Source organism: Sciurus vulgaris, assembly GCF_902686455.1.
Source record: "Sciurus vulgaris genome assembly, chromosome: 5".
NCBI classification, from domain to species: domain Eukaryota; kingdom Metazoa; phylum Chordata; class Mammalia; order Rodentia; family Sciuridae; genus Sciurus; species Sciurus vulgaris.
In genome coordinates this window covers 106254168-106542525 of record NC_136465.1, presented here as the reverse complement: position 1 = coordinate 106542525, position 288358 = coordinate 106254168, and the positions used below count along the sequence as shown (strand labels likewise).

The 288358-nt window shown below is 35.1% G+C and overlaps 2 protein-coding genes across 2 annotated transcripts; both read left to right on the top strand.

The window, feature by feature from the left end:
- Nucleotides 1-60379: 60379 nt before the first annotated feature.
- On the top strand, nucleotides 60380-80060 carry LOC306661072 (A disintegrin and metalloproteinase with thrombospondin motifs 20-like; the record flags this gene model as incomplete). The annotated part of the gene is made up of 4 exons (XM_079139889.1): nucleotides 60380-60771; nucleotides 61324-61685; nucleotides 77066-77225; nucleotides 80014-80060. Exons 1-4 carry the CDS (start codon nucleotides 60681-60683, stop codon nucleotides 80058-80060), a joined length of 660 nt encoding a protein of 219 aa, XP_078996015.1. The 5' UTR covers nucleotides 60380-60680.
- A 5158-nt stretch (nucleotides 80061-85218) lies between these two features.
- On the top strand, nucleotides 85219-228932 carry ADAMTS20 (ADAM metallopeptidase with thrombospondin type 1 motif 20). Its single transcript, XM_079139494.1, is given in 41 exon segments — nucleotides 85219-85536; nucleotides 86089-86344; nucleotides 86346-86448; nucleotides 101821-101941; nucleotides 101944-101979; nucleotides 118598-118857; nucleotides 124423-124506; nucleotides 124992-125116; nucleotides 126449-126489; nucleotides 133073-133178; nucleotides 134915-135061; nucleotides 137474-137615; nucleotides 139752-139856; nucleotides 146092-146237; nucleotides 147443-147624; nucleotides 147722-147858; nucleotides 148303-148420; nucleotides 151014-151109; nucleotides 153819-153985; nucleotides 154136-154265; nucleotides 159963-160089; nucleotides 161596-161806; nucleotides 161949-162113; nucleotides 162556-162720; nucleotides 163415-163534; nucleotides 164151-164258; nucleotides 164969-165133; nucleotides 165248-165538; nucleotides 166265-166426; nucleotides 167769-167945; nucleotides 195637-195804; nucleotides 205300-205473; nucleotides 205548-205718; nucleotides 208235-208435; nucleotides 209154-209283; nucleotides 209491-209585; nucleotides 209672-209766; nucleotides 210272-210405; nucleotides 216462-216553; nucleotides 224926-225030; nucleotides 227487-228932. Coding segments are annotated over 41 exon segments (5739 nt in total). The 5' UTR covers nucleotides 85219-85445; the 3' UTR covers nucleotides 227577-228932.
- The last annotated feature ends 59426 nt before the right edge of the window (nucleotides 228933-288358 follow it).

Below are 288358 nucleotides of genomic sequence, written 5' to 3'. Positions count from 1 at the left end.
TGAAGGACAAAAAATCCTATGATGCTCTCAGATGCATTTGACAAAATTCAACATTTATTCATAAAAAAATTGTACACAGTGAGGTACAGACGGTATGTACTTCCACAAAATATAAGCCATATATGACAAGCTCATATCATAATGATCCATGAAAATTTGAAAGTTTTCCCTTTAAAATATGGGTCAAAACAAGGATAACTATCTTCACCACTTCTTTGCAGCATAGTACTGTAAGCACTAACTAGGGCAATTAGGCAATGGGAAAAAAATAAGAAAGGAAGAATTTAAATTGTCCCTTTTTGAAGGTAACATGGTCTTTATATATAGAAAACTATAAAGATTCTACACATAAAAAAATCCGTGTCCTAATAAAATCAGTATAGTTGCAGGATATAAAATCATCATACCAAAACAGCAACATTTCTATACACTAACAGTGAATTAATTAAAATAAATCTAGAAAACAATGTTATTTATAAAGGCTACAAAATATGATACTTAGGAATAAATTTAATCAAGGATATGAAAGATCCATTCATTGAAAACCATAAAATATTGACAAAAGAAGACACAAATAAGTGGAAATAAATAGCATGTTAATAGATTAGAAGATTTCATATTGTTAAAATGTCCATACTATCCAAAGTTATCTGAAGATTTGATTCACTTTTTATTAAAATTCAATTGTAGAGTGAGAGATAGAGGTTCAATTTCATTCTACTATGTATGGGTTTCAAGTTTTCCCAGCACCACTTATTAAAGAGGCTATCTTTTCTCCAATCTATGTTTATGGTGCCTTGTCTAGTATGAGATAACTGTATTTATGTGGGTATGTCTCTGTGACTTCTATTCTAGTCTGTTGGTCTTTGTGTTTATTTTTGTGTCAATACCATTCCATTTCTGTCATTATAGCTCTGTAGTATAATTTAAGGTCTGGTATTGTGATCCCTCCTGCATCATTTTTCTCTCTAATGATTTTTTTGGCTATTGTGAACCTTTTTATTTTTCCAAATGAATTTCATGATTCCTTTTTCTATTTCAAAGAAGAATGTCATTAGAATTTTAATAGGAATTGCATAAAATATGTATACCACTTTTGGTAGTAGATCATTTGGACAATATGAATTCTGCCTATCCAAGAATATGGGAGATCTTTCCATTTTCTAAGGTGTTCTTTAATTTCTTTCTTTACTGTTCTTTAGTTTTCATTGTAGAGGTCTTTCATCTCTTTTTGTTTGATTGATTCCCAAATACTTTACTTTTTTCTTTTTTCAAAAAAATAATTTATTAATTTTGATTCATTGTAAACAAATGTGGTACAACTTATTTCTCTGGTTGTACACGAAGTAGAGTCATACCATTTGTGTAATCCTACATGTACATAGGATAAGGATGTTTGCCTCTTTCTGTTATTTTCCTTCCCCTTACCCCTCCCACCCCTCTTTTCCCTCTATACAATCCATCCTTCCTCCATTCTTGTCTCCCTCCCACCTCCCCGTATCATCATCCACTTACCAGAGAGATCATTCATCCTTTGGTTTTTTGGGATTGGCTTATTTCACTTAGCATGATATTCTCTAACTTCATCCATTTGCCTGCAAATGCCATAATTTTATTCTTTATGACTGAGTAATATTCCATTGTATATATATAACACAGTTTCTTTACCCATCCATCAATTGAAGGGCATCTAGGTTGGTTCCACAATCTAGGTATTGTGAATTGAGCAACTGTGAACATTGATGTAGCTGCATCACTGTAGTATGCTGATTTTACGTCCTTTGGGTATAGGCCAAGGAGTGGGATAGCTGGGTCAAATGGTGGTTCCATTCCAAGTTTTCTAAGGAATCTCCACACTGCTTTCCAGAGTGGCTGCACTAATTTGCAGCCCCACCAGCAATGTATGAGTGTACCTTTTTCCCCACATCCTCGCCAACACCTATTGTTGCTTATGTTCTTGATAATCGCCATTCTAATTGGGGTGAGATGGAATCTTAGGGTAGTTTTGATTTGAATTTCTCTTATTACTAGAGATATTGAAAATTTTTTCATATATTTGTTGATTGCTTGTAGATCTTCTTCTATGAATTGTCTGCTCATTTCCTTACCCCTTTTGTTGACTGGGTTATTTGTAATCTTGGTGTGAAGTTTTTTGAGTTCTTTATAGATTCTGGAAATTAGTGCTCTGTCTGAAGTATGTGTGGCAAAGATATTCTCCCATTCTGTAGGCTCTCTCTTCACATTACTGATAGTTTCCTTTGCTGAGAAAAATCTTTTTAGTTTGAATCCATCCAAGTTGTTCATTCTTGCTTTTATTTCTTGTGCTTTGGGAGTCATATTAAGGAAGTCTGGTCCTAAGCTGACATGATGATTTGTATCTACTTTTTCTTCTATAAGATGCAGGGTCTCTGGTCTGATTCCAAGGTCCTTGATCTATTTTGAGTTGAGTTTTGTGAAGGGTGAGAGATAGCAGTTTAATTTCATTCTGCTGCATATGGATTTCCAGCTTTTCCAGCACCATTTGTTGAAGAGATTATATTTTCTCCAGTGAATGTTTTGGCACCTTTGTCTAGTATGAGAAAACTGTATATATTTGGATTTGTCTCTGTGTCCTCTATTCTGTACGATTGATCTACCTGTCTATTTTGGTGCCAATACCATGCAGTTTTTGTTACTATTGCTCTGTAGTATAGTTGAAGTACTGGTATTGTGATACCTCCTGCTTCATTCTTCTTGCTAAGGATTGCTTTAGCTATTCTGAGTCTTTTATTTTTCCAAATGAATTTCACTATTTCTTGCTCTATATCTATGAGGTACATCATTGGAATTGCATTGAATTTGTATAGCACTTTTGGTAGTATGGCCATTTTGACAATGTTAATTCTACCTATTCAAGAACGTGGGAGATCTTTCAATCTTCTAAGGTTTTCTTTAATTTCTTTATTGTTTTTATTGTAGAGGTCTTTCACCTCTTTTGTTAGATTTATTTCCAAGTATTTTATTTTTTTCTTGAGACTCTATGGGATAGTTTTCCTGATATCTTTCAGCTGTCTTTCACCCTGCACAAAACTCAACTCAAAGTGGATCAAGAACCTAAGCATTAGACCAGAGACCCTGCACCTACCCGAAGAAAAAGTAGGCCCAGTTCTCCATCATGTCAGCTCAGGAACTGACTTCCTTAATAAGACTCCTAAAATGCAAGAAGTAAAATCAACAATCCATAAATGGGATGGTATCAAACTAACAAGCTTCTTCACAGCAAAGGAAACAATCAAGAATTTGAACAGAGAGTCTATAGAACGGGAGAAAATCTTTGCAGCCTGCACCTTAGACAGAACATTTGTCTCCATGATATACAAAGAACTCAAAAAACTTTACACCAAAAACCAAATAACCCAATTAATAAATGGGCAAAGGAACTGAGCAGGCACTTCACAGAAGCAGAAATATGAATGGTCAACAAATACATGAAAAAAATGTTAACCATCCCTAGCAATTAGAGAAATGCAAATTAAAACTACACTGAGACTTCATCTCACTCCAGTCAGAATGGCAATTATCAAGAATACAAGTAACAATAAATACTGGTGAGGATGTGGGGGAAAACATTCATTCATACATCACTGGTGGGACTGAAAATTGGTGCAACTACTCTAAAAAGCAGTATGGAGATCCCTTAGAAAACTTGGAATGGAACCACCATTTAACCCTGTTATTCCACCCCTCAGTACATAGCCAAAGGACTTAAAAGCAGCATACTACAGTATTGCAGCCACATCAATGTTTATAGCAGCTCAAGTCACAATACCGAAGCTTTGGAACCAGCCTTGGTGCCCTTCAACTGATAAATGGATAAAGAAATGTGTCACATATACACAATGGAATATTACTAAATCATAAAAATGAGATTATGGCATTTGACAGTAAATGGATGGAACTTGAGATAATAAAAACCAAAGGTTGAAAGTTCTCTCTGATATATGAATGCTAACTCTTAATAAAGGAGGGAAGAATAGAACTTCATTGGATTAAACAAATGGGAATGAAGGGAAAGGAGGGAAGATGGGAATAGCAAAGACAGTAGAATGAATTGCACATAACTTTATTATACTCATATGTTGTAGTCAGCTATTTCGCTGCTGTGACTAAAAGGATCTGACCAGCACAATTGTAGAGGAGAAAAGGTTTATTTGAGGGCTTATGGTTTCAAAGGTCTTAGTCCACAGAAGGCCGGCTCCATTCCTCAGGTCTTGAGGTGAGGCAGAACATCATGGTGTAAAAGCATGGCAGAAGAGCATGGCAGAGGGAAGCAGCTAGTATTATCAGGAAAAAGAGAGAGAGAGAGAGAGAGAGAGAGAACACCACTCTCTAGATACAAAATATATACCCCATAGCCACACCCCAATTCCCACCTCCTCCAGCCACACCCTACCACTTCAATCAATCCCATCGGGGATTAATTCACAAATTGGGTTAAGATTCTTACAACTCAATCATTTCTCCTCTGAACCTTCTTGCATTGTCTCACATGTGAGCTTTAGGGGGACATCTCACATCTAAACCATGACATCATATATGAATACAGGACCAGTGTAACTCCACATTACGTATAACCCACAAAAATAGAATCCTAATTAGAATGAGTTATACTCCTTGTATGTATAATATGTCAAAATACACTCTACTATAATGTATATCTATAAAGATTTAGAAGTTCCAATAGCATTTTTCACAGAAAAAAAAATCCTAAAATTTATAATGGAACCACAAAAGATTCCAAATAGCCAAAAAAATCTTGAGCAATAAAGGCAAAACTGGAGTCATTACTACCTGACTTCAAAATATACTGCAAACTGATAGTAATCAAAACAACATAGTGCTGGCACTAAACAGACATATAGAATAATGGAATATAAATACATAAATCCAGAAATAAATCTATGCATTTATGGCCAATTGATTTTTGGAAAACATGCCAAGGATACCTGATGGGGAAAGGAAAGCCTCTTCAAATAAATTGTGCTGGGAAAATGGAATATCCACATGCAGAAGTGTATATTTGCACCCTCATCTTATACCAGGTATAAAAATCAAGTCAAATGATTTGAATATTTAAACATGAGACCTGATGTAAAACCTACTAGAAGACAAGATAGGGGGAAAGCTCCATTACATTGGTATGTGAAAATCATTAAGAGGGATTTATAATGTTCTTACCACCAAAAATTATGACTTCTCTCTATAATATATGTAATTTTATGTTGTCATTAAGTTATAACTTCTTGGGTGATAAGGAGCATGTCTTTTGCCTATCTTCCACTGAACTTGTACAGTGATATTAATGGGCTCTTAGTGCCTGCTTTATGGAAACATCTTTTATTAAACTATAGAAGAAAAGGTAGGGTTGGGTCATCCACCTTTTCTGATCAAGCTCTGCTGAAGATTGTTTAAAAGAATGAAATGCATAAAAACATTTTAAGATTAAGAAAGAATGGAGAGGGTTGGGGGTGGTTGTAGGTCAGTGGTGCCTAGCATGTGTGAGGCACTGGGTTTGATCCATAGCACCACATTAAAAAGAAATAAACAAAATAAAATTATAAAAAAATCAGAACTAGAATTTTTTACGAAAAGAAAGAATGGAGAATTACCCTAGAGCATTAATAGAATAAAAAGATGAATCTTCCCTGAGACCATCAGTATCTTATCAGGACACGAACTTCTAAAAATTTTCAACACACACACACACACACACACACACACACACACACACACACACTCAAGCGTCTTTGCAATAAAGAAAAGGAGAATCATAAATTGGAGACCCCTCACACTGTATTTAAAAGCAACCTACAATTAACTTTAGAACATGTTACTTTATCCAGACTAACTGAAGGGTAAAAGCTTTGAAAAAACCCAGCTGTTCCACTTGGTACTTTCATGCATTTAAGTAATGAGACATGTAGAGATGCTCTGTTTCCTGCCCTATACCAAGAAAACATGTGTAATGTTGCTGTCTGACATCCCATCCCCAGCACATTTGCTAAGTAATTTCCAGTTGAGGATCTCTCTTGGTCACTTAAGATTTTTCCCCTTGATTTTTTTATTGTTTTCTTTTGACTGATAGTCTCTAAATGCAAACTTTTGAAGAAATCCTATAGCAGAATAATTTCCTCCTAATGCCAATTTAAAGTAGCTAACTGTGGAGAAGTTTGTCCTTTACATTTGTTGATTTTTAACTCCTCTGGGTAGCAGTACAAAGGCTGAAGCTACTGGATTTGTCTCTAAACAGAGGGTATTTGTATACGGTTTTATAGTACATAGTACATCAGACATTTCAAATTCCAAAGTGTTGTTATAATTTTTAAATAATACATCACTGAAATTTTGTCTTAGTGTAGAACATTCCAGTCCTCCACAAACATTTATGAGCTCCATTTTTTTCCGCTTATTAAATAGCAATCTTCCTGGCACATGTATAGTACTGTGCGTCCTAGCCAAATAAACCACTGTCAGATGAAATTAGTTAAATTCAATGCATATTTCATGCAATGTTACCAACACATTAAATTTGCACCTTCTATAAATAAGATCATTGGATGTAAACATATAAAACTTTGGTCATCTTGATTTTTGAGTCTTAATAATTTAATTAAATGTAGATTTGTGAGGATATTGTGCATTTTGATTGCCACTAAACTTAGTGATATGATACACAGAGGCTATTTTGCAGCTGTGGAAAGGATTACCAGTAGCTTTGCCTGCCAACAGTTACCATTCTGAAAGAGCATGAAATACTACAGTTCATTGCTCTGTGTGAACACAATCATGTTAAACTGAGCAGCCTTGTAAAGCACTGTGATCTTTGAACTTCAGGAGTTGTTCAGGCCCTGCAGAAATGAAAGAGCAGTTAAGTGGGAAAGTTTTAAAATCAGCATTGCAAAATAATATTCCTAAAATAATTGCAGTGAAAGAAGAAAAAAAGGAAGGAGGGGCCCCTTCCTGGTCATGTGTGTGGTTTTTTTAGACTCAAAGAATGAAATTATGAAAGTAAAATTTCAATTTTCTTTCAAAGTGCTGGACTTATTTGGAGTTATTATAGCTCTTGCTGATACCTTCTATTTTCTCATCCCCCTCCAAACTGCCATTCAAGAAGAAAGCATGAGAAAAAGCAAGTTCCATGTTCAAAGCTTGCAGACTGGCTGTCAAGCTGCTCTCTGAAATAGAACAGAGAACACTTGCCTCAATATTAAAGGCTCCTAGGAGTCTACACCATGTCCCCGAAACAGCCTTTATATTCTATGGGATTCTAAGCTCACTGATGAAATTCAGCCCATTAGCAGGCAAGGTTCTGACCTGCCAGGGAGAAAAGACTGCCTGACTTAGAACTCCCATAGACCACAAGCATGGGAGGAATTTGTCAGTCAAATTGATCTCATTTGTTCATAAAGCAATAGTTGTATGTTTATTCTACCAAGCGATTTGGAACAATTTCATCCCACATTTTCCCCCACCCTCTTTCTTCCTTTATTCTATTCATTTATTTCATTTAAACCCACCCAGGGTTTTTCCCTTTGAAATCATTTTCATGATGAACTATAAAACAAAGGATGTTAGTTGGAAGGGACTTTCAAGATCCAGTTCCTCATTTTGCAGTTGAAGACGTGAGGATTCAAGACATGAAATGACTCACCGGTTATTGCTAGATAGTGGCAGAACTCATGGCTAGCTTTCTGCCTCCTTATCTTTCAATTGAATGTTCTTTGCCAGACCCCACATGCTCTCAAAGGCTCTTGATCCCTCCTTTTAAAAATCTGAGCTAGTTCTTTACATAGGCAGCCTCACATGGTATGACTTAAAGGCATGAGTAATCCAGCTTGAAGCCACATTTCTTCACTGCTGGCCAGGATGCAGGGAATTTCCACCATTAGCTGATCAAAAGAAGATCTACTGTTACTTGTGAATGGACATGGGTCTGACACAAAGATTTGCTCTTTTTGGAACTCCTACAGTGATTTTGGCAAAAGGATATTCTATTCCTTGATCCTAAGTCATTGACATTCCTTAATTCCTCATCTCATCAGATACAGGAAAATCATAGTCATGCTTTCTGATGAAGCTTGTGGCCAATCTGGAAGACCGTACAAGGGAAATTATTATACTTTCTGAGCATGAAGATGACACAGTAGTTCAAACGAAGGGATATTTATGGGATACTGTATTAATGGTTTAGAAAGAATAGGAAGGACGGAGGGAAAGATGAAATGAAGGAAGGATGGATGGATGAAAGGGATGAAAAGAAAGATAAGTAGGATGACATGACTGAAAGTAAAGATGACTATATAAAGAGGAAGAAAGAGCATATAAAACCAAGCCACTGAAAGTCTAATTATTATACTTTTTAAAGACTTGAGTTTTTTCTAATCTGCATTTAACTATAGTAACAAGTTCTAGGGGTAGACAGAGCCACGGAAGATTTGTTCAAACTAATAAAAAGCTCAGAATTGGAAGAGGTTTTCATCAGATTATCAGATAAAGCTCTTCTCCAAGTCTATAAGAAGAATAAAGAAACTGGAGTAAGGATTTTGCCAAAATAAAAATAACATATCAACTAGGGAGCTTAAGAGTGTTCATCACTGCTAGAAGGTGCCCATATTTGGCCACAAGTGTGTTTTGGTTGTAAATGGGCTTATTTATTTCTTATTGCTTCATATATTTAAGACAGGTTTAATGATAGGCATACATTCTTTTTGGAGAAGTGCTTCTGAAGAATGAGCTAATGGTAGGCATGGCTTTGTCTGTGGGTACACTTTGAAGACTGACATTTTTCCCCTTAAACAATACTGGAATAGACTCTTCCCATTTATTCTAGGACTATCATTTTAAAAATACTTTTTATGAATGATCAATATTCCTTCAGTTATACATATTACTGCTTAAGATAATTTGATACAGTTTTTTCTCAAATTTTAATATGCACTAAAATTACCAAGAGATATTGTAAAAACAAAAACAAAACAAAAAAAAAAAAACAAAAACAAAAACAGTGTAATGTAGTATACTTGGAATGGAGTCCTAGATTCTGCATTCCCAACAAACTGCCAGTTATGTCTATGCAGCTGGTCCACACTTTGAGTACCAATAAGTTAATACATTTAATGGGGTGATCCTCACATCACATAGTCCTGGGAGCCAGACCATCTCTTTCAGGAATGTAAATCTCACATTCTTTCAGGACTAAATATAAAGTATGCGAGGCCCACATATGACCCACCCCACCATGTAATTCTACTGATACTGCTTATCACCACCAAAGGTAGTCCCAAGAAAAAGGTCCTCATCTATGATGAGGGGGCATCACATACCTGAGGTGGAATTGGATATTTCTATTATGTACAAGAAAGGTTTGGTAAAATGCAGAATAACAATTCTTTTTTTTTTTTTATTTTGCATGATTTTTTAAATTTTTTTTTATTTTTTTATTGTAAACAAATGGGATACATGTTGTTTCTCTGTTTGTACATGGCGTAGAGGCATTCCATTTGTGTAATCATAAATTTACATAGAGTAATGTTGTTTGATTCATTCTGTTATTTTTTTCCCTTCCCCCCACCCCTCCCACCCCTCTTTACCCTCTATACAGTAGTTCCTTATTCTTGAACTACTAACATGATAACATAAGAAGCACAACTCCTACTTTCAGGGCATTGGGGAAACAACTCAGAAAAGACCATTCTAATAAGGTGGAGTTTGGAGGAGAACGAACCAAACTTGTTGACACAATTCGTCATGTCTTTTGTTTTGTCAAGACCATATGCCAATTGGTAAACTTAAAATTATATTGAACACAGATAATCTGGCCTTGGAAAACAGGAAAAATAAGGTAAAACCCAAGCCTCTCCTCTGTCCATCGTCTTTTATTCCCTTGCACTTTCAGATAATTTTTTATTTGATAATTCAAGCCAAACCAAACATGAAACTATATATTTGGCTTAGAGTAAATAGAACATATGTTTATGATGAATTTGACCAATTTGATTTATGTAGTATGCAAGTGTCTTATCAGAAATCCAGATTTACTGGTATGAAAGTAAGTTTGATAAATAAATATCATATAAAGTGCTCAAAAACCATATTAGATCTATTAAATATATTGTATTTGGTACATTGGATGATCAGAAGTTAACATATATTTGATGAAAGTATAACTGTGAGTCTACACCTAGAACTATTCTGGAATGTAGAATTATAATAGTGCATATATTTAAGGATTCGTCTAGTGAGATAGCTCTAATATCTAAAAAGGACAAGAATCAAGGCAACCAGAACTGATGGTACTAGGGGTGATGGAGGAGGAACAGGATCTCCAGTTTTGCTTGATAAACAGAGTGCACTGGAGAGTACACTGGAGGTAAGGCACACTTCTTCAGGAAGGAGGAATTCATGCAGATTCAAGATGGGAAGTAGCACAGATGTGAGTGACTTAACAGGCAGCTGCCCATATGGTTCTGGAGCTCAAGTGAGAGGAACAGAGTGAAGCTATGGATTGGGGATCATAGGTCAATTGATGTAACTGGTGTCATGAGAGCACCCACGGAGACTGTGCAGTTAAGAATTAATGAAGATGGAAAACTAAAATCTGGAGAAAACCTACATTAATGGAATACTCAAGGAAAACCACGTTTGATTCCTATGGCGAATTTTTTTACCTGTTGAATTTTAAAAATTCAATATTTCCTGCTTCCCCATACTTTGATTCTTCGAAAATTTATATACACACCGGGCATGGTGGTGCACATGTAATCCCAGTGACTTGGGAGGTTGAGGTAGGAAGATCACAGGTTCAAAGACAGCCTCAGGGATTTAGAGAGACTATAAGCAAACTAGTAAATAAAAAATTTTATAAAGGTCTGCGGATGTGGCTCAGTGGTTAAGGGCCACTGGGTTCAATCCCTGATACCAAAAATTAAATTAAATTAATATACTATTAAATTAGCACCAAATGACTCTATTCCTATATGTGGCAACATCATCAGAAATAACAGAGAAGTTTTAAGGGGTAGGGCAGGGTGGGTCTGATTGGTTTCCTGCCTCAGACTGGTTACATGTATGATCTGTTACCTCCTTAGCCTTCTCAACATCTCTGCTGGTGTCAAAGTAGCAATCAAAAAAGCCAAATGTGCATCTTCATATACCTGAACTGCTTTATCCAAAGTTTTTATTCTTCCATTCCCCACTGGGGCTTCTATGTCTTCAAAAAATGGCAAAAATATTTCAAGGACATAATAGCTATATCTATGTTATCAGCCAATATTTTTGACCAATGGTAACAACTAAAGTTAAAAGTAATGAACATATCTGAGTCAAAATCAATTATGCTCTTTTTAGGGAATGTGAATGACTGACACAAACTGAACTAGTAGATTCATGTGGGCAATTTGTCTAAAATAATTCAGAACAAGAAGATAATGGAGAATGGGGTGGGGGTGGGAGAAAGTGGAGGAAGCAAATTCAAGGAGACAGAAGAAAGTAAAGGTGAACTATGTCAACCACCATCTATTATTTGATTATGCCCTGGAGAATTAAAAAAAATATTTTCCACATATTTTAGAAATATTTTAAATGTTTGCTCTGGAAATTTAATGCAATAGTAGAGGAGAGGTTTCTGATACTGTCATAGAAGCATGTCAGCAAACAGGATATGATTTTAAGATTAGAAAGACATTTGGCTAACTTTTTTTACTTCTATAATGTGTGTGGGGGACACTCTGGATTCATTGCCATGCACCAAAGTCTACCTATATCAATTTGGAAGATCTTAGAACATGAAGAGCAAGATGCACTCTCTTAAAATAGAAGTGAATGTGAATAATGTCCACTGAATAATTCAAATTAGGTACCAATTAATGAAATACAAATCAGTTCTGGATCACACCAAAGAAAGGTTTATAGACAATTCACAAAATGTCTGTGACTGGATAGCTTCACAATCTTTGGTGGTAGCTCAGCTAGTTTGAAAGCTATCCAGATCCTGTGTCCCCCATCCATAGTTTTGTCTGTGCTGACAATTTGCTGAGCTTGTGTACATTGAGCAAAGGGCAAAGGACTGACATAAAAGGGAGAAATGCTTGCTCACAAATGTCCTGTTTTTAAGATTTGAGGCTGATGGCAGACAACTGCACTATAACCCGTTTAGGGGGCCCAGGAGGACCAAGAACGTGACCACTGTGATGCTTTTCATTGTCATATTTGAAAGGAGCTGGAATAAATTTATATTTCTGAGTGTTCCTAGTGTAACTAGAAACTTTTATCTTCAAATAATTTGTCTTTTATTTTCAGATTATCTACATTGGCCAAATAATTGTTCTGGAAATTATTTAGTAGTTTCCTCAGAGCACAGTAAGGTCATTATTTACTGGTTTTGAACAGGCTGAAATTACAAGAAAATCCTAAGAATTTTATGCTCAGAAAAACCATCTAAAATGGCTTAACTCTATACACTTTCCATCCATATTATGTAAGAGAAATTTTAGATCTAAATAAGTAATGATGGTATCTTTAGCTCTGACTTTGAGATACTTTCCCCCAGTAGTTAGTTATTGTTGGAAATTAGGTGGATTATTTTCTGCAGTTGCGTCGTTACAGGCTCTCTGGCTGAGGTCCACTCATTCCCCTCTGTCTTGCTGCACTGCCCAGAGCGTCTTGTTTAAGCAGCAGCTGTTCTGCTGTAAGCCACTGTGATTAGTGTTCTGGGGGCCAAGCCACCCATGTTTTTGGGGAGGCACAATTTAGACTATTGTTTGTACTTTTAAAAAAAAATGGATGTGATATCCATGTAAAGGGAAGATCCTCTCCTCTCTAGCATTCTGGTAGAATAGGGTATAAAATGTGAACAAATGTGTCAACAAAATAGACATCCTTCATCATCCAGTTTGGATGACTTTTTCATTTTCTTATAATTCAGATTTATTTTGCTTAGTACCATTTAAAGTATCTGATAGCTGTTTGGAAGATGTAGAACTTATTTATTAAATCAGATAAAAGAACAATGATTTTTAGGAATTTCTTGACTTTGTGATCTAAAACATAGATCTGCTTTTTATTTCTTAAAAATTATAATTACTCATTAGTGATATTATGCATTGGCATTTTTTTGTTGTTGTAGAATATACATTCTGTGAATGTGCATCCTATAAATTCAATGTAGATATGGTAACAAACAACTTTTTATATTTAGGGAGATTAGACATTTATTTTTGTGTCCTCTATATGAAATGGAAAGAGACAGTTGGGTTCATTACTTAATGAAAGAAAAACATAAAGCAGAGCTGTTCAGAGTCTAGGGGAGATGGTGTATCCTTGATTCTATCTTGCCTTTCTACACTTGGCAAATATTACCTATCTTCCCGCTCATGACGGTGCCACAGAAGAAACAGGGAATGTGTTGGGACTAATGAGACGTTAACTAACTCAGGCTGACTCCTTACTCCCTGGCGAGTGAGCAAAATCAAGGCTCAAAGGTGGTTTCAAAGGTTCATGTCGATAAACCGGACCACCATCAGGGATTGGTTAACAACAGTTCCCCAAACATGATCAGCTCGTGCTTGCCATATAGTCCAATGGGACTCTCACCTGCGTGAACTCCCCATGCCTTGCTGACCTTTAAGCTGATTGGTTCCTGCCTAGCCCCCACCCTACATAAAAGCGGTGGGATTTCCTCAATAAACGAATTCCTGCTGTGACTGGTGTCCCTGACACATCTGATTGTCCTCTGCCCCGAGGGCTGGGAGCTGCTGGTCAGTCGGCCCTACCTATCCTGGTCTGACCTTGTTGGGGAGTGTCCCCTTCTCTTGCTGCTGGTTGAGAAGAGCAAGGGGGCATAAGACCCAGACAGGCATGGTCCTCTTCTCTTCTTCTTATCACTTATATATACTTTCGATATTCTTTCTAGATGCTCCAGATTATAATTACATTTTTAAAAAACTTTGTCTAAATTGGGTGACTACTCTAGAAAGAGCAATGTATCAAATGTTTATAAACATCTTAATTCTACTGCCTGTACCAGTGGATAATTTAAGACACACTGTCCCGATATGAAGCACTATAAGGCAAAGTGCATTCTGCATTGTACATCAGTTTGTACACATGTACATCAGTTTGGTACATGGTTTGTACCAAAATCAATTTGTACACATGCACCAAAACCAAACCCTGGCTCTTTGAGACACGGAGATATTCTTAATCATATTATCAACACTTAAAACTATCAGGAACAATTTTATTTACTTCTTGGTTTATTGTTTCCCTTCATGAATTTCTAAACTCTAGGAGAGCAAGGACTTCTAATGCCGCAGACTCAAAGCATGTATCTCGCACCTGACACAGACAAGGCACCTTGTAACTATCACTTTAGTGGATAAACGAATGAGGTTCTCAGCATCTTGAACCTGAAAATCTGACTTTTCTTTTCAACAATTTCATTTTTACAGTTGGGAAAGTGGAATCTGTAAAATGTAAGATAGTTTACAGTGAAGCTACTTGAGATATTAGTGATACAGCTGGGAATAGAATATAATCTCCTAATTCCTGTTCTAATTTACATTCAGATACACTTCAACTATGAACAGTGCTGATTATTTGTAGATGGAAGAAATTCCTTCTTACTGACACTGTTGGACCAACTAGGAATCCTAATTAGAATACATTGTAGTAATTAGAATCCAATAGGAGTCTATGGATTTAAATGGTTCTAATTTGAAATGAATTCTCTATAACATTAGTTAGTGAAGTTGATTTAAGTTTTGGAAATGTTGACATTGAACTTTATTTTTACTGGTACATAATAATTATATAGAATAATTATATAGAAAATTCATCGTGGCATTTTCATACATGCACATGACAATTTGATCTGTATGTCTCTTCTGCCTCCTTCTGCTTTGGTAGGATGATACTCTGCAAATAAGACAATTTTAGTTTTCCATTCTTTCTATTATTGTTCTACTTTCTTTTCAAAGAGAAGTGTTACCTTCTGCTATTGTTTCAAATATTTCTTAGAATTATTTTTTTAAAAGTTTCTACCTCAGTGAAAACTTCCACATGTAAAATTGCTCCTACTATCTTCTGATAAATTAGTCCCAGGCTTACTTGAAATCCTGTCTGTTATTTCCATCCTACTTACACAGATGTTCCTGTCTCCAAAGAAACATATTATTCTTGTACATTAAATGGAGCATTAAAAATATTGTCTTACACATAGTTTTCAATCACTGCTGATAGATAAGCTACAGCAAAAAGAGTTTTCTAATAAGCTTTTCCACAGTGTAATGATGAGGACCTTAAAAAGAAACCTAAAATCTGTATTTTATTCTGAGCTTATTCCAAGACTTGTCTGAGTTAAATTTTTTGCGTTTTAACTTTTGTTCAATGGTCCATTAACAGAACTTTTAAATATATTCCAAATTGATTGGACATCTAGTAAAATATGGTGATATACAAGTTAAAATTAAAGTAGAAATACATGCAAAATATTAATTTTATACCATCTTATTTGATTTTCACTTTGTGATTATTGAGCTATCAATATTTTGAAAATAAATCTATGAATATCCAGGGTTGATAGGTCAAAGTCCACATTCTTCTACAGGCACCCCAGGCTACCAAATTTCCCTACTTGGCCCATTTCCCTCCGCTCCTAAGCACTTCTGTCCTGGAGCATCATATGCTTCACCCAGGATGCCTCATGGCTGGTCAGCTCTTCATGACATACTGCTCTTGCTGTTTTCTCTTCTTCAAATTCTCTCTCTCTATTTCTGATCCTTATCTCCTATTTGTCTTTTAAATATCTAATTGAAATATCACCTCCATGATACCACATTTCCTAACCTCTTCTTTGTCCTGGGTAGAATATTTTTTTCCTTCCTTTCTTACCACGTAATATCTTGTGTTTATCTCTACTCACATTCTGTAGTTACTGATAAAATATATGGCTTCCATGGAATTCTGGAAGAGCCAGGAACTGAGACTTGATTTCGTTTTTCTAGGTTCTAGAACAATACCTGGAACACAGAAGGATCTCAAATAAGCCAATCCCAAAAAAACCAAAGGAAGAATGTTTTCTCTGATAAGTGAATGACTATACATAATGGGGGGATGGTGGGGGTGGGGCAGATAAGATAAGAATGGAGGAACTTTGAATTGTGTAGAGGGAAATGGGCTGGGTGGGGGTGGGGAAGGAAAGATAGTGAACTGAGACAGATATTACTACCTTATGTACCTGTATGATAACACAAATAGTGTGAATCTACATTGTGTACAACCATAGAAGTGAAAAGTTATACCCCATTTGTGTACAATGAATCAAAATGCAGCCTGTAAAAATAAAAAAGAAAAAGAAAAAATAATTCATGGGTCTTGGGCACATGAGAGAATTCATTGACAATGAGTCAAATGATATATTATTTGTATTATTTTGCTAAATGAGAAAAGCATGGGAATTATAAAGATTCTTCCCATATGATTTAATACTCTTACTTAGGAAAATAATTTTGAAAACCAGGAAATAAAATACCAGGAAAAAATTAGCATTGTTTCAGTTTTGGGCATTTAGATATAATAAACACGGGCTAGAATTTAGAAACTTAAAATAGGGTGAAAAATTAGACAATATATCACCATCTGTTCTTATGGAAAACTCTGGTAATTTGTCACAATTCACCATCCTCAACAGATTTAGTATTGTTTTAATAGTAAAAATAAAGGTCCAGGGAAGTTGACTTCAGTAGACTTAAAAGCAAACAGACTATTCAAGCATATCTGCTGGAGGTTCAAATTGGAATATAAAGGGGATTTTGCTACAGTTAATTCATATAGAAGGTCTGTAATATTTCCTTGAACTTTTCCTTACTTGATATTACTGTTTCTCTTTCATTCCATGTCCCATTTCCTCTTCACCTAGGTGTACAATATGAAAAAAAGTAATTTTTCCTGGTGTATGTAGCAGACATATAAGAACATATAGTCATACAATACATATATATGTATTTGTGTATACTGTGATGTGAATTTTATGAGTAAAATATAATGAGAGTGGTTTCTCTCTAGTGAGTACTGATATAATATGAATGTCTGTGTCCCCCTCAAATTCATGTATTGAAATCCTAACCCCAAGGTAATGATATTAGGAGTCAGGGTCTTTGGGAGGTGGTAAAATCACAAAGGTGGAGCCCTCATGAGTGGATTAGTGCCCTTTACCAAAGAGGCCCCTGAGAACTGGCTTCCCCTTTTTATCACATGAAGACACCACTAGAAAGCACCAGATACACCAGAAAGTGAACCCAAAAAGAACATCTCTCGCTCAATGTCCAGCATGGGCAAGGAAAAGGGTTCCTATGGGAGGAACGGGCTGGCTGTGAACTAATCACTAAGAAATTTATTTAACACAAAAATCAACAAGACAGAATTATCTTTAGAATGGGGATGTGATAGATTGAGCCATTCATAAAGGTCTGGCTCTAACATAATGGAGGAGCCCGTATTTTCTTTATTTATAAAGGGGACCAGTAGGAACTTTTTCATGAGAAACAGGGTAAGGGGTGGAATTAAGCAAGCCATTTCACTCTAGAGGGTCATTGGCACATCTAGGGCTTGCAAACTCCAATGGTGAACCAACCTGCAGGGAATCCACATACTCCAGGCAATCTGGAACTATATTTCATAATTGTCGGTTCCTGAGAGCCAGATTTCCATGCCAATAGCTCAACCAAGCCTGGTTTTATTTGCAGGCTGTGGATGGTGCCCTGCAGACACCAAATTTACCAGTGCCATGGTCTTGAACCTGTCAGCCTTAAGAACTATGAGAAATAAATTTCTGTTGTTTATAAGCTACCTAGTATATAGCATTTTATGATGGAAGCTCAAATAAACCAAGATAAAAATTTAATATATGCTGTTTGTGCCAAAAAATTTACACTGAATCTCATTTATTTCTAATAATATCTCTTCACTGAAGGTATTGTCCCCATTTCACATACAAGGGTTCAGAGATATTAAATAATCTATATAAAGGGGAACATTATGTAGGCAATATAATGTCTGGTTGAACATTGCTTTTTTTAACTAGAAAACAATTCTTTAAAATCTGCTCAGTTTTTTGTCTTTAGAGGTAAAGTTTTTCGTTCACTAACAGAATAGACTGATTTGGTACCAGAGATTGTGGGAATCACCAGATGCAGTAACTCATTTATACAAGTGTAAGACAAATACTGATCTATTTTTCTTGGAGAAAACTGTGACGCAACCATAAACTTAAAAGTCAATACTTCAGGTGAGATGTTAAAATTTCTACTTATTAATCAACAACCTTTAGAGGAATTGTTCCATAGAGAATTATCTTCCACTAGGTTATAGGCTGCCAAATGCCTAAAAGCATTGAATTTTTTGGGAAGTGCATATTTGTGGGTGCTAGAGAATATTCTTTTCCCAAACATTGCTATTATGTGGTCGTGGTACTAAACCACAGCAGAAAAGAAGTGAGGACCTGATTTCATATAACTCCAGGAAAGATTAACCAAGGAGACAGATTACACTTCACATACTCATTTGAATTCATTTGGTTTTCCACAAAGTTGCTGATATTATCACTGGTAGGGGGGATTGAACCTAGTGGTGCTTTGCCATTGAACTACATTCACAGTCTTTATTATTTTGAGACAGGGTCTCACTGGGTTGAACTTTGAGTCCTCCTGCCTCAGTATGCCATCACTAGGATTACAGGTGTGTACCACCACACCTGGCTCAAGAGTTGTTATTTAAGACTAATTTAGCCAGCCTTACAAAATGTACTATGTAGGCCATTGGCTTTTCTTGCTTAGACTATGTAGCTTAACCACACTTGACAGGTGCAGGGAGGTTTTTTTATTTGTTTGTTTGTTTTGGTTTGTTTTTCTGAAGGAATGTATATTCCTATTGCCATAGCCCCATAGAAGAAAGGTTTTGAAGGCAGGGTGAGAGAGATGGAAATGGGGGCATGGAGCAAGGAATTAGAAATCTTCCTTATTACTCTAGAACCATAGGTCGTTGATATGGGATCTGGGAGTGACATTGATGTCTACTTTATGGGTGGTAGTACAAAGGTATCTGTTGGCCTTGACCACATCTAGTGCTGTGTCACACTTCCATTACTTTGGGTATCAAGCATTTCAGCAGAGACTTAGCTGTGTGAACTCTTGAGTAGAAATAGGATGATGTGTGTTTCAACAACTTGGCAAAAACACCTGGAGCAGGAGTTCCTGAGTAAGGGACAAACTCAAATTTGCAGAGCATGTGGGAATTATTTAGCATGGTGGTTTATATTGTGTTAACTGTGAATTAGAGATGGTATTTCCCAGAATACCTTTTCTCTATGACTGCAGATTAGAATTGGCCATAGGAGAAATTTGTGTGGGATTTGGAAGGCATAAGCAAAGCAACAGAAACTGTGCTCTGAAGGTCTGTGGAACGGGCCAGGCACTGTTGAAGCTTGTGGTTGATCTACTGATCCAAGTCCTGTGTGTGCCTGTAGTTGGCCTGCAGTTCTCCCCATGTCTTCCTGAGGTTCTTGAGTCCTGGGCAAGTATGCGTGTAGCTCCATGGAGAAGCAAGAGAGTCCTTTCTTCAGGTGACCTGCATGTCAAGATTGGAGACAGTGAGAGACAGATGTGGGGTCTAGTTGGTACTTATAGTTTCCAGGCTTCAGTTTGTTCTCATCCATCTCTGATTCACATCCATACTGTCAGCCCTGTTGACCTGCAAAGACTTCAGACCCACCCCAGAGGGAGAGACAATGGTTCTCCACAAACATCTTCATCAGTCCTACAGTTTCATAATACTAAACCCTACAGTAATTTCTCTTTTCCAAAGTAATTCTAGTGTTTCTCTTTCCCTGATAACTCCTAACTGATATATGGGAAAACTTGAAGACCAGGATTATGTGTCTAGGTTGCTTATGATTTCAGTAAAAGTGTTTTTGGAATACTGTAGCTGTCTGCAATTAGAAGGAATAGTTGATAAATATAAGAATCAAGGCTCTGTTATTCCCTTTGAAGGGTAATCATTTGTTATCCTAAGTAGGACTACATTATTTGTGTCAATAATATCTAATGATAAGCCAGGTATGATCTATAAGATGCAAAGTCAAGTAATGCTGTCATTTGAATTTGCATTAAGTTCAAATTATCAAGTTCAAACTCAAATATGTTATATTTTAAGAAAGTCATTAATCACTTCAAAAAATATTTTAGTTTAAACACAGATTCTAGGTGTTCCATTCTATGCAACTTTTTAATATATTCTCTGTGCCAGGCACTGTGTCAGGTGCTAGGAGCTTACTTATAGGTTAAAAAAAAAGTCATAATCCTTGACCCCAGTATATTCAATACTTGGAGGTAGTATCTGACCCCTCACAACCCTTTAAACTGGCCAGTTTGGCCATTCATCATCATGACTGACAGCTAAAAGTAAAACTCAGAAGGCAACATCTGTTGAGATCATTCTTCCAGGCCTTTGCTCTGGCTCTTTACTCCCAGGATTTCAAATCCCTGGCTCCACACTCTTGGATTCCAAACCTGCTTCTGCTACTCCTATTTGGGGACCTTTGATTTTTCAGCTTCTTGGATTTCAACTTTTCATTGAACTTTGCTTTCTCTTTGCCGCTGACACCTCCAGAAGCATGTTTCCAGTTCTGACCTGAGGAATTCAAGGAATAGATTAGCCCCAACCAATCCCCTTACCAAAGGAGTGGGATTCAGATAAGTGAGGAGACAGAGGTGAAATAAAGAATTGTAACACTATAAAATAAGCTTTGTGCTGTTCCTGTACAACAAGGTACACATTCATTGATGGTGATGTAATCAGCACTGTAAAATGTAGCCTCTGTCAACTTCCTGCCCTATAGCTACATATCTATATCTGTACTCTGTTATTCTTTCATTCATCCTACAAATATTTATTATGCAATCACTCATGTGCCACCCACACTCATTGCTTTTCCTCTATCTCAGAGATTTCTCTTTTGTTATTTCAGGTTACCACCCAGGCTTTGGAGATGCAATATATAGCATGGGGAGTTAATCAGTTTGGGTTCAAATCTTGTCTCACATTTTGGCATCTTAGATTTTTTCATTCATAAAACAGGAATAGATCACACTTATATCCTAGAAGTGTTAAGGTTAGTGCAAATAATGTATCGAAGTCCTACTCCAATACCTAGAACAGTCAGTAAATAGTGTATGCAGCTATTATTGTTGTCATTATCACATCTTTTCATCTGCTGTAAGACCAATTTTTCAACTTGCTATATGTTCAATCTTTTTTACTGGTTCCTTCTGCTTCATATTGTTTGCAAATACATGCTTATGTCTCATGTATCACCAAAAGTCTTCAATTCTATATATACCCCTGGAACTACCCTGATAATTCTCCTTTCTTTTTAAATACAAATGTTCAGGTTTATGAGCACTCACTATTTTTATTTTCTTACATTAGGTTCTCTTACAACTCTTTCCAATCATGCTGCTGCCCCTGACTAATAATCCTAATTTCTAAATCCAAAGGTCATTTTGGTCCTCCTTCATTTGAATTCTGTGGCATTCTTGAGACTTTTCTTCCATTGGCTTTGGCACATTGCTTATGCTGGCTCTTCTTTTACATTTTAACCATTTCTTCTCACTTGTTCAGATTTCTCCCATTCATATGTAATTGGTTGTAAAGTTCCACCAGTTCTAAGTTCTCAGTGTACCTATGTCTCCCTTCTGCTTTTCTCACACCAGAGTTGTCTCAGTCCAGATCCCCATTATGTCTTATCTGCAGCATTACAATAGTTTTCAAACTGGTCAAAATGCTTAGTTTCTTGCCCCCAATCCATATTTCCTTGCAGTAGTGACTTTTTCCAAAATAAAAATGTAATACTTTGTATATTTCCCAGGCCACGGTAATGGGGAAGTGAAAATGGGACTTCCATATCAAAATAGTATTTCTCTTTCTCAAAATTTATAACCCCAGTCTCACCATGAGTAACATGTCAGACACATCCCAATAGACCCTGGACAATGCCCCTCAAAACTATCCAGGTCATCGGAAACAAAGAAAGTCTGAGAACATTTGTTATAGCCCAGAAAAACTGAAGGAGATATGATGACTAACTGTAATGTGGTACCCTGGATGGGATCTTGGAGCAGAAAAAGATCATTAGGTAATTATAAGGAAATATGAGTTATTTATGGACTTTAGTTAATAATCATGTGCCAGAATTGGTTCGTTCATTGTAACATCTATACCATCTGAATATAAGATGCAGAGGGTGGGCATGTGGGCTTTGCTATCTGTTCTATTTTTCTATAAGTTTAAACTGTTCTGAAATCAATGCCTAGTTATTAAAAAGTATTGCTCTCTACCTGTTTTCTTTTAACCTACACTCCCCATTCTCTTTGGAGGAACCTCAAGGTCCCTCAATTCTTCTCTAAATACAGGAGCCTGAACGGACAGTGATGTTTCATGTGTGACCCAAAATAGTCGTTTTATTGTCCACTATTTTTCCTCTCTCTTGTTCTGGATTTCAAAGAGAATAATGCCTTCTGCTGAAAGATCTGGAGTCCTCAGCAGGGCACGGATGCCAGTGCTGGTGTCCAAAGTCTAAGGTGCCAATGTCCTTGCAAAGCAGCCAGTACCTTGCTTCCTGCCAAATTACTAACTTCACTGCTGTTGATTTGATGATATTGTCTTGGGATCTGAGATTCCCATGGGAATCTTGTGAAATGGTTCTTTTAGTTTCTTTGCTGGTCATTTCAGTTCCTTCTTGTGGGTCAAGCATCCATCTGTGGGGACTGGGAAGCAAGGCAATTGGAGGGGCAGACCCCGCATTGCTAAGCTTAAAACTATTGCTTTTCTGTCACTGACTCCAAGAGTCTTTAGAACTCTTGCTTTTTATAGACCCACTATTTACCGAGAAGTTCCTTGGCTACTCATGCAAATAAATTACCGAACGCCTGAACTAGTAGCCCTCAAAACCTTTCGGGACACGTGTGAGTCTGAGGGAGAAAACAGTGCAGGTTCATGTTACACAGAAATAATCATGTTGTTCTGTTTACAATTCTTCAGGGACTCTTACTTAGCAGGGCCTTTTGAGGCACTCTCTTACCCTGAACATCTCTGCATGCTCACCAGCCCTCAACAAACCATCCTCAGACTCTCTAGGCCAGCCACGCTGAATTGCTGTGCACTTACATTTCATTAATTCACCAGGTTTCTCATGTCTCCATGTTTTATTTATGGTGCCCAGACCAGGCAAACCTTCTCTAACCATTATGCCAAAGAAAAATATCTTTGTTTATTTCTACCACTGCAACACTCCACAGTATTCAATATCTATTACCCCCAAATTTAGTGGATTAGAAACAACAAATTGTATCACAATTTCTGTGGATCAGTAAGTCACAGCTTAACTGGATCCTCTAAGTCAAAGTCTCTTACCAGGCTATAAGCAAAGGTGTTGGCAGAACGGTGGTCTCATATGAAGGCTTAATGAAGGAGGGTCTCCTTCAAAGCTCACTGGCATGTTGCTGGCAGGACTCAGCTCCATGAAGGCTGATGGAATGAGGGTATCAGTTCCTCACTGGTTATTAACTACAGGCCTCTCTCAGTTCCTTTTTATGCAGGTTTCTTTATAGGGTACCTCACAACAGAGTAACTGGTTTCTATTAGAGCAAGCAAGAGAGCAATAACAGGTAAGAGAAAAAACAGAGTCTTCATGGTAATGTAATTTCAGAGTAAGCAACACTTATGCTGTATTCTATTTATTCAAAGCCAATTTCTAGACTTGGCCCATTTTCTAGTGGCACAGATTATACAAGGACATGAACAGAAGGAGGCAGGGATCATTGGGGGACTTTTGTAGTTGCCCCTTGGAGGTCAATAAACACCCATCCATAATTGGTTCAGATGTCAAGGCTGATGATACCACACACATGCATCAAAATGGTATAAAGAGGTTTATTGCTCCCATAATGGGACCTTCTGGGAAAGGCAGAGCAGGCACAAAAGCAAGTCTGGAAAGTCTTGAGTGAGAAAAGAAGCCAGTAGCATTGGGTTTTATTGTGGTGAAAGGGTGGGGCTGTGGTGAGGATTCCCATGGGAACTGGGTTTAGATGGTATCAACTTCTCCATCAGCACCAAGGGATGAAACCCTAAGGAAGGCCTTTTTATCATCTTGCCCTGCCATGAGACAAAAGGGCATGGGGCGGGGGGGAGGTATGGCATGAAAGTGATTAGGGGTCAAACCTCAGAAAAAGGTTGGAGTTAGACTCCTTATAATAGAGACCTAGTTTATATTCATTATAACATAATAGTTACATTCATTGAAACTTAATGTTTATTGATCTGTTTGCCCTTTTACAGGATAAAGAATGTAATTCATTAATTGTTATGTGTTCTCTGCACTTGGTGCCTTTCTGTCTTATCATGATGACTCAGTTAAATGTTGATGGAATGAATAACTAGACAGTTTCTTCTTTATTGATGATTATTTATCTACCTGTTGCATCTACCCGGTTGGTCTATTCATTTATCTGTTATAGAACTTTAATTGTCTTGATAACTGATAAGTTGTTATCCCCAATAAGAACCTAATCCACTTTTGATTTTAGATACATATATTAACATAAGACTATTAAAAGAAAAGAGAACCTATTTGCCTAAACCACAAAATGGACATAGAAAATCGTTTTTCCTGTCTCCCTGGACTAATTCTATAGAAATGTGTGCTCTTTCCAGTACTATTGTTTATTCTAAAAGAATTATCACAAACTTCTTATATCAAGTCTCAAAACTATCAACATTGAGTATCATGGCTTAAACTTTATGTTCAAAGGAAAAAATTTAAAAAAAATTTTTTTTGGCCAGTTCACCTTTTTTTTCTTATTTTTTTATTTTTTTATTGTAAACAAATGGGATACATGTTGTTTCTCTGTTTGTACATGGCATAAAGGCATACCATTTGTGTAATCATGAATTTAAATAGAGTAATGTTGTTTGATTCATTCTGTTATTTTTTCCCTTCCCCCAACCCCTCCCACCCCTCTTTTCCCTCTATAAAGTACTTCCTTCCTCCATACTTGCCCCCCTCCCTAACCCTAACTCTAACCCTAACACTAACCCTTCCCTCCCCCATTATGAGTCATCATCCACTTATTAGCGATATCATTCGTCCTTTGGCTTTTTGAGATTGGCTTATCTCACTTAGCATGATATTCTCCAATTTCATCCATTTGCCTGCAAATGCCATAATTTTATCATTCTTTATGGCTGAGGAATATTCCATTGTATATATATACCACAGCTTCTTTATCCACTCATCAATTGAAGAGCATCTAGGTTGGTTCCACAGTCTGGCTATTGTGAATTGAGCAGCTATGAACATTGATGTGGCTGTATCTCTGAAGTATGCTGATTTTAAGTCCTTTGGGTATAGGCCAAGGAGTGGGATAGCTGGGTCAAATGGTGGTTCCATTCCAAGTTTTCTAAGGAATCTCCACACTGCTTTCCAGAGTGGCTGCACTAATTTGCAGCCCCACCAGCAAAGTATGAGTGTACCTTTCTCCCCACATCCTCGCCAACACCTGTTGTTGCTTGTATTCTTGATAATCGCCATTTTAATTGGGGTGAGATGGAATCTTAGGGTAGTTTTGATTTGCATTTCTCTTATTACTAGAGATGTTGAACATTTTTCCATATGTTTGTTGATTGCTTGTAGATCTTCTTCTGTGAAGTGTCTATTCATTTCCTTAGCCCATTTGTCGACTGGATTATTTGAATTCTTGGAGTAGAGTTTTTTGAGTTCTTTATAGATTCTGGAGATTAGTGCTCTATCTGAAGTATGATTGGCAAAGATATTCTCCCACTCTGTAGGCTCTTTCTTTTCATTGCTGATAGTTTCCTTTGCTGAGAGAAAGCTTTTTAGTTTGAATCTATCCCAGTTATTGATTCTTGCTTTTATTTCTTGTGCTATGGAAGTGCTGTTGAGGAAGTCTGGTGCTAAGCCGACATGTTGAAGATCTGGATCTACTTTTTCTTCTATAATCTGCAGGGTCTCTGGTCTGATTCCGAGGTCCTTAATCCATTTTGAGTTTAGTTTCGTGCATGGTGAGAGATATGGGTTTAGTTTCATTCTGTTGCATATGGATTTCCAATTCCCCCAGCACCATTTGTTGAAGAGGCTATCTTTTCTCCATTGCATATTTTTGGCACCTTTGTCTAGTATGAGAAAATAGTATTTATTTGGATTTGTGTCTGTGTCCTCTATTCTGTACCATTGATCTACCTGTCTATTTTGGTACCAATACCATGCCATTTTTGTTACTATTGCTTTGTAGTAGAGTTGAAGATCTGGTATTGTAATACCCCGTTTCACTCTTCCTGCTAAGGACTGCTTTAGCTATTCTGGGTTTCTTATTCTTCCAGATGAATTTCATAATTGCTTGCTCTATTTCTGTAAGGTATGTCATTGGGATTTTAATTGGAATTGCATTGAATCTGTATAGTACTTTAGGTAGTATGGCCATTTTGACAATATTAATTCTTTCTATCCAAGAATATAGAAGATCTTTCCATCTTCTAAGGTGTTCTTTAATTTCTTTCTTTAGTGTTCTGTAGTTCTCATTGTAGAGGGCTTTCACCTCTTTTGTGAGATTGATTCCCAAAGATTTTATTTTTTTCGAGGCTAATGTGAATGGGGTAGATTTCCTAATTTCTCTTTCTGAAGATTCATCACTTATGTATAAAAATGCATTGGATTTATGAGCATTGATCTTGTAACCTGCTACTTTACTGAATTCACTTATGAGTTCTAAGAGTTTTCTGGTGGAATTTCCAGGTTCCTCTAAATATATAATCATGTCATCAGCGAACAGGGATAGTTTGAGTTCCTCTTTTCCAATTCGTATCCCTTTAATTTCTTTGGTTTGTCTAATTGCTCTGGCTAGAGTCTCAAGGACAATATTGAATAGAAGTGGTGAAAGAGGGCATCCCTGCCTTGTTCCAGTTTTTAGGGGGAATGCTTTCAGTTTTTCACCATTTAGAATGATATTAGCCATGGGCTTAGCATAAATGGCCTTTACAATGTTAAGGAATGTTCCCACTATCCCTATTTTCTCTAGTGTTTTGAGCATGAAGGGATGCTGTATTTTATCAAATGCTTTTTGTGCATCTATTGAAATACTCATGTGATTCTTGACTTTAAGTCTATTGATATGGTGAGTTACATTTATTGATTTCCTGATGTTGAACCAACCTTGCATCCCTGGGATGAAACCAACTTGATCATGGTGCACTACCTTTTTAATATTTTTTTGTATGCGATTTGCTAAAATTTTGTTGAGAATTTTTGCATCGATGTTCATTAAGGATATTGGTCTGAAATTTTCTTTCCTTGATGAGTCTCTGTCTGGTTTAGGTATCAGTGTGATATTGGCTTCATAGAATGAGTTTGGGAGGGTTCCCTCCTCTTCTATTTCATGGAATACTTTGAGAAGTATTGGAATGAGCTCTTCTTTAAAGGTTTTGTGGAACTCGGCTGAGAACCCATCTGGTCCTGGACTTTTCTTTGTTGATAGGCTTTTAATGACTTCTTCTATTTCAGAACTTGAAATTGGTCTATTTAAATTGTGTATGTCTTCCTCGTTCAGTTTAGGCAACTCATATGTCTTTAGAAACCTGTTGATGTCTTCAAAATTTTCTATTATGTTGGAGTATACATTTTCAAAATAGCTTCTAATTATGTTTTGTATTTCAATCCTGTCTGTTGTGATATTTCCTTGTTCATTCTGAATTTTAGTGATTTGGGTTTTCTCTCGTCCTCTCTTTGTTAGTGTGGCTAAAGGTTTATCAATTTTGTTTATATTTTCGAAGAACCAACTATTTATTTTGTCAATTTTTTGTATTGTTTCTTTTGTTTCAATTTCATTGATTTCAGCTCTGAGTTTAACTATTTCCTGTCTTCTACTACTTTTGGTGCTGGTCAGTTCTTCTTTTTCTAGGGCTTTGAGCTGTAGTGTTAGGTCGTTTATTTGTTGAGTTTTACTTCTTTTATTAAATGCGCTCCATGAAATAAATTTCCCTCTAAGTACTGCTTTCATAGTGTCCCAGAGATTTTGATATGATGTTTCTTTGTTCTCATTTACCTCTAAGAATTTTTTAATTTCCTTCCTAATATCTTCTGTTATCCATTCATCATATAATAGCATATTGTTTTATCTCCAGGTGTTGGAATAGTTTCTGTGTTTTACTCTTTCATTTATTTCTAACTTCAATCCATTATGATCTGATAGAATACAAGGTAGTGTCTCTATCTTCTTGTATTTGCTAACAGTAACTTTGTGGCATAATATATGGTCTATTTTAGAGAAGGATCCATGTGCTGCTGAGAAGAAAGTGTATTCGCTTTTGGTTGGATGGAATATTCTATAAATGTCCGTTAAGTCTAAATTATTGATTGTGTTATTGAGATCTATGGTTTCTTTGTTCAATTTTTGTCTGGAAGATCTGTCCAGTGGTGAGAGAGGCATGTTAAAATCACCTAGTATTATTGTGTTATGGTCTATTTGGTTTCTGAAATTGAGAAGGATTTGTTTGACATACATGGATGAGTCACTGTTTGGGGCATAGATGTTTATGATTGTTATATCTTGCTGATTTATGCTTCCCTTAAGCAGTATGAAATGACCTTCTTTTTCCCTTCTGACTAACTTTGGCTTGAAGTCCACATTATCTGAAATGAGGATGGATACTCCAGCATTTTTGCTGAGTCCATGTGCATGGTATGTTTTTCCCCATCCTTTCACTTTTAGTCTATGGGTATCTTTTTCTATGAGGTGAGTCTCTTGTAGGCAACATATTGTTGGATCTTTCTTTTTAATCCAATCTGCCAGTCTATGTCTTTTGAGTGATGAATTCAGGCCATTGACATTCAGGGTTATTATTGAGATATGATTTGGTTTCCCAGTCATTTGGTTCATTTTTTAAATTTTATTTATTTATTTATTTGACACAACTTGTTTCCTCCTTTATTTGACAATTCGTTTAGGATAATTCCTCCCTTTGCCGATTTGCTTCTTTGTTTTTCATCTCTACCTCATGGAATATTTTGCTGAGAATGTTCTGTAATGCTGGCTTTCTTTTTGTAAATTCTTTTAGCTTTTGTTTATCATGGAAGGATTTTATTTCATCATCAAATTTGAAGGTAAGTTTTGCTGGGTATAAGATTCTTGGTTGGCATCCATTTTCTTTCAGGGCTTGAAAAATGTTGTTCCAGGCCCTTCTAGCTTTTAGGGTCTGGATTGAAAAATCTGCTGATATCCGTATTGGTTTCCCCTGAATGTAATTTGGTTCTTTTCTCTCACAGCCTTTAAAATTCTGTCTTTATTTTGTATGTTAGGTATTTTCATTATAATGTGCCTTGGTGTGGGTCTGTTGTAATTTTGTATATTTGGAGTCCTATAAGCCTCTTGAACTTGATTTTCCATTTCATTCTTCAGATTTGGGAAATTTTCTGATATTATTTCATTGAATAAATTGTTCATTTCTTTGGCTTGTTTCTCTAGGCCTTCCTCAATCCCAATAATTCTTAAATTTGGCCTTTTCATGATATCCCATAGTTCTTGTAGATTCTGTTCATGATTTCTTACCATCTTCTCTGTTCGTTCAACTTTGTTTTCAAGGTTAAATATTTTGTCTTCAATGTCTGAGGTTCTGTCTTCCAGGTGTTCTATCCTACTGGATATGCTTTCTATGGAGTTCTTAATTTGGTTTATTGTTTCCTTCATGTCAAGGATTTCTGTTTGCTTTTTTTTCAATATCTCTAACTCTTTATTGAAATGATCTTTTGCTTCCTGTATTTGCTCTTTTTACTGTTGATTGGTGTGATCATTCAATGCCTGCATTTGCTCTTTCATCTCATCATTCAGTGCGTGCATTTGCTCTTTCATCTCATCATTGCTTCCCTGATCATTTTAATTATGTACATTCTGAACTCCTTTTCTGTCATTTCTACTGCCATGCTGTCATTGGGTTTTATTGATGTAACATCTAGATTTGTTTGGGGCATTTTCTTCCCTTGTTTTCTCATATTGTTCAGGTATCAGTGGACCGCAGAGATATTGCAGATTTCCTCTATTAACTTACAATGTCCCTGAAGATTTCTATATATATATCCCCTCTTAGCCTTGAGTAGGCTGAAGTCTTGGAGGAAGTTGACAATGTGGTGCTCCACAAGGAAGCTGCCTGTCTAGGTGTGGTGGCCTTCAGGTGGGGTGTATTCCCTGCTAGTGGGCAGAGGTGCCTCCACTTGTTGACCAATGGTCATCCAAAGGGGAACTAGGCTGCGGGCTAAGGCAAGGCCTGTTTGGGCCTGTGTCTCTGGTTTTACCATCCTTGTGGGGAAACCTCACCTGGCAGGGAAGACTTACCCGGTGGGGAGGTCTCGCTGGTCAGTTCCCCTCCTAGAGGTTCCCCTCAATTTACAGCTACCGCCTGTGGTGGGCTGCCTTCCTCTGCAAAGTTCCCAGGGGTCCGGCCCTACCTCCTGGGCCTGGGAGCCTCACCCTTCACAGATGAATCTCCTTAGGCTGTTCCTCCTCAGAGAATCTGCCTGCAGTCCTGGAACCTTCCCTCTGCCCCTAAACGTGTCTCTGTGGGGCTCTTCCACCACGAAGCCTCCTAGATCCTGGGACCCTGCTCTGCACCTAATCACCTGGCTATGCGGCCCCGTCTCTGAGCAGCCACCTGGGGCCCCTTACAATCGCTCCGAGTCCCAGAGACCTGCCGCACGCCTCTTCCTCCAGACAGCCGCCCGGTGTTCCTGTGCAGTCACTACGAGTCCAAGCAACTCACTGCGTGCCTCCTCCTCCCACCAACTACCCGTAGCCCTGGGCAATCACTCCGAGTCGAAGTGACCCTCCTCGTTCCTCCTCCTCCTCCAGATAACCCGCTGGTGTTCAGGAGCGGTTTCTCTGAGTGGCTCTGAATCCACGTGACCCGCTGCACGCCTCCTCTGGGCGGCCACCCGGAGCTCTGGTGTGGCCACTCGAGACCAAGCGACCCACCGCGCTTCTCCTCCAGGCAGTCCCCTGGTGTTCTGGAGCAGTCGCTTTATGTCCAAACAACTCACCAATCGCCTCCTCCTCTGAGCAGCCGCCTGGAGCTCTAATGCAGTCACTCCGAGTCCAAACGACCCGCCGCGCTCCTCCTCCTCCTCCTCCTACTCCTCCGGGCAGGCCCCGGTGTTCAGAAGTGGTCTGAGTCCAAACCTCCCGCCACGCAGCTCCTCCTCTGGCAACCGCCTGTAGCTCTGGTGCAGTCACTCTGAATCAAGCGGCCACGCTCCTCCTCCTCCTCCTCAGGGCAGGCCCAGGTGTTCTGAGTCCACACAGCTCTCCTCGCCGCTCCTCCCCTGGGCAGCCACCGGAGCCCCAATGGTTGGTCCGAGTCCCAGCACTGTGCTGAGTGGCCTCCTCTACGACGCTCCCAGTTGTCCGAGTTCACTGCTCCAGCGGGGGGAGGGGCGTCTCGCCGGCAGCTCTACTTCACAAAGTTCCCTGCTTTCTGGGACTACCGTCCCATCTGGGACGCCTCCCCAACGGGAGAGAGTCACCCGGCTGCTTTGAGTTGGTCCCAAGTCTCTCAATATCTCCTCTTTTGAATCCTGAGTCCTGGAGCAACATGAAATGCAGCCACCCTCTAGTCCACCATCTTGAAAAACTTGATTCTTGCTTTGATTTCTTGTGCTTTGGGAGTCCTGTTAAGAAAGTCTGGTCCTAAGCCGACATATTGAAGATCTGGACCTACTATTTCTTCTATAATCTGCAGGGTCTCTGGTCTGATTCCGAGGTCCTTAATCCATTTTGAGTTTAGTTTCGTGCATGGTGAGAGATATGGGTTTAGTTTCATTCTGTTGCATATGGATTTCCAATTCCCCCAGCACCATTTGTTGAAGAGGCTATCTTTTCTCCATTGCATATTTTTGGCACCTTTGTCTAGTATGAGAAAATAGTATTTATTTGGATTTGTGTCTGTGTCCTCTATTCTGTACCATTGATCTACCTGTCTATTTTGGTACCAATACCATGCCATTTTTGTTACTATTGCTTTGTAGTAGAGTCAAGGATCTGGTATTGTGATACCCCCGGCTTCACTCTTCCTGCTAAGGATTGCTTTAGCTATTCTGGGTTTCTTATTCTTCCACATGAATTTCATGATTGCTTTCTCTATTTCTGTAAGGTACGTCATTGGGATTTTAATTGGAATTGCATTGAATCTGTATAGCACTTTAGGTAGTATGGCCATTTTGACAATATTAATTCTTCCTATCCAAGAACATGGAAGATCTTTCCATCTTCTAAGGTTTTCTTTAATTTCTTTCTTTAGTGTTCTGTAGTTCTCATTGTAGAGGTCTTTCACCTCTTTTGTGAGATTGATTCCCAAGGATTTTATTTTTTTCGAGGCTATTGTGAATGGGGTAGTTTTCCTGATTATTCTTTCCAAAGATTCTTCACTTATGTATAAAAATGCATTAGATTTATGTGCATTGATCTTATATCCCGCTACTTTACTGAATTCACTTATGAGTTCTAAAAGTTTTCTGGTGGAATTTCCTGGTTCCTCTAAGTATATAATCATATCATCAGCAAATAGGGATAGTTTGAGTTCTTCTTTTCCTATTCATATCCCTTTAATTTCTTTGGTCTGTCTAGTTGCTCTGGCTAGAGTTTCAAGGACAATATTGAATAGAAGTGGTGAAAGAGGGCATCCCTGCCTTGTTCCAGTTTTTAGGGGGAATGCTTTCAGTTTTTCACCATTTAGAATGATATTAACCATCCCTCCCAAACTCATTCTATGAAGCCAATATCACACTGTTACCTAAACCAGACAGAGACACATCGAGGAAAGAAAATTTCAGACCAATATCTTTAATGAACATCGACACAAAAATTCTCAACAAAATTTTAGCAAATCGCATACAAAAACATATTAAAAAGATAGTGCACCATGATCAAGTAGGTTTCATCCCAGGGATGCAAGGTTGGTTCAACATCAGGAAATCAATAAATGTAATTCACCATATCAATAGACTTAAAGTCAAGAATCACATGATTTTTTCAATAGATGCAGAAAAAGCATTTTATCAAATGCTTCATGCTCAAAACACTAGAAAAAATAGGGATAGTGGGAACATTCCTTAACATTGTAAAAATTTTAAATTTTGATATAAAAGTCCTGCTAATTTGGCAGGGTGACCTGGAATTTATGATTCTCCTGTCTCAACGTCCCTGGTAACTGGGGTTATAAGCATATACCACCACACCTGGCTCAGGCTTAACTATTTTCATGGGAGGCTCTGAGAAAGAGAAGTAGACTTGTTTCAAGATCTTTGGTGTTCCTAGTTTAAGTTGGACTGTGGGATATTCTAGTGAGAATCCATAGTCCTTGTTGTGGCTCATCAAATGCTCATCCCTGCCAAAACTCCCTGGGCTTGATTTCTAATGAATCAGTGTTGAGAGATGATAGAGACCTTAAGAGTTCATGCTCTTGTGTAAGGATTAATGTAGTTCCTGTGAAACTGAACTATAACTTATAAACTCTCTGGGCCACTTTGTCCTCTTCCTTTCTCCTGCATGTAGCTGTTCCCTTCCATTTTCTGCCTTGAGATCTTTAGCAGCAGAAAAAATACTGGCCAAAAAGATACTGGCATCATGCTCTTGGACTTCCAGAATTGTAAGCCAGAAAGAACTTCTTTTCTTTATAAATTATCCAGTCTCAGGTATTCTATAACAGCAATAGAAAATAGAATAAGACATTCCTATACACAGCAAAAATCACCACTGGCTAGTAGGGTAGAAAATATCATAAAACAAAGATGTCCCCTAGCTCCCTCTTAAAGTGTCTGTACTCCTCTATGGAATAGTCTAAGAATTTTGCACAGAATTTGCTTCCCAAGGATTTCTAGAATATTAGGACTGGCAGCAATCTCAAATTTCACTGAATATTTTAGTGGGGCTCTCTTTTTAATGACTGTTTTTCTCAGATCTCTCACATAATATCAGTTGTAATTTTAGTATTGTATTATTAATGGAAATGTAAAGTAATAAGATGCTATTCTGAATTCAATAAGCCTTATATATAAACATAGTTTTTTCAAATAGCATCAGCATCTGCACACATTTAAAAAGTCTTCTACTGTATCTGTAAAGGTAAAGGAACAAGTCATTTAGAATGGGTTATGAGTTATTCAAGGTTACACAGTGTTTCAGTGATAGGGTAGAACCTAGAACTCCTTTGGATCAAGCAACATAATCTCTGAGTAGGCAAAAGAATTAACGTCAATTAACATGATGACAAAACTATATTAAAATATTTATGTTAAATGGTATGATGCATCAATTCTACTCTTCAAAAGGTGCTCTCAGTCTTAGAATTTTCTGGCATATTTGAAATATATTGGGCTCTATATTGCTGGTGACATTTAAAAATCTTTTCCTGGTTTTCATGATTTGAAACAAACAAATACATAGAGTTTAGAACTATGAAAGATAGATTCTGTTTTATATGCCCAAGCACTTGACACCATTGTACAGTTTCTTTTGCATAAGATTTTCCGTCTTTGAGAGTAAGAAAGATAGAATAATACAAATAAAAGCCAGAATAGCTTGGCTTGGAGGAAGAGGAACTAAGAAGGGTCAGAAGGGTAGACGTATGAGATGCTGAACCTATGTGCAGATGGCTCTGTTCCACCCATCCAGATGAAGGACTGTATTTGAAGTGGCATAATAATTAGGCTCAAAAATTTACCCTCAGTGTGCCCTTCAAAGAAAAAGCCTGGGTTGAACCTTGGGGCAATTCATTTCAATGGTTTTTAGTCCTCTGTAGACTACAGCTGCAGATGAGAAATCTCAAGAGAACAAGTTTTCTCCCCTTTGAGAGCAAATTACTCTATATATTGTGAGTAATCAGAGTTTTTGTGAAAGCAACTTCCCTTTAAATTTCATACCATTATCTCATATATCATATTTTATGATTAAACCAATACTCCTGAAATTGTGGAATAAAATTATATTTAGACTTCATTTTTCTGAACTTAAATTACTATTATAAATGTGTAATGTAGGTTTTCTAAAACTTACATCTTACTATTACAAGATAACAGAAATTTTAAGTTATTATACACAGATTCTAAACTTCGTGTATCATTTGTTTCAAATAATAAAACCTAGGAAAATTATAAGCATGTTGCAGTAATAAGATGTGTACAGTTGTCACTTCTTGCCTTAAAACATACCAAATATATTCTTTCTTTGATTTGCAGATGAGTTTTATAATTAACATAAGTTTGATTCAGATGATATAAAGGCTTAAATGCTATTGCCTTCAGAAAAATGTTAACATAATCTTATATATACCAGACACTCCATATTGTCAATGAAAAAGATCTTGAATATTTTTAAGGGAGATGGATTTAAACAAACAACCGCTTGCTGACACTCAAGATAAGCACTTTAGAAGTATATGAGAGAATATAATGTTATGTTCTGGAACACAGCCAGGATGTTTTATTTTCTTAACAACATTTTATTTCCCTGAACTCTAAAAGAAGTGACAGGTTATTTTGTCTGTAATGGTGGTTATTTTCAACTTCAAAAACTTTTCTGTGATCTTAAAACCTTATAATTTGTTCACAGTTACAAGTTAATACAAGCACTGAGCAGCATCTGTATGTAATTTTAGCTGAGAGATAGAGTGGGAACTTTTAGTTCTTCTAAACTTATTTTTTAGACAAGCATTGTCTAGAAGCCTGCTGCCAGCATAGTACTGAAGTCCAGATTGGCAGCAGAAATGTGGACATTCACACCTTTTGGTGTATGTTGGGGTTCCCTTGTCAGTCTGGCTCTGTTATGTGGAGAACCCATAAGGAGGGAAGTAAAGGTAGAAATATCTACACAAGAAAGTGTAATGCCAGGCTGCCAGTCCTGCTTTCCCACTGAAATCTGAGGAAACGCTCATCTCCTTTTGACACAACACCTTTTCAATGTCCTCTTTACTTGATGTTGCCAGGATTCTCCTCTGCTGGGCCTATTCTTCCTGAGTAGCTTCTGGCTCTGTACCATTTCTTCTGTTCTCTTTTTTTTTTCAGGGTTTTCCCTGAAGTATGACTGCTGCTTTCTAGAGAAGCAGTACTTCATACCAAGTAGTCAACAGAGAAAGAAAGAAAAACAAAAAATGAAAAACAAAACTGGGTAGGACTCCTCCTCAGAGCTCCTCAAATCACAGAGACTAGTCTAGCTTTCATATAGGAACACAATCCCATGGGTTGTCCTGCTGAAGTGAGAAATTTTCAAAAGGAAAGAAAAAAAAAGAGTTTGAAAAGAAGGGAAAGAAAAAAAAGTTAAATAAGTGTTGTTGAAGTCCTAATTATTAAAAGTGTATCAGGTTAGGAGGCTTCAGACTTTGGAATAAAGTTGGAGAGAATCTATTGTTTACACGAAGCAAGGGTAACCAAATTTGGGCAATGTCATTTTAAAGATTGTAAGTTGGAGAGAAATAATGGAATGTCCTGCTTTTTTCAAAAACTATCTGCCTTACATATTCAAACTTTGTATTACCAGTTATCTAATGTGAATAAAATGATGTAAGAAAATTCTACCTGATACCTTATTAGACAAATTAATTAGGTAGAATTTTGGATGAGAAGCTTCTTTGTAAAAGTCTAAAGGTACATTCTTATCTTTTAAATAGAAAACCAGGGACTCCCTTTTATTATCTTCCATGCAAGGTTCTTGCAGGCTGGCAAAAGAGAGACTGGGGTGCTTTGTGGTGGCAGCAGAAGGCTGGCAGTGAAAAATATATAACAATGCCTCTGTTATCTGTTTCCAATTCTTGCAGCATAGAGCTGGAATCCAGAAAATTTGCCGCCTTGAATAATTCAACTTTCAAATCTGTTGGTGTTCAAGACAACTTTGATTTACTTTTCTTCAACATTTTATTCTTTTCCTAGTTTTCATTCCAAGATTTCCCCTTCCTACTTCTACTCTAAATTCTTTGATTTTTAAGAATCACTGTAGTGATCTACTTTGTAAACATTAAGCAAGACTATCTAGTCAGAAACAGGATAAACAAAGAAAGATTCACTTGGAAAATAAAAAGTTCTAAAATAAGGAAAAATCAACTTGCACATTACAAAACTTTCTGTTTTGTAAATAATGACTGTTTTGCCCCCACTCTAATTCTAGGAGAGCTTTGGAGCTCACGTCTTGCCTGGAATCTCCTTTGTAGATTAAGAAGCTTGACATGCTTGAAATATTTACAGTGTGTCTCTAGAGTGTTACGAAAAACAGTGCAGCTTCTGGCATGGGGACTATGAAGCTAGAATCTTCATTAGTGTCACATACGGTGATAGAGTGGAAATAAACAGTGTAAACTAAGCAAGGCAATGAGGCTAGATTTGCTAAATGGTGATCAATAGTCACATGTGTCTTTCTGATATGTTTTATTACGTGTTTGCACTATCTTTTGATTTGAGGAAATAGTTTTTGTTTAAGCAGCATGAAATTGTTCATAAAAATGGAAACACAAAATATTCAAACTATTATCTTCCTAATTAAATTTTATTTTCTTTCCCTCCCCTGTCTCTTCCTCTCTCTCTCTCTCTCTCTCTCTCTCTCTCTCTCTCACACACACACACACACACACACACACACACACACACGCATACACACATAGGTTTGTCTTTGCTAGTATTCATTCTCTCCTTTAAACCAACTTTCTCCAGATGACAGAGATCATAGCTGGTAGTAGCAGCTCCAAGATTATAAACATGACAGCTTCATGACTCTGAGGAAAGACAGGGCTTCTCTCTCCCTGCTTCTGTATATAACATTTCTATGCGTAATTCTGATTAACCAAGATTGAGTCCTTTATGAATCTTTGACATCAAGTCCTGTTGTTCTTTGGATGACTGCTTCATGTCTCCATGTCTGGCAATCTCCCAGTATCAAATAGTTTGAGAAGGGAAGGAGTTCCCCAAAGGAAGGGAATTGCATTTATGAGAGGAAGAGGGAAGTGGTATGTTCAGCAGATAAAAATATAGATGTCAACAACATGGAATATTGAGGAAATAGTGCAAGAATGAGAATTACTAAAATTACTAGCTATGCTGTTGTGCAAGAACTGGTAGTGAAGCTTCCTATAGGAAATGACCAGGTGTTTACTATTTATACAATAGACATTGTGTTAGTTAGATTTCCACTGCTATGACAAAATACCTGAGAGAATCAGTTGATAGAAAAAAAATTTATTTTGGCTCAGTATCAGAAGTTTTAGTCCATTAATTGTCCCCATTGCTTTTGGGTTTGTGGTGAGGCAGAATGTAATGGTGGAAGCCCATAGGAGAGGAAATCTGCTCACCTCATGGTGGCTGGAAAGTGAACACAGAGAGAAAGGTAGAGCCAGACCAGTATCCCAATCAAGGACACACCCTCAATGACCTAACTTCCTTCCATTAGGCCCCATTTCCTAAAAGTTCCATCTCCTTCCACCAGGACCATCAGCTGGGAACTAAGCCTTCAACATAAGAGCCTTTGGGGGACATTTAAGATGCAAGTGATTATAGACATTTATTAAGTGTCCACAATTGCAACTCTTTACATTCAGTTTCTCCTCTGTTGGGATAGAGAAGTGGCACAGAGCTGAAACTCAAATCCAAATCCCTTCTCCTGGTGGAATGGTTTACATATGCTTCTTATGACTTTTAGAGTAGACCCCCTGCAGCCACAAGTGGTTGTTTCTGTAATTCTAACTTACTTCTGTAATTCATCCAAGATGGTGGATTCTGAGACCTCACAGTGTTGCAGTCATGGCTGTGATGTTCATTCCACTAGTACTATGACTGTGTGCACACTAATTCCAAATGAGACATTGCTAAGCCCCTCATGTTCACTCCACAGGTTGACTGCCATCAAGTTGAGGTTTGCCATCTTTCCTTTGGTTTCATGGTCATATAACTTCTCTTTTTTAATCACCTTCATCATCAAGAATTAGTCTACTTCCCTACAATAAAGTAATTCAACCCATTCACAAATAGCATCATGTGGGGTGCCCTGAAGATCATAAAACTCTTTATTAGGCTCAAGTTCTGAAAATTCTTCTCCAGATGCTTCTAAACTCACCATTGGTGGCTGGTATTACTCACTATGGATTCCATAAGTTCCATCCCTATTACACTTCTGTTATTGTTTCAGGACTGAGACCTAGTACTTCTACACAGCCCACTCAGATCCCTGTCAAAAGCTTCCTCCTCACGAGTCAGGAAGCTTGTTTGAACTGGGACTTGTTTAAGAGCCTCAGTCATATCTTCCAAATATGCTTTTTGGATTTGCATGCAACTAGAATCTTCCAATTCTTTTTTTCAAATTCCTTGTTATGTCTAAATTTTATATTTCCATTTTGGGCTTTGTCTTCCACCCATACTACACGACTGTAATATGAAACAGGATGAAATAAGATAAAAATTAAAATAATACAACAAGGAACTACAAAGGACTAACTGATTCCAACTGGGGAATCAGATAGTCTTAAAAAGAGGTGATATTTGAGCTTATCTTTGAAACATGGTTTGGATTTAGATATGGAGTATGGAAGCATTTCAGATTGAGATTCTGGTATAGATATTAGAATTGTGAAAGTCATGACAAATTTGGAGAAATAAAAGTGCACAGTCACAGAACTTTGGGGGACTAAAATGCATCCTTAAAGATTCTTTTAAAATGTTCTTCTTCACAAAGCTCCCATAGTCAAAACTCTTAAATATTGGAAAGTAAATACAGAGAATTATTGAATCCTGTCCATGAGAACTAAAGTGTTCTGGTTTAATTGGGAGGGAGCAGGTATCATGAAAGAGTCTGAGCGAGGAAGCAATATGCGTCCTCGTTCCAACGTTGACAGCAGTAAGATTATTGATTAAAGAACTGCTTGATTGTGGATAAGGAGATCAATTTAGAAATTGTTGAAGATTAAAAAGAAAATCGTTTATTAAATAGGCTGAATCTAAAACGTGTTGATCAATAAATAGTTTTGGAGATCAGAGTAAAGAGAGGGTCTACTCGTTGACTGATGTTGCTTTTGCTAGCTGGCTGCTGGTACCTCCTGTAGGGTAGAAGCTCAAATGATGCTCTTCCCCTGTCAGGATCTTTTTTGTAGCTACTTTTGAGGCCGATCCCCAACACTGGAGGAACTCTACATTACACCATTCTATATTGTTAATTATACTCTCTCTGTCTTACCTTGTAGGGCAACTTTCTATCTCTTAGGCTTCTGTCCTGGAGGTAGACCCCAAGAAAATCTTTTCTACTGGATGTCTTTCCCTCATCAGACACCTCCCTTAGGCTTGAGTCTGGCTTCCTTCAATGACATTCATTTGGTGCATCAGAACTCATGAATACTAGTGCTTTCATGCTCTGGAAATGTATGCTGACCCTCCCACTACTGCTCATTCCTTTACTTACTCAGCCACCAAGGGCAACTGCAGTCATACACCACCTCCATCTGGAATGCTTTAGCTGAGAGTCACATAATTATATTCTCTTGCCCCCAAACTCCAAGGACTCACTAGGTTCTCTCAAGGACTCTCATACTTCATTTTTAAGTTAGCCTTGGAGGAACGGAATAGTTTCTGCAGTGCAGGAAGTGTTCAGCTGAGTAATGAGATACTTTCTGACTTCCCCTGTGGGTATTTGTTTCCCCCTCTAATCCAAGATCTTCCAAGATGGAAAATGGATTCAGGCACTTAACTAGGGATGATTTTGGTTCATTGAGTGGATGCATTGAAGTTGAGTAAAATTTCAAATATGAAATTAATGTATCAGTGCTTATGTCTTTGAGGAATGAATAAGAGATTGCTGGACTGAGAATGAAGAGACTTGATTTCAGTTCACAGTTCAGCAATTAACAAAATGCATAAATGCATACCATTTACATTATCCCCTGGCCTCAGTTTCTGCATGACAAATACAGGCATTACACTGGATGAGAAGAGTATGGTAAAGAGAATGGACTCTGGCAACAGAGAGAACTGGATTCATATTAGGTCTGTCACTTACTACATCTGTAGTATTTAAGAACAAATTACTGAACCTCTCTGAACAACAATTCCTTCATCAGCAAAAAGAGGATACTCATAGTACCTGACTCACAAGGTTGCTGGGAAGACTAAATTACAGAATTTATACAAATGCTGAGCCCAGGTATGGCACATAAAGAGTGCCTCAGAATGTTGTTTATTATTATTACTAAAACTAGTTCTGGTTTTATGATTAAGTTCATGCACCAACAATAAAGACTGTGAAATTTGTATTTGTACTGATTATATTTTCTGGAATCATCCTTGTCATTTGGCGACACTTATTATATCGCTTACCTCATACTTTAATTAAATCAAGGATCTCCTTTTGGCAAGTTTACTTGGGTCTCTTTTAAATGCATATTCTTGTTAAAAGGTAACAAATTGAGAGAACATTTATTTTCCAGTAAGTAATCTACTCTCCTTTTACTTTATACTGATTTTTTTTTTTTTTTTTTTTTTTTTTGTTTTTTGGTCCGTAAGACAAGCATCTAATATTTTATTTTCACAGTGGATTAAAAAAGGCCATAAGTTTAGCATTAATTTCAATAAACATTTATCAACATTTCTTAAGTTTGTTATGTACTTGTCTTTGGCCTTGTTAGGTCCCTGGAATGCAACATTGGGACGATGTGCCTCCACTAAATTAAAGTGATATTGTCCATAAATGGGAGATATCTTCAGTGCTCTTTAGACTTTTTTTTTTTTTTTTTTTTTTTTTTTTTTGGTGGTGCTTGGAATTGAACCCAGGGCCTTGTGCATGCTAGGCAAGCACTCTACCAACTGAGTTATATCTTCAGTGTCCTTTGGAAGCCTTAGTATTCATGTTTTTAAATTGGTCTTAAACACCAGCAAAAATTATGCAAATACCATTAAGTGGTTTAATCTTAAGGATCCTTAGAAGACCTTTTTGTTTTATTTTTAAGCTTTTATTTTAATGTTTTACCGATGTATAAAAGATATTCAGTAAGCCCTATGTATCTGAATCTTCAATCGCTCCCTCTCTACTGGCTCTATCCCATCAACTTTAAATATGTTCCAGATACTCTTATCTTTAAGAAGTTTAAAAAACACAAGCACTTCTATAACCATGTCCCTCAGAGGCCACTCTCTTTGTAATTCAGTTACCTGAAAGAGTGTCTGTGCTCCCTGCCTCTCCTTCCTCACCTGCTGGTCCATTTTCAGTCTGTTCCAGTCCCACACCAAAGGCTCCTCCAAGGTCATCCATGATTCCCTTTTTTACAAAATCTAATAGATATTTATCACTCCTTGTTTTATTTGACCTTTCCCCCATTCTTATTTGACTACTTCTGTCCTTCCAAAAATACATTTGCTTTTAAATAATCTAATTTTGACTCATATTTAAACATTTTTTTTCTAATTCTTTAAGATGGCCTCTTGGAATGAACTCCATATGGTTTAGGTATGTACCGGAATACACTTCATTAAGTATGCATAAGTACCCTCTATTATATTTACACAATGGTGAAATCCCCGATGACACACTTCTCAGAATGTGATCCTGTTATTAAACAAGGCATGACTGTATTTTATAAAATGTCTTTCTTATTTCACTTTTTGGTAAAACATATGCAATTTTATATTTATAAATATATTTTTGGTCTTAATTTGTGTGAGAACATGGAATAATGGAGACTATTTCTAAGATTCTGTTTCAGTTTTTATCACTCTAATAGTTAAGTAATTCTTTTTATATTTGTGTGCAGTGTATAAGAATGGGACAAAATAAACAAGTATGCATAAATTCCACTCCTAGAGAAGATTTCAAAATCAATCATGTAATGTACACCTTTTCTTTTATCTGTTTATTAAAACTTGATTGTCTACATGTAATTCAGTGGAACTTCACAGATCTTCTTTGGATGCCAGAGTATTGATTTCCATCTTTGGTTGCCATCTTACTTTGTTTCATCAAGGAACAAAATATTTCTTCAAGCTAAGGACCCCATTCATTTTTTGCTGCCCTTCCTTCATAATGAAGATTCAATATTCATATTGTCCTTCTTTAGCACATGAACTCTTCCATTCCCTGATGACATTGTATATATTATGTTTCCTTCTAAATCATAGAAATTACACAGCAATACACATTAATACTCCCAGAAGTCATCCAGTCCAAATTTTCTCATTTTATAAGTAAGAAAACAAATTGAGACCTTGAAAGACAAAGATACTTGACATATTTTTCCTTTGATGGGCCAATGTTCTTAACATCACTCTAACTAGTTCAAATCTTTATAAAATAAATGGTTGTAACTTTTGAATATGTGGTGATGCAAATGGGAATGGAAAGGCCTGGATAAATTTTTGCCTGGTGTCATATTCTCCTGAGTGCAGACGTTTACTTGGCTCTTTGTGAACATATCACTAGAGTCTTATATTTAAACCACTCAATCATCATCATGTTAGCCTGATGGATTTCCAGGCACCTCCCCAGTTAGAACACAGTTGTAATTTTAGCTCCTCCCATTGCTTCCAGAATTTTGTAATTCAAGATGGACAGAGAGAGCAGATCCCTTCTGCTTCTGCCATTGGAATGAGCTGTCCTCCAGGACTAGCTTCTGTATTCTCTGATCTTCAGACATATCCCCCCTCTGGGAAAACCCTCTAATAGTTACATGCCACAGAATGCCTGTTTTTTATCTAACAACTCCTTAAAGTAAAGTTATTCTTGCCTTTCCTAAATATCATATATCATTTCCTTACTGTAGACTTTCAAAAATCTTAGGGATAATAATTCTTTTGACCTTTTCTATCCCTAATAGCTAGCTAGAATTTTGTCACATTTACAAAATGAGATACAGAATATACTACTTTTGAAAAAAATCATTTTAATTACAGATTGACATAACTTTATTTATTTATTTATTTATTATGTGGTACTGAGGATCAAATCCAGTACCTCACATATGCTAGGTAAAGTGTTCCACCACTGAGCCACAACCCCAGCCCAGAATATACTATTTTCTAATAGTTTGTTTAGAAGGAAGTATTTTTTATGAAATTTAGACCATAAGCTACCAGGAATTATTTTTGAAAATATTTGGCTAAAAGACCAATTTTCAGAAGAAAGACACATCAGTACTTTGCACAATTCCAATATAAAGACCATATAAACAGAAACAATTTTGCAATAGTTTAGAAAAAGTTATTTCCTTGCAAAGCAGTCTTCCAATTATATATAACTTCTCATTGGAGTATTAAAATCACTCTATAGAATGTCAGTTTATATGTTCAGATTGAATTCACTGTGTCGTGAAAAAATACTTCTCCATAAGAACCCTTTAGGAACCCCAAAGTATTTGTAAAACAAACAGGTTATAGAGCTTAATACGTGGTAGAATATGAAACATCAAGTTTTAAATAAGGTGAAAAACTGATGATCATTTCCATCAGGATTCTACATTCTCCTAGGTAAACTCAGTGCTATATAGTTTAAAAGAAAATTAGTGAATGAAATCTAGAAGACGTTGACAAATTTCTAGACCTGCTAGAAATTGAAGTAGGAAGATATGAAAAAGCTGAACAGACAAATATCAAATAATAAAATTGAAGCAACAATTAAAAGTCTTTCCATAATGAAAAGCCCAAGACCTGATGAAGTCTCTGCTGAGTTCTATAAGATCTTCAAAGAACTAACCAGTCTTTCTCAAAATATCCCAGCAGATTGAAAATGAGGGAACACTCCAAGATATATTCCATGAAACCGCTATAAGCCTGATTCCAAACCAGACAACGACATATCAAGTAGAGAAAACTACAGACCAATATAGCTGATGAACATAGATATAAAAATCCTTAATAAAATATTGGTAAACCACATTCAAAAGATAGTGCACCTTGAACAAGTGGATTTCATCCTAGCAATGCAAGGTTAGTTCAAGATACACAAGCCAATAAAATAATTCACCACTTAAACAGAATTATGGTCAAGAATCACATAATCATCTCAATAGATGCAGAAAAGGCCTCTGATAAAATCTACCACCCATTCATGTTAAATATTCTGAAGAAACTAAGGATGGAAAGAACTTACCTCAACATTATAAAGGTTATTTATGACTAACCCAAAGCCAATATCATAATAAAGAGAGAAAAACTGAAAGCATTTCTCTAAAATCAGGAAGACAAGAATGTCTACTCCCATCATTTCTATTCAATATAGTTCCTGAAATACTAGACAGAGCCATCAGGCAAGAGAAGACAATTAAAGGGATACAAATAGGAAAAGAAGTCAAATTATCTCTGTTTGTTGATGACATGATCCTATAACTAGAAAACCTAAAAAATTCCATCAGAATACATCTAAAACTTACTAGTGAGTTCAGAAAAGTAGCAGGATATGGTTTAAATATTAGGTATCCCCAAAAAAGCTCATGTGTGCGACCATGCAAGAGGGTTTAGAGGTGAAATAACTGGGTTATGAGAACCTTAATCAGTGAGTTAATCTTCTGATAGGGATTAACTGGGTGGTAACTGTGTACAGGTAGGGTGTGACTGGAGGAGGTGGATTTTTGGGGGCTTGCTTTGGGGTATCTATTTTATCCCTGGTGAGTAGGGTCAGTCTCTCTGTTTTTTGGGTGCCATGTTCCAAGATGCTTTCCTCTACCACACATTTCCACCATGATGTTTTATTTCACCCCATGACCCAATGAATGGAATTGGCTGTCTATGGACTGAGATCTCTGAAACTTTGAGCCCCCAAATAAACTTTTCCTCCTCTAATTGTTCTTGTCAGGTCTTCTTGTCACAGCAGCAAAAAAACTGACTAAAACAAAGATCGATACCTATAAAACAGTAGATTTCCTATACTCCAACAGTGATCTGCTGAGGAAGAAATCAGCAAAACTATCCCATTTACAATAACCTAAAAAAATACTTGGGAATTACTCTAACTCCAGGTTTAAAGAGCTCTACAATGAAAGCTATAGAACACTGAAGAAAGAAATTGAAGACCTTAGGAGGCAGAAGACCTCCTTTGAGCTTGGATAGGCAGAATTAATATTGTCAAAATGGCCATAGTACCAAAAGGAATATGCAGATTCAATGCAATTCTGATCAAAATTTCAATGACAATCTTCACTGAATTAAAAAAAATTAAATTCATTTAGAAGTATAAGAGACTCAGAATAGTCAAAGCAACACTGAGCAAGAAAAGCAATGCAGGAAGCATCACAATACCTGATCTGAAATTATGTTACAGAACTGTAGTATAAAAGCAGCATGACATTGGCATCAAAATAGAAATGAAGACCAGTGCAACAGAAAACACACAGACAAGCCCACATGTTTAGCCATCTAAGACTCCACGAAGGGGCCAAAAATATATGCTGGAGAAAATTCAGCCTTTTTAAAAAAATGTTGGGAAAATGAAAAGCCACCACTATTTCTCACCCTGCACAAAAGTTAAATCAAAACGGATTGAAGAGAGACATAGAAATTAGACAGAAGACTTGCAACTGCTAGAAGAAAACATAGGGTCAACATTCCATCATCACAGATGCAGGCACTGACTTCCTTAACAAGACTTCTAAAGAATAAGAAATAAATACATGAATCAATAAGTAGGGTGCCATCAAATTAAAAAGCTTTTGCACAGAAAAGAAAACAACAAACAGTATGAAGACAGAACCTACAGAATGGGAGAAAATCTTTGCCAGTTGCTCCTCTATGGCATTAATATCCAGAATATACAAAGAATAAAATATTTTAACATTAAAAAATTAATTTTGCTATCCAAGAACATGGGAGCTCTTTCCATCTTCTAAGGTTGTCTTTGATTTCTTTCTTTAGTGTTCTGTAGTTTTCACTGTAGAGGTCTTTCATCTCTTTTGTTAGATTGATTCCCAGGGTTTTTAAAAAGGCTCTTGTGAATGGGATAGTATTCCTGATTTCTTTTTCAGCTGATTTATCATTGTTGTATAGAAATGCAATTGATTTATGAGTGTTAAATTTATACCCTGATGCTTTGCTGAATTTGTTTATGAATTCTAGAAGCTTTTTGATAGAGTTTTTTTTTGTGTGTCTTCTAAACATAGAATAATGGCATCAGCAAATAGGGATAGTTTAAGCTCTTCTTTTCCTATTCGTATCCCTTTAATTTCTTTGTTTCTTCTGGCTAGTGTTTCAGGACTATGTTGAATAGAAGAGGTGGAAGCGGGACTTTTTGTCTCGTTTCACTATTTAGAGGGAATGCTTTCAATTTTTCTCCATTTAGAATGACATTGGCTTTACAAAGAACTCGAAAAACTTAACAACAATAATAACAACAACAAAAACTCAATAACCTAATCAATAAATATGCAAAGGAACTGAGCAGGTACTTCAGAGAAGAGATATAGTCAGTCAACAAATATATAAAAAAGCGTTCAACATCTCTAGCAATTAGAAAAATCCAAATTAAAACTACACCAAGATTCTATCTTACTCCATTCAGAGTGACAATTATTAAGAATATAAATAACAATAAATGTTGGCATGGATGGGGGAAAAGGTACACTCTTACATTGCTAGTGGGTCTGCAAATTGGTGCAACCACTCTGGAAAGCAGGATGGAGATTCCTCAAAACACTAGGAATGGAACCACCATATGACCCAGCTACTCCACTCCTTGGTGTTTATCCAAAAGAACTAAAATTAGCATATTGTAGCAATATAGCCACTTCAATGTCTATAGCAGCAAAATTCAATCCAGCTATCTACCAATATATAAATTGATTAAGAACTTGTGGTACATAAATACATAAAGAATTAAATTATGGCATTTGCTGTTAAATGGATGGAAATGGAGAACATCATGCTAACTGAAATAAACCAGAGTCAGAAAAACCAAGGGTCCAATGTTTTCTCTCGTATATGGAAACTATAGTGAAATAAAAGAAAGGGAAAGGGAAGGATAGGATATTATAAAGATGCAGGTAAAATCAGTAGAATAGGAAGAGTGGAGGGATGGGAAAGGGGAGGCAATGCGGAATGAATTCTTAAAAAACTAATGTTATATGCATATGTAAATGTACCACAGGGAATTTCACCTTTATGGGTAAGTAAAAAGGAATCAATCTAATAAAAATAAATAGAGGAGCAAAATGAAGTCTAGCAGAATAGAGGAAGGACAATAGGACAGGGGAGAGAGGATGGGAGGGGGAAGAGGGAGGAAAAGGGGGGATTTTTAACTGAAATCAAGTTCCATGCATGTATGGTTTTGTTGGGGTGAATACAAATATTATGAATAACTATAAAGCTCTAATAAAAAATTATAACTAGAACTGTTATATGATCAAGCATTTCCACTATTGGATATAGCTTTTCAAAGAGAATGAAATCTGTGTCAAAGAGACATCTGTACAAACATGTTTCCTGTAGCAGCATTTGCCCTAGCCATGAAATGGAAACAACTCATATGTCTGTTAACTGATTAATAAAGAATACATGGTACGTATAAACAGCATAATACTAATAGGTTATATAAAGAATGAAATCCTATAATTTGCAAAAATATAGATGGAACTAGAAATAATTATGTCCAGTGAAGTAAGCCAGGCACAGAAAGATAAAGACAGCAAGATCTCTACTCATATGTATAATCTAAAAGTTGCTGTCATAAAAGTTGAGAGTAGAATGGCCATTAGCAGATGGTATGAAGAATGAGAGGAGGGAGGGATGGAGACAGGATGGTCACTGTGTACAAGGGTACAGTTGAATGGGAAGAATAACTTGTTCTATAGCACAGTAGGAGAATTATGGGTGACAGCAGCTAGTGGAATATTTCAAAACATCTAGTAGAGAAGATTTTGCATGTTTCCGATGTGCACACACACACACACACACACAAAGATAAATGCTTGAGTTGACTGATAAGCTAATTACCTTGATTTGATTATTGTGCATTGTATACACATATTAAAAAGTCATGCCATAAGTGCAAGTGTATACAATTACTATGCATCAATTAAATAAAATACATTTTGAATCATAAATACAAAAATATCAAAATACCTGAGATAAAAACAAACAAAACAAACAAAAAACATAATGGAGTTTTACATATCCATAAAGAAGAATGACATTATGGCATCTGCTTATGAATGAATGGAGATGGAAAACATCATGCTAAGTGAAATGAGCCAGACTCAGAAAGTCAAGGGTTGAGTCTTTTCTTTTATATGCAGAAACTAGAGTAAAATAAAGGAAAGAAGGAGAGGAGTATCAGATATTTTAAAGACATAGGGGAGGTTAGTGGAGTAGAAGAAGATTGAGGGGGAGGGAGAAAGAAGGGACAGGGAAATGGAAAGGGAAGGAAAATGTGAATGAATTTTTAAAAATTATGCTATGTGCATATATTAATGTACCACAGAGAATTTCACCTTTATGTATAAGTACAAAGAACCAATAAAAAATTAATTAATAGCTCAGCAAAAGAAAAAACAGTAGAACAGAGGAAGGAGAATGTGGGGGAGGGAAGAGGAGAGAGACAAAGAGGGTAACAAACGGAAAACAAATTCCATGCATTTATGATTTTGTCAGGATAAACCTAAGTACTTATGTATAACTATGCTGTTCTATTACAAAAATAAATAAGGTAAAATATAAAATAGAAGAAAACTAGTGAATGATTCATGAATATTTCAAAGACAAGGGAAATTAGATTTCCTTTTGTTCCCTAATTTTTCTTACTTTTTAAAAAACTCATGGTAGTTAAGGACAATGCAGTGAAATGTATTTTAATTAAATAAAGGCATGTAGTTATCAATGTGTTTTAGTTAAATAAAAATATGTTCTTTATAAAAATATATGACCATCTTTCTTTTTTATGTTTAAAAAGAAAAAAATGAATATGTGGATAAGTGACTAACAAGTGGCATGGGGCAAATTCTTGTCAGTCTCTCTGATATTTTTGGCTTGAAAGATTCTACTTAATGGGTTCTGATTATTGGATTAAATCATATCTTAAATTATATATATTAACCTCAAACATTTATTTTAATAATTACTCAAAGTTCTTTTAAACCTTTTCACATATTAAAGGAACATTTTATTAATATTAACGTGTCATTTTAAAAATTTTCTATAGTATTAAACACATATACAGAAAAATGAACAAAGGGAGGCAGATGCATAATCTTTCACAAACAACTCATCAGTACAACTAGAATCCAAATCAAGAAACATCAGGTTACTAATCTTAAGTACATACTCACTTTTACTCCAGTCTCTTATTCTTTCTACCCCAAGGATTAGCCACAACACTGACTTCTAATAATATAAAGTTGTTTTGCCTGCTAAGTTTATATATTGTATTGATACGGAATTATGCAATGCTACCCTTTCCTATGGGTATAGTTCTATCTCTAAGTAGTGTTTTGTGACATTCGTTTATGTTGTGGTATTAATTGCAGATTGAACATTTTCGTTCCGTCTAGCATTCCACTGTGACAATGGAATGACTATTTTTGATGTATTTAACTGTTGATTGACTTTTGTGTAGTTTTTGGGTGTGGGCTGTTGAAAACAGTGTTGTTGTGAACATTATTACATATGTCACTTCTTGAACTTATGGATGTGAAGATATTCTTACGAGTGGGTACGGTGGTACACGCCTGTAATCCTGGTAGCTTGGGAGGCTGAGGCAGGAGGATTGTGAGTTCAAAGCTAGCTTCAGAAACAGCAAGTCTACACGAAACTCAGAGAGATCTTGTCTCTAAATAAAATACAAAAAAGGGTTGGGAATGTGGCTCAGTGGTTGAGTGCCACTGAGTTCAATCCAAAAAAGATACACTTACAAGTTACATACAATGTGTATGCTTAATTTTCAGATATATTGCCAGTTTCCAATGTGGTTATAGCAATTTGCATCCCTACCACTAGTGTCTGAGAGTTCCAGGCTGCACCATATCCTTTCCACATTTTGGTATCATTCATCTTTTAAAAATTTGTCCATGCTCTGGGTTTGTGGTGGTATCTCATTGTGTTTTTATTTCATTTCCTTGATGATTGGTGATTTTGAGAAATTTTCTTGTGTGTTTGGAATATTTTTGCATCTTGTTTTGTGGAATGTCTTTTAAAGTCTTTTACTATTTTCTGTTGGTTGTCTTTTTATAATTTAGAGGAGTTTTTCTCCCCAGTATATTCTGAATATAAATCTTTGTTAAATAAATGTTTGACAATTATTTTTCATATACTTTTTGGTCTCTCAATAGTCTTTTAAGCAAACGTTTGTAATTTTTTTTTTTTTGTAATTTCATGTATTGTTTTAGCCTTTATATGTTTAGAAACAGGTCCTGTGTCACATATGATCATGTGTCACTTAATAATGAGGTACATTCTGAGAAATGTGTTATTAGATGATTTAGTCATTGTACAGATATCACAGAAGATACACAAACCTCAGTGGTATTGCCTAGGTTATTATGACTTTAAGGGACCACCATCTTATATGTGGTTAATCCTTGATGGAAACAGTTTTGTGGCACTTGGCTTGTATATAATTACAAATAATTTCTCCCACATTCTTCACTTTTCTAATGCTGTCTTTTGAGGCACATAAATTCTTTATTTTACTATAATCTAGTTTATTGTTTTTGGTTGACTTTTAAAATTTTTTACTTTTTGGTACCAAGGGTTCAACCCAGGGGTGCTTTACCACTGGGCTACATCACCCCCTTTTTATTTTTAATTTTGAGACAGGGTCTTGCTAAAGTTGCTCAGGGCCTCTCTAAACTGCTGAGGCTGGCTTTGAATTTGCAATCTTCCTGTCTCATCGTCCAGAGTCACTGGGATTACAAGTGAATGCCACTGTGTGGGGCTTGGTTGACACTTTTGAATCATTTTAAAGAAAATTTTTGCCTATTTCAAGTTCCATATGTTAAACTATATTTATTTTAACAGTTTTATTATCTTCCATATTTGGATCTGTGATCCAGTTGAAACTGATTTGGGGAATATGCTGGAGATAGGGCATTTTAATTCTATTACTTAAAGAATCCGTACTCATTATAGAGAAAAGGATAGAGATTACTTATAGTCTATCATCCAAGACCACCACTCTGACACTGTAATATGTACCTTTCCACCTACTGCTTTTTGTACTTCTTAATTTCATTACAGATGATATTTATATGAAAGACGTTCTTTATTTTTTCTTCCTCTCAGTTCTATAGGACAAGAATTAGATGTCTATTTTTTTTTTTTTTTTGAAAACTCGCCTTCCTCATCCATAACAAAAAAAAAAAAAAAAAAAAAACTTTGTCACTGGGATAATGTGGGTTTTAGTTTTGAGCTTCACATGTTCACACGGTCTAACTTCTCAAGCAGACTTTCTGGTTTCCTTCTCCAAAGTCCAATTTTCCGTCGTCAATTAAACACATTATCTTTGGCATAAGGAGGGCCTATAGTTTGTTTTCTAACTTTTCCTTTCCTACTTGTGTGTTAATTTCTGCATTCTGCTTTTCTTCAAACTTTTTTATCAATATTTGAGTTATCGACTGTATTAATTTTCATTTTTTTAAAAGATCTAAAAATTTAATGTAGATATTCTTCTGAGTCCTATTGCATCATCACCATCATCACCTCACGTCGTTTGAAGTGTAGCTTGTTATTATTGCTGATTTTCTTTTCTTTTTTTTTTTTTTTGAACCCAGGGGTGCTTAACCACTTAGCCATATCACCAGTCCTTTTTAATATTTTTAAATTTTAAGACAGGATCTTGTTAAGTTGCTTAGGGCCTCACTAAGTTGCTGAATCTGTCTGAACTTGTGATCCTCCTGCCTCAGCCTCTGGAGCTGCTGGGATTATAGGAATGCACCACCATGCCTGGTTTTCTAAAGCAATTTTTCAATGTATTTTTGCATTATTTATTTGACACCAGATATTTTAAAGTTCTCTCTGAAAGAGGTTTTTTCTTAAAATCATTTTTTTGTTTTATTATACTATGATATGAGAAGGACTAGTTCTATGTTTTGGAATTTATAAATGTTCACAAACAGTAGACAAAAAGTGTGTTTTCAAGATATGACTATTATTATGTTTTTTAGGTCATCTAAATTCTCACTTATATTCTTGCCCCTTTACTCTGTCATGAAAGTGATGGATATGAATTATAAACTACTACTACCATTCTTTCCTGTAACTCCTTTAAATCCTTGCAGTTTTTGTTACATCTGTGTGTTGTTCTGCTATGCAGTTATATATTATAACTGTACTATATCTTTATTTTTCATTTTACTCTATAACATTTGTATTCAGTTCTGGTAGTTAAGATTGTAGTAGTCTTAGATCTAAGTTAAAATTCTTTCAAAGGTCACTATCACTAATTTTGTTATCACTTACTCATTCCATGTTTGGATGCTGTTTAATCTCCCAAAAAATATTCTCTGAGGTTTTGCATATTCGAAACTGTTTGTCTGTGGTCTGTATTTGAAGGAGAGCTTGTCTGGATAATATCTTTGAGTCATGTGTCTTTTCTTGATGAGACATGGTTAAGGATATTATCCTGGTGTTGAATATCTTCTGCTATAGAATGCTGTTGTAGAGAAATAAGGATAGGACTTACTTCTTTTTTCCTCATAAATAGCATTTATTTTGCCTAGCTGAATAAATATTATTTATTTTAAAGTTTGATAATTTTGCTAGGATGTGTCTTCGGCATATTTGTTTAATATGAAGGTTTACTACTTTTATTTCAACAAAAGCCCTGTTGAATTATAATTTTACAATTTGTATAGTTCATTGTTTGATCCCCCCCCCCCCTTAGGGACTTCTGTAAATGTGTATGTATACATGGATCTCCAATGCACATCTTTTCTTTATAGTTGTCTTCATAATTTTCCTTCTTTCCCTCCCCATTTCTCCTACACCTTTTTTCCCTTTCCTTCCCCTTATCCTTCCCCTTCACTTTCTCTCTTTCCTCCTTCATTTCCATCTCAATGTGGTAATTTTGCTATTTTCTTCTTATTTCTTATTGGGGTTTTCATATTTTATAATCTTCCTCATGCTGTTTTCAAGTTTATTTTGTTAGGATGCTTTCTCCTTTCCTTCTTTTCTGAGTTCTACCATATTATATTTTATTTCTCCCACTGTCTTTTTATATCTTCCTTGAATTCCCTTATTTCTGGTTCAATGACTTACTTCATAAGCAATCTTTTCATTACATTTTAAAAAATCCATGACAAAGTATTTGGTCAAAACTTTTTAACTTCTCTATTGCAACAATTTTCTACTTTGTTTTTTCTTTTTGTTTGTTTGTTTTTACTTGTAGGTAAATTTTGATGCTTTTCCCCACATCTGTTACCTATAGTGCATTTGCATTTATTATGTGAAATCTTAAAAACCCAGCTCATCCTTGAGTTTACTGAATTTTCCTGGATTAGCTGTATATCTGACCGAGAGGTGTGCAGCAGCCTTCTAGACTCACTCATTTTTAGCTATCACAGACTCTGTCCTAGAGCTCTGACTCCTCTGTTATTTGTGTAGCCTACTTCCTCTGCTTCTCTGGACAAACTTTGGTCCAGAATGAGTTCTGCTGATGACCCTATAGAATTCTCAATCTCTGAATTTCTACACAAGGAAAATAGTGTTCCATAAAACACTATATCAGCTTTCCTTCAGAAAGCAAATATTTTCTTGTTGCTACTGGATATCTGCACCTGCTCAGCCTCCTTGCTCTTCTCTAAATATTTTTTTTTCTTTCCTCCACATGGCTTCTTCCTCATTTGTTTATAACTATTATATGAGCTAGTCTTCTCTCTCTCTTTTTACCAAAAGAAATGTACAGGAAAGGGTCAACTATCCTGATGTATGCAGTGCTATTCATACTACGACAGCTTCAAAATATTTGAAGTTAAAAACAAAACAAAGCAAAACACTACAACTCTCAACATAGAATACCTGTGGAAAAAATCAGGTAAGATGATAGACTTGAATGTAACCATATCAATAATTATGCTAAATGTGAATGGTGTAAATATTTCAATTAAAAGACACAACTGGTAAGATTGGGTGGTAATTTTCCATAATTATCACTAGGTTATAAAAATTTAATGTTAGTATTTATATATTTGATGAACATTTAATTATTTTCTATTCCATGGGGGCCACACATTTAGTATTGGTGATACTGCCTTGAATACTTTTCTTAATCCATCCTCACATGACCTTGATGATGAAGTGTTGAAAGTAGAGAAGTAGTGGGCAAATAGCTCAGCTGGCAGAGTGCTTGCCTTGCCTGTGCACGGGCCTGGGTTCGAATCCCCAGCACCTCGGAAAACAATGAAAGTAGAGAAGTTAAGAGACAATGAGAAGAATATGATATGTGTTTGAGCAGAGATGGTTGATTCTTCTTCACATACCTGGAAATGATGATAATTCTTTTAAAATATGTACAGAATGACCATAACTTACTTTGCTTTGCTTGCATTGAGGATCGTTTTCATACCTGCTAGAATATATAAAGAGTTTCTGCTAAGCTGTTGGCTTTTGTAGTTAAGAATTGAGCAGTATCTGTGTGGTTTCCAGCCTAACACCCTTTCATGCACTTACTATTTAACAATTCTCACCCACTACTATAGCAATTGTTCTCTACAGGGGCCAATTTTTTCACTTCAGGGACATTTGGCAATGTCTGCAAATATTTTTAATTGTCATAACAAGGTTGGGGTACTACCAGCATCTAGTGGGTAGAGGGAAGGGATGCTTTTAAACATCCTACAATGAGTGGGGCCCCAAACTCCATATTGCCCTGGTTGAGAACCCCTGAATTTGGATAACTGAAGCATCTTAGTCTTCTCAAGACTTCCCACTGAAGGTCTTGCATCTCAAGATCTCCCCACTCCTAGTCTGAGGTAAAATGTGAAAGTTAGCCACTCTCAACTTCTAACCATTAATATTAGAAAACCAGCTTTTATACAATAGTTGTTCCCTCTGATTTGAACATTCAGGTTTCTATTGTAATGAAAATAATAATCAGTACAGCAGTATTTTTTTCAGTATTATGCCAAATATGTTACCTGTATTTTATCTTTTTAATTATCTTAAGAACTGTATGTTACTAGGTCTGCATTTGATAACTGAGAAAAACAAGATTATATTAGGTAAATTGTTCAACTTACATACTGGTTACAGACTTAGAATTATAAAACAAGGTATATTCAACCCCCAAGTACAGTGAGCATATTCCTACTTTTCAAGATTGAAAATATTTTTCAATGGGCCAACCTGGCTGCATTGCTTGTATTTATAAGGATAATTGTCTGAATCACAAATCAAACAAAATTATGTTTGATATAAATATGGCTTTCATTTTCTGATTTGTTGTTGGCTGGTGTGAATAGTTGAGCTTTCTTCTAAAAAGTATGGAATTTGAAGCCAAAGAAATACGAGAGGAGATCCAGAGTGAATTACTTAATCTCTCTGAACTTCATGGGGGTAATGGATAAATTAAAGAAGGTAACCTTTCTAAAGTCTGTTACACAATGCCTAGTATGGCAGAGGAATTTCATAAGTGGTACCTCTAATGAACAATATGAGGAAACAATTTGATTTAAATAATCATAGATTAGTTTATTCATAACATTTTCATTATTAGGAAAGAAATATAATAATAGTCTAGTATATTGGAAAGGCATTGACTATAGAAAGGATTAGCAGAAATTTAGCTTGGTTACTTAGATACTATATAAATATAACAATTATTTTTTATTAATTAGGAAAATAATACTTTTTGCTAAACACTTTAAAGACTATAATGACACAGAGCACAAATACCACACATCCTCCCAGTCTTAACAAAATCAAATGCTCCATTGCAAATACTGTTTTGAATGATAAATATTCAGTGATGGAAATGAAATATCTGCTTTGTCTGTAGTCAGCAGTCAGACAGTCAATTAAACAGGTGCAGTTCTATTTTCTGTTTTTTGTTTGTTTGTTTGTTTTTGTTTTTTGTAGGAGGAAAAGCCTGGCTCCTAGTGTAAAGACACATTCAGAACTGCAATATAATTAAAATGACCAAATTATAATGTACTGAATAGACAGGTGTAGGAAAAAGTCCGTTTTTGTTCTGTGTAAAGCAATGGTATGCTTAACTTAGTGGGAAAAAACCCCACCAGAGGTCTAAAGTTCTCTGATGAATGAAATGGCATTTGTGAGAAAGGGGTACAAAAGGAGGGTAGCAATTTTGAAAAGAATTACTGTGGCCAAGCTGGTAGTTTCCTTGGGAGATGTAAGATTAAACTTTCTTCTCCCTGAAAAAGATTGCTCCACCTTTGTGGTGAACAACCAAATGGACCAAGAATACCATGTAAAAGTGAAGAGGCATGTCATTAGATGTCAATTGAAAGAGACCATAATTTTCCATTGTTGAGAGCACAGAGAAGGACAGGTAACCAGGTTCTAAACTAGAATGTGTTCCATTCTCTTGAAAGATTGACTCCTTTATTCGCTTTACTTTTTCTCTCATATTCTTTGTCTCCCTTGACTGGATTTCAAGCCACTCTGAACCATTCCTTCTCCTTTGTTTTCATACTGGTTACAGAAAGAAGTAATTATTGAATCTGTAAATCATCAGGTGGATTTAGAACTATGAACCACTAGTACTGAAATTATGATTGCTTTCTTTACCCCACTGAGGTTTATTCAATTTAACAGGCAGCTAACCACAAAACTAGATTCGAGGCTTACAATAATTGTTGAGAAGGATAACTGTGGATCTCTGGTTTACTGGGATATTTGAAATACTGTGGAATGCCCGGGAGAAACTAAAAAATAATGAACCCTAGGCAGGAGTAAATGATATTGTGGATCTATTGCTCATATAAATTGAGGGGGGGAGCTTTATACAAAATTAAGCACAAAAAAGTATTTAGAAGGAAAAAAAAAAAAAAAAAAAACAAGTGTTGCCAGAATTTTGGAATCTAAATCCTTTTTCCATGTGTTTCATTCAGAGTTACTTGATGGCAAGACTCAGCTTCTTCCCTGCTCCCACCCCCGATAACTTGTCAAGTTCCAGAGACTCACTGGCATACACAGAGGCCCTTGAAAATGAAGACTGGTCACCAAGCTCCATTGGTGCCATCCTCTACGCTACCAGAACTTCCCAGTATAGATTATTTTTTATTTTATTGTATTTTATTGTTTGAGAGTCCTAAATTACTGTGAAACATAAGGAACAGAAAAATTTTCAACCTAATACTTAGCCAATACTTGCTTTATCTGGATGCTGGTATCACACTGGAGTTTGTAGGTTCAGGGTTGTTGTCTAGGCAAGACTTGTGCTGCACATCACATTACATGCTCACAGCAGCCTCTCTCTCTCTCTCTTTCTCTCTCGCTCTCTTTCCCTCTCTCTCTCTCTCTCTCTCTCTCTCTCTCTCTCTCTCTCATTAGAGCATTATAACTATAATATATAATAGTTGGGTTCAACCCTACAAAATTACACATGCTTGGAATTCATTTTCGGTTCAAGTTTACCCTCTTTTTCCCTCTCTTCCTCCCTCCCTTCAATCTTGTTCCTCTGTGTTGCTGGTCTTCCTTTTGCTCATCTATTATTTTTGATTGATTCTTTCTACTTATACATAAAGGTGAAACTCCCTGTAGTGTTTATATATGCACATAGCATTATTTTAAAAAATTCTCACAATTTTCTCCTCTTTCTCATCCCTCCTCTCTCCCTCTCCACCTTCTTCCACTACTTTAATGATCTTCCCTATATCTTTAGGATATCTGATCATCCCCTCCTTCTTTCCTTTATTTTGCTCCAGCTTTCACATGTGCGAGAAAACATTTGACCCTTGACTTTCTGAGTCTTGCCTATTTCAGTTAGCATAATGTTCTCCATTTCCATCCATTTAACAGCAAATGTCATAATTTCATTCTTCTTTACAACCACATAAAACTCCATTGTCTATCTATATCACAATGTCTTAGTCCATCCATCTTTTGATGGGCATCTGGGTTGATTCCATAATTTATAGCTGTGAATTGTGCAGCTATAAACATTGAAGTGCCTGTAGTACTATAGTATGCTGTATAGTTCTTTTGGATAAATATCTAGGAGTGGGATAGCTGGGTCATATGGTGGGTCCATTTCTAGTGTTTTGAAGAATCTCCATATGGCTTTCCAAAGTGGTTGTATTGGTCTGCAATTCCACCAACAATGTGTCAGTGTACCTTTCCGCACCCCCCCCCCCCATTGTGTTCTTGACAATTGCCCATTCTGACTGGAGTGAGATGGTATCTTAGTGGAGTTTTTATTTGCAATTCCCTGATGGCTAGAGATGTTGAACATTTTTTCATATATTTGTTGACCATTCATGTTTCTTCTTTTGAGAAATGTCTGTTTGCTTCTTTTGTCTATTTATTGATTGGGTTATTTATTTACTTTTTGAGTTCTTTAAATATTTTAGATATTAATCAGTCAGAAGGGTAACTGGCAAAGATATTCTCCCATTTCATAGGCTCTGTCTTCATGCTCTTAGTTGTTTCCTTTGCTACATAGAAACCTTTTCTGCACAGCAAATTTTGATGGCATCCCACTCAGGTTTTATTTCCTGAGCTTTATGGGTCTCGTTAAGAAAGTCAGTGAGTCAGTGCCAGCACTGACATGATGGAGTATTGACCCTATCTTTTCTTCCATCTGTTGATGGTTTCTGGTCTAATTTCTAAGTCTTGGATCCATTTTGATTTGACTTTCGTGCAGGTGGGAGATAGGAGTCTAGTTTCATTCTTCTACATATGGCTATCCAGTTTTCCCAGCATCATTTGTTAAAAAGACTCTTTCCTCCAACACGTATTTTTGGTACCTTTGTGGAGTCTCAGATAGCTAAATATGTTGATTTGTCTCTGTGTCTTCTATTCTGTTCAGCTGGTCTTCATGACTTTTTTGATGACAATACCGTACTGTTTTGTTACTAAAGCCTGCAGTGTAACTTCAGATCAGGTATTGTGATGCCTCCTGCATCACTCACTCTTCTTGCCTCATTAAGAGCAACAGCTCCTCTAGAGGATATCAGTCCTTGTGGGGCTGGGGGCGCTGAGGAGGAGGGGGAGCGGGCCGCGCCTCACTCTGATTGGCCAGGCCAACCCCTAGGGGCGGGCTCTTCCCGGCGCTTGCCTGGCTGGAGGAGGCTATATTGCCACGGTTCCTGCTAGGTCGAATCGCTTCCCCGCGCAGAGCTGGACTTAAGGAGAGGGTTTCTGAGCGCGGTGTGGGCGCAGAAAGGGGAGCAAAGCTGCCGAGAGAGAGCCGGGGGCTGTGGGGCTGCAGTGCGATGAAGCTGCGGCTCAGGGAGAGGAGGCTGGCGGTGTGGCGAGACTGGCCGGCGCGGGGCCCCGGCTGCTGCTCGGGAGGCTGCTGAGACGCCGGGGCTGCCGGCGGGAGAGCGGAGGGCGCGAGGGAGGAGAAGCAGCGGAGCGCAGGGGAAAGCCGGCTGGGCGGCCTGTGGCTCCGGTTGGTCTCCCTGGTTGGGATACCCTGGGTGGAACCATGCGGGTGGCCAAGTGGCTGACCGGGCTGCTCTACCAGCTCTCGCTCTTCATCACTAGGTCTTGGGAAATTCATTTTCACCCCAGACAAGGTAAGGTCACCGTGGGGCGCCTTCAGCAGCGATGGGGGCCGAGGCCAGAGTGAGACATGAGGATGGAGGGGGCGAGCAACTCTGTGGGTTGAGGGACGCTGGATCTGCAGGAAATCCCGGGAATCCAGGACCATTCTGTCCGAAGCATCCCGAGAGAGCTTGGATTTCGAGGAATCGCGCGCGCTGGGGACACATCTTATTCCCCTGACCACGCGGCTGGTGCGCGTGGGGCAGGGTGGCGCGTGCACCGGGAGGGGACAAGTGGGTGGCGGCAGGGAAGCAAAAAGGGACGGGGTAAGGAGATGGGCTGCCCAGAGCCATAAATGACAAGGTCTTTGCTTAGAGCAAATTGGGGGTGTGGGAAAGCAGATCACGAACAGTCACCACGCGCGCGTGCGGGTGTGCGGGTGTGTACGGGATCGCCTGCAAAAGTGCACCTCTCCCGACCCTGGGTGTACCAGGATATTGGGACCTTTAGCGGAGATGATTGGTTGAAGAAATTTGGGGCTGGGAGCGCATGGGGTTTCAATGGCTATGTCGCTGTGGCTGCAGAAGCTCTGGTGAAAACACTAGCCTCCTACGAAGTGGTAACCCCGGCGCGGGTCAATGAGTTCGGAGAAGTGTTCCCTCAGAGCCGCCACTTCAGCCGGAAGAAACGCAGCTTCGACACTCTGGAACCCACGCCGTTCAGGACCCACTACCGTATCAGCGCCTATGGGCAGATCTTTCAGCTGAACCTGAGTGCGGACGCGACCTTCCTGGCTGCAGGTTACACCGAAGTGCACTTGGGCACCCCCGCGCCTGGCGCGCAGGAGCGCAGCACTGAGCCCCCAGACCTGCGCCACTGCTTCTATCGCGGCCAGGTCAACGCGCGGGACGATCAAACAGCTGTCTTCAGCTTATGTGGAGGACTGGTAAGCTTGATCTGGTCCCTGGGTATTTGCTTGGGAGCCGGGCAGTGAAGTTCTGAGTTGGCAGTTGATGACTTAGGAGTTCACAGTGGGCCACCAGAGGAATTAACACATAAATTAATCCAAGCCAGAGCCACTCCAATAGGGAGAGGAGTTTGGAAGGCTTTAATGCCAAGATGAGCAAGTCCCTGCCTGCTGGGTAAAATCGCTCCTCTGAGCAAAGCTGAGAGAGCATCTTTACTGCAAGTGTCAGAAGATGGAGGGGTAAATAGGCCATAGGTAGTGTGACTTGTGGGGATTTTGCTATAATTGGAGTTTGATTTCCAATGACAGGACTGGCTATTTCATTTAAATGCACCCATACCTGGTCACCTGCTGAGGCAGAACCCTCTACATTTACTTAAATTTGGTAAATTTATTGAAATGTAGAATGATAGAAGGAGAAGAGAATGAATATGTGTGACATGAAAAGGTTCACACTGGCAAGGTTTGGAAAGAAGTTTGGTTGCTAGTATAGGGATGACTATTAATCTGTGAAGTACAGAATAGGAAGGAGATAGAATCTGTTTAAAAGGCATTGCACCTAAAAGGTACAAGTTATCTAAAAAGACCTGGTTTCTCAAAATGAGAAATGATCATGACTGTGAGAAAAAAACACAAAAGGACAAGAGATAGTTTAGAAACTTTACTAAGGAGAGAGGAAATAAAATAAAATATTCAACTATTTGATTTGTTTCTCTCTCTTTAAAACAGATTCTTAACTTTTTTCTTTTTCCCCACGAATGTAAGCAGTCTGCATAAGCTCAGAACCTCTTTTCAGTAATAAAAATGTGCAACATACCATACATGATATTAAAAAGAAAGTCAATTAAATAAATTTATTAATTAAAATATTACAAAACCAATTTGTGATGTAATATGTACTTGCTTATTAACACATTAAATAGTAGAAGCTATTAGTCTATTTACTACTGTACTTTCCTGGATGATGGATGTAAGCAATTCAGATAGCTACATGAACTTTAATGTGATATGAAAGTGTCAATTTATTGGTAACAAAGCCACAGTGTCTGTGGTTTTACTTACAGTCATAATTGGAGGAAATGTTCTACTATCAGAGGTAGTGAAAATGAAGATGTAACTTTTTTTTCCATCTAATTTCATGGCATCCCAGGTTAAGGACACTTACTCTGAAACAAACAGATCTTAGCTCACTTCATCAGTGACTCCTTTGAAAAATATACATTCAAGAAAAAACAAGAACTGAGAATTGGGTTAAAGGGTTCTAGTGTTTTCAATTACTGTTGGTATTTTTTAGCAAAAACAAATCAACAAGCCAAAACAACTGTACTTTTAGAAAGGTGTTCAAAGAACATGTTCACTATTTATTATGTAATTGAATAAAAATCGATAATAGGTCTCCCTAAACCAAATGAAGTGCTTCCTTTCAGGTTTAAGATGTCTTTTTGGGTAAGTGTTGGCCACCACTAAGTAAATTTAGAAAGTTTCTTTACTCCTTTTCAAGCTATTATCTTGAGTTGTATTCACACGAAATGCCCTCAACAATTTCCTTCCTTTCTGCTGTAGATAAACGTAAAATATCTGCAAGGTCAGAATGGCAGAAACATACTCTAATATTTACACAGTCAATTATACTTCAAAGAAAAAAATTCTCTTTTCTACAGCCTTTTAAAATAATGTTTAGTTTGCCTGGAAAATCTAGATTTACTATCGCTAATTTGTCATGGTCAGTATATTTTCTTGATTTAGTATTTTAGAGCATTATGGGAAAAACAGTCCAGATGGGAAACAGTATTAAGAATGATATTTTTGCTCATTTTGATCTACAGTGTTGGTGTAATTCAAATTATTTTTCCATATTCCCCTTTAGAATTCATCTTGTCACTGTGCCAGTTGCCTAAGTCATCGTCCTGCATTATTAATCTGTTTTTAAACATAATTTGATTGTGATAAATTTATTGATATTTTCAGATTTTTTGATTTAATATTTTAAAATTTATTGCATACCTACATAAAGATAAAAAATTTCCAGTGACATAGTAAATAACTAGAGGTACCAAGATCTAAATAGCTAACTTTTTCAGTAGTGTGATCATAACCAATTATAAGTCTGAATTGCTAATGACAGTAGTGGCATTTCTTAGATATTAGCATTTCTAAGACAGTAGTGGCATTTCTTAGATATTAGCATTATTAGGATTTCATTTGATATTAGCATTTAGAAACATAATAGCTACTTATTTATGATTGTGTATATTTATTTATAACCTAATTCAACATTAACTTTCTTTAGATGAATAGTTTCATCAAAGAGAAGAATCTTTGCTAGATTTTAGAATCCATTTCACATTATATCAGATTCTTCTTTTTAGTCTCAAATTAGTCTTTAATCTTTACATCTGGATAAAATTGTGGTACCCAAAGCCTGGACCGGGTGAGTTGTTTGCAGATAGACGTTGATATAAAGTCTGAGAACTCAGTAATACTAACCTTTTAGTTCTACTCCTCACTTCCTAACTTACCTTTGTTACCTTATATATTTAGTAATGATCTGGCTTGACCACTGTTAATTCATTAAACACTGTTTGATATTTGCTGAGAAACTTTTGGAGCTGTCTCATTAACTTAGAGATCTCTTCTTTTTCTAGTTACATTTTGCTTTGCTTTAGTTTTGCTTCAAATTGTGATGTTGCATTGTATTAAATGCTTTTCCTGAATATAGTGAAATGAGCATTTGATGTTTTTTTTTCTGCTATTTTTGGTTTTTGTTGTTTGGTTTTTTTTTTTTTTTTTTTTTTGGGTTGTTTTGTTTTCTTTTGGTATTGGGGATTGAACTCAGTACCAAACCCAGTGCTTAACTACTGAGACACATCCCCAGCTCTTTCTCTTTTTATTTAGAGATAGGGTCTTGCTGAGTTCCTTAGGGCCTTTCTAAGGCTGGCTTTGAACTTGCAATCCTTCTGCTTCAGCCTCCTGAGATACTAGAGTTATAGACATGAGCCATTATGCCTGGCTTAATGTGTATGGTTTTAGACATTTTTGGATTCCAGCATACATTGACCATTGATGACAACTGACCATATACTGAGCCTTAAAATGTTCTGAGATATTTGTATTATGTGGGAGAAAGGTGAGGAAATCAATCGTACTCTTTGGTTCTTCAAGTTGCTGGTGATGTCCTTGTGCCACAGTCTGTTTGTACCTTTTTTGGCACTAGCAGCTGAATTCTGGGCCTGAGAACTTAATGGTCTTTCCTTTGTGGAGCTCCCTGGTCTTGCTTGCTGAGTTCTGGCTGTAATACCAGTTTGTTTCTTGTCTGGATGATGCACTGTACAGCCCTCAGACACAGGGTTACTTTGTTCCTGGTGCAGTTCCTTCTCCAGTGAAGCTAGCTTGGTGATGTTATGGTAATCTTCCAGATCTCCCTGAGGGTGTGAAACCTTCTATGGCGTTTGTAAGAGTTAATGCCATGGATAACAACTTCAGTTTTCCCTTTGTCAAACTCTTCTACAACCTATGGTTTTTTTTGTGTGGGGAGAACTGTTTCAGAAGATCCCTTTTGAATCCTACATATTAAGAATGCTGGAGCACTTGTCTTGGCTGTCCATTTCAACAATGCCTTCTGATTCTGGGATTTTAACCCCCATGGGAGACATCAGCACACAGACATCTCATCATCTCTTCCTCTGGCTTCTATCGCCTTTTTCTTCCCAAAGTTTCTCATTTACATTTTCTTTAGTGGGCCCATCACCTTTCCATCTTCCCATTTGAGGTAGCATCTACCCTTCCCTCCTCTGGTGGCTTCTGAGGAATGTGACTTTTAGAGGAAGGGAACAAAAACTCAAATCAACACTTTCAAAATATTAACTCTGTCCAATCATTTGTTCAAAATGATACTTAAAAGTTTTTATTGATTCCATTTGGTTTCAGTGTTGAATTGACCTAAAACACGTGAACTAATGTTTTCTGTCAATCTCTACATTGTCACCTTTTTTGTTTTTCACTTTTCGCAGTTTTTGTATTTACATGTTTTTCTCTTTTACTAAATCACTGAACCATGATTATTTTTTAGTTTTCTTCCTAAGTGTTTTGAGCACAACAACCAGAAGGGGCTAAGAGTCTACCAGAAAATTACTTTGTTTAACATATGTAACTCTTGTTTTCCTAGTCTTTCCTTCTCTATAATTTTTCTTTCCCACAAGTAGAAGTATTTATTTATGTTATGATGTACACTTTTCTGAACAGAGATTTATTTGTACATTTCCAAAATCTATAGTAGATATAAAAATGAAGCTGGATCTTAAAATTATCTATGAGAAGTGTAATGGCTAATTAAACTCCATTATTAATCCGTTGATAGACTGTCAGAATGTAGAGTTATCAGGGCTTAATATTCCTGTATTCAGCTGTAAACTTATGTTTCATATAACATTGACAAATGCTCTTGCTAAAGTTGAGGTCGATATTTAGTAAGTTGCAGTGTTATTGGCATGAACTCACCAGGGTGTGATGCATACATTTTGCAGAGGTTATTCCTGAATATCCCTCACAATCCCTCTTTCTCTGGTAGCCCTCTTCTCATATTACCTAGGGGTTCCCTTCTTCCAAAGTCCTTTAGGGACTAACTTGACCACCTAGACAGCTAACTTCACTTTCTTGGTGGGATTTGAAGCGATGCAGTCTTTTTGGTTGAAGGAAACAGTTTCCAGATGTCATAAAACCAGACATTGCATCTGGCTTGTACAGTTTTCTTGGAGAGCAGCTTGCAGTGGCTGTGTGTACTTATTTGAAGTTTCACATAGGAACCATTCTGCAGCCTGTCAGGCTCTACTGCTCTCAGATGACTGATTATTGAGTTGCTCTAGTAATTTCTTGCTCAGACAGGAAATAAAAGTATGGAAACTATCAATGGTTTTTTTGTCCATTCTGGAAAAATTAAGTTTTATCATTTTCTAAACTTCCTACATTCCCAGAACTAATATAGCCCAAAGCTTTATATATGTCCTCCTTTATTCATATTTTTTGTTGGAAAAACTCACAATGCTTTTAGTTATTCATGTGCTTCCTCAAATACTCAAACAATGGTAGAGAGAATTCCCTAGGTATCTACTTTCAACATTCTAGTGTGTTGTTGTTCAGGTTTTCAAGAAGCAAATGTCAAGATGGAGTTTTGTTCAATGGAAATGCCTATGCTATAGAAACTAAGGGGAGAGCTAGGGGTGGGGGCATGTAAGTCTAAAACAATGAAGCAAGAGGATGAAAATGTTGGGTAGAAACATCCTAGGCCACTTGGAAGTACAAGGAAGGTTCAGTAAAGCCCTCCTTGAGCCAGACATGGCTGGGAGAAGAAGCTCATAGCTCCACAAAATAAGTCTGTTTGGTATCCCTGCTGCATTTGTTTACTGACTGGAAATAGTTTTGGGACATAATGGAGAGGTAGAAAATACTGACAGGTTTCAAAGTGCCCTTGTCCACTTATGTTTGACATTCTCAGAGCCACCACACAGTGACACCATGCACATAAGCACTTAAGACACAATCTGTTAAATGCTGTAAAAAGAGATGTATAAACAGTTCTATGTGAACTTTGAGGAAGGAGGGGTTAAGGGAATTGTTGAGGCCTGTGCTGGGAAAGCCTTCTGTTATGGTTTAGATATGAGGTGTCTCTAGAACTCGTCTGAGAGACAATGCAAGAATGTTTAGAGGTAAAATGATTGGGTGATTATAGCCTTAATCTAATTGGTGCATCTAATCCACTGGAATGGATTAACTGGGTGATAACCATAGCAGGTAGGGTGTGGCTGGAGGAGGTTGGTCACTGGGGGCATGATTTTGGGGTATTTATTTGTCCCTGGCAAGCCAACGGTAATCTCTCTGCATCCTGGTGGTGGTGTTCTGAGCTGCTTTTCTCCTCTGCTATGATATTCTTCCTTACCTTGGGCCCAGAGCAATGAAGTCATCCATCCACGGACTGAAACCTCTGAAATCATCAGTACCAAATAAACTATTCCTCCTCTAAAATTGTTCTTGTCAGGGCTTTGGTCACAGTAATGAAAAAACTGACTAAACCAGCTTCTCAATGAGACTTTGAGGGATAGTGAACAGTAGGGTAGATTTCATGGTAAGAGTTAAAAGTAAGGTTAGATTGTTAAGAACCTGAAATACATTGCAAAGTTGTAGAGGCTTGAACTGTATATTGCAGGATAGTTCTGTGTTAGGAGGCGCATCTCTCCTCATGCAACCTTGTGCATGCTACAGAGAAGTCAGTGAGAACCACTGTTGTAGTCCACTGTGGGTGAGGGAGAGAGGTTACCTGAGTAAAATGGTTGTAGTGGGGAAAAATAGGTATCTACGGAAGGTGAATTATTATAGACAGTAGTTCTCAGCTGGGGGCAGTTTTGCCATTTGACAATGTCTAGAGACATTTTGAGTTATCATAGCCAGTGGGGGCATGAGAGGATCATGGTACTGGTTAAGCATGGACTAGGGATGTTGCTAAACATCCTTTAAAAAAGCCCTCTTATAACAAAGAGTTATCATACTGTCAGTAGTGCTGAAGTGGAGCAATCCTGCAGCGAACCCATTAGAATTTGGACCATAAGAGAAGCAGACCAACATGATTCTAATGACTGTGGTTTAAACAAATGAATGATCTCAAGGCCACTAACCAAGAAAGACAGTGACAGAGCAGCAGGTGATAAAGAAAAATTCTGGAAACATTTGTTTGATTCAATCACAGATTTCCTTTAGTTTTCATAATTACTTGGATTTATATTTGCTCTTCTCTCTGCCTAGAATGTCTTTTCTTTAAATTCTTGCCTATTCTTTGTGATCTATTTTGAGACTTTCTTCCTTTTCCTGATCTTCTCTGGGCAGTGTTGATCAGACCTTTCTCTTACTACTCTGCAAGTATACTTTCATTATATATTGAATTGAAGTTATTTGTCTACATTTCTATCTCATTAATAGACTTTGAAGGCAGAGAAGATAGTCATATTCATTATAGATGGATTATATATAATAATCTATATAATGGATTGTATAGAAATGCTTAATACATGTGTGCATGGATATGCTAAAGCAGTTAATTTTCATTAATATGTGCCAGATATTTAGCTAGTTCTGCTTTATATTAGTCATTCAATGCAGGAAAATTATTTTAGCAATTTTTGTTGAAGTGCCTGAACATATTTTTATACTTGGTGTATGAATAAATCTTTTCAGATAATACTTAAATTAATTGCATTCCATTTATCACATTATTCATATGGGCTTACATTACACCCTGGTGGCTGGCTTTATTCTTGTTTTTCTGATCATAATTGCACTTTTCTATAACATGTATTTCAGCCATCCAGTTCACACTAAAAGGAAGAAGCAGAATGCTTATTCTTTCCAATAAATACTTACCATTTAGTATCTAGCAACCAAGTATCAGGTATTGGTCATATAGGAATATCTTTCCAATTGGAACAATATTGTACTTATTAGTTAAAAATACATTCATGAGCTAGATAAATGATTTATCATCATATTAAAAGTATAGAGAAGGCATAATAGGTCTTGACTATTTCAACTCAAAGGAGATACCTACCATTTCTTTGTATATTCTGTTGATGAGAACTAATTTCCTGGCTTTACCAAGATGCAAAAAGTCTGGGAAATGTGGAGTAGTAATATTCCCATGAAGAAGACAGGAACATAGATATTGGTGATAACTAATATTCTCTACCACAGGCTGCCCTTGTATTTACCAAACAGCCCTTTGCTATTCTCTTGCTACACAGCAGACATACTCTTCTTGTCTATGAGTGCTCACAGGTATACTTGTTCTGACTGAGAGTCTGGGATCTCTAAATAATGCGTAGTATTCTCTATAAAGTGCAGATGTAGATCTTTGTTACTTGGCACCATGTGAATTAAAAAGACAAATTATCTGAATCCCTCCAAACCCAGCATGACCAGCAGAATGGTACCCCTAATCTCAACTTCCTACAGGAGGAAAGGGAGACACCTCAGTCACTGATCTTCAGAAATGTTTTACTCTTTTGGGGGAGGAATTGTGAAGACCCATTTGGTTGGCAGGAGTAGAGTTCCTTCATTATGTTTCATGATTCATTATTCTGTGGAGTCATCAGTTACCTGCCTTCTAGAAGGGTCTTGTCCTCTTTCTTCCATTGCCTTATCTAAATGGGTCCTGAGGGCGCTGCTGGCTGGAAAGGAGGGAGGCTTCAGGAATGCTTGGGTAATTCTGAGGCCCTATAGTCTATTTTACCATGAAATGTGTCAAAAACTTTTGAGTCAGGCTCACGGTTTCTTTGCTAATATAATCTGTCAAAAACTGAGTTGGCTTCTAACTACAGATCAAGTTTTAGTAATTGCTTTAAATTATTTTCCTGTGTCAGTTGCCAAAGACATTTATATTAAATCTTAGAATGCAAAGAGTCTACTTTAGGGAAAAACAATGTATTGGATTCTCACCCTACTGGTAAGACAAAAAAAATTACTGCTGTATTTAAAAAGTAGAAGAGAATGACTATGTTATAATCTTAGGGGAAAATACAAAGGGAATATACAAATGAAAAAATGTGTAGATTTGCCTAATAATAATTGAAGAGTATTATGTCAAGATAATTATAAATAAATTTAAAATAAGCTAGGAAAATACATGCTACTAATAGGACAGATGGTTGGCATATTTACAGCATGTCTCCCTCTAGTTAATCTATTTATTTTTAAAGTAATATTGTTTTATAATATTTTGACAATATATCATGAACATATTCTTTATATACCTAAAATATTTTAGTGGTTTCTTGTCATTGGTGTAATTTCTCACTATTATGGTGATTTTAGATTTTATGTCTTTGTTGATATTTTGGGAGAGGTTGGGAGAGGCTGACCTGAGGACTGCTACCCAGACCTCACAAGAACATGGCTATTTCCTTAATAGTTGTCTATTTTGTTGAAATTCATATGACTTCACAAACACCTCAGTTCTTATAAGAATGAGAAATATTATAGAATTTATTTCTCATCATCGAGGTTGCTGGGACACAGTATTTGTTCTTGAGTGCTCTGGATGTATGAATCTTGGGTAGATGAGTTCAGTCATTTTTATTTTCTTGATCCTGATGGTCCAGGACTTGGTAAAGGACCAATCTCTTTAGGTAAGGGATCAGCCATGCATTTCCTTTCTATTGTTTTCTCTCACTTTACACTGGAGATCTGGAATTGGAGAATGCTATCAGAATTGAAAAATAAACTTTACCATAAATTTTCTGCTTTGTTCTTCCAGAGCCAGTTCTGATGTTTTCTTCGTATTATCAATTTATTCATTTATTCAATGTGTGCTATTATACACCATTTCCTAGGCCTGATTAGTGATGTTACCATGAGGAATTATCAGGAGAGAAACCTTTATGCATTGATCAGACTATTCCAGATTAAATATGAATCTCAGAGTTTATCATTGTGAACTTTTATTATGGAACATTTATACTTTGCCTGTGGTGAAAAGGGTGACTGTAACATCTGGGTTTTTAGTGCAGAATTTTCCATCCTGTTGAAAATGTGTTCAATCTATTGAGCTCCTATTATGAACATAATTTTAACATTTATTACCTTTTGTAGGAAATGGGATAAATAAAATTATGCTTAAAAGGGATAAATAAAATTGTTGTTTTAATTCACATGGTGCCAAGTGACAAAGATCTACATTTGCACATTTTACAGAGGATGGTACTGAGGATCAGAGATATGAAATAACTTGCTAAAAATTCTGTGAGTGCAAACATATAACACATTCTTAGGCTTTCTTATCACTTTTTCAGGATATGGTTTATGAATTAAAGATGGAAAATTGTAAAATATTTTAGACAACAGTTCAATAGTACCCTATTTTCAAATGTTGTTCTCCAGTTGCTAATGCTTATTATGAAAACTATAAATGATTTTGGAAGAAAGTTCAAGGGGTTTATATTTTGTACTTGTTTTTTACCCTTTAATGAAATCTGAGAGCACATTACTGGTTGTAGCAAAAGTACATGTGTTTGCCATGTATTTGAAAAAAATACATGGATGAATGCCACAATACTGAAATAAGAACATTTAGAAAACCAATTGTATAAAAATCCTCTAAACATAAGAATTTTGACCTATGGGAATAAATTGGAACCAGTTGTACAACTATTTACTGCCTTTCAAAGCAACTTGGCCAATAGACAATCCTTACTGCAAGAAATTAGGAACCCTTGCCCAAGTGGAAATCTAGTTTTGAAGATTTTTAATAATCATTGAAAGAAAGTATTTGGAATCTGATTGACATTTCTCATAAATTGAATTGCAGTGCTCATCTGCAGATAGGCAGGTTTCTAAAAATATGGTATGATCTAAATATGATTCTATGAACCACCTGTTTTGCTAAGTCCTCAAATTCCTTACCAGGTTCCTTTCCAAGTTTAAAAAAATTAAGTGCTTCCTTAGGAGTCTTTAGGCAAAACCTTAATATTTTTATTATTTGAATAGGAAGTCCCCTGCAATGGGGTGGATTACAGGAAAATTGATGGAAGTGAAATACTTCTAGGTCCCTCACTGATAATTCAAAAGAGAAATCACTTTAAAAAAACGAATTATTTGACTTTTTAAAAAAATTTTATATTTTAAAACATGAATGTTTTGTTTAAGAATGAACCTTTTAAAGGCACAGTTCTTCTCAAGCTATTCTAGCACAACTAAAAGTAGGTGCTGATGACTCTGGACTGAACTATATTTGCGTATGGGAGCATGAGTTGGACCCATGTGCAGTATTTTGGAACTTTAAAATAGAAGTACCTCATAGTCAGATTTTGGGCCAGGAGAGCATGAAAGAAATTATGTCAGTATAAATATTTTCAGTATTATTTGGGAATAGTTTGATGTTATTCAAAGTGGTTTTGTAGATGCAGTTAGCAAAGTAACAGGCCAGTTCATGTCTATTTGTATCTTTTTCCAAGATAGTATCACATTTCCCCTCTTCAGCAGGCTTTTTTAAAAGGCAGAAAGGGATTTTGCATGGATCCATGCACTCAGATTTCAAAACCAATGTCTTTGTTACTTCTCGTAATTACAGTTGAAATTAGTTTCTGGTAAGACAGAGAATGCTGGAATTTTGGTACATATTGAAAATATGTGACTGGGGTTATGTTTGGTAGCAGTATTAAAATATGCTAGGGGACAGGCCACTAGGAAGCTATCCAGGAAATAGATATAATATCTTTACAGTTTTGCTTTTTATCAAAAAGATACTAACTTCAGTATTTTACAGTTAGTACTTATTAATTTTTAAACCATTAAAAAATATAATCCTAACATATTAGCACACCAAGAGTTCCTAAACATTTTAGTTTTCAGCAGTGAAAGAAAATGATCATATAAATATACCCCAGATAAGTCTCAAGATTATCATAATTTAAGAATGCTTGGAAAAAAATTAAAGACTTATTAAAGGGAATATGAAAAAAAATCCCAGATACTATATTTATTTCCTTAATATTCATTTCTACAGAAATAATATAACAAGTGTCAGTTTCGGGCCATGTTTTAGATGTTGAAACTGTAAATATAGTAAAAACACTAATCTAGTATTAATTATAGTAAAAAGAACTTTATTCCTATAATCACCATAATTATTTCAATGGCATTAAGTGATTTACATTAAAATAGCAATTTAAGATATACCTGTATATTTACAATGGAATTTAAAACGACCATTTTAAAGTTGTCCCTAAATGATTATAAGATATTTATAATTAAGAAATGGAGTGTCATTCACTAAAATTGTGCCTTTTGGTAATTCACTTCTGAATTGGTTCTTTGCAGAAATATGCTTTTCTAAGTGGAAAAGTGCCAAGTTTTTGTATAAGTAAATATATATTCTGAGGTATGATGATGAATGCTTTTCAAAGTCAAACACAGCAAACTGGCTACTGCCAATCTAACCCCATATGCTAGTCCATATCTCCTGGTTGGCACAGCTTCATCTTTATAGTTTTCTGTTACTTGGATTTGTCAAGCTTTCCTTGTCTCTTGGCCTTATGTTCCCTGTTTGGAATGTTCCCCCAGAGTTTTCCATGGCTCCTTCTTCATTATTCCAACCTCAACCTTGTTGTCCCCTTGTAGAAGTTCTCCCCATTTCTCCACCTGTGATTTTCTATTTCTTTGCTTTAATTTTTTTAATTGCACTTACTACCACCTGGTGTATTATATTTTTACATGTTGCCTGTCTTTTCCTGTATAAGTTCTTTGAAGGCAAGGATTTTGTCATGTTCACTTTTGTATCTTGAACTCATAAAACTATGTCTGGTCCGTAGAAGGTGCACATGAAATATTTGTTGACTATTTTATAGAACTTATCAAAATTGGCATATGATGACTGTATAATGTAATGAGTTAAGTCATGAATTGTTGAGCTGGGTTGTTCCTCTTGTCACTTACTAAGTGTGACACTTGGACAAGTTTCTTAACCCCACTGCTCCTTATTTTTCTTACCTATAAAGTGAGGAATATATTTTAACATGTTTCAAAGTTATTGTTAGTTTGATATGAATTATGTATGAATGAATATGTCATTATAGAGGTCAATATATTCTCTCTCTCTCTCTCTCTCTATATATATATATATCAATATAGAGATCAATATATACCATATATATGGAGGGAGGGGAGAAGTCAGAATGATATCTGACCTTTGTATTGGAGTAAGCCATTATTATTATATTTTCTTACCTTGGATGATTTAGCCTCACCTGGCCAGAGAGAGAGAGAGAGAAAGAGAGAGAGAGAGAGAGAGAGAGAGAGAGAGAGAGAGAGAGAGAGAGAGAGAGAGAGAGAGAGATCAGCTGGATATTTTTATCTCACTGAATTTACTTTTTTTTAGCAGTAGTTTTTTAGTTAATATTATTATTTTAAAGTATATATTGGTGTAATCTAGGAAGATGACAGCTTTACTTCTATCTTTCCAATTTTTACATTTCTATTCTCCTCTTACCTAATTCTGTTGTGTAGTCCATAGCATCTTTGTAATTCTGACCTACGTGAAGTGCTTTGGTATGTCTTCATTATGTGTGATGTTGTCTTTTTGACTGTGACATAACATATCACGTTAAAGAAACATCTATTTCTATTTTACTTTTAAAAAAACATTAATTTTATCAAAAGTCATGTGACTTTATTATTTTTTATGGGTTATAGTAATGGATTCCTAATATTGAACCATACTTGCTTTCCTATGAAAAATCCACCTAGTCATGTATTATTCTTTTAATGTGATGCTGGATTTTATTGTTTATTTATTTTTTGCTAATGCAATTTTGGACTTTTACCTTGATATTCACATATGAGCTTGCTCTGCATTCATTTGTTTTGTTTTAGTGTGGTCATTACTAGATTTTGCTAAGTTCACATTAATTTCTTATTAACCAGTCTGTTCCAGCTACCAAAACATCACCATTACCATTATTGTTATTCAGGTTTTGTTCCCTCTTCTGGGTTATAGCCTCTGTCTTGTTGTTGCTAGTTTTTTTTTTTTTTTCCTATCACCTATACTATCAAATGTTACTAGATTAAATTTCATAGCTTATGGTCTCAAGTGTTCATTCATTTATTCATATATATATTCAGTCTCTGGTATGTGGCAACCATACAGAGATGAACACAATTCTCAGGGAGCTTATATTTCAGTGGATAGTATCAGACAAGTTACAAAGAAACATAAATACAAATGTATCAGGTGATAAGTGCTATCAAGAAAGTGAACTGGGATATAGGGATTAGAGAGAAAGATAGGTGCCATTTTAGTTAGGGTGACAAATGTTGAGTGGAGACTCCAAAGAAATGATAAATGGGAGCCCCCATGGAGAAGTGCTTGAGGCAGGTTTAGTAAGGCCCTGAGGTGGGACTCTGCTTGTCATGTTTGAGAAATAGCAAAGGCACCAGGAGTGAGCTCTAAGGTGAGCTAAGGTGAAAGTAGGAAAAAGAAAGTCAGTCTAATTGTTGTCAGTGTGTACTTGGAAGGATGGAGTGGTGTAGAGGTGTGGCAGATCACATAGAATGTTGAAGACCATTGTAAGAACTTTTGATTTTATTGAGTGACCTTCATTAGTTGTATTTTTTCTCTTTTTTCCCAGAGAAGTGATATGATCTAGACTTCTCTTGAAAAAAATTACAATGACTGTCTATAGAAGCTAGATCATAGAAGGCTATTGATTTAGTTTGGGAAAGTGAGACCGTTAGATTTGATCATAGATATAATGTTAATATGGGAGAAGCCATTTGATTTTGGTTGTACTTTGACTTTTGAGCCATCAGGATTTGCAGGTAGACTGAATGTGGGATTCGAAGGAAAGAGCCATCCTGGATTTCTCTCAAAGAGGTTTTATATCTCAGCAATCTGAAAATATTAAGGCCATTTACTGAAATAGGGAGTGTTTTTCAGAAACAGCAAATTTGGACCAGAAATCAAGAGTATTGCTAGGCACTGTGGCACATGCCTATAATTCCAGTGACTCTGGAGGAGGCTAAGACAGGAAGATCCCAAGTTCAAAGCCAGCCTCAGAAACTTATTAAGGCCCTTTGCAACTTAGCAAGATCCTGTCTCCAAAAACAAAAAGGGCTGGGGATGTGGCTCAGTGTTTAAGCATCCCTAGGTTCAATTCCTGGACCAAAAAATAAATAAATAAATAAATAAAAATTAGCATAAAAAAAAGAGTATGGTCTTAGACCTCTTAAGGTTGGGAATGTTGTGTAAATGATATCCAACTATTTTGGTGCTGGATTCTGGAATTCAGAAGACAGGTCTTTGTGAAAATTCTTTCATGCCTCCTCACTGCTGACAAACTCCAAATTTCTAGCACCACATTCAACATCTTTGATCTTCAGTTTTGGTCTCACATTTTTACCTTACACAGACTAAATTAACAGTCTTTGCTATTTATATAGTATTCTCTATCTATATTTTTCCATTTTGAGGACTTTGCTTATGTCATTTTTAATATCTGGAATACCTATCATCTCAACCCTATTGCAATATTATCTAGTTTTTCATGACTTTCTATATAAGAATAGAGAAGAGTGAGTCTTAGAAGGGAAACATTTTATGTCCAGTTGTGGTGTTTTTGAATAGGCTCTGCTGTTTACTTCTGTGTGCTTATTTTATTTTATTTTTTGTCATGCTAGGGATTGAACTCTGGGCTTCACTAAGGCTAGACAAGCACTCTATTACTGAGCCACACCCCTATCCCTGTGTACTCATTTTAACCTGTGGTGCAATGTGTCATCTTAGTGACTATTGGAAAAACATTGGCTTTTGTTTGCTTTATTTTCAGATGGGAACATTTAAAGCACACGATGGTGAATATTTCTTAGAACCTATCATGAAGGCAGATGGGAGTGAACATGAAGAAGACCACAACAAGCCACATCTTATATATAGACAAGAATTAAAGAGCTCTTTTCTACAGTCTCAAAGACCTTGTGAAGTTTCAGGTAAACTTTGAAGTCAAACTTTTCAGTTAAGTTGTGATACAATTCAAATTTTCTTATAGGTCAGCTTTTACATATTTTCCTTCAATATTTAGTTACTTTCAATTGAGAAAAAAAATTATATATATTTATCATGTACAGCCTATTGTTTTGAAATATGTATACATTTTGGAATGACTCAATCAAGCTAATTAACATGTATTACCTCACATATCTTTTTTATAAGTGAAAATTATAATTACAATTATAATTATAATTACAATTATAATTATAATTATTAATTATAATTATAATTACAAAGTATATTTAAAATATACTTTGTAATTTTCAAGAATCAAATACATTTTTATCAACTATAATCACTGTTATAAATAGATCTCTTGAACTCATTCCTTCCGTTTAACTGAAATTTTGATTTCCTTTAACCAACATCTCAACTCTCCCCCACTGCCCCTGGTAACCACCATTCTATTCTTTACTTCTATGAGTTCAACTGTTTTAGATTCTATATATAAGTGAGATCATATTTATTAAATATCAAAATATATGATATTTTAAATAATCTTGATTCATAAATATCTATTAGAATTTATCTATAGGTAATTTTTTATAGTAAACTAAGTTTAAATTCAAAAAAGGGATTTTGTAAGGGATTCATAGAAAATCTTCATGCAAAGTTTTATGTCAATCTGTTATCCAGAGTAGGATGATTTAGTTGTTCTCAGCAGAATTTTAGATTTAAAAAAAAAACAACTGAACATAAATAACAATATCACATTGCTCAATTCTGCATGATTTTTGCTTTCATAAGTGGAAATAAGTTGTACCTAGCTGTGACTTTTTGCTCAGCATTGTTTCTGGGATTCATCTGTATTAGTGTATAGCAGCTTTCACTCCTTGTCATTGCTGCACAGTCTTCATTTTCTGAGTGTATCAGATAGTAGTGTACTAGTAACTGCATTCATTTTCCTCTTGAACTTGTGGCTTGTTTATTGTTTCTGCTAATACAGAAGATGCCACTGTGAATGTTCTTGTGCCTATCTCCTATGTTTGAGAGTTTCTCCGTGGTATATAGATATATACTAGATAATTCCATGTGGTTTTATGAAGAGGTTTGTTCTTTATCATATTTATAGTTCTAGCAATGTAGGAGAGAGGTATATTTTCCTCATATTTTTCCTTAAAATTTAGACTACTGAAGATTTACAGTAGATTAGAATCTGGAAGTCATAGATTACTATAAAGAATAAATCTGCTATCAGTGAACTATTTTACTTATATACTGTGTAAAACTTGTTTTTATTAAGAGTTGTGTCCATATATGTCATGAATCTTCATTATTTATAAAATGGTGTACCATAATATAGTGGAGAAAAGGCACCTGCAGTTATCATCAAAGTACAAAATCTAGACAAAAGAGTGGGATTAGAAAGGATTTATTTGTGATTGTAGGTGTCCATAAACTATAGTTCCAAACACTGTGATGCCATCTGTTTTGGGATATAATGATATGTAGGCCTTTGAAGGTTTTCCCTGGGAATGCACTTCTTAACCTTTGCTATTATAAGGGTGCCAGTTTGGAGTGGTTCTCACTGTGTCTAAGGCCCTGTTTTAAATCTATTGACATAATAGATGCCTTTCTTATGCTTTTAATATGAGCATAAGGGTTTCATTTTTATGGCTTCAAAGAAAACACAAATGGGTACAGCTTCACAATAGAACTCTACAGAAGGCAGCTTATGCTTGTTCTGATCTACCATTCAGGAGCAGCTTGTTTAATGAATTGTTTAGCTTCTTAAGAAGAAAACCACCAAGTAGACATTCTGAATGCATAAATGTTTCACATAATGATATGCAGGGTTTCACATTCATGATCAGTGTTCATTATCAGCAAGAAAATGATTCAAGTAAAGCTGGGTTCTTTTGTTTAAAAAATATTTATACTAAAGATTTATTATAAAAACTACAAATAAAAACAAATGGAAACCCGTGGGATTTAATTTTAATCATGAGTTTTTTTTCTACATTTGTTAAAATGTAAGAAGTGTTATTCATTCTTTTCAATAATTAACTTCCTCCGTTTTTTGGTACAATTAACATGTACAGTTTTAATCACTAATAAAGGCAATCAATTAATGGCCTAAAATTAGCTACTAATCATCATTTTGTTAGTAAAAGTGAAGAGTTGTGAATGTAATTAGTGAAATGTCATCCAAGGTGTTTTTTTCCTTCCCAATTCACACATTGTTCAGAAATACTTGCTTGCAGGATCTTCTTTATTCCCATCGGTGCACCTTCAGGAGAATCCTTCAAAAGGTTGCCTACAGATTTAGCACATGAGCTAATGTGATTAAATGGAGAAAGAAAAGCGACTTTTTTTTTTTTTTTTCACTGTTCTATGGATGTTTTTTATTCATCATGACCCTGACGTGTTAGAATTCATAGTGGCTTCAGCCTTGATGAATTAGATTAAATTGTTTCCAAGAACTGAGTTCACTGTGTGCCTTGAAGCCATACACATTAAATTTGGAAGCCAGACCTAGCCATTGTGTATGCCAGGTTCTTAGAAGTCAGATATACTCTAAGTAAAAATCCAGGGGAAACGGCAGAGCGAGGAAATAAGAAACCCACAGTATGAAAAAATATCAAGCACGAAACCCAAACACATCACCATCCAAAGAAAATAAAATAAATAAAACTGAAGGGGAAGGAGACCCTGAAAAGATTGATAAGAATGAAAAAAGTCTCTGAATTCTGTTGAGTATAATTCTGTTATTGCTTATCCTCCAAGGGCCAATCAGGAGACTTCGTGATCCCCAACCCCTGCCCCACATCTGAATGTCTCGGGGTAGGAACACAGAACATTTGTAAATCAGTAAAACAGAGGATCAAATGTGAGTGAAAAGTGAAATGTCTTTAAATGGGTTTTAAGGATGTTGGCTAATTTTTAAATTTCTGCGCTTTGCTCAAATTTTACTGTTTATTTGTTCATATAGTTGTTCAGTCGTTAATATTGCAAAGTATATGAAAATTGATTAAAATAGGGCTGTAGACAAGAGAGAGTATAGCATTTTGCATCTTCAGAATCCTGATGTGTAGGGAAAAGAGTTACGCATTTATCATTTCAAGAGAGCAGGGTGCAGATGTGTGGGAAGTTCTGAGAGGCTGACAGAGCACACAGACCTTAAAGAACTCCAAGGATTTCACTGGCTATCCCATAGGCACTGGGGAAACAAATTTTAAAGCAAAGACAGCATACAATCTTAAAAAAAAAAAAAGTTTCTTTACTCAGTCGATATGGCAACTTTTGTTTTTTCCAGATGGTTTTGGAGTAAATTATATTCTATGCTTGTATAATTATGTCAAAATGAACCCCAATATTATGTATAACTATCATGCACTAAAAAGAGATAGTTTGGGATTTGAATGAGAAGAGACTGAGGAATGGATTCTAAAAGTGAAAAGAAGTTATCTTGTCAACAAAGGATTTAACTCTCAAACGAGTGAAGTGCACATGAAAATGTAAATTGAAGATAATTTCCTTAAGCATTTTTTGAAATTTGATAAGATTTTAAAGATTTTTATTTGTGAATAATCTATTTGTATACTTCTGTGAATTTATGAAAACTGCTTTTTCAATGAAATTATATTTATATGGAGATTATTTCTCTTGTTCCCTCTGATGAACATTCAGGTTTCTATTGTAATGAAAATAATAATCAGTACAGCAGTATTTTTTTTCAGTATTATGCCAAATATGTTACCTGTATTTATCTTTTTAATTATCTTAAGAACTGTATGTTACTAGGTCTGCATTTGATAACTGAGAAAAACAAGATTATATTAGGTAAATTGTTCAACTTACATACTGGTTACAGACTTAGAATTATAAAACAAGGTATATTCAACCCCAAGTACAGTGAGCATATTCCTACTTTTCAAGATTGAAAATATTTTTCAATGGGCCAACCTGGCTGCATTGCTTGTATTTATAAGGATAATTGTCTGAATCACAAATCAAACAAAATTATGTTTGATAAATATGGCTTTCATTTTCTGATTTGTTGTTGGCTGGTGTGAATAGTTGAGCTTTCTTCTAAAAAGTATGGAATTTGAAGCCAAAGAAATACGAGAGGAGATCCAGAGTGAATTACTTAATCTCTCTGAACTTCATGGGGGTAATGGATAAATTAAAGAAGGTAACCTTTCTAAAGTCTGTTACACAATGCCTAGTATGGCAGAGGAATTTCATAAGTGGTACCTCTAATGAACAATATGAGGAAACAATTTGATTTAAATAATCATAGATTAGTTTATTCATAACATTTTCATTATTAGGAAAGAAATATAATAATAGTCTAGTATATTGGAAAGGCATTGACTATAGAAAGGATTAGCAGAAATTTAGCTTGGTTACTTAGATACTATATAAATATAACAATTATTTTTTATTAAATTAGGAAAATAATACTTTTTGCTAAACACTTTAAAGACTATAATGACACAGAGCACAAATACCACACATCCTCCCAGTCTTAACAAAATCAAATGCTCCATTGCAAATACTGTTTTGAATGATAAATATTCAGTGATGGAAATGAAATATCTGCTTTGTCTGTAGTCAGCAGTCAGACAGTCAATTAAACAGGTGCAGTTCTATTTTCTGTTTTTTGTTGTTTGTTTTTTTGTTTTTTGTAGGAGGAAAAGCCTGGCTCCTAGTGTAAAGACACATTCAGAACTGCAATATAATTAAAATGACCAAATTATAATGTACTGAATAGACAGGTGTAGGAAAAAGTCCGTTTTTGTTCTGTGTAAAGCAATGGTATGCTTAACTTAGTGGGAAAAAACCCCACCAGAGGTCTAAAGTTCTCTGATGAATGAAATGGCATTTGTGAGAAAGGGGTACAAAAGGAGGGTAGCAATTTTGAAAGAATTACTGTGGCCAAGCTGGGTAGTTTCCTTGGGAGATGTAAGATTAAACTTTCTTCCCTGAAAAAGATTGCTCCACCTTTGTGGTGAACAACAAATGGACCAAGAATACCATGTAAAAGTGAAGAGGCATGTCATTAGATGTCAATTGAAAGAGACCATAATTTCCATTGTTGAGAGCACAGAGAAGGACAGGTAACCAGGTTCTAAACTAGAATGTGTTCCATTCTCTTTGAAAGATTGACTCCTTTATTCCTTTACTTTTTCTCTCATATTCTTTGTCTCCCTTGACTGGATTTCAAGCCACTCTGACCATTCCTTCTCCTTTTGTTTTCATACTGGTTACAGAAAGAAGTAATTATTGAATCTGTAAATCATCAGGTGGATTTAGAACTAGAACCACTAGTACTGAAATTATGATTGCTTTCTTTACCCACTGAGGTTTATTCAATTTAACAGGCAGCTAACCACAAAACTAGATTCAGAGCTACAATAATTGTTGAGAAGGATAACTGTGGATCTCTGGGTTTACTGGGATATTTGAATACTGTGGAATGCCCGGGAGAAACTAAAAAATAATGACCCCTAGGCAGGAGTAAATGATATTGTGGATCTATTGCTCATATAAATTTGAGGGGGGAGCTTTATACAAAATTAAGCACAAAAAAGTATTTAGAAGGAAAAAAAAAAAAAAAAAAAACAAGTGTTGCCAGAATTTTGGAATCTAAATCCTTTTCATGTGTTTCATTCAGAGGTACTTGATGGCAAACTCAGCTTCTTCCCTGCTCCCACCCCCATAACTTGTCAAGTTCCAGAGACTCCTGGCATACACAGAGGCCCTTGAAAATGAAGACTGGTCACCAAGCTCCATTGGTGCCATCCTCTACCTACCAGAACTTCCCAGTATAGATTATTTTTTATTTTATTGTATTTTATTGTTTGAGAGTCCTAAATTACTGTGAAACATAAGGAACAGAAAAATTTTCAACCTAATACTTAGCCAATACTTGCTTTATCTGGATGCTGGTATCACACTGGAGTTTGTAGGTTCAGGGTTGTTGTCTAGGCAAGACTTGTGCTGCACATCACATTACATGCTCACAGCAGCCTCTCTCTCTCTCTCTTTCTCTCTCTCTCTTTCCCTCTCTCTCTCTCTCTCTCTCTCTCTCTCTCTCTCTCTCTCTCTCTCTCTCTCTCTCTCATTAGAGCATTATAACTATAATATATAATAGTTGGGTTCAACCCTACAAAATTACACATGCTTGGAATTCATTTTCGGTTCAAGTTTACCCTCTTTTTCCCTCTCTTCCTCCCTCCCTTCAATCTTGTTCCTCTGTGTTGCTGGTCTTCCTTTTGCTCATCTATTATTTTTGATTGATTCTTTCTACTTATACATAAAGGTGAAACTCCCTGTAGTGTTTATATATGCACATAGCATTATTTTAAAAAATTCTCACAATTTTCTCCTCTCCCTCTCCTCTCTCCCTCTCCACCTTCTTCCACTACTTTAATGATCTTCCCTATATCTTTAGGATATCTGATCATCCCCTCCTTCTTTCCTTTATTTGCTCCAGCTTTCACATGTGCGAGAAAACATTTGACCCTTGACTTTCTGAGTCTTGCCTATTTCAGTTAGCATAATGTTCTCCATTTCCATCCATTTAACAGCAAATGTCATAATTTCATTCTTCTTTACAACCACATAAAACTCCATTGTCTGTCTATATCACAATGTCTTAGTCCATCCATCTTTTGATGGGCATCTGGGTTGATTCCATAATTTATAGCTGTGAATTGTGCAGCTATAAACATTGAAGTGCCTGTAGTACTATAGTATGCTGTATAGTTCTTTTGGATAAATATCTAGGAGTGGGATAGCTGGGTCATATGGTGGGTCCATTTCTAGTGTTTTGAAGAATCTCCATATGGCTTTCCAAAGTGGTTGTATTGGTCTGCAATTCCACCAACAATGTGTCAGTGTACCTTTCCGCACCCCCCCCCCCATTGTGTTCTTGACAATTGCCCATTCTGACTGGAGTGAGATGGTATCTTAGTGGAGTTTTTATTTGCAATTCCCTGATGGCTAGAGATGTTGAACATTTTTTCATATATTTGTTGACCATTCATGTTTCTTCTTTTGAGAAATGTCTGTTTGCTTCTTTTGTCTATTTATTGATTGGGTTATTTATTTACTTTTTGAGTTCTTTAAATATTTTAGATATTAATCAGTCAGAAGGGTAACTGGCAAAGATATTCTCCCATTTCATAGGCTCTGTCTTCATGCTCTTAGTTGTTTCCTTTGCTACATAGAAACCTTTTCTGCACAGCAAATTTTGATGGCATCCCACTCAGGTTTTATTTCCTGAGCTTTATGGGTCTCGTTAAGAAAGTCAGTGAGTCAGTGCCAGCACTGACATGATGGAGTATTGACCCTATCTTTTCTTCCATCTGTTGATGGTTTCTGGTCTAATTTCTAAGTCTTGGATCCATTTTGATTTGACTTTCGTGCAGGTGGGAGATAGGAGTCTAGTTTCATTCTTCTACATATGGCTATCCAGTTTTCCCAGCATCATTTGTTAAAAAGACTCTTTCCTCCAACACGTATTTTTGGTACCTTTGTGGAGTCTCAGATAGCTAAATATGTTGATTGTCTCTGTGTCTTCTATTCTGTTCAGCTGGTCTTCATGACTTTTTTGATGACAATACCGTACTGTTTTGTTACTAAAGCCTGCAGTGTAACTTCAGATCAGGTATTGTGATGCCTCCTGCATCACTCACTCTTCTTGCCTCATTAAGAGCAACAGCTCCTCTAGAGGATATCAGTCCTTGTGGGGCTGGGGGCGCTGAGAGGAGGGGGAGCGGGCCGCGCCTCACTCTGATTGGCCAGGCCAACCCCTAGGGGCGGGCTCTTCCCGGCGCTTGCCTGGCTGGAGGAGGCTATATTGCCACGGTTCCTGCTAGGTCGAATCGCTTCCCCGCCAGAGCTGGACTTAAGGAGAGGGTTTCTGAGCGCGGTGTGGGCGCAGAAAGGGGAGCAAAGCTGCCGAGAGAGAGCCGGGGGCTGTGGGGCTGCAGTGCGATGAAGCTGCGGCTCAGGGAGAGGAGGCTGGCGGTGTGGCGAGACTGGCCGCGGGGCCCCGGCTGCTGCTCGGGAGGCTGCTGAGACGCCGGGGCTGCCGGCGGGAGAGCGGAGGGCGCGAGGGAGGAGAAGCAGCGGAGCGCAGGGGAAAGCCGGCTGGGCGGCCTGTGGCTCCGGTTGGTCTCCCTGGTTGGGATACCCTGGGTGGAACCATGCGGGTGGCCAAGTGGCTGACCGGGCTGCTCTACCAGCTCTCGCTCTTCATCACTAGGTCTTGGGAAATTCATTTTCACCCCAGACAAGGTAAGGTCACCGTGGGGCGCCTTCAGCAGCGATGGGGGCCGAGGCCAGAGTGAGACATGAGGATGGAGGGGGCGAGCAACTCTGTGGGTTGAGGGACGCTGGATCTGCAGGAAATCCCGGGAATCCAGGACCATTCTGTCCGAAGCATCCCGAGAGAGCTTGGATTTCGAGGAATCGCGCGCGCTGGGGACACATCTTATTCCCCTGACCACGCGGCTGGTGCGCGTGGGGCAGGGTGGCGCGTGCACCGGGAGGGGACAAGTGGGTGGCGGCAGGGAAGCAAAAAGGGACGGGGTAAGGAGATGGGCTGCCCAGAGCCATAAATGACAAGGTCTTTGCTTAGAGCAAATTGGGGGTGTGGGAAAGCAGATCACGAACAGTCACCACGCGCGCGTGCGGGTGTGCGGGTGTGTACGGGATCGCCTGCAAAAGTGCACCTCTCCCGACCCTGGGTGTACCAGGATATTGGGACCTTTAGCGGAGATGATTGGTTGAAGAAATTTGGGGCTGGGAGCGCATGGGGTTTCAATGGCTATGTCGCTGTGGCTGCAGAAGCTCTGGTGAAAACACTAGCCTCCTACGAAGTGGTAACCCCGGCGCGGGTCAATGAGTTCGGAGAAGTGTTCCCTCAGAGCCGCCACTTCAGCCGGAAGAAACGCAGCTTCGACACTCTGGAACCCACGCCGTTCAGGACCCACTACCGTATCAGCGCCTATGGGCAGATCTTTCAGCTGAACCTGAGTGCGGACGCGACCTTCCTGGCTGCAGGTTACACCGAAGTGCACTTGGGCACCCCCGCGCCTGGCGCGCAGGCGCAGCACTGAGCCCCCAGACCTGCGCCACTGCTTCTATCGCGGCCAGGTCAACGCGCGGGACGATCAAACAGCTGTCTTCAGCTTATGTGGAGGACTGGTAAGCTTGATCTGGTCCCTGGGTATTTGCTTGGGAGCCGGGCAGTGAAGTTCTGAGTTGGCAGTTGATGACTTAGGAGTTCACAGTGGGCCACCAGAGGAATTAACACATAAATTAATCCAAGCCAGAGCCACTCCAATAGGGAGAGGAGTTTGGAAGGCTTTAATGCCAAGATGAGCAAGTCCCTGCCTGCTGGGTAAAATCGCTCCTCTGAGCAAAGCTGAGAGAGCATCTTTACTGCAAGTGTCAGAAGATGGAGGGGTAATAGGCCATAAGTAGTGTGACTTGTGGGATTTTGCTATAATTGGAGTTTGATTTCCAATGACAGGACTGGCTATTTCATTTAAATGCACCCATACCTGGTCACCTGCTGAGGCAGAACCCTCTACATTTACTTAAATTTGGTAAATTTATTGAAATGTAGAATGATAGAAGGAGAAGAGAATGAATATGTGTGACATGAAAAGGTTCACACTGGCAAGGTTTGGAAAGAAGTTTGGTTGCTAGTATAGGGATGACTATTAATCTGTGAAGTACAGAATAGGAAGGAGATAGAATCTGTTTAAAAGGCATTGCACCTAAAAGGTACAAGTTATCTAAAAAGACCTGGTTTCTCAAAATGAGAAATGATCATGACTGTGAGAAAAAACACAAAAGGACAAGAGATAGTTTAGAAACTTTACTAAGGAGAGAGGAAATAAAATAAAATATTCAACTATTTGATTTGTTTCTCTCTCTTTAAAACAGATTCTTAACTTTTTTCTTTTTCCCCACGAATGTAAGCAGTCTGCATAAGCTCAGAACCTCTTTTCAGTAATAAAATGTGCAACATACCATACATGATATTAAAAAGAAGTCAATTAAATAAATTTATTAATTAAAATATTACAAAACCAATTTGTGATGTAATATGTACTTGCTTATTAACACATTAAATAGTAGAAGCTATTAGTCTATTTACTACTGTACTTTCCTGGATGATGGATGTAAGCAATTCAGATAGCTACATGAACTTTAATGTGATATGAAAGTGTCAATTTATTGGTAACAAAGCCACAGTGTCTGTGGTTTTACTTACAGTCATAATTGGAGGAAATGTTCTACTATCAGAGGTAGTGAAAATGAAGATGTAACTTTTTTTTCCATCTAATTTCATGGCATCCCAGGTTAAGGACACTTACTCTGAAACAAAAGATCTTAGCTCACTTCATCAGTGACTCCTTTGAAAAATATACATTCAAGAAAAAACAAGAACTGAGAATTGGGTTAAAGGGTTCTAGTGTTTTCAATTACTGTTGTATTTTTTTTTAGCAAAAACAAATCAACAAGCCAAAACAACTGTACTTTTAGAAAGGTGTTCAAAGAACATGTTCACTATTTATTATGTAATTGAATAAAATCGATAATAGGTCTCCCTAAACCAAATGAAGTGCTTCCTTTCAGGTTTAAGATGTCTTTTGGGTAAGTGTTGGCCACCACTAAGTAAATTTAGAAAGTTTCTTTACTCCTTTTCAAGCTATTATCTTGAGTTGTATTCACACGAAATGCCCTCAACAATTTCCTTCCTTTCTGCTGTAGATAAACGTAAAATATCTGCAAGGTCAGAATGGCAGAAACATACTCTAATATTTACACAGTCAATTATACTTCAAAGAAAAAATTCTCTTTTCTACAGCCTTTTAAAATAATGTTTAGTTTGCCTGGAAAATCTAGATTTACTATCGCTAATTTGTCATGGTCAGTATATTTTCTTGATTTAGTATTTTAGAGCATTATGGGAAAAACAGTCCAGATGGGAAACAGTATTAAGAATGATATTTTTGCTCATTTTGATCTACAGTGTTGGTGTAATTCAAATTATTTTTCCATATTCCCCTTTAGAATTCATCTTGTCACTGTGCCAGTTGCCTAAGTCATCGTCCTGCATTATTAATCTGTTTTTAAACATAATTTGATTGTGATAAATTTATTGATATTTTCAGATTTTTTGATTTAATATTTTAAAATTTATTGCATACCTACATAAAGATAAAAAATTTCCAGTGACATAGTAAATAACTAGAGTACCAGATCTAAATAGCTAACTTTTTCAGTAGTGTGATCATAACCAATTATAAGTCTGAATGCTAATGACAGTAGTGGCTTTCGTAGATATTAGCATTTCTAAGACAGTAGTGGCATTTCTTAGATATTAGCTTATTAGGATGTCAGTTGATATTAGCATTTAGAAACATAATAGCTACTTATTTATGATTGTGTATATTTATTTATACCTAATTCAACATTAACTTTCTTAGATGAATAGTTTCATCAAAGAGAAGAATCTTTGGCTAGATTTTAGAATCCATTTCACATATATCAATTCTTCTTTTTAGTCTCAAATTAGTCTTTAAATCTTTACATCTGGGATAAAATTGTGGTACCCAAAGCCTGGACCGGGTGAGTTGTTTGCAGATAGACGTTGATATAAAGTCTGAGAACTCAGTAATACTAACCTTTTAGTTCTACTCCTCACTTCCTAACTTACCTTTGTTACCTTATATATTTAGTAATGATCTGGCTTGACCACTGTTAATTCATTAAACACTGTTTGATATTTGCTGAGAAACTTTTGGAGCTGTCTCATTAACTTAGAGATCTCTTCTTTTTTCTAGTTACATTTGTGCTTTGCTTAGTTTTGCTTCAAATTGTGATGTTGCATTGTATTAAATGCTTTTCCTGAATATAGTGAAATGAGCATTTGATGTTTTTTTTTCTGCTATTTTTGGTTTTTGTTGTTTGGTTTTTTTTTTTTTTTTTTTTTTTGGGTTGTTTTGTTTGCTTTGGTATTGGGGATTGAACTCAGTACCAAACCCAGTGCTTAACTACTGAGACACATCCCAGCTCTTTCTCTTTTTATTTAGAGATAGGGTCTTGCTGAGTTCCTTAGGGCCTTTCTAAGGCTGGCTTTGAACTTGCAATCCTCTGCTTCAGCCTCCGAGATACTAGAGTTATAGACATGAGCCATTATGCCTGGCTTAATGTGTATGGTTTTAGACATTTTTGGATTCCAGCATACATTGACCATTGATGACAACTGACCATATACTGAGCCTTAAAATGTTCTGAGATATTTGTATTATGTGGGAGAAAGGTGAGGAAATCAATCGTACTCTTTGGTTCTCGTCAAGTTGCTGGTGATGTCCTTGTGCCACAGTCTGTTTGTACCTTTTTTTGGCACTAGCAGCTGAATTCTGGGCCTGAGAACTTAATGGTCTTTTCCTTTGTGGGCTCCCTGGTCTGCTTGCTGAGTTCTGGCTGTAATACCAGTTTGTTTTCTTGTCTGGATGATGCACTGTAACAGGCCCTCAGACACAGGGTTACTTTGTTCCTGGTGCAGTTCCTTCTCCAGTGAAGCTAAGCTTGGTGATGTTATGGTAATCTTCCAGATCTCCCTGAGGGTGTGAAACCTTCTATGGCGTTTGTAAGAGTTAATGCCATGGATAACAACTTCAGTTTTTCCCTTTGTCAAACTCTTCTACAACCTATGGTTTTTTTTGTGTGGGGAGAACTGTTTCAGAAGATCCCTTTTGAATCCTACATATTAAGAATGCTGGAGCACTTGTCTTGGCTGTCCATTTCAACAATGCCTTCTGATTCTGGGATTTTAACCCCCATGGGAGACATCAGCACACAGACATCTCATCATCTCTTCCTCTTGGCTTCTATCGCCTTTTTCTTCCAAAGTTTCTCATTTACATTTTCTTTAGTGGGGCCCATCACCTTTCCATCTTCCCATTTGAGGTAGCATCTACCCTTCCCTCCTCTGGTGGCTTCTGAGGAATGTGACTTTTAGAGGAAGGGAACAAAAACTCAAAATCAACACTTTCAAAAATATTAACTCTGTCCAATCATTTGTTCAAAATGATACTTAAAAGTTTTTATTGATTCCATTTGGTTTCAGTGTTGAATTGACCTAAAAACCGTGAACTAATGTTTTCTGTCAATCTCTACATTGTCACCTTTTTTGTTTTTCACTTTTCCGCAGTTTTTGTATTTACATGTTTTCCTCTTTAACTAAATCACTGAACCATGATTATTTTTTAGTTTTCTTCCTAAGTGTTTTGAGCACAACAACCAGAAGGGGCTAAGAGTCTACCAAAAATTACTTTGTTTAACATATGTAACTCTTGTTTTCCCTAGTCTGTCCTTCTCTATAATTTTCTTTCCCACAAGTAGAAGTATTTATTTATGTTATGATGTACACTTTTCTGAACAGAGATTTATTTGTACATTTCCAAAATCTAGAGTAGATATAAAAATGAAGCTGGATCTTAAAATTATCTATGAGAAGTGTAATGGCTAATTAAACTCCATTATTAATCCGTGATAGACCTGTCAGAATGTAGAGTGTATCAGGGCTTAATATTCCTGTATTCAGCTGTAAACTTATGTTTCATATAACATTGACAAATGCTCTTGCTAAAGTGAGGTCCGATATTTAGTAGTTGCAGTGTTATTGGCATGAACTCACCAGGGTGTGATGCATACATTTTGCAGAGGTTTATTCCTGAATATCCCTCACAATCCCTCTTTCTCTGGTAGCCCTCTTCTCATATTACCTAGGGGTTCCCTTCTTCCAAAGTCCTTTAGGGACTAACGTGACCACCTAGACAGCTAACTTCACTTTCTTGGTGGGATTTGAAGCGATGCAGTCTTTTGGTTGAAGGAAACAGTTTCCAGATGTCATAAAACCAGACATTGCATCTGGCTTGTACAGTTTTCTTGGGAGAGCAGCTTGCAGTGGCTGTGTGTACTTATTTGAAGTTTCACATAGGAACCATTCTGCAGCCTGTCAGGCTCTACTGCTCTCAGATGACTGATTATTGAGTTGCTCTAGTAATTTCTTGCTCAGACAGGAAATAAAAGTATGGAAACTATCAATGGTTTTTTTGTCCATTCTGGAAAAATTAAGTTTTATCATTTTCTAAACTTCCTACATTCCCAGAACTAATATAGCCCAAAGCTTTATATATGTCCTCCTTTATTCATATTTTTTGTTGGAAAAACTCACAATGCTTTTAGTTATTCATGTGCTTCCTCAAATACTCAAACAATGGTAGAGAGAATTCCCTAGGTATCTACTTTCAACATTCTAGTGTGTGTTGTTCAGGTTTTCAAGAAGCAAATGTCAAGATGGAGTTTTGTTCAATGGAAATGCCTATGCTATAGAAACTAAGGGGAGAGCTAGGGGTGGGGGCATGTAAGTCTAAAACCATGAAGCAAGAGGATGAAAATGTTGGGTAGAAACATCCTAGGCCACTTGGAAGTACAAGGAAGGTTCAGTAAAAGCCTCCTTGAGCCAGACATGGCTGGGAGAAGAAGGCTCATAGCTCCACAAAATAAGTCTGTTGGTATCCCTGCTGCATTTGTTTACTGACCTGGAAATAGTTTTGGGACATAATGGAGAAGGTAGAAAATACTGACAGGTTTCAAAGTGCCCTTGTCCACTTATGTTTGACATTCTCAGAGCCACCACACAGTGACACCATGCACAATAAGCACTTAAGACACAATCTGTTAAATGCTGTAAAAAGAGATGTATAAACAGTTCTATGTGAACTTTGAGGAAGGAGGGGTTAAGGGAATTGTTGAGGCCTGTGCTGGGGAAAGCCTTCTGTTATGGTTTAGATATGAGGTGTCTCTAGAACTCGTCTGAGAGACAATGCAAGAATGTTTAGAGGTAAAATGATTGGGTGATTATAGCCTTAATCTAATTGGTGCATCTAATCCCTGGAATGGATTAACTGGGTGATAACCATAGCAGGTAGGGTGTGGCTGGAGGAGGTTGGTCACTGGGGGCATGATTTTGGGGTATTTATTTGTCCCTGGCAAGCCAACGGTAATCTCTCTGCATCCTGGTGGTGGTGTTCTGAGCTGCTTTTCTCCTCTGCTATGATATTCTTCCTTACCTTGGGCCCAGAGCAATGAAGTCATCCATCCACGGACTGAAACCTCTGAAATCATCAGTACCAAATAAACTATTCCTCCTCTAAAATTGTTCTTGTCAGGGCTTTGGTCACAGTAATGAAAAAACTGACTAAACCAGCTTCTCAATGAGACTTTGAGGGATAGTGAACAGTAGGGTAGATTTCATGGTAAGAGTTAAAAGTAAGGTTAGATTGTTAAGAACCTGAAATACATTGCAAAGTTGTAGAGGCTTGACTGTATATTGCAGGATAGTTCTGTGTTAGGAGGCGCATCTCTCCTCATGCAACCTTGTGCATGCTACAGAGAAGTCAGTGAGAACCACTGTTGTAGTCCACTGTGGGTGAGGGAGAGAGGTTACCTGAGTAAAATGGTTGTAGTGGGGAAAAATAGGTATCTACGGAAGGTGAATTATTATAGACAGTAGTTCTCAGCTGGGGGCAGTTTTGCCATTTGACAATGTCTAGAGACATTTTGAGTTATCATAGCCAGTGGGGGGCATGAGAGGATCATGGTACTGGTTAAGCATGGACTAGGGATGTTGCTAAACATCCTTTAAAAAAGCCCTCTTATAACAAAGAGTTATCATACTGTCAGTAGTGCTGAAGTGGAGCAATCCTGCAGCGAACCCATTAGAATTTGGACCATAAGAGAAGCAGACCAACATGATTCTAATGACTGTGGTTTAAACAAATGAATGATCTCAAGGCCACTAACCAAGAAAGACAGTGACAGAGCAGCAGGTGATAAAGAAAAATTCTGGAAACATTTGTTTGATTCAATCACAGATTTCCTTTAGTTTTCATAATTACTTGGATTTATATTTGCTCTTCTCTCTGCCTAGAATGTCTTTTCTTTTAAATTCTTGCCTATTCTTTGTGATCTATTTTGAGACTTTCTTCCTTTTCCTGATCTTCTCTGGGCAGTGTTGATCAGACCTTTCTCTTACTACTCTGCAAGTATACTTTCATTATATATTGAATTGAAGTTATTTGTCTACATTTCTATCTCATTAATAGACTTTGAAGGCAGAGAAGATAGTCATATTCATTATAGATGGATTATATATAATAATCTATATAATGGATTGTATAGAAATGCTTAATACATGTGTGCATGGATATGCTAAAGCAGTTAATTTTCATTAATATGTGCCAGATATTTAGCTAGTTCTGCTTTATATTAGTCATTCAATGCAGGAAAATTATTTTAGCAATTTTTGTTGAAGTGCCTGAACATATTTTTATACTTGGTGTATGAATAAATCTTTTCAGATAATACTTAAATTAATTGCATTCCATTTATCACATTATTCATATGGGCTTACATTACACCCTGGTGGCTGGCTTTATTCTTGTTTTTCTGATCATAATTGCACTTTTCTATAACATGTATTTCAGCCATCCAGTTCACACTAAAAGGAAGAAGCAGAATGCTTATTCTTTCCAATAAATACTTACCATTTAGTATCTAGCAACCAAGTATCAGGTATTGGTCATATAGGAATATCTTTCCAATTGGAACAATATTGTACTTATTAGTTAAAAATACATTCATGAGCTAGATAAATGATTTATCATCATATTAAAAGTATAGAGAAGGCATAATAGGTCTTGACTATTTCAACTCAAAGGAGATACCTACCATTTCTTTGTATATTCTGTTGATGAGAACTAATTTCCTGGCTTTACCAAGATGCAAAAAGTCTGGGAAATGTGGAGTAGTAATATTCCCATGAAGAAGACAGGAACATAGATATTGGTGATAACTAATATTCTCTACCACAGGCTGCCCTTGTATTTACCAAACAGCCCTTTGCTATTCTCTTGCTACACAGCAGACATACTCTTCTTGTCTATGAGTGCTCACAGGTATACTTGTTCTGACTGAGAGTCTGGGATCTCTAAATAATGCGTAGTATTCTCTATAAAGTGCAGATGTAGATCTTTGTTACTTGGCACCATGTGAATTAAAAAGACAAATTATCTGAATCCCTCCAAACCCAGCATGACCAGCAGAATGGTACCCCTAATCTCAACTTCCTACAGGAGGAAAGGGAGACACCTCAGTCACTGATCTTCAGAAATGTTTTACTCTTTTGGGGGAGGAATTGTGAAGACCCATTTGGTTGGCAGGAGTAGAGTTCCTTCATTATGTTTCATGATTCATTATTCTGTGGAGTCATCAGTTACCTGCCTTCTAGAAGGGTCTTGTCCTCTTTCTTCCATTGCCTTATCTAAATGGGTCCTGAGGGCGCTGCTGGCTGGAAAGGAGGGAGGCTTCAGGAATGCTTGGGTAATTCTGAGGCCCTATAGTCTATTTTACCATGAAATGTGTCAAAAAACTTTGAGTCAGGCTCACGGTTTCTTTGCTAATATAATCTGTCAAAAAACTGAGTTGGCTTCTAACTACAGATCAAGTTTTAGTAATTGCTTTAAATTATTTTCCTGTGTCAGTTGCCAAAGACATTTATATTAAATCTTAGAATGCAAAGAGTCTACTTTAGGGAAAAACAATGTATTGGATTCTCACCCTACTGGTAAGACAAAAAAAATTACTGCTGTATTTAAAAAGTAGAAGAGAATGACTATGTTATAATCTTAGGGGAAAATACAAAGGGAATATACAAATGAAAAAATGTGTAGATTTGCCTAATAATAATTGAAGAGTATTATGTCAAGATAATTATAAATAAATTTAAAATAAGCTAGGAAAATACATGCTACTAATAGGACAGATGGTTGGCATATTTACAGCATGTCTCCCTCTAGTTAATCTATTTATTTTTAAAGTAATATTGTTTTATAATATTTTGACAATATATCATGAACATATTCTTTATATACCTAAAATATTTTTAGTGGTTTCTTGTCATTGGTGTAATTTCTCACTATTATGGTGATTTTAGATTTTATGTCTTTGTTGATATTTTAGGGAGAGGTTGGGAGAGGCTGACCTGAGGACTGCTACCCAGACCTCACAAGAACATGGCTATTTCCTTAATAGTTGTCTATTTTGTTGAAATTCATATGACTTCACAAACACCTCAGTTCTTATAAGAATGAGAAATATTATAGAATTTATTTCTCATCATCGAGGTTGCTGGGACACAGTATTTGTTCTTGAGTGCTCTGGATGTATGAATCTTGGGTAGATGAGTTCAGTCATTTTTATTTTCTTGATCCTGATGGTCCAGGACTTGGTAAAGGACCAATCTCTTTAGGTAAGGGATCAGCCATGCATTTCCTTTCTATTGTTTTCTCTCACTTTTACACTGGAGATCTGGAATTGGAGAATGCTATCAGAATTGAAAAATAAACTTTACCATAAATTTTCTGCTTTGTTCTTCCAGAGCCAGTTCTGATGTTTTCTTCGTATTATCAATTTATTCATTTATTCAATGTGTGCTATTATACACCATTTCCTAGGCCTGATTAGTGATGTTACCATGAGGAATTATCAGGAGAGAAACCTTTATGCATTGATCAGACTATTCCAGATTAAATATGAATCTCAGAGTTTATCATTGTGAACTTTTATTATGGAACATTTATACTTTGCCTGTGGTGAAAAGGGTGACTGTAACATCTGGGTTTTTAGTGCAGAATTTTCCATCCTGTTGAAAATGTGTTCAATCTATTGAGCTCCTATTATGAACATAATTTTAACATTTATTACCTTTTGTAGGAAATGGGATAAATAAAATTATGCTTAAAAGGGATAAATAAAATTGTTGTTTTAATTCACATGGTGCCAAGTGACAAAGATCTACATTTGCACATTTTACAGAGGATGGTACTGAGGATCAGAGATATGAAATAACTTGCTAAAAATTCTGTGAGTGCAAACATATAACACATTCTTAGGCTTTCTTATCACTTTTTCAGGATATGGTTTATGAATTAAAGATGGAAAATTGTAAAATATTTTAGACAACAGTTCAATAGTACCCTATTTTCAAATGTTGTTCTCCAGTTGCTAATGCTTATTATGAAAACTATAAATGATTTTGGAAGAAAGTTCAAGGGGTTTATATTTTGTACTTGTTTTTACCCTTTAATGAAATCTGAGAGCACATTACTGGTTGTAGCAAAAGTACATGTGTTTGCCATGTATTTGAAAAAAATACATGGATGAATGCCACAATACTGAAATAAGAACATTTTAGAAAACCAATTGTATAAAAATCCTCTAAACATAAGAATTTTGACCTATGGGAATAAATTGGAACCAGTTGTACAACTATTTACTGCCTTTCAAAGCAACTTGGCCAATAGACAATCCTTACTGCAAGAAATTAGGAACCCTTGCCCAAGTGGAAATCTAGTTTTGAAGATTTTTAATAATCATTGAAAGAAAGTATTTGGAATCTGATTGACATTTCTCATAAATTGAATTGCAGTGCTCATCTGCAGATAGGCAGGTTTCTAAAAATATGGTATGATCTAAATATGATTCTATGAACCACCTGTTTTGCTAAGTCCTCAAATTCCTTACCAGGTTCCTTTCCAAGTTTAAAAAAATTAAGTGCTTCCTTAGGAGTCTTTAGGCAAAACCTTAATATTTTTATTATTTGAATAGGAAGTCCCCTGCAATGGGGTGGATTACAGGAAAATTGATGGAAGTGAAATACTTCTAGGTCCCTCACTGATAATTCAAAAGAGAAATCACTTTAAAAAAACGAATTATTTGACTTTTTAAAAAAATTTTATATTTTAAAACATGAATGTTTTGTTTAAGAATGAACCTTTTAAAGGCACAGTTCTTCTCAAGCTATTCTAGCACAACTAAAAGTAGGTGCTGATGACTCTGGACTGAACTATATTTGCGTATGGGAGCATGAGTTGGACCCATGTGCAGTATTTTGGAACTTTAAAATAGAAGTACCTCATAGTCAGATTTTGGGCCAGGAGAGCATGAAAGAAATTATGTCAGTATAAATATTTTCAGTATTATTTGGGAATAGTTTGATGTTATTCAAAGTGGTTTTGTAGATGCAGTTAGCAAAGTAACAGGCCAGTTCATGTCTATTTGTATCTTTTTCCAAGATAGTATCACATTTCCCCTCTTCAGCAGGCTTTTTTAAAAGGCAGAAAGGGATTTTGCATGGATCCATGCACTCAGATTTCAAAACCAATGTCTTTGTTACTTCTCGTAATTACAGTTGAAATTAGTTTCTGGTAAGACAGAGAATGCTGGAATTTGGTACATATTGAAAATATGTGACTGGGGTTATGTTTGGTAGCAGTATTAAAATATGCTAGGGGACAGGCCACTAGGAAGCTATCCAGGAAATAGATATAATATCTTTACAGTTTTGCTTTTTATCAAAAAGATACTAACTTCAGTATTTTACAGTTAGTACTTATTAATTTTTAAACCATTAAAAAATATAATCCTAACATATTAGCACACCAAGAGTTCCTAAACATTTTAGTTTTCAGCAGTGAAAGAAAATGATCATATAAATATACCCCAGATAAGTCTCAAGATTATCATAATTTAAGAATGCTTTGGAAAAAAATTAAAGACTTATTAAAGGGAATATGAAAAAAAATCCCAGATACTATATTTATTTCCTTAATATTCATTTCTACAGAAATAATATAACAAGTGTCAGTTTCGGGCCATGTTTTAGATGTTGAAACTGTAAATATAGTAAAAACACTAATCTAGTATTAATTATAGTAAAAAGAACTTTATTCCTATAATCACCATAATTATTTCAATGGCATTAAGTGATTTACATTAAAATAGCAATTTAAGATATACCTGTATTATTTACAATGGAATTTAAAACGACCATTTTAAAGTTGTCCCTAAATGATTATAAGATATTTATAATTAAGAAATGGAGTGTCATTCACTAAAATTGTGCCTTTTGGTAATTCACTTCTGAATTGGTTCTTTGCAGAAATATGCTTTTCTAAGTGGAAAAGTGCCAAGTTTTTGTATAAGTAAATATATATTCTGAGGTATGATGATGAATGCTTTTCAAAGTCAAACACAGCAAACTGGCTACTGCCAATCTAACCCCATATGCTAGTCCATATCTCCTGGTTGGCACAGCTTCATCTTTATAGTTTTCTGTTACTTGGATTTGTCAAGCTTTCCTTGTCTCTTGGCCTTATGTTCCCTGTTTGGAATGTTCCCCCAGAGTTTTCCATGGCTCCTTCTTCATTATTCCAACCTCAACCTTGTTGTCCCCTTGTAGAAGTTCTCCCCATTTCTCCACCTGTGATTTTCTATTTCTTTGCTTTAATTTTTTTAATTGCACTTACTACCACCTGGTGTATTATATTTTACATGTTGCCTGTCTTTTCCTGTATAAGTTCTTTGAAGGCAAGGATTTTGTCATGTTCACTTTTGTATCTTGAACTCATAAAACTATGTCTGGTCCGTAGAAGGTGCACATGAAATATTTGTTGACTATTTTATAGAACTTATCAAAATTGGCATATGATGACTGTATAATGTAATGAGTTAAGTCATGAATTGTTGAGCTGGGTTGTTCCTCTTGTCACTTACTAAGTGTGACACTTGGACAAGTTTCTTAACCCCACTGCTCCTTATTTTTCTTACCTATAAAGTGAGGAATATATTTTAACATGTTTCAAAGTTATTGTTAGTTTGATATGAATTATGTATGAATGAATATGTCATTATAGAGGTCAATATATTCTCTCTCTCTCTCTCTCTCTATATATATATATATCAATATAGAGATCAATATATACCATATATATGGAGGGAGGGGAGAAGTCAGAATGATATCTGACCTTTGTATTGGAGTAAGCCATTATTATTATATTTTCTTACCTTGGATGATTTAGCCTCACCTGGCCAGAGAGAGAGAGAGAGAAAGAGAGAGAGAGAGAGAGAGAGAGAGAGAGAGAGAGAGAGAGAGAGAGAGAGAGAGAGAGAGATCAGCTGGATATTTTTATCTCACTGAATTTACTTTTTTTTAGCAGTAGTTTTTTAGTTAATATTATTATTTTAAAGTATATATTGGTGTAATCTAGGAAGATGACAGCTTTACTTCTATCTTTCCAATTTTTACATTTCTATTCTCCTCTTACCTAATTCTGTTGTGTAGTCCATAGCATCTTTGTAATTCTGACCTACGTGAAGTGCTTTGGTATGTCTTCATTATGTGTGATGTTGTCTTTTTGACTGTGACATAACATATCACGTTAAAGAAACATCTATTTCTATTTTACTTTTAAAAAAACATTAATTTTATCAAAAGTCATGTGACTTTATTATTTTTTATGGGTTATAGTAATGGATTCCTAATATTGAACCATACTTGCTTTCCTATGAAAAATCCACCTAGTCATGTATTATTCTTTTAATGTGATGCTGGATTTTATTGTTTATTTATTTTTTGCTAATGCAATTTTGGACTTTTACCTTGATATTCACATATGAGCTTGCTCTGCATTCATTTGTTTTGTTTTAGTGTGGTCATTACTAGATTTTGCTAAGTTCACATTAATTTCTTATTAACCAGTCTGTTCCAGCTACCAAAACATCACCATTACCATTATTGTTATTCAGGTTTTGTTCCCTCTTCTGGGTTATAGCCTCTGTCTTGTTGTTGCTAGTTTTTTTTTTTTTTTTCCTATCACCTATACTATCAAATGTTACTAGATTAAATTTCATAGCTTATGGTCTCAAGTGTTCATTCATTTATTCATATATATATTCAGTCTCTGGTATGTGGCAACCATACAGAGATGAACACAATTCTCAGGGAGCTTATATTTCAGTGGATAGTATCAGACAAGTTACAAAGAAACATAAATACAAATGTATCAGGTGATAAGTGCTATCAAGAAAGTGAACTGGGATATAGGGATTAGAGAGAAAGATAGGTGCCATTTTAGTTAGGGTGACAAATGTTGAGTGGAGACTCCAAAGAAATGATAAATGGGAGCCCCCATGGAGAAGTGCTTGAGGCAGGTTTAGTAAGGCCCTGAGGTGGGACTCTGCTTGTCATGTTTGAGAAATAGCAAAGGCACCAGGAGTGAGCTCTAAGGTGAGCTAAGGTGAAAGTAGGAAAAAGAAAGTCAGTCTAATTGTTGTCAGTGTGTACTTGGAAGGATGGAGTGGTGTAGAGGTGTGGCAGATCACATAGAATGTTGAAGACCATTGTAAGAACTTTTGATTTTATTGAGTGACCTTCATTAGTTGTATTTTTTCTCTTTTTTCCCAGAGAAGTGATATGATCTAGACTTCTCTTGAAAAAAATTACAATGACTGTCTATAGAAGCTAGATCATAGAAGGCTATTGATTTAGTTTGGGAAAGTGAGACCGTTAGATTTGATCATAGATATAATGTTAATATGGGAGAAGCCATTTGATTTGGTTGTACTTTGACTTTTGAGCCATCAGGATTTGCAGGTAGACTGAATGTGGGATTCGAAGGAAAGAGCCATCCTGGATTTCTCTCAAAGAGGTTTTATATCTCAGCAATCTGAAAATATTAAGGCCATTTACTGAAATAGGGAGTGTTTTTCAGAAACAGCAATTTGGACCAGAATCAAGAGTATTGCTAGGCACTGTGGCACATGCCTATAATTCCAGTGACTCTGGAGGAGGCTAAGACAGGAAGATCCCAGTTCAAAGCCAGCCTCAGAAACTTATTAAGGCCTTTGCAACTTAGCAGATCCTGTCTCCAAAAACAAAAAGGGCTGGGGATGTGGCTCAGTGTTTAAGCATCCCTAGGTTCAATTCCTGGACCAAAAAATAAATAAATAATAAATAAAAATTAGCATAAAAAAAAGAGTATGGTCTTAGACCTCTTAAGGTTGGGAATGTTGTGTAAATGATATCCAACTATTTTGGTGCTGGATTCTGGAAATTCAGAAGACAGGTCTTTGTGAAAATTCTTTCATGCCTCCTCACTGCTGACAAACTCCAAATTTCTAGCACCACATTCAACATCTTTGATCTTCAGTTTTGGTCTCACATTTTTACCTTACACAGACTAAATTAACAGTCTTTGCTATTTATATAGTATTCTCTATCTATATTTTTCCATTTGAGGACTTTGCTTATGTCATTTTTAATATCTGGAATACCTATCATCTCAACCCTATTGCAATATTATCTAGTTTTTCATGACTTCTATATAAGAATAGAGAAGAGTGAGTCTTAGAGGGAAACATTTTATGTCCAGTTGTGGTGTTTTTGATAGGCTCTGCTGTTTACTCTGTGTGCTTATTTTATTTTATTTTTGTCATGCTAGGGGATTGAACTCTGGGCTTCACTAAGGCTAGACAAGCACTCTATTACTGAGCCACACCCCTATCCCTGTGTACTCATTTTAACCTGTGGTGTGCAATGTGTCATCTTAGTGACTATTGGAAAAAACATGGCTTTTGTTGCTTTATTTTCAGATGGGAACATTTAAAGCACACGATGGTGAATATTTCTTAGAACCTATCATGAAGGCAGATGGGAGTGAACATGAAGAAGACCACAACAAGCCACATCTTATATATAGACAAGAATTAAAGAGCTCTTTCTACAGTCTCAAAGACCTTGTGAAGTTTCAGGTAAACTTTGAAGTCAAACTTTTCAGTTAAGTTGTGATACAATTCAAATTTTCTTATAGGTCAGCTTTTACATATTTTCCTTCAATATTTAGTTACTTTCAATTGAGAAAAAAATTATATATATTTATCATGTACAGCCTATTGTTTTGAAATATGTATACATTTTGGAATGACTCAATCAAGCTAATTAACATGTATTACCCTCACATATCTTTTTTATAAGTGAAAATTATAATTACAATTATAATTATAATTACAATTATATTATAATTATTAATTATAATTATAATTACAAAGTATATTTAAAATATACTTTGTAATTTTCAAGAATCAAATACATTTTTATCAACTATAATCACTGTTATAAATAGATCTCTTGAACTCATTCCTTCCGTTTAACTGAAATTTTGATTTCCTTTAACCACATCTCAACTCTCCCCCACTGCCCCTGGTAACCACCATTCTATTCTTTACTTCTATGAGTTCAACTGTTTTAGATTCTATATATAAGTGAGATCATATTTATTAAATATCAAAATATATGATATTTTAAATAATCTTGATTCATAAATATCTATTAGAATTTATCTATAGGTAATTTTTATAGTAAACTAAGTTAAATTCAAAAAGGGATTTTGTAAGGGATTCATAGAAAATCTTCATGCAAAGTTTTATGTCAATCTGTTATCCAGAGTAGGATGATTTAGTTGTTCTCAGCAGAATTTTAGATTTAAAAAAAAAAACAACTGAACATAAATAACAATATCACATTGCTCATTCTGCATGATTTTTGCTTTCATAAGTGGAAATAAGTTGTACCTAGCTGTGACTTTTTGCTCAGCATTGTTTCTGGGATTCATCTGTATTAGTGTATAGCAGCTTTCACTCCTTGTCATTGCTGCACAGTCTTCATTTTCTGAGTGTATCAGATAGTAGTGTACTAGTAACTGCATTCATTTTCCTCTTGAAACTTGTGGCTTGTTTATTGTTTCTGCTAATACAGAAGATGCCACTGTGAATGTTCTTGTGCCTATCTCCTATGTTTGAGAGTTTCTCCGTGGTATATAGATATATACTAGATAATTCCATGTGGTTTTATGAAGAGGTTTGTTCTTTATCATATTTATAGTTCTAGCAATGTAGGAGAGAGGTATATTTTCCTCATATTTTTCCTTAAAATTTAGACTACTGAAGATTTACAGTAGATTAGAATCTGGAAGTCATAGATTACTATAAAGAATAAATCTGCTATCAGTGAACTATTTTACTTATATACTGTGTAAAACTTGTTTTTATTAAGAGTTGTGTCCATATATGTCATGAATCTTCATTATTTATAAAATGGTGTACCATAATATAGTGGAGAAAAGGCACCTGCAGTTATCATCAAAGTACAAAATCTAGACAAAAGAGTGGGATTAGAAAGGATTTATTTGTGATTGTAGGTGTCCATAAACTATAGTTCCAAACACTGTGATGCCATCTGTTTTGGGATATAATGATATGTAGGCCTTTGAAGGTTTTCCCTGGGAATGCACTTCTTAACCTTTGCTATTATAAGGGTGCCAGTTTGGAGTGGTTCTCACTGTGTCTAAGGCCCTGTTTTAAATCTATTGACATAATAGATGCCTTTCTTATGCTTTTAATATGAGCATAAGGGTTTCATTTTTATGGCTTCAAAGAAAACACAAATGGGTACAGCTTCACAATAGAACTCTACAGAAGGCAGCTTATGCTTGTTTCTGATCTACCATTCAGGAGCAGCTTGTTTAATGAATTGTTTAAGCTTCTTAAGAAGAAAACCACCAAGTAGACATTCTGAATGCATAAATGTTTCACATAATGATATGCAGGGTTTCACATTCATGATCAGTGTTCATTATCAGCAAGAAAATGATTCAGTAAAGCTGGGTTCTTTTGTTTAAAAAATATTTATACTAAAGATTATTATAAAAACTACAAATAAAAACAAATGGAAACCCGTGGGATTTAATTTTAATCATGAGTTTTTTTTTCTACATTTGTTAAAATGTAAGAAGTGTTATTCATTCTTTTCAATAATTAACTTTCCTCCGTTTTTTGGTACAATTAACATGTACAGTTTTAATCACTAATAAAGGCAATCAATTAATGGCCTAAAATTAGCTACTAATCATCATTTTGTTAGTAAAAGTGAAGAGTTGTGAATGTAATTAGTGAAATGTCATCCAAGGTGTTTTTTTCCTTCCCAATTCACACATTGTTCAGAAATACTTGCTTGCAGGATCTTCTTTATTCCCATCGGTGCACCTTCAGGAGAATCCTTCAAACAGGTTGGCCTACAGATTTAGCACATGAGCTAATGTGATTAAATGGAGAAAGAAAAGCGACTTTTTTTTTTTTTTTTTCACTGTTCTATGGATGTTTTTTATTCATCATGACCCTGACGTGTTAGAATTCATAGTGGCTTCAGCCTTGATGAATTAGATTAAATTGTTTCCAAGAACTGAGTTCACTGTGTGCCTTGAAGCCATACACATTAAATTTGGAAGCCAGACCTAGCCATTGTGTATGCCAGGTTCTTAGAAGTCAGATATACTCTAAGTAAAAATCCAGGGGAAACGGCAGAGCGAGGAAATAAGAAAACCCACAGTATGAAAAAATATCAAGCACGAAACCCAAACACATCACCATCCAAAGAAAATAAAATAAATAAAACTGAAGGGGAAGGAGACCCTGAAAAGATTGATAAGAATGAAAAAGTCTCTGAATTCTGTTGAGTATAATTCTGTTATTGCTTATCCTCCAAGGGCAATCAGGAGACTTCGTGATCCCCAACCCCTGCCCCCACATCTGAATGTCTCGGGGTAGGAACACAGAACATTTGTAAATCAGTAAAACAGAGGATCAAATGTGAGTGAAAAGTGAAATGTCTTTAAATGGGTTTTAAGGATGTTGGCTAATTTTTAAATTTCTGCGCTTTGCTCAAATTTTACTGTTTATTTGTTCATATAGTTGTTCAGTCGTTAATATTGCAAAGTATATGAAAATTGATTAAAATAGGGCTGTAGACAAGAGAGAGTATAGCATTTTGCATCTTCAGAATCCTGATGTGTAGGGAAAAGAGTTACGCATTTATCATTTCAAGAGAGCAGGGTGCAGATGTGTGGGAAGTTCTGAGAGGCTGACAGAGCACACAGACCTTAAAGAACTCCAAGGATTTCACTGGCTATCCATAGGCACTGGGGAAACAAATTTTAAAGCAAAGACAGCATACAATCTTAAAAAAAAAAAAAAGTTTCTTTACTCAGTCGATATGGCAACTTTTGTTTTTTCCAGATGGTTTTGGAGTAAATTATATTCTATGCTTGTATAATTATGTCAAAATGAACCCCAATATTATGTATAACTATCATGCACTAAAAAGAGGATAGTTTGGGATTTGAATGAGAAGAGACTGAGGAATGGATTCTAAAAGTGAAAAGAAGTTATCTTGTCAACAAAGGATTTAACTCTCAAACGAGTGAAGTGCACATGAAAATGTAAATTGAAGATAATTTCCTTAAGCATTTTTTGAAATTTGATAAGATTTTAAAGATTTTTATTTGTGAATAATCTATTTGTATACTTCTGTGAATTTATGAAAACTGCTTTTTCAATGAAATTATATTTATATGGAGATTATTTCTCTTTCCTTTGAAGATAATAATTTAATCAGCTTCAGTCTGGGGGAAAATCCATATGGTTTTAGTGTTAGCAGAGTCTATAGTGCGCTTAGTAGGCTGGGAGTCAGGGAACAGATTTTGAATTCTGGATTTGAGACCTGCACCTCTCTGGTTGTAGCCAGAGCAGGAAATAGTTGAGAATTTAATGTTTCTTTTAAAAATTTTTAAAAATATATTTTTATTTTTAATTGACATATAGTAATTGTATATATTTATGAGGTATGTAGTGATATTTCTGTACATGTACGTACAGAATGCGCAATGATCAGATCAGGTTAACTGGCATACCTTTCACCTTAGACACTTATTTCTTTGTGTTGAAAGCGTTCAAAATTCTACTAGCTATTTTGCAATCCTCAATTAATTGTTGACCATCCTATTGTTAGTTATCTTATTGTGGTGTAGAACGTTAACAGTTATTCCTCCTCATTAACTGCACTCCTGTTCCAGCTAACAGTTCTCCTTCCATCCTCCTCCCTTTCTTAGGCTCTGGTAACCAGTTTTATTCTCTACTTTTATGAAGTCAACTTTTACGTTTCCACACCTGAGATCATGTAGCATTTGTCTTTCTGTGACCATTTCACTTAGCATTGTGTCTTCCAAATCCATCCACATTGCTGCAAATGGCAGGATTTAATTCTTTTCATCTATGGCCACATCACCCTGGATATTCTCAGATCTGTCCAGTTTCCTTTTAAACCAATGCCACAATGAGATAATTTACAGCTATTAAGACCAGGTGGTTACCAGAATGATGAGGTGAGGTGTCATAAGGACACTGAGGTGTCCATAGGGCACTGGAACACACATGCTCCTCTCAAAGGGCATTTTGGTAACACGGGACCAGTATTACTAGACCTTTTGTATTTTATAGAGTAGTTAAAAATCTAGATATTTTTTGATACCAGAGTTTTAAACCAGGAGTGCTTGACCACTGAGCCACATCTCTAATCCTATTTATTTATCTATTTATTTTTCAATCGGGGTCTTGCTAAATTGCTTAGGGCCTCAGGAAGTTCCTGAGGCTGACCTTGAACTTGGAATCCTCCTGCTTCAGTCTCCCGAGTGATTGGGATTATAGGCTTGTGCCACCACACTTGCCATTAGATTCTTTTAAGTGAGCTGAACATGGTTTGTTAGACACCAGTTTATAATCTCTTACTTAATGATTTCTGAAGTCATTGCCTTTTATAGCATCTTAAAAATTTATAGGCAAAGAGGGTACCATTACAGCACATAAATACATATCATAAACACTGCTATGAGCATGACTGGTATTTTGAACTAATAACTTGGTTTTTTTTTTTTGTTCAATTTTTTTATTTTTATTTTTTGAATTATTTATTTATTTTTTAATTTTTTGCAGACTGCATTTTGATTCATTGCACACAAATTGGGTACATCTTTTCGTTTCTATGATTGCACACGATGTAGATTCATACCATTCATGTAGTCATACATGTACATAGGGTAATGATGTCTGTCTCTTTCCAACAGTTTTCATCCCGCTCCCTCTCATTTCCTTCTACATAATCTAAAGTTCCTCCATTCTTCTCTCACTCCCAGTTAATTGTGATTTCTAGGGTCAGCTCAGGCCTCTACAGATACAGAGAGATGATGATAGAGATCTCATTCTCCTGCCCTCTGTTTTACTGCATCTGCTCTCTCAAGGTCACGTAGGACCTTGACCTCCTACTTGTCAAGAGTGATACTCTCTCTTAGTCTTATTGCTGCTGTTTGTGGGCAATGTTTCCTAACTATCAATCAACTTTCCCTGAGTTCCCCTTTCCTTAGGTTCTCTGATATGTTTTATTTTCAACTTTGCTTCTTTGCTTTCTAACTATTTCTCCCATTTCTTTTGCTGGTTGTTATTTTTTTCATTTTCCGAGTTAAGCATTTTTTAAAGGGTCCTTCTTGGCCACCCTTTTAGATTATCTTTTATATAGTATACATGATTTATTTTTTCCTACTTTCCTAATTTTAACTTCTAATTGAAGATTACATGATTTTTGAAAATGTTTTAACTTTAGTTCCTGTTTTAAGATTAAACCTTGGGTCTACAAACTGCTGGATACTCATGTTTTTTGGGTGTCCTAGTGGCCTCTAGAGTCAACACAGTGGAACTCTCCCTCTTACATCTCCTAGTTCAGCCACATTCACAGAAGAATCCTTTTTTCTTTTGGTACCCAAGTTTCTGTTTAAGTTAAGCACAGGCTATAAGGGAAGTTTAAACAGGTGCACCTTTTATTAAAAAATAAAATAACAAAGGTCCTACTCTACTAACTAGAAAAAATTTATTTATATTTTAATAATGAACTATTTGCCTCAATCATTTGGATATCATCTTTTACTTTATCAGTATTCCATAGAGCATGAAAGTAGTCTATTTTCTTATGTAGCTATTCTTCAGTCTTATTGTTATAGTCATGTTCGTAAGTTAAAATTTGTTCTAAACAAACAAAAATCCTACATGATGAAATTTGACCTAATCAGGTCATAAGGTTGTGAATCGTATGGAGTCGAGCTACTTCATTTATACAGCCACACATACTCTTTCTTTCTTCAAAGTCGAATCTCTCTGATCCTTAGTGTAACTGTGAGGCAAGCTCATCCTCAGCTTCCAGATGTTTTCTATCTAAGGTAAAACCTAGAAGTGGCATGAGTATTGGTTCCATGTGTAGAGGGTTATCCTGTTAACTGACCTGTTGTGCCAGTCGTGTGCTCTGCTTGCCATAATAGTGAATGTACTATTACATTATTAATAATATATTCCAAAGAGAAAGATCAATTTGCCTGTATGTGATACTCATTTTGCATTGCCATTATTTTTTCTGTGCCAATAACCACTCGAGCTTTCTAGTTTTAGCTCATTTATTTATGAATCTTATGTTATCTAGTTTTATTTTTAATGAAGTTAAAGATTTGCAAATAGGGTGCATTATATGAAAAGGACAAAAGACTAAGAGAACCAACATGCTAGAAACCAGAGGGTAAACTTAGGTAGTCCTCAGTGCATTGTGAAAATACCTCACATTGAAGGTAATTATCTTTTCACTACAGTAACAATAGTTCTTCCTAGGAAGGACTACTTGGTTACTCTAAAGAATTAATATAACAATTTTTTTAAAATTCCCTTCTTTGTATTAGGATTATGTATTTCATGTATTAAATTAGAGAAGGTTTAATGGCAGAAATAATGATTCACTCTTTTCTAGTTTAGAAGACAAGGGTTTCTTCCTTAACATTTTTTTGTTAGTCCAGAAGTGAATAGGAGAGGATTATAAATCTTGAGATATGAGAGAAGCTATTATAGTGATAACCCTTAATTAAAGAGTAAACTATTCCAGTGTCTTGAATACAATGGTGTCAAACCACTTCTTGTATTTCTGTTAAAATTCGATTGGCTCCCATTTTGTAAAGTTAACATTTGTTGTTCACTGCTAGGCAGTCTGATGATTTCTTCTGGTCCATGCCATCTTGTTCTGATTGGTGTGTTGATCAAATCTGTTGAGAAGGGACTGAGATTATTGAACCTTTGAAATATACTGTGCACCTGTTTTCTGTTGTACCTCCATTAAGAACTTTTTCTGTCCTTGCTTTAAATTGGTTTACTTCTTTTTTGAAATTTACATATAGGATTTTTTAGTTACTCCTCATTGTGGTACACTTTCTGTGAGTTTTCACTTGATAGCAATGTAAGCCTCCACTGCTAGAACTGAACACATCTCCATTTATCCCTTCTTAAGTTCTCATTCTCTGTGATTGGTCTGCCGCTTTGCATTTTCTTTTTCTTTGTCTAGGTTTGTATTTAGTCTCTTATTCTTTTTTTTTTTTTTTAATTTTATTTTATTTTATTTTTTAGTTTAGATAGCCATATATATTTTCACATATATATTCCTATCTATGTTTATGTACATTCATATATATATATATATATATATGAGTATACCCTAACAGCAACCAAATTCCTGCTCATACATTTTCATATATATTCAGTTACAAAATCATAAACTGTAACTAAAACAAATTGTAAACATCCATCTTGAAAATAAATAAGTTTATACAAATTTATATCCATTTAAATATTTTCATGTATATTTTTACATATGTATTTATATTTGTATTTGTGCATTTGGGTAAAAATGTTCAATCCCTAAACTAACCCTAACTATTTTTCTACATTAGTCCTATACCTACCAACACACCTCAGGGAAACCTCTATACATATAAACCATAACATTTTACATGAACGTATCCATGTATTTGGGGATATAAATTCATAAATTCACATTAAAACCCATAGATATTTTATATGTTATACCCATTTCCATAGGCATAACCCAGATTTTACAATAATATAACAATATTGCTTACCTTAAAAATATCCATAGATAAAAATGTGTATATGAATTTTGGCATATATTTCCCCTACATTCATGTTTATATTCATATATATTGATACATATGTTCCAAAGGTAACCCATCCCCTAAACCAAAGCTGTAACTCAGAATTAACCCTAACTCTACCCATAATTGTGAACCTTTTAAACAAAATTCATAAATATTACTTTGAATATCCATATATATTTTCACATATATAGTCTGTACATGTTTATATATATTCATATATATGTGTATGCACCCTGATGGCAACCAAAATTTTACCCATAAATTTTCATATATATTCAGTTATGTAATTATATCCTGTATCTTACCAAAATTTGTAAATATCCATCTCAAAAGAAAAATAACTATATACAAATCTATATTCATTTAAATATTTTCATGTATACTTTTACATATATTCATATTTGTATTCATATATATAGATAAAAATGTTCAAACCCTGTATTATTGTATTGTGGTCTATTTGATTCTTGAATTTGAGAAGGGTTTGTTTGATGTATGTAGATGCTCCATTGTTTGAGGCATAAATATTTTTGATTGTTATGTTTTATTGATGTATAATTCCTTTAAGCAGTATGAAATGTCCTTCTTTGTCCCTTCTGATTAACTTTGGCTTGAAGTCCACTTTATATAAGAATAGAAACCCCTGCTTGTTTAGGCAATCCATGTGAGTGATATGTTTTTTCCTATCCTTTCACCTTCAGTGAATGTCTTTGCCTATGAGGTGAGTCTCTTTGAGACAGCATATTGTTAGGTCTTGTGATTTTAATTCAATCTGCCAGTTTGTCTTTTGATTGATGAGTTTAGTCTATTAATGTTCAAGGTTATTATTGAAGTATGGTTTGTGTTCCCAGTCATTTTGGTTTATTTCTAGTTTTTAGTTTTAATTAGTTTCTCCTTGTGATTAGCTATTCCTTTAGCAGAGTTCCTCCATTCACTGGTTCTCACTTTTTTTCATTTCATCATCATGGAATATTTTGTTGAGAATATTCTGAAATGCAAGCTTTCTGGTTGCAAATTCTTTTAATTTGTGTTTATCATGGGAGGTTTTAATTTCATCTTCAAATCTGAAGCTTAATTATGCTGGATGTAGGATTCTTGGTTGGCTTGCATTTTCTTTCAGAGCTTGGTATATGTTATTCCAGGACCTCCTAGTTTTGAGGGTATGGGTTGAGAAATCAGTTGAGATTTGCATTGGTTTCCTCCTATATGTAATCTGATGTTTTTCTCTCACAGCCTTTAATCTATCCTTATTCTGTATGCTAGGCATTTTCATTGTAATGTGCCTTGCTGTGGATCTGTTGTAATTTTGCACATATGGGGTCCTGTAAGCCTCTTGTATTCAATTTTCCATTTCATTCTTTAGATTTGGAAATTTTTCTGACACTATTTAATTGAAAAGATTGTACATTTGGTTTGTATCTCCATGCCCTCATCTATCCCAATGAATTTTAAATTTGTTTTTTTCATGTTAGCCCATAATTCTTTGAAGTTTCATTCATGGTTTCTTAACATCTTCTCTCTGTGGTCAACTCTATTTTCAAGATTGTATATTTTGTCTTCATTGCCTGAGGTTCTGTCTTCCAAGTGGTCTAGTCTGTTGGTGATACTTTCCATTGAGTTTTTTATTTGGTTTATTGTTTCCTTCATTTTAAGGATTTCTGTTTTTTTCCCCCCCTTTGGAATCTCTATCTCTTTATTGAAGTGATCTTTTGTTACATCATCCTTTACTTTGCAGATCAGTTTAACTATGTACATTCTAAACTCCTCCTCTGACATTACATCCACTGTGGTATCAATGGATTTTGTTATTGTAGTATCTTGGTTTGCTTGGGGCAATTTGTTCCCCTGCTTTTTCATGTTGTTTGTGTTTCTGCCCATCTAACAGTGTGAATCTGAAGCAGTAGAGTTTCTACCCTGTGGACTTATAGTGTCCCTGAAGATTCCCAGTCACTGTTTAGGGGGAGACAAATAGTAACAACACAACCAATGCAAACAACTTACTGCATGAAACCAAATAGTTCCTACTATAACGTCTACAATGTTAATTATCACTATAAACAGAAACGATATAATCAGTTATTGCGTATAGTAAAGACAGCAAGTTTGCAAAAGGGTTTACATTTTCAAATAGTGGCCAGGGAGAGAACAGAAGTGATATAAAATGTGATGATTATGAGGGAGGAGAGAAGACAGAAGCAAAAGATTAGAGGAACAGTGAGAGAACAATAGAGATTGACTATTAGCAGAAGACAAGAGAGAACCATGGGAAATAGGTAGGAGAAAAAATACGTATAAAGCAAAATATAAAAAAAAATTAAAACTAAAAGAATACAAAACTAAAATATACTAATCAATCATCCTAGTTCACACACACAAAAAAATCCATGTAAAATAACTGCCTTCAAAAATGTTACAGATGAGAAGAAAAGAAAAATAGGAAACTGTATAAATGTTCATGTACCATGAAGGTCACAATTAAACAGTGAAAAAAAATTAAAACAAAGAAAAGAAAAGAAAAAAATCTTGATGAAAAGTTAAATAATTCTTTCCACTGGAGTTCAAAATATTCTCAGCCTGTCTTCTCAGCAGTTTCTGGAGCATGATGCTCCACCCTCTTGATTGCTGGAGTGAGAGTGGTAATCCCATTGGCCAAGCTCTTGAGGCAGGGTTTAAGGCTTCAGTGGGCTCCAGGCTCTTCTCAGAATGGTAATTGGTTTGGAGATTTTAAATCAGTGCACCTCAGGCACCCAGCACTTGCCGGTCCTTGCTGGAGGACTTTACCCCAGGGCTCCCCTGGGTTTACTCATGTGATGGGGGAGCCAATTCTTTTTTTTTTTTTTTTTTTTTTCACATCCCCATCTTTGTATCTTTATTTTTTAAATTTTTTTTTTTTTTTTTTTTTATTTTTACAGACTTCATTTTGATTCATTGTACACAAATGGGGTACCTCTTTTTGTTTCTGTGGTTGTGCATGTTTAGATTCTTACCTTTTGGTTAATCATACATGTACATAGGGTAATGATGTCTGTCTCATTGACTATTTTTTATACCCCTCTTCCCTCTCATTTCTCTCTATGTAATCTAAAGTTTCACTATTCTTCTCTCTCCCCCCAATCCCTATGTCACCTGTAGACCACATGTTTCCTCCTCTCAGGTTTAGTCTCCAATTTCTCTCACCCCCACCCTTCTGAGTTCCTGGCTAGATGCATCTCTCCCAGTAGGTCCTGCAAGCAGTTGGATTGGAGGGGAAGGGGTAGAGCTAGATGGGTTTCTGGGACCAGTTGTCCCCTGTGTAAACCTCTCTTCATGTTTGATTTTCTTATGGTCACTTAAGTACTCTATGTTGTATATTTAACTGGATCTTTACTTGGCCTATATTTCGGGTCAAACTTGGGTTTGCTAGGAATTGACTTTTCCAGTTGCTGGCCCCCACACCAGGCTGGAAAATGGTTCCTTCCTTTGTCCTCCACACTCTGCCTGGAGAATGGTGGCTCTTTCCCTACACACAGATATTGTGCAGTGAGTCCTCCAGGTTTGTTGGACAATGCCCTTGGTCTCTAAATGCTCCACTCCAAGACAAGCCTCTGGCCTCACAAAAATGTGGGTTCCTTTAATTCCCTTATCCCTCTACTATGCTCACAGAGGGACCTCTCTGGCTGGAGCTTCCAGCCTGGCTGTGGCAGTGACTGTACTGCTGGAGATTTTTTGCTTGTTTAATTATATACAACCTCCTGTGTCCCTGGTCTGCTTTGTCTAGTTTTAGGTTCCAGTAAAGCCCCCCCAGCTTTTTGTTCACCCACCTTCAGAGAAGCTGCTTGTCTACTTTCTTGATTTCACATAATGGGCAGCCAGGAACTCGACCTCCTCTATTCTGCCATCTTGGATCTCCCTCGTCACTTTTTTTAAAAAAGATTTTAACTTCAAATCTTTGTTTCCACAGAGACATACTGTGTCTTTTTCAAATGTAAAATAATCCCTTTGCTCTAAATATGAGTTATTTAAATTCCTAGGGTGTTCTTTATTCATAGAAATAAATAATATGGTGGAGTCATTAATTGTTTGCACTTTTACTAATTATATATTGTTATAGATCCTCACTTTTCTTAAGATTACTACTCAATTGTTTTAAAGTTAGTCTTATTCATTTTCCTATGGTTAATGTACGTGTCATAATTTTGTAAGATTTACATTGTGGGCTTTAGAATCTGTGGCCATAGATTATCTCACAATTTAGTGTGTATAATTAAGACTATCTTGCATTGTTTTTAAACTTATTATATGCTTCCGTTATTCTACCTATAATTTTTAAGATTATGTTTTATGCTCCTTTAAAATAAAAGGTTACATTTTATTTCATTTTTCACATTCTTCACAGCAACTTGCACTAGATTGTGCATATCATAACTACTGGGTAAATAGTTGAGAAATTGTTAGCGCCAAAATAACTTTTCTGCTTATGGACAAGTGGGTAAGATGAGATTCATTGAGAAGATGCTTTGAGACCTTATAGGGGGAGTACCCAGCTCAGTTGTGCATGTCAGGAAAGACTTACTTGAGGAAGGAATTTATTATCTGAGAACCCAAAGAGGAGTCGGAATTATTCAGGGAAAGGGAGGGACTGGGAAGCATTTTGCGTGGCAGAAACAGTATGTGCAAATGCCTGGAGATGAGGCAGTGCTTGCCCCGTTTAGGGAGCTAGAGATGCTTAATTAAGACAAAATGGGGGACTCTAGAAATGGCAAGTTGATGTAACATTGCAGAGGTAAGTAGGAGAAAGCGTATGACGGTCTGTGTAAACCTTCTGGAGGGACTTGGGTTTTGTTTCTGTATCAGTCCAGCATGTACTTTGAGTAGTTCCAGCAAGAGTCCTGGTATACAGTTTGATTACTGTTTGCCCTGAGTTGTCCTTTCCCATCCTTGTTGTTGGAGGCAATGCTCTAATCCGCCAGATCTACACTGCTGGTGGGGTCAGGGCAATACTATGGGCAAAGGATGGGAATAGGTACCCAGGGAATTGTGGGAAGTTAGTGAATAGATGCTGGTCAGATAAAATCAAAACATGAACAAACACAGGTCGGGCAGTTAAGCACTGCAAAAGGAGATGTGAGTCATTGACACGAAGTTCAGAAGGAATGGGGGTGTTTTTGACAAATGGGTCAACGGTTAAACTTTATTTGTATTTAGAGAGACAAAATATGTAGGGAATTGAGATATTCAGAATTAAAATACACTGTGGTAAAAGAAAGAACTAGTAATATTCTCAGTGCAAAACTGACTAGGATTTTCATTCAGCTTATTTCTCCATTACCATGATTTCAATAATTTGCCATATAATATATCAAATTGGGATTATCTGATGACCACCTCTGAAGGCCTATAGATTAAACAATTTGAGGTAAACTTTTTAAAGAAAAATAATAGAAAATTATGAATGCAACATTTCTAATGTTCTTTTCTAGGCCTTACAAAAGAACTTTGCAAGGGAGAACCCAGAAATTTAAACTTCTTTAGCTTCATGGTGAATTCACCTGAACACTTAGGACATTGTAAATCACCCTACTGACTAGCTCTGACTTTCAGAGGAAGCACTGTGGTTTAACTTTTTGAGAATTTGGGAGTTAAAAAGAGCATTTATTCTGTGACACATGACCACTGTGCTTCATTGTGCTGCCAGCACAATAACAGAATAACTGGAATTTCTTGTGTGTAGCAGTAATGAGAATTATTTGGGAGTTTCCTGTGCTGCGATCTTTCTTCAGGGTTACTAAAGGAAAGAACAGCACCAGATTGATCTCAAATCTCTATCCAAAGTAGAGCTGCAAGCTTTTATATTCGAATCCTAGCTCAGCTCTATGTTTGTGTAATACAAGGACGATGAAACCCCATATTTTTGTGACTATGACTAGCTAGTTCCTTCTTTTAGTCTTCTAGGAAGCAACACTTCCCATGACTCTGGTTACTAAATTCTCAACATTCTGCCTGTATTACCACATGGGACCTTTGGAAGAATCATGTGATGTGGTATTTTGCTGTAATAACTGATATTGAGGAAATCTGAATTCATTTCTTTGTTATGCCACTTATTCAGCTGGTGGCTCTTGAAATTTCACTTGTATCACATGTCTGTTTTAAAATGTGCACAGTGATAGTAGCTGACTCAGGGGTACAGGCAGGAGTAATGATGTAATGATTCTTTTATGTTACAGGTTTTAGCCGGCTGAAGGCAAGTCCCCAGTCTTCTGGACATTTATTACTAGAAGCACTCTAACTTTGAAATAGATCATTATAAGATGCTTTATAAACTGTAAGCTCAAAATTTTAAAGTAGTGGCTAAGATTTCTAATGATATCCGAAAATCACAGAGAACTGTATATTTTCATGGGTTTTTTTTTTTTTGTTGTTGTTGTTGTTATTTAATGCCACTGATTTAAAAAACAAGTATGTTACAGATTTATATTTTCTTAACTATGTGACCATGGACAGTGAGTGTACTTATCCTCCTTGTTCCTCATTTTCCTCCTTTATAAAATGAGAATAGTAATAGTGCTTATTTGCTAACATGTGAAGTGTACCAATACATGGTAGGTAATAAACACTTTGTTAATATTATGTGGGTTACTATTGTTAATATTAATAAAAAAACTCAATAACTCAAAACTATGAAAATGCTAGATTTCACAATATATCTTGATTTCAAGGAATGCTCAGTTTTTTGAGCTATAGAGCATCCAACAAGTGATTTCAAATGTTGATAGACTAAAATACACATCATTGAATTTTATTCCTTAATTTTAAAAATGAATGGTTATGTGCTGTTAGAGAAGTGGAAAATATATTTTCTGCATCTGGTCAAATACAGAACACTATTATCAATTCAAGTCTATATACAGATAGCACAATAAACATACTTGATGTTAGGAAAGTCAAAAGTAATCTGTTTATCTTTAAATGGCTTCTGTTGTGTATCACATTAGTATTTTTCCTACCATGAATTCTGGCCTAATAAACTCCTTTGTCTTATTCTTCTGTATATTCCTTTCTTGCATCTCCCTCCCTCTCTTTCTGGTTTCTGACTCCATCCTCCATTTTCCTTTCTTTATCCTAACTGCCCCCCCCCCCTTTTTATAATTTCCCATGAAAATTTATTGAGCACTTAGAATGGATTGCCCAATATGTTCTCAGTCTTTAGGGAATTTCCGGTTTGGTGGCAGTGACTGTGGTAGTGACTATGTTTAGTGGTGAGTTGATGAGGAGTGGGACTCAGACTTTATCTTATGGGTATTTTCTGGTGAGAATCAATTTATCTCATCTTATTAAGGGTGAAAAAAAAGAATGATTGTAAAAGTAAACTTTTTTTGCATAAATAAAATATGAGTGGGAGGGACAATAAGTTGATAATGCCTGAACCTTTTGGGTGGCCCTTTGTGTTTAAGTTTGCATTCTTGATTCTGAGAAAAAGCTGAATGAGTTTAAAGGAAAGAGCATTGTAAGAGGAGCAGTTCAAGGAACATTTTGAAGGAGAAATGGCAAAACTTAGCAACTATAACCTAAGAGTGAGGGGAGGGTAGAAAGAGTCCACAATGGTGTACAGGTTTGAGTGTGAATTATGGGCATCAGGAGGCTTCGCTCATGTTAGTAGAAATAGGGGAACTGGTAATGGGAGTGGAAAGTGATGAGTTTAGTTACATATATGTTGACTGTTAGGTGGCAGTAGGACATTCAAGTAAGAATATGGACTTATATTATCATCGAACAACTTTTATTAGTTTGTATTCTTATTAATTTCTAACATTCTCCTCGCATTATAACTCTATACTGTATAATCACTGATATAATTTTTAAGGATTTCAGTTTGAGCAGGCAGATTATTATTGTTCCATAATATGCATGATCTCATATTTTGCTTTGGTCTAAATTAGTTTGGGATCATAATACACTGGTTATTAATAAAGGAAGAGACTTTGTTTTAACATTTGACTTAATGGAACAGAAATAGAAAGGAAAACATTACATAGAAGTGATGTAATTGAGATGAGCATGGAAGTGCATGCCTGTAATCTGAGCAACTTGGGAGGCTGAGGCAGGAGAACTGTAAATTCAAGGCCAGCCTCAGCAACTTAATGAGACCCTGTCTCAAAATAAAAAATAGTAAAAGATACTGGGGGATGTGGCTCAATGATAAAGCATCTCCAGACATAATCCCCAGACCCCCCCAATAAGCGATATAATTGAATTGAATTGGTAAGTATGCTTTGACTAATGACCATTTATATAGGATATTTGCAAAGGTCACTTTGCTATTTGTTATATTGCTTTTGTATATAAATACTGCTTTACGGTAATGCTCATAATCATGTGGTTCAACACTGCTTTAAATAATTTGTGTTTTTCATATTGGAGGTAGATGTGTAAGTATTAAATACTTTGGCTATTCAATTTTGTGCAATATCTTTAGTCATGTCCACCTTTTAATGACTCTGCCTTGTATTCTTTTTCCCTCCCAGAAAACCAAATAAAGAAAACTGCTTTACGCTTTCATAACTACAGCAACTTTAATGAAGATCTTAGTATAAGGAAAGAAAGAGTTTTCAGATACCCTTCAAAAAATATATCATTAGAAGATGAAAGAAGTCAATTACATTCCAGAAATAAACGTTTTTTATCATACCCAAGATATGTGGAAGTTATGGTTACAGCTGATGCTAAAATGGTTCATCATCATGGACAGAATTTGCAGCACTATGTACTAACCCTAATGTCAATTGTAAGTAACTTAGTATTACTTTTATATTGCCTAAAGCACTTATTTTTTACATAATTGAAAAAATGTTTTTTTCCAAACTCTTCATGTAAACAAATTGTATCTAGAAATTAGACTTCACTGAAGTTTAGTTTTGATAGATATGTACCAGGAATATTATTCTGTTACATGCACAACTTTCTAAACCATTTGAAAATGTGTGAAACCATTTATAGAAAATACTTGAATCGTTCTTCACTGCATCACATGCATAGCTTCTGCCCTCTAGTGACAGGGAAAATCCATGTCACATTGATCTTTGAATTTTAAAACTTCACCCTATTCAAATACTGAGAGAAAAGTGTGTTATTTTTGCTGTTGCTACATTCCCTAAATCAGAAATTTGGACATGTTATTTTTTAAGTTATAAATATATTTGTAGGGATAAAGAGATAGATTGTTGCCAGGAGAGCTATCTTAACAAACTTGGAATAAAGATCACAATAGCAGTAAGAGTCTTTGATCTGATGTTAATTTCTCTGTTGAGCAGACTGAAGTTCTAAGGCTAGTGAAGAGCACCAGTTCTCTGTGAGTGGCAGCTCCTGATAGCACATATACATGTGTGTGTATACATAGGAACACATACTTGTTATACACTCTGAGACATTCTTCAGTTTAGGCCATTGCTTTAGAGTTATTACTAAAAGCACTCCATTTCATTCTCATGAGTATTCTGATTTTGTTGACAAATTATATGGTCACACATCTATATATATATTCAGGGTAATTTGAACATAGGCCATAACTGGAAGTACACATAAAGGGAATTCAGACCCAGTTAGTTGAGAAGACTTGATCAAGACATATTTGTAGGACCTTGTCAATTTCCCTTAACTACAAGTCTCTAGTTAAGTTCCTTATAACTTGAAAATCCTGAGAGTCTTATCATTTTCCTTACAATGACATTTTGTCTTAAATTTTTATATCATGTTCCATGCTGCCTAAATGTAGTATCTACAAAGTGGGTGGGTTACTGAAAGAATTAATTAGTGGGTAAAATGAAAGTAATATGTTTTCTAAATGTAGTACATTGTGGTAAACAGAAAACAAAGATGATCCAAAGTGATTTTCTGAAATTGTATAATATAAAAACTCATTTTATCTATTTGAATTGAATTTTTAAAATGACACAGGGCTATGGATAGAAATTTATCCTGATGACATTTTTTCCACACTATGTAGAGTTTATCAAATGTAGTCCAGCTTGTTTTATCTCTATTGTGAAGTCCATTTCCAAAGTCGTTCTAAAGAGGTGAGAGGAATGCATCCTCTACTTAAGTGTCAACAGCTGTTTCTGGTTGAAGAAGGAACCACGTCGGTTTCTCATGTTTTCTTCCCATTATTTTAGAAGGCACTGATTGCATTATTCAAACATACACACTTGAATTATCATTAATGTTCTGATTGGATCATAGTAATTTAGGAAAATGTGATTTAGATTTGGAATGTGATAGTAAGCTATTTGAAGGAAAGCTCAAAGTGAAGAAAAAGAGTTTTTGTTTGTTGAGTTCTTATATGTAAAGGGGAAGTAATTAATTAAGCAAAGGGATTATATACACAAGATTTAGAAAGAAGATCATCTACCCTTATCTGTCCTGTACAAAGTAAAAAAACGTAATTTCTTCTTAAACTTTTTGTTTTTGACATTTAACAAAATGTCTGAGTGCAATGAGATAGAAAGATGAGTGTGATTTAATTTACTATTTAGAGTTCCATTATATGTTGTGAATATAGTTCATGGATCTCTGTTTTTCAAGGGGCTTTTGTAATTATCAGTAGTGGAAAAGAACACAACTGTGATGTAGTATATCTAGTGAAATAAGTATATTAATTGAGCAGTCATATTCTAATCTTCTGTTCTAAAGCTTTTATCGTTACATTTGGACAACAACATCAGGTTAAAATGGCATTTATAGACACATTATTAAACTTCCAAAATATATGTAAACTAGAGTAATTATTTTCTTCAGCATCTTTATTTTGATATTCTGTAATGTATTATTTAATAAACCTGAGGTATCCACTGTAGGCCAGAGAACTTCATATACCATTGTGTTTACTAAGGCTTACTTTATAATATTCACATTGTCATGTATATAGTAGTGTAGATTTGAGAAGACTCACTTGATCCTCAAGAATTAAAACATAATTGCTATTATTAGAGGCATTTATTAAGTAAAATTTTTCACTTGAATTATATTGAATTTATGTCATTGCTTCTAATTCCTTGGGTTCCTTTTACTGATGTTTTCATTAAGGGGAAAATTTCAACCACACTAAAATAAAAACTAATCATTATGAAAATGGATGAGATTCAAAGGCATCACATTAAGTGAAATAAGCCAGACACAGAAAGATAAGTATCCCATGGGGAAACTTAAAAAAAAAAAAAATAGAAAGAATAGGAATAACTTGAAAAATCAAAGTCTATTAGGGGAGATAGGGGACTGGGGGGACAAGAGAGAGTGGGGAAGGGTATAGATAGAAGGGAGGGTGGATGTGATCAAAGCATGACATATGCCTGTATGGAAATGTCACAGTGGAATCCATAAATTTGTACAAATAATATGTGTTAATGATTATAATAAAAATTCATAAATGTTATTCCCACACCTCCCCCAACATTACCTGGTTCATACTACTTCAGTATACAAGGGCATTGGGACCAGGGGGACTCAGTGCTTTAACATTGTTGCCAATATTAAGACAAAAATATGCAAATCCATTTTTCAGGGTTGAATCAACTAACTTGTAACCAGTAACAGAGATAAAATTTAAATCCAGTCTCTTGACTGCATTGAACTTCTCTGATGCCATGATCAAGTGACCCTGTAGGAGAGTAGTAGTTTTTATACCAAGAACTAATGATAAGAACTTGGGGTAAAATACTGGAACTCTGCAAGATAATAGACGATAGACTTTAAATTCAGACTGCCTAAGATAGAAATTGGGTTCTGTGGCTTTCCAGCAGCCTAAACTTTGATACATTACTCAACTTCTCTGTATCTTAGGATTCTCATCTGTAAAGTGGACATTGTAATAGTTTCTTTCTCATTGAACTTATTTCAGATGAATGAATACATTTAAATTTATAACACATTTGGCATGTAATAATCATTCGATATATATTTTATGTATTTGTTCTTATTTATTGCTTATCATTTATTTTTCAGTAGTAGGAAACTACCATTCTGCCATTCCAATATGGGGCACTGGTTTTATGGATGAGGAAAGCACATTATTGTACATACCGATTCTAAAATTCTGTGAATACCAAATGAGCCATATGGCTATTCATTGATTAAATCATAGTTCAATGTCGTTGACTAGAGTTACTCAGTGACAGCGCTTTTAAACACCAAATGTAGTACAAGGTATACCTGTTGTGTATGAGCACCCAACTGTTTTTCATTTTTAGGGAAAAAAGAGACTATATAAGTACCTTTGAGATGTGTCATTTACCCTGTAATTTGACTTAGAAAATACCTACTTTTAAATTCATAGTATCAAAGGGAGTCTTTAAAATCAGGTATACTGCTTTCTATGGCAAATGTATTTTTAAAAATTGCATATAAAATGAGTATTTTAAATTCAACTGTGAATTTCCACAGCTGTCATTTTAAAGTGAGCAATACTGCAGTGCTAACAGTCCTGCTTGAAATCATGAATCATCTGATTCACTGCCTTAACTTACTGTCAACCCCACTGGGGCTACTACCACTGTTGCCAAAAAATGCTACCACCAGAGCCAAAGGCATTACTGCAGGTAAAGATTACAAACCTGTAAGTATTTGTGGCTGCACCATTACAGTAGTAAAGGTGTTGGAATGTGTTTTATGCCCATGCTGACCCTGAAGTGTCAGCAGCTCCAGAGATGCTTTTGGCCCTGGTTCTGATAGTGGTGTCTTTGGCAGCAGTGATGTTCATGTAATATATTGTGTAAAAGAAGTTTTGGCTGATGGAGTGAGGGTCCCGATACTGTTGCTTCGAGCAAACTGTAAGTTCTACAAAGTCAGGTGCTATGTCGTCTTTCTTAACTCTTCCAAACATTACAAGGAGTAGATGCTGAACGTTCATTTATTAAACAAATGAAAGAAATAAGTAGTGTTCCCTGAAACAGTTAGCTCTCATGGCTTGGGCAGTAGCCCATGAGAAGGTGATCTAGGCATCAGAGGCAGTTTTCACTGTACAGGTAGCCTGTGTCTAGAGCATGTCATGTCTCGGAAGGAGTACACAACAGAGGCATTGGCTCTGGAAGGCAGTGGTAGCCTCTTTTTTTTTTTTCTAATTTGTTTGAAATATTATACATATATGGAACATAACTTATTCTAATTAGGATCCCATTCTTGTGGTTGTACATGATGTGGAGTTACACTGGTTGTGTGTTCATATATGATCAGTTCATTTTACTGTCTTCCCTATTCTTTATCCCCCTTCCCTTCCTTTGACTCCTCTTTGTCTAATAAAATGAACTTCTATTCTCCCCTCCCCACTTTTTGTGTGCTAGAATCCACATATCAGAGAGAACATTTGGCCATTGGTATTTTGGGACTGGCTTATTTCACTTAGCATGACAATCTCCAGTTTCATCCATTTACTGGCAAATGTCAGAATTTTGTTCTTTATGGTTGAGTAATATTCCATTGTGTGTGTGTGTTTGTGTGGGGGGGAATGGTGGGAAGATATATATATATCATATTTTCTTTATCCATTCATCTGTTGAAGACACTTAGGTTGCTTAGTGTAGTAGTCTCTTTCTTTGAGGGATATAAGAAGAGAATATGAATTTGGGAATAGGATAACACCTTAATATAAATCATAAACTGAGACCATCCAGAATGCTTCATTGACCTGTGTCTGTCAGTCTTGGAGAATTGAAGATTAGATTCTGATGTATATATGGCCTCTTCTACAGCTATTTATATGAATCTAGATGAATCTACCTCCATGTATTTCAGTAGTGTTAAATGTTAAGAAAAAACAATTGAAAATATGCAACTATGGAAAAAATATTAAAACTACCAGAAAAGAATATGCCAAATTTACAATTTTATGGAATATTGTGATCATGTAAACTGTAGATATGACCCAGAATAAAGTAAATTTCTTAGTGAATCATTCCTAACAGTAGTTCCCAAACTCTAATATGCATTCAGATCACTTAGGATTTTGTTAAGAAGGGTTCCGAGAGTTTACATTTCTTACCAGTTCTGGCTGATGTGGATGCTGCCAATGCATAGACCATCTCAATAGCAAGGTTTAGGATACTGGTTCTCAAACTTTGCTTCACAATGGAATCATTAATATACTGGGGACTTTAGAAGATGCCGATGCCTATTTCACAGTCAGAGACTCTAATTTAATTGATAGAGAATGTGGTGTGAGCATGAGAATTTGTAAATGTTTTCCGAGAGATTCCACTGTGCAGCTAAATTGGAGAATAATGCTTTAGGACTGGTTTCAATTTGTTTTGAGAAGAAATACTCACTTTAGATGTCTAATCCTACATTTTTTCTTTTTTACTTGCAGGTTGCAGCAATCTACAAGGACTCAAGTATTGGCAATCTTATAAACATAGTAATTGTAAAATTAATTGTAATTCAAAATGAACAGGTAAGGGACAGATCTAAAATATGTAATTTTATTTGTGGTAGTCTTTATTAGGGTTATATGTAGATCATAAAACTATTAGAAATTAGAAATTTCTAAAAGTTTACTTTAAAAACTTTATTTGAAGAGGAATGATGTTACCCTTTTCTATTGTGATTAATGGAAATAAAATGTGATAACAGTATTTAACTGAGTTAAGGAAGGAACAAAAATCAATAAACAATTCATTTTACAATTCTAATGTTGAAGAATTTTAAGTATGTTAATTTTTAAAGTTATTTTGTCTAATTAGTTAGATTCAATTTTGATCACAATGTTTTAGATGTTGCTAAAATATATTTAAGTAAAACTGCAAAGAAGAAATAATGTCAACCTTTCATTTGAAAATACTGTTTGATAAATTGTGTGGGTGCTAATAAGATTGTGAGGAGAAGAGGGAGAACATAAATGTTTTGACATCATATTGAATTGCTTACTATCTTGTGTAGGAAGGACCAGTCATCAGTTTTAATGCAGCTACCACATTACGCAATTTTTGTCTATGGCAGCAAACTCAGAATGTTCTTGATGATGCTCACCCTTCCCACCATGATACTGCTGTCCTTATCACCAGGTACAGTTTGGGAAATAACCCTTCCAAGTGCAATTCTTTACTCTCTTTCCTGCATGATGACTGGTACTTCTCATTACCTTAACTCTTTATCAATAATTCATGGAATTGTTCCCTGGGAACATAATGAAATCATTCATATTTTCTTTCAGACTAGCATACTAGGTAGTTCCTTAGACAATGAGCAATGTCAGGTTACTGAATAATAGTTTTGTCTAAACAAAAAAAAAAAAAATCCTTATTACATCAATGACAGAATGACAGAATTAGGAATAATATCTGGAAATTAACAATTATGGAACCAGGGTAGGTTTTATTTGTTCCTTTATTGATGTTTCAGTTGCTTGGGGGAATAAAGTATCTAAATTTATTTGATTGTTCCCTTTTTTGGACTACCTGTACCTTTTCTTTCTGTCTCTCTGCCCATCTATCCATGATTCCATCCATCTATTCCTTGTTTTGATGTTCACTGCATATCCTTATTACCAGACTACCTTTGCTAGGGTCGTTCCTAATCCTATTTACATATAATAAAAATAGGTTCTGCTGTTATAAAATTGTTTCCATTTTATGAGTACCAATGTGCAGTGCTAAATCAAATCTTGTTTCAGCAATACTAATACTACCAAAACCTAGATCCTAGGTTTGTTATTTGGTTGGTTGATTGGTTTATCAGTGAAACCCTTCATCTGGGAACCTCAAGGAAATGTCAACTTTTCTAGAATCTTGACAGGAAAATCTTTACCTATTGTAAAATAGCTGACATGTAACCCATGTACTTTATATCTCTTTTAAAATTAAAGCAGAGTTGACTTAAATTACACACAGTGCTCCATCATAGTCCATGGTCCTGCCCTTCGTTATATTTGGATATCAAGCTTCAAAGATTGGAGATTACAGATTTGAGGGGAGAAAGAAATGGCCACGAGAACAGAATACAGTAAAGAGACAAGAGAACTTTCAAATTGAATGGTCAGGGACTAAATAATGCAGAAGCAAAAAATGTTAAGCAACATGGTAACATTTGAACATCATTATTTTGCATAACTGAAGCACATGAAAACATTGAATTATTTAGAAAAGGGTCAATAATGTGATATATACTGTGTAAAGGCAGAAATGTGAACTGTCTAGTCAGAAAGTTTTTCTCTGAACCTGGTTAAAGCTTCAACAGTTTTTCAGTATGTTCTTACAGAGCATGCTATTGATATTTGCAAATGGTACATTCTATTTTTGAGAGTTTTTTTGTTAACTATGGTAATAGTTTTATTTTTGTTTTGGTTAATTGTAAGAGTGTTTTCTGAAAATGTTTTAAAATGTACCTTTTATTTTAAGGGAAGACATTTGTGGAGCTAGAGAGAAATGTGACACATTAGGTAAGTTTTTGGAAGTTAAACTTTGCTTATATAATTGTTTAGTAAATTAAAAATGATATTTAGGTTGTTTTCCTTTTATTTGAAATTTCAGTCATGATTAGTTGTATTAATAAATTATTACAGTTGTTACTGTTATTTAATTCTGCTTCTATAATTTTATGGAATAACAAGAACTACTAATTGCCAATTACTAAAGATAACTGCTGAAAGAATTTGATATACATAATTTAAAGTGTTTTATTATGTAATATTTGGTCCATAAGAAAATAGTGCATAATAACCTATATGCCAATTTAAAACAAAATAATAAAATGGATAGCCATGAATCCATCACCAGATTTAATAATTAGAATTTGCTTGGTACTATTACATACCCTGTGCTCAATTCTTATTTGATTTCTCTACTTTTGTCCTAGAGGTGGCTAATACCATGAATGTGACAATTATCAATTCCTTCCATCTTTTGAAAAATAGTAATATTACATATGTATATGTTTCTAAACAAGAAATAATTTGCTTTTGCTTCTTTTTATACATTGTAGCCACAGTTTATGCATTTTCTCTAATGTAAAATATTTCATCTACATTTTATATATCTGTATTCTATTAGTGGCTATTTGGGCAAATTCTAGTTTGTTGTTGTTGTTGTTGTTGTTATGAACCTTGCTGTAAGAGCTAGGGTATGCTCCCTAGCATTAGAATTGGAATGTTACTATATGTGCTAATGCAAGTTGAGCATCCCTAATTCAAAAATCCTCTAAAATCTGAAACTTTTGAGTGCCCACATGACATTTGGTAAGTTTCAGATTTTGAAGCATTTTAGAATTTGGATTTTTGAGTCAGGTATTGTTGACTAGTAAATTCCTTGCAAACATTCCAAAATCTGAAAACTTTTCAAATCTGGAACAATGTGGTTCTAAGCATTTTGGATAAGGAATATTCAATCTGTATTCAACTCTGTAAGGTATAGCAAATTATTTTCAAAAATGATCATACCAATTTATATCTTTTTTCTGTAGAATATAAGCATCAATTTGTATTGTGTCAATTCAGGTTATCTTCAGATTTCTCATTTTCTGCTAATCTAAAGATTTTATTTATCACAAAAATCATAATTTTAATTTATCTGATTGTTAATAAGTTTGAACACCATTTCATTTATTTATTGGCAATTGATATTTCCTTTTCTATTAGGAATGAAATAAGTGAAAGAAATACTGCACATTTTTTGTGCGGGGGTGTTGTTTTCTTCCTGTTTCTCAGTTGTTTTTATCACTTCTTGATATTAAACCTTTTGTGTTTTATATGTATTACAAATATATTTTAACAATTTGTGGCTTGGTTTTTATTTTGTGTGCAAAAATAAATAATTTAGCTGAATTTATAAATCTCTTTTATGGTTAGCACTTTCATATCTTAAGAAATCCTTCATAAAACTTTTAGAACCATCATGTGAAATCTTCATAAAACATTTATCTGTTCATTTAAGTAGGACTTTAAAAAGTGTCAATATATTATTTTCTTCAAAATCTTGCATTTAAAATACATTATGTCTGATAATACAGTTAATACCCCAACTTTCTCCTGTTGACATCATTTCCTTGAACCCAGGAGACATTTAACCACTGAGCCGGTCCCCAGCACTCTTTTTATATTTTATTTAGAGACAGGTTCTCACTAAGTTGTCTAGGGCTTCACCAAGTTGCTGAAGCTGGTTTTGAACTCCCAATCCTCCTATCTCAGTCTCCTGAGCTGTGCTCCAAATTTTCATTGTCCTTATACACTAGTTTCTTTCTTTTTTTTTTCCTTCTTGGAAACTGCATATGATTTTTTAAAAAATATCAAATATAGTAACCTTTGTAGTCTACTTGCATTTGTTGTAATTATTATTATATATTGAGTTATACATACCATTTTCTATTCATCACGTTTTATTGTGTGCTAACCTCACCACTACTTTTATGTTTCTTTTTTTGCCTTTATTTAAGTTTATTAAGGATTTAAATTAGGGATTTAAATTAGCTTTCTTATCCATTTTTCTTTGCAGATTAAGAATATATATATATATATATACTATTATATATATATATATATATATACTATTTTATTATTTTTGGAGGTACTCTGGTTTTTTACTAGGAATGACTTAACTTGTCTAAAGCTCTCTCCTAAATAAATGATACTTGTACTGACTTTGGTCAGCTTCTTCCTAACTTATCTGGCATTCTTGTCATTTTGTAGCCTTGCATATTGAATGGCATTGTGTTATATTTAACATTTGTTTAAATCTGTGCCCATACTTACAAAATTTTCATAATTTCTTCTTTCTTCTTAAACTTGCTTCTGAAGTCATTTTTCTTTTCTCCTGATTTATATTCTTTAAAGTTTTTATTTAGTGAAGATGTACTAGTGGCAAATTTTTTATTTAATGTTTTTGGAAATGTCTTAAATATACCCTTATTTTGGAAATACAGTTTTGTGGGTATCAATTTTAGGCTGACAGTTATTTTCTTTCGGTATTTCTAATGTCATTGCTTTGTCTTCTGGATTTTGCTATTGAGAATTGTAGTTTGTTTAGTTGTAGATTTCTTTGGTGATCTGTTTTTTTATTCTAATAAGATCATCTCTTTGTCTCAGATATAAAGTAGTTTCATGAAAATTGTGCCTTAATATGGGTAGATTTGTTTTTATTTATCCTGTATGGGATATATTGTGATTCCAGTATCTACTTATTATTATCATTCAGCAATTCTGAAAAATTTCCATCTGTTTTTCATTGTGTTATTTCAAATTTTGTTATCTAATTCCATCAGTTCTTACTTTGGGTTCCAAATTACACCTATGTGTATTCTTATTTTTTTCTCCATACCTTCATTTCTTTTTTTCTTCATGTTTCATTCAAGCTCTATCTTCCATTTTATTCTCTCTCTCTCTCTCTCTCTGGCTATATCTAATTAGATGTTTTACTAATCCTTCAAAATTTCTATTTTAGCACATAACTTTTAATTTAAAAGATGCTGTTAATTTTATTTGCAATATTTGTTCATTTTTTACATTTTTAAAATATTTTTTTCAGATTTGTATTTGAATTTCATGTTTCCTATACCTTTTCTATGAAGTAATTTTATATCTCTAAAAATTTCCATCTGAAATAATTCAGAGCCAGATATATCATTTCTGCTTTCTTTGTCAACTTGTTTTTTTACATTGTGAGCTCATATTTACTTAATATTAACCCATGGGATTGGGGCATATTCAGCTCAGAAGTATGTACTTTCTTTAAGAGAGAATTTCTGTATTTTGGAGGAGTTCAAAGAATGTCATAACTGGGGTCCTTGGCTTAATTTAGAAAACCCAGTATTCAGATCCACCTTGGAGGAAGCTCTTACTTTTTGGATTATGTTGCTTTTATCAGTATTTGCCACCACAGTAGCTTCTATTCTTACTATTTGTTGCCTACCATTTAGGATTTAGTTCAGAGTATGAATGTGTGTATGTGTGTGTGTGTATCTATCTATCTATCTGTCTGTCTGTCTGTCTGTCTGTCTGTCTGTCTGTCTGTCTATCTATCTAAATATATGCCTGCGTGCATGAACATTTCAGGGAGCGAGAGAGAGGGAGAATATGTTTTGGGTTTCAGAGGTGAAGACTTCATAGTTCTTGTAAATCATGCAGCTCAGCATTCACTAAAAAGTACTGCTACTTAAATATCTAGTTTATGTTAGGCAATCCCTTAGAAACTCTATTCTTACATAATTGTGGAATAGATGCCTGATGCTCTTAAGTTTTCATAACTAAATTTCACCCCCCCCCCCTTACAATCTGTTATCTGGTTGCATTAGGTATATTTTATGAGTTAATCATTTTATTAAAACCTCTCAAATATATTTCTTATTTTATCGATGTCATTTTCATATCTTTATTAAAGTTTAGTAGTTCAAATTTTTACTGAATACTTGTTATTGCTCACTAATATTAAATTGTTGACATTCTGTACTCTTCCTGTAGAAATGGGTAGTCTTCAAGTCCTCATTCGTGTTTTCATAATTTTCAGACACCCCATGCACATTACCTATACTGCCATTTAGGAATGAAGACTATGAAAATGAAAGCATATTATCCATTAAATCAGGAGTAATGATGATAATGATAGCTATGATATATAAGTGCTTCCTATGTAGCTTACATCATGTTAAGGTTTTTCACAATTTATTTAATCTTCACAATAAGCCATAAGGTAAGTATTATTCCCATTTTATAGATGAGGATAAGTAATTTATCCAAGTCTATTTAGTTTATGTTAAGTATTCATATCTTATTTTCTCATCTAAAATATATCAAAAATAAATTAAGAGTTTATTGATGACATGATGAATGTTGGTTAATAATTGCTAGGTTTCCTAGTGTATCTCCTTTTGTTGCCTTAATCCATGAGCATGTTTTACAAAATATGAAGAAGAGTGTTTTTCATTCTTCAAGAGGATTGGATTGGGTGTCTAACAGTATCTAATACTTCCAAATACATGGAACCTGTAACATATCTGGGCACATGCTTCCTTATTCTATCTCAAACAACTTCAAAAAACCCAGAATCTGCTTGAGTGTTTCTAGACATGAGCCATTATCCAACTGCTTGGTGCCATATTGCTAATTCTTCACTTCATTGCTTGTTGGGGTTGACCATTTATGGGAATGTTTGAGCCTGGTGTCTAATCATATGCAATATGTATTCTCACAAATCTGTTGTGGACTAAAATGTTTAGTTTAGAATTTTACACTTTTAAGCATGACACAAAATGTTTGGGTGGTAATAGAGTCGATGTTGTGTTCAAATATTTATACATCTCTGAAAATAAATATATTAAAATTGAGTCACTGGGCAGACTTAAAGAAATACTAATTAAGGCATGTGAGCAGCAATATGTCCATGAAGAAAATTTGTTCATCTTGAATTTTTTCTGACAATAAAAAAAATACGTAAAATGGGAATTGTTTAAAAAATTATACATGCAATTATGAATTTTAGAATCTTAAGGAAAATAGGAATTTCCTCATATGCTTTATAGAAATTTGTTCAAGAATTTATTTCCTTTCTTCTTTCCTTCCTTCCTTCCTTCCCCTACTTAGGGTCTTGACTCTAAATAAGAAAAAGATCTTTTAGTAATAGGTTCAGAAAGAGGGAAGATCTTTCCTTTTTGGGCTAATGAACTTGTTTGATTTTGACTTTTTTCTCAGACCTTTTAAATTCCTTAATTTAACTTTCATTTCTCCAGTGTACAACAGAGCATTCTAATTGTTAGAAAATCTATTTTAAATGCTAGGAAGATGTTCATGTGTTTAACTTTTGTGAATAAAAGATTACCTTGGAGAAGGGAGCTAATACAAATCTACTAATTCTGTATTAAGAGATTTCTAAATACAAAAACTTTGAAATAAGAAATGATAATCTTATGTATGAAAAATCTTGTGAAAAGAATCATCAGAGGGCATATAAATTTACAACTAAATATTGATAGATATTTAGCAAAGAATAGATAGAATTAGCAAAGAATATAGTATGTAAAATTGAAAAAGAAATGAAGAGCTAAAATGAATGATGATGGAAAATGGATTATTATAGTGAACATTTATTTTTAATTTCTTACCTGTGGTTTTTAACTAAATCATTAGTTAATTAATTTTGAGGTTCTAGGGATTGAACTCAGGAGTGCTCTACCACTGAGCTCCATCCCTTGCCCTTTTATTTTTTTTTATTTTGAGAAATGGTCTTGCTAAATTGCTGAGGCTGGCCTAGAACTTGTTCTCCTGTCATATCCTCCATAATTGTTGAGATTTCAGTCATGTACCACTGAACTCAACTTCTTATCTTTTACACGACTCTATATACTATAATTATTGCTGCCTTTGGTATACAACCAATTCATACTATCTTCAACTTTCAACAGCGTATTTGAGTTGCACATTATTCTTTATAGAAATGAGTAGATCCTGATATATAATAACAAGTTTCTATTGCTGAAATGTTACAGAATTACTGAGTGCTTACAATAATTCTTACATCATAAACATGTTTATTTTATTCAGCATATATAATTGGCAGGCACTATTTTAGCCACTTAACATTTTACTGAATTACTAGGTAATAATAAAATATTTGTATGCTTCTTCAAATTTAAAAATTAAAAGTACTTCATAGGTTTGTAGAGTTCTGTGCTAGTTTTTACTTCCTTTGTTTTTCTGTTGCCAATTAAATATATTCATTACCTTTTCTACTGCCCACATTACACCAACCATATTTTTCTTTTCCTGTATATTTAAAAATTGTATGATCACCTTATATTTTGGTATTATTTTTAAATTGAAGAGTCTAACAATTTCCCAAAAAGATTTAAACTGCAGACTAATCAATCCTTTTCTTTTAACCTTAAAAAATGTTTATTTGATATTAACAGCTCACTCTGTACTCATGTCCATATAGTAATACCACTAATATAGTGGTTAAATGCTTTAAAATTTAGTGCTTATTTTATGATTTTGGTGGTTATATCCCATTCTGATGAAGTACAAATGTGAAATTTTTCAGGCTTAGCAGAATTAGGCACCCTGTGTGATCCCTTACGGAGCTGTTCTATTAGTGAAGAAAATGGACTCAGTGCTGCCTTTACTATAGCCCATGAACTTGGGCATGTGTAAGTACCTTCTGTCCCCTCAGTAATGTGCCTCCTGTTTGTCATTGTACAGAATGCCTAAAATTCGATCTTCAACTGAGTAGTGAACATGTTTATTTCTTCATAAAACAAATTTTTACCCCTACAGTATTACCTCTGGCTCTTTTGTGATCTATGTTAGGTCAGACCAACTGCACAGATCAACAGACTAAGCAAAGAAATAGGACTTGACATTTCTTTTATTTCATTTACTTTATTGGATTACATGATGAGCACTTCTAGCCTCTATTTCTTGTTACCCTATACATAACCCCATACTGTCCACTACCATCTTATGGGACAGCTTGCAGGGACACCTGGTTCTGGGGAAACAAAACTCATTTGTTGCTCTTAGAGCTCAGAGCCCCAGCAGTGGACATAGTCCATGGAAATTTGTACTTGTTAAAATACTTTTTTAAAGTCCCCACCACCACCTAGTACTCTGTATTTTCTCATAAAGTTTGTGATTCTACCTTTACTAAAATTCTGCTGGGGTTCTATGCTGTAAGAATGGAGGCCATGTTTTCCCATAATATCCTCAGAGGACCCATAAAAATCAGAAAGCCTTACACCTCATCCTCCGAAAAACAATTCCAGCTGGACCCCCAGAGTGTATCCTGAAGTTTCTTTGTTACTTTGCTAATAAGGAATTGAGGCTAGAGTTAGTTTTATCACATTTTTTTTTTTCTGATCATACCTTGAAATGTCATTAGAGCTTTTATGTAGAAAAATTTGAAATGGACATAATTTTTAGTTAACTAGCACTTCTTCAGTTCCCCTTTACCATAGTTATATCTCATGACCATCAGCAAGCTGCACACCCAGTTTTGTAAGTTTATTGAGGAGAGCACCTGCAGACTATTGAAGTATTGCAGCAACATGTAGGAAGCACCATTTGCTGGTCCTCCAAAACTGCCAACTAGTAGAAGACTGTTCTCTCAGAGAGTGCTGTCTTACTTAGACATTTATTTTCTTCCTTAGAAACTTTAGGAGTCTTTAAAATATGGGTAGTAGTTCAATTGAAACAATGTTTTAAATACTAAACCTCAGCATGCAAAAACCTAAATTAAGTGATTCTTCTAAATTGGGGTTTCTACTTATATCTGTAAAAGATTGAAGATCTGTGGTTAACCTGCTTATTATTTAATATCTTTGCTATCACTGTGAAGAATTGGTTGTCCTTTGAGAATGTTTCTATTATTCCAGTTCAATCGATTGTTATTTACTAATTATAGACCAGAAACAGTAATTAGGTTATTTCATATAATACAAATGGATACTATAGAATGGTACGGAGTCAGGAATTAAAGAAGTCTTTTGGATACCTTATCAACAGGCAATGGCCTAGAATGTAATGTGGTATCACTTTACCTAATATGTCCACATGTATCTCTAGGATATCCTTGTTGAAACCTGCAGGCATTTTTATGTGAATGCTATGCCTATGTTGTGAGGAGGTGAGCCAGACTCCAAATATTTTTATTGTTTAGACTCAGATGCCAAGTCAACAGACTGTGCAACTGATCAAAAGTATACTCTAGTGCTTCTCAGAAATCATGTTCTTCTAAACATGAATAGTGTCTTATGGAGAGATCAAGAGTGCAAAATCCAATGTAATCAGATTAATGTATATATTCTTCATTTATTATAGTATAAACATGAATCTGTTACTAACTTGTATATTTTTGATAGTCTTTAATGCTTGTTTTTATTTTTAGATTCAATGTTCCACATGATGATAGTTTTAAATGCAAAGAAATTGGAATTAAACATCAGTATCATGTAATGGCCCCAACTTTAAATTACCACACAAGTCCTTGGACCTGGTCAAAATGTAGTCAGAAATATATCACTGAGTTCCTAGAGTAAGTCTAAATTTATATTACTTTAGTTGAGTAATTGTTTATTTATTAGATTGTAAGATTTGAAATGTGTATGTTCTTTTAAAGGGTTTAACACTTGTTTAGCTTTTCATTGTTTAGAGTTAAACTTACTTTCACTGCACAAATGGATGTTTAAAAAGAGAGAAGGGTGTCTATACATATTATTTCATTCCTTTTAGAAAAGGAGTTACTATCATGTTTTTTATTTGGACTCTTTCTTATGAGGAAAATTCTGGGGGAAAACTTAATGGTGATCACAGCTTCCTTATGTGTTTTTTAACTTTTCAGAATTATTAGGTCATATTTTGGGAGTAGTTAAATACCTAAAGTTTGAGTTGCCCCTAAAAAACAGAATAGTTAAAGTCAAATGATGAGTTATCTAAATAGCTGTGTTACAGCCACAGAGACGTGAAACCTCCAACTTTGCCTTTTGGAGGCCCTACTAACTCTGAAGAGAGGAGGTAGATCCAGGTTTTTCTTGTCTTCTCTCTTTACCGTCTACCAATTTTCCCTACTTCCCAATTTTTTTTTTTTTTTATCTAAATGGTGTTTCTGTCACTGAAACTTATCCAAAATGCTAGCCTAAGCTCTTTCCAGAAAATCTTTTCTCATAAATGGAATACTCCTTTATTTCTTCTGCTGTTATATACATTCTAATCACCAATTTAACAGTGTTACTATTTTCTATAGCTACCTTTCTTTTGATGAAGACTATGGGAATAAGTTAACTATGCTTTAGAATGTATGTTCATAAGTTTAACCTATAATTATAACCAGCAGAGAACCATTAATCCTTATTATGGAATTTAATTTAAAAGCACAACCTATAGTTACTGCTCTGTACATGATTACATATAGCGTTCTTCTATGATAAACTAATATATTGATAAAAAATACCACCGAGTGTGCTTTTTCTCAGAAAGGAATAATATTTTGATTCTCTTTAATGGAAAATTTAAAAGTTGCCTGTTCATTTTATGGAAAAAATTAAAATGCCTTTTTTGCCAGCAAGAATTTCCAAAGCTATTTCTTTTAACAAATTGTTGCTTTTAGTACAGTTGAAGTAGCTGAACATTTTCACAGAATTTTCCATGGATTGGGCATTTCATAAAAAAAAAAAAAAGAGTAACATACACATTTCTCATTCTATTTACTGTTTTTCTAAGTCATTTAAATATATCATGTATAGTCATGCATTCCTTAGTGATGGAGCGCAGTTTGAGAAGTGTCTCACTAGGCAATTCACCATCATGTGAACATCATAGAGCATATTTTCACACACCTATATGATACAGGTCATTCACTCCATGTAGCCTCTCAATGTAATCAAGAAACACAGTAAACAAGCTATGTCAGGCTGTTGCTGGCATAACAGCAGAGTTTTACAGTAAATTTTTTATAAGGAGGTGTACACTCTAAAATAAAAGTTGAAGAGTATAGTATAGTAAATACATGAGCCAATAATAGTCATTTATTATCAAGTGTGATGTACTGAACATAATCACATGTGCTACACTTTATACTACTGTCAGTGCAGTAGGTTTGTTCACACCAGCATCACTACAGACGTGTGAGTAATATGTTGCACTGCAGCTTGATGACAGCTATGATGTCACTGGGTGACAGGAAGTTTTCAGCTCTGTTCTAATCTTAAGGGCAGATAGGAGGCCCATCATTGCCTAAAACATTGTTATGAGGCATGTGACTGTACTCTAATAGTAAGTGACAAGATGTTACCACTCTCCATTCAGAGATAAGGAGACCCAGGCTTAGGGAGATTAAGTATTCTAGGAAGTGGTGGCACTAAAATGTAAGCTCCCAAAGCCAGTGACCTTGACTGTGCTGTGCTCTAGAAACATGAAACTTGGAGACAGAATGAGACTTTTTGAAATTCCTTTTTTGTTGTTGTTTAGAACTAAAGCCATACTATCAAATGGTTTGAAAACTCATTTTTACCACATTTTGACAGTTTGGGAATTATATTTGAGGCATTGCTATGATAGTAAAGTAGATCCAGAATTGTCATATAAATTATATTGTGATGAATTATGTTTATTACTTGTCATTAAAATTTTTTAGGGGATTGAACCCAGGGCCTTGTATATTTAGGCAGGTTCTCTACCCTGAGCTACATTGCCAGCCTATTCTTTTGTTGTTGTTGTTGTTTTTAGTTTTGTATTGCACCTTTAAGTGCAATTTGGAAATCAAGTGCAAACAAGCACATTAAAAATCCTTTGTAAACTCTGAGGCTGTCATTATGCATGTTGACATGCATTCATTTTTAAATTATCAAAAAATGTTATTCTTGAAAGTATGAGAACAGCAGCAAAATAATGTTGTATTGAAATGTATCCATTTGTATTCACAATCTATTATTTTCTGTCATTGGTATAGTACTGGCCATGGAGAATGCCTTCTTGATAAACCAAATGGAAGAATATATGATCTGTCTTCACAACTTCCTGGGTTAATGTATGATGTGAACAAACAGTGTGAGCTTATGTTTGGTCCTGGATCACAAGTGTGTCCTTATTTGGTAAGAAAAACTCTACCTTTGTTGAAGAACTACCATAAAGTTGTAGTTAGGATATATTTGAAAATTTACTCTTGTTCTCTTGAATGGAAGGGGAACTAGCCACTGTTTTTAAATCTCTGAGAAATCTGGTATTTGGCAGAAAGGGGGTAAAAATAAGAAACTAAAACTAGTTGAGTACTTATTGTTTACCAGGTACTATGTGAGATACTTAAAAATTATCTTTGTTAATTCTCACAGATTCCTATGAAATAGTCTCATTTAGGAAAATGAGCCCCAGAGTATTAGGATACTTTAAAAATTGTAGCATTTTTATTTAGGCACCTCCAAACTTGAATTAGTCTGTGTGAAACATTGTAAAAATACATTTCTCTCTTTGAGTACCATTGCATTTGTATAGAGGTTTTCACTGGATCTATTTTTCTACTGTTACTGATAAGCATGTAACACTGACTTTATTCTACATATAGTTGGCATTTCAAATAAATGGCTCATATAGAAAAAAAATTTTTCAAATATTTATTTTCAAATGATATTATTTTGGGGGTGAGGGGAAATGTACATGCTTTGATACTGAGTTGTTTTAAAGGCCTCAGGAATCTAGCATATACTACATTTTCTTTACACAGTGTTGAATACAGAAGAATTAAAGTTATAACTTAGTTCTCATTAAGCTGTTACTTTATTTATTTTGAGGATTTTAATAGATTATTTTCTTTTAGTTTCTACTAAAATAGCTGACTCCAACACTTTTGTTACTGGGTATATAATTATGATTTTCTTTTATTTTGGAGTAAATTTAGGAGGTAGTTTATAATCATATCACTGCTTTCACAAATTCATGCCTCATTTTGCCAAGTAGAGTTAGGCACTTTGCTTTCTTCATTCCTCTGCACATCTTTGCCAAATTGTTTCCTGCCTTACTAGGTTGTGAGAATCATTGGTCCAGGAATGCAGACTTACATTTAAATAAATGCATACAGGTTGTTTGCCCCTGATCCAAAAATTCTAAATCTGAAATGCCCCAAGCTCTAAAACTTTTTGAATGCTGATGTCATGCCACAAAGGGAAAAGTTCACACCCAACCTCATGTGATGTGTCATACTCAAAACATAAGTGCACTAAAAATACTGTAAGACAGATTACCTTCAGGCTACATGTATAAAGTGTATATGTAATAAATGATATTTAGACGTGGGTTCTGTCCCCAAAATATCTCATTATATATGTACAAGTATTCCAAAACCTGAAAATATTCAAGATCTGTCTGAAGCATTCCTATTTCCAAGCATTTCAGATATGGGATCCTCAACCTGTATTTCCAGTGTCCAGTTCAGAATCTGCTACATAGAGGATGCCACAAAATAAATGTTGAACATTGAATGAATGCATGGATATGTCAGTAACAGTGAGAGTAGTTACCTGCAAACCTTAATACACATAGTGAATATTATTTCTAAAACCTCAAATTCATAATAAAAAATTTTAATAAGCCTTTTAACATCTACTGTGCAAAAGATTTCCTTAATATTACATTTATAAAATATACACTGCTTCCTGACCTGATTTAGACTCTAGATAAACTTTGAGTTTAAATTCAGAGAAAGAAAGGAATTATTTTGAGTCTATCCCTTGTGACCCTCCGTGGACTTTAATTTCTTGTGCAAGCTTCAGAACCCTTTGTTAAAAAATTGAAAGTATGCATTATATTCACAAAATAGGAAACTTCAGGACATTATAAACATTTCTATGCACATTATTCATACATTCCACCACTGCATCAAAAGGATTTTTTAGAAACTTGTGAATTCAACAACAAAATGTTCCTTTAGAAAAATATCTCATCAAGAAAGAAAAATATCTCACATAGTTTTTGAATATTTATACTCCAATTCGTTCCTCCTATTGTTCATATATGAATAAAACTTAAACCTTTTTTCAAAAGTAAATATTGCCTTTTTTTATGCTTGGAGGAAAAACAGTGACTAGAACTTACTTTGTAAGGATGTTTGGTAACTATTTCTAGCTTTGACTTTGAAACCAGGAAATAGATCAGATCAACTTACAGTAAGTGTTACCCTGAGTTGTTCTGGGTGTTCATATGCTTATATTTGCTTGCCTGCTTTGCTTTCTTTGCAGAGACAATGCCGGCGTCTCTGGTGCACAAGTGCAGAGGGAATTCACAAGGGCTGTCGCACCCAACACATGCCACTGGCAGATGGAACAAACTGTGGTCCTGGGATGGTAGGTTTTCTCAAAGGGTGAGTCTTGGTATCAAGAGCTTATCCAAGGATGTGATTGCTCTGCCTTTCAGCACTCTGTTCATTATTTCCCGTCAACTTTTGTTTAGCTAGTTGAATTAACATTTTCGCCATGTTGGTTGGATATAGTAATTGTCAGCTGAATTAAACATTCAGTTTTACCCTTTTTTTCAGCATATGGCAGATGAATATTAAAGTTATGTTTAATCATTATATAACTACACACACACATAACAGACATCAAGATCCTAATCTTTAGGCAAATCCCCCATATTTAAAGAAGTTTCCATTTTGCATACATTTTATGCCCATAAGATTCAGTTACGAATAAATGTTTTAAGTGGTGTCTTCAAATCTTTGTGGTTCTAAATGTATTAAAATACATTATACCCCTAAAATAACTGCCTACTGAACTACCTCTTTACTGTTCTAACATTACTCGTGAAGTCATCTAAATCTGTCAATACAGTGTTGAATGATAAGTCTCAGCATGATAATGAACTGTGTTGTAGGTGGGGTTGAAGTAAAATTGTGCTTGGTGTTCCAGGGTGAAGTCATGTTCTTTTAGATTTAACAAACAGTGTTGTCTATATTAGGTTTTAGTGTGGTAGTCTTCTCTGAGCTCCCTCATAGAGGGAACATTTCCTTGGCAATGAATTGGTTAATGCTGCCCCTTTTCTCCAGGTAAAAACCCTGGAGAAAGGTTAAACATTTTTTAAAACTGAAGTCAATTCAGTAGCTGAATTTGCATCTTCCCCACCTGTTGCTTCATGAACGTATTTGTACTAGCTGTTGTTTTCCTTTGAAATCACTTTTCTACCAAAAGGCAGGTATTCCCTATGACTATTGCTCACATCACAAATAAATTGGTTGCTAAAGTTTTACTTGTAACTTCAGCAATTTATGTAGTAGTTGAAGTACTTATTGAAATGATATAACACTAAATCTCATTTTATAATTTTAGGATCAAAGTTTTAGTGGAATTTTTCAGTTTAACTAGCACTGAATCTTAAAATTTGATTTTTAATCGATATGGTATTTTTATTTAGGGGGTGAGAATTATTTTTAAAACTTTGTATTTTTTTCCCCCTCTCATTTCCTCTGACTGGTATCAGTAAGTGACTTTTTGAAGGAAAGGGTTGCATTTGTGAGAGTTACTGACTATCTGAGTTTGAGGAGAGACAAAGACCTTTTTGAAGTGAGAGTGTAGGGCTATTGGTTATTGGACCATTAAATAAGAAGTGTTCTCCAAGTTGTTCACCTGATAACACATCTAGGACTAGACTTTACTTTGTTCCTTAGCAAAATTTCAAGTTTACTGTATGTCATGAATTTTTAGGACTAATGTTGGGTAGCCAAAATGATTATATATTTACAAATATCAAGAAATATTAATAGATAATTTATTAGGTAGTATAATTCAATTTGAGCATAAACATTATTTTTTGAAACAGGCATATAAGTACAATGCATAGATCTTATGTTTATAGTCTGATAAGTTATAACAAATATAGATGCCAATATCCCAATCAAAATTAGAACACTCCTATCATTCTGAAAAGTTCAGTCTCCCTTGTTTCTGGATCATTTCCTGTCTCTCCAAAGACACCTCCTCTTTTGATTTCTATCTCTATAGATTAGTTTGCCTGTTCTTAATCTTAGTGTAAGTAGAAACAGTGTACATTTTCAGGGGAGGGTGGATCAGGCTTCTTTTGTTCAACAATGTTTTCAGCTTCATCCGCATTATTGTGTGCATCAGCAATTGTTCCTTTATACAGAAGTGAAATTCAGCTGTCCAAATGCACATAATTTGCTCACTCTCTTTTCTATGGCATTTGGATCCTTTCTGATTTGCGGCTGTTATGAATAAAGCTTCTATGACCTTCTCTGTGCAAGTCTCCTTGTAGACATGTTTGCATTTCTCTTGGGGTAGACTTGCTGGGTCATAGGATATGCATACGTTTAACTTCATAAGAAAGTGTCAAACAATTTTTCAAAGTATGCGCAACACTTTACACTTTCCAATGAAGAAATTTTCAATTTCTCTGCATTCCTTTCCAGATTTTGATACTGACAATCTTTTTAAAATTTTTTAGCCATTCTAATAAGCACAAAATGAAACCTCATTGTGGTTTTAATTGCATTTCCCTTATTATTATCCCTGAGGATCATTTTATTTGCTTACTAACCATTTGAATATTCCCCCTATGAGATGGGAAGGTGGGCATGGTTGGGATACTAGGTCAAAGTGATGAGATAGTGAGATGTGTTTTAAAGCCAGTGAAAATTAAAAACTGAGGTGGCATTTAGGGTAGCAACATGTAAGACATGATAGATATGCATTCCCTTTATTAATAGAAAATAGTGAGCCCTATATGTTAACTGTATTCAGCATTAAATGAACCTCTTATTGATGGGACATTATAAATAAATACATTTTGCCTTAACACTTTCCTCTAGTCCCTTAATTTTGTGAATATCTTACAAGTGAGTCTGTCTAGATACTTTCAGTAGTAAATCAATTTGTGTGAAGTCATTCTGAACCCATCTGATGAGTTAATTGAACTACATGATGAATAGTATAACCTATCTTTTTCATGCTCTATTCTCTCATTATATATAATTATGTATGTATGCATATGTTTATATGCATGCATATGAATCTGTAGATATTTATAGATATAGGTATCTATATTTATCTACATATGGATATATAGATGATATATCTATAGCTGTGTGTGTATATACGTATATATATGTGTGTGTGTGTGTGTGTGTGTGTATATATATATATATATATATGAAAGAGCATAAAAGGATTATTTTAATTGTTTCTGGGAGACTCACAAAATGCACTTGTACATAGTACATTCTACACTCTATTCTGAGACTTTGTTTTTGTTCACTTCTAACAGGCTTATGCTATTAGGTAATTTGTTCTAATGGAAGGCACAAAGCATTTTTTTGCCTTGCTGATAAAATTAAGAATTGGATTATTTCATTCAACAAAGGTTTTTCAAGGGTGTACTATGTCAGGCACTATTCTCTGTGCTAAAGATATATGAGGAAATAAAACAGATGATATCCCTTCTTTCCCAGGGTTTATATCCTTGGGACAAATTAGAAATATTAGAATAATTAATATATAATAGTGCCATGAAACTAATCAATGCCATAGACAATAAAAATAGAGCAGGAAGAAGATGGAAGTTTTCTAGTAGGAGAAGGTAGATCGCAATTTAAAATATAGTGGTCAAGATAGACCTTGCATGAATTTGCCAAATGAACTCTCTTAAAGAAGGTAAGGGAATTAACTGTGAGGATATTTGGGGTCATCGAGTTTCAGACAAAAAGAACAGCTGAACTGCTAAGTCTGGAGAAGCCCAGAATGTTTAGGGCAGAGCATACAGCACCTCACAATTGGAGTAGATTGAAGAGAGAGAGACTTGCAGGAACTAGCTGGGGAAATATTATATAGAGCCTTGAAAACACTGTAAGAACTTAGCATTTACATAAAGTAAAATAATTGAAGGCATTGAGGAGAGTCATCATCTGATTTGACTTAATTTAAAAACTGGTTTTGAAAAGGATCATTCTGGTAACCATGTTGAGGCTAAACTGTAGAGGAAACGAGTGGAAACAGAGGGTAATCTATTACAGGGACAGAGGTGAGAGACCTGGTGGCTCAAGCCAGAGCGGGAGCAGTGAGAATGAGGAAAGGTCAGTTGCTGATGTAGTTTAGAAGGAGCCCAAACATTTTACTAACATGGATGATTCAATGAGGAAGAAGAGGCAGGATGACTGTAGGTTTTTTTTTTTTTTTTTTTTTTTTTACCTACAGTGAACAACTTAGATCAATTCAGGAGAAGCAGGTTTTGCTGGGGAGGGGCAGGATTTTGATTTCCAGTGTCCTTTTGAAATGTTTCTTAGACTATCAATTAAAGATAAGTAACCTGCTATATGTACAAATCTGAAGTTTAGGAGAGAGATCTGGACTTGGTGTGCTTGTTCATAGAAAAGAGTAAAGGGTATGAATCTGGAGATGTTCCAATATTAAGAGATCACAAAGACAAGTTAAAAGTAGCAGAAGATACTTGGGAGGGATTCATCTTTTAGGAAGGAAGAAAACCAAGCATGTTCCAGGATTAATAATGGTCCTGGAAACCAAGAGGAAAGGAACTATATCAAATAGGAAGAGTGATTAAATGTGTCACATACTGCTGATAAATTAAGGAAGACAGAGAATAAAAACTGACCACTTTGTTATAGCAGTACAGAGGCATCCATAACCCACACATGAGCAGGTTCATATAGAAATGGGACATAAAAGCCTGGCTGGGGCAAGGTTACGAGAAAATAGACCGAGTGCATTAGACAATGAGAATAGACTGGAGAAGAGTATTGTAGCTGGTGAGGGAAGTGAGAGCTAAGAAGGGTTTTGTTGTTGCCATTGTTTTTGAGTGTGTTTGTATATTATTGGAAATGATCTCATGAAGTACTTCTCAAATTATCCATAGTAAAGGATCAGATTTTTTTTTCAACATTTCTGGTTATTTATATACTGATACCTTTATACAAAATAAAAATGATTGACTGGAAAAATAAAATGAAAAAGAGACATTAAAAATGCATTGCAAAATTTTCTGTGGAAAACAAGTGACTTTTCCTCAAGAAACTAGAAATAGAGTCATTATATGATCTAGAAATTCCATTTCTGGGACTAAATTCCAAAGAATTGAAAGCAGGATCTTGAAGAGATGTTTGTATACTTATGTTCATAGTGGTATTAACAATAGCCAAAAGGTGGAAGCAGCCCAAGTGTCCACGGATGGAGAGATGGATGAATAAAATGATATATACATATGGTATGATTTGAATGTGTGCTCCTCCAAAATTCATGTTGAAACTTAATTGCAAAAATATTGGGAGTTGGGGCCTTGCACAAATGGACTCATATATGGAAACTTACAAAGGAATGATACTCCATTGTAGTGCTCCTTAAAAAGGAACAGAGTTCTGACACATGCAACAATATAGTCCTTGGGAACATTATACCAAGTGAAATGAGCCTGTCACAGAAAGACAAATACTACATGATTCTAATTATATGAGGTGTCCAAAATAGTCAAATTCATAGAAGTAGAAAGTAGAATGGTAACTACCAGGAGGTAAAAGGAGGGAGAAATGGGAGTTGTTAATGGATATAGGGATTTATGAGATGAAAAAGTTCTGGAGAATGCTTGTACAACAGTGTGAATGTACTTAATACTACCGAACTGTGCACATAAAAATGGTTGTGATAGCAAATTTATGTGTATTTTACAATTAAAAAAATAAATGCAAGTCAATTTTAATAAACATAATCTTGCTCTGTTAGAATCTTAAAAAAGTGAGCTGGGGATGCAACTCAGCCTAGCATGTGCAAGATTTAGGTTCAATCCCCAGCATAAGAAACATTTCTAAACTCTCAGTTCTGTACTTAACTCTTCACTGATGGTACTCGTTCATGGACTGGTGTCAGTGCATGGATACTTTAATTAGCTGTCACCAAGCAATGATGATAAAGGACAGGTGGCAGGGAGAATTGCTAGAGTGATGTTTTGAGTAGTGAGAAGAGATGGGAAAAAGGGCACAGGTGGAGGGATTGACTTCTTTTAGGATCAGGGAGTTTTCCTGTGCACTAATAGATGACAAAATGAGTATCTGGGTGCAGATGGTGTTGGCTGGGTAGAAGGAGTGGGAGGGAATTGTGGTCAGTTTCTTCTCTCAGTTTCCATTTTATTAGTGGAAGTAAGAAACAAGGTCATCTGAGATTTTGGATGAGATATAGACAGTTTTCTAAAAGAGTGAGAGGATCAATATCTTGGAGTAAAATGATGAAACTGTGAACATATGCATTACTAAACTAATGTTTGTTGTTTCGTTTTAAAAAATATCATTTTCTGTGTTACTCTTTAATGTTTCTTTTCCAGTGAGCCTCTAAGTCTCAAAGGGGAGAGATATATTTTATTCTTTTTGCATTCCATAGATCTTAGAGTTATTCAGTAGACAGGAAATATTCATAAATTGTTGTCAAATGTAATCCTATTTCTGAATTAATAATGGTTTACTTTAAATTGTATATTGTTCTTCTAGTAATCTCGATGCTATGATTATAATCATTGTGATGTTCTAACTAGACATACATGAGTCATTTCTGGGTGTGTTTTTTTTTGTAGCACTGCCACCATGGGCTGTGTGTGAACAAGGAAATGGAGACACGTCCTGTAGATGGTGAATGGGGACCATGGGGACCTTACAGTTCTTGTTCAAGAACATGTGGAGGTGGAATCAAAAGCACAGCCAGGCTCTGTAATCGTCCTGAGTATGTCTTTTTTATGTCACTGTAAATTAAGGTTAACGCAAGGCACCAGAAAGTAAACACCAATTTCATTCACTTCTAAAACTGGAGGTCAGTCTGTAAGTTTCTGAGATTCAGAAAACTTCTGGAATATTTTAAGCCATATTGCTATATCTTTGTAGATTCAGACTTTTAAAAACATAGAGATTAAATTTTATAATCTGAACTGATACAGAACCATTTTCTTCATTTTTTTAATGTGTTCTTCAATTTGGTATCAGGAAATAATTTTGAATATGAATGACAGTAACTCTGGCATTTTCAAGTTTACTGTGTTTCTAATGAAAAGTCCTGGATCCTTCCACTTAGTTTTGGCTCTCCTGGACAAAATCCATAGTTTGGTTGTTAGTTTTTACTGTCTTGCATAATTTTATGTCACATTTTCATTCTCTGCTCATGTTGTAGATGCATCATTGTCTTAAGCTGAATAAGTAAACATATTTCCCGCTCATTGAAATATACGAAAGAGCTTAGAGACCTCATAAAGATTTGTTAAAGGAATGTTTCTGTTGTATATATGATATCTAATTTGGCAAGCAATGTGACATTCTTTCCTTAATGTCTTATTAACAAGCATTTTTAATGCAGAAACGTGACATACTCTGAATAAAATCTAACAGTTCATTTGAACTAGAGAATAACTATATTATATTAGAAATCGTTATATTCCAAAATTCTGAAGAGTTTTTATTTTCTAGAATTAAGTTGAAATAGAGCTAGCTATAGATTGATACCATGAAACTCCTTGAACTGAGTGGCAAAAAGTATATACACAATGGAGATGCTTATATACTTCCTTTTTAACATGCTGTCTTCCTTTTTTATTGTCTTTGGCTCACTACGTGTCTTATTTTTCCCCCAGAAAGTGAACAAATTCTGGTTTGATGTTTTACCACAAAAGTCCATCATTAGTTTTTTTGTTAGTTTTGTCAAAAATAAGATACAGTTCTGCCTTCCAGGCCTCAGTGTTCATACGAAGGTGGATATTTTTATAGTTTATTGGCCAGAGAATTGCTTAAAAATCCCCTTTACATATTTCCTTTTAAAAACTTACATTAGTGGAACATCAGTGGTTTTCCTGATCCTGGAAAAGAATGGAACAGTTATAGAAGTAAATGGCAGAAATAATATTGTACTGATGTGCATTAAAATGTAATGAATTTGACTAGGCCAAGAAACGGAGGAAAGTACTGTGTGGGCCGCAGGATGAAATTTCGATCATGTAACACTGATTCATGTCCAAAAGGCAAGCAAGACTTTCGAGAGAAGCAGTGCTCAGATTTTGATGGTAAACATTTCAACATCAATGGTCTTTCCCCTAATGTGAGGTGGCTTCCAAAGTACAGTGGGAGTAAGTAATTATTTTATCTTTGATGTAAATTTTTTGAGACCTAAGAACACATGGCTTTATTATTGTATACCCCAAAATTGACTCTTAATTTTTACAGTTGCCATAAAAGATCGTTGTAAACTTTATTGTCGGGTTGCCGGAACCACTAACTTCTACCAATTGAAGGACAGGGTTGCTGATGGTACCCCTTGTGGAACTGAAACCAATGATATCTGTGTTCAAGGCCTATGTCGGGTAAGGAAACTAGAAGTTTCTATATATGTATAGTGATTTAATAACAATAGTTTTCTTCTCTTTCTCTAACCAAAGAGTCCTTCTGTGGCATCCTAGTACATTCTTATGAATTCCAATAAAGTAATTTTTATATCATGCTGTCTATAGGAATGTGATTAGATTTGTTACTGGCAATTCTCTCTCATTTAATAATGACTCATAAAGCACCACTTGCTGATTTTATTTTGTTCATACTATTCAGAATCAAGATAAAGATGGTGTGAGCTTCCTAAAATGGTAGAAAATAATGGTCATTCAGGTTGTAAACTGCTTTTGCTACTTTGTGACCTTCTATGGTGACATTTAACCAACAACTTTGTTAAAATCTTCTATCTCTAGCCCTCTATCTCTCATTTCTTATATACATTCAAGGAGTATCTTAATTGTACTAATTGTGTTTTGAAGCAAGCCGGCTGTGATCATGTGTTAAACTCTAAGGCCAAGAGAGACAAATGTGGAGTGTGTGGTGGAGATAACTCTTCATGCAGGACAATGGAAGGTGTCTTCAACAGTGCCCATTATGGTGAGCTGTATATTTGCTTCTAGTTTTTCCTTTTATTTAATGTAATAGTAGAATATGTAATGAAGGTGTGATAGAAACACTTCGCTATTGTTTTGTGTACTCTATACCCTTAGTTCAAAATGATTGTGAAAGAAATATTTCCTAAATATAAAAAAATTACATCTTATACCAAATGTACTTTTTAATTAATTAATTCACCCACCCAAGACAAATCTAATTCTTAAAAATTTAATAGGTGCATTATGAGAGTAAGTTCAGTGTTATTTGACCATGATGTGTGAATAGTCCCCTAATGAATGAACATTCCTATAATCTAAAATGTATATACTTAGGATTTTTTTTTTCAGAAAACTTGCTTTAAATTATTATCATTTGAACCACTCCTTTTTATTTTGGTTTGACCTGGTCTAGCTATTGTGTTTGTTATTAATATTGAAAATGTTGATTGAAGGCAAAGAATGAAACCATTAACTTAAATATTGGGCCATAATTATCATCACATTTGATTTCTCAAGCAGTATCTGAATTATGGTATTAATAATTGATATTTGGCCATGATTTCATTTTTACTCAAAATGGTTATGAGAATATCTCAGATATTCTCCATTCTAAAATTTTCTGGAAGAATTTTTTTTATGAAATATAAGCATATAATTAAAACTTTCCTTACAGAGTAAAAGTGTATTATTTCAGCTATGGTTTTCAGCATTAAATTGTGTTCTTATGTGTTTGAACATGTGTTAGGTTATTATGAATTACTTTAGTTAAAGAGGTATAACTTAAAAATCAAAATTTATATTTTTATCTATAAAGTAAGTGTAGAACACTTCATATTCTTCCATACTGGTGGTACTTATTAGATGATTTGTCATACTGTTTTTCTAGTTGTTTTTATTCATTATTTCATGAAAGCCATACACATTTGATCTCCTTTTATAATCAATGACATGTACTTATCATAGTCTTCTGAAAAGTGTATTTTTGCAGGAGAAAAATGCATATTTAAAATTAGTATTAAATAGTTAACCTTGCAAAAACTGTATTGTGAATTAATCGATTTGTAAATGGAGAAAAGTGTTGAAGTCATTTGTAGTACCTTAAATGGCATTGGCCACGTTTCTGCCCCCTGGTGGTCACTTTTATCTTGTCGCCTTTGCAATGTGTCAAGGTAGCTTTCTTGAAAAACTGTAGCAGACATAGAGTGGAAGTAGTGAACAAGAATATTTTATAGTGAAGAGAAGGTGAGTTGAAATTATTCTTGAAGGTTGATAACCTACAACTAATATGTATGTATAGTGTATGCAGACTCTTCCAAACATTTATCACATTATATTTAAAATGGAATGCCTTAAAGAGATAGAAAAAGGCACTGTATGAATATTCAAGGTGATCTGACATCAGGATCACAAATTTAAACTTCTATAATACTTTTACTTCTTAAGTTTATCCAATGTCTCTAAAATTTAGTGCATGAGAAATATTACAATTTCTCTCACTTAGTAAGTAGAGAAAGATTCTAATAAGAAAGGACAAGCAAGAACTTAGATTAACATAACTAGAACATAATCAATTATATACTTACCCTGAGCATATTTGGATAACTATGTATTATGAATGTTTCTGTGTCAGGAAAAGAATGTTTCTGTGTTTCTGTTTCTTGTTTAATGTATATTTGATATAGTATTTCCTTTTTTTCTTTATTGAATTTGATCTCATAAAATAGAGGTATTACTTTTATTTAATTCCAGTAAACTTTTAATTTTTCTTATAGCTAGTTTATTAATAGACTTTAAGAGCAATGTAAAATTGGGGGAGTAGATACAGGGATTCCAGATTGTTGGGGGTAAATAAATATAGGGATTCCAAGTTATACTACAAACTAAAAGCTTATGAAATAGCTTGAACTTTTTCTTTATTAGAATTATTACTTCTCAGCAATGAAACATACTGCTTATTGACTGTCTGTTCACATTATCACATGAAAAGACCAATTGTATTGATATCTTCTGGATTTGTGAATAGCACTTGAAAGTCCATCTTTTTCCCAGTAGAAAATCTAAATGCATTAGTCAAACTTAAAAATGAATATTCTAATTAAACATTTAAGGTGCTGATGTACTAACTTCATTCTATTCTACGTTAAGAATTCTATGCCGGATGTGGTGGTGCATGCTTATAATTCCAGTGACAGGGGAGATTGAGGCAAGAAGATTTCAGGCCAGCCTCATCAACTTAGACCCTGTCTCAAAATAAAGAATAAAAAGGACTGAGGGTGTAATTCAGTTTAAAGGGTCCCTGTGTTCAATCCTTACTACTGAAAATAATAATGATGATAATAAAAGGAAGAAAAAAAGAGAACTTTAGAAATAAAAAATTAGGAAGAGTTATGCTTTAAGAATCTGAAACTCTCTCTAGACAACAGCTGCTTTTTCCCAGTTCTTAGTAACTTATTAAGGTATTGGTTCAAAAGGAATAATGTTTCATTTTTTAAAGGTAAAATGAGATTAGGACTGACTGTATCATTCGTTTAGCAGTAATATCCTCTAGGACATCTGCTTTTGTGAAATTGAACATGTGTAACATTATATTGCAGGTTACAATGTTGTTGTAAAGATTCCCACAGGAGCAACAAACATTGAAATTCTTCAGCACAGCTATTCCGGAAAACCAGAAGATGACAATTACCTTGGTAAACATTTTTAGTAAGCAGCAGCCAATATGTGGTTTGTGTGCAATTTCATGGAGGTCTGAGGTTGATGTGAATTCCTGGAAGGCAACAAGAATCCCTGGAGCAAACACGCAGTTTCAGTTCCTACTGAGCTTAGTCATCTGGCTCTCTGTACATATGTTCTTCTTAAGCTACACAAAATATGTCCTGTTAAAAAGAAACACTGAACGAAGTTCTCAATTTTTTTTTTCAATGTTTTTCTTCATAAGAATATCTTAGATAACTGAATATATGTTCAGTTAAAGTTACCTGTGTATTTAGAATAAAATTCTCCTCCTTTTAGCTATTAATACTTTTGGAACTTTTTGGTATTTATATTTGGAAATTAGCTTTAAAATTTAGATAATTTTGCTTAGACACAACATGAAAAGAATATTTTACAAAACTTTTCATTCTGAGAAACATCTTAAAAGCTGACTTACCTACAATTTACCATGCTGGAAAAGGTAATGATGTTCAGCTGATATTAAGGAATTATCTACTTCCCATTAATAAAATATGAAATATTGGCCCAGATAATTAATACTTACAACAGGGAATGTGAATCTGTTATGAATTATATTTGGCATTAACAAAGTCAAATGTAAAGGGAACAACTGCATAATGGGTACAGGGTATCTTTTGGGGGTGATAGAAAGGTTTTAGAACTAGATTAAGGTGGTGGTTGCACATTTAATTGAATGTATTAAATGCTATTGAATTGTTCACTTAAAGTGGTTAATTCTGTGTTTTGTGAGTTTCTTCTTAATAAATGCAAATGATTAATTTCCCCAAGAGAATAAAATGTAAATATTTTGATATATTATCCTTTTACATTTATTTGAAATTCTTTTTCTTTGGCTAAAAAATTTAACCTGTGTGCATAGATACAGAAAAATGCTACAATATATGTACATATAGGTAAATTATCCAGTAGTTCTCTCTAAGGTTCCAAGTGTACATATATGTTTCCTGGGAATGGACCACAGGTTCTGCCCAAGGTTAAAAAATTAGAAATGTTCATTGATAAAGTATCATACTTTCTAAGAGAATTACAAATGCAAATATTTATGTTTAACTTGAAGTGAGCAAAACTAACATAAAGTCACTAGAAGGGATTTTTTTAATGTTGATGAAATTTTGTAATTAAAAGTTACAAAATGTGTAGAATTGTTCTCACAAAGGCTTTGTTTATTTCCCTTAGAGTTAATGTAACGGATGGTTCTTTAAATAGGCCTATCTACCTCTGATCAAGTGCAGAGTCCTACACAAAGGAATTTCTGTTTAAGAGAATAAATTTAGAACGTTATATGTTCTTGATTGAATTCAGTATAATATATAAAGACAGTTAAACTAGTTCACATATACACAGAAACATGTAACTGATTTTGCAATAATCCCTTCAAGATTTTTTTTCCAGAGGGATATTGCATTTATTATGAAGTTTAGCTGTAAGTCAAATTGTGCTTTTGGTGCAGTTTCCTGGATGTCAAACACATTTTCCCCACATCGTTCCACTGAGAAGTATAATACTAGTAAAACAAGAAGAGAAGCTCTTAATTATTACAGAGTTTTATTATTGTGAAGTTTTAAATATTACATATTCTCTTGAAAATTAAAAATAAGTAGCATAGATTTTAGCCTTTACACACTTTACAAACATTTTCCAAATTTGATCCTGATTAAGGGCCTGTTAAGGCAGAAATTCATATTGATTTATTATGTAATTTAGAAAACTGAACTAGAAGTTTGTCTAATATTAGAAAGCAATTAATTGAGAAAACTCAAACATAAACCCACTGTTTGAATACTAATTCTTTTTTATTTATTTATTTATTTTTTTTGCGGTGCTGGGAATCCAACCCAGGGCCTCATGCTTGACAGACAAGCACTCTGCCAACTGAGCTATCTCCCCAGCCCACTAAATTCTTTTGTCTTTTTACAACCACACTATTGTGGACCATGCAACTTTATATGTATATAGTACATATAAGAATATGTACTATACTGTTGTTTTGTATGTTATGTGTATATTATATAAATAAGTATGCATGTATTTGATGGGCTTATCACCTATCTATGAGAAAGAAAACAAGAAAAGGTATGAATAGAGAGGGAGATAGGAATATTGTTCTGAAAAGCTGATATTCACATATATTTCAACAGTGATAGAGTGCCTCTTTACAAAAAGTTTGAGACAGGTGTATAGAGAATATTATAGTCATTGCATAGGCCTTTTAGAATATTGACTTTAGTTTTAACGCTTTGTACATTTTTTTCCAAGTGTAAATGGAGTCTTGCTGCAGTCTGCTCTTGTTTCCTTCTGTTGATGACCAGGATTGGTTTAGCTGATCTATCTCGTAGGGGCATGATTTCTTTCACCCTGGCCACTTCGTGTAGGTTGCTCCTGAGGCTCTGTACCCCATGGGGGAAGATGACCCTTTCAGGTAGAAAAATGCAGGGTGAATTATTCTAAGATCTTTGGATGATGTGCTGAAGTTTCCCTACTTACAGAATTAATGCCACAGTATAGCAAAGTAAGGTTTATTTCTTTAATATTATCCTTAATATTAATTTATAATTTCATTCTTTAAATTCAAAACAGGCTTTTAATTTAAAAAGTTAAAAAAGCATTTTCTGTACTATTGGCTTGCTTTATGGTTTCATGAGCAAAATTTTGTTCTTTTACAGCCCTATCTGATGCCCAAGGGAATTTTCTCTTAAATGGAAATTTTGTTGTAAGTATGTCAAAAAAAGAAATAAACATACAAGGAGCTATTTTTGAATACAGTGGATCAAACAACTCAATTGAAAGAATTAACAGTACTGATCGACTGGAAGAAGAACTTGTTTTACAGGTAACTCTGGTGGTTAGTAAGACTTCACTTTAATCATGTTAGTGAACTATGCTGGTTAAGTACTTATCATTTATTATTAAATATAGAAATTATGTCTGAAACATGTATCTTTTATAAATTGATTGTATGTTCCTTTGTATCTTTATTGAGGTGCTATGTGTGGGTAATTTATACAACCCTGATGTACGCTATTCCTTCCATGTTCCTATGGAGGATAGGAGTGACCTGTTCACATGGGATGCATATGGACCCTGGCAAGACTGTACCAAAATGTGTCAAGGTACCCTGGTTTTAAAAAGAGATGGTGGTTTAACTGTGCATGCTGTTATCATTCAGTTCCTTTGAATTGGACTGCCTATGGAATCCTCCTCCTTTCCCTATAACACACAGGCATACAGAAGTGTACAGTTTTATTTTCTCCTTCTTACTTTCTCTTCACTTTCTTTGTGTTTCTTACCTAGCAGCACCCATTTAGAACTACCCTTTTCAGCTATTCCTGGTATATGCTCACATTCTTATTCTCTCTCCCTCTCACCGTTTTTTTTTGTTTTTTTTTTTTTTTTTTTTTTTTTTTTTTTGCAGTTGCAGAAATTTTCTCTAGCTTACTTACATCTCTCTTCCTTGTGAAATACCTACCCTTCTCATCCACTCTCTTCCAAACGCTCTTTCTTAGCAACCTGTCTCCTTTTTTGTGTGTTGAGATATCAAACATTCTTTCATTCGTTCCCCATTTCCCTTCCCCAGCTATGAGAGAATACATTTGTACTGGTGGCATGAATGACTGAAAGGAGCAGAGAGGAAATGGCAGAGAAACTTATAGTAGGGACAGCAAATGGGAAGACTAGAGTCTTTGTGTAGGGTGTAATTATGGATGCTTAGTTGTGTAATACATGTTCAATGAAGGACATTTATTGAGGGGCTGCTTTGTTTTAGATTATTAATGAGACCCCAGTTCTGCATTCAGGTTTTAAAGTCTAGTGGATGCAATAGAAGCATTGAGTAGATATCTTAATGTAAAATAGTAATATAATAGTAATAAAATGATAAATGCTATACCTCATCTCTGTGTGTGTCAGAGATGATCACAAAAAGTTGTGAGGAGACTGAAGGTGAGGTATAGGGAAGTTTGTATCAAATGGAGAAGTTGTTTTCATGGAGAATAGAGAGAAAGTTTAAGAATACAGGAGAGCAGTGGTAAGAGGAAAGGAAACCTGAACAGTATGGAGATGAGGAAGCAGGTGACCAGAGGCAATGGCCACAGATGGTCAGAGTGTGAGGGACCATCTAGTTAACTGATGTGACCAGGTACCAAGGGAACTGTGCCGCTTCCTTCAGGAAGAGGTCCACTTGGGTCCTGTTGCTTTGGGACAGCGATGCCCAGAGTGATTGCATGGAAACAGGCATTCCTGTAACTGCTTGGGTAGTGTCTCATAGAAGGTGCTTGGGTAGTGTCTCATAGAAGGTAATCGATGACTGCCAAGTCAGCTGGAATGAATGCTAAAGTAGAAACCAGGGGCTTTGAAAGGCAGATGTAGGAAGAACTCACTTTGGCAGAAAGATCCTGGGTGTACTTTACAGAAGAGCATTGGAATTTGGGGAACTGTTATTCTAGTGCTGAGTGAGTAAAATGATCTGTAGCCTTGGACTTGAGGATGTAGGGGGACAAAGCCAAGTAGGTGAATGAAGGCACATTCTTAAATGCAGTGTACATACCAAATAAACAATAATATGATTCTGGAAGTTTGGGAAATATATGGTGAGAATGGCGGGGGTGTCCAGACCAGGAAAGCCCCCTTAAAGAATCATATTCAAGAGAAAAGGAACTATTAATTCTTTTCCCACACCATATGCTGTGAGTTTGCTCCTTTTTTGTATCTTTTTGGTTTCTCTCAAGATGCATTTCCTCAGTTTTGTTTGCTTGTTTACTACTTTTTCTGCAGACTGAAAGTTATCAGTCCTCAAGATTTTTTGTCAGTGCTACATATTTTCTTAGTATCACAAGCATATTTTATCAGCTTTAATTTTCCTTCAGTTTTTGATCTTTGTCTGTGACCCTCCTTTCTCTTGCACTGATTTGTTTGTGTTGTTTTTAGGCTTGTTATGTGACCATCACCTCCAGATGTCCCTCGTTTATTATCCTGGAAATTCCTTTCGACTTTCTCTTAGGTTGGATTCCTTGTTTTCTAAGTTTTATGAGTTCCTCTTTTTGGTTTTCTTCCCTTATTAGGTGGACATGCTCCTCAGTAATTTACTGAGAAGGAAAGGTAACTTTAGAGGCTTTCCAGCTCTGAAAATTGTTTCATTCCATTCTCATTCTTGCCAAATACTTTCGTACAAATTCTGAAATAGATGATTTCCCTTTAGAATTTGGAAAGCCTTGTTTTATGACTGTTTCCTCAGCTTATTTTTCAATTTCCTGTGCTTGTATGTGGCATTTTCTGTTCTGGAAGTTTTGTGGATCCCTTAATGCTAGTACCTTGATGCCGGTGCTTAATTTCATTTTATTTTTTCTCTATTTTTCTAAGAAATTAGGTTGTCATTTCAACTTGGAAACACTGATTCTTTGTCTTGAGAAATTTAGTTGCATTCGTTAATGTTTTTGATAATTTCCTCTCACTCATTTTTCTCTTATCTTTCTAAAAGTTTTATTATTTGAGTATTCAACCTCTTAAACTTGTTATGGGGCGCAACTTAAGAACAGACCTATCACCACTGAGAAGTCCAAATTTGAGAGTCTTTATTAAGCCAGCCGGCTGACTGTCTCACACAATGCTCCAAAAAATGACTATTGGGAGAACAGCCCCGACCACAGGGTTGTAGGGGTTCTTATACCAAAAATCACATTATTCCTAAGTGTCTATTGCTGTGACTCAAAATTACACATTAACATCATGAGATCATCGACAGAGGGGGAAGTGGGTCAAAACGACCCTTACCTAGGTACAAACTGAAGAATGGTTACTAACATCCACACAATCACTGTTCACATGGTACATTGTTTAGGAGCAATAGGAATCAAAAGAGAGCAATTCTTTACTACATAGAAGTTGCCATTGTATATTATTAAACATGTCACACCAAGTAACTGATGATGGGCACAGAGGCGGGGTATTCCCATGGGAAAAGCTTATTTCCTATATAACATGGAGTCTCAGAGCAAAATGGAGTCTGTTTAGTCATTTCCCTTAGAGTCTGGCCTCTAACATTCTCATGGAGCCAGATCTGTCAGCCCATCACAAACTGAGCACTTATCTTCTAATTTTTTCTCCATTTCACTCTTTTAATGTTTCTCCACATAATGTCTTACTTTTATTTCATGGGCACACTATCTTTTATTAGGCCTCTGAGTGTATTAAGTTTTCTTCTTCTCTGACATACTGGTTTCATACTACTTCTATTTTGTTTTTATTTCTTTTGTCCTCTTTTGTTAGTGACTTTCCTAGAATTTCCAATGATCATTTGCTGGTGTTCATATTTAGGAAGTACTAAGATGCTGATTGGAAGTTCTATGTGGGTCAGACGAGTCAACCAGGGGCTTCGTTCTAGGGTGGCTGGATTGTTAAGAGGTCCTTTTTTTGTCAGTGGGGTGAAGAACCAAATGACCTTGTCAGTTGATCCTTTTTCTTGGTTAAACAGTCACCCAAAAGTGACTCCATCCATCCTTCCTCCATCTTCTGACAGTTGTGATGGGCTAGGGAACAACAGAAGTCATCTTCGGGCCACAGCAGATGGTGAGTTGGGGCTGGAATCTGTTCTTTCATTATGGAGACTTTCTTAATCACCCCATTTCAGTCTGCTGTGCTATCAATTCCCTGTATTGTATCCATTTCTTCAAGTTCTCCTCTCCTACATCTATGCTGTCCACCTGTGGCTAGACCATGTGCTGTGTGATATAGTCACTGGATTTGGAAACTTAATATGAAAAAAAGGAAGAAAATGTATTATTGATAATTTTTATTTTGGTGCCATATTGAAATGGTTCTGTTCCAGATAATTGGATTAAATACAAATGCTATTAAAATTAATCTCACCTGTAACTATTTTTTAATGTGATTACTAGAAATGCCAAGTAACACAGGTGACTCACCTTCTGTTAGCCAATGCTGCTCTTGGCTAGAAGGGTTGTTGTCTAATTGTTCTTCATAAATACCTTTCAATCAATTCTCCATTTTTCAGGTCTATCCCTCAAAACATTCACCTCTTCAGACAAACCTAGTGTCTTTTGATTCCTGGACTTCTCTTGGATTTTGTGGCATGAATTTTTTTTTTTTTTTTTTAATTCACTCTCCACCTTCACAGGCTTAGGGTTCATCTTTCTTGACTGTCAAAAATCTATTCCAGGGCTGGGACTGGGGCTCAGTGGCAGAGCACATGCCTACTAGCACATGTGGGGCACTGGGTTCTATCCTGAGCACCACATAAAAATGAACAAATAAAATAAAGGCATTCTGTTCATCTACAACTACAGACAAAAATTTTAAAAAAATTCCAATCTTCTTTTTATATTAAAAAATTCTTTCTTGCCTACTGTGTTTACTCTTATCCCTGTTCTTTTAGACATATGCCTTTACAAAATTTTTTTTTATTTTTAAGGGTGTTTAAGAAAGATCAGAGATAATTAGTCAACAGGTAGTACATAGCTGAGCTTTTTTTTTTTATTGTAAACAAATGGGATACATGTTGTTTCTCTGTTTATAGCTGAGTTTTATAAACAGAAAGTTGATCATGTCATGGACTGCTTAAACTCTTTGCTGTCCTTCATTGAAGAAAATGTAAATTTAAACTATTCTAACTAGTTATCACCATTTCTGAGTTTACTTTTACTGTTACACTGCATACAACCAACCACCAAATCTCAATGGATTAGAACAAAGTTTATTGATTGCCTATATGTTTTGCTGCTAATTGGTTATGGCTCTACTCTAACTTGTTATCTGTATCCATGTCATTTAAAAAAATTTATGGACTTTATTTTTTAGAGCATCTTTATTTAGGTTTACTGAAAAACATTGAACAGAAAGTATGGAAAGGCTGAATATTCTGCCTTCTTCCTTCCCTCTCTACTTCCCCATGCCCATCCTTTACCTACTACCTCTTTTATTATCTTGCATTCGTTTGGCACGAGTGTATCATTGATGAGCCAATTTTTATGCATTAATATCAACTACAGTCTATAGTTTATATTAGGATTCACTCTTTGTGTTGTGTGTGTGTGTGTGTGTGTGTGTGTATATATATATATATATATATATATATATATAGATGATGATGATGATGATGGTATCATCTAGAGAAGTTTCCCTGCCCTGAGAATCCCCTGTGCTCACCTTCTGATCCTGCCTCCCTCCCCTGCAGTCTGTGACACCACTGGTCTTTTTATTGTCAGTCAATGCCTTTTCATTCATAACTCTAGGCTGAAAGAGCAAGCCTTCCTGAGAAATGCTGTTCTGGAAGCAGAGGGAAAAGGGAAAGAGAGCTTTTGGAACTGGAATAGGTCTCATCCACTTTAGTTGGTTGGTATAAGGCTGATGTCAGTTGACAGGGAAGTGTTCTTCTCCCACAGGAACTTACCATGACATTGTAGCAACAAGACATGTCACTTCCCTTCAGATATAGGGGAAACAAATACTGGGGAACAATAATACCATGTACCATGTAGCATCAGCACTGGCCCTAGCTATTCAATTTTCCCCAATCTCTGTCTTATCCCTGATGTATTTCTTTCTACTCTGTACCTTTCCCACCTTCCTTTTTCCTCTTCACTAAGCAAACTTCTCAATCATTCAGGATTCAGCTTATTTATTATAAAAAAGTCATTCCTGACTGGATTAATATACTAACATATCTTATATGTAGTGATGAAAATTTAGTTTTCTTAGTTGCATTCTTTAGACTATTAATAGAATTAATTAATTAGAAAAGTTCTACTTATGTAAATTCTCCTTTCATTTTAAATTTTCATTTGACTTTGACCAAGGTCTTCGTAGAAGAAAAATTATCTGCATACGTAGGAGTGACCATATGATTATATCTGATCAAAATTGTGACCACTTGCCACACCCATTGTTTGTGACTGAAAGGTGCAATACAGACTGTGAACTAAGGTAAAAAGGAAATAATGTATGATATAACCAGTGCATAATGCAACTAAACTAATAAGTGAGATATGATATAATTAATCATCTGCCTCTGCTATTATAAAATTTCAGATTCACTAATTTGTGATGAAGCTCAGAAATTTATTTGTATTTTTATTCATATTACTGAGTGAATACCAGTACTCAGTTCTCTATACTGTGTGTTAGAAAATGGAAGTCATTTTGCCTGTAAAATAAATATAAGTATACTCTACTCTGAAAAGCCATGGTTTAAAGATTAAAACAATAAATCAGTAGCCTGATTCTATAATTCCCACTGAACTCTTGAACCACTAAATTTATAAGGTTTATGAATTAGAGAATGTATAGATCTTCCTGTTATGTCAGTAATTAATCCATTAAGTAGTAAGCAACATGATGGTAGATCATGGCAGAAAAGCTTGTACTTCTAATCTAAATTCCTTGTCCTCTCCTCCTCCTTTGATGATTAGTAACAGATTGATAAAATAATCCCATCTTCCAATTTTTTTACTTTTTATTTTCACATTGTAGCAGGTAACATTCAGTATTGAAGGGTAAGAATTTATGCATATATTTTTATATTGTTTGAAAACATAACAAAAGTATGGTAGAATTGTCTGATTTAAGTTGCATGAAACACAATGAAATCCTTGAGAAGCTATCAGAAATAAACTCTGTGAATTCTATGCTTCTTTATATGGGGATACTCATATTGTTTGATTGATTTCTAGACTATAATTGGGATAATTTAGCTAAAACTAGCATTTTTACTTGTAAAAAATGTTTTCCCTGCAAACATGTCTAATTAGAGATTAGAATGAGGGAGTGTGATATGTTTTACAGAAACCGTGTTGCCAATTTTTAAAGACTGTGTCCTTATTGATGAAGTCAGATTTCTAGACATTCTCTGTTCATATATCAAAGTACTGTCAGGTGTTTTCATAGGTAGAGACTACCTGCTTAAGAGTCAGATGTCTTCAATTCAGTCCTAAATCTGCCACTAAGTACTTGAATCATCTTGATCTAAACCCAGTGTTTTCAAATGCTTTTGAAAGTTTTACTTCCTTGGACATACCTCCAAAGTTATCAAGTGTTAAGGTACTGTTAATTGATATAGTGTTGGTATTAGTGCCCTGTCTCCAGCTTTAACTATTTCATTTTTATATATGTTGGAAGTGATTTAAGATTTAATGTGTAAAAAGTAAAATTTCTGACCAAAAGAAAAAAATTTTCAAGCGTTCATACCATTGAAATATGTAATCTCTTTGAAGCTTGCTTTTTTAATCCGTAAATTGAAAATTTGAACTATATAATCTCTTGGAACTTTACCTCTCTGATTCAGCGATATATCAAATCTTTTCAGGTAGCATTTCTGTGAGCTCTTAGAATTTTAAAAATTGAATCTCAGGGATGAGTTTCTCAGAATTTACTTTAAAATTTGTGTTAATTAGCACATATGCTAAGTGTAATATCATCTTTTTTTTTTCCTAGATGGCACATCATTGGCAAAAGTGAATGTTCATCCCACTGTGGTCCAGGATACAGGTCCTTGGATGTCCACTGCATGAAGTATTCCATTCATAAAGGACAGACTGTTCCAGTAAACGACCACGACTGCAGTGACCAACTTAAACCTCCTACCCGAGAGCCATGCCACGGTGACTGTGTCTTACCAAGATGGCATTATTTAGAATGGTCCCAGGTACAATAATTATTGCTTAAAGAAGATTGCCTCTTTTCCCTAACTGAATATTAAATTTCTCTGAAGTATTTTTTTGTAAACAATTCAATTTTTTCCATCTCCAAAAGTCATCTTTTTTTCTTTTCTTTTCTTTTTAAATCAGTGTTCCAGGAGTTGTGGAGGAGGAGAAAGGTCTCGAGAATCTTATTGTGTAAACAACTTTGGCCACCGTCTTGCTGACAGAGAATGTCAAGAGCTTCCTCGAATGATTCTAGAGAACTGCAATGAATTTTCCTGTCCCGTCTGGGCTGCTAGTGAGTGGAGTGAGGTAACATTAAAAACGTGAGGCTTAGAACTGTTATTGTGTTAGGACACTTTGCATCAAAGACTATAAAATTCACACATATTTAACTTTATCATTTAAAAAATATTTTTTTATAAAGGCAATAAAAGTTTTTAAAATGGCTATCCTTAAACTGTCTATAGTTATTAAGTTAGCAATAACATTTGCTGATGTTTATAACTATTTTTTATAAGAAAGTGCAGTAACCTGGAATATATACTTATTCTAAGGTTTTTGTATCTTTGTTTCTAGGACCAGTGGACATTTCAGTGAAACTTGGGCCACAGTAGTTAGGGGTGGTAGTTTTGCCAGTGAATATCTCTAACAGATTGCGGTTATAATGCACTTAGGAATGCTCTTACAGCTGTATTTTAATATGCAAATTGATCATTGCATCATTTTTTAACATCCTGTTGACTTCTTGCAGTGTCTTGTTACATGTGGAAAAGGATCAAAGCAGCGGCAGGTTTGGTGCCAACTGAATGAAGATCATTTGAGTGATGGCTTCTGTAATCCAAGTACCAAACCTGAATCTCTAAGACCATGTGAGCTTCATGCATGTGCTTCTTGGCAAGTAGGACCATGGAGTTCTGTGAGTAAAATTTCGACATTACTGCTAATTTTGTTGTGGTAAATATTTCAGCTTTGCTTTTGGATTCACTTTAGTTAACCAAAGACTGTAAATCTCATGTTTTTAATCATATTCAATTAAACTATAACTATTTTCATATTCTGTGTTTACATTGGTATCTTGACTGTATTTAGAATAGGCATTGTGTAGAAGTTGTACCAACCAGGCAGCTAGAAATCTGCAAGATGAGCAGTGATCAGACTAGATGAGTGTGGATAGTGTATTATCCTGTGAAGATTGCCAGAGTTGCTAGAAACCTTTTTGCCTCTTCCTTCTTTATCTCTTTGAAATTTACTTAGTGTATTAAGTGAGATACACCAGGTAGAATTTGAAAGAATTTTGTTTCTATAAGTATTGACTCTGCCTTCAAAATATCAGGCCTTTACTAATATTTTTACATGATAATTTTTAAAAGTATATTAATAATATACATTTCATTAACTTCAGTATTTAATACTGTCTACATAGTATATTTAAATAAGTAGGCATGTTGATTGAATTTATTAATTTTAGGTCTTTTGAATCTGGTATAAAGGACTTACATAAAAGAGCTACTGAAAGTATATTATTAACTATATATTTATTAAGAAAATTGAAGTTTATGTAATTTTTGAAAAGCAGCGTGTCTTTATATCTTTTTATCTTTATCTTTCAGTGCACAGCTACCTGCGGACTTGGGTATCAGATACGTGCTGTTAAATGTGTCAGCGAGCTCTTTAGTGCAGTATTAGATGACAGAGAATGTCAAGGGGCCAGTCGCCCAGGTGATAGGCAGGTAAAGGAAACCTCTTCATGGATTATAAACAAAAATATCTTATTATTTAACAAGAGGATCACTAATGTGTTCAAACTATTTTTATATGTACTTTTCCCACTTAAACCTCTATGCCTTAAAAATGTGTGCATGAGAGAATTTATCTTTCTTGGTTTTGCTTGTCTTATAGCTTTATTATGAAATAGTTTATCTTTTGTCTACCATTGGATCATTTATTTGACTTGTGTATTCCCATTCTTTGAACTGCGCATGTGTGACAATACCTATTATTATGAATATTATGAACTCTTAAAGTATGTTGTGCTTTTTTAATGTGGAGTTCTGAATTCCTTCAGTGTTTCAGCCTAGTGGTATTTTTGAAGGACTTTGCTCTTTCCCTTTTCGACTACCAGATGGGATGATCCAAACATTGATATTCAGTCTTACTATCCAGTGCTAGCACTTGATAGTACTTTGAACTTTTGAAAGTAAAATTCTTTACACCATCACTTTGTAATTTGGTGTGCAACCATTCTTGAATTAGATATGTGACAGAGGCAATGAAGTATCAGATTTAATTAAAATGTGGTTGATTAATTAAATGATGTTCTTTGAGATCTGTTTTTCTTTTGAATAGGACTGTATAGTTACTCCCTGCCCAATCATCCCCGATATTGGTGCTACTTCCTTACCAGCTGTTCCCATGGGAAAGGCAGCACAGTGGAGACATGGTTCTTGGACCCCAGTAAGTGAATTTATTGAAGAGATACAGTATTTCTTATGGAGGCCTTTAGATATCAGCAGAAGGTTTGGGACAGATTTGCGTAAGTTTATGTATGTATTCATTCTCAAGTATTTTGATGGTATGGGCCAAGTATAGGGTTTAGAATTAGGTTACTTAGTGACTAAATTATGCTCTGCCTTTCCAGAGCCTGTGTTTCTGTGCAGGAAATTTGAACCTTCTGTAGATTTTCTAATCTACAAAATGAGGATAATGATGCTTATGTCATAGGTTGTTATAAGAAGCAGATGTGATATCAGGCATTTATCAACTTTTACTTAAACTATGGACATTTTCATTTTGCTTTTCTGAACTAAAAGCTTTAATGTATTTAGAATAATTTGCTTTAATCTTAAATTTTCATTAAGTTTAAGATTATTTTAATGATATGTTAAGATTCTCTTACACAGTATCTTTAATTTTGTCATATAATGAAGCATTATTTCAAAACATTATATTCATTCAAATTTTTGTGCCTGTTTGTGAAATTTATGATCTAAACTGGGATATTTACTGCCCCATCTGTATTTGACTGAGAAATGTTGCCAGGTGATGTTATTTCTAATTTATGTTTTCTCAGAAAACTTGATGTTTTATAAATATGAGTAACATCTATGGTTAAGGGAAGTGGGAGAGGTACTATCTAACAGTTCAACGTTATTTTATTTTTTAAGTGCTCTGTGTCTTGTGGAAGAGGTAATCAAGCCCGCTATGTAAGCTGTCGTGATGCTCATGATGGAATAGCAGATGAATCATACTGTGCACACTTACCCAGACCTGCTGAAATATCTGTTTGCTTTAGTCCTTGTGGAGAATGGCAAGCAGGAAATTGGTCACCTGTAAGTATCCTTTTGAGAAAATAGGAAGTGAAATGTTTAAATATAATATATGGTATTTTATATAATATCAATGTAGTATATTACATTGTAAATATTGGCTAAATTTCTGGTCAGTGTTCAGCATCCTGTGGCCACGGAAAAACAACTCGACAAGTTTTATGCATCAACCACCAGCAGCCAATTGATGAGAATTACTGTGACCCTGAAGTCCGCCCTTTGATAGAACGAGAATGTAACCTGGCCGCCTGCCCACCCACGTACAGCCACTTTCCTAGTGCCTCTGAGCAGCCAAGCCAGTTCCCAGGCAGGCATTTTCCATTAACTCACAAACCCGAAGATAATCAAAATCAGGGGGTCCATCTGTCAATCAGAGGAAACCAATGGAGAACAGGACCATGGGGATCAGTAAGCTGTTCTTTATTGAGTTATATTAATTCTATAATTTCGTTATATTTCAGTCCTTTCAGATCTGTATATAATGATATCAAATGCTTTTAATGCTAAATTTATCTGAAGATCAATAGTTTAAATCTTAAGTGGATTAAGCATTTTTGATGCAGACTACAACTCCCCAGAGTTCTTACTGAATTACAGAATAATGTGATATTTGATTACAAAGGAATGCACTTAAAAATAATCTGATTAGGGGCCATTGTAATAAAAACAAGAGAAAACCCTTTAAGAATAAGACTACAAATGTTTATTAAAAAAATTAGTGTGATAGAAATGGAATAAAGTAGGGTAAAATCATAATAAACTACCAAAGCACAATTGAAGTTCATATTTTATATGATATTAAAGATACAAATTAAAGAAAAACACCAAATTAAGTGACTTAACATTGTGTTTTGTTTTTTATTTCTTCCCAGTTAATCTTAAAACTTTAATGCCTTTTTACTTAACATTTAGGATGAGGGTGAAAGATTATTTTCTAACGCAGGCTTGAAAGACCTACCCTTCATCAACAAATTTTAATGATGCCCTCTGTAAAACTTAAGTATTTTTGTCAGCTTTTCATGATTCAAAGTTTGCTTAGGGTTGAGTCCAGGAGTGATTTTTTTTTTTTTTCACCATGTAAATTCACACTGTGGAATCTGCAGTTGGTGTGTGTTTCTGTTTTATCCTGGCCAGTGTTCTAGCAGCTGTGCTGGAGGTCTGCAGCGCAGGGTTGTGGTCTGCCAGGATGAGAATGGACAGAGTGCCAGTTACTGTGATGCAACCTCAAAACCCCCGGAGTCAAAGCACTGTGATTCGGGGCCTTGTCCACGCTGGAACTATGGAAGCTGGGGAGAAGTAAGTCGTAATATTTCCTAAATTCATGGAGACGTTTGCGTCTCTGAAGACCTAAAGTAAAGTGCTTTTATGCCATTGGATTAATCTTACTTCACTATCCTGTATCCTGTACTGGTTGGATAATTCACTGTTTATGGAAATAGGTTTTTTTTTTTTTTTTTCCTTAGCTGAGAGATCAAAACCTTGTTCTTTTTTAATAGGTATTCTCTCATGGTATAAGTCACTCACTCATGATAGAAAGCATGTGTTCCAGATTATGAATAGAACCTGCTCTGCTATCCAGAATGTCTGTAAATTACTAGTATCTTTTTCTAAAATTTGTACATTATTATTCAAGTTTCTTAGAAAATTGGATTGATAAAAACACAGAAAGCAAGGTCAATATGGAGACCATATTTTATTCCTATTGTTTAGTCATTTGTTTGATGAATCTTCTCCTTTAAGCTAGATAGTTGTCAATTATTAAGCCCTTTCATCTGCTCTGGCACTCTTAGGCACTGGAAATGTAAAGATAATTTCTAAAATGGTCACTTTGAATATTAATCCCACCAATATTTTGGATGGGAAAGAATAAGAAGCAATGATGTGTGTTAGTTTTTGATTAATTAAATAAATCAGTTAATTTAATTAATCAAATGTTTTTGCTTAATTATTTTTATTACAAAATTTTCTTCATAGGAAAGTCATTGGAAATTATTGTTTACAGGCATATTTTTGGTCAGGTCTAATAAATATCAAGTAAATTTTAATATACACTTTACTGTTTTTCAAAATTCAAGTAATTTTATTATTTCTGAGTGTACGTATGTTCATTTTCAAAATTCAAATCATGGGAGAAATATAAACAAATAAGAGCGCTTATCATTTTGGTATATTTCCTGCTAGATTTTTGTTCTGTATAGGTTACAGAAACAGATTTATATTATACATGCTGCTTTGCTATCTATGGTTTTCATATAAAATGTATTGAATATCTATTTATGTTTATAAAATTTGACCTATCTTATTAGCTCTCATGGCTTCATAATAATTCATTGATTAAAATCCATACATTATATAATTGATACTCTTAGGAAAGTCAATTTTGTTTCTGGCTTAACAAATAGTATTGTTATAGACTTAATGCCTTACTGAAATATTTTCCTATTAAGTCTCAAAAATTGTCAGTTTTTATAATGACCATGGAATTAAAACTTTTTTTTTATTCAGGGAGAAATGTTGACAATTAGAAATAATAAACTTTAAGCTCTAGCATTACTAATTATATTTAAACAATGAATAAAATAATATGATAGTCTTTTGAAAGTCACATAGGTTTGATATTTCCTCTTCTTATTTTCAGTGTACACAAACATGTGGAGGAGGAATAAAATCAAGATTTGTAATATGTCAGTTTCCCAATGGCCAACTGTCACAAGAGCACAACTGTGAAATCCTAAACAAACCGCCAAGTGTGATACAATGTCATATGCATGCTTGCCCTGATGACGTATCATGGCATCGGGGACCATGGAAATCGGTACGATAGTATTCTCAGTCTTATCTTTTTGTTTTATTTTACTGTGTTTCTTTCACTTTAATTTCCTTTCTTTATAAATCATGAAATCTGCACACTATTTCTTCTGATATTTTTTTTTTTTAAACAGACCATTGGCCTTCTTGGCTTGTATTATTAAATTTGATAGTTGGAAGAAGGATTGATTCAATTTCAAGTACTGTAATATTTAATAGTTTTATAAGTATTTATTTTTATATGTGAATTTTGAACCATAGCACTATTCCTATGGAAATATTTTTCATTACATCTTTTGTTTGCCCTCACTATTTACATTTGTATATAATGTTAACACTTTGCTTGTAACAATGGCAAATCAAGGCTGTGTCTTGTTTGAGCATATAACTGTATGTGGCTTTTGTCTGTCAATGTCCAATAACTGATCCAAAACCCAGTAACATTCTTTTAAAACTTGTTTTTATCATTGTTAAACTTATTATTTTGTTTGGAAATGTGAAAATTTATATTAAAGAAAGGAGAGAAATTTACTTACATAAAATAAATTAATTGTTTACAGTTTGTTACATCACAGAAAAGTATGATTTATATAATAATTTATATGAATATTAATTTTTCTCCACTGTGTGGAGTTACTGTGGTTTAAGAATATTTTAATTTTATGTGTTGTTAATTTTTATATCCACAGACCAAACTCATAAATATTGTTCATGAATGGTTTATTTCCTCTAGTGTTTTTCAAATATCCAAACTTTGAAGACTACTTAATATATAAGTATATTGAATTAGTTTTTCGGTCACTTCTGATCTTTTAAATCATGGATGACGAAGTACATTCTTTCAAATGAAAAATTGATTTGAGTCTATAATCTATAACTATTTATAAAGTTAAACCATTCTTTATTTAGAAAATAATCATAACTCCAATTTTATAACTAACCCTTTTTTTGTAAGTTTTTATTGGTTCTTTTTAGTTATACATAACATTAAGATTTATTTTGACATAATTATAAAAGCATAGAATACAATTTGCTCTAAGTCAGTCTCCAATACTTCCCTGCTCCCTCTCTCCCACTCTTCCCTTATTCTAGTAATCTTTCTGCTATTTACTTATAACATTTGTTTTAATCATTGCCTGTGAATATACATAATGGTGAGATTCATTGTGGTATATTCATATATGTACTTAGGAACTTGAGGTCAGATTCATTCCACAGCTCTTCTCTTATCCAGTCTCTCCTCCTTTCCCCTCATTGCCCTTCCTTTACTTCACTGATTTTACTTCTAGTTTGATGGAATACCCCTTCCCTGCCTATCCTCCTACCCCCTTATTTTGTATTAGCTTCTGCATATCAGAGAAAACATTCAACCTTTGACTTTCTGAGTTCACCTTATTTCACTTAGCATGATAGTCTCCAGTTCCATCTATTTACCAGCAAATGCCATAATTTTATTCTTCTTAATGACTAAATAATATTCCATTATGTATATATACCACATTTTCTTTATCCATTCATCTCTTGAAATGCACCTATGTTGGTTCCACAGTCTGGGTAGTGTGAATTGTGCTGCTATAAACATCGATGTGGCTGCATCACTGTACTATGCTGATTTTATATCTTTTATACCAAGCAGTGAGATAGCTGGGTTGTATGGTGGTTCCATTACTGTTTTTTTTTTAAGGAATCTTCATACTCTTTTCCAGAGTGGTTGCACTAATTTGCAGTCCCACCAACAGTGTATGAGTGTACCTTTTTCTCCATGTTCTCACCAATACATTAATTCTTGATAATTACGATTCTGACTGTATGAGATGAAATCTCAGTGTGATTTTGATTTGCATTTCCCTAATTGCTAGACATGTTGAACATTTTTCACATATTTGTAGTCCATTTGTATTCTTTTGAGAAGTGTCTTTTTAGTTCTTCTGCCCATTTATTAATTGGATTGTTTTCTTTGGCATTAAGTTTTTTGAGTTCTTCGTATATTCTGAATGTTAATTCCCTATCTGGTGAGGAGGTGGCAGATCTTCTCCCATTCTATAGGTTCTCTCTTCATAGATTAATTTTTTCCTTTGCTGTGCAGAAGCTTTTTAATTTGATGCCATCTTGCTTGTTGATTTTGGTTTATTCTCCCAGATATGTTTTTAGCACCTTTGTCTAGTATCAGATAACTATATCTATGTGGGTTTGTCTCTGTGTCTTCTATTCTATACTATTGATCTTCATGTCTGTTTTGGTGACAGTATCATGCTATTTTAGTTACTATCACTCTGCATTATACTTTGAGGGTCTGGTATTGTGATGCCTCCAACATTCACTCTTCTTGCTCAGGATTCTTTTGGCTATTCTGGGTCTCTTACTTTTCCAAATGAATTTTAGAACTGCATTTTCTAGTTCTGTAAAGAGTGCCATTGTTATCTTAATGGGGATTGCATTGAACCTGTACAAGGCTTTTAGAATATGACCATTTTGACAATATTAATTCTGCCTATTCAAGAATATGGAAGGTCTTTCTATCTTCTAAGGTCTTTAATTTCTTCAATATTCTATACTTTTCATTGTGGAGGTTCTTCCCTTTCTTGGTCAGATTAATTCCCAAGTATTTTTGAAGGGTATTGTGCATGAGCTAGTTTTTCTATTTTCTTTTTCATCAGATTCATTATTGGAGTATAGGAAAATGATTGATTTATGTATGGTGATTTTGTATCCTGTTACATTACTTCTAGAAGTCTTATGCTGTACTCTTTTGGGACTTCTTAATATCAGCAAACAGATCATTTGACCCCTTTTTCTATTTGTATCCCTTTAATTTTCTTTAATTCGCCTGATTGTTCTGGCTAGAGTTTCAAGGACTATATTGAATAAGAGTGGTAAAAGTATGCATTCTTGTCTTGATCTTGTTTTTAGAGGAAAAGCTTTCAGTTTATTTTATTTTTTTTTCCCCATTCAGTATGATGTTAGCCTTGGGTTTGTCATATATAGCCTTTACAAAGTTAAATTTCTCCTGCTATTCATTCATCATTCAATAGTGTATTATTTAAATCCTAGGTGTTAGAGTGGTTTCTGTTTTTTTATCTTGTTTTCTAATTCATTTCATTATGACCTGATAGGCTGCATGGAATTAACTCTGTTTTTTTAATATCTCCTAATATTTGCTTTTTTTGCATATTAGACATTTGCATATTCTGCATAGTAGACATTTGCATTATAATGTATCTTGGATAAGATCTTCTTTGAGTCTGTGAATTTGGAGTTGAATTTCTATCTCATTTCTAAGACTTAGAAAATTTTCAAGTATTATTTCATTGAAAGGATGATACATTCCTTTAGTTTATAGTTTGGAGTCTTCATCTACCACAGTGATTCTTAAATTTAGACTCTTGATGTTATCCCAGGTTTCTTTCTTTTTTTTTTTTTTAACGATTATTCCTTTTTTTAATTAGTGTTTAGTTGTCAATGGACCTTTATTTTATTTATTTATATGTGGTGCTGAGAATCTAACCGAATGCCTCATACATGCTAGGCAAGTGCTCTACCACTGAGCCATGACTCCAACCCCAGTATTGGTCTCTTAATATCTTTTTTTAAGGTTAACATTGTTTTCAAGATTATGTATTTTGTCTTCAAGGTCTGAAAATCTGTCTTCAGAGTTGGTGATGCTTTCCATTTAATTTGATTTATTGAGTCATTTCCAGGATTTCCATTTTTTTTTTCAGAATCTCTATTGAAATTATCTTTCGCTTTCATATTCTGTATTTCCTAATTTCACTCCTGATGTCTTCTTTTAGCCGTTGAACAGTTTAACCATGAACTTTCTAAATTCTCTCTCTGACATTTCCTCCAGTGTGGTATTAATGGAGTCAGTTGTTGCAGTGTTTTGGCCTGTTTGGGGGGTTTGCTCCCTTGCATTTTCACATTGCTTGTATGTCTACCCATCTATTGAGATGGTTATTGCTTCTTTTTATAGGCAAGGAACTGTTTTGTGAGCTTTTTTCATTAAGAGCCCTGGGCTAGGCGAATATCTGAGTATTGATACTTTAACTTGTGTGGCTTTTGTTGTTTCCAGTATCAGCACGCTTTGAGAGAAGCCACTGAATCCTATTTATTACAATCACTTCAGAGCAAAGCTGCATACTTTTCAATCTTATGAAAAGTGAAAATCTTGTTGATATTGTTCTTTACAATTTCTCTAATCCAGTTATAAACTTATAAAGTTCTGAAATAGGTAAAAAAATTAGTTATTAAATATTATAAAATTGCTACCATCAGATGGGTACTGAAAGGGAAAAGAGAGAAAAGTGGGCAAAGAGAGAAAAAGAAAGAAGAAAGAAAAGATAGAAAAGAATAATACACACCAAGGTAAAAGAAAAAAGGATCAGAGATATCCACAGCAGTAGCTGATAATGTAAGAGAGAGAAGAAGGGGTAAGGTATAAACCAGAGCTGCAAAAGCAGAGTGATTCCCAATAATGCTTTAAACCATTGGAGGAGATACATTCTGATGGACTGAGAGCACAGTGTTAGCTATTAGGGTAACAACTGTCAAATCAAGATAAAAATTGATGTATATGATCAAAGTTGATGTTAGAGTTATTTGTAGTAAACCAGGTCAAGTTGAAGAAAATTCTTATTGAGTCTTGGTTTGGATTTCATTTGAATTTGGGACAGTGAGATGTCCATCATTGTTTGGCTTTGGATCCCTCCAGAGGTGCTGGGGCACAGGAGCCCCTCCCTAATAGAGGTGCTACGGATCTCCCACCAGCCAGTCTAGTTTGTTGGTTCAGGGGCCTGAGACTGAGTGCTCAGAGGGTGCAGCAATTGTGTCTGCTGGTTGTATCTATTATGTGCAGTTCAGGATCAAAGGCCCTGGGTTGTCGCTGTGATTGCCTTGGGTCCCATTTTCTCATTCCCCTCTACAGGATTCTTTTCAAAATGGCCTAACCTCCTGGTGACTGTCTATAAGCACAGGTCTTGTGGTTGTGATTTTCTGTGATTTGTAGTGCAGAAGCATTCCCTATGGCTGGTGCAGCTCACTGGAATATTGTCCTTACGAATGAGTAAAGAGACTCTGCTGATGTACCTGGGTTCTAGTTTCCACCACCCCATGCTGTGAATTATGGGTGCTGCATCCCTTTGTTGACTGTGACTGAGATAGTGTTCAGTCCATGTCCAAACACTCGCCAGCTGTGGCCATGGTTGAGACAGGGTACCATCACTCTCTACTGCCTTGGACCCAGGCAACTTTCCACCTTGATTGACCTCCTGCTGGCTATGTTTGCAATCCAGGTACCCTCCCTTGAAGCTACCTGGGACACAGGCAACTTCTTTCCATGACCTTCTTTTGGCTACTACCAAGATCTGGGGATCATCCCTCTATGCCACTGGAGATCCAGGCAGCTTCCTGCTGGGATGTGCCCCATGCAGACTGTGGCTGCAGTCTGGGGATCAGTCCCTTTAGGTTCACCAGGACTGAGATCAGTTCCACCACGATGTGCTTTCCATCAGTGTCAGTAGTGGCTGTGATGTTGACAGCTTTCCTTTCCTCTTGGGATAAAAACTGCCTTCTCCCTGGGATCTGAGCTCTCACTTCAGATTGCCATGAATTGCAGGTGACTGCTCTGTCTCAGCTTGGGCTCCTGTGGAACCTGTGCAGAGCACTGGGTTAAGCTAGCACTTCTGAAGTGGGGTTGCTCCACCCTGCTCCCCTTGTTCCAGGTGAAGGGGGTGTTGCAGTGACTTTTGGCTAGTCGAGATTCGATTAGGAATTCTTTCTTGTGGATTCATAGGAGATCCCACTGCAGGGGTGCTCCCTCTGGTTTAATTTGCTGTTATCGGGAGGTGAGGAGATGCAGTAATGATTGAATGCTGAACTTCCTTGGCTTTCTTTTCAGAATTTGATTTTATTTTATTTTTTTTTTTTTTGATTTTAAACTGCTTAATTTGATTCAAGGACACCACTGCTCCTGTCATGTTTTATTTTAGTCTGCTTTTCTTTCTGGTTAGTTAGGAGGGTGAGCCTATCTGCTATTTCTCTCCCTCTTTTCCCTTCCTCTCTCTGTTGCCCCGCCCTCCTCCCTGCACTCTACTCTAGGTTCAGGGTTAGGGAACTCTGTCCTTCTTTTTTATTCCAGTACCCAAGCTTCAAGTCTCTCCAGGTATCAGACTATGTAAAAGTAGATCTGAGAGCATTTATTCTGGTCTCAGGCCAGCCGTTCCTTCACTGCCTTCTTTCTGTGTTTTAAGAGATCAGTATTTGCTGCCTAGTTCCATTCCACCATCCTCTCTGACTAGACCCAACCCTTGGTGTGTGCACTTGTTTTGCCCAAGACAAATTTTAACAGTGAGATGTAGGTAAAGTTCTAGTACAGGCTGAAATTCATCTTTATAGTCCAAGTGTGACTCACATTATAAAATAATAGAACATTTGAACTTTATAGGAAGATTTTAAAGTGAAATTGTTACTTCAGAGCACCACCCCTTTGTGAGAACTAACAAAAAACTTTTTGCCATAGAAATCATTCACGCAGTTATTTAATAAATGTTGACTCACCATCTGCTGTGTCTTAGGCACTATGCTCCAGAGTTAATTAAAACGTACTTCTTATCGCTGTAGAATTTGTGATCCATTCAGGGGGATTAGAAATACTATAGAAACTCATCCTTAAAAGGTAATTTTTTTTTATTAACTATCTTAGGTTGAAAATTCAGTTTCTCCTTATTACAGCTTTTAGGTCTTAAGAATTTTGCCCCAATTAAAAAAGCAGCATCCTTTTCACTGATTAGAGATTGAGTAGTAATGGCATTGGTTTCTCAGCACGAAGGTTTTATTTTCCTTACTGATTCATGACTTTAATTCACAAAGCACTAAACATTTACTTGTTACTCCTGCTTTGTGGTAGATATTGAAATATTGAAAATAAAGTGTTTTTGAGTCAGATTATCTATATCAGGGGCCGACAGACTATGGCCCCTGGTCTAAATCTCACCCCTTTCCACCTAGTTTTATGAATACGTTTTATGGGAACACAGTCATGCTCATTGCTCTTGTTATTACCTCAGGCTGCTTTTGCACTCCTGCAGTAGAGCTGATTAGCTGCGATAGACTGTATCATCCACAAAGCCTGAAACGTTTACTATTTGGCCCTTTCTGACCCTGTTCTATTTAGTGAACATATAATACATTTTAAGTTTAACATAAAAATGTATATATAGACCATCAAAATTACAGTTATTCCTTTTGAATCAATTTTAGGTAGGTATTTTCAATCCTTCATTTGATAGTTTAAAACATCTTTAGGTTTACCAACCTTTTCTACATATCCATTTTGATTTCTGCATAATTTGTATGTATTGCGTTGGAATTCCAACATATTTCTGTTGTGCTATTTTTGTACGTAAATGATGTCATAAGTGAAAAGCCTGAGTGTTCATTCAAATCTTGTGCATAGACGTCTTTTTCAATCTTATAAAAACAAATGATAAAGAGAACATCTAACAAAAAAATGACAAAATAGTAAGGCAGAAGTACAGAATTCTTCATTGTTTATTACATGTCTATCCCAAAAGGAGTTCTTTGAATAATTCAGTCTTTGCACTAGGAAAGAACTTTGATATCTTTTTTTCTTGATAAACTGAAAATGAAGTTTTTACTATTGCAATAAGTGTTTATATTAGAATTTTTACAAACTTATTTATTTACTTTTTTATATGTATAAAGTACCCATATATCATTAGAGTGCCTGGATTTCTTTTATTTTCTGAAGAATATTTATTTGTTAAATTAGCCTTTTATATTAAAAGGGCTTAGGGGATCTGAAGTTTTGTTATCAAAACTAGATCTAATTGTTTGCCTTTTTCAATGTTATTACTTATTAGTCAAACTTCAGAATACCTCTTGTCAACATATCAGATTAATAAGTTTTTCATGGATAACTTTAATTTCAACTTATTCTGATCATTAAGTAGAAAATTAAGAGAGTATTTATATGTGTGTATGAACAAATAACATGAAATCTCTTCAAAAAAATATAAAGTGCAAAATCATTTAAAATACTATTAAGAAGAAAGTTGTAAGAATACATCTAACTTTTGTCCATGTTGTGGGAAATCTTGTGCTGTAATAACAAAAAGAATAAATAAATCTTAACCTATGCCTGTTAATTGAATGACTGCATTTTTGTAATTAGTCAATGTGACATTATTGTATTTTAACTCTTGTTTATTAATGATGTGTTGTGGCTTTGTGCTTTGCATAATTCATATGTATGCTCATTTGTACTCCTTGGATCAATACCTGAAATGTTTTAAGTCACTGAACAGATTGTGTGTTGTAATGGATGCCTCCTTTATGGTATTTTCCTTAAATAACAAACTGCTAATTTCTCTTATTAAATATTTAATTGTTGAATAGTGTATGTTTTCATAATTTTACTTAGTATATGTATAAGCTACTGCTATTTTTAGATGATATTTCTGTTAGACACTAACATTGGAATTTTAAAGCATAAGATTTATTGTTTAAATATAAATTTTTAAATTCTACAAATATTTATTTTTTATATATTATGAATAATGAATAAAAATTAGTGATATAAACAATTTTATTTAGTGAATTTAAAACATATGTACTTATGAGCAAGGTAATCTTTAAAAGATGAGTAAGCTTTACTTTTCTCTTTTTCATATTTAGTAAGGAATGTTGCACATAATGAAATTGAACTATTCTAGCAAATTCTCCTTAAGCCAATTTATATTTATATATTTTTTCCACTTAGCTTCATTAAGATCTAATTCATTTTCTTAGGATGTTTTTACTCCCTATGTAGGAGGAAATCATATTTGACAAACAAATATGTGTGTCCCCGTGAGTTCTAGGACTGATGATTATCTAACAAAGTAAAGAAAATACTTTTTTTTCTTTAAAGGTCATTTTTTCTTACCAAAAAATCTGGGAAAGTTGTTTTTAAAAAATGAGTAATAGCTATTTGAACCTCTTAATTCCTCAAAATGTTTCTTTTTTTAAAAAAGAATGTCTGTATCATTATATAGAAAAAATAGATACTAAACTTCTAATACAATGCAATGGAATGCCACAAACAAAAGCTTTTTCAGAAATGAGGTGTACTAGGGCTGGACCCCGGCAAGGTGGTGATAATAGTATACACCTAATAAGTCAGAAGTTGCTAATGTGCCAGTTGTGTGTAGCAAAAGAACACTGTGGGGCTAAGCAGTGGAATCGGGCTGCTTCCTCCACTGTAGCTCCCACTGCAGGAGAAATTTTCAAGAAGCTTGGCCAGCCACAGCTCCGGGAGCAAGGTAATGTGTGGGGAGTTGGTTTCAAAAAATCATCCATTCTTTATTTCGACTTTGTAAAGTGAAGTGTTGAGTAAAACCATTCATAGTAATTAATTATTTTCTTAAATTTGGAAATACACACAAGCATAGTAAGTAGGTTGGAAATAAATTTTTAAATAAAATTTTTAGAAAAACGTATCATAGAAATATCTACTAAATATTGAAATAGTCTTTCCATGTATTATGTTTATTTGTCCTTCTAAAGTGCATTCATTGATCTCTCCAAAATCATGAGTATCTACTAAAATTGGGCATTATACTAATCACTAAAAATAAATTAGACTCAATCCATGTCCAAGGAGTTTGAAATTTTGCAGTGAATGTGATAAATAGATAAATGTGATAAATAAACAGAATGCAGTAACAACCATGTGATTTACAATATCGAAGACTCCTAAGTATTGGGGGCTTACTAGGTTAGAATAACCTAAAAATTAGAAATGAGTATTATAGTTGACAACAGAATAATTCTGCTAGCTGATCCTTCCAAAAAGCCTAAACCAGTGGGACACATTCCATCATAATGTGCCAAGAGATGAATCGCATCATAGTCTACCTAGAAGAATAGTTTAGGTTTAATTGCAGAATCTTCCTTCTTTGCGCATGTGGATTTTATGCTTTACCAAAAAGGAGAAGATGGAAATATTTATAGATTGTCCTTCCTGTGATGCTTTGGGGGTTAAAAAAAAAAAAGTGACACAATTGGATCCTGCAGGTTTGAATGGATGACACAGAAAAACGGAATCAGATATTTCAAGCAATGACTAGATCATAAAACAAGAGATTGTGTGTGTTTTGATGTGAAAAGTTCAAAAGTACAGTGTAAATTAACTCTAAGAAAAATCTCAACATAAATCCTAGTATGTTTTATTTTTTTCTTTATACTTCCATGTTAAAGAAAGTAAAAAAAAATGCCTGTGTGTCTCTGATAATGCTCCTAATTTCCCAGGCATAATGCTTCGGAATGTTTAAGGATCTCTGGAAGTAGATTTCAGATGATTTCAGAAGAAATCATTCTCAGTATTTTCCATCTATGTGCTATATGATGAGACTGCTTATATAAAATACATAAGAATCATTAATATTAAGACTTTATATATTCTAAATTTTTGTTATAGAGATTTTACATGTCAGTCTTCAGCAGTGTAAGAAAATCATGTCTTAGTTTCTACAGAATCATGACAATCATACATTAAAAGTGTGTGTATATTGCTTGACGTTTTCTAACTATTACTATTTGATCATATTTTTATGTATGTGTGTGTGTGTGTGTGTGTGTATATATATATATATATATATATATTTCCAGTAAAATGTTTCAAGCAAGTATTCTTATATAGTATCATATATTTATACATTGCATACATAAACTAATATGATTATGTGATTTGTAGAAGATATACAAACATAAATTTGAAAGGATCAGTGAAACTTGAAGAGAGTAAAAGATTGAGCAATGAGCAAAGAAGCCAGTTGAGGCCACTGAGTTTGCAAGTCGCAATAGGAGGGATCCATTTGATAGCGAAGACAAGATTTGTAGTATATAGTCTTACATAGAGAGGGTTATCTTCACTGAGAGAAAATGCAAATTTTAAATAATAATTACTATTATTATTACTAGTAGTATTAGTATTTTGTACAGGGGATTGAACCCGGGGTGCTTAGCCACTGAGCCACATCCCTGCTCTTTTCATATTTTATTTAAAGACAAGGTCTCTCTGAGTTGTTTAGGGCCTCACTAAGTTGCTAAGGCTGATTTTGAACTCTGTCCTCCTGCCTCTTGATCTGCTGAGATTACAGGCATGAGCCACTGCACCTAGCTAACATTAATCTTAAGCTTGTTGAAATATTAAATAATAAATCTATCCTAGGTCCTGCAGGTTAGGGTAAGAGCTGTGGTATTAAAATGCCTGGAGTTGAATAAGACTCATATTTTACTGAATGATCTTTGGGAAAATTACTGAACATTTCTAAGATTTAATTTTCTATGAGAATAATACTACCTAAAGAGAACATTTATAGAATAAAATGGAGCAACACAAAAAGTAGTTAGCACAGGGCCTATTATATCAAGGCTTGGTATGTTTTGCTAACCATTATTACTTACCCAGTAAATACATATTCCCCTTCCCCAAGGAGCTAAATATCCAAATACAGAAGAAAAGGTTAATAACACATCAAACAATCTGAAATAAGACCCATGTAAGCAAGTTATACTCTAGCATAAGAAAGAAATCAATTTGGATTCAGGTTTAGTTTTTTTCCTTTAAGTAAACATCTGTGGAAATATAACATCCAGAGAAATTTCAGATCGTAAAGATGCAGTTCAATGAATTTTCCAAAGTGATCACACATGTACAGCCAGCACCTAAACTAAGAGCATCAGCATCCCAGAAATTCTACCATGTACTCCCTTGCAAGTCACTATCTGCCCTTGCCTCAAAGTTACTCCTTTTCTGACTTCAGATGTCACAAATTAGCTTGCCAGCTTTTCAACTTTAAATGAATAAAATTTTGATAGTTTGTGAGAGTCACAATATATATTTGATCATATTATGTACAATTGGCAGTTTTAAATTGGAATATAGTATTACTTCTTTGAACATGAATTATATGACCTGTTTGAATGAGTGACTATAATTTGCATATTTATTCACTAGTTGACAAGCACTTGAGATTTTTTTTTTTTTAAATTTGGGATATAGAAGTAATTCTCTGCTTATGTCTTTTAATGAACTCATGCATACTTATCTGTTGGATATTTAGCCAGGAGTTTCATTAAATGATAGTGTATGCATATGTTCTGTTTTAATAAATACTGCCAAATAGACAGTCTTCTACATGGTTTTATAAGAACATTTCCAATTTCCCCACTTCTTGCCAACATGATATTATCAGGCTTTTAAATTTTAGTAATTCTGTTGAGGGTGCAATGAAATTTCTTGGTGGTTTTAATTTGCTTTTCTCTGATGACTAAATTGAGTACCTTCACATATGTCTATTGCCATGGGATATCGTCTTTAGTGAAGTGCTGATAGAAGTCCTTTGGTCATCTTTCTATTGGCTCTTATTCTTCACCTTTTAAGTACAGCGGAGTTACTTTTTGTTTGATTTTGTATGTAAGTGCCATGTTGGAAATAGGTAGTGAAGAAAATCTAACATTTTAGTCTTTTGCTATTATCTATCCTAGTCATAGCTACTGAAAAGGAACAAGGGATTTCTACTTCTCATTAAGTACAAGGGTGGAACATTCTAAGGGAGTTGAAGTATTCACAAATGGAGAGAGTAGCAGAATTCATGACAAGTGTTTAGTGAAGATTTATTTTAAAATTATTTAAAAGAGTAATGTTATGAGAGGATTTATACTACTTTTCACTGTTAATTTGATTAAGAGAAGAAAGATTAGCTGATATGTGCCTCAGTTCTTTTTTGAAAAATGCAAAATCACTGATTTATAATCTTCATGAATTTCCATTAATTTATTCACTCAGTAGATATTTACATAGCAGTCACTGTTTATTAGATACCACTAGAAGTAGAGAATAAAAATACCAGTAAATCAGAACATGGGACAGTTTCTATTACAACAAGTAAAAAGAGTAAAATGAAAATACATATATGATTATTCCTGTATACTCAACTGTATACATGTACCCAGGAAAGAGCTTGGTGGGGCACAGAATGAGAAGAATTCTGAACGATTGAAAAGGAAAAAAAAAAAAAATGGATTTTCTTTTACCTGAGAGTTCAATTTCACCATTGTTAGTTTTTTCAGATGATTTAAATATCACTTATATATTCAGCAAAGAATTCTACTTTCAGTAGAAAGTAAAAATAAAAGTAGATTTTCAGGAAAAAATAAGCAGTTTTACAAAATCAGTTTGATGTAGCTTAGTGGTAAAGTGCTTGCCTAGCATGTGTGAAGCCCGGGGTTCAATCCCTAGCACTGAAAAAAAATCATTTTGAGATATTTAATCATAGACTATTGAAATAACTATCAAATTATTTTTTGAGAAAAATATTTCTTTTAATGGGATTTTTAAATAATAAGAAATAATCTAAGCTAAGCCAGTTCTAAAATATAAATTTTAATATAAACATTATATATTTAATATAAACATTCTTAAAATACGGTAGTCAGATTTCCACTACAGTGTAATCATTAAAATTATCAGAAAAAGCTTTTCATATAGTAGAACCATTTCTATTTCTATCCTGTGATTATTTTTTATTGTTAAAAATACTAGAAAATTTACTTTTTTATATTGTAGACTTTGCCCACAATATGTAAGCCCAAGTCTAATAATATTTGATGAGTAAAATGAGAAGGTATTTTGTGTCATTAATGATTATTTGTTCTATTTGAGATATCATTAAATATAGTACAAGAATTAAAATATATGTTATATAAATGATAATGTGAAACTGTACTAATTTGTTCATTTTAGTAGATTGTAAAGGACAATTTATACTGCTACTCTAATAAAACATAGGCCCTAGTTGCCAACCAGAGAGAGTTCTCTTCATTCCTTCTGAGAATGAACTTCTTCACTGTATGTATTGGAACCTGAGGAGAATTCTTGTACCTAGAAATAGGAAAGATAATTAAGCACGGCTTCTCCCTCACTCCTGGAAGTTTCTACCGTGTCTGAGAGCTGCTCATGCATAGTAGCTCCAATGGGATCCTGACTGCTAACATGGGCAAAATCTCAATCATAGATGAACCTAAGAGGAGATTCTTTTCTGAGTCACATCATGTCTTCCACCCCCACCCCACCCCAAAAAACAAAAAAACAAAAACAAAAAAAAAAACCCAGAACAACAATGAATATCTTGAGGAAAGATGAAAGATACAGTTTTGCTTCCCATGGATTTTTCATGAGACTAAAAATCAATGAACTCTACTCCTTTTTAATTAAGTAGATTGTATAATTAAAAGATCTTTTATGTATACTTTTCAACTTTGCAAAAATGTACCTTTTGAAATAAAAATACTAAATTTTCTTTCTACCAAATAGGAAGTGCAGAATAGTATATCAGCTCTTAAATTTCTGGGGCAAAAATAATAGATGATATAAAGCTGCATAATGTAAATGAAGGGAAAAAATAATGGAAATGGAAATACAGATGGCATACGTGAGTCAAAGGATCTCTATCAAGTGCTCTTTTTTTTCTCTACACCATTTATTCATTCATTTTTATTCAGTACATTTTTATAGATGTAGTTTCTGTCCTTATTAGGTTTAGAATTCTTATGCATAATTTCTTCTTTTTATGGACTCTAATTTTTGGTTATATTTTGGTGGGAAGTTTAGCTATTTTTGAGACACACAAACTTGTTCATAATAATCATTCTAATATCCAAATTGCTACTGTGTTACTGAGATATTACATTTATATAGAGATGGTAGACCATTTCAGATTATGGTTTACACTGAGGAGAGAGTTTTAGAGATTTTTTTTATTTTAATAAATGTGGTTTCCAAAGTTTTGTGTTTCATTTTCAAACTATAAGTATTTTCTATAACTTTTAATGTCAAAGCATTGAGAAAACTAACAAACAAAACTCAGTTTCTCAGAGAATGGGAAAGTGTTTCCTTTTATAATTAGTTGAAAAGAGACACTGGTTGCAAAGTTTGTTAGCTAATTTCCATAACAGTAAAAACATTCTTTTAAAAAAAACTATTATTAGCAACTGAAATATAAAGATCTATGGATAACTTCAGATACCTGAGTAATGATCAAAGTCCAAAGAAAACTGACTCTTTAGTCATTTTTAAGACTAAGGGATGACAAGTTCCATTTCACCAAAGAAGAAGTCAGGTATGAAGAATTTAACTTTTTCTTATTTGAGTAAGCAATAATAATGCAATATGTTTTTATAAACCCATAAATATTATTTATCTAAGCAATAACATTATTGAGATTCTTGAAATACTTTTGAGATACTGTTTCGTTACTTTTGGTATCCTATCTTTAAAATTAGGAGAGTTCAAATTTTCTCTTTGTCTTTTTACACAAAGCATAAAGTATTTAAACAAATGTCTTGAAGTACACACACCTTCCATGTCCTAGCAAGACTTTCTAAAGTTGGAGACCATACCACAGCACATGTAACCCACTTTCCTTTAGGAATATTCTTTAGCTAAATATGCATATGAAACTTCCACCTCCAATTCTCATTCTGCCATCCTGAAGTAAAAATTAATGAAATTCCTCTTCCATCAGGCAAATATTTGAAGACAATTGTTTTTCTGTCTTCTGTTCTCCTAGTAAAATATAAACATTTTGTTCAATTCTTCAATCTTCTCAATATCCTTATTATGACCATCTCAAAGAGTTGATATCTAGAATTTTTTTCATTAGCAGAAAAATGGCCTAACTGTAAAGAATGTAGCTGTAAAGAATATTGTCAGCTTTGTTATGTGTACTACATGTAATGTGTGATCAAAATTGCATCAAATTTCATTTTTTACTAGTCATCCAGTTATTCTACACTGATTTTGTATCAGTATATACCTATACACATGGAATAATATACTATTATTAAATCAGATTTTATTTATCTTTAGCAGTAGGTAATATTTTGAAGCCAAAGAATAGAATATTTATTTTCTCCTGATTTCCCAGTTGCATACATCTTATATTAATTCTCAAATCTAGCTTTAATAAATCCTCCCAACTTCATAACAAGTAAATTGGGAAGCATACGTTACATGTATTCACAAAGTATCCTTCACAAGGGAACTCCTGAGCTCTAGAACATACCTGCAGACATTGATTTCCACTAATAAATAAATGTCAATGATTATAATTCTGAATTCAGTTTTACCGATGAAACACATGTACAAAATTTTAAAACAAATTGTGTTTAAAAGTCAGTAAAGAAAAAGAACTATCTCCTGCTCGACTTTCCCACTGTAGAAATCATCATTAGTCCTCTTATGTATGTCTTCTGATCTTTATCTCAATATTTACAAATAAGGCTTATTCTGCTATTTCTTGATCCATCAAAAAATTACCTATTGATGTCCTCTCATTGAAGGTTGAGAATTTAGCTTTCTTATGCAAAACTGTGAGCTCTACAGTCCATCTTTCAAATAAATTTTGATCAAGTCAATAGTCAGTGCCACTCTGTCAGTATGAAGCCAAGTAGTGTACTTTGAAACCCTGTTGTTTGTATAACTTCTCTACTTTTTCTCAAGTTAGTAAGTTTCCTCATTTAAAAATTCATTTTTATGTTTCAATCACTATTGTTTCCTGTCAAGTGCTGGTCCAGAAGTGTTAAATCTCTGTGAATGGTTCTCCCTAAGTATTCAGGTATTTTCTCTTCCCCAGACTCCTTCCACACATCCTCCATCTTCTAATGATGTAGGGTGGATGATCTTAACCCTCTGTACCACTGTCACACTGTCCTCTCATTCTGGGATATTCTTCCCATGTTTTCAGTTTTGATGATGTCTTATATTACATATATTAATTAGTTATCTTTTTTTGAGGGGAGATTTTTCTCCTTAGGTATCTTTATCCAGTAGACCATTTCTTTAAGGAAAAGTGGTTTTCTGTCATTTCTACTAAAATTTTTCTTCAAATTTTGATGATGCTCTGCAGCTTATTAGAGGAAGGTATCAAACAATGACTGGAAACTGCATTGGGGATAAAGTTTAGTAATTGGTGATCTTCCCTGAAAGCCAGTACTTTGAGTTGTTTTTTCTCTCAAACACCCAGTTTCTCCAGAGAAGGACCTACTAATTCCTTGCTTAGAGAGTGGAGTGTGGGCAGAGGAACTAAGGACCCAAGAGTTCAATATGTAGAAGCATCTTATTCTTCTTCTAGTGTCCCTTTCTGGAACCCCCTACAGTTTAATTTTTTCGAGATTAAGCCCTGTCTGAATTTTGCTTCTGGGTGCTGAGCCTGGTGGGGATTCTGCAGGTCTAAGTTTGTGTTGCTTCATGTTGGTCTTCTTTTTGTTTATCCTCTGCATCTTCCTAAGTTACTGAAGTACACTTTTATGACCTTGGGCATTGTGGGTTGAATGAAAGAGAGAGGAAATAAATGCCTATGGTCATTCCACCATTTTTAACTGTGTTTTGTTTAAAACCAGATGTTTTGGTTTTGAGTTTATCCCACCTTATCCCTACTTTTAAAATAATTTGTCTCAGGGGAACAAGATGGAGTTTCCCTGGAATTCCAATGGGATCACTGCCTCCTTATCTCACCAGTGAGTGAGTTGCAAATGTAGCAGCTTTGAACAGTGCCCATGTTGCATTCATATGTTTAATTAGCAAATCAGCATCAGACATTGTATTTTCACAATTTTATATTTCCTTTGAATTTAAGAAAGGAGGAACAAGAAAAGGGAATAGAGGCTATTTAGTATGCATTTATACCATTGTATTGAGCACTGTTTTAATTTCACTTATATATCATTTAATATCACAACCTCACTAAAACATAGATATTATTGCCACTTAATGATTTGAAAGCTGAGAAACAGCAAGATCAAGCATTTCTCCCAGATTTTTCCCACTACTCATAGCTGAGATTCAAATGTAGATGTCTAACTCCTGATTCTGTACCCTTTTCATTATTCCATCTACTACCACCCAGGAGTGAAAATCACGAAACTCACCTTACATTTTAGCATAAATAATTCATTCTATGCAATTAAAGCAATAACTTTAAATTAGCCTTAAAATCACCAAAATATGAAAATTAATTCCTAACACATTCTTCCCTCATGACCTCTGTTGCATATGGTAAATAGATATTAATTTGTGCAGTGAGGGCTGCTCCTTTTATCTCAACTCTGACTTTTCCCTTTTCAAGCATTCAAAGAACTCTTTTATTTCTCATTCTGCATGTGCCTTTTTAGACCTTTATAACCCTACTTAAAAGCAAACTTCTAGGCTTTATTTCTGTTAATTCCCACAGCTAGTACATAAAACGTGGAAACTTGAATGGTAAATCCTGCTATATTGTTAGCACTTGATTTTAAGAATTTTGTCAACGTTGCATAGTAAGTAATGCCTTAAAAGTCATCATTTTTAGGCAAGTATGCTTTGACTATTTTTCTGGTCCCTTTACCTTTTTATGGTTTAACCACACTGAAAAGTTCTCTGCTCTGTTGTACCCAGGAAGGCAGCTGTTCATATTTCTGGATTTAGGCTCCCGGGAGTAAGATAGAAGTGGGGTTTTTATTATGGAATGTGCCTATATTTTTATAGCAGCAATGTCCCAGAGCATTGTGATTCATGCAATAACATCAATAAAAAGTAAGTTCACATTAATGCCAGCAAAAGAATTGTTAAAATTAGACAAGATTTACTTCATTCTCATATTGCCATATCATTTTTTTTCTAATTGAGATATAATTATAAAGATTCATGTTAGTGGATGAGTTGATAAAAATTCCAAACAGGAAATTTTTAGATGATTCCTCCTTGCAAATGGATTTTTTGAGGAACCTGAAATATTCATTACCCCTTTATGGCACACAGAAACTGCTATTTGAGTTAAAAGAATAAATTTTAAACTTCAAACTAGTGAGAAGTTTTTCCTGAGTATTTTTTACAACAAAAATGCTTACATTTTGGGTTAGAATTATGTTTACTCTTTCTTCCAGCAAAATAAACCTGAGTTCAGTAACTAATCTTTGCAGATTTGCAATTACTCTTCATCAAATCTTATTATTGAAACTAATCTAATAGTTGAGTATTCTATCAATTACTGGAGTAATTTTTTCATTCTGATTTTCTAAAACTTAAGTGTGGGAAACAATATTATATGATATGTGTATATTTTTTATATGACACATCAATTACTGAAACCTCCTCATGTTTACATTTGCAAGTGAAAATAATCACAGAACTTTCCAGAGTTATAATTTAGACAAGATTAACATTTACCACTAATTATCTTTAACTGTTACTTCTAATTGAGTTAGCCAGATGCATTTCATGTGAGATCACTCATTGCACTGAGCAGCTTAGAACTCTTAAGACCTATGTATGTACATAAATAATACATGTCGATACACTCAAAATTACAATTTTAGAACACAAAATTGAAATTAAAGTTATAATTTTTACAATGATATTAACTAATATAAAGAAGTTTGCTGGATAATTGATTAATTCATCATTTTTTGGTGATTGTGCTTTCAATTGGAAGTCAAAAACTGTAAATCAATCTGACTTAAATTTTTAATGGCCAAAATTACAAATTTTAAATATAATTAGATGCAGCACAATAGAACAAAATGTTTCAGTGGTAAATATTTTAGAAACTAAACACTGTCCTGGTTTATTAAAGCCACATAGTCAAAGGATGTGTGTTACAGGTCTTTAAAAGAAAGTTTTCAAACACCATGAACTTTGAAACTATAAACATAGTCTTTCAGGAAGTAATATGAATGGGGTCCCTGTTGGTGGATTTAGTATCTCACTCCTTGGCCCACATACGCAGTGAATTAAGGGAACAGTAGCGGGATTATTTTACAGAGTTGACATACTTCATATGCATATTTTGTCCATTCTGTTGCTGTTTTAAACACAAGAATACACTACTCTACTCTAATGTTTTATTTTCTAATAAACTGAGATGTTTAGTTTAGAAATATGTTCTCTCTATTATAGGGAATACTCTTAATTATAAAATAGTTGTATGAAACTCATATCTAAGATTTTACTGTAATGGACTTTTCTCACAAATAATACAGAATTTCTGGCTTCCTGAAGGTCTCAACAACCATGCTGTTTAGCCATGCTGTTGTTTAAAATCAGCCTACTTTATTTAGAGAAAGTTATAATAGTTTTCTTAAAAAACAAAAACAAATCACACACACACACATATACACAATAATGTTTTATTCTTCAAAACAACTAATTTCTCCCTATGTACATGTATTATTACATGAATGGTATGAATCTACATCATGCACAACCATAGAGACGAAAAAATGTACCCCATTTGTGTACAATGAATCAAAATGCAGTCTGTAAAAATAAAAAAATAATTAAATAAAACTAATTTCTGATTATTTTTTGCTGGAAATTCTGTCATTTCCCTATTTAATATGTTATATGCTAATTTTTATTCCATCATAATGTTCTAATGACTTTTTAAATAATCACTGAAACATCATTTTAAATACTTCTTTAGCAAAATAGTATAACCCAGATGTTTTTCCCTTACAAATTTTTGATTTAACTTTGCTACAGGGGCATAAAATAGTTTGGTTTTGAAATGAGATAAAGGATTCATAATCCAATACTGAAAAGTTCACTGATGCTTTTTAAATATCACTGAAAAATTAAGGAAAGCACAGTGAATCCTCTCAAATTATTCTATGAGTGATACTACAACACCTGATTTTCTTTAAGGTCTGGCATACTGGTGTTTAAGTCAAAATCACTCTACTTTCTATTCTATACATTGATGCTTATTATGCTGTTGCATTTGTCTTGATGGCAATAATTTCTGACTTGTACTGAGATAGATTTTGATTTGTAATGTGTAAGAAGTGCATTTCTGTGACGAGCTCTTTAAACAAGAGTTTATGAATCCTCTAGTCACTCCCTTGGTAGGATTTTTCTTTTTGTCTGGAGAAGTTTGGCTTATGGTTAGCAGTGGGATAGACATGACCCCCAACCACATGGTTATGAGTCTATATCCTTAACAGACGACTTTGAGAACTTGCTATCGGGAAAACAAAGAGAGGTAATGTAATATTTAGTAATAAAGTAAAAATTTGTTTCTTCATATGATGATTTGTCTACTCCTAAGGAGTATGTTTTAAAAGAAAATAATCATAAAATTCCAAAAATTTTGATAGGCAAAGTGAAATTCAGTAATAGTACTTAACTTATTTCTGTTCAGTTTTGTATTTTCTTGTTGTCATTATTTGTTTAATTACATTAGAAAACTAAAATTAAATAAAATGACTGAGAGAAAAATTATAACCATTAAGTTTATGTCTAGTTTGATTATTGATTTATGCTTTCTAAAGAAAAAAAGGCATAATTTTTAGCCAGTTCCAAAATAGACCCAGGACCTCATGTATGCAAGGCAAGGGCTATTCCACTGAGCTATATCTGCACGCCCCCAAAATGATTTTCAAAAGCAAAAGCAAATTATTGAATAAAATGTATATAATTAGATTATAAAATTATGAAATTTTATTCTTAATTAATAATTTGCTTATTAGGAGTGAGGAGAAATGTTAAGGGAGCAGTGGGTAGTTGTTAAGACACTTCTAGTTCCCACTAATTGATCTAGAATTATGATCTGGTTATTTTAAAATGGATTCATGACAAATTTACTCACAAAATCCATTTAGAAAACAGGCAATAATTTAGCCTGGGTTATAGAATTAGTTTAGGAAACTTTAAATTAATAAACAAGGATATATATGAAAAAAATACATATGAATGGAAAGTAGGCTTTTCTTTAAAATCCTTTTCAAAAACTTGTTATCTTGGTAGTCATCAAAAACTCTTAGTGTAGAACTGAGTTGGTATCAGAGTCCTTTTCTCGTATAAGTATTAAAACTAATACTTATTCCTAGAGAATTTTAGCTAAAGTTTGTGTGGTTGACATAGAAACACAAATATATAATATTATTTATAAATGACACTATTCAGTGGTATGTGAAATGGATATTTGCTAATTTTATAGCCAAACAATTAAAATAGATAAAATGAATAAATAATTTCTCTTAATTATGATTTTTTTGCTGTCTTATAAGCCAAATTTTAGATTCTTTTTTCAAATTGCAAATTAATTGATCTTTATAAATAAAATCAAAGTTGATCATTATGTAAGTAACCATTAAATCTGAAATTTACCATCTAAAATAAGTTCAGGTGCCACCAGTAGAATATATACCAGTTCAGAGGATGTTCTTATGAAAGTTCTTTGGTTAATGGTACATTATAATTATTTCCTCTGTTTAGAAGAAGGAGTGAAGAATGATTCATGACAAATTTAATTTGGAACCAGTGATTCTGGGTTCTTTGTATTTTTCATGTTTCCTTACATTTCTGTTCCTAATAGTTTCTATAATCTGTCTGGAAGAGAAAGCAGATGAAGTACAGATAATTAGAGGTGTATTGAGTGTAGCAAAGAAGAAACTTAAGGTGTTTTTAAAAAGTCCTTAAGGGTCATGCGTAATCTGGTCTTAGTTGGCCATCAGGCATCCTCCATCAGAGAAGTAGACTTTCGGAAAGGAAAACTGAAATATTCAGGGATGGAATGGGGGGCATATGCAAAGGTGCTTAGCTGGGAATAAGCAAAGTACTCTCTAGAAAATGACATTTATACGTGGATTTTAATTTGCTCTTCTCTATTATCTTCCCTGTTTTATTCACAACATGGGAAACATTTTTAAGCATGTCTTCATGTAATCAATGTGGTATTATGCAATATTCTTTTGGTTCTTTATTGATTTTTTTTTTTACATTTTGCTACACCATTATAAATACTTTTACAATTTTCTTAGTTTTATTTCTCTCTTTTCAAAAAATATCCCTTCATTTTACCTTCACCCAGACATATATATAAAATATTATTTTACCAATATTATGTATGGAAAATGAAGTGTCAGGTAGGTAAAGAACTTACTCAGCTTGTATACTTTGCAAAGAGCACATGCATTACTGAGGTAGAATCTAACACTTGTGTTTCAGGATTATTTCATAACTGGTTACAGTACATACTAATTCTCCCAGTACAAATATAATTCCCAACTATTGTCAGAATGAATACAGTGCAGATTAACATAACAGTTTATGAAAGCCAAAAAACTCCAAGAATTCCATTTCCTAGAAGTAAACAAACTTCCTTATTTAATTTTGTTTAGCAATTTAAGCTTCCAGAATTAAATTAATCAAGACTCCCACAAATTAAGTCGATGCAGTCATTCTTCTGTGGTATGCTTATGAATAAACAAACAAAATAATCCTCACCTCAAATATCAGAAATAGTCTTCTTCTATAATTATGTACACTTTTTCTCGAAGAGCAAAGTATTCTTATTCCAAAGTAAAGGGGGACTAATTAATTTTCTTGGAATGGAAAGTACTAGGTATTTCAAATGGCTCTGGAGATTCTGTCACACAGTTTTAGTGCTTGCAAGGGATACATTTGTTTCAAATGGCCTTATTTGTCTGAAATACACATTTGTCTTCACCTAATATATGAGTTGTCAATTTGGGGTATGTATATGTTTATTCAATATCACCTCTTATGAAATGGATTGGGTCCTACCTCTACTGTTTACAGACATAGTGGAAAAATCTCATTAAGGGGCATAGAGGTGACTTTTAAGGAAACAAAAAACCTTTTTTTCAGGAATGCTGGAAATGACTTTTGCAGCACTGATAAAATCTTAAGAGAAAAGGAAGGCATTAGAAATATAAAATACAGGAAAAAGAAATGATTGCTGTGATACCAGAGGAAAGAGTTGCCATGTTTGGTTATTCCTACTAATAACTGTTTTGTGGAATCCTTACAACACAGAATGTACTGTGGCTTGGGAGAGGAAAGAGGAAACGTTTCATTATTTGTTTACTCTATAGCTGCCTCAGTCCAATTAAAACACAATTCTTTGCATACCGTGTTCCCCTTTACTTCAGAGAAATTCCACATGAAATTCCAGACATGATAAAATAATGGCCTCATTCCTCTTCAGATCTCAAGAAAAGAGATCAGTACATATTCTTCTTCAGATCTTGAAGGAAAAAAGCTCTACTTGAAAAGTGTATTCAAAGCATAATTTATTTTATAACTATCTTGATTTTATAGTTTTTCTATCTTACCTGGAGGACTTGGAGGTTTATTAACTAATAAAAATATTTACAGAATGTAAAATTTTTTAATAAATTAGTTTAGTGTGCAATAAAAACAAATATATTGCTTACACTAAAATCCAACATCAATTAATCCACCTGATATTTATCAACTGCTGCTTTGTAGATGATATGATCTAAAAGGACTTGACCTCCAGGAGGTTGGGTAGATGAAGCATGTAACAAATACAGAAAATGATGAAGTGCTAAAAACAGGGTGAGACTGAAAAGAGCTCAATGAAGGGAGAGGTGGATAGGCCTTTAAGGAAAAGTTACACTGAGTGTTATGGTTTGGATGTGAGGTGTACCCCAAAAACTCACGTGTGAGACAATGCAAGAAGGTTCAGAAGAGAAATGATTGGGTTGTGAGAGTCTTAACCCAATCAGTGAATTAATCCTTGACTGGATTAACCAAGTGATAACTGGAGGCAGGGTGGGGTGTGGCTAGAGGAAGTAGTTAATTGGGGCCATGGCTATCGGGTGTATGTTTTGTCTCTGGGGAGTGGAGTCTCTCTCTCTCTCTCTCTGCTTCCCTCTGTCACACTCTTCCATTGTGATGTTCTGCCTCAACCCCCAGCCCTCAGGAGTGGAACAGGCCTTCTATGGATTAAGACCTCTGAAACCTTGAGCCCTCAAATAAACTTTTTCTTCCTGTTATCTTCTGGTTGGGTTCTTTGAGTCACAGCAGCAAAAAAGCTGACTAAAATACTGAGAAAGCACCAGGGAAGTGATTAGTCTGGGTAAAGATGTTAGTGAGTTAAACTCTGTTGAAGATTAAAGAGAAAGCAATTATATTGTACCTTAATAAAGCAAAGTTTGCATGATGAAAAATAGCAGAATACAAGACTGGGAAAGTATGCCCACCAAAAGCCACAAAAGCAAGGAAGAGAATGAGTTAAAAATAATAAAGAGCTAGTGTAAGTTCTTGGGCCAAAAAATAAAAATAAAAAAGGAAAAAAAGCATACAATTAAAATTATTAAATGATAGTTTTTGTGTTTATAAAAAGTATGCTTAAGTTTGAAAAAATAAATGTATAAAACATGTTGGTAAAGTTGGTTTATGTTTAAATTATATTTAATCATAATCTATATTAGACTGATAATAGTCTAGATTACTCTAATAGATTAAGGGGATGTAGCTCAGTTGATAGAGTGCTTACCTTGCAAGCACAAGGCCCTGGGTTCAATCCTCAGCACCACGAGGCAAAAAAAAGAATAAAATAAGGAATAAGAGAAAATATAAAAGATGAACTAGAGTTAGATTAGGATACTGCACTACTGAGCTTAAAATTTGTTCATATACACTGTTTATAGAGGAAATACATTGTTGAATTCTAAAGTAGAATCTCAAGTTAAATCTGTCTTCATCCTACATAGTTTTGAAAATAGGTCATTCTTTCCAGAAATATTAATGATTTGCTTCATATTTGCTAAGTGATTCTTGGATTCTTAGCATGGTTAAAAGAACCCTGGGACATTTTACAAAATAGGCACACATGGGCAATATACAGATAAGGCATAGCAAGCATGTATGTAGACCATCCATCCTTGTCCATCAGTAAACTGCTTCTCCTTCAAGACTGAGAGTGTGAATATCACTCTTAAGTAATGACCAAAAATCCTAGAAAAAATTGACTACTTTTCATTAATTTCTTAATTTCAACATATTCTTTATTCTACCATTTTAGTGGTATTTAGTGTCTTATAGTGTTTTTGTTTTCTGATCTTCATCAAGTTTATTTAAAACCTACTCTTGCATAATTCATATCATGAAAGGCATGTATCTTTTTAAGCACTTGCACATGAATATTAACAATCATTAATACTTTTTAAAGGGACTAATGGAGACTAAGGAATGTTTTTTGTTCCAAAGAATCACAATGTAAATGTTAGAAAAATTACATACATCTAAGGAGAAAAACTTCCTTCCGTGTGTAAATATGTATGTATGCAAAGTATTAGCACACTCCATGACAGTCTATGCTTGGTAGTTGATGATATTTTATTTTTTAGCATTCAATATTTACATTCTTAGAAAAATAATGAAGAAAGAGTCAAAGTTCTGCCCAAGATAAGTGTCCAGGAAGAGTAGAGCATATAGGGAGGTTTAAATAATGAGTAGAAGGAAAGAATGGTATCTTTATATGAATATGAAATTCATTAGAGATTTTCAAAGGTCTAAGGGTGTTATAAGTGGCATAGGAAGGCTCTAAGTATTAGTCAAGCGGGGGCAGTAAACATCAGCATATGATCACAATAAGTCTTAATGAAGGCACTGAGTTTCTTACCCATACAAATGGGATATGGTATTGCCAATAATATAAAAAGATACATTATGTTTTTTGAAGTTTAAAAAAAAATTAAGTATCTTAGAGTCTGCATTAGATAGTATAACATCTGTGAACTCATGACACGCATAATATACTAACTAATGTTCTCAGAGCTCATATGTTTCTAAATTAAACAACATCAATAGCTGTCTCAGAGGAATAAGAATTGTCTGGGATCCACATCTTCCCTGCTTAGCTTTTCCATGCTATCTGTCTCATACGGAAATTGTCAATATCTCCTCTGAGACTTCACAAAGGAAAATGGTAGAAAAGGAAGCTAATGTTTACTGCGAATCTGCTTGGTATAATAGAACTGGATTAGATGTTTCATATTTTTTTCCTTGCATACCTAGATGTTTCATATTCTTTATTTCACGTTAATCATAAAAAAAAGTTTGTAAGATTGATGTCATTATCCCCATTTTGTAAGTGAAGAAACTGATGCTTGGACAGGTGATGAAACGTGCCTGAAGTCACCCAGCTGTGAGTGACAAAACCCGTATTCAATACCAGGACCCAAGCTCTTGCCAGCACATTATAATATCCTGGCTTATAAAATGACAACTGGCTGAAAAATAAAGTCAAATCTTTATTTTACAAGTTTTTTTTTTTTTAAGTAAATACATTGAAGGTAGAGAGATTCATCTTCTGAATTGATGCAAAAACCAAACCTGAATGAAAGTATACCTTAAAAAATAAAATATCCGTTTTCTCAGTTTCCTGCTCTGAGAGGTCATTGGATTGTTTTTTGTTTGTTTCAGTTTTTAACAAGGAAAACATACTTTGCAGTGTTGAAAAGGATATGAGAATAAAAATAGAATGGGTGGAAGTGACTCTTTACAAAACTAAAAGCAGGTTTTGTTATGCATGATAAGAGAAGTTAGTTGAAGTTGTTCACCTTAAAATATCTAAAGCATCATGTACCAAAGAATGCCTGGTATATTGTAGACAAGCAACACTCTTTTGTAGAAAGAATGAATACCTTTTGATATAAGCATCAATTGGTGGTTGAAGGCAGATTGATGAATTTCAAATTCTAATTTGAAATGCCAGAGCATATCTTAATACAAATATCAAAGCAATGATGTTTGATCATTTTGTTTTATATTTCTTGAAGATAAACTTAAGAAAAATAAAACAAGGGCATTCATGTTTCTTTTCTAGTGCTCAGCTTCATGTGGTAAGGGTATAAAGTACCGTGATGTGCTTTGCATTGGCAAGTTCCAAGGGAAATTAGAAGAAAAATACTGTAGTCATCTGCAGAAACCTCGAACTCACAAAGTCTGTAGATCTATCAGATGTCCTTCATGGAAAGCCAATAGATGGAAAGAGGTATGTGATGAATTTTATAATTATATATATTTTTGATTTTAAAAATCTTAATTTATCCTGTTTTTAATAACCTTGAAATTTTTTTCTTTAAAATGGTCTTTATTCTGTTATTGAGTTTTCTGCACTATACCATATAGTGTTAATGCATTTGCTTAAGTCTGCAGTTAAATAACAAATTAGTTATTTGATTTGTTTGTAGCTATAAGTTTTACAAGACATTCTGTTTCTGAATATTAGGGAGACAGCTACTGACAATCATCTTGGTAGTCTAGCAGCAAGATATATACATTGTAGCTGCGTTTAGTAAGGACCTTATTTCCACCCCAAAAGCTTGGATGTGAGCTAAGACTGCTTCCTGGAGAAGTAACTGGTCAATTGAATAAAGGATTATAATTGGAGATTCATAATTAGGGAGGTGTGAAAGCTAGATAACCTAGGCTGGGCTAAGGTTAGAGTAGAAAGACTCCTGGCTGAAGTGATGGTCACAAATAAATGAAACCCAGGTTGAGAATTCAGTTTGTAAAAGAAGGGTAACTGATACCTGTCCTGACATCCTCAGGGAAGAGAGCTCCAAATCTGAATTGGAAGAGTAATACCTCTGAAAGTGGTTGTCGAGCAAACACCAGATTGGGAAATATTGACAGGACAAAACAGAAATTTTAAGTGGAATAATTTCCAGAGGGCTGATTTCATTGGGCTGGGCTTTCAACAGAGCTGTCTGGTGCTCCCAGAGTACCTACAATTGCTTATACATTTCTTAAAGAGACTAATCCTGAAAATGGATAAAGAAACCTATGTTCTATTCATGGAACTTCTTTCTATCAGATGTTGGAGTTAAGTCCATTGGGAACAGGGACATCAGATGCAGCTAGATCTGTGGGGTTCCCCTGGGCTCCCTAGTCATTGCCATTTGCCCTGATCTAAGCACTACAATATGGAGCACTCAGCTTTTGAGTGGCACTATGCCAGTTCATCACCCATATTGAATAAAAAGTTGTCAAATTGAGTGAAAATCTCAAATTTCCTCATGCAAAATGCAGCCTCTACCAAGCATTAGTGTGCTGGAAATTGTGGTTAATGTTTGAACCCTCTGTTTTTCATTCCACAAAATAGAGACATTCTTGAGCATTTTCTTCTCATTAAATTCGGTCAAGTAACTAGATTATTTTTCATACTTTAGCAGAGGTTATGATTTTAAAATTTCTCCCCATTGACCCACTCACTACATTTAGTTAGTCTGCTCTATTTAGTGTCATTAGTATTTATTTACAGAGTTGTTCCAGAAACTGGTTCCAACCTATTTTCTTTACTTTGCTCCCACTATGTCTGTCATTCAATAGGTTGTCTCAATTCTCTTATTAAAGCAGCTTTTGAATCTCCATGACTACCTGCTCTAATTCAATGGTTGTCTTCATCTGATCCCAGGTCTACAATGGCCTCCCCACATATACTTTTATCATTATCTGCCTTCATATTGTGTGAACCCTAGCATACTTGTGCCTCTTAATATCTTGTATAACTTACTATGTCTTCAAGGGGAAAGTCTAAAACTTAACTCATACTTTTTCTTCAGAATTGCATCAGGTCACCATCTTTTTCTCTCTAAGACATTGTCTCTGAGACAATGGATATCTTGTTCACTAAGCACCTAACTTCATACATAGCCAAATCATCTTTCTTATTTTGAATACTGTGATTTAAATTGCGAAGGAACTCAAAATCACTTATTAATTTTGTCATATCATGGTTGTGCTTAAAGTAGAGGCCCACCTTACTTTACCTGGACCAATGTGGCAGAATAATGTTAAAAGAGCTTTTCCTGAAATGAAATGCCAAAAGGGCACTGGATGTGAAAGGTTGCAGACGCACCCAGTGCCAACAAATAACTCCAAATTCTGACATTGGGAAGGAGCCACAGGGCAGGGTGGGTATGGGGGCTTGCAGTGAAACTGGGAGAGACTTTTTGCTTCTTGGTCAGCATTCCCATGAATCCCAAGGAGGCTTTTGCTGCTGTGTAGCTACTGCAGCTGCTGTGGTAGGTATTCATGAAGGACACTTTCTGGCTCTTGACCTCCAGCTCCAAGACAGTGAATCCATCATTAGTCCTAACAGATTGGCATTGGCTTACTACCAAACATGAAATTGTGTAAGAATCACTAAAGGAATGAATATATTTCAGGGATTTCAGAGATACAGATTTGAACATGCAAAGGCTGTAAAAGAGATGCTTTTGTATAGAGTTTGCTTTCTTCTCTTTACATTGGTTTTCCTTGTTATAGAAATTAGCTTCATTCACCCACACAGTCCCTAAATCTCTGCCAGAAACAAATGACCACTTGTGAAGTTCTTGGCTTTTGATTTATTCTATAAAAAGTCCCCACATGAAGTTAACAATTGCAGGCTGTCACTGCAATACATATAATATTGTATTCAACGGAAGTGTAATTTCAGAGGCACTTGCAAGAAAATCACTGGTTTCTGCTTTGTTCTGATTGTATAAATTGCTAACATTGCTTTAATGTAATCACCTGCTATAAAATAATTTCCCTTATTGCTATTTTGTATGAGGCCTTAAATGGAAAGATTAATTTGGTAAATTGTTGATCACAGAAGTACTCAAATGAATTTTGAAGAGACACTTTTCATTTGGTGTTCAATATCCTTTTTCTTTAGTGTAAAGAATTAGTAATGAATTTTAATGATTGCTGCTAAACAGAAACAAACATTGCTATACAAGAACATTTGTCTTCTGTGTCCAGATGTGTATCTTTAGAGGCAAATCAAATAAATCGTTAAAAAAAAAAAAAAAAAAAAAACACCCAATTCACACATATACTTCTTGGAAGCAAGGGGATATTTTTATCATGTATGTATTTGCGAATACCAGCTCCCTTTTTAAGTTCAAGGTGAGCATGCCACAAGATTCCTCAATGTCTCAGACCTCATCTACTAGGTTAAGCATTGACCAAATGGACAGTTCATAAGTTTAGGGGGAAAAAGTTGTCCTGAATTCTCATCTTCCCTTGATCAGGCTGAACCTGCTGGACTATTTAGGAAAATATGAGAGTCTCATTCAACCCTCTTCAATCTTGAGCTAGATGAAATCAGCTACTTGCCTCATTCCCCTTCTCTGAGATATATTTTTTCTTTCTCACATTTTAAGATCAGAACTGGGAACAATGATGATAAGTTCCCAAATCCCATGAATATATTCACTACCTCCCACCTACAGCCCCTAATTTGGAAACAAAACTATATTCTAAAGGCTGAATTTTTAAGTGCTTTTGTATTTAATTCCATATTTTCTATGTCTCCAAATACATAAATGCATCTCTATTCCCATATTTTTGAAAATTTTTGAGATATGCACTTATATTTTATAATTTAAAAATGATTAATCTTAATTTTTTTCAAGTCCCTAATGTCATCAATGAAGGCTCCAGAATCTCTTTGTCTCTATCCTCAGTGTGTTCAGTGATGTGTCCACTAAGGCAGGCAGGCTGGGTACAGGTACAGAAAGGATGCCTCTACAACTCTAGGGCTGGATAAACTATGCTTCTCAATCTCTTCTGTTTTTGCATTTCAATGCTGCTTGTGAAACCTCTTCCTTTATCATTTTTCTTAACATTTAAGATGGTCTCTGAGTGACAGATGACAAATTCTTGATTTGAGGTATGTGTCAATAAACTTTTCAATGCAGAAATAATTGTACCTCAGCAAGAAGAGTGGAAAAAAATAAAAAGGAAAGGGCAAGGGTGTAGCCAGGGACAGTCACTCACTTCCTGACACTGTATGAAAAACTTCAACAGTAAACTGTAGGTATTATTGCATCCCATTATGCAGATGAGTAAACAAGTAGCATGTGCAGGTCACAGGCCAAGGAATGTTGGGGGATAGGAATTTGAACACAGGTCTATTTGAGCTCTTCCCTCTGGGTTTGATATCATAATCATCTCATTATCATCATTGTACATTAGCCTATTCTTGTATTTCCTTTACATCATATTGCCCTCTCTGGCCAAGAAGGGCACAGTGTTAATAATTACAGGCTGTTACTGTACTACATATTAATGCATTCAGTAGAAATGTAATTTCTATGCTGTGCTGAATTCATTGCAAACTTATTCATGTAAAAATGGCTAGTGCATAAATAAAAGATATATTAATTTTACAGGACACAGGAAAATAGTTAAGAATTTAGTTGATCACATTTGTTAAATAAAATATAATGGTTTAAAATGACTTGAAGCATATTATACTACATTAACAGAAGAATAATGTTTGCACTTTTTGACTCTAATATATCCTGCTCAGGAATTTGGAACTGTGCTTATTCTAGGAGCAATACTTTAAGAAAAGTCATTACAATTTTTCAGATTTCCAGTGAAGAATAATCAGATGGCAATGATACTGCTTTGTCAGTTTGGTTGTCTTCTGTTGTAAGCAACAAAAGTCCTGATGATTAGCAGATTAAACCACTAATATTTATTTTTACACAACAAACAGAGCATGGCTGGTTTTAATTTTGATTCAGCAGCTCCATAATATCAAACAGTTGGATTGACATTTCTGCAATTCGTTTGTCAGCTCTTAATGGTCAGTGGTGGTTGCCATGGTTCCAGTCCTCATACCTTCATACTTCATATGTGAAAGCAGGCATCTTTTTGTGCAAATTTGTAGAAGAGAATAGATTCTGGAGAGTGGGTAAAGTTTAAAGATAATATTAGGTCAACATAAATTTGCTAACTTTGGAGGCATCGCAAAATTGAATGATTGCTTTGAAAATATAGTGAATGGGTCAAGAAAATATGTTTAGTTATGTTTAGTTTGATGAGCTCTCATTTACCCTCACTGTAAAAGAGATTTCAGAATTAAGGAAATATTAGGGTTAGATATTTCTAGACTTTCTTCTTCTAAGTCAAAATGGCAAACTACTGCTATGTTATTGGTTCCCTTGAAATAAACTATAGTTGAAAGTAACTAATGGAACAAAAACCTGAATCACAATAACAATTATATCTAGCTCATCAAGAGAGGACCTCACAGTTATTATTGTAAATAATTATTTATTAAATGGCAAACTGAGTCAGCATTATTTTTTTGCAAAGCATATTCTGATACTTCTTTAACTTTGTTCTACAATGGCTACAGGGCCTGTGGATTTGCTAAAATTCACCTTCTCTCTTTTCACCAAGTCTTTTAGGTGCTAGTCTAGGCAATGCTATATTTATGTATCAATAGAAAGTTTGACTGATTTTTCTATCAAAACTGAGTTATGCAGTGTTGGTAAGTTAGTGTATTCCAGTTATTTGTGTTATACTTGCATCCATGGCCTCACAAAACCTTCAGACACATCAGCTGGGATATTTTAAAAATAAAATTTAACATGCCTATAAATTTGTAGTTCTATAAAACTATTAAAGTAAGGATGAGTGTATGGGGGCTGTAATGTATGGGAGGCCATTCTGGTAAGCCACTTAAGAGGGATGGTAGTATCTTCACTGCATCTGTGACCATAAGAGGAACTGGCTTTGGGTAAAGGTAATGAGTTCTGCCATGAAAACATTTAGCTTCAGTAGACTGATATATTTTAGTAGGATACACTAATGCTTAAAAAATGATCAGAGAAAGTGGAGTCAGGTAAGAACCCTGTGAGGGTGCTATGTAAGAAGAAAGAGGAGAGCCCCTAGCATCAGAAATATTTCAATCCCAGAAGTAAGAACAATGCACCAGAAGTGGTCAGTGGTGCCCAATGTGTTGGTGAGATTAGCCAAAAAGAGATTTGAAAAGTGTCTGTTAATTTGGCAGGTTGTTGATGACACCAGGTTGAAGAATATTAAATTGAAGTAATAATTCTCCGCTATTCAAATCTAAAACCATATCAATTTTCTTCCTAAAATACTGAAAAACAAGTTACTTTCTTTCCCATGTAGTCCACTTTTTCTCCTTTTGGGGAAGAGGGCCATGCTAAAATATAGTAACTAGGCCTGGTCTCAGTGGATTTTTCTAAACTTATGCTAGGATCAAAGAACTAATAAAGCAGTGTGGGTCATTGAATTACAGAAAATTATATGTGTTCATTAGAACTTCTTGCTAAGCTATGTTTTGTGTGCTAGTTTTTTCCATGAATTTTTGTTTTCAGGTTCAGAGGCAGAATGTTTTCCAAATATCATTTATTTTTCTGAAATTATCTCTGAAAAGTTTGCAGAAGTCATATTTCATAGGTTAAACATTTTCATAACAGGTTCAGATGAGCTAAACTGCATCCAGATGTTTTAGTCTACCTAATAGTGTTCTTGAAGCACAGCATGCATTATTTGTCTCCATATAAAGAGCTGTATATGTTTCGTGAAAACATTCCATGAGTTGGCAAAATTCATTAGCTTATGCATAATATGAACATATATATGAATTATGTAGATAAGTAAAATTATATACACAAATTCTCTTTGAAGTCAGTGGTTGCTGCTCATACATGCAGGATAGAAACACTAAGTTTTACAGTGTCTTTATGGTGAAAATGCTGCTAGAATTTGTAAGAGGAATTTGAGTCTACTAGGTAAATTAAATTCTTAGATTTTGTGGGATTTTTTCTCTTATGCCAAAATAATATTTTGCAGATATGTGTTACTATTGTTAAAATAAATAAAAAAGGAAATTAGTTACTCTGGAACTCCTGCAGAAATAAAGAACTTGAAGAACAACTGGATTTTTTTCTTATAATATTGCTATCAGGAATACTGATGGTTCCTTACACAATATTACCCAGTATAACCTCAAATCACTTCTGAGATAACAGGGGATATTCGGCACCAAATTCACAAATTAAATAAATATCCTTAGACAGACCCCCACACCTTATTAAGGATAGTATCACAACTCAGTGTTGCAGTCAAACTCTGTTGCATGATTTTCACTTCTTAGTTTTGGAAAACCTTACATCCTACATCTGAAGGACTGCCAAGTCTTCCCAACCCTAGATGCAGCAAGTGAGAGCTCAACAGAAAGAATGGAGCTTTTGACTGTGCTTTACCACTGCTGTGATTCAAATGTTTATGTCCCTTCAAAATTCATGGGTTTAAATCCTGCCCCCCAGAGTGACAGTCTAAGGAGGTAGGTAGTTGGGGAGATTAGGTCATGAGGGTCTATCCCTCATAATTGATATTAGTTCTCTTATGAAAGAGAACTCAGAGAGTTAGCTTATCTCTTCTTTCTCCAGGTACAGATCAGAGGTTGCTGGGGCCCGAACCCACTGGATTTGGTTGCTGCCTGCTTCAGAAATAAGAGAAAATGATATTTTAAAAAATGAATTTAATCACAGTCTGGCCCAAACTAGGAAGATAGCTATCTGTTTTTGCCATCCTATAGAAATGTTAGATTTATAAGAAAGAAAAAAAAAAAAAAAAAAAGCCAGAGAATATAGGGAGGAAGGGTATAAAAAATCATGGAATGAGACAGATATCATTACCCTATGTACATGTATGATTACACAAATGGTATGAATCTACATCGTGTACAACCATAGAAATGAAATGATGTACCCCATTTGTGTATAATGAATAAAATGCAGTCTGTAAAAAATAAAAAATAACTAAATAATTTAAAATATATAGAATATATATGTATATTTTTTCCAGTCCATGCTAGCCAAGGGTTATTGTGTTAGTCAGCTTTTAGATGCTATGACAAAATACCTGAGAAAATCAACTTAGAGAAGGGAAGATTTATTTTGGTTCACAGTTTCAGAGGTTTTAGTCCATGGTCACCTGGCTCCATTACTTCTCTGCTAGTGGTGATGCAAAACTTCATGGTGGAAGGACTTGGTGAAGCAAAGCTATTCACCTCATAGCATCTGAAAAGCAGAGAAAGAGAAAGGCTGGGGGCAAGATACAGTCACCAAGGGCATGCCCCCAAATGGCTATTCTCTTTAACTTCCACCTCCTTCAGTTTCCTTCAACTCCCAATAGTCCATTCAGTTACAAATCCATCAGTGGATTAATCTACTGGTGAGGTCAGAGTCCTCATGATCCATCACTTCCCCAAAGTTCACTTCTGAACAAGCCTTCGAAACATAAGCCTTTGGGGGCATTCCAGACCAAACTATAACAGATCCATTACAATTTCAGTTCTCTAAGTATGTTGGTGCCAGGGGTTTGGGGGAGGGCAGTCTTAGCTTTTATTCTCAGCACAAGATGATGGTTTATAGAAAGGTAGGATGGATAATAGCTTTATCAGGAAAGGGATAAGAATAAAAAAATTTGGGATTTCTAATTTTAAGTGGGCCCCATTACTTTTACCATATGAGAAGGCACAAGCAGATGATCATATTTGAAGCAGAAACAGGTCTTCACCTGACACCAGATCTTCTAGTGCCTCAATTTTGGACTTTTCAGGCACCCAAACTGTGAGAAATAAATCCCTGTGATTCTAAATCACTTAGTTTGTGGTGTGTTTTTATAGAAGTCTGGACAGACTAAGAGAGAAAGTTGGCACTGAGAGTAGGGTGCTGTTGTAACAAATATCTAGCTGTGGAAGTGGTTTCGGAACTGGGTCATGTGTGCAGAGACCGTGTTCCTGTTAGAAAAAGCCTGAATGGCCATGAATGGATTAAGGGAAATTCTGGTGAGAGCTCAAGAAGAAAAGAGAAGAGCTCAAAATAGAGCTCAATCTTAGAGAACGTAAGGCCCATCTGAAGAGATGGCAAAAAGTAATCAGGAACATGTTATTGGTCGGGGGAGGAAAGGCCATCCTTGTTACACAGTAACAAAGTATCCGGCTACTTTGTGTTCATATTTCAGGGAATGGTGTTCATGTTCCTGTGTTTTATGGAAGGTAGAACTTGGGGCTAATAATCCTGGATATCTAAGAAAGTTAATAAGCAAAGCTTTGAAGTTGCAACGTGATTTCTACTGACTGCTTATAGTAAAATACCACTACAGAGGAATTACATAAAATTGGAATGTAAATCAAAGGGGAAGAGAACTTAAAATTTTCTGTCTGTTATATTTGACGAAATGAGGAAGATTATTCAGTAGGGAATTTGAAGGATGTGGCCAAATTTAATAATGAAATAATCTAATGATAATTAGATTAATTGGGTCAACCATTTCAATCAAATCTATGAGCTATTTATCAAGCAATGCAGATGTCATGCAGCCATCTAAAGAGAAGCCATGGCCTATTGTCCAAGATGGAAGAATGACCTGCAAAGGCCAATTGGAATGTGGTCCAGTATAACATAATTCACTCATCAAAGTTTCTGGAAGGTCTGAGGTAATTTATGCAAAAAGAAAATATATATATACATATATATCTACACCATAAAACTCCACACTCACACACTCCAACACACATTACAATACATGTTATTTCTGTCTAATGCATGATATAATACCAGGCTACGTTTAAAGGAACTAAAATGGTTTGATTTTGCTATTTTTATGTAAGTGGAGATTTGTTAGCTATATCGTTGAAACCATCTGGGTTTCTCTGCAGTGCTCTGTGACCTGTGGCTCTGGAGTTCAGCAAAGAGATGTCTACTGCAGACTGAGAGGTGTTGGCCGGGTGGCTGAAGAAATGTGTGATCGGTCCACCCGGCCTTATTTTCAGAGGCAATGTTGGCGTCAGGACTGTGTGCAGTACCAGTGGACAGCAGGACAATGGCTGGATGTGAGTATTGTTGAGTGGGATTTCAAGGACACGTAGATAAGAGTGTGCTATTCATTTTGTCATTGCCTTTCTAGTGTTCAACATCATGTAAGAAAAAAGAGACACATCGCCTTGTGAAGTGTATTGATGCACAGAACATGCAAGTAAATGAAAGTTTCTGTGACCCTTCAACTAGACCTCTGTCAATCAAAAAGTGCAGGAACTCTTCCTGCAAGTATGTGGTGATAACAGGAGACCCATCCCAGGTAAGGCGAAAAAAAAAAAAAAAAAAGGAGTTGGGAATTTTTGTTTCTACACACAATGGCTGGGCCTCAAATTTGAAAGTGGGGACAGATGATGGGTATGCATATTGATCTAAGGAGAGAAACCACTGACCATTGGATTGTGCAGAGTACTAACAGCAAAGTGTGAGTCTGTACAAACCGTGAAACTGACTACCAGGAATAGTTCAGCAAATGGATCATGCATGGTTGCTTTTTAAAAGCAGTACTATTGAGGTATAATTGACAATCAACTGCACATATTTAAAGTGTACAGCTTAAGTTTTGATGTACATTTGTATCCATAAAATCAGTATAATATTCAAAATCAAGAACACCTTCCATCAGCCCCAAAAGTTTTCTTGTGCTACTTTATAATACTCTTTCTACTTCCTTCACCCCATAATTAACCTCAACTGTTTTCTCTATTAGGGATCTATCACTGTATTAGTTTAGATTTTCTAGGATTGTATATAAATAGAATTATTTTTTGTCTGATATGATATAAGTTTTTGGGATTCAGTGAGGTTGTAGTATATACCAATAGTTTATTCCTTTTTATTGTTGAGCAATATTTCACTGTATGGATGTCTTCAAATTTTCTGATCTTTTCTTCTCTGTTGTCTGATGTGCCTTTAATCCCAGTTTATTTTTCATTTCATATGTCACAATGTTCATTTTTAGAAGCTCAAATTTATCTTTTAAAAATTCTCCCATGTCTACACTTAATATTTTAAGCATACAACATAGTCATTAATGACTTTTTAATGCCATTCTATGCTAATTGTAATGTCTCCGTGTTTTCAATTTCAAGAATTTTAGTATAAAGTTTTTGCAAGTAACACCATGATCTAATTCCAGAATATTGTGTCATATCCAAAAGACCCTCTACCGATTACTAGTCACATCTCATTCTCCCACTTTCCTCCTAGTCACTGACAACCACTCACTCCCTTCGGTCTCTATTGATTTGCCTGTTCTGGACATTTTGTATAAATGGAATCATAGTATGTGGTCTAACTTCTTTTACATTTTATTGTTGTGGGGTTCATTCATGTTGTAGTATCCATGAGTACTTCATTCTTTTTTAGGCTGAATAGTCTTCCATTGTAGGAATGTACCACCTTTTTTTTTTTTTGTATTCAGTAGTTAGTCAATGGGCAAAATCTTTGGCTAATTTCCAGAATTCTAAAAAGTTGATCTGAGAATTTCTGCTAGTTTCCCCATTGCTTTCATAGAGGAGAGGATTTTTAGATGTCCTTACTCTGCCATTTTCACTGATGTTACCCCTGTGGATATATTTTGATGAATGAGCTTTTTTTTATATAAGTATTTTTTTTTTCTGTTTTGCATGTTAATTTTTTATTGTGTGTCAGACACTATGAATTGGACCTTCTCGGTTACTGGATATATTTTATTCCTGTACATACATATGTAACTTTACTACAGGAAACAGTTATTTCGTTGGGTAGCAGTTGAATCCTTTCTTGCATTGCTCTTAAAATTTGTTAAGTGTGATCAGTGCATTGCTTAATCTAGTATTAATTATCACCCTCTCATGTGTCAAGACCTTTTTGAGTATTGTTGTTGCCAATGTGTACAAGGTTTTCCAGTCTGAGTGAAGGGAGTGGGCATTGTGCTTGGTCCTGTGTGAGCATCCAATACAGTAACTTCTAAGCCTTTTGGTCAGTTCACTTCCTGGCGTTGGTTCTCACATGTATGTGTGCACTGCTCATAACTCTGCTGTCTCCCTCTCCACGTGCCAGAAATAGGAAACTCTTTCGAAGCAGTGGGCTGGAGCAACTACAGGGAAACCCTGTTTGCTTTCCTTCTCTCGGGGATCTCCATTCTTTATTGCTTCATCTTGAGTGTTATAAAAAACTGTTGTTTAAAATATTTTATCCAAGTGTTTTGGTTGTTTCAGCTTAGAAGGTAAATCTATTTCTTGATACTTTATTTTTGTTAGAAACAGAAGTCTATTTGCCTAATTTTAGCCTGTGGCTTTAGTCTATATCTAAATAACTTACCCATATTAATCCAATGGTATTAGAAGTTACATTGCATGTATTAAGATAAATGTATGATAACTTACCCATAATTACTAGTTAGCTAAGATTAATAAATGTCCTTTATTTCAGGTAAGAATTCCCAATATGTTCAATTTCTCTGAAGCTATGCTTATTGGGAGATATAGTTTCCTTGAATTAAGACATTCTTAAATGTGTAATAGAAGAAAATACAAAAAACAAAAAACAAAAACCACCACAGGTTCTACAAAATACAAAATCTAGCCTGGATCTGGGTCCTTTCTATTTATTGGTACAACTCTGGGAATGTTGAGCAAATGTCCTGGAACCTTTGTTTACTCATTGGTAAATGAGGCTGATTAAGTAGGATTGTTGTGGAGATGACGCAACACAGTATAAAACAACTGATAAATACAAGGCCTTGGTTAAGTTTCAGGACATCTTCTTATCTTCTGTTAATCATGCATTTTTCAGTGTACAGGTAACTGTGAATTCAGTTACCAACAAAGGATCACATATTGCATTGGGATCCGGTCTACTAAGAAACATAAGCTCCATCAGCTTTGGCCTGTCACCTACCAAGAATGCCCTGTGCAGCCTTCCTCTCAGGTTTACAAATGCAATATCAGGAGCTGTTTGCAGGTGGCCACTTGGAAAGTTGAAAAATGGAGCAAGGTCAGTGTGCGGTAATGAATTAAAAATTTTTGAATAATACTTTTCAGGGGGTGGAATGCCTGGTAATCTGTATGACTAACTAGATCCTTGGAGTTGCCTTATTTCCTTTTGTCTAAAAACCACTTTATCAGATATTTGTATATATATCTTATCTCTCTTCTATGCTTACTATAACTTTTTTATAATCAGAGGCCATGTCTATACTTATTTCGGTTCCTCAGAGAACCCTGTACAGTGGATTACACATTGAGGAAATATTTAAAACATTTTTGTTGATTAAACAAAGAAGTAAATAAATCTAATATATTAGTAATAAATGTTATTTGCACTATATTATTTTCCCAATTTAATTATGAAAAGCAAATAGATATTACTTTGCAAATGGTATATTAACTCAGTGAGAAAAATCTCTCAGTAGTCTTAATAACTTCATTAATTAATGTTTATTAAGTATTTACAAGGTACTATTGATATGACTGCACAAAATGAATGAAAGGAAGCCATGATTGAGAAATAATAGACTTAAGGTCAGGACTAAGGACTTTTTTCATCTGTAACTATGCAACCTTCAGTATATTTCTGTGTCTTCAGTTGTTGTAGTCATTATTGACCCTCCATTTGATTCAAAAGGACCTACTCTGAGAGGAGAAGGCATGGGCTAACTAGACTTCTTTAGTATTTGTTATATCTTTTACTGTAAATTTCACTCTGTTCACAGTGCTCAGTGACTTGTGGAACTGGAGTAATGGAGAGAAGAGTAGAATGCATGGCTGAAAATGGTTGGTCCAGTAACCTGTGTTTGAAGCACTTGAAACCAGATGCTCAAAGGAAATGTTATGTCAATGACTGTAAGTTAATAAATTTCAAAAATCAGCCTAGTATTTGTTTTCCTAAGAGGTTGTAGTAAAAATGTAAAAATAAATGTACATAATACTCACATACTCCATAGCCTAAAGGGTCAGATCTTCAATGTGTGGCAATATCTATATGATTAAGCTCATGCTGTGTTTATAATTTGTTCAGTATTGACAAGATGTGTTATCTTGTCTTTGAAGGTAAATCATTTACCACCTGCAAGGAAATCCAAGTTAAAAGCAACATTACCAAGGATGGTGATTATAACCTTAACATTAAGGGAAGAATAATAAAGGTATTACAAAAACAGTTTCTAGTTGACTTTAACACTGGCCATTGTTTTTCGATGAAGTTTTATAGATGTTTGCACTTTTCTTTTAGGTCCACTGTGTAGGCATGCACTTGGAGAACCCAAAGGAATATTTATCACTGGTCAAAGGTGAAGAAGACAACTTTTCTGAAGTGTATGGCTTTAGGTATGAGCTGTATTTTGTTGTATCTGTGCATTTTTATGACTCTTAGAAGTTCTAACCTTCATATGACACTTGAATAGATCACACATGGGACAAATAATTCAAGAGCAGGTGGACATATGAGGACCTACACCATCTGTTTCCATGTGTGTTTAATAGCAAAGACATTAGCATTAAGCTGTACTCACAGAGAGATTGACCTAAATGTAGATGAGTGGTGGGACAATAGAGAAGGGACTAAAGACCTGTGTATATTTTCATAAAAATTAAATTAATTCCAATAACAAACACTGGGAATTGTTTTTCTACAAACTGTCCTTGAATTGCTCACTAAGAATTTTGTATACTAACATTGAATGATTTTTATTTCTTTCACATTTAACTCGTTGAAATCATGATATTGAAGAATAGGAGCATGTTTTTATTTTCCCACTTTCAAAGTTAACTGTTCATCATGTTAGGGTCTAATAACTGTATCTAAGACTAAATTATCCTACTGTTGTTACAGACTACAAAATCCATATGAATGCCCTTTTAATGGAAGTAGGAGGCAAGACTGTGCATGTAAAAATGACTACCTAGCTGCTGGATACACTGTTTTCAGCAAAATAAGAATTGATCTTACTTCCATGCAAATTAAAAGTAAGTGCTAAATCTCTTTTTAAAACAAAAATCCTCCATTTCCTAGTGTCTAGCAAATGCTGATATATATGATAATCAGGGTGTAGAGAAAGACCTAGTACTGCAAAACAATTATTTAATTTAAAAAATATTACTAGCTATATGCTTTCTGTGCAATGACATACATCATGGGTACCCTTAGTCAAAATGTAATGCGTGGTAGTGATAAGAGACTTCCCTTTCAAGGCAAAACCCTCTCCCTTAAAATAGCCAACTACAAAAGGGCAATAAAATTAATTTCTTAACCTACATTTGTAAATCTTTTCTTGAGGTTTTAAATTAATAATGAACATTAATTATGTAATTGACTATTTTCCCATATATTATTTCATTTTATCTTTCAACAATTCTATATTAGGGTAGCTATTATATCACACTGTTAGTAGTGATGAAATTAAGATACACATATGGAAGTTCAATGATTTGCCCATTTCCCAGTTAGTAATTGAGGGGGAAATAAAGTCCTACTTACATACCCCAAAGTTACAGATTATACTGCTTTAATTTATAATACTGCCTAGGAATTAATTTATGACACAGTCAAGTCAAAACATATTTATGGAACATAAAAATACTGGGCATCATGCAGCCTGCTGTCTTAAAAGTGACATACCTGCATGAAGAGGCAAAGAGTTTATTTCACAAGAGACCCATCTCAGTCCTCACTAAATCAACAGTGCCTAGCCCAGTGCACAAACCAGAAAAGAAATAAAAAGAAAATACTTGTCAAAGCACTATATGCACGAATATGTAGCATCTAAATTGTAATTATGTGATGATGAACTTGATGGCTACCATTTACCAAAACTCCAACATTTACTACAGTGGATGTTTAGTTCATTTTTCATCAATGTAATAAAATATTTTCCTACTGTGTAAAGGAGAGAGGTTTATTTTGGATCACAGTTTTCTAGGCTGAAAGTTTAAATGGCATGATGCAGGCTCTGGCAAGGTCCCTGCCCTTGGCTGCCTCACATCATGATGGCAGTGTGTGTGTATCTCTGTGAGATCTCTCTCCATCTCCTTATGCAGAACCACAATTCAATCATAGGGGCTCCACCCTACTTACCTAATCTCATCGTTTCCTAAAAGTCCCACCACCAAACACCATAACCGAATTGTTTCCATTCTCTTGATATAATTAACACAAAACTTTGGTGATTCAATTTCTGCATGAGTTAGTAAGGACAGACCATTTTCAAATCATAACTGATTTCAATGAAACTCTGGAGTCACATTGTTGGGGTGTAAATTCTTTGTTTCAATTTATTTAGTTATGTGACCTTGAGCAAACATTTTAAAGCCTAAATTCCCTCATCTGTAAAATAAGAAATTTTCCATAATTTTTTCTCTTCTTTTTTTCCTTCTTTTTTTGTCTTTTTTTCTTTTCTTTCCTTCTTTCTTTCTTTTTTTTTTTTTTTTGGTGAGGATTAAGAGATGAAATATAGTCAATGTCTTGCATGTAATAAATGTTTTATAAATATTGGTTATTATTTTATTATGAATATTATGTTAGGTAATTAGTATTACTAAGCATATATTTACATATTTAATTGTTTTTCATTAATTTCTCAAACAAAGCTGCCATATTTCCAGTCATTGGGCTGGGTTCTGAGTGTACAATGTCAATTACATACATTTTTAACTCCTCTCATTTCTGTCCTCAATGAATGTGGTAAAAACCAAGTCTTGATTAAATTAAGCCTTTCACCAATTTTGGGTTTATACCATGGAACAGAATTTGGCACCATCAATATAATACTTCATTATTTCTTCCTCACTGCTAGGTTATTTGCATGCTGCACGGAGAAAAATGCTCTTGTTTCTTCCATTAAAATTAAGAACAAATCCTTGTGACTCTCTTCTCCTCTAGCCACTGTCCAATATCTGTGTGTTTCCTTACAGCAAATTCCTTAAAATTGTCATTCCTCCAACTCTTCCATTTCTCTTCCTCCATCCCATCCTGAACTCATTCAAATTAGTTTCTTACTCATACCACTTTCAGGAAACAGTTCTATCAAGAGTATCAGTGGCCTGCATTCCTCTAAATCCAATGGTAGATTCTTGGTTTTCATCTTACATGATTTAACAGCTGCATCTGGCTTCCAGGACACCATACTGTCATGGCTTTTTGTCTTTCCTGGCCACTTTTTTCTTATCTTTCTCACTATGTCTTAACTTGGCCAGTTCCTTTTAATCTTCCATAACATTTAGTGTTGAAGCATTTAAGACTTGTTCATTGCCTTGGAGATCTCATTCCATTTAGAGATTTCAAATACCATCTATTAAATAATAGTCCCAAGTGTATATTTCCAACTTAGACTGCTACCCTGAATTCTAAAATCCATCTCTCTGCTCAATATATCTATGTGAATGTCTAATAGGCATGTCAAACTCAATTGAATTTCCACTACTTCTTGCCAAACCTCTACCTTCTATTCAAATTTTAACCATTGACAAAAATGGCAACTATAAACTTCTCCTTCTACTCTAGCTAAAAGCTAGCAATATCTGTAACATTTCTCCTTCTTCTACAACCATATGAAATCCATCATCAAATTATGCCAGGTGAATTTTTAACATGCACACCACAATGGACTGAACTGCACCTCCCCCAAATTCATATGTTGAAGCCTTAACCCTCAATGTGATGATATTTAGTGGTGGTGGAATTTTAGGATATAATGGGTTTAAATGAAGACATGAAGGAGGAGCTCTCATAATAGGATAAGAAAAAAGGAGCTACCAGAGCTCACTATCATGGAAAAATTCAGCAATAGGGTATTCATTTGCAAGTCAAAAAACAAAAAAACAAAACACCTGCCAGAACCCAACCATGCTGGGACTCTGCTCTTGGATTCTTGGATTTCCAGCCTCCAGAAGTGTGAAAAATAAATTTCTGTTAGTTAAGTTATTGAGTCTATGGAATTTTGTTTTGGCAGCCTGGACTGTCTAAGACATGCCAACACTCCTTTCTCACTAACTCATTGCTACCACCTTGGTCCAAGTCCATATCACTTCTGATACTGATTTTATTCTCAACAAGTAAACCAGAACAATCCTATAAAACCTAAGTCATGCCATGACTTGGGCACTATCTCATTTGATATTTTTAACAACCATAAACTCTGCTCAAAACTATCCAAATGTTTCTCATCTAACTTAGGGGGAAATTGAGAATTCTTTCACTGATCAACAAAATTCAACATGATCTCCCTACCTCCCTTACCTCTCTACTTCCCACCCCTTCCCCATCTTCTTGTGTATTAGATTTCAGACACACTGGCTCTTTGCCTGAACACTAGGCAGGCCCATACCTTAAGGCCTTTTTATTTACTGTTCCATTTGCCTGGAACATTCATCCCACAGTTATGTATAACTGCTGAAATTCACCTTCTCAGAAAGGTCATGAAGGATCAACATGGCACTCGTAAGCTCCCTCTCTCCCCAATGCTCTTCCCTGCTGTATTTTTTTAACCATAGCAATTATCACCCCTAGCATAATGTAAAATTTACTCTACTACTTGTCTCTCTTTATTACTCGTTCACTTCCATCAGCTTCTGTTTCATTTACTGTTGTGTTCACAGTTTGTAATGGTGCCCAATATAAAATAAGTTACAAATAAATATTTGTTTCCTCCAGAAGCTTCTAGGGACAGCTATCTTGAACAATCTTGAAGATAAACCCAAGTTAACCAAAGTAGGAAAAGGAGTTTTACAGAGAGGAAGAGCATGAAACAAAGCATGGAGGGGAAAGCATCTTAGTGACCTCAGAGAGTGAAAAGTCATCCAGTTTTGTCTAAACATAAATTGAGTGGAAGTTGAAGGGTGATAGAATATTAAGAAGTCTCCATGGAGCAAACCCTGAAATGTGATGTACACTAAAGGACAATGATCTCCCCTTATCGGTGGTTTCAGTTACCTGTGGTCAATCAAGGTCCAAAATTATTAAATGGGAAAATTATAGAAATAAACAATTCTTAAGCCTTAAATGGCTTAAATGCTGAGTAGTTTAATGAACTAGCATGCTGTCCCTCTCTATCCTGTAAGGAACATGAGTTATCCCTTTGTCCAGCATATTCATACTGGATATGCTACCTGCCTGTCAATCACTTGGCTATGTCTTGTTTATCAGATCAACTGTGGTGGTATTGCAGTGCCTGTGTTCAAGAAACCCTTATTTTATTTTATATTTATCATATATTTATACTTACATTTATTTTATTATTATTTATAATCTCTTGGTGATTAACTTGTAAATTAAAATTTATCATAGGTGCGTGTGTGTGTGTGTGTGTGTGTGTGTGTGTGTGTGTGTGTGTGTATGAAACAATAGAGTCTAAATAGAGTTCAGTACCATCTCAGGTTTGGACATCTGAGGAGTATCTTCAAATATATTCACCATGAATAATGGTGAGCTACTGTATGTAGTTGAATTTTATCTTGTACATCATAGAAGCCATTAGAGTAAAAGTATAAGCCAGAGTAAGGGCAGGCTTGCTTGGAGGGAGAACAAATTATATCCATGAAAATAATTAGGAATCTAATGTGACCAGGGCCCAAGTTAAGGACATAGGTCAGACTACAGAGCAATTTGAGAAGTATTAAAGAGGTCAATTCTATCAAATTTTCTGACAGAAGGAATGTGGGAATAAGTGACATGGACTATTTAGAAAGATTTCCAAAATAACCAGTGGATAGTTGTATAAATTAGTGAGATGGGAATAAAGCAGAGAGAATAAATGTGGAGAAATAGATAATGCGTTTATCTCAGACATGTTAAGTTAACAAGAGATGTTGGGCTATCCAAGTAGTTGTCTGATAGGAGTTTGATAGATGTCCTGGAACTCATCAAAGTCAAGTGGACTGGATACATTCTTAGGAATCAACATGTGACTGATGTTGTTGGCTGGTCATTATGCTTTTAGAGGAGATAGCAAAAGATGCTTTGAAAGTTGTGTTCTGCTTTGCTCCAGTCTAACCCATAATTGCCATAAGTAGCAATATGTAAATGTTTAATGATCAGATATCCAGAAAAAAGTGGATTGTAAGTGTCAGTTCTCATGGTATCTATACTCGCACACAGTCAATTATAAGCTACCAATATGACCTTATATGTAGAGTTGGGAAGAAATGCACACAATTGGCTCTCACTGGTACTGGCTTGCTTCACACACTACGAAGTCCTTCTTGTTTTGGAAACCATCCTTGGAGATAACATAAATCTTTGCAGCAAGGCTATCTTTGGGAATTGCCTCCAGACGACTGGTGTCATCATGGGATATTCAGTGATCTGCAGTCTTCTCTGAAAGTGAAGTGATTTGTGGAGGTGATAGCTACTGTCTGGATAATTTGGTTGGAATATTATTTAAGTGAGTCAGGCATGATTAAGTGATTGAAGCAGCTGACTTTTAGGATTCGCTTTAACCTGTCTTTGATCCAACAATTCTATTTTTGATCCTTTCATATTTGTAGAATCCCCAGCTATTGCTAATAAAGAAAATTCTGCTAATAGTGCCAGCAAAATTAAGATGAAAAGAATAATCTAATGCAATAACATAAGATATCAAAGAAAACAGCAAATATTTTAGCTTGGTGTTTTTTAATCTCCCAAATGAATTGATACATATGCAATGCATAAGCACTTTGGCATAATTTATCTATCTTTAAATAATCTTTTTTTCTTCAGTAATTTACATCCTGATCCCAATTTATTTTAGCATTTGCTATGATACAAAATATAATAAAATATTTATATAGTTTTTAAATATCCTTTTAAAATTACAGATGTACCTGCCATTTTTAGGGCAATTTATGAGATGAATATTTTTGTATTAAAGAAAATATATTCAATGAGAGACCATTCTGTGCTATGTACTATAATTGTGACTTTTTGCTTAAATATTTGAATTAATTATACAAATATACTGAAGACAATAATGTGCAAATTCTGTGTACACTTGACAATAAAGATTGCAGTGTTATCTCATTACTAAAGAGATTCCTCTATTTTCTAGCTACAGACCTTCTTTTTTCCAAGACAGTATTTGGCAAAGCAGTTCCATTTGCCACAGCTGGAGATTGCTATAGTGCTGCCAGATGCCCACAGGTATTTAATGTGTATTTAATTTGTTTTCCTTCACTACAAAAACATTTGATAATGTTTCTCCTATTTAATTTTCTTAACCATAATATTGCAAGATGTATAAGTAAATCAATAAGCACAAGTTTCTATATGTACTTTATTTCAAAGATTATAGATAAACCTTAGATGAACAGTATCTTTGCAAATATTGGGTTTGTTTAAAAGATATAATAACAAGAATTTTAAATTGTTTGAATCCTATTTCTCCTTCCATGATACTTCATAATTTGGATATTAATTTAAAAAGGTAAAGGAACAGACCATAAGCATGTGACTTTCATATACTGCTGTTAGCATAAGTATTAGTTTTTTGGGTCTGTGGCATTCTGTTATTGTTTGGATGGGGGTCTCTCAAAAGTTCATATGTAAGGGCTAGGTCCCAGGTGCTATGCACTGAGGAGGCAGGGCCTCATGGGAGGTCTTTAAGTCATTGGGAGCACACACTTGAGGGGGATTGTAAAGCCCCATTGGTCCATTCTCTCTCTGCTTCCTGGCTTTCAATGAGATTGCTTGCTCTGGCATGCACTCCCAACATGATGTGTTGCTCTTGTCAGACTCAAATGAATAGTGCTGCACAATCTTGAATTTGAACTTCCAAAACCACAAGCCTAAATAAAGCTCTCCTGTTTAGAAAGTTAACTGCCTCAGGTATTTTGTTGTAGTAACATGAGTGACTATAAACAGTCCTGAAATGATGTTCTGTGAAATCTAGAGAATACATTTCCATATTTTTATTCTTGCTTTCATCTCTTATTTCCATATTTCTCCCCACACTTCTTTATCATTTGCATAACTTCCATTGATCTGATATCTTGCAAACTTGCTGAATTCATTTTTTTAATTATAATAGATTTTTAGTAGATTCCTTAAGACTTTCTAAATGCATGATGATGTCATCTGGGAATAAAAATACTTTTACTACTTCCTTTTCAATCTGGGGTAGGTTTTATGTCTTTGTCTTGCCACAGTGCTTGGCCATCTCTGCCCATACAGTGTTGGATAGAGGAGATAAGTGTAGATTTCCTTATGCTCTGATTTTAGGTGAAAAGTTTTTAGTCCTTCCTCATTAGTTATATTAGCTATGAGTGTTTTGTAGATGTCCTTGATCAGGTTGAGGACATGCCCCTCAACTTTTAGTTTAAGTGTTGCTACCAGAAAGGATGTTAGATTTTGTTGAATGGCCTTCTGCTCTTATTGAAATGATTTTGTGGTTCTTGTCCATTATTGTGTTAGTATAATAAATCTATTCCAATGATTTACTTTGGTATGTTAAAGCAAACTTGAATTCCTGGGATAAATCCCACAAGGTCACAGTGTATAGTTCTTATATGTTGCTAGATTTGGATTTGCTAAAATTTTGTTCAGAACTTTTTGTCTATATCCATAAGATATTGTTCTGTCACTTCCTTTTCTTGTGGTATCAGTCTGGTTTAAATATTAGGGAAATAATGGACTCATAGAATGAATTGGGAAGTGTTCCTTCTTTAAGTTTTTGGGAAGAGTTTATGAAGAATTCATTCTTGAAATGTTTGGTAGAATTCAGCAAAACCATCTGATCTTGGGCTTTTCTTTGTGAAATTAATTACTAGTTCAATTTATTTATTTATTATAGATCTATTCAGTTTTTCTAGTTCTTCCTTAATTTATTTGATAGTTTTTCTTTTTAGGGATATGTCCATTTCATCTAAGTTATCTGATTGGTTGCAATACATTCCTCATAGTATTCCCTTATAACCTTCTGTATTTTTGTAAGATCAATGGTCATAATCCCCTCTTTCATGTTTACCTACTTTTTATTCAATCAATTTTCACTCTAATTGTTTCTTTTCTTCTGCTTGCTTTAGATTTAATTTGCTCTTCTTTTTCTAGTTTCTTAGGGTATAAGATTAGGTTCTTGAGTTGAGACATTTTTCTTTTTTAATATAGGCATTTATAGCTATAATTTTCTTTCAAGCACTTGGTTTGCTGCATCTCAGAAATTTTGTATGCTGTGCTTTTATATTCACGTATCTTAAAATATTTTCTTTTGTCATTTGTTTGACAATAGACCATTTTCTTTGAATCATTGGTTATTTAAGAGTGTGGTGTTTAATTGCCAAGTATTTGTGAATTTTCCAAATTTCCTTCTCTTCCTCCTATTCCTTTCTCTTCTTCTTTTTTTTTTTTCTTTGTTTAATTTCTACTTTTATTCCACTGTGGTTGGAAAACATGGTCTATATTGTCTCTGTCCTTTTGAATTTATTGAGGCTTGTTTTATGGTGTAGCATATGATTTATCTTGAAACTTGTTCAATGTGTGCTTGGAAAGAATGTGTATTCTGATGTTGTTGGGTCAAATGTTTTATAGACTACAGACCCTGTTGGTTGATAGCGTTGTTCACCTCTTCTTTTGTTCCTTCTTGATCTTCTGCTTTGTTCTTCTATCCCCCGAAACTATGTAGCTATTATTGCTGAACTGTCTATTTCTAAGTTTGATCTTGTTTCATTTTTGTTGAGGTCTTGTTGTACATGCTTATGTATTTATAACTGTCATAACTTGCCAATAGATTGGCTTCTTATCTTTATTTAATGTGCTTCTTTACTGTAGTAACTTTTTTTATTTTTAGTTTTAAAGTCTAATTTGTCCAATACTAGTGTGGCCACTCCAGTGACTTATAGGAACATAGTACTTGTATTTCCAGTTGTCCCTCAAGTTCAGTGGAGGGTGATTCCAGGATGCCTCATGGAAACCAAACTCATACCGAATTGAGTAAGGTCTGGTCAAATGAAACATCAACAAAATTTACATGGAGTTGATATACAGGTAAATCATGTAGCTGTTAAGTGGAATCAAAATTCTTTTTATCTCTTTAGTGAACTTTCCCACAGAAAATAACTTAGTGCAAAATTGGTTATTATAAACAAAATACTTCTTGATGAGCATGGAATCTGAATAAAAGGAATTTGCACAATCAGGTTTTTAAATAACATAGCCATTTCCATTTTTTTCTAATTCTCTTTTTCCAATTTCTTTGTAACATGATTTTTTCCTAAAATATCTTGAAAAAATTATGTAGCTGTAAACTGTGTAATTCCAGTTTACAGTTGAAAAGACAGGCATTCCATATTAACTATTTATCTAAGATCCTTATAAAAAGTCACAGGCAGAACCAGCAATAAAGAGGACCTCTTTGCTCATCAGGATGTGATACCTTCCTCACGTGGTTTTTGAGGCAGTTCTGGAATGTAGAGCTCTATTACAAGATTACATGTTATTGGGCATAGATGCAAGCTGTTGAAAGGAGCTATGTTCATTTATATTCAGTCTTCTTTATCTGCCTTAGGCTACTGTTACCAAAAATACAAACTGCCCAGTGTTTTTGGAGATGTTCTTTCAAATATATAAACCAGATTCTGTGTTAAGTTATACAACATTTGCATGAATACTCTCCAGATGTTGGATGCTACAGAAAGAACTTATTCTGTTGTTTGGGATTCATCAAAACCACATCCTCTGTGTTTGCTTATGACTGAGTACCTCAGGACATGAATGATAAAAAGAGAATGGACACATATGGTGTTCTTCAGGGAAAATAAACTTTGCAACATTGCAATGTGAGATGAAGTTGAAGAGTGCAATGTGACTTTAGAATATATACATCAAAAGTGAAGTAAAGTAAATGTTCTTTGCTTTTCACAAAGCCACAAAAATTTTAAAAATCTTAACGCACATCTCTTTAGTTGACCTATAATTAATATTTGATTGTATAGAGCAAGAGAGATAATCACATTCAACCAACAAGTGGAACTTAACCAGCACCATTTTGAGTGCTTATAGTCAGTGTATATCAAGTATATGAAGTGTATATTATTTATTATCAAGGTGAATATTTAACATATAAGAGTTACCAGGGGCTGGGGGTATAGCCTAGTGGCAGAGCTTATGCTTAGCATGTTCTGGGTTCATTACCTTGCACTGCCAAATACACACATACACACATTTGTGTTTATATATATATATAAAATATGTATATATATACATATATAATAATATAATTATTATTATAGTAATATGTATATATAATGTATTTGTGTATGCATATGTATAGTATATTTTTAAATTATATTGCTTATAATTTTTCTCTCCCTTTTTGCCCCACTTGATCTGTCTTGGTATTGAAACTGGTATATTAAATTTTTCTATTTTTAGGGTATGTGTGTCTCCCTTTGTCTCCTTGCATTTCTTAGTTTCTGCTTCACAAGTTGTTGCTATACTGTTTAATACATATTATTCACATGTGAAGTCTATATGTGGATTTTGGTTTTTAGCAGTTGTTTGTCATGGCATCATGATTTGAAACTTGAAGTCTTTTTCACCCTTATCGGGCTCTATTCCTATTCTTCTTTTACATCCATTTGCCTGTTTTCACGTTTTGTTTTATTTATTTGCTTATTTTACCCAACCTTTTGTTTTTAGCCCTCATTTTGTTTTAGGTATGTCCCATACATGTAGCAGGCAGTTAGGCACTGTTTGGCAAGCCATTGGAAATTCTTTTCTTTAAACAGATGTTACATCTCTTCACATTTTTTTTGTTTCAAAATATCATACAGCAAACTTGTTTTTTCCCTTTTGTATACAGTTCTATGAACTTTAACATATGTACAAATTAATGTTAGCATTACTATAATCAGAATAGAGTACATTTCTCTTACCTCAAATACCTTCTTCCACTTCCCTTTTGGAGTTAGACATCTCCTCCCACAAAACTCCTGGCAAACACTGCTCCATTCTCTGTTGTGTGGTTTGAAGTAAGATAAGGGAAAAAACCAGAGAGATCCAAATTGGAAATGAAGAAGTAAAATTGTCTTTATGAATGGCCTAATCCTCTATTGTAAAAAACTTCAAAAATTCTGCATGTATGCACACACACACAAAAACTGTTAGAACTAAGTAAATTCAATTAAGTTGCAGGATACAAAATCAATATGGAAAAATCAGTAGCATTTTATTCACAAATAATGACCTATTGAAAAGAATGATCCCATTTACAATAACATCAAAGAAAACTCAAAAAAATATGAATAAATTTAACCAAGGAGGAGAAAGATCTCTGCTTTGAAAATCACATGAAAGGAACTGATACAGATACAAAGAAAGAGAAGAAATATCCTATGCTCAAGGGTTGGAAGAAATAATAGTGTTGAAATATCTATTCTACTCAAAGCAATATATAGATACAACATAGTCCCTATCAAAATGCCAATGCCATTATTTACAGAAATAGAAAAAAAATCCTGAAATTTGTATAGAAACATGGAAGAGAATAAAACAGTTCTGAGAAGAAAAACAAAACAGGATATGTCACAATCCTGATTTAAAATTATAATACAAAGTGATAATATTCAGAACAGTATAGTATTATGTAAAAACAGGTGCATAGATCAGTAGAACAGAATAGAGAGTCCCCAAATTAATCTAAACATATACTGTCAATGAATTTTGAGAAGGGCAATAAGAAGACATGAAGGTGAAGGATAGTGTCCTCAATAAATTATGTGAAAAAATTGTTTTTTCCACATGGGAAGGAAGGAAAGTGGACCCTTATACCATACACAAAATCAACTCAGAATATATAAAATACCTTAATATAATGTAAAACCAGAAACTATAAAAATTTTAGAACAAAAAAGGCTAGACATTAACTCAGAACATAGAATAAATGGGACTATGTCAAACCAAAAAGCTTCTGCACAGTAAAGGAAATAATTAATAAAATAAAAAGTAATATCTAAAATTTATAAAGAACTCATACAACTCAACAGTTGTTTAGGTAATTACTTGTTTAAGTAATGCAGTTAAAAAGTGAGTAGAAGACCTGAATGGCAAAAGACCTAACTAGACAGTTCCCTAAAGAATACATAAAAATTGCCAAGAGGCATATGAAAAGGTGCTCAGCATCATCAATCATCAGGGAAGTGCAAATCAACACTACTAGGAGATATCACTTCACAACTGTTATGCTGTCTGTTATCAAAAAGTAAAGCTGAACCACAATTGCATGCAGCCTTATGGTCCCAGCTATTTGGGAAGCTGAGGCAGGAGAATCACAAGTTTGAGGCCAGCTAGGGCAAGTTAGTGAGACTTTGTCTCCAAATAAAATATTTTTTAAAGGCTGCAGATGTAGCTAAGTGGTAGAGTGCTTGTGTATCATGTGTAAAACCCTGGATTCAATCCCCATTACCTCAAAAAAACTCAAAAGACAACAAATGTTAGTGAAAGTATAGAAAAAAGGGAGCTCTAATACCCTTGGTGGGAATGTATATTGGTTCAACCATTTTCAAAGGTATTATGGAATTTTCTAAAGAAACTAAAAATATGCCAGAAATTAAAAGTATAACTGCCATACAATCCAGCAATTCCTCTTTTAGACATACACTGAAAAAAACCCAAAATCACCACCCTGTAAAATAACAACCAAGACATGGAAACAACCTTAGTGTTCATCATTGAATGAATGGATAAAGAAACAGTAAGACAGATGAAGATAGATCACACACACACACACACACACACACACACACACAAAGAATGAGGATCTGCTGTATTGTACAGTGTGGATGAGCCTGGAGGGCATTAAGCTAAATGAAACAAACTAAATCATATTGCATGACCTTATTTATATGTGCATCTAAAAAAATCCAGTTATACAGAGAACAAAAGAGTGGTTAGCACAAGTGGTGGGAGGAGGTGGGTAGAGATGGTCCACAGGTATAAAGTAGCAGATATGAAAGATGAACAGGTCTAGAGATCTGAGGTCCAGCACAAGGCTATAGGTAATAGCTCATACTGTATTTGGGATTCATTGTAAACGAGTTAACTTTAAGGGTTCTTGCCACAAAAACAAAACCAAAAAAGGGTAATTATGAAAGATGATGGCTACATTAATTTGTTTCACTATAGTAACCTTTTTTTGATCTATATATACCATGTAGAGCCATGTTGTATACTTTAAGTATGCACAATAAGATCTATTTAAAAAATAATATACTTATTTAGCAACTCCTATACAGAACTATTTTTTTTTTTTTTAGGTTAAAGCCCAGGCTTAAGGAGGCTTAACTTTTAATCTTAAAGTACTGTAATTAAAGCAATTAATATTTATTTACTCAAATAGTACTTCTGGAGTTCCACAGGAATTTTTCTTAACCTTTCTGATAGCACCTATAGTTCTCTCATTGCATTACATTTATATATTTATGCTATTTCACTTACCAGATTTAAAGTGAGATCTTTGGATTCCTACATTACTTGACACTTTGTCTGCCATTCAATTAATTTTGAACAAATTGGTGTAATGTGGACATCATCCCAAATTTCAGATAAATTGGTATTTCTTTTTTGACATTGTACCATGTGGTTTTTAAAATAAGAACTAAGAACAGATGTAAAGCTCATGACAATGACTCCAGGAGAATGGAGTAGTAGATATTTCTAGACCCAATGTTTAACTGCTCCTTAATCCTCTTGGCAGTCAGTCAGATTTTAAAAAGGACATAATACCCAAATGAAAATCCCACATTCAGTAGTTTTGTGTGGTATGTAAAGAAGTAATATTCTTAGCACAAAAATGAAGGGTACAATAACAGTAGATTCCAGAAAATACAGGAAACGGTTGTAACATCCCAGAATTTAGCAATGAGAAAACTAAAACTAAAACAGGAGATAGAAGTGGTGCCCCATGCCTGTAATCCCAGAAATTCAAGAGACTGAGGCAGGAGGAGCACAAGTTCAAAGCCAGTCTCAGCTTTTTATAGACACCCTAAGCAACTTAGTGAGACCCTGTCTCAAAATAAAAAATAATAAGGACTGGGGATGTGGCTCAGCGGTCAAGTGTGTCTGGTTTTCAATCCCTGGTTCAAAAGGAAAAGAAAAGGAAAAAGAAAAAAAAAATAATACAGAAAGAGAAAAAGAAAAAAAAACTGAAACAAAAAGAGGAGTAATGAAGTCTGGCAAGTGATAGTTCCTGTGAATAACTTTCTGTCAGGACTTGCCAACTGCTATAGAACCATTAGCTCTGCTTGTCAAGCTGTAGAATCCTGTGTGGGGTTGAACTTCAGCAAAGAAACACTATGATATTAATTTCATTATCATTTGTAATTGAGAAGACAATGGTAATCAATTCTTTTTAAGATCCTTAACTGGCTCATTTTCTTTACAATAAATTTGCATCAATATTTTTCATTTTATAAAAGAAGACCCCTGGAAAGTAATTTGAGTCATTTGATGTTTCCAGTGCAGAACATTCTTAAATAGTTTATGAATCCATCTATTTTTGTTTTGTTTTGTTGACAATGCAGGGGCAGTTCAGCATTAACTTGGCAGGAACTGGGATGAAGATATCCAGCACAGCGAAGTGGCTTGCTCAGGGGAGGTATGCCTCTGTCACAATACACAGATCCCAAGTAAGTCCTCCTGCACCAAGGAGCTTGAGGGGGCTGCTTCCATACTGCAAAGTAGCATTAAAGGGCCTCTACTTCAAATTTAAATTTCATGGAGCTAATGACTGGAGAGTTGTTGCATATAGTGTGTGTATCACATACAGTGGGGTATAACACCAATTTATAAAGTGAAATTGGTTCATTTTTATTGCTGTGCAAATATAGGTTTTATACACAAAGAAATCCACATGCAGCGTTCAGATATTTTAACACGAAGTACCAAATGTGAGGTACTTTGTTTACCTCAGGGTTGGGATTAATGACTTCACATGAAGACACTTCAGATAGAGGTAGTGGCCTTAATTCTACTTTAGTTATTAAATATTTGTAGGGTTTGTTATTTCAAAGTGAGGGTAAATTTTTGGCTTATTTACTTCATTGCTTTGACTTAGTGGTGAAGTATTGAAGCCATTTTTCATTTAACAAATATCCTTCACAGTGATTTCAAGAATAAGGAGTATTCATGTCATTCATACTCACATTTACCTACCTTTATCTGGATAACATTGTTATTTTAACTATATAAACAAAGATTATTATATAGTACTTCTACATGTAGCTGTGATTATTTTTATAGTTTATTTTCATAGTTATTTGAACCATAGCACATGTACCATGCAAAGTAGAATCCACTTAATGGTTAGCTGATAGGTATACTAACAGTACCCTTCAAGAGATGCCTTCTGGTCCTTACAGTGCCTTGGGTAGCTTGGCTCTGTCCACAAAGAATCTGGATCTAGGTTATAAGTGTTTTCACCATTATTGCATGAAAATCTGCACCAGAAACAAATCCTGCCCACTCTAATTATATTATTTTAATAAAGGTGACTTCTTACACTTCTATTTATATGAACATTATTTGAATATGAAATTCAATATTCTCATATTTCCAACCTTTTAAATATTTTATTTCTGAAGACTATAAAATTGTGCTTTAATTAATAATTAAATAATTTAAAATTTTATTATTTTTCTTATAAGGGTAATATAGTGGGATTTCAGAAAATGATTATTTTAAGCCCTTATTCAGCATATTTAGGTCTAATCCCTTTGGGCAGAAGAATGGGAAAAATTAATTTCTTATTTAAGGTATATTCTAAGCAGGTATAAATGTAGAGAGTTCAATGAAATATTTTTACTTTATGTAGGCAGCTTTTAGATATCTTCTGGTTAAATGTAAAGACTGAATCCTGGCCGAAGTCACCAGAAGATGTAAATATTTAGTAAAATCATTCATTTTTTTTCTATTTAACTTCTTGTCTAAAAATTGCTTTTTCATTTAATTCATGGAGAACTACCTCAATCAAAATGTCACACATAAAAATCTTTTTTTGAAATCTCATGCCTGGTGTAAAATTGAACCTTATCAAAACCAAATATACCTATGGAAATGCAAACATATTTTCTTTTGCCAATAAGTTCAATTGAGATTGAGTTTTTACTTCAACAATCTGGGAATAGAGAAGTATACAAAATTGAGTTTTCACAGTCATTCCATATCTGTTCGCTCAGATTCTCTGGAGTTAAAAGGACTTCTGAAAGAAAAGGCAACTTTACAGCACCTGGTCTCTAAACATTTCCATTTTAATGTGTCCCAGAAACCAAGAACCAAAAACTGCCTTCTCTACTCTTCCCTTCCTACCCAGATTAAAACAAACAACAACTTACCTCCCCTAGAAATGATAGGCATTTGGCCTATTTTTGTCTCATCCTACAAAAACACCTTTCATCTTTTGACTTTGGGACCTGAAGAAAGGAGGCAGTCTCAGAAGCCTTCAGCTTTGCCCTGCCCCTGCCCGCCTTACCTCAGTGAACCGCTCTACCTAACAATCTCTTTTCAGTCCTTCTCTAATTATGATTACTACTCTCAGCCCAGCTCCCCCACTCCATTTCATCACCTTCTGTACTTTTCCTCATGGTAATGCTTCTTGAGGCATTTGAGGTAAAAGGGTAGAATATGAATTCTTTACCTTTAAGGTCAAGATTGTATAATATCTTTTATTTAATTTAAGAGAATCTTATATAAAATTATGTAACAATTGGACTGCAAATTGGGACAAGTTTTAACGTCTCACTTATGTCAACAGATACCTTGATCAAAAATATGTGGATTGTGATGAAGTGTCTAAATTATTTTGTGGTTTATAATCATCAAGTAGCTAAAATGAATCTTAGGTTATCTAACTTAGAATCTTAGGTTATCTAATTTAACTTAGGTTATCTAATTTTAACTTTTCCATGACCACCAATTTAAACTAATGCTGAAATGACCTGATCTTTGGTATCAAAAGCAATTGTTATATGACCCCTTGGTTAGTGAGTTCAATGATATGATACAAACATTTGTATGTTCTGCTTTGTGCTCGTGGATATGAATTTGTATAATATTGTCCTATACTTCTGCCTCTTTCTATTTTCAGGATGGAACCAAAGTCTATGGTAGATGTGGAGGGTTCTGTGGAAAGTGTGTTCCTCACATGACTACTGGGCTCCCAATTCAAGTAATATGAACATTCTGACATGGGAAGTATGCCCCAATGGGGAGATGTTCTCTGGAACATGCAAACAACTGGTGCTCATTTCTTTACTTCTCCCTTCCTGAGATTTCCATGTCCACTGTGTCTGCCTTTTATTCAAGGTGCTCATCATGGATTCAAATCACTTGAGTTTTTCAAGGTTTCTAAAACAGACTTACCAGATATATGGATCAGGATCACTTTGAGGAACATAATTTATGATAGGGAATACAAGCATGTTTGATATATTACAACAACGTTGCTGTCAACAGCCTGGACTGGACCACAGTTATGTCATACTGTTAAACATACGTGTAAACCTCTTCAGTATCCTAGTGTACAATGAGATGTTTATTCTACTTGTTAAAATGGAGCACGTTAAAATTCGGGAAAATGTATACAAAACTACTTTAAACATTATTGAACCTGTCAGCTGAATATCAAATAAATACATCAAGAAAGTACATAGCCATTATACTTTCTGCTGATACAGATTAGATACCTTGTTTTTCCTTCAATTTTAATCGTGGATTATGGTGCTTCAGTGAAAAAAATTGTTCTAAAAATGTGGTACAAATTTTGTATTAAGAATTTGTGTTTGGGTTAAATATTAAATATAAAATGTTGTGGGTATAATAGAGAAGATATGATATATTAGAATTTTATTTTTTAAACCTACCTCTAATTTGATCATACTTATAAGAGCAATATGTTGATTTTAAAACTATTTATATGCTATTATGCCTTTATAACCCTTATATATGTTATATATCTAGTATTTAAAAATCTATTTTCTCAAAGTTATATACTATATTTTATTAACCAGATATAAAAGTAAGAATTCTTGAAAGTTTAAAGATCCTATTTTGGTAAACATAAAATTATGTTTATAGACACCAAATTTTATAAGAAAGGGCAAGTTATTTGGTGGTTTCTCAATGCCAGAACATAAAGGGCAGTGTAACAATTAACTGTTTAGAGGAAAATTCTCAGGTATTAGGATATTTTTATGTGGATAATTTACAATTGTGTATTATGTAATAGGTAACTTTAAAAGACAGGTTGACTAATAATAGTTATCTATGACAACCTACTCTGTAAACCAAAATAAAATAAAATAAAAAACAGAATCTACTAATAGAATTTTACCAAATACTGGTGTACTCATTTTACCCACAAAGTGTATTTTCCCAAACATTTATGAAGGATATATTGTACCATATAAGGTGCTCAAGCAATTTTGTGCCAATGTGGTTAAATAAACACTTGGGGATCTCTGTATCAGAAAAGAAGTATTATGCACTATGTGCCTTAAACCAGTAACAAACATTAATATGAAATGTTATGTCTTCCAGAAATGTTTTCATTCATAATTAAAAATTTGTAATTTATAAACATTTAAATAATAAACATATTTGTGTGATGCTTTAGCACTTTGTTCTCATTTGTCCTCACATGTAAGAAAGTTATCCTTCCATACAAGTCTGTATGTATAAAATCACTTTAGGAATTCTAAGAAGGTGTTTTATTGAAATTGTTGCAGTTGGAATGGAAACAGCTTATGTCTGGTGCACACCCTTCTCATGACAAAAGTCTACGGATAGGAAGGCAGAAAAAAGCTTGCAATCTGTATGTTCACACAAGTAGTGCTTGTGTCTACTTAGGTTCAATTGACCAAGCCCAATCACATGATCAGACCTATGACACAGAAATATTTTCCTTCTTCAAGGCAGGATGGTGAGAAGTGGAGAGATAGGTAGGGGTCTTCACTCTTCTTCCAAAGAAGGGAACAGACATATCTGTCACATTATCTGTCCTTATAACACACCTGACCATCTTCAACTGCCATACAAATTGCCAAAGTACTCCCTGAAGTGGTTGTTTATCTATCATCTATCTATCTATCTATCTATCTATCTATCTATCTATCTATCTATCTATCTATCATCTATCATTTAGAGCTTTATGGTTTCATGTTGTTGTTGGGTTCATCCTGACAAAGTCATGCCTGCATGGAAACAGACTTCAGTTCATGATCCCCCACTTTTCTCTCTCCCTGTTCCCCCCCTCCCCTCTTCCATTCTCCTTCCTCTACTAGACTTCCTTTTACTCATCTATTAATTCATATTTGGTTGGTACTTTATATTATCCTATATTTAACTCCCCCTTTCCTTTATTTTACTCTAACTTCTGCATATGAGAGAAAACATTCTACTATGAGTTTCTGAGTTTGGCTTATTTCACTTATGATATTCTCCATTTCTACCCATTTCCTGGCAAATGCCATAATTTCATTCTTTTTTATGGCTCAGTAGAACTCCATGTGTGTTTGTGTGTGTGTGTGTGTGTGTGTGTGTGTGTGTGTGTATCAATTTCTTAATCCATTCATCTACTGACAGGCATCTGAGTTGATTCCAAAACTTATCTATTGTGAATTGTGCTGCTATAAACATTGAGGTGGCTGTATCAGTATAATATGCTGATTTTAGATGTTTGGGGAAAATACCAAGAAGTGGAATAGCTGAGTCATATGGTGGCACCATCCTTAGTTTTTTGAGGAAACTCCATACTGTTTTCCAGAGTGGTTGTACTAGTTTGCAGTTCCATGAAGAGTATAAAATTGTACCTTTTCCCCCACAACCTTGCCAGCATTTATTGTTGCTTGTATTGTTGATCATTGCCATTCTGACTGGAGGGAGATAGAATCTTGATGTAGTTTTGATTTGCATTTCCCTGATTGCTAGAGATGTTGAACATTTTTTCATTGGTTAAGTAATTTAAAGAACCAGTGGCAGGATATAAAATTTTTAGTTTATCCACATTCTCTGGGATACATAACTTTTTTTCCCAAATCTGACAGGATATAGCATGATATTTCATTGTCTGAATTTATATTTATCTGATTTCTAGAGTGGAGGAGATCTTTTCATATATACCATGAGGTTTCTTTTTCTGAGAATTGCTTGTTCATTATCTTTGCCAATTTTTGTTTCAGAATTGTTTTTAATCGAAGAACTTTTTAAAAATTATGATCAAATGAGAACAATAAAAATAGAAATTCTGTCTGAGGCTGATATTGTAATTCCCTTGCTTTTTCCTTATAGCAACTATTTCAAAGTACTATTGCTTTGTTCAAATATTTTGTTTTATTTTTGCCCCAAATTCTTAGTAAGGAGCATTACTTTCTATTTTTTTTTTATTTTTTATTTTTTACAGACTGCATTTTGATTCTTTGTACACAAATGGGTTACATCATTTCATTTCTATGGTTGTACATGATGTAGATTCATACCATTCATGTAATCATACATTTACATAGGGTAATGATGTCTGTTTCATTTCACCAATTTTTCATACCCCCACTCTCATTTCCCTCTACATAATCTAAAGTTACTTTCTATTTTAAGAAAAAGAAAACCATTGGAAATTAATCCCTTCAACTTCCTGCCTCTTCTGCATCTGCTCTGTACTTTCCCCACTCCTCCACCAAAGGAAAAGGGGGTAGGCAGGGAAACAAGCATTTCTAGATAAAAGTAAAGCAGTTTTATGTGGATATGATTTAAAACATTTAAAAATCTCTTGTCACAGCTGTGTACAGTGTTGCATCCCTGTAATCCCAGTGACTCAGGAGGCTGAGGCAGAAAGATGGAAAATTTAAAGTCAGCCTCAGCAATTTAGTGAGGCCCTGAGCAAGTTATCCAGACCCTGTCTCAAAAAGAAAAGAGCTGAGGGTGTGGCTTAGTGGTTAAGCACCCCCTGGATTCAATCCCTTGTACAAACAAACAAACAAAATCCACATCCAAAACAAGGATCACAAACAAAAATACCCACGAAAATCTCTTGTCAAAAAGCATGCTTTTGTACTGTAACTTAAAACTAATTGTGAATATTAATATGTGGCACATAATACTTTTCTATACTTGCTTAACATTTAAGATGAAGTGTTCCCTACATCTATTTTATCTTTATTTTTCTTCCTATTCTAAGGAGGAAAGATTTTCCTGTTCACATCCAAGGCTGATCACCGAAACTGCACTTTATTTTCTACCACTCTGAATTCTACAGGACTTTTCCCCAGACTATCCTTTTTCCATTTTCTTTCCCTTTTCTCTTCTTTAAAAACCATATTTGCCCCTTTCTTATATTTTAAAACACAAATACCTCATTTTCTTTCTAACTTTACTGTCCTGCTCTCTGTCAAAACTCCTGGGAGAACCGCTCTCCATCTCTTCCCCTCATCTTCTCCTTTCTTCTGTGCTTTGGTGCATGATGACATGACTTCCAACTTTCAGCATGCCACCAATTCTGCTTTCATTAAAATCTCAAATGACAGCCCCTGGGCAAGACTTCCTTGCCTGGGAAGTAGGCCCAGAGAGCTGGGACCAGACCAGCCGGGCACCAGCACACAATCTAATGCCCCTGCGGTTGACCATCTGTCAACACTAGAGGTGACTCTTCCCACTAGCAGGGAATATACCCCACCTGGATCTACCATCCCTAGAGGAACAGCATACTTTTTCGGTCACTGAATTATCAAGTTCCTCCAAAACTTCAGGCTACTGAAGACTAGGAGATGGGAAGATACATGAGCAATTTCGGAAAACAAGGGAAGAAAGTGTCCCAAACAAACCTACATGCTACATCAATAAAATCCAAACAGCATGGGAGAAGAAATGCCTGAAAGGAAGTTCAGAATGTACATAGTTAAAATGATCAGAAAAGCAAACGATGAGATAAGAGTGCAAATGCAGGCATTGAATGATTGCACCAGTCAACAGTTTAAAAAAAACAGTTAAAAGAGCAAATGAAGGAAGCAAAGGATCATTTCAATAAAGAGAAAGAGATTATGAAAACAAAACAAAACAAACAAATTCTTGAAATGAAGGAAACAATAAACCAAATTAAAAACTCCATAGAAAGCATAACCAAAAGGATAGAATGCCTGGAAGACAGAACCTCAGACACTGAAGATAAAATACTTAATATTGAAAACAAAGTTGACCAAACAGAGAAGATGGTAAGAAATCATGAACAGAATCTACAAGAATTATGGGATATCATCAAAAGACCAAATTTAAGAATTATTGGGATTGAGGAAGGCACAGAAAAACAAAACAAAGGAATGGACAATCTATTCAATAAAATAATATCAGAAAATTTCCCAAATCTGAAGAATCAGAAGGCAAATCAAATACAAGAGGTTTATAGGACACCAAATGTACAAAATTACAACAGACCCACACCAAGGCACATTATAATACAAATACCTAACACACATAATAAAAATAGAATTTTAAAGGCTGCGAAAAAAAAAATAAAATTACATTCAGGGGGGAATCCAATATAGATATCAGCAGATTTCTCAACCCAGACCCTAAAAGCTAGAAGGGCCTGGAACAGCATTTTTCAAGGTCTCAAAGAAAATAGATACCAACCAAGAATCTCATACCCACCAAAACTTGCATTCAGATTTGACGACGAAATAAAATCCTTCCATGATAAACAAAAGTAAAAAGAATTTACAGATAGAAAGCCGGCACTCAGAACATTCTCAGCAAAATATTTCATGAGGAAGAAATGAAAACGATGTAAGTCAGCAAAGAGAGGAACTACCCTAAAGGAATAGCGAAATAAAGGAGAAACCAAGTCAAGTTAAAAACCAAAAATAAGTCAAAATGACCAGGAATACAAATCACATATCAATAATAACCCTGAATATTAATGACCTGAACTTATCAATCAAAAGACATAGACTGGCAGATTGGATTAAAAAGAAAGACCCAACAATATGCTGCCTTCAAGAGACTCATCTCATAGAAAAAGACATCCACAGACTAAAGGTGAAAGGATGGGAAAAAATATACCATGCACATGGACTCAGCAAAAAAGCAGGGGTATCAGATAAAGTGAACTTCAAGCCAAAGTTAGTCAGAAGGGATAAAGAAGGATATTTTGTACTGCTTAAGGGAAGCATAAATCAGCAAGACATAACAATCACAAATATTTATACCCCAAACAATGGCTCATCCATGTATGTCAAACAAATCCTCCTCAATTCCAGGAACCAAATAGACCACAACACAATAATACTAGGTGACTTTAACACACCTCTCTTACCACTGGTTGGATCTTCCAAACAAAAATTGAACAAAGAAACCATAGCTCTCAATAACACAATTGATAATTTAGACTTAACAGACATATACAGACTATCCCATCCATCAATGAGCGAATACACTTTCTTCTCAGCAGCTCATGGATCCTTCTCTAAAATAGACCATATGTTATGCCACAAAGCTACTCTCAGCAAATACAAAAAGATAGATACTACCTTGTATTCTATCAGATCATAATGGTATGAAATTAGAAATAAATGACAAAATAAAAAAATAGAAACTACTCCAAAACCTGGAGATTAAAAAATATGCTATTGAAAGAGACATGGATAACAGAAGACATCAGGGGGGGAATAAAAAAATTCTTAGAGGTAAACAAGAACAAAGATACAACATAACAAAATCTCTGGGACACTAGGAAAGCAGTACTAAGAGGAAATTTCATTTCATGGAATGCATTCAATAAAAGAAGAAAAAGTCAACCAATAAACAAGCTAACACTAAAGTTCAAAGTCCTAGAAAAAGAAGAACAAATCAACACCAAAAGTAGTAGAAGATAGGAAATAGTTAAGATCAGAGCTGAAATCAATGAAATTGAAACAAAAGAAACAAATGAAAAAATAGACAAAATAAAAAGTCAGTTTTTTGAAAAAATAAATAAAATTGATAAACCCTTAGCCACACAAATAAAGAGAAGGAGAGAGAAAACTCAAATTACTAAAATTCGGGATGAAAAAGGAAATATCACATCAGACACGATTGAAATACAAAACATAATTAGAGGCTATTTTGAAAATCTATACTCCAACAAAATAGAAAATCTCACAGACATCAACAGGTTTCTAGAGACATAAGATCCACCCAAACTGAATCAGGAGGACATACACAATTTAAATAGATCAGTTTCAAGCAATGAAATAGAAGAAGTCATCAGAAGCCTACCAACAAAGAAAAGTCTGGGACCAGATGGATTCTCAGCCAAGTTCTACAAAACCTTTAAAGAAGAGCTCATTCCAATACTCCTCAAAGTATTCCATGAAATAGAAGAGGAGGGAACCCTTCCAAACACATTCTATGAAGTTAATATCACACTGATACCAAAACCAGACAGAGACGCATTGAGGAAAGAAAATTTCACACCAATATCCCTAATGAACATAGATGCAAAAATTCTTAACAAAATATTAGCAAATCACATATAAAAGCATATTAAAAAGATAGTGCACCACGATCAAGTGGGTTTTATCCCAGGGATGCAAGGTTGGTTCAACATCTGGAAATCAATAAACATAATCCACCATATCAACAGACTTAAAGTTAAGAATCACATGATTATTTTAATATATGCAGAAAAAGCATTTGATAAAATACAGCATCCTTTCATGCTCAAGACACTAGAAAAAATAGGGATAATGGGAACATTCCTTAACATTGTAAAGGCTATCTATGCTAAGTCCATGGCCAATATCATTCTAAATGATGAAAAACTGGAAGCATTCCCCTTAAACCTGGAACAAGGCAGGGATGCCCTCTTTCACCATTTCTATTCAACATTGTCCTCAAAACCCTAGCCAGAGCAATTAGATAGACCAAAGAAATTAAAGGGGTACAAATAGGAAAAGAAGAACTCAAACTAACCCTAATTGCCAATGACATGATTCTATATTTAGAGGAACTGAAAATTCCACCAGAAAACTTCTAGAACTTATAAGTGAATTCAGTAAAGTAGCAGAATATAAAATCGATGCTCATAAATCCAATGCATTTTTATTCATAAGTGATGAATCCTCTGAAAGCGAATTTAGGAAAACTATCCCATTCACGAGAGCCTTGAAAAAATTAAAATACTTGGGAATAAATCTAACAAAAGAGGTGAAAGACCTCTACAATGAGAACTACAGAACACTAAAGAAAGATATTAAAGAAAACCTTTAGAAGATGGGAAGATCTCCCATGTTCTCAAATAGGCAGAATTAATGTTGTCAAAATGGCCATACTACCAAAAGTGCTATACAAACTCAATGCAATTCCAATTAAAATCCCAATGAAGTACCTCATAGAAATAGAGCAAGCAATCATGAAATTCATTTGGAAAAATAAGATACCCAGAATAGCTAAAGCAATCTTAGCAGGAAGAATGAAGCAGGGGGTATCACAATATCAGAACTCCAACTATACTACAGAGCAATAGTAACAAAAAAAAGCATGGTATTGGCACCAAAATAGACATGCAGATCAATGGCACAGAGTAGAGAACACAGAGACAAACCTATACTAGACAAAGGTGCCAAAAACATACAATGGAGAAAAAATAGCCTGTTCAACAAATGGTGCTGGGAAAAGTGGAAATCCATATGTAACAGAATGAAATTAAACCCCTATCTCTCACCCTGCACAAAACTCAACTCACAATGGATCAAGGACCTTGGAATCAGACCAGACACCCTGCACCTTACAGAAGAAAAAGTATATCCAAATCTTCATCATGTCAGCTTAGGATCAGACTTCCTTAACAGGACTCCCATAGCACAAGAAATAAAAGCAAGAATCAATAACTGGGATAGATTCAAACTAAAGAGATTCTTCTCAGCAAAGGAAACTATCAGTAATATGAGAGAGAGCCTACAGAGTGGAAGAAAATCTTTGCCACCCATATTTCAGATAGAGCACTACTCTCCAGAATCTGTAAAGAACTCAAAAAAACTTTATACCAAGAATACAAATAACCCAATCAACAAATGGGCTAAGGAAATGAACAGACACTTCACAGAAGAAGATCTACAAGCAATCAACAGATATATGAAAAAATGTTTCAACATCTCTAGTAATGAGAGAAATGCAAATCAAAACTACCCTAAGATTTCATCTCACCCCAATCAGAATGGTGATTATCAAAAATACAAGCAATGTAGGTGTTGGCGAGGATGCGGGGAAAAAGGTACACTCATACATTGCTGGTACAAATTAGTGCAGCCACTCTGTAAAGCAGTGTGGGTTTCTTAGAATACTTGGAATGGAACCACCATTTGACCCAGCTATCCCACTCCTTGGCCTGTATCCGAAGGACTTAAAATCAGCATACTACAGAGATACAGCCACATCAATGTTCATAGCTTCTCAATTCACAATAGCCAGATTGTGGAACCAAACTAGATGCCCTTTAATTGATGAATGGATAAAGAAACTGTGGTATATATACACAACAGAATATTACTCAGCCATAAAGAATAATAAAATTATGACATTTGCAGGCAAATGCATGAAGTCGGAGAATATCATGCTAGGTGAGATAAGCCAATCCCAAAAAAACAAAGACAAATGATCTCTCTGACAAGCGGATGATGATACATAATGAGGGGTGGGAGGGAGGCAAGAATGGAGGAAGGATGGATTGTATGGAGGAAAGAGGGGTGGGCGGAGTGGGGGAAAGGAAAAATAACGTATCGAAACAAACATCATTATCCTATGTACATGTATGCTTATACAAATGGTATGACTCTACTTCATGTATAACCAGAGAAATGTTTTACCCCATTTTTTTACAATGAATCAAAAAAAAAAAAAAAATCCCAAATGTATTCCTAATTGCCAAATAATCACATAGTTTGGATCTTTTTGGTTTCCTAATATTGTTTATCAAGAGAAAGGAATAATTCCATAAAATGCAATGGCTTCTTTAAGGGTCCAGCATATGACCTATCTTGGTACATATTCATGTCTACTTGAATGAATGTTCAACATACGAATGTTCAGCAATTGTATGTAGTTTTCTAGAAGAATTAATTACATCAAGTCAGTTTACCATATTAAAATCTTTTTTCTATGTCTTTACTGTTTCTTTCTATTTGCAGCATCGATTACTTAAAGGTGCAATTTTCCTAAGGATAGTCTTGATCATTGAGATTTTTTTTCTGCTGTAATATTATTTTAATTTTTAGGATAAACTATTATTGCTTACTGGTTAATATTTTTTTTTTTTTTCTGTTCTGGGGCTCGAACCCAGGGCCAAGGCAAGCACACTACCAACTGAGCTATATCCCCAGCCCAATATTAAACTCTTGAACTGTAACTGTGTCTCTGTCAATTTCTCCCCTTTTTTCTGATAATTTTTTTCCATGGGTTTAGAAGCTCTGTTATCATTTACATACCTGTTTGTGAATGTCATATCTCTGTGATGAATTGACCTTCTTATCATTACCTCTGATAATATTTCTTGCCTTAATGTTTAATGTGTTGTCTGGTATTAATGTAACCTTGTCAACTTTCTTTTAATTAGTATTTACACAATATGTCCTCCATTCTTCTATCTTTAACCAAAATATGTTTTTATATTTAAAAGTGGCTATTGTAAATAGTATGTGATCCTTCAGGGTTTTTTCCTTTCATTTTCAAATCCAGTTCAACAACCTGTTTTTTTTTTCCCTAAAGAATTTAAGGCCTTGGGCTGGGCCCTGTGGCACATGCCTGTAATCCCAGCAGTTCAGGAAGCTGAGATACGGGGAACACGAATTCAAAACCAGCCTCAGCAACTTAGTGTGGCTCTAAGCAACTCAGTGAGACCCTGTCTCTAAATAACATTTAAAAAAAAAAAAAAAAAAAAAAAAGTAGACCTGGGTGTGTCTCAGTGGTAAAGTGCTCCTAAGTTCAATCCCTAGTACCCCCAAAAAAAGAAGGAAAAAAGAAAGAATTTAAAGCCATTTATAGTTAGTACAATTGTTGATGTGGTTGGATTTAAGTTTACTTTCTTGCTATTTGTTTTCTATTTGTCTCATATGTTCTTCTTTTCCTTATTTCTCCTTGTTACGGTTTGGATATGAGGTGTTCCCCAAAAGCTCACACATGAGTGAAAGCAAGATTTGGAGGAGTAATGATTGGGCTATACCCTTAACCTAATCAGTGAATTAATCGCCGATGTGTTTAACTGAGTCATAACTGGAGGCAGGTGGGGTGTGGCTATGGGTATATATTTGTATCTGGAGAGTACAGTCTCTCCCCTCCCCTCCCCTCCCCTCCCCCCCTCCCCTCCCCTCCCTTCCTCTCCTCTCCCCTCCCCCCCTCCTCTCTCTCTCTCTTTACTTTCTGATCATCATGTGAACTACCTCCTTCTGCCACACTTTCCCTCTGCCACACTTTCCCTCCATGATGAGCCCTAAGGAATTTACTCTACTGTCTATGAATTGAGACCTCTGAAAACATAAGCCCATCAATTTTTTCTCCTCTACAATTGTTCTGGTTGGGTCTTTTAGTCACAGTGGTGAAATAGCTGACTAAAACACTCCTTTTCTCTCCCTCTTTTTTTTTGGGGGGGAGGGGGGAGTTAATTGATTTTTTTTTTTTTTTTTAATTTTTCTGGCACCAGAGTTTAGGACCTTTAATTTGTCCTAAAGTCTCTGAGGCAAAACTCATAAAACATTCTGCTTTCCTTTATACCCCCCAACGCAAACAAAATAAAAATCTATTTATAGGGGAAAAATAAAACAGTTTTGTACATGGGATGAAACTTACAGATAAGGGTTAGCTCTATTACTCATCTCTTTAAAAAATGTATGTGAATATCCAGTCAAAAACCAACAGGGTATCTCATTTAAAATGTCATCTGTAAGGATTTCCAAGTAGACCACAGGACTGTCTTGGAATGTCCTCAGAAGGCTCTGAACAGGTAACAGAGTTAAAAACCCCAGAGTCCTTTCTTTCAAATGGAAGAGGGAAAGACAGGGGCAGAAGAAACTATTCAAACTTCATCTTCTTTCCTTGTGGCTTGCAGTCTCCTCCTCCTCCTTGGATTCAATTTCATGTTCTTTTTTACAGTTGCCTCTTTCTTTAATTTTTTAGTGCTTGATTGGGAATTCTAATAAATATGCTTAATCTGTCATAATCTACCTTGAAATTTATAAACTTCAAAAACATTTTATGTACATTTTTGTTTTAGTTAGGTATCTTTCTAAAGTAAACATGGCAATATGAAATTGTACTTTGTATGTATCCATGTATTTGTTATTTTCTGCTCCCTTCATTCTTTCTTATAGATATGAGTTTGAGTTTCTCTTACTATCATTCTCATCATTCCCCTTCAGCTTAAAGGACTTTTGCACAATTTTTTTTTTTTGTGAGTGAGGTAGCACCAACTCAGCTTTCATTTGTTTAACTGGATGGCCTTAACTCACCTTCATATATTTTCATCTTCATCTATAAAGGCTGATAATTTGAAACTTATAAATTTATAATTGTCATCTGTCCTTTACTCATGTTTACTAATTTATAACATTTTTCCACACTTACTTTATCATTATCCTTTTCTTTCTCTTTAGGTGTACATACAGATATGCACATATGTATATATATGTGCATTGTCACATATTTATTTATTCCTAATAATTTGAGAGTAGGTTGATTATCTCAGGACTTTTTGGCCCTTAATACTTCAGTATCTATTTAGGAGAACATTCTCTTACATAGTCCTGATACAGTTAAGGAATTCAGAAATGTCACCATTTAATTTCGTAACAGTATTCAGAAAGTGCAATTTATTTTGGGTATGCCAGTATAGGAATGATGACCAGGGTGGGTGCCACATTTTATTGATTCTTCTCTCAAACCTAATCTTCTCCCTATTAGATAAGCGTGTCCCACAATTTTTTAAATTTATTTATTTTTAAATTTTTTACAAACTACATTTTGATTCATTGTACGCAAATGGGGTACATCATTTTGTTTCCGTGGTTGTACATGATGTAGATTTATACCATTCATGTAATCATACATGTCTCATTCCACCATTTTTCATACCCCCCTCCCTCTCATTTCCTTCTACATAATCTAAAGTTCCTCCATTCTTCTCTCACTCCCCTCTTATTTTTTTAAAAGTTGATGTGTACATTTCAGGAAAAATAAAAACACAAGCAAAGAACAAAATCATCCAGTCACAGGAGCTTAGTTGGACATGTTCTTCCAGGTCATACATATACATATAAAATATCCCATTTTGTGTGATTGACCATAGTATGTATCATACTTTTCCACACATCAAAAATATTCACAAATTTGAAATCCCAAAGCTACATGAATATTTTCAATAACCAAGAATATATCATACCAACTCAATCTGTTATCCTTTCTTGGGCACAAAAATTTCACTGAAGACAGAAATGGCAACAGACTCTACATAGACATATTGGTAGATTTATAACTAAAATAATGCATTTTCTTGATGCTCAATTTAAAATGAGACAAAGCAACAGAATACACCAAAATATTTTCATTGCCAGCTTTCTACTACTAAAATATTAGCAAGAAAGCATGTTTCCAGTGAATTAAAATATTCCTATAGTACAGCCAGAAGATGCACATACCAGTGGTTCACATGGAAATGTAAATCCTTGAGCATTGCCCCATCTTTCTCTGTGTGCTTCCTTCTGCCCATTTGCTGCAGCCTAATAACAAGTTCTGATACACTGACCAGAGATAAAGCAATTCCATGTCCAAGATGCATCTTTTCTATCAATTATAACAAAAAGATATTTACAAATTGACTAATTTACTAGCTCCACTTTTTATGATTCACCATCACCTCAGGACATCTAGAAAGCTTAGATGTTGTGAAATGAAGTATGAACTTTGTGCAAAATAAACACAAATTCTTTACCAAAAATGCTAGATCTATGGTCATAATCTAAACCTGTCATCCAGATATGGAGACACTAGCAAAGAGCATGTCCCCTCAACCTTCCTCTTCTCCCTCTTTACCATTCCAGTGACTAAATTCAGGACTACCCCTAGCTCCAAGAGGTAGATTAACAAGGGTCAATCCCAGAAGACTGTTCTTCCTAAAAACTAACAAAAAGATATTTATATAGGGATTATTTTGCTACTTCTAACAAACTTTGGGCATTAGGACTTATCCTTTAATTCCCAACAATATTATAAAATGCACTTATACCAATGACTAGACAATCTGAAGTAACCTAAGGGGCACAGAGTTCTTCTCTATGCATACTTTCTCCTTCCCCCTACTCATCACCCAGTGAATCTTCAACATACTCTCCAAGACATCAAGTTCAACAATTCCATTCTCCTAAATGGCAACCATTCTTATGTAGTAATGAAACATACTTTACTGGTGTTACTTTGGTCCTCTACTTTTACCATGTGTTGTGCACTTTTAAACATCTAGAAACACTAGATGTTTCCAACAAGGACTTAAGTTTCCAACTATGCATATGGTAGCACCAAATAAACTGCAACACTCACTGAACAAAGGCTACACTTTGAAGAAAAAAAAAACCCTTTTTAAAAAAGACTAGATTTGAAAGTGTCTTCCAAACAAGAACATTCTGGCCTAGAGCCCTCCCCCTTCTAGTCTCTTATCAACCCAGGGGTCAGATATATGCATCTGTAATGCTTAGAGATAACTAACAATTTCACTTCCTAAATGGTTTTAAGAACATTCTTCCCTATGAATTTAACACAATGTGTTAGTTTGGGTCCCACAATTTTGTCTGTTAAAGACTTGAATTTCCATCAAGCACCCTCTAATGCAACCTCATCCACAAATCCTTCTCAGACAATTCTGTTTGAAGTGCATTATTTTTAATTCCATATGTATATTATTTCTATGTCTCTTACTGTTTTCTACTTTCTATGTGAATAGGAGTTTGACCACTCATCTTACCTGCTAAGATTATGTTATTTGGGTAAAAATCAGCACTTGTTCAGTTACTGTTTTGTACTAGGTATTGAGAGACCCTTTATATCTTTCTTTAATCCTTGTAACAACCTTATGAAGTATCACCATTTTATGGATCATTTATAAGTAATGGTAGAAACATTTTAGCTTAGTGTAGGCCTCTCTAGACAAAAAGCTTTTCTTGTATTCTACTATGTGCAAGTTCATTTAAGGGCAGAAACTATTCATTCTGTATCCCTCATGGCAACTCTAAGAATATCTACCACACAGTATGTATTTATATTTCATTGTTAATAAGTTAAAATATTTAGGAATTTTGTTCCATATGAAAATTTATGAAAAAAAAAACTATATGAAATATATTTTACAGATACTCAGTAGAACTGATGATTTAAAATAAAAGATGTAGAGACAATCAAGGAATATTGTCAGAAAGATACAGGTGTCCTTGAAGGGCTCAATGAAACTTATTTTCCCCAATGTACAATTTGTGAGACCAGCTTAGAAGAAGACAACCGCCACCATGCATGTTTTGTGAGGAATTAGTTACTTAAGTCTTCTATAATATGTGTTAAATTACTTCAAAAGATTTAAGAATACCTACAAACATGGATAGAAATAGACGATAATAGCATAATTAACAATAAATTCCGTAACAACTCATTCACAAATAAGTACAGTTTTGATAAAATTGTTTTACAATACCACAATAATAATAAAAAGGAACATAATTAATTGCTTATATTTTACCCTTCTTTAATGTTGTTCATCAGGATAGACTACATATTAGCTATTAAATATACCTATCGGCAGTGGCTATTGCATGAACTTGTAATTTTTGAAAATTTCAAACATAGGAGTCTTACCATTTCTCCTGCTTTTCCCCCCTAATAATTTAGTGCATATCTTTTAGTTGCCAAGAGTTTAATGGGATATTTTGTTAAAGGGGATACAATAAGATTCAAGTATTGTAGTATTTTTGCCACATAATTTTTTAAAGATAACTGGATATATTTTGCTAAATTTTACTCATCATGTTTTTTTTTTTTTTTTCTGTAATGACTTCACACTCTTATGTCTAAAACTTGAAAACATACAACTGACAACAGTGGCATCTGCTGGCTGCTTATAACTATTCCTCAGTAGGATAAAGAAAAGTGGCCAAACTAATTTTCTTCTGCACTTTGCTGGACAGCCTGTGACATGATCACTTGGAAAGGACTAGGCAAATTCTCTCTGAGGCTTCCTGTAGCCAACTTAATGATCTTTATGTCTATACAATATCTATGTCTGTATTGTGCATTCATACATTCTGCTTTTTACAACTTCAGTCTGAGAACAGTCTTAACAACAAAATCTTCCTTAACCTCCAGTAGCAAATAAAGAGATAGATTTTCATGTAATGAATTTTTTTCAAGAATCTTCATTCTGTAAGTAGAGGATACTTGGAACAGATCCAGGAGTATTCTGGAACAGGTTGTGACAGTAAGGAATAAGATACTATTAAATAAGTCAAGAACTTAGGGTTGTCCCACAACCATAAAATCAGAGATTTGAAAGAACTGCCTCCTAAGGTACTTTTCAGGTGTAAAAGTGTGTAATTTGTGTCTGATATATTAGTTGATAGATACTGTTTGCTGAATTCGTAGTTAGTACTTAATGTGAGTGAAAAAAGTCATCTTGGAAAAATCACTTCCCCTTTTGAACTTCATGATTTCTATTATAAACTTGAGATGTTAGTAGAACCTGTTTCACTTTGTTGCTTCAAATATTAACATGTTGGCCCTAGACTAGGCACATCCAGTTTTCATGAATTTTTGTTTACATGCTGTTATCATCGTGACCTAAAGGTTATGAATAATGCTTTTGTGAGCTAATCTGAAGTCATACAAACATCCATGCCTGTGTGGGGAGAGTGGAGAGAAACCCAGGTCCTGGGGATAGTAGACAGGCTCTTTGCCTTTTCTTATGGCATAAGTCACCTTGAGCCATCTGATGCTCTTATGGTCTCTGCTCAACACCCCTGCTGGGCTCCTGATCAGCTCCAAGTTAGAAATCATCTCCGGAAGAATTAACCACAACCCGACTTATGAATTAGAACTCCATATTGGCATTTTGGGTTTGTCGTTTCTGCCCTTCTCACCCCTTCTCACTCTGGTCTTCCTCTTAATTCTCTGCTCTTTTCTCTTGCTTGATTGTTCTTGTTTTGACATGCCCCAAATTGAGTGCCATAGGATGATCTGTCATAAAACCATCTTGGGAGGCAATGGTGAGTGCTTTCTAGGCAACTCCATCAAACGTATAATCCAGATGGTTGTAAAAGATGCTCTCAGTGTGACGTGTCTGTCAAGGTGCCAGCCAAGCCAGAGTGTAGCCAACTTCAGATACGTTAGCACAGAATGTGTTTAGAGGGAGACACTTTTCTCTTACATGGTTTAGTATTGGTTCTTACTTTTGGTATTTTTGTCCTTCCATCATTTCATAAAAGTAGACTTTTGAAGAAATCTTTTTTGGCTTTGATCAAATTAAAAATATATAATACTTTCTCTGTATCTGTGTTAGAGAGGATACATGCCAGGAAATACGACAATGCTCTTGCATTTGGCACCCAGGGTGGGCATTAATCATTCCAGACATTTCCTACTATTCAGTCTAGATACCTCTTTGAAACTCTTGGTATGGTTTCCCAGGTAACCACTTCCAGTATATCAAATTTGGCACATCAAAGACTACCTCTCTGTTTTCTCTGAACAAGGTATAGTTAGCTAGGAAGGATCTAGTTTCCTAAGCCTAGTCTCATGGCCTAATTAGATAGGAAGAGATGAATTCCCCAAAGTCATGCAGCATATATTTATTGAAAACAACTCTGGTCACCAGAAGACTAAGAAACATTGGGCACATAGAAAAAGGAGACAGCTTCCTGCTTACACAGGGTAGATAGTTTGGCACACAGTATTTCAGAACACTCTGAAGTACCAAGTGGCAAAGTTTGGGTTGGTTTTCTTGTTTTTGCTTTTGTTTTTAGTTAGGCCTTACTGGAAAAAAAAAAAAAAATGCATGGTGTTTTCGATGTATGGGCAGGGAAACATCTCAGACTTGGGGTTTGAGGAGGAGTATGAGAAAATAACAGATAAGGACAGTTGTACAGAATCTAGCCAGAGATTCATCTGAACTACCCTTCCTATGTTTCACGAAGCCCCTATTTTATCTGGTAGACATGTTTCTCAGTGCAGAGACTGAAAGGACCAAACACAGGGTTTGTTTTCCTGACATCCTTTGTAGTTAGGACACAGACATATGATGTGGGCTCCTTCAATTGGAATTCCCATCTCTACTTTCTTCAGAAGATGGTGACTCTAAACAGAGACTGTGCAGTCCACACTAGTGACAGATGGTGCCTTGGAGATGGCTATAACCAGGGCCCAGAGGCAGCAGCAGGAGCTCTGTGGCAGCATCATGCATCAGCAGAGCAAGCTGAGGCATCCAAAGCACAGCTGCTGTGTCAGCAAATATTGACCGCAACAACTATTAGAGTGCTTTGAGTTTTTCCCCTGGCTCCAACCAGATATATTTTTATAATTTATATTGTCTTGAATGAATCAGAATCAGTTTCTGAAACAAAGAAGAGGAAAAAATTTACTATTCAAACTTAATATCAGTCTGTGATCATTGTTGCTAGAGACAATGCTCTTGGTAATGGAAAGGGTGTTATGGGGCACAACTTAAGAACAGACTGATCACCACTGAGGAGTCCAAATTTGAGAGTCTTTATTAAGGCAGCTGGCTGACTGTCTCACACAATGCCCCCAAAAAATGGCTATTGGGAGAACCTGACCACAGGGTTGTAGGGTTTCTTATACCAAAAATTACATTAATCATGTGTGTTGCTATGATTCGAAATTACACATTAACATCATGAGATCATCGACAGAGGGGGAAATGGGTCAAAACGACCCTTACCTAGGTACAAACTAAAGAATGGTTGCTAACATCCACACAATCACTGTTCACATGGTACATTGTTTAGGAGCAATAGAAATCAGAAGAGAGCAATTCTTTGTACACAGGAGTTGCCATTGTATATTATTAAACATGTCACATTAAGTAACTGATGATGGGCATAGAGGTGGGGTGTCCCCACAGGAGAAGCTTATTTCCTACATAACATGGAGTCTCAGAGCAAAATGGAGTCTGTTTAGTCATTTCCCTTAGAGTCTGGCCTATAACATTCTCATGGAGTCAGATCTGTCAGCCCATCACAAGGGGTAGGTCAGTTTCTTATTCTAATTATATGCCAATTCATAATCCACATAAAACTGCTAAATATCATTTCTGAGCCAGCATGGCTTCCTGAAATCTTTTAAAACTAGTTTTGTAAATATAATTTGAGGATAAAAACTTAAATTTCATAACCACACAAAATAAAAAACTTTAGTCTCTAAGGACTAATAGCTTTTAGCAAAAGCATATGGAAACTTGTTTGCAAATAAAACTATCTGATTATCCATTTCTGGTGCAACATACTTGCTGACACCCATATAGGTTCCAAGGATAGATTCTATAGCTGCACAGGTGGATGCATACCAAACTCTAACAATGTTCATGCTCCTCATGAAGTAGTAGTAGTTAGTAGTTAGTATTGGTACCACTGCTATTATTGTTATAAAGAAGCTCATAAGTAATTTTTCTTTATTGAATTGGATATATTTGTCAAGGACAAAGCTCATTTTATTGAGAGTTCACTCTACCCAACTTAGTAAGGAAGCCTGAACAATATCTGAACTGCCACACAAATTCAGAAATAGGCCTAAGATTTTGTGCCCTGAAAAAGTCATATGTTCCTCCATTCTCTCATTCAAGAAACACCATTTGTAGATTTACTATGCTCTAAGAGGGAAGGACTGGCATTACAAATCTATTAGGTACCATCTCAGCACTCCTGATACTACACTCTAGTGTGGGAGCTTGCCACATGCAATTGGTGACCTTGAGTGTGACAGTACTAAAATTCAAGTCAGTACAGCATACAAGGGGACAAGAAGGAGGAACTGATAATCACTTTCACTTAGGTTTGGACTATGCTGTAGGAAAAGACTTCATAAAACTTCTCTGCAGTCTCAATCAATGAGTGTACAAGCCAACCTGATAAGTTAGAATGGTTTTGTTTGGAAGGAAAAGAAAAAGTGACTGGAGCATTAGAAAGGCCTGTGGTTACAGTCATTCCATGGACCTGGGATAAGGTGGGCTTCCCCCTTATTGGAGAGATGCCGAATAAGGTAGAGTAGCAGCAACCACAGAATGCATAGCCAAGATCAAAGTGCAGAGGGACAAGAAAGATCATTCTAATATTGAATACTCATATAAATAATAATAAAAGTGATGTAAAGTCATTTTTGAAGGCCACATTTGCTATTTATGGATCCTTGCTAAATGACCATTAAAGAAGTTATATCGGTAGTGTAGGCAAAAATTTACTAACCATCTGTATTGATGTGAATAAACACTGAATAAGACTAACCATCAAGATAATGTCTTGTTTTTGAGACTAAAATGCTGACTAAAGAATCTTGAAATGGGGTGGGGGGGGGGTAGTGATTTGCAATGAAAACTTCCAAAGATCTCATTCTGGGGAAGAAGGCGGAGAGATAAAATTTTGAACATAAGTCAAAGAAGCATGTTTAAAATTATAATGACTTCTTAAAGTTTTAACTTCTGAGCAAGGATAGGAGAAAGGTCAAGTAAACAAAACTTCATTGAAAGAGAAAGGAAGAAGGAAAACAAGTCAAGAAAAAACATGATAAAGAAAAACACAAAATACATGGTAAAACAGAATCAAAATGCATGTATAGTTTGGATTTGTAAAAGCATTCAGTTTACCTGCTCTATAAAATATGCATATATAATGTATCAACTGCAAAAAATTTAAAGTAAAAGATTAGAGAAAAAGTGCCTTAAGCACTTGTTAACCAAAACAAAGTTGTACAGTTATTAAAATTAGGCAAATATTCTTTAAGCTAAAGCATTGGAAAATGTAATTATAGTTATGAACAACCTGGTAAAGTATTTATCAGGAAGATACTGAAACCTTGAACTTAGTTACTCATCCTCATAGCTTCAAAATATAAAGAGCAAAAATTTACAAACTACAAGGAGAAATGTAAAAATACAATGATGACAGGAAATCTTGGCATATTTTCTCCAGAAACTAAAGTTACATTAGTAAATTCAAACCATGCATTAACAAATGTAACATAGTGAATTCTGTACCAAACACTTATGGAATACATATTCCTTTGCAACATACATAAACCACAGAAAATTTATGAGGGTGGGCATATGCTTTGCCACAAGGTCCTGGATTTGATCTCCATTAGTACAAAAATTTAAAATATTAAAAAAACCTTCCAAATAATTTTAGGTTTGAAAACTCACAATTATAATTACAAAATACTTAGAATTGAATAGAAACAAAACGATATTTATCACAATTTGTCAGGTCAACATTTGCAATATTAGGAAGCAATAAGGAGACAAACTAAGGGCAGGACCCTATTTGGGAAACCTTGGGGCTATGACACATGGATAGAATCATCTGAACCTAGTGGTCCTGAAGACTTTGACTCCAAAGTTTCCCAAATCTTCTGGGTCTGCAGAAATGGCTGACCTCTCTCTAGTGAGAACTTGTAATTTCCCATTCTAGAAGATGATGCAGAGGCCCCTCTTATGCAAGATTCTTGGTATCCCTCTCTGAGTCTGGCCTTCCCTCTCTTCTTGGACACTAGGCCATTGGACCAAGGTAGGATTAAGTCACTGTATAATTCAACTGGGGACTCCCTAAACCTGATAACAAAGGAAGAGAACCGTATCCCAAATGAGCTGCCAGACTTCAGCCAACACTACTGGCAGAAGTTGGAGAAGTGGTATCTAAGGGGACCTGACCTACCAAGAGTTATGGGAATGGTTAATATAACATATTATCCCAAAAGGCAAAGGCCAAGTGGAGTCAGAAAGGACACTATTCAGCTTGCACAAGTACAAGACGTCAAAAGAGGCCAAATGCTGTCAGCCTTTGCCAAGTTCTGGGACTTGAGCCAGTTTTCAGATCCAGCACACATTGACTGAAGGAGTGGCTGGGTCTCAACTCCACTTACATGGTAATGAATCCCCTCGTCCTGCCTCCAAAAGTCCTATGGACACTAGATGCTGTTCACTGGGTACACTGGGTAAAGGGGAATTCCCTACACATTTCAGTGGTTATTGGATACAGGGTTTAACTGATACTAAATCTAAGGACCTGCAGTGACATCACCACTGTGTGTGATCTAGATAATAAATGGAATCATGGCTGAGTTCTGACTTATAGTGGACCTACTAAGTTCACAAGTCCATAGGCCCACCTGGTGATCATTCCCCATCTTTGGATATATAACTGAGATTGAAATACCTGGCAGTTAGTATAGCTTCCACATTAGACCCTTGGACTGTGGAGTAAGATCTATCATAGTGGGGAAGATGGAAAACTAGAAGCGTCACACTCAAGTAGGGGTATTCTTGTAGGAAGAAAGCAGAGATTAGTGTCACATTAAGACTCTAATGGATGCAGGGGTGGTGTTTCCCACCTTACTGCCATTTAATTCACTAGTCTGACCCCTGAAGAAACCGGATGGGTCCTAGGAGAAGATTATAGACTAATAGAAGCTCGATCAAGCCATAGTTCCCAATGGAGTCTTGATGCCATATGTAGTACCTTTCTTAGAGCAGATTAGTATGGCCTCAGATACATGGTCTGCATTTTTTTAGTTACCACATGAATTCTTTTCTATCCCAACATGAAAAGAGGATTATAAATAGTTCACTATCACGTGGATTGAAAAACAAAAAATACAGTTTTGCTTCAGTGTTATATTAATTGTTTCACCTTCTTCTTCTATGGATAATCTGGTCATCACTCACATCATGTTGAGCCATTACATGGACAACCTATGTAGAGTTGAGTGGGTGAGCAAGAAGTAACCAGCACATGGAGGTCTTGACAAGACACCAGTAATGGCTCAGATATTTGCTATTAAGGGTGCAGTGATTGGTGTACTGTGACATCCAATTCTTTGATGAAAAGAATCTTACACCTCCTACCACAAAGAAGAGAGCAAAATATCTTGTGAACTTCTTGGGATTCCTGAGGCAGCAAATTCCACAAAAAAGATACTACTTTGACCCTCATAGGGTGATATGCGACAGTCTGAGAGATCTCTTTATTGGCTACAGGGCAGGAAAGGGCTTATGGGCTCACTGAGGCTGAAATGGAAAGAGCTCTGTCACTTAGACCACATGTGGCCATGTGGCCATGAGAGCAGACCCTGTGGTGTTGGGAGTAACAATGGCAGAAAGGCACAGTGTACAATTTGTGACAAGACTGGGTGGGAGAATCACAATGCAAGGCCCTACAGTTCTGAATGAAACAAGGCCACACCATATGCAGGGAAGAATTTTGTGCTTATCAGAAAAACTCTCCTGCTGAAGGCCATTTTATGTTACTTTTCAAAATTAAACACCAACATTTTAATAACAAAATCAGCATAAAATAAAACAAGACAATAAAATCATGGGTAAGTACACTACAGCAGGAGTGACCAAGACCTGCTCAAATACTGGGGAATGGACGCCCCTTTGACATTATCAGTCATGGTCAGTAGAGGATGCTATTGCATCTTTTATAAAGTACTCTTACCAGAAAGTTTTCAAGGTCTGTGACCTTCTCGAAGGGCAAGAAAGGAAAATGAAAGTGAGTGGCAGGGATGGGGACTTCCTGCTGGGCAAAACAACAAGCTCTGAAAAAGCCCTGAATGTGCAAGGGAGACTACAAGCAGATGGAGGCTTTGGTGCCAAAGCCGTCTTGTGAGAAATACTGGAAGGTGATTTTTAAAGACAAGAAAACCATATAATTGAGGTACTTGTACACTGCTATCTCCTCCAATATGTGATTTAGTCATCATAACAGACCACTGTTTCTTGATTTCTCTAAACTCCAGGTTCATTTCACAAAGTTGCTCTACCATAAGATATGGATTAGGAAAACTTTGGATTTACTCTGCTGCTTTTTGACTTTCTGGCAAGGTCATATGTATGTACCAAGATTTGTAGCATTCTCCCTACTGACCTAGAGTGAAGATATTTTTTTGGGGGGGGGTGGCATGAATATATGTCTTGGAATATGTTCATGAAAAAAATAATAACTCATCAGCACAGACATTCAAAGAGTGCTGGGAGGGATTGAAGGGCACTCTTACATGGCCACAGAGTGCAAGAGCTGGCAACCACTGGCTGAAGCTGATCAGTTCTGCACTTTTGCAGCTAGCTCTGTGAAATCAAACAAGCTGTGTTCCCACTCAGAACCTCGAATCCTTTGTAAATTATTCATAACAGTGTCTTAGACATAGTGAAACATTGATCCTGAAGCCTATTCCTCACAAAATGCTTCCATCATCCCATTCAACCTCCACAACAGGATTCTGATGTGAGTGGACTAAGAATTTTTGTCCCCATTTTAGAGATGCATGAGGCCTGGAGAGCTTGAACTGCATACTGCATTCTTACGCCTAATGTATGAGAACAGGATTCCAATGCAGCTGTGCCTGAGGTCAAAAGCCATGCTCTTTTTGTATAATTTACACCAATGTGGTAATCTGATTTCGTTATTAATGGGCATGAATTAATGGGCACTTGTGGATCCTGGGGCCAAGCAGCTGCAAAATCAATGGGGTGACCCTGGGGCCTGAAATTCTGCATTTCAAATCTGTACTATTGGACCAGTACCATTTCTTGGGAGCTAATTAGAAATAAGAATCTTTTTTTTTTAATTTATTTTTATTGTAAACAAATGGGATACATGTTGTTTCAGTTTGTACATGGAGTAACAGCATACCATTTGCATATTCATATATTTACATAGAGTAATGATGTTTGATTCATTTCGTTATTTTTTTCCTCCCCCCCACCCCTCCCACCTCTCTTTTCCCTCTATGCAGTCCCTCCTTCCTCCATTCTTGTCCCCCTCCCACCCCCCATTAAGTATCACCATCTGCTTATCAGTGAGATCATTCCTCTTTTGGATTTTTGAGATTGGCTTATCTCACTTAACATGATATTCTCCAATTTCATCCATTTGCCTGCAAATGCCATAATTTTATTATTCTTTATAGCTGAGTAATTTTCCATTGTACATATATACCACAGTTTCTTTATCCATTCATCAATTGAAGGGCATCTAGGTTGGTTCCATAGTCTGGCTATTGTGAATTGAGCCGCTATGAACATTGATGTGGCTGTATCTCTGTAGTATGCTGATTTTAAGTCCTTTGGGTATAGGCCAAGGAGTGGGATAGCTGGGTCAAATGGTAGGTCCATTCCAAGTTTTCTAAGGAATCTCCACACTGCTTTCCAGAGTGGCTGCACTAATTTGCAGTCCCACCAGCAATGTAAGAGTGTACCTTTTTCCCCACATCCTCTCCAACACCTGTTGTTGCTTGTATTCTTGATAATCGCCATTCTAATTGGGGTGAGATGGAATCGTAGGGTGGTTTTGATTTGCATTTCTCTTATTGCTAAAGATGTTGAACATTTTTTCATATATCTGTTCATTGCTTGTACATCTTCTTCATTTCCTTAGCCCATTTGTTGATTGGGTTATTTGTATTCTTGGTGTAGAGTTTTTTGAGTTCTTTATAGATTCTGGAAATTAGTGCTCTATCTGAAGTATGAGTGGCAAAGGTATTCTCCCACTCTGTAGGCTCTCTCTTCGCATTGTTGATAGTTTCCTTTGCTGAGAGAAAGCTATTTAGTTTGAATCTATCCCAGTTATTGATTCTTGCTTTTATTTCTTGTGCTATGGGAGTCCTGTTAAGGAAATTCTGATCCTAAGCCGACAAGTTAAAGATTTGGACCTACTTTTTCTTCTATAAGATGCAGGGTCTCTGTTCTGATTTCAAGGTCCTTGATCCATAGTGAGTTGAGTTTTGTGCAGGGTGAGAGATAGGGGTTTAGTTTCATTCTGTTGCATATGGATTTCCAGTTTTCCCAGCACCATTTGTTGAAGAGGCTATCTTTTATCCATTGCATATTTTTGGCACCTTTGTCTAGTATGAGAAAATTGTATTTATTTGGGTTTGTGTCCGTGTCCTCTATTCTGTACCATTGATCTACCTGTCTATTTTGGTGCCAATACCATGCTGTTTTTGTTACTATTGCTTTGTAGTAGAGTTGAAGTTCTGGTAATGCAATACCCCCTGTTTCATTCTTCCTGCTAAGGATTGCTTTAGCTATTCTGGGTTTTTTATTCTTCCAGATGAATTTCATGATTGCTTGCTCTATTTCTGTGAGGTACATCATTGGAATTTTAATTGGAATTGCATTGAATCTGTATAGCACTTTTGGTAGTATGGCCATTTTGACAATATTAATTCTTCCTATCCAAGAACATGGGAGATCTTTCCATCTTCTAAGGTCTTCCTTAATTTCTTTCTTCAGTGTTTTGTAGTTTTCATTGTAGAGATCTTTTACTTCTTTGGTTAGATTGATTCCCAAGTATTTTATTTTTTTTGAGGCTATTGCAAATGGAGTTGTTTTCCTCATTTCCCTTTCAGCTGTTTCGTCGCTTGCGTATAAAAATGCTGTAGATTTATGTGTGTTGATTTTATAGCCTGCTATTTTGCTGAATTCATTGATGAGGTCTAGAAGTTTTCTGGAGGAGGTTTTTGGATCCGCTAAATATAGAATCATGTCATCTGCAAATAGTGACAGCTTAAGTTCCTCTTTTCCTATTCGTATCCCTTTAATTTCTTTAGTCTGCTTAATTGCTCTGGCTAGAGTTTCGAGGACAATGTTGAATAGAAGTGGTGAAAGAGGATATCCCTCTTTTGTTCCCGTTTTTAAAGGGAATGGTTTCAGTTTTTCTTCATTAAGAATGATATTGGCCATGGGCTTAGCATAAATAGCCTTTACAATGTTCAGGTATGTTCCTGTTATCCCTATTTTTTCTAGTGTTTTGAGCATGAAGGGGTGTTGTATTTTGTCAAATGCTTTTTCTGCGTCAATTGAAATAACCATATGATTCTTATCCTTAAGTCTATTGACACAATGGATTACGTTTATTGATTTATGAATGTTGAACCATCCTTGCATTCCAGGAATGAACCCCACTTGATCGTGGTGCACAATTGTCTTAATATGTTTTTGGATACAGTTTGCCAATATTTTGTTAAGGATCTTTGCATCTATATTCATCAAGGATATTGGTCTAAAATTTTCTTTCCTTGATGTATCTTTTCCTGATTTGGGTATGAGGGTGATATTAGCTTCATAGAATGAGTTCGGTAGGGTACCCTCCTTTTCTATTTCCTGGAATAATTTGAGAAGTATTGGAATGAGTTCTTTGAAGATCTTGTAGAACTTGGCTGAGAATCCGTCTGGTCCTGGGCTTTTCTTGGATGGTAGATTTTTAATGGTGTCTTCTATTTCATTGCTTGATATTGATCTGTTTAAATCGTGTATGTCCTCCTGGTTCAGTTTGGGAGGAGCATATGTCTCTAGAAATTTGTCAATGTCTTTGGTAGTTTCTATTTTGTTGGAATACAGATTTTCAAAGTAGCTTCTCATTATGTTCTGTATCTCAGTGGTGTCTGTCGTGATATTTCCTTTTGCATCATGTATTTTAGTAATTTGAGTCTTCTCTCTCCTCTTTGTTATTGTGGCTACGGGTTTATCTATTTTGTTTACTTTCTCAAAGAACCAACTTTTTGTTATGTCAATTTTTTGAATAGTTTCTTTTGTTTCAATTTCATTGATTTCAGCTCTGATTTTAATTATTTCCTGTCTCCTACTACTTTTGCTGTTATTCTGTTCTTCTTTTTCTAGGGCTTTAAGCTGTAATGTTAGGTCATTTAATTGTTGACTTTTCATTCTTTTCTGGAATGCGCTCCATGCAATGAATTTTCCTCTATGAAGTACCACTTTCATAGTGTCCCAGAGATTTTGATATGTTGTATCATCATTCTCATTGACCTCTAAGAATTTTTTAATCTCCTCCCTGATGTTTTTTTGTTATCCATGTTTCATTCAATAGCATATTATTTAGTCTCCAAGTGTTGGAGTAATTTCCTTTTTTTATTTTGTCATTGATTTCTACTCTCAGTCCATTATGATCTGATAGAACACAAGGCAGTATCTCTATTTTTTTTTTTTTTTGCATTTCCTAAGGGCTGCTTTGTAGCATAACACATGGTCTATTTTCAAGAAGGTTCCATGTGCTGCTGAGAAGAAAGTGTATCCCCTCGTTGATGGATGGAATATTCTATATATGTCTATTAAGTCTAGGTTATTGATTGTGTTATTGAGTTCTATGGTTTCTTTGGTTGGATTTTGTTTGGAAGATCTATCTAGTGGTGACAGCGGTGCGTTAAAGTCGCCCAGAATTATTGTGTTGTGGTCTATGTGATTCTTGAAATTGGAAGGATTTGTTTGATGTACAGGGATGCACCATTGTTTGGGGCATAAATATTTACTATCATTATGTCTTCCTGATTTATACTCCCTTAAGCAGTATGAAATGTCCTTCTTTATCCTTTCTGAATAACTTTGGCTTGAAGTCCACTTTATCTGATATAAGGATGGAAACCCCCGCTTTTTTACTGAGTCCATGTGCATGGTAGGTTTTTTCCCATCCTTTCACCTTTAGTCTGTGGATGTCTTTTTCTATGAGATGAGTCTCTTGCAGGCAGCATATTGTTGGGTCTTTCTTTTTAATCCATTCTGCCAGTCTATGTCTTTTGATTTAGGAGTTTAGGCCTATAACATTCAGGGTTATAATTGAGAAATGATTTGTATTCCCAGTCATTTGGTTTATTTTTGGTTTTTAAGTTGGCTTGGTTTCTCCTTTGAGTGGTTTTTCTCTAAGATAGTTCCTCCCTTTGCTGACCTCCATTGTTGTTTTTCATTTCCTCCTCATGGAATATTTTGTTGAGAATATTCTGTAGTGCAGGCTTTCTATTTGTAAATTCTTTTAACTTTTGTTTATCATGGAAGGATTTTATTTCATCTTCAAATCTGAAGGTTAGTTTTGCTGGGTATAGGATTCTTGGTTGGCAACCATGTTCTTTCAGAGCTTGAAATATGTTGGTCCAGGCCCTTCTAGCTTTTAGAGTCTAGGTTGAGAAGTTGGCTGCTATCTGTATTGGTCTCCCCCTATATGTAATCTGATGCTTTTCTCTCGTGACCTTCAAAATCCTATCTTTATTTTGAATGTTAGGCATTTTCGTTATAATGTGCCTTGGTGTGGATCTGTTGTGATTCTGTGCATTTGGTGTTCTGTAAGCCTCTTGTATTTGATTTTCCATTTCATTCTTCAGGTTTGGGAAATTTTCTGATATTATTTCATTGAATAGGTTGTTCATTCCTTTGGTTTGTATCTCTGTGCCTTACTCAATCCCAATAATTCTTAAATTTGGTCTTTTCATGATGTCCCATAGTTCTTGGAGATTCTATTCATGATTTCTTACCATGTTCTCTGTTTGGGCAACTTTATATTCAAGATTAAATATTTTGTCTTCATTGTCTGAGGTTCTGTCTTCCAAGTGGTCTAGTCTGTTGGTGATGCTTTCCATTGAGTTTTTTATTTGGTTTATTGTCTCCTTCATTTCAATGATTTCTGTTTGTTTGTTTGTTTGTTTGTTTTTGAGAATTTCTATCTCTTTGTTGAAATGATCTTTTGCTTCCTGCAGGTGCTCTTTCAGCTTATTGGTATTATCATTCATTGTCTGCATTTGCTCTCTTATCTCATCCTTTGCTTCGCAAATCATCTTAATCATGTATAATCTGAAGTCTTTTTCTGACATTTCTTCTAACATACTGTCATTGGATTCTATTACTATAGAATCTAGATTTGTTTGGATCATTTTTTTCCCTTGTTTTTTCATGTTGTTCATGTATCTTCCCCTCTAGCAGTGCAGATCTAGGGTATTGTAGATTTCCCCCTATAGGCTTATAGTGGCCCTATAGGTTTCCAAAACCCTTTCTTTAAGGGGAGATCAATATTAGCAGTGCCCAAATCAGACACTATGCAATCCTAGACCAAATAACTCCTATGGGGACAATAACAAAATTGTCATAATAAACAAAATGAGTTCAAATGTTATCTTCGGTAAGACAAACAGGTTTGCAATAAGGTCTACAGTTTCTAATGGAGGACAAAGAGGATGCAGAGGGATGTAGAATATGGCTGTTAATGGGATAAGAAAAGAATATACAGAAGTTCTAAAAAATAGAAAGGGTGAGAGTGTAATCAAAAGAAATCGGATGTTAGCATGCAAAAAAGGGAGAAAGAGACTCTGAGGGAACAGATAAACAAAAGGAAAAGAAAGCAAGAAAAGTAAAGAAATAAAAACTTAAATTTTTTTAAAAAGGAGAAAAAAGAAAATGTAATGTATAACAGTCATATACTAATGAAACCTCCCAGTGTTCAGTAGCCTGATGCATGAGAGGCACCTGACAATGAGCTTCAAGCCTCCAGCAGGCGTCTCAGGATGGGATTTGCCCTACCCAAAGATCGGAGTTAAGGCTTCCAGGATTATCCAAGATGGCTGCTCTGGCTTCGAAATGTGTTGGCAAATGGGGAGCTGCAGCTCAGGGTGGACGTGGTCAGCTGGAGGTCCTGTAGACGGGATGCAGTTGGTCCAGCAGGGGTTCTGGAGGTCCGATGTGTTTGGTGTAGTTGTGGGATCCTGGAGGCCGGGTGCAATCAGTCAGTCTGGGTTCCCGGTGATAGGGCACAGTCAGTTGGTCTGGGGGTCCTGGCAGCAGGGAGCAGTCAGTTGATGTGAGGGCCCCAGAAGCAGGGAGTGATCGGTCAGGCTGAGGGATCCTGGAGACGGGACTCAGTTATTCCGGCCAGGGGTCCTACGGGGCCTGGCTGTTGTCTCAAAATGGCAGCAGCCACGTGTAATCAAACCTGCAGGTACTGTGACAGTGAACTTCCAGGCAACAGCAGGCAGCTGGTTCTCCACTGGCAGTCTGTGGTCAGTCTGCTGGCAGCTGTCAGATGATCGGGAGGTGAACCTCGAGCGTTGGGTGATGGATAGGGGTAAGGCAGGTGATGGACAGGCGAGAGGTAGGCAAATGGCGGATGATAGACGCCTGACAGTGAGCAATCTGCTCTCAAAAAGGGCATCAATATGCTGGCAGATTGCAGGTGATCACAGCAGACAAATGGGTAAACACCAGGGGATCAATAAGCAGCAAAAACTGCCTCACCGAGAAACAGATATCCTCTGCTTGAATCCAGCATTATGGAGCGACAAGGAATGCAGCCTCCCTCTAGTCTGCCATCTTGGATCCCCTAGAAATAAGAATCTTGACACCAGATCCACTGAGTCAATGTACATTTTAACAAGATCCCTGGAAGGTTGATTTCTTTGTCACAGTTTAAAAAAATCACACATCTAGAATAGAGGTCTGAGAACTTTTTCTATAAATAGCCAGAGAGTAAATAGTTTAGGCTTGGCAGTCTCTGGTGATTCCTTTGCATATTACAATCTTAGAAGTGCAGGGTTAACTCATGCTTTCTTCCTTCATGAGATAGAGTGCTGTCTCTGATGGATTAAGATCTCACTGGTGACTCATGGGTATTTCTTTTTCCTTGAAAAAGCTCCATCAACTTCAAGATTCTTAATTTCTGCCTGAGGAGTGTTGAAAAGCACTCGTTCTGTGGGAACTGAACTTAAGCTGAGTGAAAATGTCTGACTCTACATGAGTCCAGACCACTATTTTGTGACGACTCTGTAAGGTCCTGAGGATACTACAAATATACCAGAACAAGAAACTGAATGTCTGTGTTCATAAGAACAACAAGGGCTCTTGACGAACTGCAGATGGGCTCCGTCATAGAAGCTTTGATTGGAAGCTCTAGGAAATACTGGGGCATCGTCCTTGGAAGCCTCCTTCACAAGAGATTCTAAAGCAGGTGGCACAGGGACACCAGGGAAAAACCCAGCTCTAACCAATGTAGCAGAAACTAGACTTGACATCTATGATAGAAGAGCTTGACTGAAGTTTCAAGAAGAAATTAACTGGAATTTCAAATGATATCCTTTAGTATACAAAATGGCAGCATATATCCACTAGAGGTCATGCTTGAGTCTCTGTCAAGACCAAATTGCTGTTTCGCCAACATTTTGGTCTTAGGATCTCTTTAAGTTTGTGAAGGCCACAGGGCATGGTGGTGCATACCTGTAATCCCAGTGACTAGGTAGACTGAGGCAGGAGGATCCAAAGTTTTAAGGCCAGCCTCAGTAACTTAGTGAGACCCTGTCTCAAAATAAAAAAATAATAAAGGAAGGGGATATAGGTCAGCAGTAGAGCCCCCTTGGGTTGAATCCCCTGTATGGGGGTGGAGAGAGAAAAAAAATTGTGAACACCTCAATGACTTTTTTTTTTTTTAAATAGGTGTTTTAGTCAGCTTTTCACTGCTGTGCCTAAAAAAAAAAAAAAAAAAAAAAAAAAAAAAAAAAAAAAAAAATAGACCAGCACAAATGTAGAGAAGAAAAAGTTTATTTGAGGGCTCATGGTTTCAGAGAAGGCCAGCCCCATTCCTCAGGGCTCAAGGTGAGGCTGAACATCATGGTGGAAGAGCATGGCAGAGGGATGTAGCTTGCATCATTAGAAGAAGAAGGGAGAGGGAGAGAGGGAGAGGGAGAGGGAGAGGGAGAGGGAGAGGGAGAGGGAGAGGGAGAGGGAGAGGGAGAGGGAGAGGGAGAGGGAGAGGGAGAGGGAGAGGGAGAGGGAGAGGGAGAGGCTCTCCACTCTCTAGATACAGAATATATACCCAAAGCCACGCCTTAATTCCAATCTCCTCCATCCACACCCTACACTTCAGTTACCACTCCCTTAATCCCTATCAGGGGATTAAATCACTGATTGGGTTCTACAACCAAATCATTTCTCCTCTGAAACTTCTTGCATTGTCTCACACATGAGCTTTTGGGGGACACCTCATATCCAGCCATAACAACTGGGGAGGGGTTATCTACTGATAACTGTAGTGTATTAGAAATAAAAATTGAGGGGTTTTGGAATTTAACTCAGTGGTAGAGCATTTGCCTTACAAGCACAAGGCTCTAGGTTTGATCCTCAGCACAAAGAAACCAGAAAACAAGAAAGAAAAAAAGAAAGAAAGAAAAGTAGCTTCCAAAAACATTTATTGATTTATTTTTAAATACCTGTAATGCATCATTATTTTTATGAAAATAACTGTAAATCCAAAACAAAAGGATAACTACTGAGAAGATGGGCTTGTGTTTGTGATTTTCACAAGTCTTTCTAGTGTCTGACACCTGGATTCTTCCATCGCTCTGCATTCTATTTGCCTTAATGGTACACATTATGGAAAACTCCATTACAAACTTGTGCAACAACGAAGGTGACAACTGCTGTTATTGTCGTGGTATTATGGAAATGGTGGTGACCTCATGGACCCCCTAAAAAAATCTCAGGGAGGTCCCTAGTGTTTCTTAGACCACCAGGATAAAGATAAAGCCAGGATTTCAGAGTCTGGGGAATAAAAATCAAAAGTAGCCTGGCATTTTCACACCTCTGTAATCTGATTCCAAACATCCTCTCTAATATTCATCTCATGTCCCTCTACTACATGAAATATGCAGTTGTGTAAGTTGGTTTTCTGTTGTTGTAATACACAACTGAGGTAATTCACTTATAAGGAGGAAACGTTTATTCTGGCTCACAGTTTTAGAGGTTTCAATCCAGGGTTAGTTGGCCCCATTGTTTTGGGGCCTGTGTTGAGGGAACATAAGGTGGAGATGAGCCAGAAGTGAAATAAAAAAGGAAGAGATCAGAAAGAGACCAAGGCCCCACAATCCCCTTAAAGGATGTTCCCTAATCACCTAAGACCTGTCACCTGGCCCATCAACTTTTAAGAAAAGTTCCACCACCTCCCAATAGTGCCATACAGAGACCACGTCTTTAACACACAGGCCTTTGGGGACACATAAGATCCAAATTATAGTAGTAATCATGCCACTTGCTACTAAGCTCCTTTTTCTTTTCCTACTCTTGGGTTTCTGCTTTTGCATTTTTATGTGTCTTCTCATTTTAGTTCTTCTCACTAAATGACCCTGTCAAATCTTTTGCATCCCTACTCTATCAAACATAGATTTTCAATTAGAAACTTTCAATTATGAGAATAAGGTGTGGTTTAGTCAGCTTGTTCGCTGCTGTGACTTAACAACCTGACCAACACAGTTGTAGTGAGGAAAAGTTTATAGGGGATTCACGGTTTCAGAGGTCAGTCCATAAAGGCCAGCTCCTTTACGCAGAACATTATGGTGGAAATGTGACAGAGGCTTACATGGTGATCAGGAAGAAGAGAAACTCCACCTGCCAGATACAAATATACACCCAAAGCCATACCCCAATTTCCACCTCCTACAGCCACGCCCTACCACTTTCAGTGGGATTAAATCCCCTTCCAGGGATTAAACCACTGATTGGGTTAAGACTCTTACAACCCAATTATTTATCCTCTGAACGTTCTTGCACTGTCTCACATGTGAGTTTTTGGGGGGCCCTCACATGCAAGCCATATGAAGATGTCATCTCCAAAATATCTTTTTTACTTTTCTCCTTCTACTCTTGGGTTAATTGACATCCTTATGTATGGATTTGTATATGGTTGTTTCAGTATTCACTCTATTTCCCTTTGCTAAATTGAAAGTTCTTTGAGGATGCCTTTTTATACCAATTATGCAATGTAGGTTTTTTCCTTTCTGAGTGCAATAACTCATACTATTTTAATGAATAAATAATAAATGTATTTTTACTTATGAAGGTGCTGTTAATAATTTATTTTCAATGAGGTTTACAAAATGATGGTCAAATTTTTTACATGATTTCTTTAAAATGTCAGAATTTCAAAAATCAGAGATAATGAGTCTTATAAATGAGTATATGATACTGATGTAAAATCAAGCTGATGATATTACTTAATATGATTCTTATTTCTCAGGGTCACTTTCCGTAATGGCAAAAGGTAATGAGCCTCAAGTAGAACTAAATTCAACTGTGGTGAAGCAGAAATTTGGCAATGTCTTAATATAAACATTTTGAGTAAGGATGATAATTTTAGGAGACTATTTCATAACTTACAAAGTGTCATCTGGAAATATGTTCACATAGACACGCCATTATAGTTCATAGTGATTTTCTTCTTATTCAAATCACATAAGCAACATGTTTGCAGCCAATTCCATGTTTATGTATATTTCCCACATGCCCAAAAAAGATATACACAAAATGTTTTTATCTACTTTGTAATGTCATCCATTAGGCTGTCAGTCTGAAAAGTACCAGTTCTAAACAGATTGAAAACAACAAAATATTCCCTTAGCAACTAAAGAGAGCAGGAACAAATTTCCTATCTTCCACAATGGGTTTATCCTTCCTTTGCTGTATCAAATTACAAAATTCTCAATGGTAAACTTAAAAATTTGAATTTTTAAGAAATATTTAAATCATTTCAGCTCTTTTCCCATGGTTAAACTCCAAGAAAGGAACAGGATCTATACCAAACTGATTCCATTCCAACTTTCTAAAGGGCCCCAGTGTAATTTTCTATTAGACTGCAGAAAACTTAAACATTAAACAGACCAGTATTTAAAGCTCAGTTTCAGATCTTTGGCAAGGTAGTACATATTTTTGAAACTCTGCTTATTCACTAGTTTAAACAAAAAAAGATAATAATGTTTACCTTGCAACATTTTGGTCATTTGTTCAAATAATAATGCCTATGATTTGTGAGGCATTTTATATGCATTATCTTATTATCCATCATACATAGATAGGGTGGATTTTCTCGTTCAGATAGGAATGCTAAGTTTTAAAGCAATTTTGCACAATTTTTTTTTTTTTTTTTTTTTTTTTTGGGTACTGCAGATTGAACTTAGGAGCACTCAACCACTGAGCCACATCCCCAATCCTATTTTGTATTTTATTTAGAGACAGAGTCTCACTGAGTTGCTTAGCACCTCACTTTTGCTGAGGCTGGCTTTGAACTTGAGACCCTCCCGTCTCAGCCTCCTGAGTCACTGAGATTACAGGAGTGTGCCACTGGACCCAGCAATTTTGTCTTTTTGTTGAGACAAAATTTATATAAAATAAAATGTATAATGTATAAAATTGACAAATGTATATATTCACTGAACAATAGCCCAAAGTAAACAATATACAGAAACCTTGATTTTAATTACAGATTGTTTTAATCAGTTTTTTCACTGACCAAAAGACCTGACAAGAGCAATTATAGAGGAGGAAAAATTTATTTGGGGGCTCACCATTTCAGAGGTCTCAGTCCATAGAAGGCCAGTTTCATTCCCTAGGGTTCAAGGTAAGGCAGAAATCATGGCTGAAGAGGGTGGTGGAGGAGAACAACTAGGAAAATGGAATCAGAAAGCAGAGAGAGAGAGACACTCCACCTGCCAGATACAAAATATATACCCCAAAGTCAGTCACACCCTCCATATCTATAGTTACCACTCAGTTAATCCCTATCAGGGGTTAACATTAACACTCTGATTAGGTTAAGGCTCTTATAACCCAATCATTTCACCTCTTAACTTTCTTGCATTGTCTCAGACATGAACTTTTAAGGGACACCTCATATGTAAACCAGAACACAGATAATTATGATGACTCTATTGACAGTTGTTTGAATTTACAATGGTGTGAAAGCAACATGCATTCAGTAGAAACCCTACTTTGAATTTTGAATTTTATCCTTTCCTCAGGTTAGTGATATTCAGTATGATACTCTCAAGATGCTGGGCATCAGCAATGAGACACAGCTCCCTGTTACCCTCTGAAGTAGTCACACTGATTTTAAAAGAGTCATTGTATGAGATGATCTTGCCTAACTGTATGTAGGCTACTATAAATGTCCCAAACACATTTAAAGTGGCTTGGTTAAGCTATGATGTTTCATCAGACAGTTACATGAAATGCATTTTTTGCTTATGATATTTACAATTTTTGATGGACATAATCAGGATATAATCTCTTGGTAAGACCAGGAGCACCAATAACTCGCTGAAGGCGTCCTAGCTGACTGTGAACTGGAGTCTGACCCCAGGCCATCTGGTTCTAAAAACTACATTCTTCTCCCTGCTCTTCATCTGCTGCTTTTCAAACTCCTCCTGGTGTTTAGAGATTAGGAAAACTCGGCTTAAAAGTATGCAAATCACAACATATGGCTTGTTTTATTTACAGGATTTACATCTATTCTTTTGCCCATTTATGAACCAGGTTTACTAAATTAAGTTGTTGTTTTTTTTTTTTTTTTCATGTAACTACAACAAAAATAACTCATATTACCCAGTGACAGAAAATAACTGTGCTTTTATAATCTCTTTCAACTATGTTATTAATCATTTCGAGCATGAGACCCTTCTGCTTCCTTTCTCCAAGTTCTGAGTCCACATAGGCTGATGACAGGCAGTGATAAGAACTTGTTGGAACCACATGACTCACAGAGTTTTATAGAACATGACAGTTGATACTTCGCAGGCGATGAAGAAAGGAGTTTAGCTGATGTACAAACAAATGTTTCTCTGCTTCTTTTATGAAGTTTCTCATGGGTGATCTTTTGTTCCAAATGGGGTTGAACAGATCATTTTACCCACTTTCATCATTTATTTATTTTACTTGAAAATGAAGGATCATCACTCTGAACAGTTTTATTTAGGGTGGGGCTGTTTCTGGGAAGAATTTGTGCAAATGTAAAGTATCCAACTACGTGAGTTATAAATATTACCTCATAAACGGAGAAGCTGCACTTTGTTTTTAAATTATGTTATTTTTCTGAGGTGTCAAAAGTACTTTGTGTACAAATATTTGAATATTTCAATTTAAAGACCGAATTATAAATTAAGACAAATACACTATGTTGTTAAAGTGATATTCTGTACTTGGTCCCAATCATTCCTCTCTTTATAATGATTCTGAAGGTGGTGATAAAGCTAAAGTAGAAAGCTAAGCAGGAGGTTTACATTGATCCAAGTATTCATTAGAGATACTCTGAATGACTCCTGATGCTAGTATTGAAGGAAGATGTTGAAAAGCAGCAAGGAGAAGGGGAAAAATAGATTTCCACATCAGAAACGCTTTCTATATGATTAGACATCAGGTCAGTCTTTGATCAGATATGTGGTTCACTGTTCTGTTCATTTACAAATTTTTAATTATTCTTTGTTATGAAAAATAGTTTAATAAATGTTTAACAAACTTTATCAGATAGCATGAATTTTTCTCACCTCAAAATTTTACATCTTAGTTTTGAGTATACACAAATCAATTTAAGAGAAGATATAATTTAGTAAATGCCAAGAGATGTAAAACCTACATACCCGAAAGACTTAGAAATAGACAAAATCATGAGATCCTGTTGGAATATAAGCAAGACTTTAATGGAAGAAGCAGTATTTAAACAATGACCTGAATCATAGGAAGGATTTCTATTAACAGATATTTAGGGAGAAAAGATTGAGTACTTGTCACTTAACTTGTCAAGCAGAGGTAACAGCATGGACAAAGGGCAGATAGTAGCAATGTATGGGATATGTCAAGGGAATCCTAAGTAGTCAGGTTTGGATGAAGTGTATGCAATATGAGTCATAGAATATATTTTAGGACAAAAAATGTGACATTCAACTGGGACAGAAAGCCATGGGAATATTTTGTTTGGAGACCAACATCATTAGAACTGCATTCACCAATAATTAGCTTAAGGAATTGTCTAGAGTACTGGTTGTATCAGACAGAAACTAGGGCTGGGAAAGTTAGGTGACATTGTAATCATCCTTTGAAGATAAGGGAGTAACTAAAGTGGTGGTGTTAGTAAAGAAAAAATGGCAGAGGACTGAAAGGATGTTGCAGGAATTAAGAGTGTCAGGAACTCTTGAAGGATACCTAGGTAGGTTCCATAGTTTAGCTTCTGTGAATTAAGCTGCTATAAACATTGAAGTGGCTGCATCTCTGTAATATGCTGACTTTAAGTCCTTTGGGTATATATCAAGGAGTGGGATAACTGGGTCAAATTGTGGTTCCATTCCAAGTTTTCTGAGGTATTTCCATACTGATTTCCACAATGATTGCACCAATTTGCAGCCCCACCAGCAATTATGAGTGTACCTTTTCTTCCACATCCTCACCAACATTTATCGCTGCTTGTATTCTTGATAATTGCCATTCTGACTAGAGTGAGATGAAATTTTACAGTAGTTTTGATTTGCATTTCTCTAATTGCTAGAGATGTTGAACATTTTTCATGTATTTATTGATGGATTGTATTTCTTCTTCTGTGAAGTATCTGTTCAGTTCCTTAGCCCATTTATTGATTGTGCTCTTTGTTTCTTTTGGTGTTAAGTCTTTTTGAGTTCTTTATATATGCTGGAGATTAATGCTCTATCTGAGGTGCAAGTGGTAAAGATTTTTTTGCCATTCTGTAGGCTTTCTCTTCACATTAGCTTTTTTAGTTTGAATCTATCCCATTTATTTATTTTGTGTACTTCTTGTGCTTTAGGAGTCTTGTTAAGGAAGTCAGAACCTATGCCAACATGGTGAAGATTTGGGCCTACTTTTTCTTCTATTAGGTGCAGGATTACTGTTCTAGAGCTTAAGTCTAAGTCTTTGATCCACTTTGAGTTGAGTTTTGTGCAGGGTGAGAGATAGGGGTTAAATTTTATTTTGTTACTTATGGATTTCCAATTTTCCCAGAACCATTTGTTGAAGAGATTATCTTTTCTCCAGTAAATATTTTTGATGCCTTTTTCTAGTAGGAGATAACTGTATTTATGTGGGTTTGTCTCTCTGTCCTCTATTCTGTACCATTGGTCTATATGTATGTTTTTGTGCCAATACCATGCTGTTTTTATTGCTATTGTTCCATAGTATAGTGTAAGCTCTGGTATTGTGATGCCTCCTGCTTCACTTTTCTTGCTAAGGATTGTTTTGGCTATTCTGGGTCTCTTATTTTTCCAAATGAATTTCATGATTGCTTTTACTATTTCTATGAAGAATGTCATTGGGATTTTAATTGGAATTGCATTAAATCTGTATAATGCGTTTGGTAGTATGGCCATTTTGACAATATTAATTCTGCCTATCCAGGAACATGGGAGATGAGTGGATAAATAAAATATGGCATATATACACAATAGACTATTACTCAGTCTTAAAAACTGGCATTTGTTGGTAAATGGATGGAGCTGGAGAATATCATGCTAAGCAAAATAAGCAAATCCCCCAAAACCAAAGGCCAAATATTTTCTCTGATATGCAGATGCTAATTTACAATAAGGGGGGTGGCTAGGGAAGAATAGAGTTACTTTGGATTGGGTAGAAGAGAGTGAAGGGAGGAGAGGTGTATGGGGGTAGAAAGGATAGTAAAATGAATCTGTCATTATTACCCTATGTACATATATGATTACACAACCAGTGTGATTCTACATCATGTACCACCAAAAGAATGGGAAATTATACTCCATTTATATAGGTGTGTCAAAGTACAGTTAAAGTGCATTCTATTGTCATGTATAACTAAGAGGAACAATTTAAAAAAGAAGAAAAAAAGCCCATTGAAACTACAACAAAGGGAGAGAGAGAGAGAGAGAGAGAGAGAGAGAGAGAGAGAGAGAGAGAGAGAGAGAGAGAGAGAGAGAGAGAGAGAGAGAGAGAGAGAGAGAGAGAGAGAGAGAGATGGAAATTGACTGGAGGAATGGAGGAAGAGGGAGAAGAATAAAAATAGCATTCTTGGTAGATAAATGGGATTTCCACATCAAGTGGGAGGTCACAGTAAAACAATATTCCTACTTCGACAACTAGAGGAGGTACATTAAAAACAATAAAACCCACTACTACTGTTTAAATAGGCATCAGAGAGCACATAAGCAAGGATTATTAGACAATGAAACTCTGAAAGAGGAACATGCACTCTGAGTTGAGCTGATGATCTCAAGCTATTTTCTCTTATTCTGCTTTGAGATTTTACTGATTCTGAGCCTGGCACAGGCAAACTTTGGGCTTACCCTAGCAGCAAAGCTCATACTAATTTAGGGGTCTGGAGTAACACGTTGGAATATTGAGATGATTCAGATTCTGTACCCTCCCAGTGTATTTACTGAATTCTGCTCAATGAAGGAGGCCAGCAACTGGGAATAATAGTTCTAAAGGCAGAGTGAAATATATTGCAGTATTGTACCTTGAAGGAAGAAGCCACTTCAAAGTCTTCCAGAGGATTCTCTGCTTAAGCTATTGGATAGATTTTAAAGCTATTTTGGACAGGAGGCATGTTGACTGGGACCTCCAATACTCAGGGTTGGAGATGACAAAAACTTTTGGGAACAGGAGGGACCCAGAGGTAGATGAATTGGGCAGAGGATTATTAGATTATTTGTTCAATTGAACTAAAATTCAAGTCCAACAAATTCCAGCCAACCCAACAGGGAATTGTGGAGCAGATATTGTCGCCAGAGTTGCCCTCTTTTGTGCTGAATCTTCTTCGCTTTTAGGACTTGTTCAATTACCAGACACATGTTGCACCAGAAAGAGTAGAAAGACCTGTTTCATAGCACCTTTGTGCTGCTGGGGCAGACCCAGAGGGAGTGGAGAACAGCATGCTGTCTGCCAGTAAAACTCACTGCAACAGGGCATCTGACCTTTCTTGCAGATATATGCAGCTACAATGAATGTAAATGGACTAAATAATAATTCAAGTAAAAGAATAAGATTCTCAGAGTGGATAAAAAGCCCAAAATGAACTACAGGCAGCTTACAAGCAACCTCTTAAATATAAGGACACAGAAAGTTCAAGAAAGTTACAGGGAAAAACTAGACTATACAAACACTAACCAAAAAAGAGCTGATATAACTACCCTTAGAGAAAATATAAACTGTAAAGCACAAACCAGGAGTATAGATTAAGAAAATTCCATAATGATATCTTACAACAGAACATTATTACAGATCTAAATCTGTATATATCCAATAGCAGTTTCAAAATGTGAATACTTCGAATCTTATTGGGACTTTAGTGTATATCTCTCAATTGAATACAGAAGGGCACAGAAGTTTAATTAACTAAGAAAAACACTATACCCAACAACAACATAATTCCATTTTTAATGTACTTTTGGTACATTTATTAAAATAAAAAAGAAATGAAAATCCTATAAATAAAAAGCATGGCAATAGAAAAGCAGAATGCCTTTGGAAGGTAAACTGATAGACTCAACAGACTGTGGAAAAAAGTCATGAACCTAAATGTAAGTCAAAAGAAATCACCCAAACTGAAACACAAAGAGATGAAGGAGTTAAAAGAACAGAATGGAGCTGTCAAAGCTATGGTGCAATGCTAGTCTATTGAATAGAAAGAAAACTGGTGTGCCGGAAGGAAGACTAGCTCATGTTGCATCCCTTCACCAACTGCTTGAATCCCAGTGAGGATTTCCATTAACAGATATTTAGGGAGAAAGGATTAAATGCTTGTCACTTAAATTTGGTCACAAATTAAAATTTTCAGTTACTAATCAGATTCATAATTAATATTGCATTTGCAAATCTTATTCTATATTAAAAAATGAGATTGGTCTATACTTTTCTGTTCTACTTTTCTCTGTCTTTCCCACACCACCCCTCTTCTTCTGTACCTCCCCCCAACTTTATCTGTCTTTCTTATTGTCTGTTCTTTCTCTTTTTCCCTCTTTTTTTCTTTTTTGGTACTACATCAGGTAGCTCAACTTATTCTGAAATTATTTGCATGTAAGATTAGAGAAAAGTCAGCTGTGAGACCTTCTTGTATGTGTGCAGCATATAATGGAAGAACTTTAACTATGTTGGTATACATGAGCTTTGGCTCAAGAATGCTTGGTAACAAACTAACTCCAAACTCACACAGCATTCTATTCTCATGAGTCTGCAGGTCATATGGAAGAACTCTGTTTATCTCAGTTTGTCTTTCTTAGTCATGTACAAGTCTGTTGTAGATCATGGATTTTTGCTGGCTTGAAGGTACCTTTGTGTCACATGTCTCTCGCATTCTCATTAGCAGCAGCTGGCAAGGGCAAATCCTTTTCATGGTTGTGTCAGAGGCAAAGAGATCAGAAATGCATGAAGCCTCTGAAGGCGTAGGCTCAGATTGGCTCTCTCACTCTTACCCATGTACTACTGACCAAAGACAGTTTTATGGCCAAGCCCAAAGTCAAGAGGTGAAAAAACACACAATAACTAGGAAATAGATACATGAAAATATTAGGAATCTACCAAACATTTAAAATTCCTTCTATAATCAATAAATGCAAGGATTCTACTCCTATATGGGTCAAACTGTCACATTTCTTTGCAAAGAAATCAGGAATTTCTTCTAGGTCTTAGAAATGGCTACCATAGATAATGGATGGCAGTTGAATGTGAGGTGCCCCTCAAAAGTTCCTGCTAATACAGGAATATTCAGAGGTTAAGTGAGTGGACTGTGAGAGCTGAAACCTAATCAGTTCTTCCCAGTTTGAATGGAAGGAGTGGATGGTAACTGTAGACTGGTGGGGCGTGGCTGGTGGAGGTGGGTCATTGTGGGGGCATACCCTCGAAGGGCTGGTCTTCCTACAGTTCCTTTCTTCTCTTTTTCTGCTTCCTTGCTGCCAGGAACTGAGCAATTTCCCTCCACTGGGCCCTTCATCAAGGATGTGCTGCCTCATCTCAAACCCAGAGTAACTGAGTAGGCCAGCTATGGACTGATACCTCTGAAACCATAAGCCCAAATGAACTTTTCCTCCCTCAGTTGTTCTTGTCAGGTATTTTGATTATGACAATGAAAAGCTGATGAAAACAGTATTCTTCAATAATTCTTGTGTTACCAATTGCATTATGTCCTTTCATTTCTAAACTTGTATTATTTTTGTTTCTATATTTTCCATTAACCTTGCTAAGGTTGTTTGTTTTCTCATTGTTCATTTCATAATAATGTAATTTTCATGTATCTTATATATTTTGCTTTATTCAAGTTTTATTATTAATTCTATGTACTTCTATTAATTCTATGTACTTTCCTTGGTTTAATTTGCTGGTCTTTTTCTAATTGTTATACTATGTTGTTAAAATTTGAAGATATTTCAGCTTTAATTGGTATCCATAGATTGCAATATAATACTTTCTCCTCATACTGAATATAGGTTTGCAATTATAGATCTTAGCTTGTGATTTAGAAATCTTTTAAAAGGATAATTCTTAATTTCTAGATAGTTTCATACAATTGTTTCCCCATTACCTTTTAATATTTTTAATTGATATATGATCAGAAAAAGTGACCTATACAAACTATACTATTGTGATTTTATCTAGCTTGCCTTTGTGGTAAAATATCTTGATTTTATATTGATACCAGTAAAATAAAAAAATTATAAATTGTCTAATGTTGGGAAGTCACATTTTCTATCTGGTGCTCATTCTCTATACACACATACATGTATGCATTAAAGCAAAGGGACAGTACTTTATTTTAATTCTTTATCTCTGTTTGTTTTCTAAGTATTTCTGATCTTTAAAAAGTTGTATTAACACCCACAACTATACATTCATTTTCTAGTAAGTTCTACACACATTCCTGATATTTTTACTTTACATAGTTATCTAGTTTTTGGTACATATGGGTTATGACTTTTAGTGCCTAATGTCACTATCCTATTCAGTCATTTTAACCTTAAATTCTACTTTATTTTTTATTAATACTGCCATTTCTTCTTTCATTTTATTTACATTTTACTGATATCATTTTTTCCATTCTGTTATTTTCATGTTATTACTTAGTTTTTAGCATGTTTCACCTAAAAATAGGTGCTATTTTTTAGTCCAACCTTCCAATTTCTGCCTTTTTAAAGAAGAATTTATTTTGATAAGTTTAAGTTTTCAACTATATGTTTGGTTTTACTTTCTGTTCTCTTAATATTGCTATGTATTTGATTTTGCAACTTTAAAAAAAGTTCACCCCTTAGTTTGGAAGTTAATTCTGCTACCCCATTCTACTAGTGGTTATTTTATTATGCTTGTTATACTGGGATGACAGTGTTATTGATGAGACATTTTCAGCAGAAGTGGGTGCAAAGTGTAGTGAGGGAAGAAGGAATATATGGAACGTGAATGATCTCACCAAAGGGAGGAGATCCCTTCACAGACATTGGAAGCTTCTTTGCTGTTCTCACAGAGGAGAGGGCTTTGTTTCTATCTCCCTCAACCTGGCTGCTCGGAAGGCCTGCCCAAAGTGACTGGTATAAGCAATTTCAGCAGGTTCAGAGTGTTTACAAATCAAGATACAGGGTGAAGTCAAGATCACTTTCCTAAAAAACCAGAGCACCCTTCAGGTAGTCCAAAGTGTACTCTTGCTACCCATTCTAAGATCCAAAATTCAAATTGTGTCTCTTCACTGGGACTTTTCTTCTCTCTTTCTTTTCTCCTTCTTTCTTTGATTCAGGTTTTATCAGTCTTCGTCACATCTCAGTCAGACTATAAGAAGAAGTATGTAAACTATTAATGAAGCACAACAAAATATTTGATCATTGTTATGAAGAAAATTATTTGTCTTAATACCCTCCATTTTCAGTGACTATTGGGCATTGACAATAGATTCCCATTAGCAGGTATGACTTTTCTTAGCATATTCTGTACTTTTTGCCTTTTCACAGCATCCTCATGGATATGTAGTCTGTCACACGTTCCATTTCTTTTAGCCCTCTTTCTTTCAGCTCTTATTTCCAATTCAAGTAATTCTCTTTGTACATTTTTTTAAGGTAAGCTAATCCTGTTCTTTAAAACTTTATTTATTTTTATGTTGCACTGAGGATGGAACCCAGCACCTTACATGTGCTAGACAAGCGCTCTTCCACTGAGTTCTAGCTAGCCCCAGTCCCTTTCTTTGTACTTTGCTCTGATCTAAAAGCTTGTTAATGTGTTTCCCCCCTTTCTACTAAATTTGGTACTGTTTACTAAAATAGACATATCAAGCAATGTATTCAAATTACAGTGTTTTCCATAATTTTGTATTCTTCATTTCCCCTTTCAATAACCCTGGTGTTAGTCTAAGTATGCCATTTTCTGAGACATATACTAATTCTGTATGAAAAGTGAAAAGGAAATTTTGACCTGCTCCCAAGGTACCTACATGCTACACAAGCACAGAACATTTGATAGCTCTGGGAGCACCCTATCGTGTTCTACAGATATAGGAATACAGTGGAAAGTAGGAACAAATATGACTCTTGAGATTTTACCTAAAATTAACTTCTAACTATTCATTTTCACCAGCTTTGAATTCATTTTCAACTTTTTTCTCAAGTAGTCTTAGTTGTATGCTCTAGTTTTCTTATATATTTTTGGACAATTGTAGATGTAATTATTAAAAATATTATAATTGTGAGTGTATCTCAGTTCAGTCAACTCAAGAAAGAAAGGATGCTAGAAAGCATCCTTCACTCAACATGAAGAAATGTCAGCAGTGTTAACAACTTTTCCCAGGTTCAAAGTACAACAATTTCTTAGGTCACATTATTCTTACATTGCTGTGTTCCATCAGAGGTGGCTCATAGAAAACACCAGCATATTTAGATTCTGCCCAGCTGTGAACAATACCACCCACAGAGAGCAAGCCTTTGACCAGGTGTGAGACATTCCTCTTGCCATTCCCAAAGGGATCTGAATAGCCACCACCCTTCCTGACCAGCCTGTTCTGTGGACTCTGGCTACATTCCTACAGTGAAGGTCAGTTTCCCAGGAGCACCCTTCCTTTCCCCAATGCCTATAACCAAACATGCATATCTCCGACATACTCCAAAAATAGGATAATGACCCACTGCCCCCACTGCCCCCCACACCAAGGAGTTCTTGCTCCCAACTGTAACTGTCTCTCTTCTAAGATATGTTTCTGTTTCCCCATGCTCTCCCACTGACAAAGGAGATCTTTACGAATACTTCTGCTATCTCATCTAGCCACATTTCACTAACTCCTAAGTCTTTGTAAAATAGCTAATATTTTAAATTTCAACCTGCTATTAGGTATTCCCTCTGAGAATGGATTTCAAATATTTTGAGATAATTTTAGACTGACCCATTTGAAGTTGTTGATATTCAGTCATTTTTTATATACAAAATGGTGGTTTTATATCAATTTAACATAATGATGTGTTCCCATTTACTTTTATTATTTTTTAATTTTTTTAGCACCTTCTTATACCCTGGAAACTTTATTATGAACCATTTACCCTTGGGTTTGAATTTCTTCTTGGAGTACCCTTCTCTAAGAGGGCATGAGCAACATACAATAAGAGGACAGTGTTGTGTAGTGGTCAAGAACAGGGACTCTAGTTGTCAAATCTCAGGGTTCAAACCTCAGCTAAGTCAAAAATCAAAGTGTATGATCTTGCACAAGCTCCTGATCTTTTGCAGAATGAGAACAATAATAGAACCAACTAGAGTTGTGTTAATACACTGAAATAGTATTTGACACAGAGTAGGTACCATAGAACTACTTTAAATCCAGATATATCAGCAAATTATCTTTCTTTTGACCTACAGATAAAAATCATTGTTTTAAAAAATTATTTCTTTCAACCTTCTTATATTTTGCCTGATCTATATGATTGGATGTCTAGACCTTGTTGGAGACTTTTAGGAACTCTTGGTTGATACCCCAGTCAGCAATCTTCTTCACACTGAAGTTGTTGTGGGGGAACTAGAGTATACCTAAGAGGTAAATTCCATTTGCTACTCACACTTTAGGGGATTCAGGCGAAGAATGCAAGATTATCGTTACATTAAAGGAAATAAAAAAAGCAAATAAAGGTCTCCTGAGAAATTCAATATTCTTTAAGAACAGAAATGAGATATAAAATTTAATTAAATAAAGATCTCCTTTTGTCATTAAGCTGTAGAAAGTAGAAATTTCTCTGTGATATTTCCCTGCTGTTTTATTAACACTGATATCTTACTAAGTGGGTATTGGGACAATAGCCTAAATAAATATTTACACTATTTTGAGCAGAACTCTTAAGTCAGCTGATGGGAGAAAATGCATGAAGTAAAACAAGGAATGAAGTTTAGGTTTTTGTAACTTGTCTCTGTCATAAATCTGTGAAGATTTGAGAATAAAAGTGATATTGAAGAACTACTCAATTATGAAGTTATATTAAGAATATTGGGTGTGCTAGAAACTGAGTGGGTGGTCCATTAAAAGAAAACATGAGAAATAGAGATAAATGCCAGAGGAAAAATTACGACTGGGAAAGAGAAGTAAAAGTTTGGAAAATAAACATGCAATAAGTAAATTGGTGAATCCACCAAACACAAAGGGAGAGATTAAAATCAGTTTCAACAAGAGACATGGAAGAGCTGGCTGTGCTAGGAATCACACTTAGAATAGGCAGGGCATGGGAAAATAGCTCCTTTGGAATTTCCTCAGTTTCATTTTAGCCAAAACCGCCCCGTTTCTCTCATATCTTTTAAAAGGCTTTTGAAAATGATAACGAAGTTTCTGGCACTTTCCACTTTACCATTTAATATTATGTTATAGGCTTATGGCCATACTGATGAAGAAGACACCACAATGTCACTGATAAAGAATCCCTAGAAACAAGGTGTTAAGAATGGCTGCGATGGAATAGTTGAGGAGGCTTAATCATGTTGAACTCAGCAGTAATAAAGACATTTTTCTCTAGTGCCATAAAGACAGTACTTCCAACAAGTTTAATTCATAGTTTCAGTTGGTATCTTTGCAGTTTAGAAGATCAGTCTTTTTAGGTAAGAAGTTTCATTTCTAGGTATGATAGGCTAAGACCCTACCAGACAAATTACTCCACAGAAAATATTTATAAAACATGGATGTTATGCATAAAGCAATTGCTAAAGATCCTGGAAGTGAACAGAAGAGAGATCTGGTGGAGAATCCATGGTCACTTGGAGGTTGAAACTTGGGGAGCCCCTTAAGTAAATTCTCCTCTCTATAGTTTTCATCCTGGGCTGAGTGCAATTCAAATGCATACATCAAAAATTTAAAAATAAGCAAATAAAAAAATAAGACACAAAAGAAATACGTTCCAGGATACCAGAAATATGAGGCCACAAAACATTAATGAGAGTGTTGGTAAATCTTAAAAGCCAGAAAAGGATTCCTTAAATTTTGCCTGTCCACAGTTTTTATTCACCTTTGAACTATGTAGGGAAAAAAAAGAGAGAGAGAGAAAAAGTGAACAAAACAAAACAGAGTGAAAGCAGCCCAATGAAAGGCAAAAGTTCTGCCTGAGCATGAAGATGCCACTACAAACAAACAAACAAAAAACCCAAGATATTGAAGCCTGCACCCAGGCAGGAAAATTACTTGCTAAAAAAAAAATCCTACAACACTCATCAAGGAAAAGTAACAGAATCCTGAATCCCCTCCAAAATTAAAATTCCTAATATCCAGGACACACTCTAAGGTTACCCCAGTTGAAACCCCCTCCTAAATAAAACACACATTCTCAAGTGAAAAGAAAAATTCATTGAGAGTGAATTAAAGATGGATCATGTATCAGAAAAAATTTTGGCATGGTAATATCCTCATGTTTGACAAAGTAAAAACAAAAACTCATATTTTCAATGAATAAAAATCTCAGAGAAATGTCAAATTCATTAGAGGAATGGAAATCATAAGATCAAAATGAGAATTCTAGAACAGAGAAATAACCTCTTTGAAATAAAGAAGATCTAAAAAAATGGAGAAATATTTCCACAAACTGGAAGACTATTATCATGGAAGACTCAGTTTTATTAACATGGTGGTCCCTTCTAAACCGATCTATAGATTTGATGCAATTGTATTCAAAATCCTGTCAGGTTTTTTTTATTTATTTATTTATTTTAAACTCTGGATGGAACCCAGGGCACTTTACCTCTGAGATTCTTCCCCAGACATTTTTATTTTTTATTTTGAGACAGGGTCTCACTAAATAGTGGAAACTGGCCTCAAATTTGCTATGTTCCTCCCTCAGCCTCCTAAGTAACTGAGATTATAGTTGTGCGCTGCTATACCTAGATATATTTCACAGATATTTTTTAGAAAGTGATAAACCAATTTAAAACTTTAGGTAGAAAGCCAGAAGACCCAGAATTCTCTTGGTAAGAGGAATTATACATGCTGTCTACTGGGGTGGGGGTCAGGGGTGCTGTATAATTCTTAGCAAGGACATTCCATCCTATTTTCCCAGAAACTCAGCGACCTAGAAAAAGTGAATAACATATAAGAAAACTTCTTACATATGAAGGAAACGACTACAATGTTCCTGCTGTAAATTACTAAAGATGAGAAGCCACTCTCACACCATCAGTTTAGAGCATGATGAGGTAAATAAGATAGTTCTAGGTGTATGTATGTGTGTGTGTGTGTATGTGTGTGTGTCTACACACATGCATATGTGCACAGATATATTTGATTAGTTCATAAGAGGCTCCTCAAAAAAGAGGTTTCAGAGTCTACTATGGCTTGGAAATAATTCATACCCAACAATAACCCTGGAGAGTCACTATGCCTATTTACCTGAGGTGAGCCTCTGGGATTTACTGCAGGTCTAGACTTAACTTAATGTTGTCTTTCAGTACAGACTGAAAGTTGGAATAATCATGTGGGTGATATATAAAATAAAGATGGTTCATTTAAAAATCCTGGTCAGTTATTATCTACTTATGGCTTCCTTTAGTCATTTCTATGAGACAGAAAACAGCAAATCAGAGGCAGTGGGACAGTAGCTGGAAGTGCGTACTTTTCTTTATCAGCCATTTGTTACTGTAATAAGATTTTTAAATACTGTGTACATATTAAAAAGAGGAAATATAATGTAACAGTTAAGAATGTGAGACTGAAATAGCTACAGCAAATGTTCAAAAGAACTTGGAGAGAGAAAGATCACAAAGTTATTTAATTATATTATTCTAAGATTCCTTAGGATCTGAGCTCTTTAAAAACATTTAGGAGAAAAGCATTTCATTATACGGATTTACTTAAATTGATTTTCTCTTTAATTTCTTAGTCTGCAGGAAGGTTGTAAAGATCCATGAGATAATATAAAGTTTGGAAGAAGGTCAAAAAGATTGAATTGCCTGAATGGTGCACCTGAGTACTTAAAAGTAAGACTTTGCATTGGAAGTGAGTAACTGAGCAGGGGGAAAGGTAATATTAATATTTAATGTATATAGTATGTTTAGGAACACTGGCCTTTATTTCCCAAGGCCATTGCCTAGAAGAACAGAAGTAGACTATCAAATGTACATTGATTTTAATGGATCACCCTGCTTTTTATGATATTATTGAAATCTGAGTCATGATCACATAAAGTGGATCCTCCTCAGCTTATATTTTTCCAGATTGCATCAAACCTCACATAGTCCATAAGATAATTTTCTAGCATTTTTTCTAATGGCATTACATTGTTCTTGAGTAGGACAACTATTTCACTCAGGGACTAGGCCAGGACCACCTACCTCAGAAACATCTGGAGTATTATTAAAATGCACATTTCAAAGCCTCACCAAAGACTCTGGCAGGGAATCTGCGTTTCAGGAGGAACTCCAGATGATAGTTACACTCACCAATTTGAGAACCAATGAACTACTGAAAAATGCTGAAGATGCAACTACACAGTTATCACTGACCTTCACTTATCCACAAAAGCAAAGGAGAGGCTTTTCCTGCCTACATGCCAGCACAGGCTTCCTGGCTTTCGAAAGTCAGGCTAACAGACTTAAAATTCTGAATCAGCGTTAGAACAGGGCTAGCAGTTTTTATGCCAATGCCCAGATGAATAACAAATGGCAGACAAACAACAAATAATTGTTTAGTATATGAATATCTCAAATATTTCACAGGATGTATACTACACAATTTGCTGTTGGTCTGAAATTCAAATTAACTGGGTATCCTGTACCCTTATTCACTATGTTTAGTAAATTTATGTTAGAATTAAATGAGTCTAGGTATAGATCTGCCATTTATTAGTTCAGTGACCTTGGAAAATTTTCTTCACTTCTTTAAACTTCTATTTCCCAAACCATGAGATGGAACAATAGTAACAACAAAAATCGAAAAAATAAGCAAATCTCCAAAAAAAAACCTGCTTCATTGGTTGTCAGGAAAATTTTACTGTATTCATTCTAAAATGCAATCTTTCTACATGAAGTGCCTGGGATATATTAAAAGCTCAGTAGGATGTAGCTTTTATTGTTATTGACATTGTTAATAATACCTTGTTGTCAAAAGGAGCTAGAAACCTGTTAACAAACACATTGCCTAAATTGGCACCATGTAATTTTTTTGACTCAGTACATTAGTGGGACATACATAACAGCTAATTCAACACTTCACTTTCTAGCCATTATTTTCTTTTTTCTTTTTTGTTTTGTTCTTTTTCCATCTTATTTATAATTTAGGAACAAAGCATGTGACTCTTTAGACTTTTTCCACTCAATGCTCCCTCTTGTGGCTACTTTAAGCACCTTGTTCCTTATTTTCAAAAGTGTGATATTGAGATAAGTTCATCATATTTTTGAGTGTCAGGCAGCATTACAACCATCAAAATCAGTATTTTTTTATTCCAAATATTAACAGTATCACTGAGTATGCATATTTTAAGCCTCTTCTTTTCCTGCTTAAAGTAATAAATTTGTTGAAGAGAACTCTTGTTTCTAAGTTGTTCTAGATGAATAGTGGCAGTTGTTCAGAATCCACATATCTTAGATGCAGGAATGCATATGTCATGCAATATTCTCTGTCAAACTATTTGTTCGTTCTTGAGGAAATTTCCTGCAAAGTAATCACATGTCTACTGGAAAAATAGGCAAAAGTGGAGTTTAACTTGGAAGTTTTGCCAACATGAAATACTTTTGAAGAGTTTTTGTAGTTCTATACAATATTTGGGGGGGAAATGTTTGCTTATTTACAATTTATGTATTCTTTTTAGAATGCATAAGCACATATTGGATTCTCACTTATTTCTGTACTTCTGAGTATAGCCATGTAGATAATTCAAAATCAGCATCTATAAATCTCAGATATATAAGGTTGAAAGAAAGAGTTGCATAACTAAATGTAAAACACATGAAGAGTAATTTTCTTTGCTTTCTATTATTTTTCTTTTAGATTTCTTCCCATGTGTATTGGTACAAATATGTGATTCTAAAAATCATACTAAAAAATGTATATATGTATTAAAGAGATTTTTTTAATTCTTAAAACTTATAAAATCTTAGCCAGTTATTTTTACTTTTAGACATAGAAATGAATATTTTATTTCCAGGGAATTCTATTTTGTAATCCTCTGTTTTCATCATATGATTTTAATAATGGCTAAGTTACCAGAGTCAAGGTTAAAAGAACAGACTTTTCTTAGTTGTCTTGAACATTGTAAGTCACCGGTGATTCTCAATATGATTTATTGGGTTGACAAGAAAACAAAACAAAACACTTCTTCAAAGTCCAAACTTAGGTAAATAGAGTGTAGCATTTCAGTCTTATGGATATCACTGTCTTGGATTCTTTTAAACAAATCCTTTAAAGGAGTTGTTTTAGGATTTTCATCAAAACAAGAGTACCTTCTAAACAAAGTTGTTAGTTCCTTTGAAGGTCCGCTCTGAACTTTTAAAGGAATGTTCTTCAAGGAAAGACCTGAGGAGAGAGGAAAGGAAGGCTATGTGAAAATCTTGGCAGCTAAAGTGCGAAAATGAATATTAAAATGCCTTCTATTACAAATGTTTTTATTTTAACAAATTCTGATTACAAAATAAATCATTTTATCCAGACTGTATACAATGTGAACAACTTCTTAATTGGAGTGTATTTAAATAGAATAAAAATAAATAAAGGAATTAGCAACATTCCTGTCAGTCTTTTCCCTGAGATACTTCTTAAACTTCTGGATCATCAAAACCATGAAACAAATTCCAAGGCTTTCTCTAGAAATCTCTGTGACTTTGGGTTTCAGATTTGTAATATTTACCCTGTGATTTTGGTATTCTGTGGGTAAAAAAAACATTTTTCTGGGAATCATTTTGTCATTGAGAGATACTAGAGAAATAGCAGCATTATTGAATATAAGGTGTTCACAGAAAAAGGAAAAAGATTGTTAGTCCTTAGCTCAGGAAGGGAGTTAAATAATGGAGACAGCAATAGTGTTCTTCACAAAAACCTGCTTCTGTAGTGTTATTAGCTTTTAATGTATTTGCAATTCTGATCATGACAGGACAAGCCAGAAAGATCTACTTATGCCCTTTAATTTTATAGAAGACAGTACTATATGACCTTGGGCAAATATCTGACATTATCTTTATGAATAGATAAGGTGGTTTCGCTTTGTACAATGAAGTTTATTTACAGAACCATAGTTTGATAGACCCATATTGGTTTTGTTTATCCTGGCTCAGGGGAAGGGCTCTGTGCTCTGTTTCTGATAAATTTCTTTCCTTGTTTTCAGTGTATGACAGATATTCCTTGAATTAGTATATGAAAATATTTAGCACCAAACCAAGAATATCTAACCTTATTATGTCTGTAATTCTGTCCTGTAAACACAAACAGCTGTGCATACATACATCTGTCTCACGTCTGACCAAGTACTGCTGTCCAGGACTTCATAGACACAAAATAAATGTTCCCCCCTTTTATGGGAAATTATGGCTGGCGGCAGCAGGAGCTTTGAAACCCACATGCATTTTTCAAATCTTACTTGCACAAACAAAAAAGAGAAAAAAATCAGACAAACCAGGTTTGGAATTACTGACTTTTAAAGTTGGATACATAGTGACTGAGGAGAATCCCTATTTCTACAAAAAAAAGAGATAGAAAAGGAGAGAAAGAAGAAGGAAAGGAAGGACGGGAAAGGAAGGAAGGAAGGAAGGAAGGAGGGATAGGGGAAGGGAGGGAGGGAGTTGAGGGTAGGGTAGGGAGGGAAGGAGTGAGGGAGGGAGGAAGGGAGGAAGGGGAAAGGAAGAAGAAAGAAAGAAGAAGGAAGAAAGGTAAAGAAAGAAAGAAAGAAAGAAAAGAAATAAATGAAGACGAGAAGAAAGAAAGAAAGAAAGAAATAAAGACAAGAAAGAAAGAAAGAGGAAGGAAGGGAGGGAGGGAGGAAGAGAGGAAAGAAAGAAAAGAAAAAATATATGAATATGTTTAAAAAATTACAAGTGACAAACTTTCGGAGCCAAAGTTATGCCCTAGAAAAGGAAAAGTATTTATAAGGTCTTCATTAGGCAGTGAGCCTGGGAAAGCGACTAATTAATTGATAATTAGTGAGATCAGATGAGGGATGTTTGATACATTTTTTTGGTTTCATTATTAAATACTTTGAGAAGTCACAGGTCAATCAGATTCAAAATAATCTCCATTCTAATGAACTAGGAAATGCGTTTATTTTTATTTCATTCATTATGCTAGAATCTGTTCTACATTTTTCTTTAATTAATATGAGCTACTTTTGTAATAAGTAAAAATAGTTATTAAGAACTAATTTCCCTTTAAATGACCATATACTTAGAAACAGGTAATAATTGGATAAAAACCAATTCTACTAGCTCCAAACCCAACTCTCCTGGCTACAAAGACATTGACACCAGGCTGAACAAGCATCTTTTATTTTTCTAAAAGAGATTAAAAGCTTCACTAGGGGAGGCAAGGTCCATTTTTAAATTTGATTTGCCATTTTCTAGCCTACGTTATGCAAATGGAAGCTAGCCAGTTGAGCACTGAACAGTAACTCTGGAAGAAACAGATAATTCAGAGAAGAAAACAGAATCAGTATGTGTGCATGTGCATGTGTGATACTTTCTATTACAGTATATGGATCCTGAACGAGGGAGGATCTTTCTTCACTAAGGATTTCAAGCCACAATTCTGCAGATTTGGAGAGGCCAGCCTTATAGTTTATAATAAAGTAAGAAACCACTCTGGATATCTTCCTTACCTTTATGAATATATATTATCTGAAATACATTTCAAATCAGAAATGTCTATGTAAAATAAGCTCTAAATACAGACTTAAAGTTGTCTCCTTGTGACTTTAAGCGAGCTGCTTAAACTCCGTGTTATAGCTTCCTCCTCTTTAAACAGCTATAATAAGGACACACACCCCTGAGAGGTGAGGGGATAACTAATATATTTAAAGGACTTAAAGATCAGAGTCTTGTTCATGGTACTCACTTTATAAGTATTTGCTCTTATTATTATTATTATGAAAGGAAAAAGTCGATGGAAATATTAGAGGATACATATTGAAAAGTATACAATAAAAACAACAAGAAAATGTTCAATGATGTGAAATTTTTTAAGTATTTATACAGGTGTGATGAGATCAAAGTGAAGCAATAAAAACAAACTTGCCACTCTTCCTTCTAAGGAAGAGCCCAAACAGGAAGATGTAAATAGAGAAGACCTGTAGAATCCCAATAACATCTTCAAATCAGAAGAGTTGTGACTTCATATGCAGGGAGGCCACATGCAGTTAAAATTCAGGTCGTTTGACTTAGAATTATTCCATAGTCTAATAAATGTTAATTTATTCTTCTACTCATTCATCATGTCATTCAAGAGAAATGTATTGAATCTCCATATTGAGTGCTCTGTGTGTTAGACCCTGTGCAGAACACTGAGCTTTCCACATGGAGCTTACTTTAATGAGGAAGTAGACATTATAGATAAGCTCATTTAAATACAAATGAGAAGCATTTTGAAGGAAAAGAATAGGGCACAATAATTAAATAAAAATAGTGGGTGTTGGTGTGGGGAAATATAAAATAATGGGACAGAAAAGAATCAAGAACCAGATTCGTTTATCTTGGGAAACATTATTTTTCAGGTAGGGTAAAGAAAGACTGTCTGGCAAGATTTTTCACTATCCAGACTGGAAAAAATTTAATTTGTGCTGCTATGGTACACAAAACAAATTCTGGGATATTAGTGGACAAAGTATAAAAAAGCAAAACTTCAAAATTACAAATAGAACAGAAATAGGAAACACACATGGAAACATTACATTATTCCTCTATAAATAGAATATAAACAATATTTTTCAAGTCCAAAAGCAGACAGGAAAATAGAAAAGGATATATTTATGACTTTTGAATATAAATTTCTTCCCTTTAAGTAGGGAAGAATTCCTTAAGGTGCATGGATCACGAACTATTACAAATTCAAAATACAATTGTATAAAAAACAAATTTTCAGTAAAATCTACGAGTTTGAAAAATATTTACAGCACATGGAAAGGGACTGTGTCCTGAAAATATAAAAAACCCTTATAAATACATTAAAAACGAAAAAAGAAAAACACAATAGAGAAATGGGTAAAGGGTATGAATAGGCAGTTCAGGAAAATAAATGCAAGAAAAGGAGACAGTTGATCATCTCTTAGACAAAATCAGCTTACACCCCTCATGGTTATCCTTGCTGATGTATGAGTGAAAAGATCTTCAGACTCACGACTCACTGGTATCAGGGCCCTACAGTCAAGGACCAGTAGGAGGGTTCCTATAACAATTTGGGTTGCTTGCTTATTGAGCTGAGAATAGACACTCACTATGGTGCCCTGCGAGGCATCTCTGCTGTGGATTTTGCCAGGTGATATGGAGAAGGGCTTAAGAAGTTTGACTTTTCTCTGAATACTGTTCATATGTGGGATGATTATATTTGGGTATTTTATTAAATCTTATCTAAAAAGAGAGAAGTCTAGGACAAATCTAAGGCTATAATTGCTAAGAAGCAGCAGCACTCTTATTAGTCAGGAAAGAGGTGGGTTTAGTCATTTTTGCTGTTTAAACAATGCTCACATTTTTGTCTATATTCAAACGTGATTACACAGAACTCCTGCTTTTTGTCCTGATCTATCATAGTCATAGATGGCCTTGCTTGATGTTGATGTTGTGTGAAATTTATTATGCTCCATTTGAGAGCACCAAAACCTAACTATTTATAATAGGAAAAAAGTTGGAAACAACTTAAGTGCCCATCAGTGGAGAAAATGGATATAAAATAGTATATAACTTAAAAATACCAACTAGAATCACAAATACAGCATATAATTGTTATAAGGCCTAACCCCCCCAAGCAGCTGCAAAAGCTGCCCGCCCCCACCTTGGAACCACAGCTCGGCAATATGGCGCATATCCTGCTTCTCTTCCAGAGTGTCAGTTTCCTGCTGGCGGGGCCCCACACCCAATCACTCTCCACCGCCCTGCCTCAATCCCCTAGCGACAAAGCTTGCCCAATCACCTACCGCCCCATCCCATACCCTGGCCTATGAGACTTCTCTCCACTCTATAAAACAGTGCGTGTATTCTCTGAATAAAGCGGAACTTCTCCGGTGGACTGGCAGTTGGTGTCGCCTCGTTCTTTCAATTGTTTTTAAATGTACAATTATATACATTCTTAAACACATAAAACATACTGATAACATGATGAAAATGTATTCTATTTTAAATATATATTTTCATGTATAAATGTGCTATTCATTATGATGAAATATAAGTAAAATTATTTATAATGTAATAAGTACAAATTTAAGATAGTGGATCAGAATGGAGGAAGGGGTACACTGTGGGTTTCAACAATTTGAAAGACTTCACTTAAAAAAGTCTTTAAAATTATGGCAAAATGCCAACATTTGATAAAATTGGGTTATGCGTACTAGAGTGCTTATTTTATTATTCTTTAAATTTGATGCTTGATTTCTTTCACAAATCTAGAGATTTAAATCATAGAAACTGGCAAACCAAGATCTTTTGGAATTTTCTGCCTTGTCCTCTGCTTCCCTGGAGAAAATCCACTACAGTTCCCTATAATAAAAAAATAATATCCTGTATAACTTATGCCAACATCAGAGGTAGACTTCAGATAGAATTTAAATAGCATGAGTTTCTTCCTATCCTTGAAGTTCTTGAAGGAGGAGAAGGAGGAGGAAATCATTACACTATGTACATGTATGATTACATGAATGGTATGAATCTGCATTGTGTACAACCATAGAAATGAAATGATGTACCCCATTTGTGTACGATGAATCAAAATGCAGTCTGTAAAAAAATAAAAGTTAAATAAAAAATAATAATAATAAAAAGAAATAAACCATTCTGAAGGGGATGTCAATAATGGTGGAAGCTATGCATTTGTGGGCATCAGGCATATGAGATATCTCTGTACCTTACAGTCGATATTGCTGTGAAGCTAAAACTGCTCTAAAAAATGAGGGCTAAAACAAAATGATGGGCTAAAACAAAAATATTAAAACTCATAGATCAAAAGTATTAAAGATAAATACAAAAAAATTATATGACTATCCAATGGTATAAAAAACTATGAATAAATAAAATATATATGTATTTAAAAAAATTTAAACAAAACAAATTTTAATGAGACTATTAGAAACTACTATATAAGAAAGAAGAAAAAGAAATACAGCTCCACATCGTGAACAATCACAAGAATGGAAAGTTATACTCCATGTATGTATGATATGTCAAAATACATTCTACTGTCATGTACAAGTAAAAAGAACAAATAAAAAATAATAAGTAATACAGACATTATTATTATTCCAAAGGAAAAAAAAAGTCTAAAAAGCTAACTTTCAGAAATCCTAGTTGAGTTATGCAAACCTTTTAGAATGACAACACATCCTGTTTATCTCATTATCTTATTAACCATAGTTAATAATTTAAATGTGGTTTAGGATACTCGAATGAGTGGATCTGAATTATCAGATTAAGATAGCAGGGTGGAATGTTAGTAATTTATCTGTTAGGATCCATCTTCTGTGTTTGGCTCCTCTGCAGTCTATCAATTTACATTTTCAGGAAGTTAGACAAACGATGAACATTCACGGTAGTAGCAGGAAATGGTATTTTCTGTACACTTATAATAAGCCTCACTTTATAAAAACACAGCTTTTCAGAACAACATCTTTTTTTGTGGGGTGAGGGTGGGAGTGGGAATGTACCAGGATTGAACCCAGGGTCACTTTACCACTGAGCTACACCCAGTCCTTGTTTGTTTGTTTGTTTTTAAATTTTGAGACAAGGTCTCACTGAGTTGATTAGGGCCTTGCTAATTGGCAAGGGATCTTCCTGTTGGGATTACAGGCATGTGCCACCTTGCCCAGAATAATGGCATCTTTAATCTGGAAGGTTTCTTAATTTTAAAATTAATTTCCTTCAATGGGATATTTTGTTTAAGAAAATGGAATAAGCTTACAATTTGTTCTAAGCCCTAAGAGTTCATATCATCACTCATTTCTTGTTTTTTTTTTTTAAATTAAAGCTGCTGCACTCATTAACTTTTAGTCTACTTAGTAGTCTGATATTTTTCTACATTGTTGAGTATTACTTCACTATCAAAGAAAACTGAAAATTATCAGGAGTTCATTTGTACATTTCCTTCAGATAACATGACAGGTTTCAGGTCAAAAATCCATAAAATTTTCTAAACAACTACTAAGTATAATTCAATATTTTTAAAAAATTGATTGATTTTGGTTTTCATGAAAACTGAAAAAAGTAATGGTATAAAGTTTAAATTTCTGCAGAAATACATGGCACATCTGTTATGATTAATCAAAAATTTATGAAAGCAGCTGATTTTAAAAATACTGTCAAAAAACCAGGAGGACATTAAAAAGTATTAAAGAAAAATTTTTCATGATGCTTATTAAAGATAGTAGTCTTCACTCAAGAGGGAGTACTCTAATGGAAGTTTCATAGTAGGGTAGTGAATTCAGGCTCAATTCCGAATATGTTAAGGACAAGGAGATTTATAGCCAAGGAACAGGGTGGGAGTAAGTACCCCAAAAATTAGGAATAATAAGGCTATGGGGACTGAATTCCTG